Below are 280,312 nucleotides of genomic sequence, written 5' to 3' on the forward strand. Positions count from 1 at the left end.
GACAATTAGCTTCTATGTAACATTCTGAACCTTAATTGGTTCATTGAATATTCATTTTCCAAGACTGGCTTTAACCCATTCATGCCTAGCGTCTAGAAAAGGGCCTTGGTAAACAGCGTAGACCTAGATGTGACGCCGCATTATGCGGCCTCTCATCAGGGTCTGCACTGTTTGCTTAGAGGAATTTATGTAAGAAATATTCTAAATATAGAAATTAATTTACTAGACATCCCTAATTTTGGAAATAAATTAATCCAATTTAGAAGGATGTGAGAGTCCACAAGGCATAAATGGGTTAAAGTGTGGATAGTTTCGAAAACGCTTTGTTTTAACGAATGATTATGCGTGTATATTCTGAATGTTTTCAGAGGTGTTACCAGCTATCGTAGAGAGAAACCAGACAAAAGAACATAAACTGTTAATATAATTATTAATATTTAAGAAACGCTTCTAGAAATGTTCATAGATTCAACAGATTCAATAACTTTTGTTTTAAATTGTGAACATTTGATATTTTTAAAGCTTCAATTGGTGAAACACAATGTAAACATTATTTCACAGTGAGTAAGAAAGAAGTGTAATGTACACGTCTATGATCTTTGTAATTTCAGATGAATCCAGTCCAACAACGATCTATCATTCCTACCAGAGACGGAACGGTCCATTCTACGCCGCGTGCATGACTTGACGGAACGGTCCATTCTACGCCGCGTGAATGACTTGTGGAATCACAATCACCTTCACAACATTTTTCATTATTTATTATTCTTTCATTATGCAATAAATGTGTTGACAAACAATGGAAGTTTCTTGATTTTATAGACATTTTACCATTCAAGTTTACGAGATATCCCGATATTAATTTTCATTATACATGTGTATTTAGCATACACCAGCTACTGACCAATTTAACAATAACGAACACAAGTTCATAAACCACGAACATTATATATATTAAATTCACTCACTAAATTTCATATTTATTCCGCATATCCTACATAAGCTGCATGTTTTATGAAAAGCAATTTTCAGAAGTCAAATATGAAGGGACTCAACTCAATCCAAATGTGCAAGTTTCTGGTAAGTTCACGACACGACCTCTAAACATACTGTTCATCAATTATGGTGACTTTATAATCGCTTTGTGTAAAAGAATAATTATTGAATCGAATAGGGGTGTCATAACAAATATTGACAAGTTTTTTTCATTCTATCAATTCTAAAGTATATATCATCCAATATATAAGCACTTTGAAACAAACACTGTTGCAATTGATATACCTCCGTTTATCACGTGTTACACTGAAAGTAATTTTTCATGAAATTATTATTTTTTAAACGCGCTTCAAAGGCATGTTAAAATATAAACTTAATCTGTTTATTGGCGTGAACGAAAATTGTTCCCCACTTATGATATCTCTTGAGTTTCATTATTCCATCATTTTATTTTTGCTATATTAGCGTTAAATTTTATATTGAACGTAAAATGTTCCTCACTTATAATATCTCTTGAGTTTCATTATACCATCATTTAAATATTGCTATGTTTGTGTTGTATTTTGTATATTGGATTGAAGACACAACTGTTTAAAAAAAACGTTCTTCAGACTAAAATCAAAACATAAAAACTCAAAGATATATTAATATGAACGTCATAAATATTTAAACTTAAACGACACGTAAGTGTAGAGTATAAAGATTGAGAAAACATTAATAAGGTTAAAAGCTCTTGCCGCAAGAAACTAAAAAAGACCATTTGCCAAAACATTGTGAACGTATTTACCGTTTGCTTAATGTGTACTGTGCAAAAAACACATCGATAAAATGACTTTACCATTGAACATTATTTCTATATTCATTCTGAAAGTTTTAGTCAAAACTCGATAAAGTTATTAAGTCAGACAAAGAACACTTTGGGCAAACCCCGAACGCATATGTCCAACATTCCACGTTTTACACCTTTACATGTACTTGAAGTTATGGTTAAAATCTTTGCCGATGTAAAATGTAAAACTTTCATGATTTCATATTTCTACTATAATCAACGCTGTGAAGATTAGACATGTTGTATATAGTATCTAATTTTCCAGCGTAACGTTTATTATTAACTTTGTATCTGTAACTTGGGGTATGAATCGCAATCTTCAATTTAGGCCTGTACAATTAAATATCACCATGGCAACACAGATAGCAATCGCAACCCCTTCGTGGTGATCAAAAGTTAAAAATTCAAAAAGGTGTCATCAAAATACATCGTTAAACGTACAGCTGTTTGGTAAACAATTATACTTTATTTTGCAGTAACTAAACTAAGGATTTAACTGAAATGATATATTCACATGAACTACAATTACAAGCTTTCTGCAGCTGTGAACAAATTGTTTGAAAACTGCTATTCATAAAATCTGATTTACCGCGAAAATGCCGAATATCAATATTATGAAATATTTATCTTTGAATCTAGCTGTCTGTGTTTGGTAATGTTGTTTGCGTTGAAGGCAATATTCTTGTAATCCATTGACGGCTTGTTGAGATTGCATTTTTAAGTTGACAACGTATTTTTATTTTTGTCTGACGTAAATAGCGAGTGATCAAAGGATCGGTTGACGTATCATCCTGGAGACATTTTTTTTGAAAAGAAATTATTTTAAATGAAGTTTTAAGTTTGTGTTAAATATTGTTGTGTACAATTCATGATGACATTATCAATCAACCAATAGTAAATACTTTTTGATACAAAATTGTGAGAATGAATGCTCTCAGTGGTAATTCCTCCCTCGACAAATGTCTGGGTTGTTTATCAATTCTTGACCAGGTGTGATAAAGCATTCTAATTAAAGCATGGGTAAATGTATTTCCGTTTAAGTGACAACGTTCTGTGGTTCAATCAACGGCTTAATCAGATACAAAATATATAAAGAACTCGCTAAATATATGCGCTAAGTCCATAATTAGTGGGTGACATGGACAGTTATTGTCAATCCGCCAATATTAGCAGTTCGTATTTGCCTTCGTAGCCCATGCGGTAGTAGTATTCCCCGCCCATGTCCCACTTGACATCCACCAAGCCGTAACGATCGCCCGAGTGAGCACGTGTCACGGTGCCTGGGCCTCCGCCGTCCTGTGGAATGAAATAAAAGCAAACGCATGTTCAGATCAGTATGACGTTGTCATAGCAATATCTCAACAGGGAGTGTGTGCGGGTTTCCTTTACTTCAGGTACGTTACCATTCAGGAACTTAACTTAGCAGAAACTTGATATTTTCAACCAAAGTACGTAGAGCAATTATACACAGCAGTTTATAAGAGTGAATTATTTATGGGTTCAATCTAATGTTAGATTTCAGCTGGCGTCATTATGTAACATAACGTAACGCCTTATGTAAATACTTTGTCGAGATATTTTCATTAATATTTTTAATTTAAAGGTCTTATTACCATGACTATTTTAGAAAGTCATTGTGTTATTTAAATACCATGCTAATAATGTAGGTATGATTACAATTACTTTCGAGAAAATGCTATCTAAAACATACCAACTACACTTATTAAAACAACGACAAACTGCCCTGGATAAAAAAAGTAACTAAAGATAAATGTGAACGCATGCAAACACAAATACACTAAAAAGCACACACATTTAAACCGTAAAAATAATGTCATCTACAAAAATATCAACAACCACTCTAACGTCCAAAACCTCAAGCTAGATATTGGAGCTGCTGGTCGATGGAAGCAGGTATAAAATTCATTCTATAATTTAGTCTTCCATGTTTGTTAAGGGACAACTATCAAGAAAATGTGCATACGAAATACAATCCATAGTGAATGAAGTTCGCGTGTTATAACGCCGAACAGATCATTATGACGAATGAGCACAAATCACTCGTGCTATAGAGTGTATAAATATGGGAGTATACGATTCTTAAACAGATCTTTACAAAGAAACATAATCAGAAGGGTGGGTGTTGTGGTTTGAGTGTTTAAACATTAGAAGTATGCTTTTACTACTTAGATCTCGTTTAAGATGTAACAATACGATTCATGAAAAATGTAGTCATCCAGCGCGCACAATATACCTGGTCACCATAAATCCAGTCTCTACCACGCACGACCCTGGTCCCGATTTTGACGTGCTTGATAAGGTCGCTCCCGAATATGCTCTTGACGAAGTACCCGTTGACTGAGATTGGTAGCCTCCCTTTAAAAAGGGAAGTTGTAAAGTAATTTGTATAACAAAATTTAAACTTGTTTAACATGTTCATCTACTATGGATAATGAGTTAAGTTATATATCAAGCTTAAATAAACTATTTTGTTTGGTCGTGTACATCAATACATGCATATTGTAGCTTATAAATATGGATTAATTTAAAGTTAAGGGTAAACATTCACTTAGGAGTCTTTTTTCAATAAATCTATTAAATAATTTGAGTTTCCTCTGATTTTTGATATTTCTTTTATTTATGAATTACTTGATCTACGCTCAACGAAAAGGTGTTGAATAATCGTATTCAATCCGCGATATATACTCTATACTTTTATTTATAAGATTTGTTCGGGGGGGGGGGGGCAGGGGTTATGTTATATATGTTGCGTGAATACATGTTGCGCGATATAGGAAATTCCTGTATAGTTTATATCAAATAAAAAAATCATTGGATGACCCTCTTAAGTTTTTTTAAAAACCTTCCAGTCTGATGTAAATGTAGTCATCAGAGCTGAAATAGATCTTGAAAGTTAACACTTAAAAATCTCCTCTGAAACCTAAAGGCTCAGTGTTTTGGTTTTGCTCTCTAACATCGTATAATGGCTCTCGACCAAGTTGTTCGTATGTATACCCGTTGGGTCAAAAATGGCCCCGCAATTAAGGTAACTTGTATTCCTTACATCTATACTTTACAAAATATGTTCCTCTGAAAACAGAGGCTTCACAGGTTTGGTATTTGATAAGTAACATCATATATTGGTCTTCTAATATATTTATTGAATGTGTGGGCAAAATACTTGGTACTGAATTGGTAACAAAGCTGCATTAAAAGTAATTATCATGTGGTAAAAATTGGCCCTTACTGGGATTATAAAATCTTTCTTTTAGTACATAGAAACAACTTCACATTTCCTAGCTAAGATCAAGCTAGTGTCACCATGATAATTAAGGTGGAGCTATTCATGGCCATCATGGCCATTTTGTTTACAAATTTTAACGACCCACAATAACCCGTGCAGCACTTGTCTGACTTATGTACATAAAATGTCATTGATTTATGCTTATTACTTCCCATGATTTTGCACATTATTAAAATGTCCTATTATAACAAAAATCAATGACTTCATACAACATGATTTAAAAAGATTAAACTATAATTCCACCCTACAAGCATAATGAATATTGAGTTTAATCAACTTAAAATTATCAGTTCCTGATATTTTGTGCAGAAAATATTAAATCACTAGACAAGATGAACATGTTGGCCCAAAAGCGCTCATATGAGCACAAGGTACACCAATTGTCGATGACAGGTGATCTAGTTGTTAACCCCACTTAGCACTGATTGAACTTCGTCTATTATTTTGCCAGAATAAACTCTGACAAAGTTTCATCAAAATTGAGTCATACATGTGGGTAGCTAGGTTTTAATAAGTGACCTGATTTTTTATCCCAGTTAACCAAGATTCAATTTTGGGCCTAGACAATGTCAAAATTCAAATTCATGCTTAATTTTATCAAAATGTAATTATACTCCTAACCCTAACCCCGATATTTTTACATTGGTAGCACAGTGTTTCCTCCTAACCCTAACCCCGATCTGTTTACATTGGTAGCACAGTGTTTCCTCCTAACCCTAACCCCGATATGTTTACATTGGTAGCACAGTGTTTCCTCCTAACCCTAACCCCGATATGTTTACATTGGTAGCACAGTGTTTCTAAGAGTTGTCCTAAAGTACAATTTTGGCCACAAGTGACCCAGATTTGAACTTGGCACAGATATTGTTTAAATATATTTTATGATGAAGTTTCGCCAAGACTAACAATTAAACTTATTGAATAGTACATTTTTTTTCTAAAATTTGACCACGTGACTTTTAACTTCATTTGACCTATTTCAAACTTGGTCTTGATATTGTCCATAAAATATTCTCACAAAGTTTCATCAAGATTTAGTCATAAATTTTGCTTCTGGAGTGATAACTAGCTGTTTTTAATAGGCATTGTGACCCAATTGACTCAAACAAGATCTTGGTTTAGATATTGTCCAGATAAACATTACGATCATGTTGTTTTAAGATTGGGCAAAAAATGATTCCTGTAGAGTGGCAAAGCGCTAAAATGTGGTGACTCACCACCCGATAAGTAAGAAACGTTTTAATTTTGTTTATTTTCCTGGGGAAGATTTGTCTCAAGACCCACAAAATTCGAATTCCAGTAAAATCACACGATCATATGCTCTCCTTCCCAATCCCCCATCTGAGAATGTTGCAAGACAGGCAACGGCTTTAAGTAGAAGGTATTTGCTTAACCAATAATAATATACAAGGAAAGTTGTACACAACTTCAAGCGAACATACACATACAAGTATAACTATAAGTATTTTTTAATGAATAGGTCACATGTTTGCACATAGTTGAACTCTTAGTGTAAACAATTAAATTAAACTAACTGCTTTCAGTTAAATTACAATAGCTTTCTCAAAAATGCATTTTTTCGTTTATTCTGTTTTGAGAAAATGAATCATACTTTTATGATATTAAAAGAAACGTTGAAACACCGCTAACACAAGCGTATACTGTAAAACGTGTTTGTTTTTCTGGAGCCCTTATGCAACAAGTCCATCGCAGCCACGAAATGGTAACTGTTGTACTGCTGTTGATAATACAGCAATTGAATATAAGGATTTTGTAAATAATTGTGACTTAGTAGTGCAAGGAAGTAAATAAAGGACCAGGTTTGGATTAATGTTCAAACAAGTTTTATGAAGGTTGGGTAATCCATGCTTATGCTAGTGTAAACAAGCCTTTTCTACAATATACATGAATTATGACCACACATGGCGTCTTTCTGAACTCGGCTAGGATAAAATAGATATTGTGTTATAAGTCTTGTAAATGTTTACCTAGATATGTTACATGTTGAGCGTCAATGAAATAAAAGCAGACGGTGTACAAAAGCACTGCAATAATCACTAATAAACCTATATTGATTGACCATCCCGCGAGTAAACACAACTATGGGTTTTCTATCTAAGCTTTCGATTACTCAAACTCAATGTTTTTTAACCAATATCATTCGACACTTTGTTGAACTATGTTAATGAATTGAGTAAAGATACATATTGGTACATAAATGTGGTTTTTCCATTCAAAGAAAAATGTGCGCACTTGTAGGTCAGTCAAAACGTGACTGTAAAATGTAGTTCTGCAAGTATGCTAAACTCAGTTTTATATGACAGAAACCGGTGACCTTGACATATTTATCTCAAAACCTATTCATATGATAAAATATATAAATCACTCCCAGTTATTTTAATAGCACACATCAAACCCATAGTCTGCGATGATGATGATGATGATGATGATGATGATGATGATGATGATGATGATGATGATGATGATGATGATGATGATGATGATGATGATGATGATGATGATGATGATGATGATGATGATGATGATGATGATGATGATGATGATGATGATGATAATGTACGTTTATCATTCTGGACGCCACCCTCTCGAAATAGTTTAATTCCTTTGGGTCTCAGGTGCGCGCCCTATAGCCAATGGTCCACTTGTTTCAAAGTTTGGACACTTGTACGTAGAATTTGCTCTAGGGCCCCTTCTACATGCAATACCTCTCTGATTTGAAGAAAAAACATTTGGAATTTCCTCGGTATGTCAATAAGTCTTTCCTCATAATTATTCTTATAAATGAAACTTCCTTTCTAGTTCATATACATTAATAAATTCATTGTATTACCTCTATTATATAACCCAAATTATTTGCACCGTTTAGTTAAATCACGTTCTACACTAAGCTGTGAAAGCCTGGTAATGAATCAAGGTTGTGGATAAGACTCTTCCTTACTTGTGGGAGCCCGTAGCGAGTTATCTTTCGGATGAAACTATGATTAACCTTCTGTAGCTAATTCTAATTAATCATTGAAAATCAATAAGTCATGCATATAAAATTGTTTCATTTAATGTATACGAATGTTTTTGTGTGTGATGCTTGTTTCATAAAATTTGTTAAGTGTGTGCGGTTATATTCTGTTAAGTGTCGATAGTAGTTTACGGTCATATTTTTTAAGTATATGATTGTTCGTTAACAGCACTGTAATAAACCTACTGGCCCGTGATGCACTTACCAATCTGTGTTTTCAGTTCTTCTCTCGAAGCGTCCAGTTTTAATATATTAGCATCTGCCTTGTCAATCCTCGCACTCAAATTGTTTTGAAGAGCGTTGACTCTGTCGTCGCATTTCGTTTCAACGCCTGCGTTTAACTGGAGAAGTTCAGCTTTGAAGTTCTTGATCAATGTGTTTCTTTCATTTTTCTCGACCAATGCGTTGACTTGGAGTTTGTTCACTTCACCATCCACTCGAACGATTGCCTTGTCAATCTTTATACTCAGTTTGTTTTGTTCGGAGATCATGGACTGGGAAAGGGTATTTGTTTGATCGAACATGTGCGTCTTAAGGTCCTTGTAACCTTTCATCATCACAGCTGCGGTTTCTTCAAACTTCTTTTGAAAAGCGTTGACTATATCGTCAAATTTTGTTTCAATCCCTGCGTTGAACCTGAGAAGTTCAGCATTTGCTTCATTTTCTTTCTCTACGACCAATTGGTTGACTTTACTTTTAAGTGCCGAATTTTCCACTTGAATTTCGCTGACAGTACTGAATAATCTGTTCAGTCGGCTTTCATGTGCATTCAACTTATTCTTGAGATCTGTAATCTCCCTTTGATTAATATCTGTTATTCCATGGCCTATCGATAAAAATAAAGAAAAAACGACAACTCTTAACTTGACTTAATTCTATGCTTCAGCTTTATAATGAGGAAACTATATTTTAAATATATTTAATCTTTCAGGAACTTGAGTACTTTAAGTTATTATAATAGCAGCTTTTTTGGATCCTGATCAAGCTCGGTTCGATGCCTTAATCTCCATCGGATCAATCCCGGTCCTTTAAAACTAAATGCCCTCATAATTATATGTATTATTTCATGAACTTACACTATCAAATGTACTAGCCTAATTTTGAGATTATTTGAGATTGTGTTTTTTTTTTACGGCAAAACTTTTTCAACCACCAATATTGATCTCTGTCTTATCAACCAAATGCCAGGCATTTTTGTGTTTCTATATCATAACATATTATGTTTAATATACATTTTGAGTTTCAGACTAATTGACGAATCATTATAACTGAAGGTGAGGATTTGGAACTCTTTTGGACCACGTCATATAAACCATCATACGACAAAGTACTTGAGGTAAGGTAATAAGTTCGTGAACCGTATATTCTGTATTATCTTTTGATGTATATCTGGCCAGTTTCTCACAAATGTTTATATTTTTAAGCTACACAACTCAAATGGAACTTAAAATTTATCTTAAGGTCTTTGATAAAACAAGACGCTGGCAAACAACACGATGCCTATACCACGTGACTTTTTCGGATCTGTGTTGGGAGAATAAAGCGCGACCAAGTTCAAATGTTTAAGGATCTGTTTTTAAATATTTCACCATATTTTATGGGATAAAGTGAAGAGCCCGCTAATTCGTGAGAGTTTTCTATAGGTATCATGATCTTTTTAAACAAATAAATATTTTTCAGTAAAGTGCAACCGCGCGTTTGTAATGTGAAGTCCCCACACTGATCCGACATTTGTCTAACCGTTCAAACGCGAGGTGGCACTTAACTGAAAACATACTTATTTGTTTTAAAAGATCATGATACCTATAGAAAACTCTTACTATTGAGCGGGCTCTCCACTTTATCCCATTAAAATGGTGAAATATTTAAAAAGAGATTCTTAAAATTGTTAACAGAGTCGCGCTTTATTCTCCCAACACAGATCCGAAGAAGTCACGTGGCATAGGCACCGTGACAATGGATAACGTGTCATTTAAATAAGTTCTATAAGCTTAATCTATTATTTATAGTTCTCTTCTGTAATCTCCTTACCAATAATGGATCCATCGCTAGCGTTCCTCTGACCGACTCCAATCTGCTCGACAATCATCTTCAGATCCATGATCTCGAGCCGGATGTCGCCGATATCGTCATCAACGGAATTCTTGAGGATCGTCAGCCTTTTGCTCAACTGTGCCACGTCATGCGCCTGTCCGGTAACGTGGTGTGACGTCATGAGGACGATGATGAAGCAGACGACATTTCCGATGTTTCCCAACATGGCGCCTTTATATCAACGAATTGAGTTCTGGCACAGATTTTTAAGTTAAGTAAACACTGATATCCGTTAATTTGTTTTGAAACGATCGAACAAATGTGTTGATTATAATACAAACGCTCATAGCCCGTACTATGCAAACATTGATTTAAACCCAGTTCACGCAGGAAGTACTGTTAGAACTTGCTATTTAATGATTCCGACAACAAGTGTTTTTACGCTGTTACAAGCCGGATTTATGTCATTCAAACTTAAGTGTGGCACTTGATTCGCATGCTTTGGTCCAATGTAAGACCTCAAATTCATATAATTATTGTTGAAAACAACGAGATGCTTGAAATTTGAGACGAACGTACAATTAGTTGAAGCAAAACTTAACGTGGAATACCAAAAACGAGTTTAGGATAGGCAAACAAACGGTCAGATTTGTAGTGGAAACAGACAATTTTGTACGCCTTAATCAGAGCTCAGTAATAGGTAAACGTTCATGTTTCTAGTATTATCATATTTTCTGTTTGAAATACACTATTAAGCGAAAATGACTATTACATATACGACTATTATTGATATTATTTTACACGTGCTTCTATATTAAGCACGCGCTGCCTATTAATGAAAATTGTGACAGGTCCTTGTCGGTTGCGACAAATAATGGTGGCAAAAAGGGAGGACACTTGGGGGTCCTATTTGAAACATGCCAATTAAATATTGTTATGGTATAATGTGATATTTATCTGCCATTATCAGTGTATGCCATTGATAAATTCATTTTTATGATAAGCGGATAAGCGGGACGGAATAAAGCTCGATTGGTCATTGTCTGCCCGGAAAATTGAGACTGTACCCGATTTTTATTCCCGCCTAAAATCCGATGTCGTAAAACGCGCTAAGGCATACGAAACTAAATACTCTTTGAACAAAATCTTTCTGAACATGCTTGTTGAGCAGGAATTTCGATAATATAGGGGCCATTCGACAAAATATTGACATAAATATGAATATAGTTAATTTGAAAAAAAGCCGACAACGACCAATTGAGCGTTGAAATGTCCGGGTACTTTTCCGTATTTTTTCCGTACCCGGGGTACATTTAAGTATACCTAAGAGTATCCGTGGTACATTTAAGTAGTACCCGAGCCGACAATGACAAATCGAGCCCGAAAAACATTCAACGAGTGTTTGAAACACGAAGCCAGTTGCCAATTAGTCAACACCGTTGAAAAACACAATGCACACTATTGGGGATAAAGTTGAACATTAACAATTAGCGCTAATCATTACTATTTTGCCTAAATACAGTCAACGCATTCGATACAGCTTAACTGCGTCCGCGTTTTACAGCAATGTCAAGTGTCAGTTAAGTACACTGTGTTATGTGCCTCCTTTTTGTCAAATTTATTTTGACGGCGAAACAGACGAAATATGTATGTATGGATTACATTGAATTTAAATGCCTCATGCATACGGTAATTCAGTCTTAATTTTAATGTAATAATGGACATAATTATTCGTTAGGATCTTTAATTCGTTACTCAGTCCACCGACGAAATAGACGAAAATTATTGCCTGGCGAATAAAAATGGTTTCACAGTATTGATTATTTCAGTCTAAATAAGTGTATACAAATTATCAAAAAAAGTGTCTCCAGTTTTACTGTAATTAAAATAATTAAAAAGAACGTACAAACAGTGTGTCATTTAAATTATTAATTATCTTTCCCACTTTACTGATTCCACAAACAGCAACAACTTATTATTAATGATAATCGACGCGTGAATTACACAACTGTTTAAATATATTGCCTAAAATCCGTTTGCGACTACAAATTAGCCCCACCATAGTATGAGAAATTTGATTCTATGTTAAGCAGCCCCTAAAAACGTGGTCGAGCAAATACTACTTCCATTTTAGCCGCGTTCTGTGAAAAGGGGGTTTAATGCATGTGCGTAAACTGTCGTCCCAGATTATCTTGTGCAGTCCGCACACGTTAATCAGGGACGACACTTTCCCCCTTAACTTGATTTTTGCTAAAAAGAGACTTTCTTGAAACGCAAAATATCATAAAAGCGGAAAGTGTCGTGCCTAATTTAGCCACAGAACACGGTCCATTTCTTTTTTTTCTGTACATAAACACATCCAAAATGCCATCACAATGCCTTCTATAGATGGTGCAAAACCAAACATAGCATTAACATACAAGCATCGATTAAATGCTGAATTTTAAGCAAACATAATCAAAATGGTAAAATATTCTTTATAAAATATCATATCTTGCTTGTTGATCGAGCCTTCAGTTATGTCAGGCATTTAACCAATGACAGGCAACTTGTGGTTTCTCTGCTGTGTTATACCACAGGTGTTGGGCGCGTGGCCAAGTCACTTTAACACTATCAATTTGTCATAAAAACAACATTTTTTATCATATTGACAAGAAAAAAAAAGTTCTGATTTTTTTCCTGATATAACAATATATATTAACAAAGAAGGTATTTCTTGACACAGAAAAATCGCCTTCATCAACATTTTCAGCGATTAAATGCCTAAATGGCGGTCGATTTTCGTAAACTATGTACCATTTTGTTGGGAAAGGTTGCCTCGTGACGAAAAATGACCATAAACGGCTACTTTCCAACATCAACTACAAGAAAATACTTCTCGAAATCGTAGATATTGTAGGTCGGCTTCGATCTGACCGATAGTTCAGTGCCGATTTTACAAGAGTAAAACTATCGAAATGCCACAGCTACCGAATATAATACGTATTAGTACAATAAACAAATACGAGTTAATCATCTTACAACACACATTTGTCCTTTTGTTTTCGTTATAACGTCGAAATCGTTGTAAATCGGGAATTATTACAAACTCTTATTTGTTTATTGTACTAATGCGTATTATTCTATGGCGTATCATCTGGATCCAAACTGTTTGCAAAGACCTTTAAAATTCAGTTCCAGCGCTTAAAGGATTTGAAGAGATAAAGTGTGTGTTAAACTTAATTGAATTATTCGTCTATGCGTTTTTTTCATGGTTTGTATGCACATGTATTCCTGATACTGGATGGTGCAAGAAAAAGTCAAAAATATAAAACTTCTGAATTTTGTCGATGGATACAACACAGGCATGTTGAATGAAGTCCAACTTGAAAACACTGATTCATATTTGCACACACACACGTATTTAAAAGAAATCAGGTTTTAGATTTGTCTCAATTAATTGTGCACCATCACCTCAACACAAGTTAAGAGAGCATTCATATACATTTGAGCCATGCTCTGTGAAAATGGTGTTTAATGCATGTGCGTAAAGTGTCGTCCCAGATTAGACTGTGCAGTCCGCACAGGCTCATTAGGGACGACACTTTCCGCTTTTATGATATTTTTTGTTTCAAGAAAGTTTCTTTTTCGAAAAAAAATCAACTTTAGGCGGAAAGTGTCGTCGCTGATTAGCCTGTGCGAACTGCACAGGCTAATCTGGGACGACACTTTACGCACGTGCATTAAACTCCCTTTTCACAGAGCGCGGCTCATTTTTATTTTAATGTTTGATCATGCCTGTGGATTTAAAAACACGTTACTATAATAGGTTTATAGAAGATGTATGTTATTTAAATGTCAATTCCATCCATATTGATTTACTACATATAATCACACTGACTTTGAATACCTTTGAATAACTTAATTTAGCTTTATTAACACACCGTTTAATAAAACAACACGCGCATTTAAATGACGTCATATTGTTGTTTTTCTTGACATGATTTATACTTTTCTTGCTAGTTTGTGTATTTTCTTTCTTCTATCTTCAAAATAAAGACACAGTATGTTGTGGTATTATAGAACTAGTTCATAAGTGTCTATTGCGATCAGTTTATTTCTCATCACATACTATTTAACCCCTCGCCAAAACTGGATCGTGGTTTATGTATTCTTAACTTTTACAAAATAAACTTATCTTCATTAAGACTTAAATAGCTATCTCAAATGAAAAAACACGACATCAAGTACATTTAATGGAAAAGAAAACATAAAATAAACTGGTATAAACTTTATTTAATATCGTAGCGCGCAACATTCAGAAATCGTCACAATAAGGATTCCTGTCATAACATCTGTGAGTAAGTCCACAATACTGTCAATATGTAAAACAATTCGTTATGAAAAATAAGTCCGAAAAATACACTTTGAAAATCCTTATCCGCTGCCGAAATGTGACTCGTCCAGAATGCAACGCCATCTTGTATCTGTAATGTATTCACTTGTAAATAAATTAAACTAAATTCACAAATGTAATATCATAAACCGTCGCTAAACAATTTTCATAAGCAAGTAATGATATAAAATTTCAGTCTTTAAGGACAAATGCTGAACATGCACATCACATATCAAAAGCGACAAACAATAGTATAATTTAAGTTTCTGAAATTGTCATAAGTGTTACATATTTAATATCAATCTCCACGCAGAGTTGTCGTTCCATAAACTCACATTCAATCTCCAAGCAGAGTTGTCATTCTATTCTCACACATACAATCTCCACGCAGAGTTGTCATTCCATTCTCTTACATACAATCTCCACGCTGAGTTGTCGTTCCATGCTCTCACAAACAATCTCCACGCCGAGTTGTCATTCCATTCTCTCATATTCAATCTCCACGCAGAGTTGTCGTTCCATGCTCTCACATTCAATCTCCACGCCGAGTTGTCGTTCCATTCTCTCACATTCAATCTCCACGCAGAGTTGTCGTTCCATGCTCTCACATTCAATCTCCACGCAGAGTTGTCGTTCCATGCTCTCACATTCAATCTCCACGCAGAGTTGTCGTTCCATGCTCTCACATGCAATCTCCACGCCGAGTTGTCGTTTCATGCTCTAACATACAATATCTGCCATCACAAGAAAATCTTACCAGATTTGGTAGTATAATATAATTATTATGAAAAGTAGTATCATGTTCTTATATATTTTGCAATAGTTTATAAGTTAAGGTTGATCATAAAAAGTAAATTGCCTAAACTAAAAAAAAAGTAAAACTAACAAAGGGAATATTATTGTACCTCGAGGCTCGAATATCATCAAGGGGTTTGTTATAAAGGCAGGAATTTGATCCAGCTTTGCTGGTTCCAGTCAAATCTCTGCGCGCAGGTTGATTTAATGTTTCATAGTGTCCCAGTTAATATCCGTTTTTGTACCTCTGTGTATTTTAAAGACTGCTACCGTGAACAAAAATGTTTCAAACGCAAATAATGCGAAAGAGAATATTTCGGAATGATAGTATTTTTAATGAAGTTTAAAAAATCGTATTTATCAAATATACAATCAAAAGACGCAGGTTTAACGATACAATATGCAATATATGAATAATATATATAATAAGGCCATGCTATTTGATGACAAAATTTACAAAATCGGACTTGTGCGCATTATGCGTCAAACAAGATTAAAACTGTTAGCAAGCAAACTTACAAATCTAAGGTCTATGATATAATATTAAACTAAATCCAAAATGCATTAAGTTTAAAGACGCATTAAAGTAATGCCTTTATTCCGAAAATATTCGGCGGAAACTCATTGGAATAAAAAAAACTTATTTGAATTTTTAACAATAATATAATACATTTTCAAAAATTATACTTATTATGAGGTAAAGAAACAGCAGTGCTCTTATTTGAAGGGATCTTTTAACGTTTTGATAAATTGACAAAATTGAAGAAAAAAAATGTTTTTCGCAAGGAAACAGTAATACTGAACATTTACCATGCTCTAAAATATCAATTATCTAAATCTGTTGACGATTTAAATATTGGAAAAACCTGATATTACAAAGCATTACAAACGCGAAACGATTGAAGAATTTGTTATCGTTGTATTATGTGACATTACGAGATTGCTGATATACAGTATACAATACCCCTGCGACCTTTGCACGGATTTCCGAGCGGTTTAAGCGCCTTTTATTTAAATGTATTTTTGTTTTATTCTGGAATTCTTTAGTTCCGATGATTACATTTATCAATCTAAAGCATTGAATGACAAACTTCGAAACATAAATTTTTTGTGCAAAGGTCCCTATACAATACAAACGAATTGAAACGTTCGCAAAACACCTGCATGAGAGAACCCTTATTACACCACGTGGTCCTTAATTATCGGCCAGTGACCAATTACCATACAGAATGAGCTTAAATCGACAACGTGGTAGCAAATTGTAACGGGAAATAACCGTCTAGTACTCACATAAAGTTACTTCTTTCCAACGCTAAGAAGGTGGGGGAGATTGTAGAGTGAGTCCACAGTTCCGGCGTTCCGTTTTTCACTGGCATAGTATCCGGTATTCGAGATGGCGACCTTAATGATTCTTGCAGCTAAATTGGCTATTTCCTGAAAGAGCGGAAGCTTTCTTATTGTCACTGTATACTCAATGTGTTTCTTAAATAATTAAATGTAAAAGCGACAATTTTAGACTCGATTATTTAGTATAATGTAACATTATGGCTTGAAAGTAGTTTGAAAATTTCGTTAGCATCTGTAATGTAGTTAGTTTGCCATTTTATTATCGAAAATAGTATGTTAAATGTTGTGTCGTCTTTTTTCTAAGCAATTGGTTTCTTGCCTAAAATTGCATACTTTCGCAATGCATTAATAATTTCTCACCTGCTAATGTTTATTGAGTTTAATCATTCCCACATATCGGTATATAAACATTACGCGCAACGAGTTTTTAGACTTTGCAAGACGCATCACTTTTGTTTGACTACGAAGAAGTTTACACAATATACTAAAATAATTTGGACAGCTTTATAAAGAGTGTCCGTATTGCAAAGGCTTTTTATAAAGAGTGTCCGTATCGCAAAGGCTTTTTATAAAGAGTGTCCGTATCGCAAAGGCTTTTTATAAAGAGTGTCCGTATCGCAAAGGCTTTTTATAAAGAGTGTCCGTATCGCAAAGGCTTTTTAAAAAGAGTGTCCGTATCGCAAAGGCTTTTTATAAAGAGTGTCCGTATCGCACAGGCTTTTTATAAAGAGTGTCCGTATTGCAAAGGCTTTTTATAAAGAGTGTCCGTATCGCACAGGCTTTTTATAAATATTGTCCGTATCGCACAGGCTACTGTTTGGCATATAGAATTATAACTTAAAATGTAATAATAACAAAGCAAATAATCAATGCTTGTCCCATTTATGCCTAGCGTCTAGAAAAAAGGCCTTGGCAAACAGCGTAGACCCAGATAAGACGCCGCATGATGCGGCGTCTCATCATGGTCTGCGCTGTTTGCTTAAAGGAATTTCTGTAATAAATAGTCTTAATATAGAAAAACATATACTACACATCCCTAGTTTTGAAAATAAATTGATCCAATTTAGAAGGATGGGAGAGTCCACTAGGCATAAATGCGTTAACGCAAAATAGTTGAAACACCGGACAATTGGTCAAAATGTAATATGATACGATGGGAATACGGATAGGATTCAAAACTGCAGTTTACCTGTCTGTCTTCGTCGTCCATTGGTGTTGGCGCGGCGTCTATTAAATCTGCAAATTTCAAGGAAACCAGGGCGACGAAAAGAATGGCGAAAACTGCCTTCATTTTGTCTGAAAAATTATATTATCAAAGTTAGGAACACGGTTTTCAAGAATCGTTATTAGTTCCATATCCATGAATTACTAATAGTTTAATTTTTAATTTATGCACATGCAGTGTTCAGTATAAGCAACGCCGCTTTTCGAAACGAAGGTCATGACATTAAAGGGGCCTTTTCACAGATTTTGGCATTTTTTAACTTATTCATTAAATGCTTTATATCGATAAATGTAAACATTGGATCGTAAAAGCTCCAGTAAAAAATCAAGAATAAAATTAAAAAAAGGAAAAGAACATTGCCTGGACCAGGTTTCGAACCAGTGACCCCTGGAGTCCTGCCAGAGTCCTGAAGTAAAAACGCTTTAGCCTACTGAGCTATTCCGCCGAGTACATACACTCGAAGTATTTTACACATTATATAAGCAGTCTTCGTAGTTTCACAAAATTTAACGACAAAAACAGAACTCTCCAAATTATTCAATCGTTTCGCGTTGCAACGCTTTATAATTTTTAGGTTTTAAAATCGTCAAAAGATGCATATAATGGCTATATTAGACCATGGTAAATGTTCAGTATTACTGTTTCCTCACAAATATCATAACTAAAACGAAAATTTGCGAATCTGAAACAACTTTTTTCAATTTTGTCAATTTACCAAAGCGTGAAAAGATCCCTTTAAAGGATACCCAGTGTAAGTCATCCCATTTATTATAAAAAAAATTATACATTCAAAAAGTTTTTTCCTTGAATCATTTAATTACATTATGGTTTTACTAGTATTGGTTGAATTAATCACAAAACACCAACCTATCAAATTCATAAATAAAAAATATATAAATATATTTGTAAAATATTTAGGGTGATCTCAAAGAAATGTAAGATTTGAACCACGGTTTGTTTTACAAACTATCGAAATAAAAATAGTTCAAAGAACGTATACTACATACCTGTTTTGATTGTCGCTGGATCGGAAGAAAGTTCGGGTGAATGTTCAAGTCGTTCACAGTTGAAACAGGCTGGTAGAATGCATCGTAAAATATCTGAAAGCCTTTTTATATACCAGTTGTTCTTGTGTCACAAGATTCGCAACGACAGGCCATAAACTTTAAATTAGTCAAGTAATTAACATTTTCGCCGACTCAATCAAACAGTGGCCAAAGGATCCGTTGATTTCCAATTCTGTCGGAAATTGGTATATAGTCACGTGACCTTCGCATGGCATATGGCGCAAAGCTTGCCCTACGTTTTCTAATGTCCGAGCGGCAATAAAAGCGCAACCATGTGTTATGGAGCGGAATTGGAACCAAATGCGTTTTATGGATGCAATGTTTGTTTCATGCCAAAATAAACCCATTGGAATGAAACTGTTCGGTTACAATATTGACGCATGTGTTTAATGTAAATGAGGAGGAAGCTGATGGATAACGTATGCAGTGAAGACGTTTGTTTTTCTTCTTCTTGAACGTGACTTTGTAGAAGGAAAGTGGGAGTATTGCGAAACAAACACGATGAACTGACGTACGATTTATAGTGAATTTCATCGAAATATATATTTTTGTTACAAAATAGCAGTATACTTGTCTAAAGTAATCATATATATTGTTCAAAGATATTAAATTTAAAGCATCCAATCCTTAAAATGTACGTATAACATATATATTGTTTAGTTATTGTGTTGTTTATCAGATCTACGTTCTAAGCGAGTATATCTATATCTACAACGCAATATTTTAAATCTCTTATCAGTTATTAGTACTATACAAAATGCAACACATTATTGAAACAACATTGTGTTTAAGACATTTATATAACATAGCTACTTCAATAAGCTTAAACGTTGGTGGACAAAGATCACACAATCTATTCGCCTAAGCCGACATTAATTAGTCATTTATCCAACGACATACGCCAGTATTTGCCCTAAACAGTAGCACAAATATTGTCGACATTCCTAAAATGTTTATTGCATGAATACACATTGATAACCACCTACGACAACAAACCGGTTTTGTTGTGCAGTACTATTTACACGTTTACCTTACTGCTTCATTGCGTTTGATGTACATAATATATTTATACGCAACTCGAGCATTTACTTTAAAACTGGTGTATCGACTAAACGTTCTTACATCAGATACGATAGTTTCGCGCTCACCTTCGAAGTAAAGATTCGTTAGATCTAGATGTTAAAGCGGGTGATGAATACTAAAACGTTAGGAAATTTATACATCGTATACAAAATAATATTACAACGCGACAAGATATTCGTTATTTTGAGTTATCCAGGAGGATTTCGTGTTACTTAGTATTTTGAACTGAACAGATAAAGGTTCGTTTTATGGTTAAGCAGATGGGAAATACTTAAACGTTTTCGCATGTATACAACGCATACGAAATAATATTACCATGCAATAACACGAGTTTTGTTATTTTGAGTCGTCCAGGAGGACTTTGATTTACTTAGTATTTTTAACTGATCAGACGCCATATTAAGAACTTAACGCTAGTGCATTCATAAAACGTACAGAAAAATATTACAAAACGTAAACACAAGGGTTTTGTTATTTTGAGTTACTCAGGAGGATTTTATGTTACTCAGTATTTTTAACTGTGCAGATGCCAGATTAAGAATTAAACGTTAGGGCATTCTTAAAACGTATACAAATACTATTAGAACGCAAACACAAGGGTTTTGTTATTTTGAGTTACTCAGGAGGATTTTGTCTTACTTAGTATATGTTGAACTGAACAGCCGCGATATTAAAAACGCAACGTGAGTTTGGTTATTTTAAGTTCTTCGGGAGGATTTTGTGTTACTTAGCATTTTTATTTAAACAGACGCCGCGAGATTTTCACCAATGGCGGGAACGGTAACGAAGAAGCAAGCTGAGGGCTACTGGAAGAAGTATAACAAGGATGGCAACGATGTGCTTACAGTGGAGGAGGTGAAGCAATGCCTCCAGGAGGTCTACGACACCGTCGATGACTTCGATGTTAATGTAAGAACGTTTCCGCAAAAAGTGTGTGTATATTTAATCATCGCATGTTGATAAAATGACATATTGGCAAGGTTGCCGTGGCATAGTGGATATGGCGTCCGCCTGGCATGAGGTAGGTCATGGCTTTGATCCCCACTGTAAGAACGTTCTTTAGACCGACCCCGAAAGTACTGGTTATATTCAGGAAACGGATTCGAGAGCGTTTCAATAAGCTTCAGGCTTTCGATGCAATCGAGCTAACATAAATAGGTTTCAATAAAATCTGTATAGATAATCTTTGTATGTTCATATAATCGCATGCTGCATAGTGCATACTTACTATTATTGATTTTAATTAGTGGTATCGTGCAATGTTTGATTTGCAAATGAAAACTTTCCTTAAATCAGAAATTTGGGGATTAAGGAGTCAATAATGTGCCAATTATATTAATGGTATTTTCTTCACCTTAAGTAAGCAGGTTGCCTCTAACATTTTGTGCTAGATTATGTAAAATTAAAAATACGCACACACTATTACATGTATACTCGTTTTCATACATGTGTACGTGTTGTGTTGACATGCGTTCACTAAACGATATACAATTAAAGATAATAACATGTTAATCAATGTGTCTCTACCGGTAAGGAGCATATACGATAATTTATATTTATTTAATACTTTGGGGTTTATCTTTTTTCAATAGTTCACCTGAATACATACAATATTTTCCATGGTAAAATAATGAGCAAAAGTCTTAACCCTTTGCATGCTGGGAAATTTGTCGTCTGCTAAAATGTCGTCTGCTGAATTTCTAAAATTAGCATTTTCTTCGATTTGTTTCAAAGAATATTATCAGAATAGCAAACAGTTTGGATCCAGATGAGACGCCACGTTCTGTGGCGTCTCATCTGGATCCAAACTGTTTGCAACGGCCTTCAAAATTCGGTTCCCGCACTGAAAGGGTTAATCACGCATGCTTGGTTTATAGTCGGTAACGCAACTAAAAGCACACACGAATACACTCGATTTTATGAAACCACGAAATTTAACATCACACTTAAATTAACGAATCCACAGTTAACATAATAACTTGTAAAATCATTAATCCTTGACATTAAAAGACTATGGCAAACAATATTAGATAATAGATATCGTATCAGTGCGACAAAAGTATCCTGTGAATTAGTTCCCCCTACTTTCCTGTCTGACTAATTTCTGCTTTTTCACGAAAGGAAATAGGTGGTTGTCGATAGTGCATTTGATATCGTGGCCTTTTGACAAAATCAAGCAGAAATAAAAACATGATTTTGTTAATTGTAATGCTTGCTAGTTCTTCCTGAATGAGTTAAGCTTTTACGAGTACATATTATACGTACATCTCAGCGACCCAGAGGGTCATTAGCAGGGAGTAACATTATTGCAACTATAATGCTTGTACATTGGTTTCTATGAGAAATTCGTTTTCTTTGTCCCGAAAGAAGTCAACGTTAATTCTTGCATATTAGTTTGCAGGAGGTATTCGCTTTCATTTGCCCAAAAAATGACAACTTTAATGCTTGCACATTTGTTTAAATGAGAAATTCTCTTTCTTTGGTCCGAACGAAGACAACTTCAATGCTTGCATTTTGGTTCGTAGAAGAAATTTGCTGTCTTTGGCCCGAAAGAACCTATCTTTAATGTTTGCATTTTGGTTTGCAGGAGAAGTTCGCTTTCTTTGGCCAGAAGGAAGCGAAAGCGTTGACAAAGGAGGAGTTTTTGGCAGGGATGCTGCGCACAGACAAGTGGTTTGTTACGTTACGTACTGTACCACAGGTGTAAGGCGCGTGGCCAATTCACTGAAACACTATCAATATGTCATAAAACAACTTTTTTCATCACTTTGACAAAAAAAAATCTGATATAATATATATGAACATATACAGTACACGGGTGTTGGGTGCATGATCAATTCACTGTAACACTATCAATATGTCATAAAACAACATTATTGATAGTGTTTCAGTGAATTGACAAGGCCCCCAACACCTGAGTACCGTACAGGGCCCGTATTCAACCAACTATTGGTACACTTAACACTGGGGGCTGACGAGGTCAAAGCGTAGTCCGTTTCGCTACGACGTCGGGTATATGTTTTACTACGAAAACATTGTTAAAATACACATGACATCGATAACGGATTAGTAGAAAATTGTGTTTAAAACATGTAAGATTATGCTTTTCTACTGACAAAACTCTGAATTTAAGCACAATGAAATTTCTTAGGTCTGTTACATCAAATTATAATCCAAGATGTGTCTAGTTTATGCGGTTAAACATGAAATATACCGCTGATTTATCAAACCGAAGTAAAGTTTCACTTAAAAAAATGCAATTTAGGTTTACAACTGTGTTAAATGACACAATTTTACAATTTCCAAATTGATCTATGTATCGTGAAGCCACTTGTGTGTTTAGAAATATGTAGGGTGACCCAGTTATCAGAAGTAAAGGCTATTATTATTACTTTTATTAGGCGTGATCATGTCTCTGACAGTATACGTATATGCCTCGCTACGACAACGCTTTAGCATGTATGCGTTTCTCACAGAAGACGTATTGGTTATTTCTCGAAGGCAAAATAAAGAAAAGTTTTTTTTTAATATAGAGTCATTGAGTGGCTGGATGTTTCCTTTGAGAAAGAGGTAGTAACAACGGCACAACATGATCCGAAGCGCACAGTCAACATGGTAATGCACATTATTATGATATAATTAAATTCACGACAAGGCCAAAGGAAACGAAAATCCATATATATGACGACAGTTGAGAGTCGAGAACCTTATGTCGTCGGTCTCAATAAAAATGACGCATCTTCTTCTAGTGACAATCCCTTACACGCTTATTTTGATAGAGAGCGACGATAGGTTTTCAGCATACGGTACTCTTTATCAAATAACATTCGATTCTCGTTATCCCCAACTCGCTTATCTCGAAACGCTGCTTATGTCAAAGTAAATCCCATGTCCCAACTTCGATCATTATTTATCTCATACGGATTTGATTTTTACATTGTATATATCAAAGCGATTTTCTTGAAAATCGGTTATCGTCAACTAATTTTGAGACGAATTTCATGTTCGTATACATGATTTTACCTGTAAAATCCACACCTGTAACAGCCGTAAGGTGTGGAAAGTAGAACCCCAATGGCACAAATCCGCAATTGCATAACAAGTATATTGTTGTAAAGGTGTGGCAGTGGGTTTCTGTCACAGGTTATTGTTTACTGCGTTCATGACGGCCGGTAAATTTACCTCGTGTTACAATGCGGTTAAGGCCCAGTCTCACTATGATGCCGGCGGAGCCCCAGTGCGTGATCAGGCATCTACCGGGATGAACCGGGGCCCTACCGGGATGATCCGGTGCTCCACCGGGATGAACCGTGGACGACCGGGGACCACCGGGGCTCCACCGGGGGAGTATTAAAATGTTTAATACCTCCGGGATGTTTAATACCTCCGACCTCCGAGTCACCAAGTAGGACCGGCAACGACCGGCGTTGCACCGGGAACAACCGGGACTGTACCGGGAAGAATCGAGACGGCACCTTAGCTCCACCGGTGCCCAAACACACTCCAGCAGAGGCACGGCAACGCCCCGGTAGAGCCCCGGTGAATGCCGGCAGAGTCTCTTTATAGCTACGTTACATAAGTAAACCGGTGCTCTGACGGTGCCGTCCCGGTTTTTTCCGGTGAAGTCCCGGTTGTTTCCAGTGCCAAGCCGGTCATTGCCGGTCCTTCCCGGTATCTCCTGGTTCATCACGGATGTATTAAACATTTGAATACTTTCCCGGTGGAGCCCCGGTTGTCCACGGTTAAACCGGGGCGTTGCCGCAGCTCTGCCGGAGTTTGATGCCGTTATAGCCCCGGTAAGTGCCGGCGTAGTGACGGTATACCGGGGCTCTGCCGGGACTGTGCCGGCTTTCAGCGAGTTCAACTTTTTCGTTTGGATGTTAATGCGCACAGTGAAGCACGGCATCTTTTGCACTGGAAAATAGCAGTCTGCAGTAACTGCAAACTGCATGTGATATGTCCTGAAATGGATACAGAACCTTCGTTGAGCAACCTATACATTATATTTGTACTTCGTTGCGCAACCAATACATACTCTGTGCGAAACCTATACATAAAGCGACTTGTAATTTCCTTCGAAACAAAGCATTTGAATGATTAAAATATATGTTCGTAACCTGTTTTGTACTTTAAAATGTGAAATGTTCACTGAATCAAAGTAACATGTAGTTTTATTTCATTTAAGTTACCGTAATTGGCTATTTTCACAGAATAACCACCTTATGCATTGCTTCAAATCGAAATATTTCGATTTTAGCTCAAAATGAACTTAAAGGTTGCAACTACGCGCATTTGTTATTAGTTTGTTATTGAAAATAAGTACCTACCATAACTGGATGTTCCGTTCTCTAATCCATAAACACCAGAAAAGATGAAGCTCGCCTGATTAAGTAGTGTATTTACACAATGTTTTCGTAGTAAAACATATACCCGACGTCGTAGCGAAACGGACTACGCTTTGACCTCGTCAGCCCCCAGTGCTTAAGTCTATAAAGAAAAAGAATATTCTTCACACTGGACTATTAAAGAATTGCTTTCAGTTTGCATCAAACTGTCATGAATTGCCTCTCTTGAAATCCTTTTTTCATGAAGAACATTTGTCAATGACATAATCACCAGTGGGAGCCTGTATATTTTCAAACGCTGAACATATTTTTTTTCATTCTTAGTTTATTCTTTATTCTCAAGTCTAAAATGGGTTGGTCAATACGGGCCAATGAACGTGGCGTTTGATTAAAGCTTCTAGTAATGTTTCTAAAATTATAATGTGTGTTGTTTAGTTCAAGCAACTGTTTGCTTAGTCCCTACTTCAGAGTTTCAGTGTTTACTGGCGTATTCTTGAAACTATGTTTGCAAATGTGTAAACTAACTACCCAACAGAGGACCAGCGAACAAATTATTACTATTTAGTCAATATTCATGTTCAGGGTGTCTCCTGTGTATCTATTGAAGTCATTTGCGTAATTTGGAGAGAAGGCAAAACATCTTATAATGCCGATTAATTAAAACATGTAGAGCTTCTGTCATGGAATGCTCGATTAGACGGGAATGTACTGGAGTGCACGTAGTTTGCTTTAAGGTTATGTTTCTACTAGTAGTTTCTGACATTCTTTACTTTGGGAATGCAATTGACAACGGAAGTAGCAAACCACTTGACATGTCAAAAGATAAGTAGTGTTGAAGATCTATTCGCATTCCTGATTTTAAGTGCACAACGCATCACACTGTGACAAGAGAATACGTGTCTCATGTGAATACGTGCTTTCTTGGTGCCTCCATACCAGATAGGTGGATTTTAATCCGGGCACTTCCCACCCCTACCCAACAGCACACAGCAGAATTGAATAAATTTCATAAAAAATAGCTGGAAACTGAAGCTATCATTCAAAAGTCGCCGAAACTCAGTTGGTCAAGTTTATCAATTAGGCAGAAGAACTTATACGAATTCCCAGTCCTCACATAACTTAGCTTTAAGATCACATCATCTTCAAAATACCTACATACGCGCATGTTATTGTTACTGGAGAGAACTAAACACTAAAATATTTAAACAGATCATTATTTCCCCCCCCCCCCCCCCCCATGTATTTGGCGTTTAAAACCCCAGTAATTATAACATACATTGAAAGCACAAAAGCAATTGTGAACATTTTTATAGAAGAGAATATGCCATGTAAAGTGTTTATATTAGTACTTAAAATAAGTTTTAATAGAAGCATTGTTTTTATGGGTGTGTCAGGTATACTTGACAAGTTTGCCAGGAAACCCGTAAAAGGTTTAATTTAATTGACATTAATTGTGTCTTGTTCTGTGAAAGCTGGTCATAATGCATGTGCGTAAAGTGTCGTCCCAGATTAGCCTGTGAAGTCCGCACAGGCTAATCAGGGACGACACTTTCCGCTTAAATGGTATTTTCCGTTTAAAGGAAGTCCCTTTTTACTGAAAATCTAGTTTAAGCGGAAAGTGTCGTCCCTGATTAGCCTGTGTGGACTGCACAGGCTAATCTGAGACGACACTTTACGCACATGCATTATGACCAGTTTTCTCAGAACAAGACACAATTGTATTCGTTTGCAGTACATCACTGGAACAACAGTTTAAAGCCATGGACAAAGACGGTAGCGGAAGTCTCAGCAAGGAGGAACTGGAGTCAGGTACACAGCAACAGTGTATATGAACCGTGCTCTGTGAAATTAATGGCCTAAAAGAAAACTTTCGTGTTTTGGTAAATTGACAAAATTGAAAAGAACAAGGGCTGTTTGTAAAACATGCCTGCCCCCCCCCCCCCCCTATATGGGCTGTCAGTTGTAGTGGCAGCCATTGTGTGAATACGTTTTTTTGTCACTGTGACCTTGACCTTTGACCTATTGACCTGAAAATCAATAGGGGTCATCTGCCAGTCATGATCAATGTACCTATGAAGTTTCATGATCATAGGCGTAAGCTTTCTTAAGTTATTATCCGGAAACCATTTAACTGTGTCCAGTCACCCGACCTTGAACTTTGACCTAGTGACCTGAAAATCAATAGGGGTCATCTGCGAGTCATGATCAATGTACATATGAAGTTTCATGATCCTAGGCGTAAGCTTTCTGGAGTTATCATCCGGAAACCATTTTACTGTGTCAAGTCACTGTGACCTTGACCTTGTGACTTGAAAATCAATAGGGGTCATCTGCGAGTCATGATCAATGTACCAATGAAGTTTCATGATCCTAGGCGTAAGCGTTCTTGAGTTATCATCCGGAAACCATTCGGTGGACGGACCGACCAACGGACCGACATGTACAAAACAATATAACCCCTCTTCTTCGAAGGGGGACATAAAAATGTTTCAGATTAGCAAATTGTCGTTTTAGACATGATATTTGCAAGAAAACAGTAATACTGAACGTTCACCCTGCTCTTAAATATCCATCCTATGCATCTTTTGACGATTTTAAACCCTTAAAATTATGAAGCCTTACAAACGATAAACGATTGTGTAATTTGGAGAGTTCTGTTGTTATCGTTTTATTTTGCAACATTATGAGGATCGCTTATATAAAGTATAAACAACTGCTTACTAATTGGGCACGCATGGCTGAGTGGTTTAAGCCCTAGACATTTACTCAGAGTCAGTGGTTCGAGCCCAATTGAGGATTACTTTTTTCTTTCTTTAAAGCTATTATGTTCAAATGTTTACATTTATCAATTCAAAACTTCAATATACATGTATACCATCATCTGTGTAAAGGTCCCTTTAATGCGTGCGCATAGTGTCGTCCCAGAATAGCCTTAGCAGTCCCGCACGGGCTAACCATGGACGACTCAGGCTAAACTGGATTTTCACTAAGAAGTAACCTTCCCTTAACGAGAAATACCATAACAGCGAAAAGTGTTCTCCCTGATTAACCCTTTCAGCGCTGGAACCAAATTTTAAAGGCATTTGCAAACAGTTTGGATCCAGATGAGACGCCACAAAATGTGGCGTCTCATCAGGATCCAAACTGTTAGCTATTCTGATAGTATTCTTTGAAAAAAAAATCGAATAAATGCTAATTTTAGAAATTCTGCAGACGACATTTTAGCAGACGACAAATTTCCCAGCATGCAAAGGGTTAATATGAGCGGACCGTACAGGTTAACATGTACCGACACTACGCACACTCATTTAGACCCACAGAGCGCCGCTTATATAAATAATGAAAGATGATAATGGTAAAAAATGCATATTATAATCCCTATTGCGTTACGATGTAACACAATTCCTGAACTAGTAAACAAAAAAAGAGCTCTCTGTCTTGTTGTTTGTTTAATGTTATTTGATAAAGTAAATCAATATAGTAAACAAACAGAAGCCATTATTTACCACTCATATAAAATATGCCCAGTCCTTTACAAGTCGCTACTAATACTGGAAGATTAAAAATGAAAACTTAAATATACGATGTAACTTCAAAGTCTTTACATTAACACTCAAACTATAACTAAAAGAGTTTAATAAACTGCCTTTGTATTTTTATAACACTTATCTATGCGCTTACTTACAAAATGTCCAGAGGAAAATCAAGAGACTGCATTCACAAAATAATTCTGAAGACTTATGAATAAAGAAAAAACTTAGAATCAATAAAAGCACATCCTCAGTTTTAATATATATAAACCACCACTGGTGAAAATGTCATTAATAAAATGCTCTACATGAAGATAGAGAAGTTAATGTCCAGTTTGACTTAAAGGTCGCCGTGGTGTTGTGGATATGGTGTCAGCCTAGCAACCGGAAGGTCACGGGTTCGATCCCCACTGTGAGAACGTTCTGTAGATCTCCACGAAGACACCGAGTACTTGTTCTAGGGACAGGAAACAGACTCGAGACCATTTCAATAAGCCTGAGGCTTTCGATGCAATCAAGCTAAAATAAATAGGTTTTAACTAAACTAAGTTTGACATAAAATTAGAGCAAACGAATATTCAAAATTTAAAGAAAATTCGTAAGTCTAAGAATTATTTGGTGCATAGAGGCCAACAACTTGTTTTATTCCTTTGACTTTAATTGATTGTTATTGTTTCTACACAGGCCTGACAGGTCAAGGTTTCGACCGTGAACAAGCAAAGGTCATCCTAGAGGAGCTAGAATTTGACAGCGACGGGAAATACAACATCAAAGAATTCTTGGAGACTGTGGCATTCAGTGAAATGTTTACAAAAACATACAAGTGCTAACAGATATGAGTGAATATGTTATATGTATTTTTGTGCTAAATTATATTATTTTATACATGAGAGCATTGTAAAGTGACTTTGGCAATTACAACAACAGATTGTTGGTTGAAGTAACATTTCTATTCAAAATCAACGAAAATTTCGTACAATTGTTCGTAAAATAAACTTAACCAATTAAAAATCAGTGTTCCTTATGGCAATTGCCAAATTCAACGTCAGATGTGGTCTGGTAAAATAGATGTTTGTAGATACAAAATGCTCGTTTTTATTATTGTTTTGCATATCTATTCATACGACACATGAACATTAAAATGGTGTTCGTGTGTCATATGAAAAGATATATTCGCGGGAATTAATTGTGGCCACAAATAAATAAAAACATGCATTTTGTATCTACAAAAATCTATGTAATCATACCACATCTTGCGTTGAAATTTTGACTATTGCTATAAGGAACACTGATCGTTTAGGTGTTAACTTTATTTTACGAAATACTTAACGAAATTTTCATTGATTTTGAGCGTTATAGAGACTTTAAGAGTATATTCCAATAATTAATAATAAAATAATTTTTAAACAAATAATTATGAATGATTGTGAAGGATTGTTTATATATATTTATCAAAAATATTTTAACAAAGAATTAATAAGAAACTTCATTAGAAGTGTAATGCATACACAAATATCTGGTTGTAAAAAAGTATAAATAAACTTTTAATAAAATTTATAACAAAACTAACAAATGCAATAATAATAAATGGTATATAAAAATGGGACAATAATTAAAACAATCACTAAAGTTGTAATTAAATATATTTTTCAATTACTTTAAAAACAAGATAGCAAATTAAATTCCTTCAAATAAATGGTAATATGAAAATGCAACCTACCATACGCTAATTATGCATCAAGAAATGTTATTTATATTGAGCACAAACAAAAAGGGCAACAATGCATCTAATATTCATACTGGTCAGTTTTCATTTTCTGACACCAGCAAAAAATGACATGAAATCGGTTTCAATACTTAAGAAATATGCAGTTTCCATTTGGCTATTGTATAAGCTTTACTGTCAAGACTGTGTAACAATGCTTTGATATTAAACCTTTAAAAAATAGATGATTCTGTTAAAGTAATTGTTTATGTACTGTCAACATGCCTCCATTATAACAGGCATGGCATATTTTGAGCTGATTTTTCCATAGAAAACAGAACTGCAAACTATGTGCTATGCTTGAATACTTACAAGAGATGTGTTTGTCAGAAACACAATGCCCCCTATTGTGCCGCTTTGAAGCCATATATTTGACCTTGAAGGATGACCTTGACCTTTCACCACTCAAAATGTGCAGCTCCACGAGATACACATGCATGCCAAATATCAAGTTGCTATCTTCAATATTGCAAAAGTTATCACAAAACTTTAACCAAGGTTATTGTCTTTAACCAAGGTTAAAGTTTTGGGACAGAATGACAGAGTGACAGAATGACAGACAGACAGGCCAAAAACAATATTCCCCCAATCAATCGATCCGGGGGCATAAAAACATCAAGATAAAATCCAAACACTGTCAAGTGAAGTAGATTGAGCTATTTCACAATGAACAGATTTAATCTATGTCTGCAAAATAATGGACCTTTAACCTATAGACTCAACATACAATACCACAAAACAGCCTAATACCTCACTCACAAATAGAGACAGATCACCGTCTTATCAGGGACAACATATTTTTATGCTCATCAGACTTGCGCCCAGTCGATGATCACACGGACACAAGGTCATGTAGCATCGGGCGGCGTCCAGATAAATTGCAAGTCCCACTTAAAAAAAATTCCCGATGTCGGGCCCCAGAACGATTCCAGTTGAGATCGAAAAAGAAAAATCGGACAATCAACATACAGTCATCGCCCAGCCATCGCCCGACATCGGATTAATTTAATGGCTCGGACATGTCTTCCCAATGCCTGGAGATCGGTCACATCGGATGGCGACCGGATTATTTGTGACTGAGGCATAAGTGAACACATTTTTGGCTACTGCCCCTTGCTTGTTTCCATCATCCCTTGCAGGGCCTCACAGAATGCAATGATGCCTTTCTCGATTTTCTTCTTATCACAAAAGCTGATTGATAGGCGGGCGCAGTTTCTGCAACCACCAGTGGGAGAAGTGCTGAAAATAATAATGTAAGCCTCGTTCATGGTGTCCTCCAAGATTAGCGCAGGCTAATCTGGGACCAAACTTTCCCTCTCAACTTGATTTTTGTTCAGAAGACAATTTCTTTAAACTGGGAAAATTGGACTAAATGCATGTGAATAAAGTGTCGTCCCAGATTAGCCTGTGCAATCCGCACATGCTATTCTGGGACCACACTTTATGCCCAAACTGGATTTTTATTCAGAAGACAATTCCTTTAAACAAAAAATTCCATAAAACACACATGTATTAAGCCCAGTTTTCTCTGAACAAGGCTCATTTTAATCGCTTTTTGCCTCCCCTTCTCCCCAAGAGTGCTGAAACAAAACCAGTTAAATCACTTTTTCGCTTTGTTTTTTACCCACCAAATCATTGTTTATGCGTTAAATAAACTGTTATCGCAATTATTCTATATTTTTAGTTTTTATGATGCATACATTACAAGACTTGTTTCAAATATCCAACATATAATCAGATATGCAGCTGAACTGTTTGAGTTAAAGCAGGATCCGGATTTGGATGAACAGACTGACACATGGACGGACTGAAAGTAAATAAATACAATGCAGTTTTAAACGTTTACTTTTTGCATCAAAATAACCTATTCCTGACCGCAATTCTCAGGTTAAATATGGTTTTGGGAGTGAATTATAGTTGCAGTTGGCTGCTGTAGACATGTGACCGTTATTCTCAGGTGTAATATAACAGGATTTTCATTGGGGGGGGATCAAGACTGACCATTGTGAACAGGTGACCATTGTTCACAGGTAACCTTTAAGTCAGGTTTAACTGTAGTCTCATAGGTTACACCTACGACCTACAACGCTCAGTGATATTTTTTGCCTTATATTTTACAACCTGTGCCTTTGTATTTGGGATTTGGGCAAATAGCGTGATAAACCATGACATTGTGAAAAAGGAAACATTATTAAAAGGATTATAAATAAGAGTATTTCAACTGCATGTTAAAATTTATATTATAAAGTGCTAAGGAATTATACCACTGTACAATAAACTCATTAAACCAATAATTATGAGTATGAGCAGTTAGAATGGATAAACCAGGTAAACTATTAATAGAAAGAGTAGGTTAACTAATTGCAATTATAGAATTGCAGTACTATTGAAAACAGCAAAAGTTTACACAAGCAAACTATTAAGATAATTTTATTGGCGAATACAAGCAGTACATCGCCATTTAAACATAACACATTTCAAATAAAAAAAGCATGTCAAGGAAATGTGATCAATATAATTTTGTTTACTTATGGATAATGTTCTTAAAGAGTTTGTTGTGAGTTTAATATTTGGAAGCTAAATATTACTTAAGACTGTGTGCATACCTAGCACCAAATATGAAGTTGATTTTGTACTTCTCCACAGCCAGTTTCAGAAGCAGCATTGTGTCCACGGAGGGAGGTAATTCCAGCCAGATAAAAAAGCCACCCCTCGGATAGTCTACCTTCACGTCTTGGGGCAAGTACTTCCTCAGGGACAAGCACGCTATATCCATGCGCTCCTGTGTCAAGTATTGAAGATAAAATGTGACTACCATGTGAACTAAAGCTTGTCTACATGATATATCCATGCACTTCTGTGTCAAGCATTGAAGATAAAATGTGACTACCATGTGAACTAAAGCTTGTCTACATGATATATCCATGCACTTCTGTGTCAAGCATTGAAGATAAAATGTGACTACCATGTGAACTAAAGCTTGCCTACATGATATATCCATGCACTTCTGTGTCAAGCATTGAAGATAAAATGTGACTACCATGTGAACTAAAGCTTGTCTACATGATATATCCATGCACTTCTGTGTCAAGCATTGAAGATAAAATGTGACTACCATGTGAACTAAAGCTTGTCTACATGATATATCCATGCACTTCTGTGTCAAGCATTGAAGATAAAATGTGACTACCATGTGAACTAAAGCTTGTCTACATGATATATCCATGCACTTCTGTGTCAAGCATTGAAGATAAAATGTGACTACCATGTGAACTAAAGCTTGTCTACATGATATATCCATGCACTTCTGTGTCAAGCATTGAAGATAAAATGTGACTACCATGTGAACTAAAGCTTGTCTACATGATATATCCATGCACTTCTGTGTCAAGCATTGAAGATAAAATGTGACTACCATGTGAACTAAAGCTTGTCTACATGATATATCCATGCACTTCTGTGTCAAGCATTGAAGATAAAATGTGACTACCATGTGAACTAAAGCTTGTCAACATGGTATATTCATGCGATCCTGTGTCAAATATTGAAGATAAAAAGTGACTACCATGTGAACTAAACTTGTCTACATGGTATACCCATGCACACTTGTGTCAAGCATTGAAGATAAATGTGACTACCATATGAAATCAAGCTTGTCAACATGGTATATCCATGCGCTCCTGTGTCAAATATTGAAGATAAAAAGTGACTAACATGTGAACTAAAGCTTGTCAACATGGTATATCCATGCGCTCCTGTGTCAGGTATCAAAGATAAACATGACTGCCACGTGGGCTAGAGGTACTACAAACCAGTGTTAAATACATCAACACCAATGACTATCACCAAGTATCATAAACATTCTCAATTGTTGAGCTCAACTCAGAAAATCAGATTTGAGTTTCCACTCGACTGAGTATTGACACTCGACTGAGTATTGACATTCAACTGAGTATTGAGAATGTAGGTCAGCGCATAAACATCTCAAATCTCAGCTATAAGAATATGTGCATATTCCTCCTCGAAAAACATCATTAAAGTCAGACACAAAACAATTGCATGTGAACACTAAATTAAGCATTTTGATCAAACTCAACTCAAACATTGAAAAACTCAAGTTGAGTTACAATATTGACTTAAGCATGTTCCTGATACCAGGCCCATATAACACTATGTAGCGTACTCTATATTCCTTTCTGGGCATAATAAAACACTGCTATTCCTTAGACTATATTCCTTACTTATTATACTCTTATATTCTGCTATCAATTACACTTTATTCCTTCCTAAACATATTCAAGTGCCCATCAACGCTATTTTCTTTTCTGAGTTTATTCAAGTGCTCTGCTGTCACAAAGGATATACTATTGTCTGAGCATACTTAAGTGTTCTGTTATCAATCAGGCTGTATTCTATTCTAAGCTTATTCAAGTGCTCTACTATCACTTTCGCTATAATATTTTCTGAGCATATTCAAATGCCATGCTATCACTTACCCAATATTCTTTTCTGAGCATATTCAAGTGCCCTGCTATCACTTACCCAATATTCTTTTCTGAGCATATTCAAGTGCCCTGCTATCACTTACCCAATATTCTTTTCTGAGCTTATTCAAGTGCCATGCTGTCACTTAACCTATATTCATTTCTGAGCTTATTCAAGTGCTCTGCTATCACTTACCCAATATTCTTTTCTGAGCTTATTCAAGTGCCCTGCTATCACTCACCCTATATTCTATTCTGAGCTTATTCAAGTGCCCTGCTATCACTCACCCTATATTCTATTCTGAGCTTATTCAAGTGCCATGCTATCACTCACCCTATATTCTTTTCTGAGCTTATTCAAGTGCCATGCTATCACTTACCCAATATTCTTTTCTGAGCTTATTCAAATGCCCTGCTATCACTTACCCAATATTCTTTTCTGAGCTTATTCAAGTGCTCGGCTATCACTCACCCTATATTCTTTTCAGAGCTTATTCAAGTGCCCTGCTATCACTTACCCAATATTCTTTTCTGAGCTTATTCAAGTGCCCTGCTATCACTCACCCAATATTCTATTCTGAGCTTATTCAAGTGCCCTGCTATCACTTACCCAATATTCTTTTCTGAGCTTATTCAAGTGCCCTGCTATCACTTACCCAATATTCGTTTCTGAACTTATTCAAGTGCCCTGCTATCACTTAAACTATATTCTTTTCTGAGCTTATTCAAGTGCCCTGCTATCACTTACCCTATATTCTTTACTGAGCTTATTCAAGTGCCCTGCTATCACTTAAACTATATTCTTTCCTGAGCTTATTCAAGTGCCCTGCTATCACTTACCCTATATTCTTTCCTGAGCTTATTCAAGTGCCCTGCTATCACTTAAACTATATTCTTTCCTGAGCTTATTCAAGTGCCCTGCTATCCCTTACCCTATATTCTTTCCTGAGCTTATTCAAGTGCCCTGCTATCACTTAAACTATATTCTTTCCTGAGCTTATTCAAGTGCCCTGCTATCACTTACCCTATATTCTTTCCTGAGCTTATTCAAGTGCTCGGCTATCAAGCCTTCCTTCAAGGCTGATGCTATCACTTTTGATGTATAATGGTTAAATGCCCCACCACTCCAGGCTGTAGCACTGTAAAGGTCAGAAAATATTAACTTTATTATAAACAAGTGATGTGTTTCTCAGAAACACAATGCCCCCTACTGCGCCGCTTTTAAGCCATATATTTGACCTTTGACCATAAAAGGATCACCATGACCTTTCACCACTCAAAATGTGCAGCTCCATGAGATACACATGCATGCCAAATATCAAGTTGCTATCTTCAATATTGCAAAAGTTATGGGCAATGTTAAAGTTTTCGGACGGACGGACAGACTGACAGACAGTTCAACTGCTATCATATGCCACCCTACCGGGGGCATAAATAACCTTCAAGTGAATTATTTTACACTAATTGTTATGCATGCATATCCACTTGTCAATGCAGTTCCTTGCAATCTAAAATGCATTTGTTATTAGTTTTCTTCCAATTATCAATGAATTATTATAAGACACACCATATTTTTTCTGCCAAAATTAAAACATTTTGAGCACATATTGTTGGGACATTTACTTTCATGGTGGGACACATAAAGTGATATTGCATTTTAGTCTGTAAGGCATGGTTATCACAAACATCTCAATTTTTAATCGTGGAGTATGTTTTCTATTCAAAGATTCTACATGATTAGCTGTAACCGGTCTATAAAGCTAATATGTAACATTTCAAATTTATAGGGTCATTTCAATAAGAAAAATAAATATTACAAGTTTGAATAATATCCTGTAAGACATTCCTCAGAAACTAGGTTACCGAAATCTCCCTTTATTGTAAACATGCAAATTTGAAACTTCCAAACTTAGTGGGGTCTCTAATGGAGAATAAAGGTAACAAAGTTCACTTAAATCCCTCTAGCCATTCCTGAGAAACTAGCTTACTGAAATAACCCGATGTAACCTGCCTATATAGTGTAGGCTAACATTTCTAAATTTGTAATGGCCCCCTACTTTCAACATATTTTTCAATAAAACTACAGTTACCAAACTTAACCTTTGGGATCATTTTCAAATTAAATTGCATGTTTGAAGTCTGAATAAAATCCCTCAAGCTATCCTTGAGAAAGTAACTTACAAAAAACTTAAACCTAGCTTGAAAGCCGACGCCGAGGCTAATATCATCTATTGCCTTTTCTTCCCAAGGCCAAGCTAAAAAGTAAAATTATTGATTGATCTCACCTTTTTTCTAAATACTTCATAATCCTAGGGGGCGCCTCAATCCAGCCCAGCCTAAGTCCAGGGGCCAGAATCTTTGAGAACGTGCAGTTGGAGAGAACATGACCCTGGAAATCTTCATCCGTGCTTAAAATAGGACGGTTAACACAGGTCCAAATAATTGCTTCAAACTAATGAGGTTAACTGATTAACAGCAATCTTTACCAACACCGTAACCCTTTACTTGTTAAGATACATATTTTGACGCATTTGTGGTCCCTTTGTAAGTTAAATTTAATTAAAGATCTTTCTTACTAAATTCAAGTTTTAAAGTCTTCATTTTCAACCATTAGATATTGATGAGAAGCAAACAGCATACAACCTGACCAGACTGCGAGTTACTCGCAGGCTGTTCTGGTTTTATGCTATTTGCAAAAGCCATTTTCTCTTTGCTTCTGATGGAGAAACGTTTAAGATGGGTTTACAGTTGCAAATCATTTTAATCTTGCAGCCATGAATGAAAAGGCACAATGGGCATCAGTTTTGGTACAAATACAAAGAGGTCCCAGCGGCATAATGGATATAGTGTCCATCTAGCAATCAGGAGTTTCCAGAATCAATAAAAACGTTCGAGTGTTCTCAAGATCTCACCCAAAAGACACCAAGTACTGGTTATACCCACGGAACTGATTTGAGAGTTTCAATAAACCTACGGCTTTTGATGCAATTGAGCTTAAATAAAAATGCTTTACCCATTCAGCCCTAGTGTTGTATATGTGTCCAATTATCTACAGTGGAGTTGCTAGCGTCGTTTATAGGAGTCCAATAATCTACAGTGTGAATTCCTAGCGCCGTAAATATACGACAACTTAGTTGTAGTTCTGAACGCCTAATGACTTAAAAATATGTCTGTTTAAATTGGTACTGAAAAAGTGGTTGTTTATTTGCAGTCAGTTTTCAAACCTAAGAAAATAACTGTAAAACCATTATTATTAGTGGAACGATCATTTCCATGCATTTTTATGAGTCTGCTGAAAAATGAAATAAAACGCCAAACAAATGTATATGTCTGAAATCTTATATCAGGTATCATTGAACATTCACACAATTGAAGATCCAAAAGATTAGTTGATGATTTAAAAAATTGTATTGTCAATGAAATTAAATGCATCAACGGTAAACACTTTAAAGTTGTGTGATATATGAAGAAATGGTCCACACTTAATCAGGCATACATGTAGATGGGGCAAAAGCATGGTACCTTTCTGTGGTATTTACAGCACGATCAGCTTATTCTTACCATGGATATAATGTATTGAGCTGACGGTGTATGATTATCAAAACAAAGGCTGTCAGAGGACAGCGCACTCGACTATTCGAGTGCTTGACAGTATAACGTAAGCCATCATGGGGAAATTGTTCATTTTCAATAAGGTCAAGGTAATATAGTCATATTCTAAGTGGAAGAGGACTGTCACAGAGTTACAAATATTATTTTATTATTATATGATTTTGATTGAGTGCATTATAAATTCATACAATATCATAGTTATTAAATATGATTTCTTTGTCTTCTGAATTGCAGTTGAAGGTTACTTGGAACCACATGTTTAACTTGATATTGATTACATTGTGTTAGTATCAGTCTTGGAAGTCTTCTCATGTTAAATTCACACTCAATATGCAGACTGTGTGCTGACTGTATGCTGATCAGTTCTAGCTATAAAGAATGACTGTGAATAAAGATTCTTAGACTAGGTGCTAATTAATTACAGTCTTATAGAAGTAAGGAAGTAAGGTACTGTATGAGAGATAGATATGATTGGTCAGTGAGATGTGTGGGTGTGACTTGGCATTAAGGATCTGTATGATCGATGGATGAATGAGAGATATGATTGGTCAGTGAGATGTGTGGGTGTGACTTGGTATTAGGGATGAAAGGGTTTCAAAAGAGTGACAAGTTAGTTTATGGAGGAAGGAAGTAGAAATCAGTAAGAAAAAAATAGAAAGTAAGTTACAAGTTAGAGAGACAGTTTGAAATAGGAGGCTGGAATTTGTTGAGAAATTATGAGAACTTATAATGAATGAATAAAAGAGTAAACGCAGCAAGCGAGTTGTGTTGTGCTAATCATAGCAAGGGCACAGATTTCCCCCGGTCCGGTTTCAGGACCATAATTGAAACATATTGATCGCTTATGTTTTAAAGAAGTTGTAATTTAAAGACGATTCTGAGTTCAGGTATATTTTCCACGATCTATTGAGCATTTGTAAAGACATAAAACAAAGTAATAAGATTTAATTTCAAGTTTGATAGCTATAGCTTGGGTGGGATGGTTGGACGGTCCTTCAATTATTTATTTTTTTAAATATTTGTGTTTTTTTTACCATGTTTCAAAGAAAAAAATCTTTTTGGGTGGGGGTGGGGGTGGAGAGGAGTGTATAATGTGGGGTTGTGGTCATCTATTTAATGATCTTTCACAAAAAAAGGAAAACAAAAATTGTTTGGGGGGGGGGGGGGGGGGGGGGGGGGGGAAGGGAGATTCTGGGGTGGAGCATGGGGATGGTTAGGGTGGAGTCCATTGTGTTATGTAAGGTAAGTGTTGTTTTGTCAAAGTATGAATCAAATCTGATAATAAATAAAAAAGTTATGGCAATTTAATTAAAATGTATTAATTTGACATTGAGAGTCAAGGTCATTCAAAGGTCAAGGTCAAATTCAACTTGCCAGGTACAGTACCCTCATGATAGCATGAAAGTATTTGAAGTTTGAAAGCAATAGCCTTGATACTTCAGAAGTAAAGTGGATCTTAACACAAAATTTAACAAAGTATTCAAAGTTACTAAGACAAAAAAGGGCCATAATTCTGTTAAAATGCCAACCAGAGTTATGCAACTTGCCCTGTACAGTCCCATTACGATAGTTAGCGAGTGTTCCAAGTCTGAAAGCAATAGCTATGATACTTTAGAGGAGAAAACTGGACCGTAACACAAAACTTAACCAAATGTTAAATTATCTAAGTATAAAAGGGGCCATAATTCTGTCAAAATGCCAGTCAGAGTTACATAACTTTGCCTGCACAGTGCCCTTATGATAGTTATTAAGTGTTGCAAGTATGAAAGCTTTGATACTTTAGAAATAAAGCGAACCTAAACACAAAACTTAACCAAATTTTCAATTTTCTAAGCATAAAAAGGTAACAAATTGCTTGTTACAGTTGTCTGCTCTTGTTTATAGATTGGGGTCATGTTGGTAAAGAATGTCAAAGTCGTCTGAAGATGCGCACGTTATCAAAGCAGACTATAAACCGCACCTTTAACCTTTTTAACCTTTTAAGAAAACTGCCCCGCCACTGGCGGCCCTGTTTTTCAACAAACCGAAAACACTTTTGAACTAAACCAACATATCATTAAGACAAACATTTTGACAAAGTTACATGAAGATTGGGCATGAAATGTGACTTCTACAGTGTTTACAAGGTTTTTCTTTTTTTTTACCTAGTGACCTAGTTTTTGACCCAGCACGACCCAGTTTTAAACTTGATTAAGGTAAGATTGGGACAAATCTTCTGACCAAGTTTCATGAAGATCGCACAAGAAATGTGGTCTCTAGAGTGTTTACAACCAAATGTGGACGGACAACGAGGAACGAATGGACGACGGACATAGACCGATCCCAAAAGCTCACCTGAGCAATCAGGTGAGCTAAAAAGTTCACACGAATGGTACTTTGATGACTCCATGCAATATTATATTTAATTCAACAAAGAATGTATGTTTTAAATAGGAACAAGCAAAAATAACACTCATGACTGAGAAAAATGTTGAAATTATATGTTGGTTTATTGCAATTAATCAACAAATTATGGAGAAATAAGTGAGTGTAACTCTTTTCATGGAATATTAGAAAAAATGTGTACTACTGACAGTGTTTAAACTTCTATGCAAATTTGTTGCAGTAACAAGGCTAGCTTTTGATTTAGGAGTTCCAAGATTCAAACCTCAAGGCAGGCAAATTACAAAACAATATTTTTGTTGTTGTTATGTGTTATAGTTGTTATCAATCCGAATTTAACAGTTTTGTTACTTAATTGATTTAATGATATTTGTCAAAAATACCACACATGATCTGTTGGTCATGTAGGTAGACTCAAATACCAAAAATCAGCTTTATATCTTAAAGTGTTGCGTATTTTTTTTTTCAGAAAACGGAATGCAGGACGGACAAACGGACAGACATTGCGACTACTAAATGTCACCCTACCGGGGGGCATAACAAAATCAAATGTGACTTTTCTTGAAAAATTTTTATTATAAAACATTAGTGAAAAGTTGAGATTTTTGATAGAGGGTAAATAAGGCAACAATTCAAACACATACAAATCATCACGTGAACAAATCACACAAATTATCTGGTGGGTTGAGTTGGGTAATGTGAACAAATCACACAAATTATCTGGTGGGTTGATTTGGGTAATTGGGAGTTATAAAATTCCCAAAAAGGAAGGAATATATAGTTGGAAGGGGGTAAATATCCACACAACATCTCATGCTCTTACTTATATATATATTATGAAATAATGGTTATTATCTTCGGACGTTAGTACAGTAAGGACTAGGGGGAGAGGTAAACTTGCACTACAACAATTGGGTTAAAGTGAAGTCGGTTTGGGAGGTAAATTAACACAGCCATGTGAGAATCTTACTGATTATCATACGACATCAGTCTCGGTGGACATACTGGACTGTCGTCATAATGCAGCATGTTGTAGATGTCCTCTGTGAACAGCAGGACGTCATGTTTCCGCGCTAACCGAATAAGCGTTCTGCAACGCTCTACAAAATATGGGAGAAAATTAACCATTTACGGCTATGCAATGCATTTTGATGTGTTTGAAGTCCCTTAGAAAACCAAATAAAACAAGAGATTGCCAAGCAATATGGTCCCCTACCGGTGAAACTCCACCATTGTCAGAATTTATATACTTTTTTATATTTTTTATTTGTTGCCATAGCAACCAGAATTCTTGACGTAGGAACACAATGAAATGACGTGCATAATCTCCATATTGCCATCTATCCATGTTTTAAGTTTCATGAAAAAAATATGAAGAAGTTTTAAAGTTATCGCAGTATCCAGAAAAGTGTGACAGACTGATGGACAGAGCGCAAACCATAAGTCCCCTCCGGTTTCACCAGTAGGGGACAATTAAAGACCTTTCTCACTAGATTGAAAGGCTTCAGTTTTCCAATACTTGTAAACAGATGAGCAGCAAACAGCACTATGCTGTTTGTACAAAAGTTCAACACACAACAATACCAAGATTTCAAAGTGGCATATTGGATATCGTTGCTGTCGTTCTCAAACCTCGTAGCTCCAAAATTTTCAAAATATTTTTTTCGTCTTTTCCGAATATATGAAGTCTGGCACGTGTTTTGTGCTATATCTCGTAGCTCTACGCCAATCAGAGCCCTTGAAAAAGCCAAGTGAAGTGACGAAATGTTGTAGAATGATTGTTGGCTTTTTTCCCGGCGAAAAGTCATACCAACGCCATTTCACCGTCGTTTCGTTTGGACAAATTTGACAAAAACGTTTTCATAAAAAAAATTATTTGCAACTACGAGGTTTCCTATAAAAAAAAGAGACGTTTTTTTCTCTCTCCTGAAAAGTTGGCATTTTGTAGCTAAGAGGTTTGAGAACGACAGCGACGATATGGTGTCCACCTAGTTACAGGTAACTCACAGGTTTAACCCTTTGCATGCTGGGAAATTTGTTGTCTGCTAAAATGTCGTCTGCAGAATTTCTAAAATTAGCATTTTCTTCGATTTTTTTCAAAGAATACTATCAGAATAGCAAACAGTTTGGATCCAGATGAGACGCCACGTTCTGTGGCGTCTCATCTGGATCCAAACTGTTTGCAAAGGCCTTAAAAATTCGGTTCCCGCATTGTAAGGGTTAATCCCAATTGAGGATGCATTTTTTGCAACCTCTGCTCAGAGATTTGACTGAAACCTGCATTGCTGGATCAAATCCCTGCCTTCATAACCAACCATGTGATGAAAGCCCAGCAGCGTGGTACAATAATTTTACCATTGTTATTTTTACTTTTTTTAGTTTAGGTTTATTTATCTTTTTATTATGAACCTAAATGAATTCACTATTTTCAAAATATAAAAGAAAATGATGCTTCTTTTCATAATGTAGATCTTAAACAAAAAATAAAATCCTACCAAATCTGGTACGATGTCACCCAAAGATACCAAGTAAGGGTTCTACCCAGGAACCAGACAAAAAAGTGTTTCAATAAGCCTTTGGTGTTCGATGCAATTGAGCTAAAATCAATAGGTTTAAACAAAACTTTCTCACATAAAAATACCTGGAGACATGCAGTAGCCTTTTGGGTTATTGAAGGTGGGTATTGTGTAGACCATGCCCCAGAACGGAGTCTTCTGTCCAGCAATGGAGGTTGGCTTGTGTTGGACCAGCATTGACTCCAGCTTCTCTGCATTGATACCTTCGCTGTTGGTTGGCACTGAAATACAGTGTTCCTTCCGTGATTTTTCCCCCCAAAAAATTACTGCCATTTACAGGCCGTTTTCCAATATCAACAAGAGCTGTTTTCGTGAAACACAACGCCCCCTACTGCGCCGCTTTGAAGCCATATATTTGACCTTTGACCTTGAAGGATGACCTTGACCTTTCACCAATCAAAATGTGCAGCTCTATGAGATACACATAAATGCCAAATATCGAGTTGCTATCTTCAATACTGTGAAACCATTATTATTCGTCAGACATTAATTTTCGTCTTTTTGGACGAATTCAAGATCCTTACGAAAAATCATGTCCCATATTATTTGTAACAAATAAGACTGAATTACCGTAGGCATGAGGCATTTAAATCCAGCGTAATCCACGCATATACACAGGGCTCGAAATTAACACTCGCACACTCGCAAAATGCGAGAAAAAAAGATTGCAAGGTAAGTTATAAGCCACTAGTATTTTTTTCAAGTAAAGAAATAGTGAAAAAAAACGAGTTATATTGCTGAATGCGTTCGACGGCGTGAACGCTAAACCGTAGGTCAATTTTTTGAACGTCTGAATACCCATATGCGGAAGCGCGCACCTTGTTTGTAGACTGGTATACTTATAATACAGATACCCGGATGGTATTGATACAAAGAACATGAAACAGTCAACTATTCACACTCAAGTTAAATCCGGTTTTGACACAAAGGGGTGTACATTATACAGTGTACTGACAACTGACATTTCCTGTAAAACGCGAATGCAATAAGGCTGTATCGAATGCGTTGACTTCGTTTAGGTATAATAGTGTTGATTAGCGCTAATTGTTCACAACTTTATTACCCACTGTGTGTATTGTGTTTTTCAGGGGTGTTGCAGATTATACAGCCAACACGCGGCGAATCCGGATTAAAGACAATACTATAATTTAACGCAATTAAAATATGACGATGTGTGATCAACACCTGACTGAAATATATTCTGCGCTTTTATTACAAATTAATAAAGAACATATTGATTTATGTTTGGTTGTCCGTGATTGTAATGGAAAAAGACTAATTGGCAATTGGCTTTGTTGTTTAAAACACTCGTTAACGGTTATTCAGTCCCACTTATTCGCAAATCATAACAAAGAACATGTCAATGACATAAAATAATAAGGGACAGTTACTATCACCTGAAATAACAGACTTGTTAATTGGCATATGCCAAACAAGGCCCACCTCCTGCAAGTGACTACCAAGTGTCACCCCTCTTTCCCCAGCACGATTTTTTCGCAACCGCGTATTACATGTATTACAAACATAACAAACAAATTGGACGCTTTTTTTTCAAAACCAGAAATGGACGAATTTAAGTGCTGACTAAATAGTCATTTTTTTTAAAAGGACGAAATTTCGTGCTCACGAAAATAAATGGTTTCACAGTATTGCAAAAGTTATGACCGAGGTTAAAGTTTTGGGACAGACACACACATACAATGACAGACACATACAATGCCAAACAGACAGACAGGCCAAAAACAATATACCCCTGATCATTCGATCCGGGGGCTTAACAAGAAACATGATTTTCCCCAAATTCTGACCAGTATTGCACCCCAAAGATGCCAATAAATCTGGCAATAAGTATCCAAATGTAAATGTAGTGAGTACAAACGCTGTTCAGCAACACTAATAAGTATAGCTTAGGCCTTATACAGCCATTCACACTGGTCAGTAAAACAGACCCATTCCCAAATCAATATGGTAATAAAATTTCAAAATTAAAAACAAGGGCTGTTTGTAAAACATGCATGCCACCCTTATGGGCTGTCAGTTGTAGTGGAAGCCATTGTGTGCATACATTTTTTGTCACTGTGACCTTGACCTTTGACCTAGTGACCTGAACCTTGACCTTGACTTCACCACTCAAAATGTGCAGCTCAGTGAGATACACATGCATGCTGAATATGAAGTTGCTATCTTCAATATTGCAAGAGTTATAAAACTTTAACCAAGGTTTAAGTTTTTGGACACATACACATACAATGAATGAACGAGTCACTGTGACCCTGACCTTTGGCCTAGTGACCTGAAAATTAATAGGGGTCATCTGCCAGTCATGATCAATGTACCTATGAAGTTTCATGATCCATTTTACTATTTCGAGTCACTGTGACCTTGACCTTTGACCTAGTGACCTGAAAATCAATAGGGGTCATCTGACAGTCATGATCAATGAACCTATGAAGTTTCATGATCCTAGGCATAAGCGTTCTTGAGTTATCATCCGGAACCATCTGGTGGAGGGACCGAACGACGGACCGACCGACAGACCGACCTTTGACCTAGTGACCTGAAAATCAATAGGGGTCATCTGCCAGTCATGATCAATGTACCTATGAAGTTTCATGATCTGGTGGACGGACTGACCGACAGACCAACATGTGCAAAACAATATACCCTCTCTTCTTTGAAGGGGGGCATAATAAAGATACTTATTAGATTAGTATTTCCCAAATCAGTGGACTTCTTGCGCAAAACATTTCAGATCCCAAAAATTGCTTTTTCCACCAAAATTGCTGATAAAAGGCCTGATACCTGGTATGATATTCATTCCAAAGTCCTCCCTAAGGATCTTCACAGCAATGAAGTAGGTTGGGTCCTCCATAAACACAGGCATGTCCTTGTTGAACATCACCGTGGCAACCAGGTGCAGGCCCTGAGTGGCACCTGCTGTTACCATAATGTCTTCCCTGAAGAATAGAATCATAGGATGGTTAGTGTAGTTAACCTAGGAACCAGTGGGTACCATTGTGTCTTCTCTGAGGTTTATTATTCAATGTTTAAAATGTTGATTTAGTTAAATTAATTTACCATTATGTCATCCCTGGAGTTTGGTATACAAAGTTAGCATTATGTCACCTCTGGAGTTTGTTATACAAAGTTAGCGTTATGACATCCCTGGAGTTTGTTATACAAAGTTAGCATTATGTTATCCCTGGAGTTAAGCATACAAATTAAGCATTATGTCATCCCTGGAGTTTGGTATACAAAGTTAGCATTATTGTCATCCCTGGAGTTTGGTATACAAAGTTAGCATTATGTCATCCCTGGAGTTTGGTATACAAAGTTAGCGTTATGTCATCCCTGGAGTTTGTTATACTAAGTAAGCATTATGTCATTTCTGGAGTTTGTTATACAAAGTTAGCGTTATGTCAACCCTGGAGTTTGTTATACAAAGTAAGCATTATGTCATCCCTGCAGTTTGGTATACAAAGCTAGCATTATGTCATTTCTGGAGTTTGTTATACAAAGTTAGCGTTATATCATCCCTGGAGTTTGGTATACGAAGCTAGCATTATGTCATCCCTGGTCAGTGGAGTTTCTTATACAAACTTAGCATTATGTTATCCCTGGAGTTTGTTATACAAAGTTAGCATTATGCAGTGTTCATTCTGGGCCAGATTTCTGGTGGGCCAATGGCCCATCAGCCATAAATTTAGTGGGCCATTTAAAGATTTTGTAGGGGCCACCTGATTGCAGGATTTATGATCACTACCAGCTGCATGTCTATTCAGAGTACTTGTCTGAAAATTCGAACAGCAGTTAATAAACATGTTACTTTTACTATGCTTTTTACAAATGTCACAAAACATTAAATTATTTGTGTCATAGTACGACAACCACGTAAATTTCTCTAACCAACCTTTCTGGAATTTATGATCATCTACATTTTCCGAACCTTTCATTTGTTCGCTTGAACCAGCAGACGATGTAGGCATACTTGCTTCAGCCAAAGCATCTGCTGTTTTGCCACCTTCCTAATCAGAAGCCCTTTCACATTCCCTTGGTTTTTTGTTTTTAAAAAATGTAGGAGAGTTCGTCCCTCGCTGCTCTCCTTTTCTGCTTTACACTTTGACATGTTTAAACACTTTATTTTTTATTTAAAATGTTTGAAAATCACAACAAAATATGTTGACAAATGTTTTCAACACTTTCTGATGAAGTATACACAGTTTGCTTACATGTGACATCTATCAACCAATGGAAGTGCAGGATTTAACACAGTGCGCCCGCGGTAGCCAAGCAACGGTTATTTTCCATCAACATTTAGACTCAGCAGACAAGTGTTTAAAATTAGCAATACGATTCCGTCGCATTGGTTTTTATAATTAAATCACTCATATAATTTTTAATGCGCCAATTATATTATGTTTGCGCCCGACTGGCCCACTGATATTCTTAAGAATGCGCCCATTAATATTTTGATGCGGGAATCCCGCAATGGCGCTGCCCAGAATGAACACTGATTATGTCATCCCTGGAGTTAAGTATACAAAGTTAGCATTATGTCATCCCTGGAGTTTGTTATACAAAGTCAGCGTTATGTCATCCCTGGAATTTGTTATACAAAGTAAGCATAATGTCCTCCCTGGAGTTTGGTATACAAAGTTAGCATTATGTCATACCTGAAGTTTGGTATACAAAGTTAGCGTTATGTCATCCCTGCAGTTTGGAATACAAAGTTAGCGTTATGTCAACCCTGGAGTTTGTTATACAAAGTAAGCATTATATCATCCCTGGACTTTGTTAAACAAAGTTAGCATAATGTAATCCCTGGAGTTTGTTATACAAAGTTAGCATTATCATCCCTGGAGTTTAGTATACAAAGTAAGCGTTATGTCATCTCTGGAGTTTGTTATACAAAGTTAGCATTATGTCATCCCTGGAGTTTGTTATACAAAGTAAGCATTATGTCATCCCTGGAGTTTGGTATACAAAGTTAGCATTATGTCATCCCTGGAGTTTGGTATACAAAGTAAGCACAATGTCATCCCTGAAGTTTGGTATACAAAGTTAGCATTATGTCATCCCTGGAGTTTGGTTTACAAAATTAGCATCATGTCATCTCTGGAGTTTGGTATACAAAGTTAGCATTATGTCATCCCTGGAGTTTGGTTTACAAAATTAGCATAATGTCATCCCTGAAGTTTGGTATACAAAGTTAGCATTATGTCATCCCTGGAGTTTGGTTTACAAAATTAGCATTATGTCATCCCTGGAGTTTGGTATACAAAGTTAGCATTATGTCATCCCTGGAGTTTGTTATGCAAAGTAAGCGTTATGTCATCCCTGGAGTTTGTTATACAAAGTTAGCATTATGTCATCCCTGGAGTTTGTTATACAAAGTTAGCATTATGTCATCCCTGGAGTTTGGTATACAAAGTTAGCATTATGTTATCCCTGGAGTTTGGTATACAAAGTAAGCATAATGTCATCCCTGAAGTTTGGTATACAAAGTTAGCATTATGTCATCCCTGGAGTTTGGTTCACAAAATTAGCATAATGTCATCCCTGGAGTTTGGTATTCAAAGTTAGCATTATGTCATCTCTGGAGTTTGGTATACAAAGTTAGCATTATGTCATCTCTGGAGTTTGGTATACAAAGTTAGCATCATGTCATCTCTGGAGTTTGGTAAACAAAGTTAGCGTTATGTCATCCCTGCAGTTTGGAATACAAAGTCAGCATTATGTCATCCCTGGAGTTTGGTATACAAAGTTAGCGTTATGCCATCCATGGAGTTTGGTATACAAAGTTAGCGTTATGTCATCCATGGAGTTTGGTATACAAAGTCAGCATTATGCCATCCATGGAGTTTGGTATACAAAGTAAGCATTATGTCATCCATGGAGTTTAGTATACAAAGTTAGCATTATGTCATCCATGGAGTTTAGTATACAATGTTTAAATGGGTGGCATCAGTGGTATCCATTATATCATCCCTGAAATTTAGTATTCAATATTCTTTGGCGGCCCCCACTGTTACCATATTGTCATCCGTGAAGTTTAGTAGTTTATTTTACCATTATGTCATCCCTTAAGTAAAGTATACCAGCCATTATGTTATCCCTGGAGTTTAGTATTCAACGTTACCATTATGTCATCCATGAAGTTAAGTTACAATGTTTAGAAAGGCACTAAATGGCGCTGGTCATTACTATTATCAGGTCATCCCTCAAGTCTGGTATAAGATTTGTACCATTATGTCACCATTGATTTATAGTATTCAACAGTGGTTTTTTGGAAACATTCAATTGGGAATTGTTAGATCCCATTTTGGGAAAATATACACATTTTTTTTATCATTGGGAATGGATCCCTATTATGGCCCAACTTTGAAACAAAAAAAATCACTGATAAAGTGCTTACTGTAAATGGTTTGTGTAGTTTTCATTTATTTTGATATGTTCAAACATACGGTTGACCTGCATACAGCATACAAAATGAACAGACTGTAAGCTACTTGCAAACTGTTCTGGTTTTACGCTGGTTGCATTTAGCGATTTTCCCTTTGCTTCTGAGCTGGAATCAGTTAAATTATACAATTACCTGCCGACAGTTTGCCCATATTCTGAAGACAGAAATTTTGCCATCTCCCTACAGAAGCCTGGGTCCCCTTTACACGGCCCATACTGAAATGTGAACCTCTCTTCCCCATCGTCAGACTGAAAGAGCAATGGAGTCATCATTCCCTTAACCCTTTGCATGCTGGGAAATTTGTCTTCTGCTAAAATGTCGTCTGCTGAATTTATAAAATAAGCATTTTCTTCTATTTTTTCAAAGAATACTATCAGAATAGCAAACAGTTTGGATCCTGATGAGACGCCACGTTCTGTGGCGTCTCATCTGGATCCAAACTGTTTGCAAAGGCCTTCAAAATCCGGTTCCAGCGCTCAAAGGGTTAAAATACCCAGTGTATTTTTCACCATTTGGGGAATGGGGCCGGGTAGCTTTGGATTGGGAAATATCACATTTGGGGAATGGGGCCGGGTACCTTTGGATTGGGAAATATCGCGTTCTTTTGCATCCGAAACCTGCTCAGGCTAATCTGGAACGACACTTTACGCCTAAGCTGGATTTTTTATAACTTCTAACACTGAATGTTTGAGATAACTGATATGTACTATTTTCCTGTCTGTTATGGTTTAAACATATTCAAAAACATTTTTTTTAGCGTAACAGCCTAAATGGGACCTCAGTTCAATGTGGTAAGTATATGAAGCGGGGACATTGACTACCATTAGAAATGCGCAAACTTACTGAAACTTTGACAAAACACATTAATTTGTATGATATCTCGGCCAAATTCAAAAATAAAAATGTGTCTAGGAATTAAATATTTATGTTTTATGTTCGCCATGAAGAGAAGAAATGTGACATGAAAGATCCATGTCTCTAACCAAGAAGTCAAATTTGCACTATGAAATCAGGTATGATGTTGCCGGTCCAAACTGTAACTCAATCATTCATCAGACTTCTAGAGATGTCAAACAATACCTTTTTTCAAAGTCAGTTTTCAATTTTTAATATCATCTTAGACATGATGTGGACATGTATGTTAATTGGAAATGATGAAAGAAAATCAAGTATTTAAGTCATTCATCTGGAACATTTTACCAGGTATGTAAATTTTATTGCAACGTGTTAAATATCTTAACGCAGAGTCAAAAAGAAGTAAAAAAAATTGTGTCGCTACTCAATTAACATTCAAATACACTTTTAATTATTCAGTTTTTCCATGCAAATATTATCCATCAAAGAAGTAGTTTATTATTTGTAAAGGGTCTTTATTGTTTTACAAACTTTAATTAGCCACATCGCTAACAAACTTAGAGCATAAAAGACTCTATAAAAACCATCAGACATGTGTGACAACTAAAGGATAATGAATATTGCTGTCAAAAGTTCTATATTTTGCTTTATACTGTTTCACTTGATACTTTTATATCTCTGTGTTGATTAACTTAAATAGCAAATGTAAAATGTTCTTACAAACTTCAAAATAAAAGTGTGTTATTTAAACAACAAATTAATTCAATAGCTTTTGTCAAATGCCTATAATGCCTATATCCCTCATGGGATCTTTCGTTTACCATGAATTTTGTCATTCTTACTGGTTAATATAACGATACATGTAATTATTAGATGTTTCCCCGAAAGATGTAAGATTTAAAAGGGACCTTTCCACATTTTGGTAAATTGACAAAATAAAATAAAATTGTTTCAGATTTGCCATTTTTGTTGTAGTTTTGCTATTTGGGAGGAAACAGTAACAAGAGCTGTCAGAGGACAGCGCGCGCGACTATTCGAGTGCTTGACAGTATAACGTAAGCCATCATGGGGAAATTGTTCAAATTAAATCATTTATTAGACGATCTTTCAAAAATAAAAAAAAATAAAAATTAAAAAAATTTGGAGGGGGGGGGGGGGGGGGGGGGGTTGAGAGGGGTATAATGTGGGGTGTGGTCATTTATTAGACGATCTTTCAAAAATAAAAAAGGAAGAAATTTTTTTTTTGGGGGGGGGGGTAGGGGGGTCGAGAGGGGGTATAATGTGGGATGTGGTAATTTATAAGATGATGTTTAAAAAAATAAAAATATTTTTTTGGGGGGGGAGGGCAGTAGGGGGGGGTAGGGGGAGTAGGGGGGTGGGGGATGAGAGGGGGTATAATGTGGGGTGTGGTAATTTATTTGATGATGTTTTATGTTTAAGGGAGGGATTCTGGGTAGGGGCGTGGGGTATTGTTTGGGTGGAATCCATTGTGTAGTGTTTTTCCCAGGAGGGCAAAGGGGCATGGCGCATTACTTTCAAAAAGGGCATTTTAGCGCGCAGTTTAGGCAAAAAAGGGCAAAAACGTTCCGTGAATACCTGAATTAGGGAGAAACATGTAATCGCATCAGAGGCAGTTGTGGAAAAAAACAAGCACATTTAATGGTAATAGATGTATTTAACTTACTATGATTTATATTAATATATTTACCTTGCAATGTACATTTAAGTTCCATGCTGTTTCAATAAACTGTACAGCACGACAAACATAATAAAGCAATATATGCATATGAATCTGATTATACACAGATCCACTAACATATAAATGAAACCATGTTTGTCTCATCCCATTTTCTAACAATAATCTTGACAGATGTTTAAAATAACATTGCGAGTAAATTGATCGCTAACAATATGCAAACACTCATTTCTGTGACATACATCCACCGAGTAGATTACATATAAATAATGTTGTTGCTTTCTAAAACATTTTTATGCATCGTTGATTATCACAGACATTTCATCAATTCCTTCTTAATGTATAATCTCCATCGTTAATTCGATCGTTTACGACGTTATTTGCCATTTTTGCCGAGTCACAATTTAATTCTGTATAGTCCGCCATGTTGATAAAATGTCAAATGATGTAATCGACAGGTGCGCATAGCAACGTTAAATCGTATATGCGATTCGCATTTTGTTAAAATTAGTATACGTCTCAGTAATTATTTCAATAATTAGATCTAATTATCTTAAAGATGAAAATGATAAAGAATAAATTTGTTTGTGATTTTAAATGTAATTATGCGTAAAAATATATGTTTTGATATAACTGAATAATGCATGCAATGCACAATTGCCACCAGAATAACATCGAGTTTTTCATCAAAAGTCTCCGAAGTAATGATTTTGTCGTGGAGTAATACACATTGCCGACCGAAAAGTGCGCTTGGTATAACATAGCCTTCGGCATTATCGATTGATACTGACACGAGGTTATTCATGCATGACTAATTCACAGCTTTGGAGCAGTCAGTAAGACCTACCAATAAATCGAGCACTTAAATAGATTAAATATGCTCAATTTATATAGTCGATTAGACGTTGACGTCTCTCTAGTAAATCAAGCACAGTCGGAGCTTCACAGACAATCAAGGAAGCTGATTTTGCGGACCAAGTTAGATCATAAGGCAATAAAGATGTTATTGGTAAGGGCGCGTGGTGAAATTTGCCTTTGATAAAAAGGGCACGTGGCGAAATTTGCCATTGAAAAGGGCAGAGTGGCGATCCGGGAGGGCGGCTTGGCTTTTCGCCACGCTAAAATGGCCTAGGAAAAACACTATTGTGGTATTCAGGTAAGTGTTGTTTTGTCAAACTAATAATAAAATGTGATCATTAAAATGTTCAATTATCTAAGTGTAAAAGGGGCCATAATTATGTCAAAATGCTTGATACAGTGGTCTGCTCTTGTTTATAGGTTGGGGTCATGTTGGTAAAAAAGTATGCACATATAAAAGCAATATGTCAAAGGATATAGGAAATATTTGGGGTAGTATGCAAACTTTAACATAGATTTATCAATAATATGCATATTCTAAGTATAAAAGGGGCAATAATTATGACAAAATGCTTGATAGAGTTGTCTGCTCTTGTTTATAGGTTGGGGTGATGTTAATAAACAAGTATGCAAAATATGAAAGCAATATGTCGAGGGACAATGAAAATAAATGGGGTAGTACCAAAACTTTAACATTGGCTGCATATTCTAAGTGGAAAAGGGGCCATAATTATGACAAAATGCTTGATAGAGTTGTCTGCTCTTGTTTATAGGTTGGGGTCATGTTGGTAAACAAGTATGCGAAATATGAAAGCAATATGTCAAGGGACAAAGAAAATATTTGGGGTAGTACGAAAACTTTAACATTTGCACGCTAACTCAGACGCAGGGGTGAGTAGGATAGCTCCACTATATATATTTCATATATAATATTCGAGCTAAAAATTAACCATGCTCTAATCTCTGAATAAGGGACGATACGGACCATGGACCATATGGCCCAGATAAGCGGACCATACGGCCCAGATTAGCAGACCATACGGCCCAGATTACCGGACCATACAGCCCAGATTTGCGGAATATACTGCCCTGATTTGCGGACCATACAAATTATGTGTGAATTAATATTTATTAAGTGTTCCACTTCCTTATAATGTATTAATACATTTTATAAAATATTAAAGTTGATGTAATGACATTCATGACTACATTCTTGTTTAAATTTTGAACATTTGCGAACCATACGGCTCAGAGTTTTGGACCCTACGGAACATGTCAGAATTAATATTCATTTCGTGTCCCACTCTTTCAATATTGTGTCGATTAATTTAATAAAATATTAAAAGTTGCTGAAATTATATTAATGACAACATTGTTGTTTAAATTTGAACATTTGCGGACCATACGGTCCCGAGTTGCGGACTGTACGGACCATGTCTATATTAATATTTATTTCGTGTTCCACTTCCTTCAATTTTGTATCAATAAATTTAATAAATATTAAAAGTTGCTGTAATAACACTAATGATAATATAATTGTTGAAATTTGAACATTTGCGGACTATATAGACCAGACTATACAGCCCAGATTAGTGGACTATATGGCCCAGATTTGCGGACTATACGGCCCAGATTTGCGGACCATACGGAACATGCCTGAATTAATATTCATTACGTGTTCCACTTCTTTCAATATTTTATCAATAAATAAATTAAAATATTAAAGTATCTGTAAAGACATTGATGACAAAATACTTTTTTATTATATTAATATTTATTTCGTGTTCCACTTCTTTCAATATTTTATCAATAAATAAATTAAAATATTAAAGTATCTGTTATGACATTAATGACAAAATACTTTTTGATTATATTAATATTCATTTCGTGTTCCACTTCTTTCAATATTTTATCAATAAATTAATTAAAATATTAAATAACTGTAATATGCCATTGATGACAAAATACTCGTTTAAATTTGAACATTGAAATATCTTCGCCACAATCGTCTCGGGCGCTTATTTGTCTTTGCTGCATTTTATGAAATTTGTCTTCAATGCTTAATTTTTCTTGACTATTTTGTGTTATTGCAAATTATTGTTATCAATACATTACAATTTAACACACATAAAAATTCTGAGTCTTTTATGACACATCAATAATCAATTAGTGAAATTATTAACATCAAACAATATGTGTCATAAATGGGCGTACTTGAGATGCAAACATATGCCGATGTTGTCTACAATAATAACGATCGTCGCACTTAACCTTTAAACGGTAATTACAGACGTGTTAATCAATTATGGTTTATTGTCAAAAAACTGAAATAGATAACACCAATCAGTAAGTGTCATAAATAGGGAGTATTCGAGATGCAAATATACGAGTCAATAATGCGAGTGTTATACCCGTATTGACATTTCAAAATATAGGTTTGACTGCTAAACTTATATAACATGTATTAAATACGTTACTGGTATAAAACGTATCTTTATAAAACTTTTAAAACTTTATAAAGATACATTGATAAACATGTGTTGTTTGCATTTATTTTTGAGGAGAGATGTGTATTTTTTGTAAAAAAATTTAGTGATGTAAGAAATTTTAATTAACGTGATCACCAAGCTGCATCTATTAATTTAATAAGTATAAATGTCAAATTTTATAAAAATCGATTTTATCCATGAATGCATACTGTTTTAATGAAGAATTGATGACACAATTAAAATGAGTAACAAATCTGAGAATATGAATAATTTGATTAAAATAACCATGAACACAAACGTTTCATTTCCCGTTTTTTAGTTTTAACACATGTATAGTATCACAGCATACTAAGCTATAGTCCCCTAATCTGGGCCGTATAGTCCGCTAATCTGGGCCTTATAGTCCGCTAATCTGGGCCGTATGCTCTGGGCCGTATGGTCCATGGCAAGTTCCGTATGGTCCGCTAATCTGGGCCGTATGGTCAATGGCATGTTCCGTATGGTCCGCTAATCTGGACCGTATGGTCCACTAATCTGGACCGTATGATCCGCTAATCAGGGCCGTATGGTCTGCTAATCTGGGCCGTATGGTCTACTAATCTGGGCCGTATGGTTCGCTAATCTGGGCCGTATGGTCCGCTAATCTGGGCCATATGGTCCACTAATCTGGGCCGTATGGTCCACTAATCTGGGCCGTATGGTCCACTAATCTGGGCCTTATGGTCCACTAATCTGGGCTGTATGGTCCGCTAATCTGGGCCGTATGGTCCACTAATCTGGGCCGTATGGTCCACTAATCTGGGCCGTATGGTCCACTAATCTGGGCCGTATGGTCCGCTAATCTGGGCCGTATAGTCTGTAATCTGGGCCGTATAGTCAGCTAATCTGGGCCGTATGGTCCGCTAATCTGGGCCGTATAGTCCGCTAATCTGGGCTGTATGGTCCGCTAATCTGGGACGTATAGTCAGCTAATCTTGGCCGTATAGTCCGCTAATCTGGGCCGTATGGTCCACTAATCTGGGCCGTATGGTCCACTAATCTGGGCTGTATAGTCCGCTAATCTGGGCCGTATAGTCCGCTAATCTGGGCTGTATGGTCCGCTAATCTGGGCCGTATAGTCAGCTAATCTGGGCCGTATAGTCCACTAATCTGGGCCGTATGGTCCACTAATCTGGGCTGTATAGTCCGCTAATCTGGGCCGTATAGTCCGCTAATCTGGGCCGTATAGTCCACTAATCAGGGCCGTATAGTCCGCTAATCTGGGCCGTATGGTCCACTAATCTGGGCCGTATGGTCCACTAATCTGGGCCGTATGGTCCACTAATCTGGGCCGTATGGTCCACTAATCTGGGCCGTATGGTCCACTAATCTGGGCCGTATAGTCCACTAATCTGGGCCGTATGGTCCGCTAATCTGGGCGGTATGGTCTGCTAATCTGGGCCGTATAGTCCGCTAATCTGGGCGGTATAGTCAGCTAATCTGGGCCGTATAGTCCGCTAATCTGGGCCGTATAGTCCACTAATCTGGGCCGTATGGTCCGCTAATCTGGGCGGTATGGTCCGCTAATCTGGGCCGTATAGTCCGCTAATCTGGGCCGTATAGTCCACTAATCTGGGCCGTATAGTCCACTAATCTGGGCCGTATAGTCCACTAATCTGGGCCGTATAGTCCGCTAATCTGGGCGGTATAGTCCGCTTATCTGGGCCGTATGGTCCGCTAATCTGGGCGGTATGGTCCGCTAACCTGGGCCATATAGTCAGCTAATCTGGGCGGTATAGTCCACTAATCTGGGCGGTATAGTCCGCATATCTGGGCGGTATGGTCCGCTAATTTGGGCGGTATGGTCCGCTAACCTGGGCCGTATAGTCCGCTAATCTGGGCGGTATAGTCCGCTTATCTGGGCCGTATGGTCCGCTAATCTGGGCGGTATGGTCCGCTAACCTGGGCCGTATAGTCAGCTAATCTGGGCCGTATAGTCCACTAATCTGGGCCGTATGGTCGGCTAATCTGGGCTGTATAGTCCGCTAATCTGGGCCGTATAGTCCGCTAATCTGGGCCGTATAGTCCGCTAATCTGGGCCGTATAGTCCGCTAATCTGGGCCGTATGGTCCGCTAATCTGGGCCGTATGGTCCACTAATCTGGGCCGTATGGTCGACTAATCTGGGCCGTATGGTCCACTTATCTGGGCCGTATAGTCCACTAATCTGGGCCGTATGGTCCGCTAATCTGGGCCGTATAGTCCGCTAATCTGGGCTGTATGGTCCGCTAATCTGGGCCGTATAGTCAGCTAATCTTGGCCGTATAGTCCGCTAATCTGGGCCGTATGGTCCACTAATCTGGGCCGTATGGTCCACTAATCTGGGCTGTATAGTCCGCTAATCTGGGCCGTATAGTCCGCTAATCTGGGCTGTATGGTCCGCTAATCTGGGCCGTATAGTCAGCTAATCTGGGCCGTATAGTCCACTAATCTGGGCCGTATGGTCCACTAATCTGGGCTGTATAGTCCGCTAATCTGGGCCGTATAGTCCGCTAATCTGGGCCGTATAGTCCACTAATCAGGGCCGTATAGTCCGCTAATCTGGGCCGTATGGTCCACTAATCTGGGCCGTATGGTCCACTAATCTGGGCCGTATGGTCCACTAATCTGGGCCGTATGGTCCACTAATCTGGGCCGTATGGTCCACTAATCTGGGCCGTATAGTCCACTAATCTGGGCCGTATGGTCCGCTAATCTGGGCGGTATGGTCCGCTAATCTGGGCCGTATAGTCCGCTAATCTGGGCGGTATAGTCAGCTAATCTGGGCCGTATAGTCCGCTAATCTGGGCCGTATAGTCCACTAATCTGGGCCGTATGGTCCGCTAATCTGGGCGGTATGGTCCGCTAATCTGGGCCGTATAGTCCGCTAATCTGGGCCGTATAGTCCACTAATCTGGGCCGTATAGTCCACTAATCTGGGCCGTATAGTCCACTAATCTGGGCCGTATAGTCCGCTAATCTGGGCGGTATAGTCCGCTTATCTGGGCCGTATGGTCAGCTAATCTTGGCGGTATGGTCTGCTAACCTGGGCCATATAGTCAGCTAATCTGGGCGGTATAGTCCACTAATCTGGGCGGTATAGTCCGCATATCTGGGCGGTATGGTCCGCTAATTTGGGCGGTATGGTCCGCTAACCTGGGCCGTATAGTCCGCTAATCTGGGCGGTATAGTCCGCTTATCTGGGCCGTATAGTCCACTAATCTGGGCCGTATGGTCCACTAATCTGGGCTGTATAGTCCGCTAATCTGGGCCGTATAGTCTGTTAATCTGGGCCAAATAGTCCACTAATCAGGGCCGTATAGTCCGCTAATCTGGGCCGTATGGTCCACTAATCTGGGCCGTATGGTCCACTAATCTGGGCCGTATGGTCGACTAATCTGGGCCGTATGGTCCACTTATCTGGGCCGTATAGTCCACTAATCTGGGCCGTATAGTCCGCTAATCTGGGCTGAATAGTCCACTAATCTGGGCTGTATAGTCCGCTAATCTGGGCCGTATAGTCCACTAATCTGGGCTGTATAGTCCGCTAATCTGGGCTGTATAGTCCGCTAATCTGGGCCGTATAGTCCACTAATCTGGGCCGTATAGTCCACTAATCTGGGCCATAGGGTCCACTAATCTGGGCCGTATAGTCCGCTAATCTGGGCCGTATGGTCCGCTAATCTGGGCTGTATAGTCCGCTAATCTGGGCCGTATAGTCCGCTAATCTGGGCCGTATGGTCCACTAATCTGGGCCGTATGGTCCGCTAATCTGGGCCGTATGGTCCACTAATCTGGGCCTTATAGTCCACTAATCTGGGCCGTATGGTCCACTAATCTGGGCCGTATGGTCCGCTAATCTGGGCCGTATGGTCCACTAATCTGGGCCGTATAGTCCGCTAATCTGGGCCGTATAGTTCGCTAATCTGGGCCGTATGGTCCACTAATCTGGGCCGTATGGTCCGCTAATCTGGGCCGTATGGTCCACTAATCTGGGCCGTATGGTCCACTAATCTGGGCCGTATGGTCCATTAATCTGGGCCGTATGGTACGCTAATCTGGGCCGTATGGTCCGCTAATCTGGGCCGTATGGTCCACTAATCTGGGCCGTATGGTCCACTAATCTGGGTCATATAGTCCGCTAATCTGGGCCGTATAGTTCGCTAATCTGGGCCGTATGGTCCACTAATATGGGCCGTATGGTCCGCTAATCTGGGCCGTATAGTTCGCTAATCTGGGCCGTATGGTCCACTAATCTGGGCTGTATGGTCCGCTAATCTGGGCCGTATGGTCCACTAATCTGGGCCGTATGGTCCACTAATCTGGGCCGTATGGTCCGCTAATCTGGGCCGTATGGTCCGCTAATCTGGGCCGTATGGTCAGCTAATCTGGGCCGTATGGTCCGCTAATCTGGGCCGTATGGTCCGCTAATCTGGGCCGTATGGTCCACTAATCTGGGCCGTATGGTCCACTAATCTGGGCCGTATGGTCCACTAATCTGGGCCGTATGGTCCACTAATCTGGGCCGTATGGTCCGCTATTCTGGGACGTATGGTCCGCTAATCTGGGCCGTATGGTCATCTAATCTGGGCCGTATGGTCCGCTTATCTGGGCGGTATGGTCCGCTAATCTGGGCCGTATGGTCCGCTAAACTGGGCCGTATGGTCCGCTAATCTGGGCTGTATAGTCCGCTAATCTGGGCCGTATGGTCCGCTAATCTGGGCTGTATGTTCCGCTAATCTGGGCTGTATAGTCCGCTAATCTGGGCCGTATGGTCCGCTAATCTGGGCTGTATAGTCCGCTAATCTGGGCTGTATAGTCCGCTAATCTGGGCCGTATGGTCCGCTAATCTGGGCTGTATGTTCCGCTAATCTGGGCTGTATAGTCCGCTAATCTGGGCCGTATGGTCCGCTAATCTGGGCTGTATAGTCCGCTAATCTGGGCCGTATGGTCCACTTATCTGGGCCGTATGGTCCACTTATCTGGGCGGTATGGTCCACTAATCTGGGCCGTATGGTCCACTAATCTGGGCCGTATAGTCCGCTAATCTGGGCCGTATAGTCCGCTAATCTGGGCTGTATAGTCCGCTAATCTGGGCCGTATAGTCCGCTAATCTGGGCTGTATGGTCCGCTAATCTGGGCCATATGGTCCACTAATCTGGGCCGTATGGTCTGCTAATCTGGGCCGTATGGTCCACTAATCTGGGCCGTATGGTCCACTAATCTGGGCCGTATGGTCCACTAATCTGGGCCGTATGGTCCACTAATCTGGGCCGTATAGTCCGCTAATCTGGGCCGTATAGTCCGCTAATCTGGGCCGTATAGTCCGCTAATCTGGGCCGTATGGTCCGCTAATCTGGGCCGTATGGTCCGCTAATTTGGGCCGTATGGTCCGCTAATCTGGGCTGTATGGTCCGCTAATCTGGGCTGTATAGTCCGCTAATCTGGGCCGTATAGTCCGCTAATCTGGGCTGTATAGTCTGCTAATCTGGGCCGTATAGTCCGCTAATCTGAGCTGTATGGTCCGCTAATCTGGGCCGCTTATACTTTCCAAGGGGAAATAACTCATCCGGAATTTTAACTGGGAATCCGCCACCTCAATACCGTAATACAGGCCAGGTTAAACATAGTGCAATGCAACCTAGCCAAAAATCGGTAACCAACCCTCAATATTCTTTCAATATATATACAAAAATATTAATCGAATAGCGGGGTGGGAGGTTGGACTTACCGATAACAGGTAAGTATTTAATAATTAAAATGAATTTTATTTTAAAAAAATTGTTTTAATGTCATAAATACTGACCTGTTATCGTATGCTGATTTTGCAGCTGCGGTGGGAAGGTTCGTATATATTTTCCCAACAGAGTAGAACCCATAAACAGGGTTATCAGCTAATGATATCAAGTAATCTTCGTTAAAACGGTATTAATTATGACTTCTCGGACAGAGTAATATGTCTATGTCGTAAAGAAGACACTACCGTTAGTGAAACCACAACAAGCCCAAACGTATACAAATTGTATTGTTGGCACTTCAGAAAACGAAGATAAAAAGATGACAAGGTGGTCCGATTCCTCCAGTAAACAGCTTAGAGCACGTCAAAAAGTGGGGTGTGATTAATATATGCCCACAAAACAGACAGAGCTCTTAATTCATGCGGTCAGATCCTAAAAGGAATGAATCCTTAGATAGGATAAGATTAACTTTCCTTAGTCGAGGTCTAACCCCGAGAAATAGAAGCCGCAGACACATCTCCCCCCCCTTTTTTGGGGAAATGAAGAGTGTCTTTGAGAACCTCGAATGGACTTCTGACTAACACTGCTCAGATAGAACTTCAAAGCCCTGATTGCCCAAAGAAGTTTATCCTCATCTTCATGACTACCAGTTTAAGAAAACTTGGAAACTTGAAGGTAGAAGCCATATAGAGGACTTGACTATAGTCCGCTAATCTGGGCCGTATGGTCTGGGCCGTATAGTCCGCTAATCTGGGCCGTATAGTCCGCTAATCTGGGTCGTATAGTCCGCTAATCTGGGCCATATAGTCCGCTAATCTGGGCCGTATAGTCCTCTAATCTGGGCCGTATAGTCCGCTAATCTCGGCCGTATAGTCCGCTAATCTGGGCCGTATGGTCTGGGCTGTATGGTCCATGGCATGTTCCGTATGGTCCGCTAATCTGGGCCGTATGGTCCGCTAATCTGGGCCATATAGTCCGCTAATCTGGGCCGTATGGTCCGCTAATCTGGGCCGTATGGTCCGCTAATCTGGGCCGTATGGTCCGCTAATCTGGGCCGTATGGTCCACTAATCTGGGCCGTATGGTCCACTAATCTGGGCCGTATGGTCCGCTAATCTGGGCCGTATAGTCCGCTAATCTGGGCTGTATAGTCCGCTAATCTGGGCCGTATAGTCCGCTAATCTGGGCTGTATAGTCCGCTAATCTGGGCCGTATGGTCCGCTAATCTGGGCTGTATGGTCCACTAATCTGGGCTGTATGGTCCACTAATCTGGGCCGTATAGTCAACTAATCTGGGCTGTATGGCCCGCTAATCTGGGCCGTATGGTCCACTAATCTGGGCCGTATGGTCCACTAATCTGGGCCGTATGGTCCACTAATCTGGGCCGTATGGTCCACTTATCTGGGCCGTATGGTTCACTTATCTGGGCCGTATGGTCCACTAATCTGGGCCGTATGGTCCACTAATCTGGGCCGTATAGTCCGCTAATCTGGGCCGTATAGTCCGCTAATCTGGGCTGTATAGTCCGCTAATCTGGGCCGTATAGTCCGCTAATCTGGGCTGTATGGTCCGCTAATCTGGGCCGTATGGTCCACTAATCTGGGCCGTATGGTCCACTAATCTGGGCCGTATAGTCCACTAATCTGGGCTGTATGGTCCGCTAATCTGGGCCGTATGGTCCACTAATCTGGGCCGTATGGTCTGCTAATCTGGGCCGTATGGTCCACTAATCAGGGCCGTATGGTCCACTAATCTGGGCCGTATGGTCCACTAATCTGGGTCGTATGGTCCACTAATCTGGGCCGTATGGTCCACTAATCTGGGCCGTATAGTCCCCCAATCTGGGCCGTATAGTCCGCTAATCTGGGCCGTATAGTCCGCTAATCTGGGCCGTATGGTCGGCTAATCTGGGCCGTATGGTCCGCTAATTTGGGCCGTATGGTCCGCTAATCTGGGCTGTATAGTCCGCTAATCTGGGCTGTATAGTCCGCTAATCTGGGCCGTATAGTCCGCTTATCTGGGCTGTATAGTCCGCTTATCTGGGCTGTATAGTCCGCTAATCTGGGCTGTATAGTCCGCTAATCTGGGCTGTATAGTCCGCTAATCTGGGCTGTATAGTCCGCTAATCTGAGCTGTATAGTCCGCTAATCTGGGCTGTAAAGTCCGCTTATCTGGGCCGTATGGTCCGCTAATCTGGGCCGTATAATCCGCTAATCTGGGCCGTATAGTCAGCTAATCTGGGCTGTATAGTCAGTTTATCTGGGCTGTATAGGCCGCTAATCTGGGCCGTATAGTCAGCTTATCTGGGCTGTATAGGCCGCTAATCTGGGCCGTATAGTCAGCTTATCTGGGCTGTATAGGCCGCTAATCTGGGCCATATAGTCAGCTAATCTGGGCCGTATAGTCAGCTTATCTGGGCTGTATAGGCCGCTAATCCGGGCCGTGTCGTCTGGGCCGTATGGTCCACGGTCCGTATAGTCTGTATACCTAATCTCTAATATAGGAGGTTTTGGGGATTCCGATAATGACGTCACGTTTGCGCATGCTCAAATTTTGGCCGTCAAAACTGCGGCCATTCTGCTATTGTTTGCATTGATGAAGCGCATCGTGATAAGGTTACAAGCATATTCGCGACCCTTTTGAAGAACAATTAATACTCAGAAATTGAAATTACGGTATTTCAGATTAAATTGAATCCAATGAACGAACACAAATAAGGACGAAAACAAACAACAAATTGATTGATTTTATGTAATCAACATATAGAAACTGATTTTAATCTATTTGTCTGTAAAAACTTACCTTGTTACAGATTAACTAAATCCTCTTGATAAATGTTAATGTTTTTTATTTAATTGTTCACGCCAATTTTGCCACTCTTTGTTTCAGCATTTTAACCCAGTGTTTAATTGCCCCTTTCTTTATCACAAACCAATTATCTCGATATGATCGGATACTGTCCAGACAATTACTAACAAAACAGTGTGTCATAAACCCAGGGACCTATACTTGTATGACTCTGTATGGGGTCTCTGCATAAACCACATGTGTCTGGTCATTAAACACAATTTATGGTACCTCATGTCATCTCTCAACATATTAAGTCAAAAACTTAACAGTTGCTTTAATACAATATTTGAACATATTTAAAAATAGACATTTGTCCGAAATGGATTAACAGCTAGGAACTATTAAGTATATATATTAGCCAGTTTAAACATAATAATAAAGTGTTTAATAACTATACATTTAAAATATTGTACACAGTAACTGCTACACAATTAACAAATTTAACGGGTACTCTGCTATAATGCGTAAAGATCGTGCGTTACAGCAGTGTTCGAAACATCATCATGAAAACAAGCAATCGCGTTTGGTCATTATAGGGATATAAAATACTTGTGTTAAATAAATTAAATGTGTAGATTAATGGTATCATAAAATGCTAGATTTGTATCGCTCATTATCACTACAGAATAGTTTTCAATATACGTGTACATGCAAAGACAGTTAAATTTGCAAAATATGCAGGTGTTTTTTCAATTTGAATGCTTAAATTTATTAATATTTTCATTCAATTTTAACGAAACGAAAATTCATTCAATTTAAAAGAAAATTAAAAATACATTTCAAGATTGAAATGTATTGAGTTCAAGATTGAAATGTATTGAGCTATTTAAGGGCTTTGTTTTATAACTGATTCAATGCACCCCTTACACGAAATTTCAATCGCTGATGAAAAATAACACTATCGCATCCACACCACTTATTATAATATTCAAATTACTACATGTTTTATTATTTTTGATATATCATTTATTAAATTCTTATTTTAAATAAGAATACGGGTATTTATAGTTTTGTTTTGTGAAATTGTAAGTATTAAGTCTTCCGAGGACCTTTACTCTGATACAAAGTAATTGGCCGCGATCAAGAAGTTTACGGCCAATCCATTTCTAGTAACGGAAAACCCCTCTTGTGACGTCACACAAAAACCTCCTATACCCATTATAGTCATCTTTAGACGATTTACAAACCTGAAAAACCTGAAAATTATCAACAGTAACAAACATGAAACAATAAAGTATAAAATATACCATTTGATTATATGAGCACAGATGAACAAGTGGTTAAAGTGCTAGACTTTTACTCCAACTTCCAAGGGTTAATTGTTGATCCCAGTAAAATTACTTTTTTCTTTCTTTAATTTTACTCTTGTTTTTTGACTGGTGCTGTTTAACTCCGATGTTTTCATTTATCAATTAAAAGCATTTAATGAAAAACTCCAATACATGCCAAAATCTGTGAAAATGTCCCTTGAAAACTTATAAACGTCTCAAAAACTTAAATTATCTAGTTAATAAGATAAAATCGTGAACGTTTACCAATAAGATGCGTGTTGCTTTATCTAACAGCTGGTTGCATCCTGCAAGACTTTCTGCTCCAGGTGCTCCCATCGAGAAAGGCACGAAATTTTCATGATCTTCGCTGTTTTCGTCGTACAATGCTAAATATTGAAACAAATCTTTGGAGTCAGCTTTCGCGTTTGCTGTCATTTTTGCTTCGTAAGATTGATCTCCCTTTACGCGCGCTTTCTGCACATGCGGTTGTCTTCGGGTTTGGTCCTCGTATTTTCTCCCGCCAAATGTCAAGATGAAACTGAGATACGAAAAAAAGTAAATCGCTTGATATCTTCAGATTTAGGTAACTGTGTCCAGTATGTGTTAAGTCCTGTTCTTTACTTAAATAAATATAACTAACCTGATCTATTCGGAACTGTTTATCAACGACTGTAGCCGTCAGTTTATAACTGCTAAGTGATTGAACTTAGTACATGTATCCCGACATTGGTTTTAACTTATCTTTAACTCTTGGGTCATATGATCATATTCAAGTGTAGTTGTTCTATTTGTTTACTTAGCGGATGTGACTTGTACAGCTATTAAATACGGCAAAATTCAAAGGCATGTAAGATTGCACTTCAGTGTGATAAGTAAATACTTAACTCACAAATTTAAGTGATCATTGTCATAACATCAGGGGCGTAGGTAAACATGGTGAAGGACAATTTTAAGGCAGGTTGACAGCATGCCGCTTTAGAGTTTGAAAGGTCCTGGATAGAATCTCTCAGGTGAATTTCGGACTGAAATCAGAAGATATAAATATAATGTTTATCAAGGATGTCAACTAACTTAAAAGGTGGTTTGCCCACATGGGCAACTATCTTTAGTGCTTTTGTTCACTATGCAAAGACTAAGGAGCCGAGAACCAAGTACATGACATAATTATCTGACAGTTTTTTTTCCAGCATTTTGAATTGGGAAAATTCGCGATGTTTTGACTAAAATTGGGAAATTAGTTTTGTTGTTGTTTTGCTTAGAAAGGTTCAAAATTGAGAATACACGTGTTTTCAGTATTATATTTACTAAGGTTGAACTCATATGGATGGGAGATGAACAAAATATTGAGATCTAAAAAAAAAAATAGATTTTTTTTTTTGAAATCTTCCATTAGAATTTTTAGCTCCCATTTGGAAAAAATATATACTTTTTATGCCCCTGAAGGAGGGCATATAGTGATCACACTGTCCGTCTGTCTGTCTGTCTGTCTGTCACACTTTTTTGAAAAATGCTCATAACTTCTATGTCGCATCAAATGTAACCTTCATATTTGATATGCATGTGCATATGGACAAGGCCTTTCCATACGCACACAAATTTTGACCCCTTTGACCTTGACCTTGATATTAGGGTCTGCGTTTAGGTTTTGAAATCTGCGTTTAGGTTTCAAAAAATGCTCATAACTTCTATGTCGCTTCAGATGTAACCTTCATATTTGGTATGCATGTGTATATGGACAAGGCTTTTCCATACGCACACAAATTTTGACCCCTTTGATCTTGACCTTGAACTTAGGGTCCACGTTTAGGTTTCGAAATCTGCATTTAGGTTTCGAAAAATGCTCATAACTTATATCAAAACATTTTTCGAGGGCATATGTCATCCTATGGAGACAGCTCTTGTTTCAATGTGGAATGGGGCCGATTACCGGACCCAATTTTGAATGAAAAAAAACACTGTCTGATGCTCACTAAACCCTCTCCCACTCAGAAGCAAAGTGAAAATAGCTATGTGCAAACAGCATAAAACCAGTTAACCAGAACAACTTGCGAGTGACTGGCAGTCTGTTCAGGTTTTATGATGTTTGCTGCTTGTCAGTATCTAAGGGTCCGAAATGAAGCCTTTAAAACTTAAATACAGTAAGAAAGGTCTAAAATTAAATGTAATTTTGTAAGGGACAACAAATGCGTAAGAATATGTATCTATGAGGTAAAGGGTTAAAAAAAATTTATTTAACAACAGACATGACTCGATGCATATTCGCCTTTCATGAGCCTTATTTTGTCATTTTTTTATAAAATAAAGTAATAATCTGTGGGGAAAAGAGCTTCAAGTTTTTCTAAAAAGCTAGTTGCCAGGTTTTATTACCAACTTTTGAAATCAACTTGTTTAAATCTACATGCCCCATCATCATAGGCAACCTCTAATATCTATCCCTGTTTTGGGACCTTTACTATCAATAGAATTGATTGAGATGAATGTAACCAAGAAATATAAAAAGTATTGCAAAATGCAGAGGATGGCTCTTAAAACGGGAGTCAAAAACCAACATTTTTATGTGATGAATATCAATGTGTATGACTTTAACGTAATTGATCATGAATTACATTTATCAATGCATAAAACACTCCTGCTTTGTTAAGCTTAATTTCAGTGCAAAAAAATACTTCAACAATTAGCAGCTACTGTTTAAGCATGTCACTTATTTGTTGTTGTTTATTGTTGTTTGTTTTTAAACCCATTTATGCATAGCGTCTAGAAAAATGGCCTTGGCAAACAGTGTAGACCCAGATGACACGCCGCATGATGTGGCGTCTCATCAGGGTCTGCGCTGTTTGCTTAAAGGAATTTCTGTAAGAAATATTCTAAATATAGAAATAAATATACATACTACACATCCCTAATTTTTTTAAATAAATTGATCCAATTGAGAAGGATGGGAGAGTCCACTAGGCTTAAATGGGTTAAATTTTTATTATGAAGCTATGTCCCTGAACATAAGCAGAGGAAAATACACTTAACCAGCTAGTGAACTTTCAGATTAAAAATACAAACAATGAGAATGTAGTCAAGAAAAGTTGTTGTGAAGTTTCATCCTCAATTATAGACAATAGATGTCTTAAGTATTGATGTAGAATCATGCATGTACTAATGACCCCACATTCTCACATTCATGATGACGAGACCAGGGCTGCAAGTTAACAGTTTGGAAATAACATACTGCTCCTTTGATATAAATTGTAATAAACATGTATATAACATTTTAGTTTGTGCTATTTTGCATCCTTTTTTCACATGTATTATACCCTGAAAAGGTACTCATTCACTGTCTATGCAATTTCCTGCACCAACTGGTAATGAATTTTTTTATGCCCCCGAAGGAGGGCATATAGTGATCGGACCGTCTGTCCGTCTGTCCGTCTGTCTGTGTGTCTTTCTGTCACACTTTGCATTTAGGTTTCGCATTTAGGTTTTCGAAAAATGCTCATAACTTCTATGTAGCTTAAGATAGCAACTTGATGTTTGACATGCATGTATATCTCATGGAGCTGCACATTTTGAGTGATGAAAGGTCAAGGTCATCCTTTAAGGTCAGAGTTCAAATATATGGCTTCAAAGCGGCACAGAAGGGGGCATTGTGTTTCTGACAAACACATCTCTTTCTCTTTTTTTAAATTAAACTTTCAACGAAAATTTTATTTTAAGGGAAAACATATTTTCATCACAGTCTGTCAATCAAAATGTTTGTAAGAAATCAATGTATTTATTTTGTTTAGTTTTTACACAAAGATCTTGGCCTGAAATTAGCACACACACACTCTCAATATGCGGGTTGAAAAAACAACAACACTTGTAGGCTCCGTTATAAACAGTAATCTGTCATTTTCAAAATTCGTGCAGCTATTCCAAAAAATGATATCAATAAACGGAGCTGCAGTTTAACTGCCCAAAGTAAATGTGATCCGATGTTGTGATGTCATTAACAGAAACTTTTGGCTTCATATTTAAAAAATTGTAACAACGATTTGTTACGGGCAATGCTATGTATCACGAAACTGTTTTTCTATTTTGTTTGTTTGTTTATTTGGACTAATGACTTCTTAAACTTGTTGTGAGAAGTAGATGGGGAAGCTGGACTGCAAAGCCAAAGTGAAACACATTTATTCAAAGTAGTGATGCAGTGAAGATGGAGTGTCCACATCACCTTTTATACTAGTTTAGTGTTTGAAAGGATTATTTGGTGTTACTAGGTGATTATAGAAAACCAATACAGATCTAAAACATTTGTCAAACCAAAAATAAACAACACTAAACTAATAAAGGAATCTAAGATTAAGAAGTGATACATATTGCATAATTTAGATGTTTGTTGATTGGCAAGGACTTTACAAATAACATTGACAATAGATACCAAAGAAAACTTGCTAAAAACAAGTATTAAAAATATACAAAGTTGTATAAGAGTAAATTTGATTAGGCAATTTAATCCTGTCATGTAAATACTTGTTCTGGATTAAAAAATGTTGTTAAAGAGAAATTATATAGATATTAGAATTTATGACAAATCTTTGTGAAACCATTATTTACATGTATTTATGAATGTTTAAATGTTTTATTTATGTTTTGCTAAAATAATGAAATTTTATGCACTCAATATTAAAATAAAAGTGTACAACATGTAATTTTTTATGTTCTGTGCAGGCAAATGTAAAAACGAGACTCCTTGTTTTAATAGGTGTTTTTGGAGCATGCACTTCTACAACCATATACATTTTTGTGTAATTTTAATAATAAAAAAACATCAAATTTTAGCATTTGATCATTTTGGGTTTAGTTTTTTCTGTAAGTTAGTTTAGTTTTTCTGCAAGTTAGTTTAGTTAATGATATTTGGGGCGGTTATGACTGTTGCAGATATGGTCAGTCCTGACACATGGCCGTTGTGAAGACTGGTACATATTTGCTAGAACAGGAAAAAAAATCCCCAAAGATATTATACTAAATTACAATATGTACTATTTTCTTATACAACTGTTCTTCCTCTGACTGTTTATACGTTTAACAGGATTGTATGATGTCAAAAGTATGTATTGCTGATTATTAAAGGGATCTTTTCACGCTTTGGTAAATTGACAAAATTGAAAAAAGTTGTTTCAGATTCGCAAATTTTCGTTTTAGTTATGATATTTGTGAGGAAACAGTAATACTGAACATTTACCATGGTCTAATATAGCCATTGTATGCATCTTTTGACGATTTTAAAACCTAAAAATTATAAACCGTTGCAACGCGAAACGATTGAATAATTTGGAGAGTTCTGTTTTTGTCGTTAAATTTTGTGAAACTACGAAGATTGCTTATATAAGGTATAAAATACGACAAGTATGTGTACTCGGCGGAATAGCTCAGTAGGCTTAGGCGTTTTTACTTCAGGGCTCTGGCAGGACTCCAGGGGTCACTGGTTCGAAACCTGTACCGGGCTATGTTCTTTTCCTTTTTTAAATTTTATTCTTGATTTTTTACTGGAGCTGTTACGATCCAATGTTTACATTTATCGATATAAAGCATTTAAGGAATAAGTTAAAAAATGCCAAAATCTGTGAAAAGGCCCCTTTAAATTGTTCTAAATTTCTGATTAAATAATTTGTAAAAACAAATAGAACTTGTGGTTTCAGTTACAACTTACAAGGGAAGTAACTTACAAAAGTAATTTCTGAAAGTCAGTAGAAGTATTCCCTCTTTTTAGCTCACCTAATTCCCTCTTTTTATCTGATGGTGAGCTTTTGTGATCGTCTTTTGTCCGACGTGCGTCGTGCGTCGAGTGGCGTCAACATTTACCTTGTTAACACTGTAGAAGCCATATTTATTGTCCAATCTTCATGAAAATTGGTCAGAAGATTGGTTTTAATGTAATCTTGGATGAGTTCAATAATGGTTACGTTTGCTTGAAAAACATGGCAGCCAAGGGGCGGGGCAATTTTCCTTATATGGCTATATATGGCTATAGTAAAACCTTGTTAACACTCTAGAGGTCACATTTATTGTCCGATCTTCATGAAACCTGGTCAAAAGATTCATCCCAATAATATCTTGAACATTTTTGAAAATGATGCCGGTTGCTTTAAATTCATGGCTACAAGGGGGCGGGGCATTTTTCCTGATATGGCTATATATGGCTTTGGTAAAACCTTGTTAACTCTCTAGTGGCCACATTTAATGTCCGATTTTCATGATACTTTGTCAGAAGATTTGTCCCAATGATATCTTAGTTGAGTTCCAAAATGGTTCCGGTTGGTTGAAAAACATGGCCACCAAGGGGGCGTGGCATTTTTCTTTATAGAGCTATAGTTAAACCGAATTGTTAACACTCCAGAGGCCACATTTATTGTCTGATCATCATGAAACTTGGTCAGAAGATTTGTCCCAATGATATCTTAGATGAGTTGAAAAATAGTTCTGGTTGGATGAAAAACATGGGCACTAGGGGGCGGGGCATTTTTCTTACATTGCTAATGGCTATAGTCAAACCTTGTTAACACTCTAGAAGCCATGCTAATGGCTATAGTCAAACCTTGTTAATACTCTAGAAGCCATGCTAATGGCTATAGTCAAACCTTGTTAACACTCTAGAAGCCATGCTAATGGCTATAGTCAAACCTTGTTAATACTCTAGAGGCCATGCTAATGGCTATAGTCAAACCTTGTTAACACTCTAGAAGCCATGCTAATGGCTATAGTCAAACCTTGTTAACACTCTAGAAGCCATGCTAATGGCTATAGTCAAACCTTGTTAACACTCTAGAAGCCATGCTAATGGCTATAGTCAAACCTTGTTAACACTCTAGAAGCCATGCTAATGGCTATAGTCAAACCTTGTTAACACTCTAGAGGCCATGCTAATGGCTATAGTCAAACCTTGTTAACACTCTAGAAGCCATGCTAATGGCTATAGTCAAACCTTGTTAACACTCTAGAAGCCATGCTAATGGCTATAGTCAAACCTTGTTAATACTCTAGAAGCCATGCTAATGGCTATAGTCAAACCTTGTTAACACTCTAGAAGCCATGCTAATGGCTATAGTCAAACCTTGTTAACACTCTAGAAGCCATGCTAATGGCTATAGTCAAACCTTGTTAACACTCTAGAAGCCATGCTAATGGCTATAGTCAAACCTTGTTAACACTCTAGAAGCCATGCTAATGGCTATAGTCAAACCTTGTTAATACTCTAGAGGCCATGCTAATGGCTATAGTCAAACCTTGTTAACACTCTAGAAGCCATGCTAATGGCTATAGCCAAACCTTGTTAACACTCTAGAAGCCATGCTAATGGCTATAGTCAAACCTTGTTAACACTCTAGAAGCCATGCTAATGGCTATAGTCAAACCTTGTTAACACTCTAGAAGCCATGCTAATGGCTATAGTCAAACCTTGTTAACACTCTAGAAGCCATGCTAATGGCTATAGTCAAACCTTGTTAATACTCTAGAGGCCATGCTAATGGCTATAGTCAAACCTTGTTAACACTCTAGAAGCCATGCTAATGGCTATAGTCAAACCTTGTTAATACTCTAGAGGCCATGCTAATGGCTATAGTCAAACCTTGTTAATACTCTAGAGGCCACATTTATTGTCTGATCTTCATGAAACTTTGACAGAAGATTTGTCCCAATGATATCTTAGACAAAATCGAAAATTGTTACAGTTGGTTGAAAAACATGGCCACCAGGGGGCGCTGCATTTTTCCTTATATGGCTATTGTAAAAATTTCATGAAACTTGGTCAGAATATTTGCTTTAATGATATCTTGGATATGTACAAAAATGGTTCTGGTCTGTTGAAAAACGTTGCCGCCAGGGTGTTCACTATTCATGAAAGTTGGTTAGAACATTTGTTCTAATGACATCTTGGGCTGCATAGAACAGGTCAGTTCTTTTGAATCTCAGGTGAGTGACTTTGGGTCTGTCAGGCCGTCTTGTTTAAATACACTGCAAGAAATATCAGGAAGGGTCCTGTTCACAGAATTATGTTGTATTTGAAAATTGCCAATTTATTGAGTCACTAGAGCAATTTAAAACAAACACAAATTATATTTAAAAAAAGTTTACACAGAATCTTCCTTGGATTATTTTATTTTGAAACTGGGACATTTGAGATAAAAAAAATCTCATGTGGTAATCTTCCAGCCATTAATACTTTTTATCTCCTTTTTTTGTCACAACATATGATACATGATGGCCAGGGTATCCAACGATTGTTTATAACTGCTGATAATTGTATCAGTTTTGAATGTTGGATATTAATCAAGAAAATATATTTTAAAATCACCAATATACATATACCAATACCAATAATATGCAATCGACACACACACCTATTCATGAGGAAAATGAACTGTATTGAACTGAGGAAAAAAAATTCACCAATATTTCTTTGCCTTGAGTATAAGATCACTGTCTTAGTGTAAAATTATATCCGGACATTGCTTCTTATAGACATGGGTTTCTATGCTAATTTTAAACTAACAGACATTGGTTCCTACTTTCTTGTGGCGGTTCCTACTTTCTTGTGGCAACACTGGCAATATTTTCTAGGTTATTCTGACTATCTAGACAATTTTCCTATGTTATTTTGTCAGCCTGGACATTTGTTCTTACATTATTTTGAGCACTAGGGTGTTTGTTTTTTCTTAATATCGTTGACATGTGTACATTGCAGCTATATTCAACATGTATATTTGATTGTGTTTATATCTATATAAATGTACATATGTGTTCTGTTCCTTTTTTTTTACTTCCTTGTGCATATTCCATTACAGTAACAATTAAGTATATAAATGTAAGTTTGTGCTTCTTTTTCGGCGTAAGCTGAATAAGCCAGCTTTTCACCCTGACTTGACCTTTGTAAGTGTCCAATAATACTCAAATAAAATTTCCCGCGGCTAGGTACGAATGAATACACTTCATTTATTCCATTGGCTGATTTGAGTATAACACCAGAACATTGGAAACATATCCGCGTCTTTGTAACACTGTTTTACTGCATGAAACAATTTTATCTCTAATGAAAAGGCCCAATAGATAGAACAGTTTTACAATCAATTTTCGACATAAATACAGTTTGTGCGTTCACCTTTTATTTTCAGAGAATTACCAGCGCAAAAGCGTTTAACTAAAGGCTATGTTGTCATATTTAGTACTTACTTGCATTGCATTTCAAATCGCGAGGTTTCGGGTCAATACGCGGTCATTTTGTGAAAGTCAGAGTTTATATACAGTTCATCACCGGAGTTCGCAAAAGGGGTTGCGATCATTGTGTCTTACTGACAATAACGTAGTGACTGTAATGCATTGCATTCCAATCCGCAAGGTATCAAGGTCAGTTTGCGGTCAGTTGCAGAAATCTTTATATAAACGCCGTCTCGTAAACTTTGTGCACTTGAAGTCTGTTTTGATCAGAAAGATACTAAATAAAAATATTCGGCGATATTATTGTGGTATGTCAATCATCGATTTTTAATATGGTTTCAAAATTTGCATGATAAGGACCAATTTTGATAAAATTAATTAGAAATATTTATCCATTTAGACCAGTTTATTAAGCATGACCACAATAATTCGCTATACTATAATTATGCAATTAAATAAGATTCGAGTATTGCCGGCTGACCTATATGCACTCGTTCATTTTCATGTTTCTTGTGTTTTTCTATTCTGTAAATATAGATATCTGAGTAATAATATCACATAAAGCAAAATAAGCCACGAAATCTGGCGCAACACCCCGTAATTGATTTGCTTATGATGTAGCTAACAACTGCGCAGAAAAAAAGGCATCCGCTTCTTTTTATCTCATAGAGATAACTTTTGATCGTTCATAAACATCGACCACAATCAACGCCGTATATCTTTTTTAAAGATATTTCTTGTTATTTCTGTACTGTCTTTTGCAGAACATCATAATTGCAAGTTCACTTGAGAGAAACAAAAAATTCTTAGCTGGTCTCATGTTTATTTTATTGTATTTGATATTGTATCATAATTGTTTTTTGAATTGACACTAATTCTTATAAAATATAACATGGAAACAAATGGTCAGAGCAGCATTAACCCTTTGCATGCTGGGAAATTTGTCGTCTGCTAAAATGTTGTCTGCTGAATTTCTAAAATTAGCATTTTCTTCGATTTTTTTTCAAAGAATACTATCAGAATAGCAAACAGTTTGGATCCTGATGAGACGCCATGTTCTGTGGTGTCTCATCTGGATCCAAACGGTTTGCAAAAGCCTTCAAAATTCAGTTCCAGCACTGAAAGAGCTAATGTAGAAACCATGCAATGTCCAGGGTGTCAATATAATCTAAGAACAAATGTCCAGGCTGATAATGAAATGCAGGAGCAAAGTCCAGGGAGTCAATACAATTTAGAATCTTGTAATGCCCTGCCTTCAAAGTAACAGAGGATTCATTGTAATTGTAGTCAAAATAACATAGGAACCAATGTCAAAATTATAATAATTGGAACCATTGTCCGTCAGAGCTTATGTCCAGGTTTCAATTTTATGTTTACAATTTTGTTTTATTTATGACAAAATATTTGCAAATTATGAATTGTTAAAGAGACCATTTATTCAGTTAGATACACTATTAGCAGTATATTTACACCTATTTCAAGGGTTAACCTTATACCTTTTGTTTCTTCTTTGCAGTAGCTTGTCAAATACATGTACATCTGTCTCCATGGCCAGTGACAAGGGCCGTAACCAAGGAAGCAGAAGGTCGCAGGTTGGAGTCTCATATTGGGCTCGTTCTTACGTTGCCAGTTGCCTACACAGAAGATTGATAAATCAGGCGATACAAGTTATATTCCTTCCATTGGGGCCCGACATTAAGGTGTAAACATGTTAATCATGCCTATGGACATGTTTGCATGCAAACACTGACCAGTCTTTTTTTCTCCATTTTGGAAATGAGACACATGACCGTTGGATTGGAAAAATTGCTAAATTTTTAATGCAATAATGCAATAAATTGACAATTTGTTTTTATTTTACATAATAATTGCCAAGTTTTTAACTCATAGAACTGTAAAAAGAGATGCATAACAATTTTTTTTACATTTTTAAAAATATCCAATGGGAATTTAAGGATGTCATTTGTGAAAAGTTTGTACTTTTAAGATTGGGAACGTGGGCTTAATGACTTAAAGTGCGACACTTAAATAAGAAACACTGTACTTGTTTACTTCTTACAATTGTTTCACACTTTCTGTTTGAATTCTTACATTTGAATATTGATAAACAAGTTTTAAAAAACTATACACATTTAATTTGTTCTCAACGTATCTTTCAGCATTATAAAACGCAAAAAATTGCTACAATTGAACATTCATTCATATATGGTAAATGTTATAATGATGTCCATTGTGGGGTTTTTCTGTAAATAATTTAATGTCACCATCTTGCAGAAATGTGTGCTTTTGTTAGATGTAAATAATTATAACTACTCAATAAAGTCATTATAATCTGTAATAGAGAAGCTTAAAGGCATCTTATCATCTTTGAGTTTTTGTTTTGTTGCATATTTTTAGACGGAGTTCTTGATGTTCAAACCTTGCCCCAATTGCATTTTGGTGCTGAGATATGGGATGAATACAAAATTGAAGGAAATCAGCAAGTTGAAGGTAACATTCTGACAAAGTTCCTAATCCCGAAATTGTACTTTTTCTCAAAATGGCCAGGAAAAGGCCTGCCAGAGCACAAAGTGCTGATGTTGAGCTTTCGTTTTCGCCTTTTGTCAGTGGTTTGTCATCAGGTGTCAACATTTAAATTGTAAACACTCTAGTTATATATTGATAGATTTGATTGTGTTTTTACTTGCGTTCTCAATTAATTATTGTCAATGTTGAGTCACAAGAGAAGAGTATCAAATTTCTTTGTCAGAGAATTTTGTGGCGATATGTTTCTTTTGTAGGAGTTTGCAGAGGGGGTAATCACGTGACAAACAAGATGGCGATGTCCATGCCGAGACGGGTATTTTTGGCTGTTTTATACCTCTTATTTAGAGTATTAATTGTTTTAATACTGCTAACTTTCCAACCATATCAGCAAAAAAAGCGATTATAGCCTTTATATTTGCTCTTTATCTCGACTTTACTCGCTGCAACATTTCTTAGCGGGTCACAAAATTACAGCTTTCACTAAGAAAATTTGTAGCGAGTTAAGTCGAGATAAAGAGCGAATATTACTAAGAAATACACTTTTTAGCTCAACTTTTCAAAGAAAAATGAGAGCTATACTACTCGCCCCAACGTCGGCGTCGCCATTGGTGTAAGTTTTTTATTAAGTCAAATAACTTTAACACTATCAAAGATAATTAACTCAAACTTGAAATACTTCTTTATGGCAACAAGACAATTGTGTAGGTCAAGGTGCTTAACTCTGTCAGCATTATTTTTAGAGTTATGCCCCTTTTTATACTAAGAAAATAGAAAATTTGGTTAAGTTTTGTGTTTAGGTCCACTTTATTCCTAAAGTATCAAAGCTATTGCTTTCATGCTTGCAACACTTACTAACTATCATAAGGGGACTGTGCAGGCAAAGTTATGTAACTCTGACTGGCATTTTGACAGAATTATGGCCCCTTTTATACTTAGAAAATTTAACATTTGGTTAAGTTTTGTGTTTTGGTCCATTTTACTCCTTAAGTATCATAGCTATTGCTTGCAGACATGGAACACTCGCTAACTATCATAAGGAGACTGTACAGGACAAGTTGCATAACTCTTGTTGGCATTTTGACGGAATTATGGCACTTTTTTGACTAAGTAACTTTGAATATTTTGTGTTTACATGCACTTTACTTCTAAAGTATCAAGGCTATTGCTTTAAAACTTCAAATACTTTCTTAAGATCAGGAGGGTACTGTACCTGGCAAGTTGAATTTTACCTTGACCTTTGAATGACCTTGATTCTCAAGGTCAAATAAATAAATTTTGCTTAAATTGCCATAACTTCTTTATTTAGGATCAGATTTGATTCATACTGTGACAAAACAACACTTACCTGACATGCCACAATGAACTCCACCCAAACCATCCCCAACGCCCCACCCCAGAATCCCCCCCCCCCAAAAAAAAAAAAAAATTTTTTTTCCTAAGCAGTTGAACTGTCCATCAGTCTGTGTGTCAGTCAAACTTTAACATTGGTCACAACTTTTGAAAGATTGAAGATAGCAACTTGATAGTTGGCATGCATGTGTATCTCATTTAGTTGCACATTTTGAGTGGTGAAAGGTCAAGGTCGTCCTTCAAGGTCAAAGGTCAAATATATGGTGTCTGTCCGTCCGTCCGAAAACTTTTAACATTTGGTCATAACTTTTGCAATATTGAAGATAGCAATTGATATTTGGCATGCATGTGCATCTCATGGAGCTGCACATTTTGAGTGGTGAAAGGTCAAGGTCATTCTTCAAGGTCAAAGGTCAAGGTCAAATTTTGCAAAATTTAAGATAGCAACTCGATATTTGGCATGCATGCGTATCTCATGGAGCTGCTCATTTTGAGTGGTGAAAGGTCAAGGTCATCCTTCAAGGTCAAAGGTCAAATATATGGCTTGAAAGCGGCACCGTAGCTAGGGGGCATTGTGTTTCACAAACACAGCTCTTGTTTTCTTCTTATTTTTGAAATATCATCTTATAAATGACCACACCCACACATTATTCCCCCTTTCCACCCCCCCCCCCACAAAAGATTTTTATTTGAAACATGGTTTAAAAAACACAAATATTTATTTTTATTATTTTATTTTTGAAGGACCGTCCAACCATCCCATCCAAGCTATTGCTATCAAACTTGAAATATATTCTTATTAGTTTGTTTTATGTCTTTACAAATGTTCAATAGATTGTGGAAAAGATACCTGAACTCAGAATCGCCTATAATGTACCACTTCTTTAAAACATAAGCGATCAATATGTTTCAATTATGGTCCTCTTCCAGTTAGAATATGACTATATTACCTTGACCTTATTGACTATGAACAATTTCCCCATGAAGGCTTACGTTTTACTGTCAAGCACAAGGTCGAGTGCACTGTCTTCTGACAGCTCTTGTTTGTTGAAATGGCAGGAAAGTGAGCTGCATTTAAACAATTAACACAAGTAATTAAGGGTATAAAGCGGCAAAAAATACCTGTCTCGATTCAGCATGGACATCGCCATCTTGTTTTTCACATGATTCCCACCTCTGGTGGTGTGGATCAAATCATCCCATTGGTGCAAAAAGGTAAACTGTACCATGTGACACTTAACCATGTGACCAATGGGGCATCATTTCATTGTCAAGGAAGCATGTGGTGATAATGTTTTTTTTGGTATGAATTTGGTAGTACTGTTGTAACTTAGCAATACAAAACGGTTACTATTTCTTTTCAAGGTAATACAACGTTAACAGGGACCTTATAAACTCTGCAGTGAAGCATGTAATAAGAATTGAGTGCCATTCTAGTTTTAGTTGTATTTATTGAAATTTATGCGATTAACAAACTCATTTGAGCTCATCTTAGCAAATCTGCACACATAGAGAATAACAGGTTACTGCCTGATCTTTTTGTAATTATAATATCAAGCAAGGCAGAGAATAATATAACGGTGAGGCTAACCAAGCTGTTATTTTATTCGTGTCGAGCCTGATATATTACAAAAAGGTCAAGCAATAACCTGTGTTTCTGTTTATCATACCTCTACGTCCCTGATTAAAAAAAAAAGAATGAAAAAAATGGCTAAAAAGCTTCAGTTTTAGCGAGAAGGAATATGACTTTTGTCGTTTGACTTGTTAATAATGATGTCATGAGCACGCGCGCTTGTTTAAACGTGTGTTTAAAATATATTACATCTTGGTATTGGTTTGTTTTGTTGAATCTTATTCGATTTAACTAAAAATGATTACTTTATAGTTGATTCAGAGTAATATGACCATCCTCCACACATGATTAATATAAGAACTTCCTGTTAACCATGATATAGAAAAAATATATCAGGCAACGTTATATCATGCAGATATCAATGCAGTGGTATGATAAAATGAGCTTTTGGGGTAGATCTGTCTGTGTACTTGAAACTTTTCATTTTAGCGACATCACCTAAACAGTCTGCAAATTTTGATTATGATATAATGATTATAATTTTACCTCCAGATATGAACTAAAGGGACATCTACTTGAATTATCCTGGACATCTGTCTGTCTGATTGTCCATCCGTCTGTGACTCTCCATAGATACAAAGATGTCCCTCAGAAACGAAGTAAATTGGTATTCTGGAATCACCATGGACGTCTCTGTATGTGTGTAAGAGTGCCTGTCTATTGTTTGTCAGTCTGTTGGTAGACATATATTTGTGTTGAGATAATATCCTACATTTTTCAAGGTTAAACATGCCAACATGCATGGATTACAATATTCCTTATATAAAAAGCCATGAGAAAGGCCCATTCCCCAGTTGGAGAATTTCTTTAAAATGATGCAATTTTCCCCATTAATTACAACCTACTTTGCGAAATTTCTTCCCATTTTTCAAGTTTGTGGATTATTTTTTCCCCCAAAATGGTAGACCCGTCACTTTCCCCAAATCAAGAAAAAAAGCCATGTTTATATAGACTTGTATAACAAAATTTAACTTTTAACAGATTTTGTATGCCCCCCGAAGGAGGGCATATAGTGATCGCTATGTCCATCTGTCTGTCTGTCCATCACACTTTGCGTTTTTGTTTCGAAAAATGCTCATAACTTCTATGTCGCTTCAGATGTAACCTTCATATTTGGTGTGCATGCGTATATGAACAAGGCCTTTCCATACGCACAAAAATGTTGTGACCTTGACCTTGAACTTAGGGTCCGGGTTCAGGTTTTGATTTCTGCGTTTAGGTTTCAAAAAATGCTCATAACTTCTATCATTGCGTTTTTCAGGGGCATATGTCATCCTATGGTGACAGCTCTTGTTTCCCTCTGAAACCACAAGACCCAAAGGTTTAATATTTGGTATGAAACATTTTACTGAGTGTGGTTAAAATAATTTCATTTAGGGGTCAAAAAAGGCCATGCCCCTTAGTTGAACTCTGAATCGTTACAACAAACTTGATATTAAAGGGATCTTTTCACGCTTTGGTAAATTGACAAAATTGAAAAAAGTTGTTTCAAATTCGCAAATTTTCGTTTTAGTTATGATATTTGTGAGGAAACAGAAATACTGAACATTTACCATGGTCTAATAGAGCCATTATATGCATCTTTTGACGATTTTAAAACCTAAAAATTATAAAGCGTTGCAACGCGAAACGATTGAATAATTTGGAGAGTTCTGTTTTTGTCGTTAAATTTTGTGAAACTACGAAGATTGCTTATATAAGGTATAAAATACGTTCAGCATGTGTACTCGGCGGAATAGCTCAGTAGGCTAAAGCGTTTTTACTTCAGGACTCTGGCAGGACTCCAGGGGTCACTGGTTCGAAACCTGGTCCGGGCAATGTTCTTTTCCTTTTTTTAATTTTATTCTTGTTTTTTTACTGGAGCTTTTAGATCCAATGTTTACATTTATCGATATAAAGCATTTAATGAATAAGTTAAAAAATGCCAAAATCTGTGAAAAGGCCCCTTTAATAATGGTGATGTCTAGGGGTATTCATCATTTATGTGACAAGGTCTAGTTTATAGAAGCTTCAATAGAAGAATGACTTCTCCTCTTAAATCGCAAGGTCCAGAGCTAAATTATTAGTTTTAGTATGACAAATGGTAGGATGTTTATTTTCCTCTGTTTACATAATGATACTAGCAACCAATATAATGATACCTTGTAATGGTTTGTTGAAAAATCATTTATTCCTATAGGAATTAATGTGAGAAATCAAATATGACATTGTTTTGACCTCATTCAATAATTGGCAACATCTCTTAATCAGTACCTTACGAAGTCATGCCCTTCCATTTGTGGCATTAATTATCATGACCAAATCAACGATCCTCGATAGATTATTCACCAAACCCTAGCAACCAGTGTATTTCTATTACGAACATTATGAACAGTAATCATTTAATGTTTATACAAATCTGATCCGCAAGTCCCATGGTAAATATTGGTATGATAACAGGCATGGTCTTTGATATTTGTTTTTGATGACTTGACCGTAACTGTATTGATTGTTCTTGATTGCAAATGATGGCTTTTCCCTTTTTTCCTATATCCGTGTTGACCATTTATTCTGTGGTAAATTTAAAGAGGCATATTGTGTAATACCATGGCGTTATGTTTTCAAAAATGAAGTAAAAATGATTTCTTAACACACAGGTCTCCATCTTCTGAATGCGTCAGCAAATATTCATTTATTTGGTTTCAGAGTAAAATATTTTGGTAGGTTTTATAATAACAATTATTATTGAAAGTTTATTTTTGGCTTTTCCACAGTACACTCAAGAATCAGTAAGATAGCTAAGACAAAGAAGTCAGAATAAGAATGTTAATTTTCTTCTTAACTTCCTTTGTGTGACATATTTTTTACTGTTTTAATTCCAGTAACATAGCAGTAATTACTTTTACAAATGAAAGTATGCAGACTTCTCTGTGCACATAACTAATGCCATGCGATGAAGCAGATAGTTATAGCAGAAATTTAACCCTTTGCATGCTGGGAAATTTGTCGTCTGCTAAAATGTTGTCTGCTGAATTTCTAAAATTAGCATTTTCTTCAAATTTTTTTCGAAGAATACTATCAAAATAGCAAACAGTTTGGATCCTAATGAGACGCCACGAAAATAATCGAAGAAAATGCTAATTTAAGATATTGAGCAGACGACATTTTAGCAGACAACAAATTTCCCAGCATGCAAAGGGTTAACTAATAATGCCATGTGATGAAGCACAGATAGCATTTAGCGGAAATTTAACAGCAAAAAATACAGGTGAAATATCTGGGTCAAATGTGAATCTGGCTTCTTCTCCAAATGACTTTGCAATCTTTGGAAATACTTATGAAAAAATGTGAAACCATAAAATTATTATGTTATGTATCTCAGCACTAGTATGATGAATGTGGTAGCAAATGTTTTTCAGAAAAGTTCAAGGAAAAGTGTAAACTCTTTATCATGTATTTTGCACTTATTATGATGAATTCAGTAGCAAATGTTTCTTGGAAAATAGCAAGGAAAAGGTGAAACTCTTTATCATGTATTATTTTACTTATATGATGAATTTAGTAGCAAATGTTTCTTGGAAAATTGCAAGGAAAAAGTGAAAGTTTATTTTATGTACTTCTCAATCCCACTGAGATTTCATAACAGACTGTCCCAATCTGGATCACAGAAAATGGGTTAGTTTTCAAGACGTTATGCAATTGCAGTCTGTTGCAGTATTCTTAAAAAATCGTGCTCTAAGTCTCTCAGTGCTGGAACCGAATTTTGAAGGCCTTTGCAAACAGTTTGGATCCAGATGAGACGCCACAGAATGTGGCATCTCATCAGGATCCAAACTGTTTGCTATTCTTATAGTATTCATTGAAAAAAAATCGAAGAAAATGCTAATTTTATAAATTATGCAGACGACATTTTAGCAGATGACAAATTTCCCAGCATGCAAAGGGTTAATTGCAGTATTCTTGCAATATTCAGTATTGCAGAAAATCGTGCTTTAAGTGTTCACATTATTTGCCCTTGGATTGCATAAAACCTAGACATACCACCTGCTACATTATTGCGTTGAAATTTTGTTGTCTGCAGAAAATATTATTTAATGGCCTGCAGTGGTGATTTATATGTAACACTAAGGCATTGATATATACTTTTACAAATTGACTTGACATTTGCTGATGCTTAAAGAATTAAAGGGCTGAAAGCACGCAATTGTTTGGTATTGTGTAACAGAGGGCACTGTGGTAATGCATTTTGGTGTAAAAAACAATTTCAGTCTTCAAAACTATAGCATGCTCACAATTTGGTCCACATGCCCATTCATGGAAGTAGTACATATACAGTCAAAACTGAGAACAGTGGTCAGTAAAGGGAAATGACCAAAGTGACCGTTGTCGACAGGTGACCGCTGTTCTTGGATCACCACTTTATAGATGGTTTGTCATGCAGTTGGTAGTATTGATACGTCGTTACTCCATCCAGTTGTTCGCATACAGTGTAAAACAAAGGCTCTTTGCCAACAACTTAGCATTATAACATTTATAACTTCTACTGAGTGATACAGAATAATATCTTATAAAATTGATTTAATTTTATACCTGTAATTTTTAAACAAAATCTATGACTTTATCAACGATATTATTGTTGTTTACTCATGCATCTTGGTCATCCAGTAAATCCGATGGTTGGTATTACATTCATAGGAAAATATTTTTAAAGAAAGGATGTCACATGTCATTGATGTCACGTCCAAATGAGTATACAAAGCAGATTCGCTGTCATAAACTGAAAGTCTGTATAACTGTATCGCTCTCATTAAAAAAAAAAGACACCAAAATATACATTTAGTTTGTTTGTTATAAAAGTTGCAATTTAATATCTGTTTGTCCTTAATAGACTTATCCTTTTATTGCCTTCTAATAACAACATTTGCCAGCGTAGTGTTGTTTTTAACACCTTATCAGGGATAAATATCTGTTGACTTTGTCACGCGCTCATGCTTTGTCGTTATGACTGCAGCCAATAATTGCTACTAATACACATTGTTATTTTTACTTGCACCTGTTTCGTTTGTGTTTTTAATTTTCACATCTCGAAATGACTGCCTCGTGACTGTTGTTCTCAGTTCAAAAAAGGCTTTCAGAGTGAAATATTATAACTGGCCATTGGCCGTTATGGACAGTTGACCATTATTCTCAAGTGTAATATAGAGTACTCTATGTATTGGATCTCCAGAGGGAGGAAATTATTAAAACTCCATACATTTACTCTTTTATTAAATATTTCGGCCAAAGGCCTTCTTCAGTAAACGATTATTAAGACAACTTTACATAGCGTTTTCTTCTGTCGATCATAACGGAAGTAAATACAAAAATATAAATAAATGACGTAACGTTACCCGACGTGAACGTGACGTTACGCGCCAATACTCGGAAGTCGCTACATATTATGAATTGTATGCTGTGTATATATTATTATATAGATATTATACATATATACCCACATATACATACATATATACACATACATATACATACATACACACATACATAGATATATACACATATACATATATACACATATGTAAATATAGAGTGATTTTCACCAACATTTTTCCTCACTTAAAAAAAATTAAAAAATATTATATATATCTTCATATATATCATATCAGCATTTTTATTTTCTCAAAGTAATAACAAATGTTGTTTTATGACATATTGATAGTGCTTAAGTGACTTGGCCGTGCGCCCCACACCCGTGAATTGATCAATGCCAATTTGCTTTGATATGGAATACTCACTCTGGTCAGACTGAATCATTGGTTGGGAACATGTAATTAATATTTTCATAATGACAAAGGTGTATATAATTTATTATGTACTATAAGCTGGTAATGGTGATAACCTGATAATATTAGGCTGACGGTTTTGATGACTTATAATGACGATAAAATCTTGATGTTGAAGACAATTGAGATAAAAAAAAACATATTTGTGTGTGTGGGGTGGAGGGGGGTGTTTGGAGGGTTGGTTTTATATCTGTTGCTGTTTGTAATTGTTATGTTAAAAACAAATTGTAGCTGATGATGGTGGTAGTGAGGTAGATATACACTACGTCTAGCGCGATTTCTGCCATCCACAACGCATCACCGTGATTCAGCCCAGAGTGGACAATTACTATATCTCACTGCGATGCACCGTTGAACACGGTGATTTTGCCGTGGCTAATTGCAGTGTCAGTCTCAGCGTTATCGGGAAATTGATCTCACGGTGGACCACCGCGATCACGGTGGACCACCACGGTCTAGGTGGTTCGCGGTGAAATACATGTGCAACAACATTATACAAATGTACGGTCTGCAATATCAAAATGTACATGTTCATTCACATTGCAGATCGTATAATGTTGTTTTTTAAACTTTGTATGTACATGTTTTACATGCACTTCATAATAAAATCACCGAATGTTTAACTCTTTTCTCTCGTGTTTGCCCTCTTTACAGAATCATTGACATGTCTAACATCGAGCGTGAGTATAGTTTGCGTTTCATGCTTCAGGTTTTGTTTCAATTGTTTCTGCATGAAGTTTCCCTTGTTGTTCTTAATTAAAGATTTGTTTTTTGTTAACCTTTTGAAAAACCCTTGCTCGTTTGTCTACATATATAGCTCGCCAACAATTACATACAAACATGTTACATGTACATGTAATTTGATAATCAGACTATTTTTGTGATTTCCTGTTTCTTTTGTTACATGTATTGGATCGAATAAATGTACATGTACAAATTCGAGACATCGCAGTAAGTATTAAATTCCGCGATATTTTAATATCATAGTCATGCAAAAAGATCAGTGGTCATGCTGGTGAGTGTATACCTGTTCTTTGTTCAATAACAAGTTCATTTTGAAACATACACTGTATGTAAAATAACGTAAAAAAAGAAATCGTAATATTATGGTAAATATTGATTTACTTATTGTGTTACAATAATGTTGTGCATTAAGCAAATACAATGTATATCAAATTTATAAAGTATCAATAAGAAGTGTTAAGAAATCGCGGTGAATTTAACGAGTCATAATTTCACATTTAGTTTTTTTAAAACTGTTTTACTCTTTTATTTCAAATACGACCAAGAATATGGTTTTCGGAAAATAATGAACATAGTAACAACGCTGACGAGTTTTTTATTATTAATATTATAAACATGCATTTAAATACTGATTATGTTATAAATATGATTTTGTTATACATGTATATGTATGTTTATTTATTGTACATGTGCCGTATTACAATACGAATAAAACGCTTGTTTTCTTACGAAATAATGATGGAGAATGTGATGTCTACATGTACATCCATTTACTATATAGAATAAAATGGAGAATTTGATGTCTACATGAATTTACTATATCGAATAAAATGGAGAATTTGTTGTTTACATCCATTTACACATAACAGAACAGATGGTATTTGAACGCATCTTCTCACTTCTGTCGGTATTTTCTATTACAATCAAAACAAATATTCACACTCTCATCTACTCCATAAGACGGTGATATATTTTGATATAATTAGGTTAATTGGTAAATAAAGAAACTCTAAAAATGTAATAATATGTAATCACAATATTCTCTCCTATACGTTTTTAAAATATGTATCGAAATGAACATGTTATTGATCAAAACAGATCATATCACTTGATAACATAACAACTGATCTTTTCACATGCTTATGTTCTTAAAATATCACTGAATTGAATACTTACTGCCGATGTTTCGAATTTATATTCGAATCAATACATGTAACAATATAAACAGGAGGAAGTCACTAAAATAGTCAGAATCAAATTACACGTAACATGTTGATATGTAATTATTGGCAAGCTATACGTACACAAACGAGAAAGCATTTCGGAAATTTTAACAAAAACAAACAATTCTTTAAATAAACAACAAGTAAATCTTCACGCAGAAACTGTAGAAACAAAACATAAAGTACATCACGCTCGATGTACGACATTGTCAAATGATTGACTGGAACGAGGGTAAACAATAGAAAATAATGACGATTGTTAACAATCAAGTTACAATGTATACAAATGTACATACAAATGTAGCAAAACATTCTAGAACTTTGCAAAAATTATACGGTCTGCAATATCGAAATATACATGTTCATTCACGTTTACCTGTATTTCACTGCGAACCACCGAGGCTGCGGTGGTCCACCGCGATCACGGTGGTCCACCGTGAGATCGATTTCCCGATAACGCCCGCGGTGTTCAGCCACTGTCGATGCGATCTATCATGATGGAAACACCTTCAGATTGCGGTGATTTTCCACGCTCACAAAAAATTGTCCACTGTGGGAGTGTGGTGGATGGCTGAAATCGCGCTAGACGTAGTGTACATAGGTACATATATATATAAATATACATAGGTCCCTGATGGGGTTAGGATTAAAAGTAAGTAAAATGTTGAGGAAGATTACACAGTATATAATGGACCATTGCAATCCACTTTTATTTTAATATCAATCACAATAAACATTATAAAACTTAATAGACTAAATTATTAAGCTAACAAATTAGGGATTGTTTATTCAATGATATTTTTTTAAAGGCACTTAGAACAGTACTGGTTTCAATCTTAATAAATTGTATAGATTTAAAATGACAAAATTCCTCTGAAAATGCAAAAAGAGGTATATTGTAGCGCTGGACATTTACAATAAAGTTTCTCTGAACCAAGCAATCATAATGATTATCAAACCATTCCTCTGAATATAACGATAATTACAAAAATAGCTTTATACCAATACTACGAAAATGAAATGTTTGTACATACAGCAATAACATGATAAGTAAATTATTATACAAGGCCATAAAATGGTAATTTTGTGAACGTGAATCATCTCAGGTAATAGGTAAATTCATTTCACATCAAAGAAGAAGGGGGAAATTATGATGTTGTTGAAAAAAATAATTTAAAACATGTTACGATAAAAGTGGAACACGCCAACAAACCCTTTCTGGCAAGCAGTTACTGCTTCGTAAATGAAAATATTATGAAAAACACTCCCATTTAACAGTATGATCAGGAAATTATAAATCAACCGTGATAAAGACTGGCAGAGTTGATTCTGTAGGTGTTACCCAAGTATGTTTTAATGTAGTGTATGTTATTTGTAAATGTAATGAAAAGAACAAACAACATGTTTTAAATTCGTACACTCCTACGAACAGTGCGATAGCGGATTTACTGGAGGAATCATCATGTCGATTTGATGGGTGACCCATTAGCATTTTTTTTTTTATTGGCATGTAGTGTAATGGAATAAAAACAAATATTGAAAAAAAATGGCAAGAAAGTGATCACTCAATAGATTTTATTCATTTTTTTAAAAACAAGTTATTTTCAACATTGTACTTCTTATTTATAAATCACGAAACCATTATGACCCTTTGGTTATGAATTTGTTTTAACTTGAAAATTGAAAATGATCCGAATGAAAGGATTAAACATTTTGAGCAGACATGATATAGTTTTACCCACTTCTTTTTGTAAAGGACTGTTGCACTTGCTGTTGCCAAATGAACATTTTCTGGCTGTGGTGTGAATCTAGCGGTTTGGTTGGCATTGTGGAGCATCTCTTCTAGGCCGCCAATGTTTATTCCCTACTCCAGGTGCTTGTGAGTTACAGTGGTGTACATCACATGCTTGTTCCTGGCGTATTTAATGGACCCATTCTCAAAGCAAAACGGTAAAACAAATTCCCAATTCCCAATTTAACAAAATCTCACTTTGAAAAAGAAATGAGGCTGCATTATGTGAGGACCCGGAGTGTGACCCAGCACTTTACCTAATTGAACTCCCATTACCATTGGTAATGGGGGCTATATAGGAGTCACTTTGTGTGTCGGTCTGTCAGTCGGTCTGTCGGTCTGTCCCGAAATCTTGTCCGGGCAATAACTATGTTGTTCATTGTGAGATTTTAAAATCATTTGGCACATTTGTTCATCATCATTGGACGGTGTGTCGCGCGAAAGAATTACGTCGATATCTCCAAGGTCAAGGTCACACTTGGAGTTCAAAGGTCAAAAATGGCCATACATGAGCTTGTCTTGGCCATAACTATGTCGTTCATTGTGAGATTTTAAAATCATTTGGCGCATTTGTTCACCATCATTGGACAGTGTGTCACTCAAAAGAATTATGTTGATATCTCCAAGGTCAAGGTCACAGTTTGAGTTTAAAGGTCAAAAAAGGCCATAAATGAGCTTGTCCGGGCCATAACTATGTCGTTCATTGTGAGATTTTAAAATCATTTGGCACATTTATTTACCATCACTGAACAGTGTGCTGCACGAAAGAATTATGTTGATATCTCCAAGGTCAAGGTCACACGTTGAGTTCAAAGGTAAAAAATGGCCATAAATGAGCTTGTCCGGGCCATAACTATGTTGTTCATGGTGAGATTTTTAAATCATTTGGCACATTTGTTCATCATCATTGAACGGTGTGTCGCGCGAAAAAATTACATCAATATCTCCAAGGTCAAGGTCTCACTGAGTTCAAAGGTCAAAAATGGCCATAAATGAGCTTGTCTGGGCCATAACAATGTCGTTCATTGTGAGATTTTAAAATCATTTGTTTACCATCATTGGACGGTGTGTCGCATGAAAATTATGTCGATATCTCCAAGGTCAAGGTAACACTATGAGTTCAACGGTCAAAAATGGCCATAAATTATAACGGCATAGTAATTCTTAAAAATCGCCATAAATTAGATTCTCTTGTTTTGTAAAGACAGCATGCAAAATAGTCCGTGTCATTATGCGCCATGTGGGGGTATACGTCACATCTGTGACAAAGCTCTAGTTAACTTACTAGCCTTAAAGGGACCTTTTCACAGATATTGGCATGTATTGAAGTAATGTCATTAGAGGCTTTAAATTTGATAAATATAAACATTTAAGCTAAAATGCTCCAGCAAAAAACAAAACTAAAATGAAAAAAAGTAACAGTAACCCATAACTGGGCTCGAACCACTGACCCATGGAGTTAAAGTCTAGCATTTAACCACTCAGTGACGTCTGTGCTCATACAGTGATTGGAATTATAATTTTATACATCATATACACAATCAGGTAATGTCACAAAATATAACGATTGCAACAAAGAGTAACTCTCCAAATTATTCAATCGCTTCACGTTTGTAATGCTTTATAATTTTCAGGTATTTAAATTGTCAAAATATGCATATAATTGAAATTTTAGAGCGTAGTAAATGTTCAGTATGGCTGTTTCCTCGCAAATATCATAACTACATTTTTAATTTTGTCAATTTACCAGAACGTGAAAAGGTCCCTTTAAAAGAGGATGCCTGCAATTTAACCCTTTCAGCGCTGGAACCGAATTTTGAAGGCCTTTGCAAACAGTTTGGATCCAGATGAGATGCCACAGAATGTGGCGTCTCATCAGGATCCAAACTGTTTGCTATTCTGATAGTATTCTTTGAAAAAAATCGAATTAAATGCTAATTTAAGAAATTCAGCAGATGACATTTGAGCAGACGACAAATTTCCCAGCATGCAAAGGGTTAAATACCACAGAGTGTAAGTTAAGTGCATTTGTAAATAATTTGAGCTTTAAATGACTAGTCATGCAGTAAGAATTATTCTGCACTATATATTATTTTTCTCTACTTGCACAAGATTTCTTTTCAAAAACTTTCCCTTGACCCATATATCTTGGTAGTTCTTTGACCAACAATTCCGGTATTAATTTGTTTTATACTATTTGAGGTATGAAATAATGTCCACAATTTAAAGTTAATCATTTGACTTCTGTGTAATGTTACAACTGCTGTTTTTGCTCAATTTCCATCTCAGACACAATACCATGCTAATTACTAAGGGTTATTTTTTTACATGTGTTTTACTGCTCAGTCTTAAACTTCATAAAACTTTTGTTTTGAAATTTTTTATCAAAACATAAGGATTTAGCTGGAAAAACCACAACAACATCCTTGAATGCTCAGATTTTTGTATGTCCATATTTTGTTTGGTGAGCAGTACATTAATATTGCAATATGTTATGAAGTTCATTATTTTAATCTTTGCAGATGAATTAAAGCAAAATCACATGCTGTTCTGTATCAAAAGATTTTTTCTATAAATAGTATTTATGTATGAGCTTGTCCGTTAGAGTTGTTCACTTAATGTGTTTTCAAATATCTTCCCCAACAACAAATGATGCTAATATTAAATGTTAATAAACACATCAACTTTGTAAATTGATCATTATAAAATATTATGTTCATCAGATTTGCCGCACCTAGAATTCGTAACATAATAGAAAAATAATAATATTTTTTATTGCACTTGCGGGGTCGATCTTGCCCGGCATCAGATTTTTTAAGAATCAGAGTTACTGTTTTTTCTATTAATTTCTGTTAAGCCTTTAAAATGGCAGCATTTAACAAGCTGAATGTGTTTTGGCAGAAATGTTTAACAAAATTTAATGTGTTCAGTATTTTAGTTTTATCCTCTTGATTATAGAGACAACAGAAATTGATTTTTGTTATTTTTACTGCGTTTGTTCCTTCCCATGTTTTGGTTCCATATAAAGTCTGTCCAACAACTGAAAAACTTGAGGCCGTAGCAGTTTATATTTGGGCCGTGCTCTGCGAAAAAGGGGTTTAATGCATGTGTCTAAAGTGTTGTCCCAGATTAGCCTGTGCAATCCGCACAGGCTAATCAGGGACAACACTTTCCACCTTAACTTGATTTTTGCTAAGAGGAGACTTTCTTTAAACAAAAAAAATATCATAAAAATGGAAAGTGTCGTCACTGATTAGCCTGTGTGGGCTCAGCACAGGCTAATCTGGAATGACACTTTACGCACATGCTTTAAACCCCTTTTTCACAGCGCACTGCCCATTGATAATCACAGTGCAAAAGCCTGCTGAGGCTACATGTGCTATTTTGTTGTTTTCAAAGAGCAGTTTTACATTATTGCACCAAAAAAAGCACAAAGTGTGATAAATGAATTTAAAATGTGAAAAAGAAACAATAGGAGCAACAACAAAAATGTATTTTTCATACTTGTCTCTTCAGTTATCAATAAGACTCAATATGAGTACCTGTTAGGTCTCTCTTATGAAATTATTTAAGTTTTTTGTGTGTTTAAAGCTCAGAGTTTGCAGGCAGTTTAATCACTGGTTAATTTTAATGCTTCCTTTAAAAAAAAATTACAATAAAATCAGTTGTTGCCACAAATTAAGTTTATTACCCTATTGTCTGACATTTTCAAGTTTAAAGATACTATTTAAGACTAATGGAATGGCAAGTTATTTTCTCAGATAATTGGACTGTCAGGTATAGAAACCCTTGTATAATTTGCATGCTGCCCAAAATTTTTTGGGGGGAGCATATAGTCGCCGCTTCATCTGTCCGTGCGTGTGTCTGTCCGTCCGTGCACAATTTTTGTCCGGGCTATTTCTCAGCAATTAATGACTGGAATTCAATTAAACTTTATGGGAAGCTTCACTACCAAGAGATGTGCATATTATCAGCCAGTTCTGGTCGGATGATTTTTCACAGACTTATGGCCCTTTGAAATTTTCCATTAACTGTACATATAATGCAATTCTTGTCCGGGCTATTTCTCAACAACTAATGACCGGAATTCAATGAAACTTTATGGGAAGCTTCACTACCAAGAGGAGATGTGCATATTATCAGCCGGTTCTCGTCGGATGATTTTTTACAGAGTAATGGCCCTTTGAAATTTTCCATTGTACATATAGTGCAATTCTTGCCCAAGCTATTTCTCAGCAACTCATTACGGAAATTCAATGAAACTTTATGGGAAGCTTCACTACCAACAGGAGATGTGCATGTTATCAGCCGGTTATGGTCAGATGATTTTTCACAGAGTTATGGCCCTTTGAAATTTTCTATAAACTTTACATATAGTGCAATTCTTGTCCGGGCTATTTCTCCCCAACTACTGACTGGAATTCAATGAAGCTTTATGGGAAGCTTAACTTCCTTGAGGAGATGCGCATGCTATCTGTGGGTTCTGGTTAGATGATTTTTTTAGAGAGAAATGGCCCTTTGAAAGTTGCTAAACCATCCATCGTATTATTTTGTCCAAAGTTATGCCCCTCAAGACGTTTCCTTTTATCTGAATATATAGTTCAATATTGTGACAAAAAAACCTTTGGGGAGCATCACCCGTCTCCGACGGTTTCTTGTTTACTTTATTTTTGTTCCAGTCTTGCAGGTAAGTTTTTGCAACGAAAAACTAAACTCCCTCTCAGTGTCAAAATTGCATGAAAATTGAAAAGAGAGTACTTTAATGTATTATTAAAAATCATAAACGTTTCAAACCATAAACAAATTGTTTTCCCATCAGTATACTTTGATTTTAGCCTATATTTTGGACCAAAAGAATTGCAATAAAATTGTTTGTGGAGAAGAAACAAAAATTGATATTTCCGCATGAACTGAAATCCAGCCTAATATTAAGAACAGTTTCTCATTTTGACATAATTTAATGATGCCATTCTTTAAAAAAAATATTTAATGTGCATCATAATTTATTTATTATAACAGAGGTGCTGAATGTGGAAAACAGTTTTATCTCCTTTTTGAGAAAAAGGAAAAACTCCTAAGTACATATTATATTAAAATTTAAAATTGTTAGAATTGATCCTTTTAAGGTTTTATTTATAATTGTCTTTGTATTTTTTTTTCTTCCAGAGATAATTTTTTTAATAAACTGATTTATTTCCAAATATTTTCATAACATTTAAATATAATTTGTCAAAATTCAGTTCAAATTGAAATTACCTTAAATCTTGTAAAGGACCTTTTCACGTTTTGATAAAATGACAAAATAAAAAAAAATTGTTTCAGATTTCCACATTTTCTTTGTAGTTTTGTTTCTTGCAAGAAAACTGTAATAGTCTGAACATGTACCATACTCTAAAATATCCATTATATGCACCTTTTGACAATTTAAAAAACGGAAAATTGTAAAGCATTACAAACGCGAAATTAGCGGATACTTAATTAATGGAAAGTTCTGTTGTTATTTTTATATTTTGTGAAATTACGTGGATTGCTTATATGAAGAATTTTTACATTCTTTCCTGTTTTTTTTTCCTTCTTTAATTTTATTTTTGTTTTATACAGGAACTCTTGAGTTCTGATGTTTACATTTATCAACTTAAAGCAGTTAATGACATACTTCAATACATGCCAAAATCTGTGAAAAGGTCCCTTTTAACACATGCATATTGGTTTTGACAGAATGTGTCCTTAGACTAAGCAGCATTATTTATTTGTTTACTTCGAAAACTATCAACAAAACAATACCAATAAGATCCTGTATCGTCTAGATGGTAAGTAATGATTACACTAAAAATAGTTTGATACATGAACTCAGTGATTAAGAATACCGCATTGTTTTATTGTTTTTGTTTTAAGTCTAAATCTTCAAGATCCTGTATAACAACTTGGTTTACAGAATTAGGCCCAAAAAAAAGGTCTGTTTCTGGTCTCCTTGGAAAAAAAACAAAAAAGCAGGGTTGGTATGTAGGGATTTTTTTTTTCGGGTACTAGAATGGAAGGCTACTAAAGCAAATAATAAGAAATACATGTATATATATATATGCTTTATATGCTTCATATTACATCTTGTATGAACGAAAAAAAAAAAAAAAATTTTTTTTTTTTTGGCAATCCATATAAAAAGCTGAGGGTCGGCGCCGATTCGGAAGACACTGTCGGGTGACCGGAAACAGACCTTTTTTTTGGCCTTGTTTTATTGTTTTGTTTTTGAGTCTAAATCATCAAGATCCTTTATAACAAATTAGTTTAGGTGACAAACGAGCAAACGAGAAGCTATATCAAATTTTAGGTTATTGTAGTACACTTAACATAATCTGCATAATTACGCAAGTGGATTAAGTGCTTTTGCAATACTCAAAGCACGATTCAGTAACAGATGTGTGGATGAAAAAGTTAATTCTTAAAAAATATGTTGGACATTTTGTTGATGGATTTATGGTGTAGAAGCTAAGAAAATATTTAAATTGGCCGGTGATTGAGAATAATAATGTTAAGGTTATTACATGTACATATTTATTTTGTTATTATGCAATATCTCTTGGTTTTAAGGTGCATTCCCCATGGAGATATTTCAAAAATGGATATAAATTGTGTATGTTAATATTTTTTGGAAAATTGACCAACCTCAAGGTAATGTTTTTAATGTTTAAATATGGCACATTATCCATTTGTACTAGGCGACTCAACCATCATTTTGTAAAAATGTTTGAAAATAATCAAAGTTAACTCAACAATTTATATAAAACTATTTGACTTATTTGAACAGTTTGTTCATTTGAACTTTTATAGATAATAAAAATGTTATTACAGCATGCAGTGTGACTGCTTTAATGACAACAAAATGGCATGACTTTAAATAGCTATAACTTATTATTGGGCTGTGCTCTGTAAAAAAGGTGTAGTCACAGGCTAATCAGGGACGGCATTCAGGGGCGGTTCCAGGATTTCTGGTTAGGGGGGGGGGGGGGGGCGGGATATTGAAAGATTTACTGGGGGTCAAGGGGGCCGCTAGGGCCCCTGGCGGGTGCAGGGCAAAGCTCTGCTAGGGGGGCTAGGGGGTCCAGCCCACTGTAAGCTTCATGATTTTAGTGATTTCGAGGGCTTTGACAACCACTTCTCGAGCATATCACGCCTTATATTCTTTCATCTCCTGATAATGCCAAAAAAGTTCATAGTTTGTCGTTTAGGGGGTCCAGGGAGGCAAAGCCCCCCGGAAGCTTCACCGTTTTAATGATTTTGAAGGCTTTGACAACCACTTCTCGAGAATGTCACGCCTTATATACTTTCATCAATGTACCTTCTTATAATGCCAAAAAAGTGCATAGTTTATAGTTTTGGGGTTCAGGGAGGCGAAGCCCCCCGGAAGCTCCACGATTTTAGTGATTTTGAAGGCTTTGACAAGTTTAAATAGGTGATTTAGATCTAGTTAAGTGTGAACATCAAATGAATTGACTTTACTTTGGAGATTTTAGGGGGGACGTACGCCGTGTCCCCCCCCCCTGAATTCGCCTATGGCATTTTCCCCCTTAATTTTTGCTAAGAAGAGACTCTGTAAACAAAAAATACCATAAAAGCAGAAAGTGTCGTTCCAGATTAACCTGTTCGGACTGCACAGGCTAATCTGGGACGACACTTTACACATATGCATTCAACTAGTTTTTCATAGAGCAATGGATCAATTATAATAATTTTGTGTTTATAATATACTACACAAATGGCATACCGTCTTTATCCTAATGAACGCGCCTGGGCGCGATGCAAATCACAGAGGGCACGTTTATTTCACCCTCCTTTAGGTATAATATGAGCCAACACCTAAAATGTGTTAACCGGTATTTGCGAAAAGTTCCGAGTTCATTGAGCAATCGTAAACATATCACAAATAGTTTTATAAGAATACTACACCCTATTATCATGCGAAATGAAAGGGCCGTTGTAGATATGACCGTAGTGAGAACTGTAACAGTACGCGTGGCCGAGATATGAACAGTGTTAATTAGTTCAACGGTCAAATGCATGTCCGGGCAATAACTATGTCATTCATTGTGAGATTTAAAAATCATTTGGCATATTTGCTCACCATCATTGGGCAGTGTGTCGCGCGAAAGAATTACGTTGATATCTCCAAGGTCAAGGTCACACTTTAAGTTTAAAGGTAAAAAATGGCCATAAATGAGCTTGTCCGGGCCATAACTATGTTTTTCATTGTGAGATTTTAAAATCATTTGGCACATTTGTTCAGCATCATTGGCCGGTGTGTCGCGCGAAAGAATTACGTTGATATCTCCAAGGTCAAGGTCAAACTTTGAGTTCAAAGGTAAAAAATGGCCATAAAATGAGCTTGTCCGGGCCATAACTATGTCATTCATTGTGAGATTTTAAAATCATTTGGCAGATTTGTTCACCATTATTGGATGGTGTGATGCGCGAAAGAATTACGTCAATATCTCCAAGGTCAAGGTCACACTGTGAGTTCAAAGGTCAAAAATGGCCGTAAATGATCTTGTCTGGGCCATAACTATGTCATTCATTGTGAGATTTTAAAATTACTTGGTAAATATGTTCACAATCATTGGACAATGTGTCATGCGAAAGAATAACGTCGATATCTTCAAGGTCAAGGTCGCACTTGGAGTTCAAAAGTGAAAAATGGCCATAAATGAGCTTGTCCGGGCCATAACTATGTCATTAATTGTGAGATTTTAAAATGACTATGTACATTAATTTTGTTCACAGTCATTGGACAGCGTGTCATGCCAAAGAATTCAAGAGTTCAAAGGTCAAAATGGCCATAAATGATAATGGCATAATAATTCTTAAAAATCATTATTTAGATTCTCTTGTTTTGTGAAGACAGCTTGCAAAATAGTCTGTGTCAATGCGGCATGTGGGGGTATCTGTCACGTCTGTGACAAAGCTCTAGTTATTATTAAAGTTTTATTTCTATAAGGTTTTTGCCAATTACCTTGTTGATAAAAAAAAAAGAAATTAAGAAATAAAATGCAATTACTTTACGCCTAAGCCGAGAAATGGGGGCGCTATTATTTTGATACTTCCTTCATTTCATTATATGATAGGGGAGCGTTTATTAGGGCGGGAGCGTTTATTAGGATAAAGACGGTACATGGATTGATTTAATGCTGTTCGTATTTTTTATGAACAAAGTACAAATAAAGTTAACCTATTTCCATTTTGCAAATAGACTAAGCAAAATTAATAATAAAAACATAATTCATGCAGAGATTAACATCTTTATTACTTTAATAAAAAATATATACACCGTTTATATAATCTAATGATCCAAGCTAAAAAGTGTTTTGTACATTTAGATCATTCTTGATGTAGTCATAAACACAACTTCAGCGATTTTTTTCCTTCTTTATAAAGTACCGGTAAACGGCACTTTCCCAATTACGAAAAAAATACAAATTTCCCAATTGCTGGCCAAAAAATTCCCAATTTTAGGTAAAAAAAAAATATATATTTTTTTTTTTTTTTGAAAATGCAACATTTTGTTAGTTTCCCTGTGCAGCTTTATGGTTTAAACCTAGGTAAATATAATATTGCCAGCTTGAAAACACTTTTAATCAATTTTAAAGTATTTGGGAGCATAAAATCAAAAACACCAATTTCCCAATTTGAGGGTTTCATGACTTGATTTTTCCCAATTTTCAGGTTTTCACGACTCAATTTTTCCTAATTGGACCGGTACGGGTACTTTTCCCAATAGGACAAAAAAATCGCTGAACTTTTGAACACACTTCCTACAAAAATTATGTTTTATTAGCTAATCAGATTCGCCTGTTAATTGTGAATTACATAATGTACTGCAATCTTGTCTTAAAAGATTTGCAAGATTAATATCATTTAGAGGTTTGTATATTTTTGTTATCACTGCTATGCTTCCCCTTATGGATAATAAAAAGACATTTGTTTATGATATCATATTTTGTGGTGTTTTTTTTTGTAGTTCTTGTATTTGTTTACATTTATCAAGCATATATCACTGATTTAAGTTTAATGGATGTTTGTATTGTATTAAAGCGAGAATATACGATTCAAATGTCAACATTTTATTTTCGCAATCTTAAATCACCTGTTAGAATGAGGATCTCTTCACTGAAGTCTTGTCTGTGGATATTGCGCATGCATATAGCAGTACTTCATGCACTTTCAATTCATAATAACACTGTATTATGTGAATTGGGAATAAGACATCAAACTGGGAATGGACATCATTTTAGTGATTTTCTCAAACAAAACTAATCATTTAAGATTTGAATTTATTTTATCAATACTTCAAGCTTAAAAAGCAATTTTCCATGACTTTTTCATTAACAGTGATTGTATTTTTATCATTTTAACTGCCCCTGCGAAATGTTGTTCTGCAGTTCACGAATAATTCGTGAACAGTTCATGAACTGTTCGTGAACTGAGTTCATGAATTGTTCACGAATAGTTCGTGAACAGAAAATGAGCCGCGTCTGTGAAAAGTTCTTGAAATTTTAGTTCATGAACTGTTCATGAACACTAATGGCATGAAGTGTTCATGAAATATTCTTGAAACCTAATGGCATGAAGTGTTCATGAACTATTCTTGAACCCTTATGGCATGAAATGTTCATGAACTATTCATGAACATCAATGGCATGAAGTGTTCTTGAACAGTTCATGAAAAACACAATTCTTGAAAAATTCTTCAGGGTTTTGCTGTTCAGGAACAGTTCATGAACATTTTCCTTCTATTTTTCAATGGCTCATTTTCTGTTCACGAACTGTAAGTGAATAGTTCATGAACCATAGTTCTTCAAGAGTTCATGAACTGAGGTGGCATGAAGTGTTCATGAACTAATCATGAACAAGAATTTGTCAATTTTTGCAAAGGTTATCATAAGTGTTACTAAAGCTCAACAAACAGGTCAGGGTAAGAAGAAACAAGTCCTGTATTAGCACTTAACATATTGATAGCAACAATTTTTATAACAATAATTTAAATATAACACTAATAACTGAGATACAAGTGGTTTGATAATACTCTTTAAATTTCATAATACAAATTTGCACTATATGTTCATGAATAATTCATGTATTGAAAAGATTATGAATAGTCTCATTTTCAGTTCAAGAATCATTTACTAATCAATGGTTTCCCTGAAATGGTTACACTTACAGTGCCAAAGAACTTGAAATGGAACCAATGGCTGATCAGTTCAGTCGGTAATTTATTAAAGACTTACATTTTCAAATATAACATAAACCATGTGCCTTCTGTTTCAACTTCCAGCTGTGCACACAATATTCTTTCTTTGTAAAAACAGCAATGCAATGTACATTGAGTTCTTGATATCATCTTAAACTGTTCTTGAAATAAGATGTCCTTAAAACGTTCTTAAACTTGTCTTTTAAGTCTTCCAAGAACAACGACAGATCCTTTTAAGAACATATTGGATTCTTTAAAAGTCCATCATACGTTCAAAAACATTGTGTAGACCTGTTTAAGAACATCAGAAGGAAACATGTTGTTCAAAAAAGTTCTTAAAGTGTTCAAGAATAGTTTAAGAATAATTCAAGAACAGGAAAGGTCCTTAAAAGTTATTGAAGTGTTCCTGAAGGCAGTTCTTGAACAGTTCTTGTACAAATGTTCTTAAAATTCTCTAGAACAGGTCAAGAACTCTAACTTACAGTGGTGAAAGTACTATGCATATTCATACTAACTTCACAGGTTTCACAAATCTACAAGATTTGTATGCTAGACATTTCAATATTACTTTCAAAAATATGAATGAAACATCTAGCACAAAGGAATTCATGAATTATTCATGATGGATCCTTAAAGTCTGTCTCAGAAAAGTCATTAGAAATACTTGTGCATGAAATGTTCATCACAAAGTATTTATGGTTAGATGAAGAACTGTTCATGAACTTTGAAATGTTCAACAATAATTCATAAACAGTTCATGAACATGTCTTAAGAACAGTTCATGTCCAAAAGTTCATGAACCAAGCTCAGGAACTTTTTCAGAACCGTTCATGAACAGTTCTTGATTGGCTTGAAGTGTTCATGAAATCATGAACAACATTTCGCCGGGGTGTATTTTAAAACTGTGTTCATGCACGGCATGGACACAGTATTATTTTATGAGGATTATAATAAAAATTCATAAAAAATCCTGTTTTGTAGTAAAATCAATTTAAATGAAGCTATTATATATGCAAGTATCTATTTTAATCATAATTTGTCAAACTAAATAAATACAACATGTTAAACTGCATATTATGCACAGTGGAAAAAACACAATTTATTCCCAAGTTGATGTCTTATTCCAACTTCACATAATACAGTGTTATCATGCTTTTACTTAAAATTCTTTAACTTCCTAAGCTCATTAAAGTGTCCCCGGAGACAACTTTTTATAATAATAATTATTTTTATTTGTATAAGCTTTTATGGAAATGAAAAATATGTGTCATTTAAGCAACTATTTTATTCACACTTTCTAGTAGATTTTTGAAAATAAATGATTGTTACTACCCGGGGATATGCCTCTTTAAGATGTCAAACATTCTTTACAAACAGGTCATGTCTTCAATATCTTATAATCCTTAAGTGGATTCCATTTCATAATTTAAGGTAGTTAAGCTTAATTTACTATAACTGCATGCTCTATTTTAAAGGGATCTTTTCACGCTTTGGTAAATTGACAAAATTGAAAAAAGTTGTTTCAGATTCGCAAAATTTCGTTTTAGTTATGATATTTGTGAGGAAACAGTAATACTGAACATTTACCATGGTCTAATATAGCCATTATATGCATCTTTTGACGATTTTAAAACCTAAAAATTATAAAGCGTTGCAACGCGAAACGATTGAATAATTTGGAGAGTTCTGTTTTTGTCGTTAAATTTTGTGAAACTACGAAGATTGCTTATATAAGGTATAAAATACTTCCAGTATATGTACTCGGCGGAATAGCTCAGTAGGCTAAAGCGTTTTTACTTCAGGACTCTGGCAGGACTCCAGGGGTCAGTGGTTCGAAACCTGGTCCGGACAATGTTCTTTTCCTTTTTTTAATTTTATTCTTGATTTTTTACTGGAGCTTTTACGATCCAATGTTTACATTTATCGATATAAAGCATTTAATGAATGAGTTAAAAAATGCAAAAATCTGTGAAAAGGCCCCTTTAAATCAATTTTCACGAAAAGCAAATAAGTTAATTTGAATGATAAGTACCAGACTTTTACGAAGTAAGTTAACAGATAGATCATAGTTTGTGGTTTAAATTGTGCAAAACGGTATTTTAATGAACCAAAGCATGGGAAGATCTTGATGCATTATATACTTGGATTTTGTGACAGTCTAATATGCGCTTCAGTGGTTATAAACAAGCGAGGAATACAATTGAGAACTTCAATGTTTATGTCAACAGACTGCATTTGGTAGACCCTTATATTTGCAATGCGGTTTTAACACTTGGAGCATTATCTTTGAAATCTGTGTCACTTTAGAATGAAATGTGGTAGACATTTTAGTGGTGTATTCGGATTGCGTAATACAGTTGAGTAAGTTATTTTGATTTTATTTTGAGATTTTCTAGGCTTCATATGTTGTTTTTTGTGAGCTAAGTTTCAGTTGACATTAAATGATTCATGGTTTTCAAATAATTGATTCATTTATGTAAGGTGTTGAGTAGTATATAAGATAACATGCATTTCTTATTTTATTCCATTATAGACCCGACCTAGTGTTAACTGAACGTATGATTGGCCATGAAAATATTGCATAGTCATAGGCTTATAAGTATAAGAGAACAATTATGTGTGTGTCACCGGAATATATGAAGAATATGGTTCCCATTTCAGTTTGTTTAATTTATATATATAATAGATATAAGTAACGATATAAGATTGTTACTTATACTGGTAGCAGGTGTGTGTTTGTGGGAAGGTTGATTTCAGATGAAAATATTTTATTAATTTCTAGTTACCAGGTAAAGTTAATAAAAACACAACAAGGTTTATATCTCTGAGATATTGCTGCTTGAAGGTAAAAATATAAAAATCGTAATTTTTATTGGAAGGGAGGGAGGGGCAGTGGAGAAAATAATTAAAAAACAACATAATTCTAGTTATATCAATGTAACATTGTTTGGTAATACTTTTGCATTATTTGACAGTTAAAAATAAGTTTGCACAATTATATGTATTGTCCTTTTAGCAAATTCCATCATGCCACTTGTTTGATATTTATACAATTTACAATGTGAATCTACTATTACTATATTATTCTCTATATTCTCAACAGACCTAGAGTTATTTACGACACTACTGGGTTGTTTTGGTCAGGCACTAAACCATAGTCCAATTATAAGCCATCGTACTTAATTTTAGAAAGGCCTATTCAGATTTAAGTACATTTTACATATTAAACTACATACTCTTCATGATGTCAAATAATTTCTGTGATATAACACATCCAATTGAGATGGAGTTTTATCCACTCTGCAGTATCTCACTGTTTTGACCACCATGAATGGTTGGATATTTAAGATGTGTTTATTGTACTGGTATTGATAGAGCATTTGTGAGATTAAGAGTTAGGTGGATAAAAAAAGGATGCTTTTTTCTGAATTTCTAGTCACCAATATCATCAAGGTATGAATAATTGCTGTTCTTATTTAAATCATTGCTACTTTATATGTATTGGGGATGGGGACTGGGGACCATTTAAGAAACAAAATAGTTGTCTTTATATCACTATAATATTTTGTTGGTAATTCTTCTGTATTTTTTCACAGTGTTATTTAACATATGAACTCATTTTACTTTTAAGTTCCAACAATCATACACTGTAACTCCAATATAGCGCGGTCAATGGGGTCCAAACCGCGAAACAGCGTTATAATGGATCCGCGTTATAGGTTTTGAGCTCATTTACTGCAGGGCGCTATAAACAAAACAGGTATAAAATAGCCTATAATATAGGTCATGTATATATATATATTGCCATGCTGTGTTGACGCAAATACATGCATTAAACCGAATCGTATCGATAACAGTATACATACCGCTTTTCTTATGTGCACATTTATCCGATAATCCAATAAAATTGCAACATCACTTAAAAATTATAATCTTGAACATTAATGACGATATATGTTTAAGAAATTCGTAAACACAACCGTACGCATATATGCCATTTTCAGAAGTGTTAAGAGTACAGTGCATTATGGGGCAGAGCTTTCATTGGACGAGCAACTTTAAATTTAGATTGAATGCAATACGACTCATGTACAAAAAAACGTGTTTCCCGGGGACTTTCTGATACCGCGCGAAAATGAAAGTGAAACTCCGTTAACAATTGCCGGTACACTGCGTTCGCATGTAAATAAATCGTCTGCATTATTTAATTTCTTATACACGTACTGAAAGAGATTAAATGACATAATACTATAATGATAATAAAATGACAGAAAAGGTTGTTTTATACAGTAGGCAGTATATTTCACAGCCGCTCATTTAATATAGTCAAACTGCAACCATATCAAAGAAAGAATGTTTCAATCGTTTTGAATTACTCGAATTGTATAACTATCCCGCTTGCACTTAACTTATGGAAATTATCGCACTGAACCGCTCTGATGAGGAATACATGTAATAAACACTGACACGCGAGTTTTTCACACCTTTATTGACATTACACAACAGATTAACACCAATTAGCTGTCGGTGTTGTTTAACCTCGAGGCGATTATAATCGGTTCAACGTACGGTTGAATAAAGCAATCAACATAACTGTGATTGCCGCCATCTTTGAATTGTCTGAAAATACATGAAGTTGCATTATACGGATTTGAATCAGAAATAAAATGGAAGGTTGGAGAAAAAATGGGATCCAAGCACCCTCCGCGTTATATTGGATTCAGCGTTATAACGGAGCGCTTTATATTGGAGTTACAGTGTATTGTACTTTTTGCGAACAAGCCGGAGTTGGTCCTCAGCCCGGTGTTCAACTATCACATAATGTGAACTATTACTCAACATATATATTTTCAACAGATCTGGAGTTATTTATGACACCACTGGGACAGACACCTAATAATTCTCCAGTTAATAAGCCAATTTCTACAGAATTCTTGAAAAAGGCTATTAACATTTAGGTACATTTTACTTATTCAAACAAATATTCTGCGTGATATAGAATAATTTCTGTGATAATTCTAACCCAATCCTGTTGAGATAAAGCAGTCTTCATGATCCATTAGTCACGATTTCCATCATTATTAATTGTAGTTTTTTTATTTCAAACTTTTCTCTTTGAATAATCTGATTACAAATGTTCCCTTTTTCAGAACTCTTACCGGTATATCAAACTTGTAATCAGCATTCCACTGGCATTTCTCTATGATATAAATTAAAGGGGCCTTTTCTCAGATTTTGGCATATTTTTAAGTTTGTCATTAAATGCTTTATATTGATAAATGTAAACATCTTAAAATCTCCAGTAAAAAATCAAGAATAAAATTTAAAAAAGGAAAAAAAAGTAGCCGGTACCAGGGTTCGAACCAGTGATCCCAGGAGTCCTGGAGTTAGTCTGAAGTAAAAACGCATTAGCCCTCTTGGCTATTCCGCCGGGTATAAACACGTTAAGTATTTTATACCTTATATTAGCAATCTTCGTAGTTTCGTAAATTCAAACGACAACAGAACTCTCCAAATTATTCAATCGTTTCGCGTTGCAACGCTTTATAATTTTCAGTTTTTCAAATTGTCAAAAGATACATATAATGGCTATATTGGGCTATGGTAAATGTTCAGTAATACTGTTTCCTCACAAATATCATAACTAAAACGAAAAGTTGCGAATCTGAAACTATTTTTTTTAATTTTGTCAATTTACCAAACCGTGAAAAGATCCCTTTAAAATGTGGGATTCGACTGGAGACAGGAGAGTTTAATTAGCGTTCAATAAGATTGATATTTGAAAGTTGAAGAATAATAAAACATGTTCATGAAACATTATTCGCTAGATAAATCTGTTTCTTCATATTATAAGGTAGATCTATTTTATTTTAGTATTTCAATAATAAATATGTAAAGCAAATTTTATTATCCATATACATACTACGGCTTGTATGAGAGAGCTGCGTCTCAATTTTTTCTTTTTTCTATCTGACTTCAAATGAAGTATATGATTATTTTTCTATAATTAAGTTTGTTACATCATTGTCACTTCAAAAACGGTTTATGGTACCAGAATATAAAATTGACAATGAACGTGTAGCAGATTTTTGTATGAACTTTATTGATACCAAATGGTAATATGTAGCGTCCACGATTCCGATAATTTAGGTATAAAATGTAGTTTTTTTTTAATGGCCTTTAAAACGCACCAGAGACGTTCTAGGTAAAAAAATAATTCCAGGGGGGCATGCCCCCGGACCCCCCTAGAAGGACCTAAGATACTGCCTTAGCTTAAATTTGGGTCTGGCTACGGCACTGCGTTTATATAATCTAATGATCCAAGCTAAAAAGTGTTTTGTACATTTAGATCATTCTTGATGTAGTCATAAACACAACTTTTAAACATACATTAAACACTAATTCTTATTTTCTCACGTTTTTCACGAAATGCACGTGGACTGTTAATCTTTTGCTAGAAAATTACAAAATTGTCAGAAAAGTATAGTGCTTTGCAACCCATGCTCCTAATCATAATTACGCTTTCTTATATAATTTTGAATGCTTAATTAAGCTTTCCAATGCCCCGGATTATTGGATTGTGCAATAGTAAAATGGCGGCCATTTTCGGTCCGATTTGATGGTTTTATTGTCTTTAAATATTTTTGTCTCCATTTTTGCATTTAAAAAACAGCCTGCGCGCTCACACGGGAGCGCGCTATATGTGGAAACCTACGGTACTTCCTACAACAATTATGTTTTATTAGCTAATCAGATTGGCCTGTTAATTGTGAATTACATAATGTACTGCAATCTTGTCTAAAAGATTTGCAAGGTTAATCATTTAGAGGTTTGCTTATTTTTGTTATCACTGCTATGCTTCCCCTTATGGATAATAAAAAGACATTTGTTTATGATATCATATTTTGTGTGTTTTTTTGTAGTTCTTGTATTTGTTTACATTTATCAAGCATATATCACTGATTTAAGTTTAATGGATGTTTGTATTGTATTAAAGCGAGAATATACGATTCAAATGTCAACATTTTATTTTCGCAATCTTAAATCACCTGTTAGAATGAGGATCTCTTTACTGAAGTCTTGTCTGTGGATATTGCGCATGCATATAGCAGTACTTCATGCACTTTACATTCATAATAACACTGTATTATGTGAATTGGGAATAAGACATCAAACTGGGAATGGACATCATTTTAGTGATTTTCTCAAACAAAACTAATCATTTAAGATTTGAATTTATTTTATCAATACTTCAAGCTTAAAAAGCAATATTCCATGACTTTTTCATTAACAGTGATTGTATTTTTATCATTTTAACTGTATTTTAAAACTGTGTTCATGCGTGGCATGGACACAGTCTTATTTTATGAGGATTATAATAAAAATTCATAAAAAATCCAGTTTTGTAGTAAAATCAATTTAAATGAAGCTATTATATTTGCAAGTATCTATTTTAATCATAATTTGTCAAACTAAATAAATACAACATGTAAAACTGCATATAAAATTATGCACAGTGGAAAAAACACAATTTATTCCCAAGTTGATGTCTTATTCCAACTTCACATAATACAGTGTTATAATGCTTTTACTTAAAATTCTTGCACTTCCTAAGCTCATTAAAGTGTCCCCAGAGACAACTTTATATAATAATAATTATTTGTATTTTTATAAGCTTTTATGGAAATGAAAAATATGTGTCATTTAAGCAACTATTTTATTCACACTTTCTAGTAGATTTTTGAAAATAAATGATTGTTACTACCCGTGGATATGCCTCTTTAAGATGTCAAATATTCTTTACAAACAGGTCATGTCTTCAATATCTTATAATCCTTGAGTGGATTCCATTTCATAATTTAAGGTAGTTAAGCATAATTGACTATAACTGCATGCTCTATTTTAAATCAATTTTCACGAAAAGCAAATAAGTTAATTTGAATGAGAAGTACAAGACTTTTACTAAGTAAGTTAACAGATAGATCATAGTTTGTGGTTTAAATTGTGCAAAACGGTATTTTAATGAACCAAAGCATGGGAAGATCTTGATGCATTATATACTTGGATTTTGTGACAGTCTAATATGCGCTTCAGTGGTTATAAACAAGCGAGGAATACAATTGAGAACTTAAATGTTTATGTCAACAGACTGCATTTGGTAGACCCTTATATTTGCAATGCGGTTTTAACACTTGGAGCATTATTGTTGAAATCTGTGTCACTTTAGAATGAAATGTGGTAGACATTTTAGTGGTGTATTCGGATTGCGTAATACAGTTGAGTAAGTTATTTTGATTTTATTTTGAGATTTTCTAGGCTTCATATGTTGTTTTTTGTGAGCTAAGTTTCAGTTGACATTAAATGATTCATGGTTTTCAAATAATTGATTCATTTTATGTAAGGTGTTGTGTAGTATATAAGATAACATGCATTTCTTATTTTCTTCCATTATAGACCTGACCTAGTGTTAACTGAACGTATGATTGGCCATGAAAATATTGCAGTCATAGGCTTATAAGTATAAGAGAACAATTATGTGCGTGTCACCAGAAAATATAAAGAATATGGTTCCCATTTCAGTTTGTTTAGTTTATATATATAATAGATATAAGTTACAATATAAGATTACTTATACTGGTAGCAGGTGTGTGTTTGTGGGAAGGTTGATTTCAGATGAAAATATTTTCTTAATGTCTAGTTACCAGGTAAAGTTAATAAAAGCACAACAAGGTTTATATCTCTGAGATATTGCTGCTTGAAGGTAAAAATATAAAAATCGTAATTTTTATTGGAAGGGAGGGAGGAGCAGTGGAGAAAATAATTAAAAAACAACATAATTCTAATTATATCAATGTAACAATGTTTGGTAATACTTTTGCATTATTTGACAGTTAAAAATAAGTTTGCACAATTATATTTATTGTTCTTTTAGCAAATTCCATCATGCCACTTGTTTGATATTCATACAATTTACAATGTGAATCTTGTAACTATTACTATATTATTCTCTATATTCTCAACAGACCAAGAGTTATTTACGACACTACTGGGTTGTTTTGGTCAGGCACTAAACCATAGTCCAGTTATAAGCCATCGTACTTAATTTTAGAAAGGCCTATTCAGATTGAAGTACATTTTACATATTAAACCACATACTCTTCATGATGTCAAATAATTTCTGTGATATAACACATTCTATTGAGATGGAGTTTTTATCCACTCAGCATCTCACTTTTTTTACCAGTCCATGAATGGTTGGATATTTAAGATTTGTTTATTGTACTTGTATTATAGAGCATTTGTGAGTTTAAGATTTAGGTGGATAAAAAAAGGATGCTTTTTTTCTGAATTTCTAGTCACCAATAACATCAAGGTATGAATAATTGCTGTTCTTATTTAAATCATTAATTGCTACTTTATATGTATTGGGGATGGGGACTGGGGACCATTTAAGAAACAAAATAGTTGTCTTTATATCACTATAATATTTTGTTGGTAATTCTTCTACATTTTTTCAGTGTTTTTTAACATATGAACTAATTAGCCGGATTTTTTTCGAAAAAATCTCGGCTTATAGATTGATGTTGTCGGGCGGGCGGGGGGGGCGGGCGGGCGGACGGGGTGGCGGCGTGCTCGAAAATGTTAAAGTTCTTATTTCATGGTATAACTTTGGTATGCTTGGACCTAGAGTCTTCAAACTTGACATGAAGGTTGGCCAGGATTAACAGATGACCACTGGTCATTTCAAGGTCATTCATTTGAAGGTCAAGGTCACTGTGACCTTCAATATAAAAAATGTTAAAGTTGTTATAACTTTGGTATGCTTGGACCTAGAGTCTTGAAACTTGACATGAAGGTTGGCCATAACTAGTTAGTAACCACTGGTCATTTCAAGGTCATTCATTTGAAGGTCAAGGTCACTGTGACCTTGAATGTAAAAATGTTAAAGTTCTTATTTCATGGTATAACTTTGGTATGCTTGGACCTAGAGTCTTCAAACTTGACATGAAGGTTGGCCAGGATTAACAGATGACCACTGGTCATTTCAAGGTCATTCATTTGAAGGTCAAGGTCACTGTGACCTTCAATATAAAAAATGTTAAAGTTGTTATAACTTTGGTATGCTTGGACCTAGAGTCTTGAAACTTGACATGAAGGTTGGCCATAACTAGTTAGTAACCACTGGTCATTTCAAGGTCATTCATTTGAAGGTCAAGGTCACTGTGACCTTGAATGTAAAAATGTTAAAGTTCTTATTTCATGGTATAACTTTGGTATGCTTGGACCTAGAGTCTTCAAACTTGACATGAAGGTTGGCCAGGATTAACAGATGACCACTGGTCATTTCAAGGTCATTCATTTGAAGGTGAAGGTCACTGTGACCTTCAATATAAAAATGTTAAAGTTGTTATAACTTTGGTATGCTTGGACCTAGAGTCTTGAAACTTGACATGAAGGTTGGCCAGAACTAGTAAGTCACCACTGGACATTTCAAGGTCATTCATTTGAAGGTCAAGGTCACTGTGACCTTGAATGTAAAAATGTTAAAGTTGTTATAACTTTGGTATGCTTGGACCTAGAGTCTTGAAACTTGACATGAAGGTTGGCCAGAACTAGTAAGTAACCACTGGACATTTCAAGGTCATTCATTTGAAGGTCAAGGTCACTGTGACCTTGAATGTAAAAATGTTAAAGTTCTTATTTCATGTTATAACTTTGGTATGCTTGTACCTAGAGTCTTCAAACTTGAAATAAAGATTGGCCAGTACTAGAAGATGACCACTGGTCATTTCAATGTCATTCATTTGAAGGTCAAGGTCACTGTGACCTTAAATGTTAAAATGTTAAAATTGTTATAACTTTGGTATGCTTGGACATAGAGTCTTCAAACTTGACATGAAGGTTTGCAAGCACACTTAGATGACCACTGGTCATTTCAAGGTCATTCATTCTAAGGTCAAGGTCACTGTGACCTTGAATGTAAAAATGTTAAAGTTCTTATAACTTTGGTAGGTAAAAATGTTAAAGTTCTTATTCCATGTTATAACTTTGGTATGCTTGTACCTAGAGTCTTCAAACTTGACATAAAGGTTGGCCAGTACTAGAAGATCACCACTGCTCATTTCAATGTCATTCATTTGAAGGTCAAGGTCACTGTGACCTTCAATGTTAAAATGTTAAAATTGTTATAACTTTGGTATGCTTGGACCTAGAATCTCAAACTTGACGTAAAGGTTTGCAAGCACACTTAGATGACCACTGGTCATTTCAAGGTCATTCATTTCAATGTCATTCATTTGAAGGTCAAGGTCACTGTGAACTTAAATGTTAAAATGTTAAAATTGTTGTAACTTTGGTATGCTTGAACCTAGAATCTCAAACTTGACGTAAAGGTTTGCAAGCACACTTAGATGACCACTGGTCATTTCAAGGTCATTCATTTGAAGGTCGAGGTCACTGTGACCTTGGATGTAAATATGTTAAAGTTGTTAATACTTTGGTATGCTTAGACCTAGAGTCTTCAAACTTGATATGAAGGTTGGCCAGAACTAGTAGATGACCACTGGTCATTTTAAGGTCAAGGTCACCGTGACCTTGAATGTAAAAATGTTAAAATTCTTATTTCATGGTATAACTTTCTTATGCTTGGATTTCTGTGTAGGTATGTGAAAGCAAAACAATAAATAGTATTATTTCATCTAAGTTTATTTTCTTACATTTGATAATGAAATTGATGGAAACTTCAAACAATATGTTACTAATTTGCTAATAAAAAAATTGAGATCAAACTTTCCTAATTGTCAATTCAAGTTCATATTTGTGACCTTAAATGTTATTGTTGTTCATGTATATGCATGCATTCAAAACATAACACAAGGTTTGCTCATGCCTTGAAAAGTACTTACATTTCATTTTGACCTTTGAACAATATTTCAGTAATTTAAGTATTGCATTGACAAAAACACGAAAGGTACTTTCCTGTCATTTAAATAAAAAATCCGGCTTCAATGCGGTCATCTCCGACCGCGGAACTCTTGTTTTACTTTTAAGTTCCAACAATCATATTGTACTTTTCGCGAACAAGCCGGAGTTGGTCCTGTTAAACGATCACATAATGTGAACTATTACTCTACATATATATTTTCAACAGATCTGGAGTTATTTATGACACCACTGGGACAGGCACCTAATAATTCTCCAGTTAATAAGCCAATTTCTACAGAATTCTTGAAAAAGGCTATTAACATTTAGGTACATTTTACTTATTCAAACAAATATTCTGCGTGATATAGACTAATTTCTGTGATAATTCTAACCCAATCCTGTTGAGATAAAGCAGTCTTCATGATCCATTAGTCACGATTTCCATCATTATTAATTGTAGTTTTTTTATTTCAAACTTTTCTCTTTGAATAATCTGATTACATTAATGTTCCCCTTTTCAGAATTCTTATATCAAACTTGTAATCAGCATTCCACTGGCATTGCTCTATGATATGAATTAAAATATATATAAAAAAAAGGTTTATTTTGGTTTATTTTTATTTTTGCGGCATGTGGCAGACTTTGATACATTAATGTTGCTGGTGACTTTAACATAAGTTAAATACAGCTATCACTGAAAGTGATTAATACCACCACAATTACCACTTAGAAATAGATATATTTTGACAATGGTTGCTGAATTCGGACCCAGGTGTTGTTTGGTTGCTATGATCTTAGACCAATTTCTATAAATTCCCATGTTTTATAAAATGTCTTTGTTACCGAATACCACAATTGTTCGGACGAAATATCAGACGTCTCTTGAAAGAAAACACAGACTCATAATTAATCTACAGAAAATCAGTCTTGTTTCTCAGACACTTTGTACATAATCTTCAGAATCGTGACTATAATTCTTATTGTAAAATTGTTTTCAAGTGGGTAAAATATTCTAAATATGTCCAACCATACAAAATATTGCACCTGCATTACATCAGTGAATATTTGTACAGATTTTCGGAGGATTGAACAAGAGAGTAGTACCATGATATTATATTCTTGTGTTGTGGCACACGGAGTATGTGCCTGCGTACTTGAAACCACTTGGCTTCTAAAGAATGGCCCAACTGTATCTGTTGTTCAATTTGTCTTGTGGATGATTCACTGTCTGACTTGCAACTTATGATCAAGGAAATTGGTCAACAGTAATGAGTGTAAAAGTTCGGCGTAAAACGTGAATCCGTAAAGTGCATTTCACTGCTTGTCTATGGAGATACTCAGTTACTCATTTTAAATAAAGGAACACGATTTATTAAGTTTGTCAGTTTGTCATATTTTGTCTTCTTGAGTGGGGATCGGTAATGTAATTGATAAATCCCTGCAAAGTTAAGGAGGGGGCATCATCATTGAAGCTATAATGGAACATAATCATTTGATTGTTGTTACTTTGCGTCACGACAGTATTACCGTCATTTTTGGTCTTAACTGCCAGTGAATGTTAATCATGTTAACATAATAAATTCCCTCTCATCTCCTCTTTATTTCTATAAAAACTGCTGTGTTACTAAGACTCGATCAGGACACTTCCTTTAATTTCAGTGATACTGTTAAGAAAGTTCGAAAATAATTTAAAATTAAACATGCGTTTGAGTAATTCAAACGTGTTTGTAAACTTGTAGTAAATTTGATCAATTAACCTCACAATCATACTCTGTGAAATTGTATATTTTGAATCAAATTTATCAGTGAAGAATGATGTGCTAAAACATGGAATAAATGGCAACCAAAATGCAGCAGAGACATTCTTATTAAATAAAATTTCTGTCGGGGGGAATCACCTCAGGCCCCAATCCCCTTTACTGCCTTACAATTTCTTCTGTAGCCTATTATGCAGTTGTCATTAAAAATGACTAAAATGTTAAGTTAATTAAGATATTTATGTCATTTAGATAATGTGCAAAATTCAGTCAAGCCTTCATAAGGTCAAGGTCACACTTATATGTTTTTGCTGCCATTTTCAGTGACCTCACCCGACACCCACCACTGAAAGGTCAAAAGGATCACAGTATGCCATAAAAATGTGTGTTTAAGTTTAATTTTAAATCTATTTATTTTGTCTGGATTGCATAGAAAGCCATAGGCTTATTGAAATCATATTGAGTCATTTTCTTTGGTAGAAACAGTACTTCAGGTGTCTTGGGAGGATCTAAAGAAAACTCACACTGTTAGGATAAAATCTATTATCTCCCAGTTGGTAGGCGGACAATTTACATATCAGAAACGACATATGCCTAAATAACATAATTATGCTCACATAGATAAATATTTGACATCTTCAAAACCAGTCGAGCATAAAGTACAAATTTAATTCAGTTTGCATTTACTAAACTTAAACTTTCACCACAAGTTCTGCGTGAAGAGTGAAATTAATGTTTATATTTTGTAGTTTTCAAATAATTTCCATACTCATTTTTATAATACAAGCAAAATATGAAGTACATTTCTTAAACTGGACTCAAATAATGTTTGTAGATGTATAAGCCTGGCCTCTATTCCTGAACATTCTTAACCCTTTCCCACTTTAAACCAAAGTGAAAATGGCTATGCTGTTTGCTGCTCATCTCAGTATCTAAGGTTTTGAGATGAAGCCTGAAAAACTTGAATCTTAAGTCTCTAGTAAGAAAGGTCTTAATTAAATTTAATATAACTTTCTAAGGGACTACAAATGCGTGAAAATACGTATCTTAGTGGTTAAGGGTTAGGTCAGTTTTACCAGGATTTGCTTATTAGCCCGCTTGTTCAAATAGTATGGAATGAGTGCTATATTGACGTCATCTATTGATGACGTTCAATTGAACGAATGATAATTGGCGACTAAAATTCATTAAGCTCCACTGGGTATAGCCGCGATTTGAGTGTTTTGAAAACTGGCCCAACACTTGTGCTGAAATTTGAAATGTATATGGACCAAAACGCGATCTACCTGTTGGCATATTAACTGGGAAAAATCCAGTTTTTGATAAAATGACGAAAAAGTGGTGTTTTTTTATTGCGCAATCACTATAAACACGTGGCTTGGCCGGAATTACATGTAGCGTTAATAGACAATTCACCCCCAGGAGACAATTCACGCGCTAGACAATTCTAATTTGATTTTAAATAATTGTTTTTGTACCCAAAATATTTCGTACCTAATTTTTTTTCGTACCCATTTTTTTCGTACCCAATTTTTTTTTGTACCCAAATTTTTTCGCACCCATTTTTTGGTACCCATTTTTTTCGTTCCCAAATTATTTTTGTACCCAAATTTGTTTGTACCCATTTTTTTTTCGTACCCATTTTTTTGCCTACCCAAATATTTTTGTACCCAATTTTTTTCGTACCCAAAAAAAAAAATTCGTAAGCATTTTTTTTGTACCTAAATGTTTTTCGTACCCAAATTTTTTGCACCAAATTTTTTGTTTGTACCCAATTTTTTTTCGTACCCAATTTTTTCGTACCCAATTTTTTTTTCGTACCCATTTTTTTTCGAACCCAAATGTTTTTCGTACCAAAATTTGTTCGTACCTAATTTTTTTTTTTGTGTACCCATTTTTTTCGTACCCAAATGTTTTTCATACCAAAATTTTTTCGTACACATTTTTTTCTTGCCCATTTTTTTCGTAATAATTTTTTTTTCGTACCCAAATTTTTATTCGTAACCATTTTGTTCGTGCCCAAATAGTTTTTCGTACCCTAATTTTGTTTGTACCCTATTTTTTTTGTACCCAAATTGTTTTTCGTATCCAATTGTTCGTACTCAAATTTTTTTCTTACCCATATTTGGTATAATGTTGTACCCAAATTTTATTTGTTCCCACATTTTTTTGGCATTTTTTTTTTTCGTTCGTACCCAAATATTTTTTCAAACTGAAATATATTTCGTACACACATTTAAAAAAAAAAAATTCGAACCCAATATTTTTTCTGTCCCATTTTTTTGGTACCCATTTTTTTCGTACCCTTTTTTTTTGTACCCAATTTTTTGGTTTGTATCTTTTTTTTTTCATACTCAATTTTTGTTCGTACCGAATTGTTTTTCGTAATTTCGTAACTTAATTTTTTTCGTATCATTTTTTTTTTCGAAATAATCGGTTTTCAATTTGATTTGATCTCCCCACTCATTCCATCCCGCGAAACCCTTAAGGTGTCGCAAATCTAGTAAAATAATGTGTGAATTATTTTAGTAATAAAATATTTAAAGCTTTAATAAAAAAAAAAATTTGATGCAGAACAATATAAATACTACTTTGAACAATACAATCAACTTTAAAATATTAATATCAACTTTAATCATTTAAATTTAGTTGGCTAAAGGCATTTATTCTTAAATTAGTCAGAACTAGAAATGGCGCGGCAGAGGCCAATGCGTATCCCCACACCGCATGTTTGACCCAGGGGCGCACCAGGGTCGGTAATGGGACCATGCCTAGTTGAGATTGACGGTATTGTGATTAGATTAGTTCAGTATCAATTAGAAGTGAATCGGTGTAGAAATGAAGAAATTATAGTAAAAGGCAATTTTGGGTGGATGTGTCCTATTTGGGCGGGGCGCCACAGGGTTGGTAATGGGGCCATGCATAGTTTACATTGACCGTATTGTCATAAGAGAAGTTCAGTATCAATAAGAAGTAAATCGGTGTAGAAATGAAGAAGTTAAAGTAAAAGGCAATTTTGGGTGGGTGTGGCCTATGTGGGTGGGGTGCCCCAGGGTTGGTAATGGGGCCATGCATAGTTGAGATTGGCTGTATTGTCATAAGAGAATTTCCGTATCAATTTGAAGTGAATCTGTGAAGAAATGAAGAAATTATAGTAAAAGACAATTTTGGGTGGGTGTGGTCTATGTGGGCGGGGCGCCCCATAAGGGTTGGTATAGGGGCCATGCATAGTTGAGATTTACCGTACTGTCATAAGAAAGGTTCAGTATCAATTTGAAGTAAATCAGTGTAGAAATGAAGAACTTATAGTAAAAGCCAATTTTGCGTGGGTCTGGCCTATGTTGGTGTGGCGCCCCAGGGTTGGTAATGGTGCCATGCATAGTTGAGATTGACCGTATTGTCATGCATAGTTGAGATTGACCGTCTTGTCATAAGAGAATATCAATTTGAAGTGAATCAGTGTAGAAATAAAGAAATTATAGTAAAAGACAATTTTGGGTGGGTGCGGTCTATGTGGGCGGGGGCCCCAGGGTTGATAATGGGGCCCTGCATAGTTGAGATTGACCGTATTGTCAGTATCAATTTGAAGTAAATTGGTGGAGAAATGAAGAAGTTAATGTAAAATAAAAAATGAGTGAAAATCTCTGACCTGGCCCCGCCCCAAGCCCCATAACTTTTGACCCAGGGGTCAGATCAGAATTCCAAATAGTGCAGGGTAGCACATATGCTCATAGCTACCATGTGTGTCAGTTTCAAGGTCCTAGTGCTTATAGTGTAGGAGGAGATAATGGCCAGGACGGACAGACAGACAGACGGACAGACGGCGAGATAACACAATATCTCCACGCTTTTCAAAAAGCGTGGGGCTAACAATTAAGGTTTGTGAACTGGGTCCTGATTACTATCTCCATGTGAAAAACAGGATCTGACACGAGTTATCATTTTATACCTTGTTTTGTCAAATGACATTGGGAGTTTTTTAAGTAAGGGAGCCTTAGGCAAGCGTACTAAAAATTACCTGGATGAATAAGTAAATCTGAAATGACCATCAATGCCAGATCTTTGTATTATGTGCTTTTGAATAAGCAAAGAAAATAAATATTGACTTTAATGACATCGCTTGGCTTTGCAATCACATTTCAGAAAAATAACATTAAATAATGAGATGCAATTAGTAAAAAACGCTCCAAAAGCTATTATTTCACACGTTAAATATAAAAAAAAATGTAATTGTTCAAGTACATAGAAAACATTGTGTTATTAGCAGAGCCCCAGATAAGGTTTTGTGAAATTCTTAACATTACTACCAGATTTTCAAAAAGAATTCTTAACTCTGAAATTTATTCTTAACGTTGCTACTAAGTTTTGGAAAATAATTCTTAACTTTTCTAAATGACCTAAAATTAAATAATAATGATTATTTTCATGCAAAAAATCAAAATAAACATACTAGCAACTTTATTTATATGAGTTCAACAGTGTCTATTCAGTATTATACAATTTTATTTTTCAAATACCTTCATATGCTCAAACTGTGCTTAGATTGCATGCCTTCGATGAATTTTTACATATTTCACAATTAAAATGGGTCTCCTCTTCAATCTTTTCAACGATTGGCCACGGGAATTGTCCCTTCCTCTCGTTCAATGTTTTTTTTTTAAGTTTGGACTCGTCGTGTCGCGTTTTTTTTTTAGCTTTTCCAACTGAACATACAACATCATATAAGATCTTTTCTATAATGTCTTTCTTAACATTCAGTTTTGGCTCACTTTGCGTACAATGTGTTAAAAGCGTGTTTTTGCACGCTTTGCAGTTTTTAGGACTCTCTCTGGGCGCCGCCATTGTATTTTGACAGATAGACTGTACACGCCGCTTTTATTGGAAAATTAATTAAATGCGCTATGTTAAACAAACCCGATAACCATTCTATATAAGCACTGAACAGATCTTTAATACGCAAAAAGAACTCAATAAAAATTTATAAGAACCGATGTAAAAATAATATTTGTAACTTGATTTTGTAATTCTTAATGGACAAGATTTTTAAATAAATACGTAACGGACTTGAAAATAATTCGTTATTACGAAAATACGACCCTTATCTGGAGCTCTGTATTAGCATGTGGTAAATCGTTTCATACATTATTTCCAAGATAATATTAAAATAAAATGAACATTCTATTAATGAATTATTTAATAAAAGATCTCGTGAAATTTCAGAATGGATAGGCATTTCCTCATGATTACATGGCTTTATTTGAACACTTTGACTGATTACACAGATGTTGAAATCTTGCACTTTGCTTTCATGAATATTTGTTCAATCTATTATAGCAGTAGTGAAATGCAAATAATTCTTTAAGGAAATTGCACATGGTTATAAAGTGCCATGGGTTATGATTGAATCAAATTTAATGGAAGTCATTTGTATAGTCCAAATAAACATATCACAACCATCACTTCCTTTGTTGGTAAACAACATAAACATGATAATTTAAATGGTAATTTATATGTCAGCACAGTGTGCCCAGAGGTAAAACAACTAAACCACAAAATAATAATTATTAGTGAATTCATGAACCAGTTGAAGCCCCATAAACACTCAAAATCAACAAATATTTTGCGGGGAAATTCACATGAAATACATTGTCAAACCAAAAATAAAAACAAGCATTTTGTATCTTCTAAGTTACCACACCACATCTTGCATTTAAATTTTCGCTATTGCTGTAAGGAACACTGATTTTGTTTGGGCTAACTTTATTTTACGAAATATTTTACGAAATATTCTTTGACCGAGTGTTTATCAATAGGGCTTTAATCAACAATAGTATAGTCAAAAGCAACATTTCTTGTCTAAAAAGTACATCCAGAAGAAACATCTGATGCCATGAAATAAATCTTAAGGTGAAAAGAGTAAAAACAAAAAACAACACAGATGACACATGTTTTATCTGATTACTTGAGACAAATTCATCAATTTACATCAGCGCATGCACTTTTGCTACACTTTTACTTTTCCTATATTAATGACACTTTTTAAAGCATCTTTTTTATTCCTCTGTCATGATCCGTGCAGAAAGGCCACTAGTGTAACCATAATTAGCGTTAATTGTGTGCATGTGTGTTTGGTGTGGATGGGGAATAATGTGTGTGTGGCTCTGTTGTGAATTATGGGTTTGAAAATAAATTGGCAAAGACGATCAAACTATTAAGATGATATGCTTTCTCCAAGGTCAAGGTCAAAACGGAGATCTGGGGTCTTCACATTTTCGTTGTATGTTTATAGTTGATCAAAACTTTGTTGTGCATTATGGGATTTTGATGATGATCATATCATTACGATGAGTGGCATGTGTTGCAGGAAAAACAAGAGATGTGTTTGTCAGAAACACAATGCACCCTATTGCGCCGCTTTGAAATAAAACTTCAATATATCATTTGGCAGGTTTAGAAATCTCCCATTTAAAGCTTATTACTACCCTTGGATTGTATTTTTATACGCCCGTATAAAATACGGGACGTATTATGTGAAACCCCTTGGCGGCGGGCGGGCGGCGGGCGGCGGGCGGGCGGCGGGCGGAAGGCATCACTTTGTCCGGACTCTAATTCAAATTGTATTCATCCGATCTTCACCAAACTTGGTCAGCAGTTGCATCTAGTTGATATCTAGGCCAAGTTCGAATATGGGTCATGCCGGGTCAAAAACTAGGTCATAGGGTCAATAAGTGCATTTTCAAAGGGGCCACTTTGTCCGGACTTTATTTCAAATTGTATTCATCCGATCTTCACCAAACTTGGTCAGCAGTTGCATCTAGTTGATATCTAGGCCAAGTTCGAATATGGGTCATGCCGGGTCAAAAACTAGGTCATAGGGTCAATAAGTGCATTTTCAAAGGGGCCACTTTGTCCGGACTCTATTTCAAATTGTATTCATCCGATCTTCACCAAACTTGGTCAGCAGTTGCATCTAGTTGATATATAGGCCAAGTTCGAATATGGGTCATGCCGGGTCAAAAACTAGGTCATAGGGTCAATTAGTGCATTTTCAACGGCGCCACTTTGTCCGGACTCTAATTCAAATTGTATTCATCCGATCTTCACCAAATTTGGTCAGAAGTTGTGTCTAGATGATATGTAGGTCAAGTTCAAATATGGGTCATGCCGGGTCAAAAACTAGGTCACGAGGTTACTTAGTGCATTTCAAGCATTTAGCATGGTGTCCGCTCTCTAATTGAAGTAGTTTTCATCTGATCTTCACCTAATTTGGTCAGAAGTTGTGTCTAGATGATATGTAGGTCAAGTTCGAACATGGGTCATGCCGGGTCAAAAACGAGGTCACATAGTGCATTTCAAGCATTAAGCATGTTGTCCGCTCTTTAATTGAAGTAGTTTTCATCTGATCTTCACCAAATTTAGTCAGATGTTACATCTAAGTGATATCTAGGTCAAGTTCAAATATGGGTCATGCCGGGTCAATAACTAGGTCTTGAGGACACTTTCAAGCATTGAGCATGGTGTCCAAAACCTTCGAACGGGCGTATCTTGTGACAGTTTGGCACTCTTGTTTTACTTTTGACCTTGAAGGATGACCTTGACCTTTTACCACTCAAAATGTGCAGCTTCATGAGAAACACATGCATGCCAAATATCAAGTTGCTATCTTCAATATTGCAAAAGTAATGTCCAATGTTAAAGTTGATGGACAGACGGACGGACAGACTGACGGACAGTTCACCTGCTATATGCTACCCGACCGGGGGCATCAACATTCTCACATATTCCTAATTGCATTTAGTGAAAATGTATTTTCATTTGACCCTACTTTGCTGTGCATTTTATCAATGGCCATAAATGACTATCGTTTGAAGAAAACCCGCAGTGTGCAAAACCATGTCACCATAGCTCATAGCGGTCACTTTATGTTTTTGCATGTTCCGATCATAAAAGTCTTAATAGTCAGAGTAAGTGTTCCCATATTGTCTTAACCTGTTCATTTATCAGTTTTGAAATAAATTGGCACATATTATCATCATTTCAATGAAACTTGTAACATGCATGTTACAACCATAAAGGTCAAGGTCACATTTCAAACTTACCATTTGTGCAAAGTCCTTACAAGGTAATAGTGATAGATGTTCATGTCATTTTCAGTTCTATTTCTTCAACACCATGTTATGCCCCAGCTATGGTGCTAATTATTAAAGGTCAATGTAACCATGATGAAATATGCTTTATGTGTAGCAACAGTAACAAAGGGCTGGTACATACATGCTGTGTTAACTATTCACATTATGCCTTCTTTAACAACAATCCTTTCTGTGTCCAGTGACATTTAGCGGGAGCATCCGAGTCCCTGGGACAAATTTCTAGTATTACTATTATGCGAAATTATAACATTTTAGTTTAAAAATTCCAAAACTAGAAATGGTGCAGCAGAGGCGGACGCGTATCCCCACGCTGCAAATTTGACCCAGGGGGCGCCCAGGGTTGGTAATGGGGCCATGCATAGTTGAGATTTACCATATTGTCATAAGAGATGTTCAGTATCAATTGGAAGTAAATCGGTGTAGAAATGAAGAAGTTAATGTAAAATAACATAAAACAAGAGATGTGCTTGTCAGAAACACATGCCCCCTACTGCGCCGCTTTGATTTATTAAAAAAAAATAAAAAAATTGGTAAGTTCATTTATTACCTCCCTTTAAAGCTTATTACTTCCCTTGGATTTGTGTTTTTGACCTTTGACCTTGAAGGATGACCTTGACCTTTCACCAGGCAAAATGTGCAGCTCCATGAGATACACATGCATGCCAAATATCAAGTTGCTGTCTTCAATATTGCAAAAGTTATGGCCTATGTAAAATAAAAAAATGAGTGAAAATCTCTGACCCGGCCCCACCCCAACCCCCATAACTTTTGACCCAGGGGTCAGATCAAAATTCCAAATAGTGCAGGGTCGCACATATGCTCATAGCTACCATGTGTGTAAGTTTCAAGTATGGAACGCCTTCACTGTCTTATAATACCAAAACTTGTGCTATTACGTCAATCTGACTGTGCATGAATGCCTGAACCATTATATATATGCATAATCACAATATACAAATACATAATTTGAATAAATACAGATAAAGCATTGATATATAAAGATATTATTTTCTTATATATAGATAAAATGTAAAAATATACAGATACGAACGTATTATACACAGATATCTTCCAATGTATAAAGGCATTACTTCTTTATATGAAGGCAAAAGATCTTTATATGAATATAAAATGTTATGTAATAATGATAACGAATATTTTCTCATTATATTTAGGCATAATTTGTTTATATAAAGGCAAAATACCTTTATATAAACATAAATCGCAATGATATAAACACATATCGTCTTTATATGCAGAAACAATTTGAAAAATACGTTAAATATCTTAAATTAATTTATGTAAAAATATGGAACGCCTTCACTGTCTTATTATACTAATACTTGTGATATTACGTCAATCTGACTGTGCATGAATGCCTGTAACCATTATACATATGCATAATCACAATATATAAATACATTATTCAAATATATACTTATAAAGCATAAATATATAAAGATATAATTTTCTTATATATAGATAAAATGTAAAAATATACAGATACGAATGATAATTATATACAGATAATATTCCATTATATAAAGGCATTACTTCTTTATATGAAGGCAAAACATCTTTATATGAATGCCTGAAACCATTATGTATATGCATAATAACAATATGTAAATACATATTTTGAATATATACATATAAAGCATTAATATATAAAGATATAATTTTCTTATATATAGATATATAATCTTCCATTATATAAAGGCATAACTTCTTTATATGAAGGCAAAAGATCTTTATATGAATGCCTGTAACCATTATATATATTCATAATCACAATATATAAATACATAATTTCAATATATACAGGTAAAGTATTAATATATAAAGATATAATTCTCTTATATATAGATATATAATCTTCCATTATATAAAGGCATTACTTCTTTATATGAAGGCAAAAGATCTTTATATGAACATAAGTTAGTATTATGCTACCACGGATTACTCCGTTAACAAACACATTCAACACGAAATTTCATGATAGTTGTTTTGTCATTTACACCCAAGCAATTAAAGTCGTACAGTGACATAAGTGATGGTGTCCGGTGTTATCTTCTCTTGTCTGAAGCGCCGTATCACTCCTTCTTCCACTCCTTCTTCACTATGGTGATTATGCACATATATAATGGTTACAGGCATTCATACACAGTCAGATTGACGTAATATCACAAGTTTTAGTATTATAAGACAGTGAAGGCGTTCCATATAAAAATCTAATCTCAACAAGTAAAGATAAATTTATAGAACAGAAAGATTTTAATGTTTTGGATGATCCTAAATAGTTTTTTTATTAAGATAATTTCGTTAATATATGACATAAATCCATACTATGTTAAGATGCTGATGAACATCGATATTAATTACATTAATACAAAATTTCGTAAGCAATATATATAATCTTAATGAATAAAGATAACATTAAATATACGAAGTTTTTTACCCACGGGAGAATATTTTTGTTTTGCTTCATTTCACAACAATGGATATAGATTTAATACTTGAGCGACTTGGAATGGAAGAATGAGTGATACGGCGCTTCAAACTGGAGAAGATAACACCGGACATCACTTATGTCACTGTACGACTTTAATTGCTTGGGTGTAAATGACAAAAAAACTATCCTGAAATTGCGTGTTGAATGTGTTTGTTACCGGAGTAATCTGTGGTCTCATAATACTAATTTATGTTCATATAAAGATCTTTTGCCTTCATATAAAGAAGTAATGCCTTTATATAATGGAAGAGTATATATCTATATATAGGAAAATTATATCTTTATATATAAATGCTTTTTATCACATGCCATACCGTTTCCCATGTAATATAACCATTACATATCTTTTTATATTACACATGTGTAATACAACATTTTTAAGCGTTTTCATTGGCTTAGTTTTTGTTTATTGACCAATCGCATTTTGTTATTTTGCTGAAATGACGTTGCAACGTCAAATGACGTCGCGAAATGTAAAAAAGCATTCGGGATTTATTATAATGTTTGCGTAAATATTTATTTAATTTGCTCATTTAAAAGCGTGTGATAAAAAAGATCTGACACTCGTTGTCATAACATACCATATTTTATTAAACTCCTCCAAGAAATTCGTTAGTAAGCTCGCCAAAAGCTCGCTTACTAACACAATTCCTGAACTCGTTAAATAAAATATGGTATGATATGACAACTCGTGCCAGATCCTATATATATGTATATAATCAAATTATGTATTTATATATTGTGATTATGTATATATATAATGGTTACAGGCATTCATATAAAGATCTTTTGCCTTCCTATAAAGAAGTAATGCCTTTATATATTGGAAGATAATATATCTATATATAAGAAAATTATACTTGTATATATTAATACTTTATCTGTATATATTCAAAATATGTATTTATATATTGTGGTTATGCATATATATGATGGTTTCAGGCATTCATATAAAGATCTTTTGCCTTCATATAAAGAAGTAATGCCTTTATATATTGGAAGATTATATATCTTTATATAAGAAAATTATACTTGTATATAATAATACTTTATCTGTATATATTCAAAATATGTATTTATATATTGTGATTATGCATATATACATGTATAATGGTTTTAGGCATTCATATAAAGATCTTTTGCCTTCATATAAAGAAGTAATGCCTTTATATAATGGAAGATTGTCTGTGTATAATAGTCATTCGTATCTGTATATTTTTACATATTATCTTTATATAAGAAAATTATATCTTTATATATTAATGCTTTATAAATATATATTCGAATTGTGCATTCATATATTGTGATTATGCATATATATAATGGTTACAGGCATTCATGCACAGTCAGATTGACGTTATATCACAAGTTTTGGTATTATAAGACAGTCAAGGCGTTCCATATTCAAGGTTCTAGTGCTTATAGTGTAGGAGGAGATAGTGACCAGGACCTACAGACAGACAGAAGGAGGGACGGAGATAACCACAATATCCCACACTTTTCAAAAAGCGTGGGAATAAAAATCATTGCTATACAGTTCCAAATATCAACATTTGTAGTTAACAAAAAAGATTGCAATGCCTGATATGCCAATTTTGTTGTATTTTTTACATATTTGCTTGTCTAATTATTTCTGTATTACACAGACTAATTAAAATATTAAGTGAGTGTTTGCTGGAGAACAATTTATCATCATTCAGGGCTTTGCAAATCGATGTATGTAAAACTTCTTTTTGTAAAAAATACAAAGCTTTAGAGGACAATTAATTCACTCCTAAATATCACCTACTCTTTGACTTCATCTATTCTTTGATATTTTTTACTGTTCAACATCATTCTCTCTTCAAAATTCTTCACGCCATGTAAGAGCCACTGATCTATGATCTGCATTATACTTCTAACATTTCCTTGATGTTGCTAGTGTCAACAGATTGTTCATGTGGGATTATATTTGCAGCACGTCACGTACCTATACTCGCACCTACTTAATATTATATGCCTGTTATACCATTCATGGAAGAATCTGTTTTATTAAATGTATCGACTTCATGGCATTTTGTAATCAATGCCCTTTTTCAATCAACAATATTGTGTTTGAGTGTTATTGCCTTCACCTCATAGGAGTGCATCCGGTCTATGACCTTGTCATCACCACCAGTTAGAACAAGTAATACATAAATATGTTGTTGAGAAAATGTTGGAATAGGAAAAACACCCTTTAATTGAAAAAATGTATATAATTATGTAGTGGATGTAAAGTTATTTGTTGAAATTGTGAGCCTGGACGCATCAAACAGCTAGTTTGTGGTCAATAACTCCAATTTTGATTATACTTTGCATATATATGTTCTATTTGTATCTGCCTGTGGCATTTTGTAATAAATATGCTTTTTTAATCAACAATATTTTGATTGTTTATTCCTTCATGACAAACAAGTCCGTCCGGTCTATGACCTTTTCATTACCACCATGGAGCTCTTTGAATGGTACAATCACATAGTAAAGCGTTGATAGCTTAGTATTGAATCGATATTGCTTTAAATGGCTGAGAATTAGTTGAAATAGGACATAAAAACTCATCAACTGAGATTTGTATTGGATTGTTTTGTAATATAATTCTGTAGTGAATGTAAAGTTATTTGTTGAATTTGTCAGGCTAGCAGTACCAGAGAGTGGGTTTGTGGTGAATAACTCCAGATGGCATGGACCAATTTTGATGAAACTTCGATTTAGATTGCAAATATCAATCTTGCATGGAGATCCATAGCTTTGGATGGTCTTTATGGCAAACAGGTTCAAGGTCAATGTCACTTAATCCTTAATTTCCCCCATAAGAAGCAAAGTGAAAATTGCTTTTGCAACCAGCATGAAAGCAAAACTCGCAGTCTGTTCAGGTTTTCTGCTGTTTGCTGCTCATCAGTAACTAAGGGTTGAAAATGAAACCTTTAAAACTTGAATCTAGTAAGGAAGGTCTTCAATTAAATTTAATTTCCAAATGGACTACAAATGCGTCAAAATATTTATCAGAGTGGTAAAGGGTTAATGTAAGTAGAAAAAGGGTTTATAAGTTGAACTGACTTAAGTTTAGACTGAGGTAACGCTCTGAAATGTTGTGTGTAGGTAGCTTACATTCAGAGGGCAGCACGATTTACCCAAATACACCCAAATACACCACCAAATACACCCAAATACACCCCCAAAAACACCCAAATACACTCAAAATTCCCAAATACATGGACTCATAATTTTGGCAGGTTAGGGTTAGGGTTAAGGTTAGGTTAGGGTATTTTGGGCGTATTTGGGTGTATTTGGGGGTGTATTTGGATGCATTTGGGTAAATCGTGCCACCCCATGCGCAGACCCAGCTTTAAATTGCATTGGGCTAAGTCTGGTCAAGAAAACTTGAATTTGTTGCATCGCCATGTTATTGTATGTTGTATGAAACTCAGAACTGAAGTAGCATTTTAATTAATATCCATACAATGTAAATGTCAGAGCACTTCTATATAAAAAAAAACATTAACTGTTTCTAAACTCCTTTTTCCAAGATCTGTTAAGATAAATTAATAATTTCTCAGTGAAACATTCAATACAAAATATTCTTTTAATAATCCCCATCTGTCACGCTTTCTGTAGTAATCTTACATATATAGAGTTACAAATGTACACACTAGTGTAACAATTTTAACCCTTTCAGTGCGGGAACCGAATTTTGAAGGCCTTTGCAAACAGTTTGGATCCAGATGAGACGCCACAGAATCCAAACTGTTTGCTATTCTGATAGTATTCTTTGAAAAAAAATCGAAGAAAATGCTAATTTTAGAAATTAAGCAGACGACACTTTAGCAGACGACAAATTTCCCAGCATGCAAAGGGTTAATGATATTAGGAATATTGATGATACACTTACGCTCTAAACCAAAAGAACATGTGAACATTGCAATGAACTGAACAACTTAAATAAACTTGTGTCACCTAAAATTGAAATGTGGTTGACATTGTTGTAGAGTGTTTTGGAATTTGTAATGGATTTCAGTTAGTTATTAACCAGGTTTTCCGAAGGAAAAAACTGGTTATTAGATTGGCGAATGCGGGCGGGCTGGCGGGCTGGCCAGCGGGCTGGCGGGCGGAACAAGCTTGTCCGGGCCATAACTATGTCGTTCATTGTCAGATTTTAAAATCATTTGGCACATTTGTTCACCATCATTGGACGGTGTGTCACGCGAAATAATTACGTCGATATCTCCAAGGTCAAGGTCACACTTTGAGTTCAAAGGTCAAAAATGGCCATAAATGAGCTTGTCCTGGCCATAACTATGTCATTCATTGTGAGATTTTAAAATCATTTGGCACATTTGTTCACCATCATGGGACGGTGTGTCGCACGAAAGAATCACGTCAATATCTCCAATGTCAAGGTCGCCACGACTAAAAATAGATTTTTTTTAAAAACAAACTTACAAAGGGGGTTAATTTTGTTTGTTCATTTCAAAAGTTCAGTTTGAGTTTTCTCCCTTTATCAGATTTTTTTTCACAATGAAAACCTGGTTTTGTGACAATTTTGTCCCTTGTTTTGATTTTATTTTGAGATTTACTTGGCTGTGTTTGCAGGAAATTCCCATGGAATATATAATGTCACACAAAAAATAAAAACTTTTGTATCTCGTTAAATCTAATATGTTACAAGAACACATCTAGCGTTGAAATTTCGGCAATTGCCATAAGGAACACTGACTTTTTAGCTCACCTGTCACGAAGTGACATGGTGAGCTTATGTGACCGTGTGATGTCTGGCGTCTGTTGTGTGTGCTTGCGTGTGTGCGTCCGTCAACAATTTGTTTGTGTAGACAGTAGAGGTCACAGTTTTCATCCAATCTTTATGAAATTGGTCAGAATGTTTATCTTTATGAAATCTGGGTTTAGATTGTATTTGGGTAATCTGGGGTAAAAAACTAGGTCACTAGGTCAAAAACTAGGTCACATAATAGGTCAAATAATAGAAAAACCTTGTGTAGACAATAGAGGTCGCAGTTTTCATCCAATCTTTATGAAATTTGGTCAGAATGTTTATCTTGATAAAATCTGGGTTGGGATTGTATATGGGTCATCTGGGTTCAAAAACTAGGTCACTAGGTCAAATAATTGAAAAAATCATCAACAATTTGTTTGTGTAGACAGTAGAGGTCACAGTTTTCATCCAATGTTTATGAAATTAAGTCAGAATGTTTATCTTGATGAAATCTGGGTTGGAATTGTATTTGGGTCATCTGGGGTCAAAATCTAGGTCACTTGGTTAAAAACTACCCCTGCAAAATGTTGTTCTGCAGTTCACGAATTATTCGTGAACAGTTCATGAACTGTTCGTGAACTGAGTTCATGAATTGTTCACGAATAGTTCGTGAACAGAAAATGAGCCACGTCTGTGAAAAGTTCTTGAAATTTTAGTTCATGAACTGTTCATGAACACTAATGGCATGAAGTGTTCATGAAATATTCTTGAAACCTAATGGCATGAAGTGTTCATGAACTATTCTTGAACCCGTGTGGCATGAAGTGTTCATGAACTATTCTTGAACCATTATGACATGAATGTTCATGAACTATCCATGAACATCAATGGCATGAAGTGTTCTTGAACAGTTCATGAACAACACAATTCTTGAAAAATTCTTCAGGGTTTTGCTGTTCACGAACAGTTCATGAACATTTTCCTTCTATTTTTCAATGGCTCATTTTCTGTTCACAAACTGTAAGTGAATAGTTCATGAACCATAGTTCTTCAAGAGTTCATGAACTGAGGTGGCATGAAGTGTTCATGAACTATTCATGAACAAGAATTTGTCAATTTATGCAAAGGTTATCATAAGTGTTACTAAAGCTCAACAAACAGGTCAGGGTAAGAAGAAACAAGTCTTGTATTAGCACTTAACATATTGATAGCAACATATAACAATAATTTAAATATAACACTAATAACTGAGATACAAGTGGTTTGATAATACTCTTTAAATTTCATACGACAACTTTGCACTATATGTTCATGAATAATTCATGTATTGAAAAGATTATGAATAGTCTCATTTTCAGTTCAAGAATCATTTACTAATCAATGGTTTCCCTGAAATGGTTACACTTACAGTGCCAAAGAACTTGAAATGGAACCAATGGCTGATCAGTTCAGCCGGTAATTTATTAAAGACTTACATTTTCAAATATAACATAAACCATGTGCCTTCCGTTTCAACTTCCTGTGCACACAATATTCTTTCTTTGGAAAAACAGCAATGCAATGTACATTGAGTTCTTGATATCATCTTAAACTGTTCTTGAAATAAGATGTCCTTAAAACGTTCTTAATAGGGATGTCAACGAATATCCGAATATCCGAATATTCGGTCCCGGACCGAATATTCGGATACTGTTTTCCGAATCGAATATTCGGAAGAAAAAATAAAAAATCGAGTAATTTCAAAGACTTTGTTTTCGTAAAATTTGCTTCAAACATTGTCAAAAAAGTTGTTCCTCGTGTCATAATGTTTATTCCGTAGGCGCGTTAATGCGTCGCTATGGTGATGACAGTATACCGGTCATAAATCCCGCTAACAAAGCCAGACACTTTGTGTCAAAATTATGATAGGTGCAAATCGTGTCGGCAATCAAAACATCGACCTGCACTTGATCCAATGACTCGAATTACATTTAAAATCATCAAAGATTAAATGAGTAAAGGAAAAGCCAACTTTGTGTAAAAACAAATAAGACCGTATGGAAATTAAAACACCGACCCGTATTGATCTAATAACTCGAATTACATTTAAAATGATCAAAGATTAATTGAGTAAAGAAAGAGCCGATTTGGTGTGAAAAACAAAACAGATCGTATGGTTATAATCACGTTGTCCAATCAAAAAAGCTTTTAGAAAATAATTTACTCAACCTCTAATGAGTATTTGCGTATCGTATGGTCCAAACATTAATTAATTACTCAATATTCAATCAGGTATTATACTTAAAGAAATGTTTTTGGTATTTCACCCTCATTTAATTGAAAATATTATAATTGCTACACGCATAAAGTAAATATCTGTCCAAGCAAAATGCCACCTACGCCTTTCGCTGCTTGGACGTATTTCACGACGTCATCCGATAAGAAGTCGCCGATCCAAGTGTCTTTTAAACGTGGCAACTTTAAAAGACTGACTGTTTAGTCTGTTAAACAGGTTCAAAGTGTGTTGTGTCTATGTACATACTAAGTAATTCGTTTAAGTTCAGCTTTAATTATATGTAGATCTAACTGTTTTGTCATGTAATATTTTGTCGTCATGTAACATTATGTTTCTCGTTCTATTGTTGATGTACGATATTAATAGTTTAAAAACAGTTTTTGTCATTCAATTTTAACAATAAAAAGTAATCAACAACATCAGCTTCGAATTAACGACGGCAACGCTGTGTCAATATTTAAACACTTCCGGTGAACTTCCGGTAAAAACGGAAGTAGAATTCATGGAGTAATGGTACGGTAAACAAAGTTGACTTTTTTCCAACAGATGTTGACCGAATATCCGAATATTCGTTCGGAAGGGTGACCGAATATTCGAATACCGAAATCGGTATTCGTTGCCATCCCTAATTGTCTTTTAAGTCTTCCAAGAACAATGACAGATCCTTTTAAGAACATATTGTATTCTTAAAAAGTCCATCATACGTTCAAAAACATTGTGTAGACCTGTTTAAGAACATCAGAAAGAAACATGTTGTTCAAAAAAGTTCTTAAAGTGTTCAAGAATAGTTTAAGAATAATTCAAGAACAGGAAAGGTCCTTAAAAAGTTATTGAAGTGTTCCTGAAGGCAGTTCTTGAACAGTTCTTTTACAAATGTTCTTAAAATTCTCTAGAACAGGTCAAGAACACTAACTTACAGTGGTGAAAGTACTATGCATATTCATACTAACTTCACAGGTTTCACAAATCTACAAGATTTGTATGCTAGACATTTCAATATTTCTTTCAAAAATATGTATGAAACATCTAGCACAAAGGAATTCATGAATTATTCATGATGGATCCTTAAAGTCTGTCTCAGAAAAGTCATTAGAAATACTTGTGCATGAAATGTTCATCACTAAGTATTTATGGTTAGATGAAGAACTGTTCATGAACTTTGAAATGTTCAACAATAATTCATAAACAGTTCATGAACATGTCTTAAGAACAGTTCATGTCCAAAAGTTCATGAACCAAGCTAAGGAACTTTTTCAGAACCGTTCATGAACAGTTCTTGATTGGCTTGAAGTGTTCATGAAATCATGATCAACATTTCGCCGGGGTAGGTCAAATAATAGAAAAACCTTGTGTAGACAATAGAGGTCGCAGATTTCATCCAATCTTTATGAAATTTGGTCAGAGTGTTTATCTTGATGAAATCTGGGTTGGGATTGTATTTGGGTCATCTGAGGTCAAAAACTAGGTCACTAGGTCAACTAATAGAAAAAACATCAACAATTTGTTTGTGTAGACAGTAGAGGGAACAGTTTTCATCCAATCTTTATGAAATTTGGTCAGAATGTTTATCTTGAAAAAATCTGGGTTGGGATTGTATTTGGGTCATCTGGAGTCAAAAACTAGGTCACTAGGTCAAAAACTAGGTCACTAGTTGAAATAAAAGAAAAACCTTGTATAGACAATAGAGGTCGCAGTTTTCATCCAATCTTTATGAAATTTGGTCAGAATGTTTATCTTGATAAAATCTGGGTTGGGATTGTATTTGAGTCATCTTGGGTCAAAAACTAGGTCACTAGGTCAAATAATAGAAAAACTTTGTGTAGACAATAGAGGTCACAGTTTTCATCCAATTTTCATGAAATTTGGTCAGAATCATCACAGTTTGTCTTGATGATGAAATCTGGGTTGGGATTGTATTTGGGTCACCTGGGGTCAAAAACTAGGTCAATAGGTCAAATATTAGAAAAACCTTGTGTAGACAATTAGAGGTCACAGTTTTCATCCAATCTTTATGAAATTTGGTCAGAATGTTAATCTTGATGAAAACTGGGTTGGGATTGTATTTGGTTAGTCAGGTGAGCGATTCAGGGCCATCATGACCCTCTTGTTATGGGTTAACTTTATTTTACAAAATATTTTATGAAACATTCGTTTATTTTGAGTATTTATGTGGCTTTAAGATCGTAAAATTATTTCCTCAGTTTTTTTGCAAATGACTTTACCATATATTTACTGGTCATATAATGCTTCGGTATTCAGTCTAAGCCAATGATTGTGTAATCTTATGAGATTATTGCACAATCATTGGCTTAGACTGAATAAGAAAATATAAGAGAACAACTGCATGTGTGTCAGGAAATATGATGAATATGGTTCCCATTTTCAGTTTGTTCAGTTTATGTAATCATATTTATACATATTTAAGATTTGCCATTGTACTTGTATTATGGAGCAGGTGTGTGATTGTGAGGAGTGGTTTTATGATGAAAATAATTATGTTTTTCATGTCTATTTAATTACCAGGTAAATGTAAAAAATCCAAGATTTGTATCTGAACTGTTGCTTTTTTTCTATTTCATTGGGGGGGGGAGGGGGAGTGGAAGGAACAATTAAAGAAACAAAATTGTTGTAATTCTATCAAAATAAAAACATTTTGGTAATATGTTCAGCATTTTTGACAGTACTAACATATATTTACTTATTAAACTTTCAAGTTCTTATATATTTCTTGTATTTTAAGCAATCTGTAGTGGGCCCTGTTCTACAATCATACAAAATAATCATACAAAATATATGTGTACTATTTATGTATATTCTCAACAGATCTGGAGTTATTAATGACATTACAGCAAAGTTTAAGAGACAGGCATCTTAACCTTTCTCCAGTTATAAGCCATTCTAAAGAATTCTTGCAAGGCCCATTTAGTATTAGGTAGATTTTACTTATTAAACCCTAATATTCTTCGTTTAATCAAATAATTTCTGTGATCTTAAACCCTCCTATTGAAATGAAGTTTAACCCTTTGCATGCTGGGAAATTTGTCGTCTGCTAAAATGTCTTCTGCTGAATTTCTAAAATAAGCATTTTATTCGATTTTTTTCAAAGAACACTATCAGAATAGCAAACAGTTTGGATCCTGATGAGACGCCACGTTCTGTGGCGTCTCATCTGGATCCAAACTGTTTGCAAAGGCCTTCAAAATTCGGTTCCCGCACTGAAAGGGTTAATCCCCTCATTATCCAACTTATTTAAACCCCACAACAATGAGATAATTTTTTATAAGATTATTTGGGCTGTACTGGTATGACAGAGCATGTGTGTGTTTATAGGGGATGGATATGAGATAAAAACAATTAATTTCTCATTAACAAATAATTATAGATCTGTTAAGCTGGCAAGGTTTGTATCTGAATAATTGCTGTTCTTATTAAACCATATATTCTGCATGATAAGGAATAATTTCTGTTATATTCAACCCATCCAATTGAGATATAGCACAATCACGGTTCCATCCAAGTCATGATAATTATAATTATTAAACGTAGACCTCTGATGTGTATTGTTTCTCTTTCGATTATATTATTACAAATTTTCATGCACCCCCCCCTTCTCAAATTCTCAAATCAAACGTAATGTCCTTTTATAAATCATTTGTTATCAGCATTGCACTGGCGTAAGAATTATTAACTATATGATATACAATATAAATATCCTTTTTTTGGTTTGTTTATCTATGCCTCTCTTTAAAGTAGGCGGCATATAGCTGAGTCGACTGTTTGTCTTTCATAACCAAATTTCCCACACCTAGATGGATTTATAAATATCTTTTGACAAAATGTTTGGACCATCATAAGACACATTATCAGATGTACAACTGTGTCGCTACCTCAAAGGTCATGGGCACACTTGGACATAAAAAAGGTGAAATTTAAAAACAAAAGTTGAAGGAAAAAGCATCCTCATCTTTTTGACACAAGTGTCCCACAAGAACCACATGGCTATGATCATGCTTGGAGATCAAAGGGGATTTTTTTATAGGGATAGAAAAATCCCCTTTTGTTCATATGTCACTTTAGATAAATTGTTAGAAAAACAGGGATACATCAACTGTTGCTGATGAATTCTGCAATAGTGAACTATTGCTATCACTGAAAGCGATTAATCCAGTACATACCACTTTGACATACTGGTCGTGTACGTAATTCCGGCCTGTACGTAAAAAATCGGCCACCTGTGTTAAATCATTTTCATGATCTTAGCATACACATTTTGCTGATTTTTATTAAAATCAACTTGAAAACCAACCCTTTTCTCAATATTTTGCAAATTAAAGAAGCATATCACTGTGAACTTTTATATCAAAATGTCACAATTGTAGGACGTAGTTTTTGTCATGTGGGAAAAGTGTCATCATCAATATTTGTATAACTTATACTTATATAAAAAAAAATATATTTGTTAAAATTGTTGTTATTTTTATCTAATAAACTTTAACTAAGGTATTTTCAATTAATTGTATAAAAACATATATCAAAACATATAAATTAGGACCTAATATATACTTTTTTTAATATATGAATTACCTCCCTTGATTAGAATAATAATAGGTTATTTGTTGTAAACTAAATTACAAGCGTTTACTAAAAATCGACAATGAAGTCAACTTTTTATACAAAATGTGTTTAATTTCTTAGCTGTATTAATTTTTTTTGATAAAACATATTAAAAACAAATAGATATTAGGAATTTGCAGTTGCCAATTGACAGTGCTTGTTTACTATATTTATTAAGATAGGTAGGGGGAGTAACTGGTATATAATGTCGCATATATTTTAAGTTTCAAGTGAAAAATTTTTGTTTGTGTAAACCTTTATTAATACTCCTAAAATGAGGACATTTGTCTAAAGATATTGCTTTGTAATTTTACCTGCAGATTAAACTAAAAGGTGGCCGATTTTTTAGGTACAATTGCCCTATGAAAATTGATAGTTTATATGTCATTAATTTCTGTTCATAAAAGTAACATACACTGATCTAATTCTATTGAAATTTTCATGCTAGATGAGTTTTGAACCCAGGATTATATATGTGAAGTTTAGTTTCAACCAGTTGCCTAAAACAAAAGATTTTGTTAAAATAGTCCCAAAAGTGGCCGGAATTACGTACACGACCAGTAGATGTAGAGGATTGACAATTTTAAGTGTGAGCATTAGCTCACACTAATTTTAAAGACCATATTTTGCAAATCAGTATGTGCTTAGAAGCCTTAGGTACGGTATGGAAAGAAAACCACTGCCTGTTGCAGCAGACGACAAATCCTATATAGAGCGTCTGCTATGGAAGATAACCACCACATTTGCCTGTTTATAGTTCACCACTGGTACACTGCAGAGGGTTTATATGACTAATAGAGATTGGCCAGTCTAGTGTTTATAATTGAAATCTGTACATATTGGCTGCTTTCATGGAAAACGGGGCTTAATGCATGTCAAATAAGATTAGCCTGTGCATACTGATTAGACTGTGCAATGCGCACAAGCTTATCAAGGACAACATTTTACAACAGCGAACACCTACAGGGCCTTCAGCGCTTTGATCTGAAATGTGGACCCAGGTGTTGGTTTTTGCTATAAACTGTTTGAATGATTTCTATGAATTTCCTGGAATTTGTCATTGTAATACCAAAGAGTAAAATTGTTGGTACAAAATGTCAGACGACACTGGAAAGAAAACTCAGACATATATTAAGTTATCTACAGAAAAATCATTCTTGTTTGCCAGACACTTTGTAATATATTATAATTATCTCTTCAGAACATATATTATCTTCAGAATTAAACCTTACTATACTTTTATCGCTTGTTTCCCAGTGGGTAAAATATTCTTCAGAAATGTCCAAATTAGCTTTTTTGGCACCTGCAGTACATCATAGATATTTCTACAGATTTTCTGAGGATTGAATAAGTATCACGATATTATAGGCTAGTATTTTTGTGAAACAAGGAGAGTGTGCCATACTTGAAACCATTTTGCTTTTAAAGAATGGTTCAACTGTATTTGTTGTTTAATTTTTCTTTAGGGCAGATTTTTGCACGTCCTTGGGGCAGACCCACCTCTTTGGGGCAGATGCACTGTACCACTTGTAACTGCTAGGTATCTGATTTGGTCAAAGTCAATGCGTGTACAATTTTGGTGTGAATGGGTCAAGTGCACTGGTACTTCACTTCTGCTGAATGGAGATATTGTTGCAGAGTTTAACCCATTTATGCCTAGCGTCTAGAAAAAAGGCCTTGGCAAACAAATTAGACCCAGAGGAGACGCTGCATGATGCGGCGTCTCATTAGGGTCTGCACTGTTTGCTTCAAGGAATTTATGTAAGAAATATTTTAAATATAGAAATAAATATACTAGACATCCCCTATAATTTTGGAAATAAATTGGTCCCATTTAGAAGGATGTGAGAGTCCACTGGACTTAAATGGGTTAAAGAAATTAACACAAAATACTTTGTTTTTCATATGTTGTCTTCTTGAATTGAATTGGCTATGGCAATAATAAATTCCCACATAGCAGTACCAGGGAGGGTAAGAATGACAGTTCAGTTTGCTTTTTAGTAACATTTTCCCCAAAAATTTACATCGTTATAAATCGGTTGCCGTATATTCACAGAAATTTAAAGAAAAAGTGAGGCCCTTTTTTACTATTTTTAATAATATGTTGCAAAAAAAGCTTCTCACAATCAGCCCAATTTAAAAGATCTATTTCACTCCTCTGACCACAGAATAGCGACGTCCATGCTGATACATGTATTTTTGCTGTTTTATAGCATTTATTAATGTATTAATTTTTTTATTGCTGCTCACTTTCCATCCATATGAGCAAGAAAGTTACTAGCATTTATTTTGTATTAATATTTGCTATAGATCTTGAGTTTATTCGCAACAACATTTCTTAGGGGGTTGACCTAATTACAGCACCACTTAGAAAATTTGCAGCAAGTAAAGACAAGATATAAAGCGAATTTTAATATGAAATATATGCTAATCACTTTCTTACTGATATGGCAGGAAAATGAGTGTGACATTTAAAAATTAAACTAAAGTAATGACTGGTATACCACTGCGAAAAATACTTTTCTTGGCATGGACAGCACCATCTTAACTATCACTTGATTACCCCCTAATGACCATCTGCAGGAGTTATTCTGTAATTTACAGAAACAGTGCACAATTCTTAGCATATGCTGGCTCAGGAATGTTAACCCTTTCAGCGCTGGAACCGAATTTGAAAGGCCTTTTCAGACAGTTTGGATCCAGATGAGACGCCACGTTCTGTGGATCCAAACTGCTATTCTGATAGTATTCTTTAAAAAAAATCAAAGAAAATGCTAATTTTAGAAATTCAGCAGACGATAAATTTTAGCAGATGACAAATTTCCCAGCATGCAAAGGGTTAACCAAGTTTTTTTAGCAGCTTCATTTCAAAGACTACATTAACCCATTCATGCCTAGCGTCCTGAAAAAAGGACATTGCAAACAGCGTAGACCCAGATCAGAGACGCCGCATAATGCGGCGTCTCATCTGGGTCTGCGCTGTTTGCTTAAATGAATTTCTTTATGGAATATTCTAAATATAGAAATAAATATACTTGACACCCCTAATTATGGAAATAAATTGATCCAATTTAGAAGGATAGGAGAGTCCACTGGGCATAAATGGGTTAAATTTTGATTGTTACTAGAAGAGTTTGCTTCAGCACTTCATCACATACTTTTGTAAGTAAGGGAGCCATTCGCAAATTATCTGAATGGGTTCAATAAATTACAGCCTGAAATCACATATATCTTTCTTTACATCCTAGGATTGTAAATTAACCTAAGCAGTCCTACTCAGTTACTCCCAGGACGGCTAGATTTTAGCCATCGGCTTATCAGCAGAACTAATTAGTGTTAACTGTTCTGTGGTCATAAAGCACACTCCCCTGTCAGGCTGACAACAGCCTGCTTGGCGATAATAAATGAACCTAGGTGTTATATCTGGCCAAATCTGAATATGCTGCAACATGTTTCAGAGAGTTATCGACCAGTGTAATTATCAGTTGTGCCAAATATTCATAGCCAATACAACATTTATTTTGATATTTTATATTTATAAAACAGGTAAGCTTGAAATTTGTTAGTAAAATAATTTTATGTTCACCTTTGTTACATTTTAAATTTGACATGTAACAAGCACCAACACTGTAATATGAAATGATTGAAATTAAAACTAATAGAAGTTATTATGATTTTAAACGATAGTTTTCTGTACTCTATCAGATTGAGAACCAAAATGACTTTTCATATTCCATGACTGAGGTAACTTAGAATAGTTTTTGACGAAACTGATTCAGAATATATTATCTTTGATGAGTTCAAAGCATTTCTAAACTGAGGAGCTGCGCCATGAGCGCATGATACGCCCGTCGTTCGCCAATGAAGTAGTAAGGTAATAAATAACCCTTTGAATCATTTTTTTACTTCAGTTTATTTGTATTTGAATACATGGTTTATTTTATAAGTACATGAGCATGGAGCGCCGTCTCCTTGACATTCATACCATATCTTTTTTTGAGTATATGTATGCATTTCTTTAGAGGATATGGAGTTGAAGTAAACCTGTTATAGATATTTTGACCAATAATAAAAGAGAAATGTAGATGGGTAAGTGGTAGTGTACAATCGGAATAGAAAAAAGCTCACCTTGTTCAATTTTTCAGGGATACTAAAAAAAAAAAAAAAAAAAATCCATCGAAGGATATTTGAGCTACAGTAGGACATTCAATGAAATCACGAAATTTTGACGAACAAAGTCCCATAACTCTGGAACGACAATTCAGAATTCCGTCAAAAACGAAAGGGGATCAGGGTTTATCAATATTAAGATTGTGTTAAAATTTGAAGAAAATCTGTCAAAGGATATTTGACGTAGCGTACGACATTAACAGACGGGCGGACGGACGGCTACGGTAGGACATTCAATGAAATCACGAAATTTTGACGAACAAAGTCCCATAACTCTGGAACGACAATTCAGAATTCCGTCAAAAACGAAAGGGGATCAGGGTTTATCAATATTAAGATTGTGTTGAAATTTGAAAAAAATCCATCGAAGGATATTTGAGCTACAGTAGGACATTCAATGAAATCACGAAATTTTGACGAACAAAGTCCCATAACTCTGGAACGACAATTCAGAATTCCGTCAAAAACGAAAGGGGATCAGGGTTTATCAATATTAAGATTGTGTTAAAATTTGAAGAAAATCTGTCAAAGGATATTTGACGTAGCGTACGACATTAACAGACGGACGGACAGACGGACGGACGGACAGACGGACGGACGGACGGACAGACGCGGGGTATACCATAATACGTCCCGTCATAGACGGGCGTATAAAAACAATAAGTGTGGAGTTGAACCAGCAATTAAAAGTGGCAACATTTTCAGTTGGTTGAAAGGAAAAGATCACAGTGTAAAATGTGTTGAAGGAAAACCTTTATTTAAACTGGAGAGCATATAGTGCAATACTGTATGTCATATCGCTACACACATGAAGTGTGTAGACAGGTTGCGAAGGAATTAAGGGGATATTAGTTAAACAGTCAGAGGAAACCCCCATAACATCTACAAAAGAGATATACAAACATATAGTTAATGCTGATTTTCTATCTAAAATTCTTTTGTCGGAACTTAAAATTGAGGAAAGTGGCATTACAACATTAAATTCATTTTACAAAAATGTGTTTACTGAAGAAAGCTGGAGGAAAATATGTTTCTTTGAAATGCATTTTATGAAAGAAGGAGATACACATGTACCGGCATATATGCCTACAATAGCAAAATGTTGCTTTCAAATTTTGTAGCTTTATGCTGCATAATTACATTTTACTTTAATTCTGATATATAAATTATATATGTTTTATTTTGATTGTGTAGGAAGTTGTAATGGTTCGAACACATGATATCGATAAGTTTATACATAATGTTAGTTATCGTTAGTATCAATCATTATTAAAATCTAATTGATCAGGTACCGTATAACAGCGCAACCTTTTAACTGACTTTATGTAGCTAGCCTACATAGTGTTGGAATTTATGTCTTGAATCTGAATAGATGTACAATTTGTGTAAGTGGTTACATATTTAAAAAAAAGTGTACACAAATACAAGCATGCTGTTATTTTACAGAGAAGAATTTCAAACAAGAAAGAAACATGATGTTTGATGAAGTAGTGCACAGATGGATAAAATATGTTTGAAGTACATCAATGCAAAATTCATGTTGATAAGACTTTAAGTTGGGACATTTTGGTATTTAATATTTATCAACCACAGGATACTACATCTAATTAATTCATTTAATTATATAATTTAAGTTCAACACTCCACTAGCAAATTTCATGCTGGATACTCATGCTGATAGTCCTGTAAAGTTGTTTATTAAAAAATTTGTTTTTTAACTTACTGATTAGTAACATGGTTACCTGTTATGTATATTATGTGAACATTTGTTATGTGAATTACAATGGTGAAGTTGGTATTTGGTGTATAGATTAATGTTTTTTTCCATGAAATGTCCTTGCAAGAAAAGTTTGGGTTACAATCATGACAGTACTAAATATAAATGTATACAGCAGCTTATCATTTTATTATTATAAATTGACAATAATTCATAGAGTTTATGTGGCATACTATTAATTGTATTTCAACTTGTTTATATGAACATTAATAGATGTACATTGAAAATATAAGGAATATTCAATTGCTTACTTCTGAATAATTTGATAATTATGTGTAATAAAAATTATCTGCATTATAATTTTATATAACATAATTATAATTATGCTCTGAGATCATTGCATACTCTTCGCATATTCATATACTTTACATAACATACATGTAGTTTAATTAACATGTTGTTGTAAATTCAATAATAAACTATGTAAGAGTTTTGATCTGTTTTTTTTAATATTTTAATCCATCATTCAAATACAAGCATGATGCTCTTTATTAAAATGTGCTTTAGTTATTTAATATTAATTAACTCTTGATACCTATTAAATGCATGCCCCTGTATTTTTCTACAATCAAATTATTCATTTAGTGTGTGAATAATGTTTAAAACGCTCTGAATTCTCAGCATTCTACACCAGTATCTTGTAATTAGATATGGCCAATAAATCCCCTCAAGTTATCACTACCAACAGTGATCAGCTCTTCACACCACTTTGATAATGACCCCTAAACAGTTAGATAGATTAGCCATGATCTTGTTGAATCTATGGAGAAAGGAGTAACCAAGTAGGACTGAACAAGTGAATTGGGTAATTGCAATAAAACATGAATTTAGCTTCTCAAAACCGTACCTACATAAAGTCACTGTTATGTATTCAATTGCAGTATAGGTTGTTCCATCTTTCTGCTACCAGATTCAACAATGGAATTTCTCAACCCACTCATCGAATGTGTTTCTACTTGTTTTTGTTCCAATATGGGCCAGTACTTTCGTTTTGAAAACACAACACACCCCATCATAGGGGGCTGGAACGGTGTTGGATAGTATAATATAGTGTATTTTGACCGAAAATGCCCAAAACCAAAATTAAATATAATAATATTAACACGGGTTTCAACTCAATTTTTAGATCCACTGGCCAAAGGCCAGCGGGGCTTATGTCATGGTCCTGTGTCTGTCGTGTGTGCGTCCGTGCGTGCGTGCGTTAACTTTTTCTTTAAACATCTTCTCCTAAACTACTGGTCCAAATCTGATGAAATTTCTCAGGAATGTTCCTGTGGTGACCCTCTTTCAAATTTGTTCAAATTATGCCCCTGGGGTCAAATTTGACCCTGCCCCGGGGGTCAAAAAATTGAAAATTTGCTTATATAAGGCCTATTTTGTGCAAACTTTATAAATTTTCTTGTCCATAACCATTAGGCCTAGGGCTACCAAATTTGGTATGTATTGACATCTTATAGTCCTCTATCAAGTTTGTTCAAATTATGCCCCTGGGGTCAAATTTGACCCTGCCCCGGGGGATCAAAAAATTGAACATTTGCTTTTATAAGGCCTATTTTGTGAAAACTTTAAAAATCTTCTTGGCCATAACCATTGGGCCAAGGGCTACCAAATTTGGTATGTAGTGACATCTTCATAATAGTCCTCTACCAAGTTTGTTCAAATTATGCCCCTGGGGTCAAATTTGACCCTGCCCCGGGGGGTCAAAAAATTGAAAATTTGCTTATATAAGGCCTATTTGGTGCAAACTTAAAAAATCTTCTCGTCCATAACCATTGGGCCTAGGGCTACCAAATTTTGTATGTAGTGACATCTAATAGTCCTCTACCAACTTTGTTCAAATTATGCCCCTGGGGTCAAATTTGACCCTGCCCTGGGGGGGTAAAAAATTGAACATTTGCTTATATATTAAAGGCCTATTTTGTGCAAACTTTAAAAATCTTCTTGTCCATAACTGTATGGCATAGGGCTACCAAATTTGGTATGTAATGACATCTTATAGTCCTCTCCAAGTTTGTTCAAATTAAGCCCCTGGGATCAATTTTTGACCGTTCCCCAGGTGTCACAAAATTGAACATATGCTTATATTGGGCCCATTTTGTGCAAACTATAAAAATCTTCTTGTCCATAACCATTGGGCCTATTTCTACCAGATTCGGTAGGTAGTGACATCTAATAGTTCTCTACTTAGTTTGTTCAAATTATGCACCTAGGAACAAATTTGACCTTGCCCCAGGGGTCACAAAAATGAACATATGCTTAAATAAGGCCTATTTTGTGCAAACTTTAACAATCTTCTTGTTCTTAATTATAGAGCCTAGGGCTACTAAATTTGGTATGTAGTGATATCTAATAGTCCTCTACCAAATTTGTTCAAATTATTCCCCTGGGCTCAAATTTGACCTGGCCCCGGGGGTCACAAAACTGAACATATGACGTTTACCAGTGGAGATTACTGCGGCTGTTTGGCTGTGACCAACAACATCAACATCTTGTAAACATGAGATAAAACCCAGTCATTTAGTGCCATTTTAGGTCAGATGGTGACTGCTTACAAAGGCATTGAAGTAAGAACATGTGTTATGAATGTTTTTCTTATAAACTGAAAAAAGTCGGGTTTTATTTAAATATGACGAAAGTGACCATATATCCGGATAAAAATATTTTGGATGACATGTTAATTTCATGTCTTTTTTGTAGTGTTAAAACCAGTTTAATAATATATTATTGATTTTAAAAACACAACTTCCATGAACATAATTATTTCAAGGAAAGTCAATATATGATACTGCACGGTAAACTCAAACTTTGTATCCAAGAGAAGGTGTTGAAATTAATGAAGTGCAATGTTCTTAACTATCGTATATGCTGCTTTTTAATAACTAATGATTCATTGTTCCATTTGTGAATCGTGACTGATCGTGAATTGTTGAAATGATTGTCAATTGCTCAACAATCCATATATATTTCTGACCATTTTATAATTTTCTTAATATAAGTTATGAATTGATCTTAGAAGTCAAATGTATTACTTAATTAAATACATTTATAAATATAAAGAAATAATCTTTAGATTTTCAAAATATTCTCAGGCTTGTTGGTCGTAGGGATGTGTGGGTTGATGAGCAATTTCTTCTTTTATCACAATTATTTCTACCATACCTGATCATTTCCTTCATATTCCATTTTAATTGAATTGACATCTGCAACCTCTTTCAAATTGGGAAAGTCCAAAATGTGTTGTTTGGTAAAGGGTTAAGGCATTTTGATTCCTATGGGTCTTGTGAATCTGTTTCAAATCAAATGCGTAGATTTGATCTTCAGCATCTAAAAATATGTGAAATAGAAAGAATGACAATATCTTTAGGAGAGATAAATGTATCTACGTTATAAGCAAAGGACCTGTGCAACAATTCCCGGGCTTTTTTGTCTGTTTAGTTTACACGGTAGAAACTTTTTCCATATATAAAAATGCTCACCCTTCCAACTTTAAGCGCCCAGTGGGACGAGGGATAGAAAGAGAAAGTCACATGCTTGAGTACATTTTAACCCATGTGCATTACACGTTTTTTTCGCAAAGAAAAAACAGTGGAGCGATACAGGGCCATCATGGCCCTCTTGTTTTATTTTCTGACAGCCATCAATCAGAATACGGTTGCATTGCCAAAAAAATAATACAAATAAACCACTTTGGCATTTAGACGTAGCTAAGACATAGCTCTATCAATAAACAATAACAACTTACAGCACAAGGCACTAAAAATCTTATTTTGGAGAGCTTAAACATATTTGATTGATGGCTGTCAGAAAATAATTTTTAACCAGGTTTTCCGAAGGAAAAAACTGGTTATTAGATTGGCGAATGCGGGCGGGCTGGCTGGCTGGCTGGCTGGCTGGCGGGCGGAACAAGCTTGACCGGGCCATAACTATGTCGTTCATTGTCATATTTTAAAATCATTTGGCACATTTGTTCACCATCATTGGACGGTGTGTCGCGCGAAATAATTACGTCGATATCTCCAAGGTCAAGGTCACACTTTGAGTTCAAAGGTCAAAATTGGCAATAAATGAGCTTGTCTGGGCCATAACTATGTCATTCATTGTGAGATTTTACTATTATTTGGCACATTTGTTCACCATCATGGGACGGTGTGTCGCACGAAAGAATCACGTCAATATCTCCAATGTCAAGGTCACCACAACTTAAAATAGATTTATTTTGAAACAAACTTACAAAGGGGGTTAATTTTGTTTGTTCATTTCAAAAGTTCAGTTTGACTTGTCTCCCTTAATCAGATTTTTTTTCACAATGAAAACCTGGTTTTGTGACAATTTTGTCCCTTGTTTTAGTTGAAACCCTTGTTGCTATAATTAAATTTATTTTTTATTTTTTTTTGCATTTTCGGTCTATACACACTTTATTATACTATCCCAACACCGGTCCAGCCCTCTGTGCACCCCATCAACAAGTTCATCTAAAATACTACCGCAGATGTCCATGGAACAAAACATGGAGTTAATAATGTCATTAACTATGCCCTTTGCAATTGTTTTAGATTTATTTACCACGACAAAGGAATCTATATGTTTTTTTTGTATTTTTTGCGGAACTTTTCGTCTGCCTCGAGACGCCAATTTGTTTGACTCGCATGTGTTATCATCTAAACGATTGGTAAATTAAGGTTACCAGATAAAACAAGCGCTTGTTGATAAAGACTTGAGTCAAAACGGCCAAAACAAAACGGGATTTTTCATTACGCATAGAAGGCGGCTCAAATTGGGTATCGGCGATTTGTTTTGCGTACTGGTACGCACAGATTTTGAAAAAATTGTGTATCCACCTATTTTTTATTGCGTATTTACGCAAATACGCAGCTTATCTGTAGCTCTGCATGGGGATGGGGTTTAGTACTTTTCGGTTATTATGAACAGGAAAATCGGAATAAATAAAACACATGCTCAAGTCTGCTACTCATGCACTGGTAATGTTTGACCCTGGCTTGCTAAGATTCTCTGTGTCATGAAGGCTGGCGTGTGAATTTTTCCCCTCACACAGAACATTTTGATAACTGCATGCATGCAATGTTATTAGACCTGATGATTATAATTATTATCTCTACATGAAAAGCTGCTCAGCGAGTCAATAGATTCACAAGTTTGATTACTGCATACACGCATTGTAAAGACCAAAGTTATTACATGGATATGAAAAGCTGCTAAACGAGTGAATAAATTAATAATTTTTTATATTCACATTTCAATTTTAATAGGAACAGTTTCTGTATTGTGCAGTTAATGAGCCCGCTGGTTCTATGCACTCAATGCTAAACCATGCAAAGGAACGAAAACTGATGGCAATAAATCTTTGTTAAAAAAGTATGAAAAACTGAACTGTGGGGGGGGGGATTAGATTAATAGTATTGGTAGCAAGCATGAATGTCTGAGATCAAACATACAGGCTATGTGAAAACGGGGTATGATGCATGTGGGTAAAGTGTCGTCCCAGATTAGCCTGTGCAATCAGGCTAATCAGGGATGGTACTGTTTGCCTAAAATGGATTTTTGCTTAGAAGAGACTTTCTTTAAACAAAAAAAAATAGTAAAACTCGATAGTGTGATCCCTGATAAGTATATATATATATAGGTGCAGACTGCACAGGCAAATTTGGGACGACACTTTATGGACATGCGTTAAACCCCCTTTTCACAGAGCACGGCCCATACTCAATCTTCCTCTGACAGATGTTGCCTAATAATATTAACATAACAGAGTAAAAAGCCAGAAAAAGCGGTCAGGGTTCAGCATGTATAATGGTTAAATTGTCTTATGCCTGACCTCAGTTTAAAAACAAAGCAACAGTTACTGACTTACTGTTGTATTGAAGGATATCATTCTATTGAAGTTATAAAAGATAAAATATGAAGAACAACTCATAAACCAAGTAAAGCAGTATTTATTGTAACTGCCACATCAAGGTTGACTGTTTGTTACCCAAGTAGTTCTGTACTATTTTTAATGAAGAAAAAGGAATACGTGCAAATGCACATATCACCAGAGAAATAATGTATTAGCTACATTTTCATATCAAATATTTATTCATTATTTTGCCTATAACACTAGCAATTCTGTTATGATGATATATGAGTCTTGTTTATCTAGGTTTACAACAGCATAGGCAGGTGAAGGTACAGATAAAAGTTCATTTTCAAGAGTGATTGCATTTATCATTGCCATGTTGTACAAGAAAACCTCAAGTTTGGAAAGGAAATTTGCTTCAGGCAATTGTTGGATGTCAATGTTTTGCATCAGTGTTAGTCAGGGTAAGAAGTAAAAAAGCTGTTTACGAAATGTTGACAGTGTCAAACTGACAAACTGACATTCATGCATGTTGTTAGGACTGAAATTCCAGTTTTTACCAGATCAAAAACAACAACAGAGGCAGTGTTTTAATTGTGGTAATTAGATGGATTAGATGGCAAATTTTGCAGAAAATATTTGTTAAAGCTTATAACTGGTTGGATTGTGTGAAGGAAGCCCTGTTATAAAATATTTTTAAAAGCTCAAAAGTGGTTGAATTGTGTGAAGAAAGCACTGTTAAAAAATATTTTTAAAAGCTCAAAAGTGGTTGAATTGTGTTAATTAAGCACTGTTAAACAATATTTGTTTGAGCTCATAAGTGGTTGGATTAAGTGAATTAAGCACTGTTAAACAATATTTGTTAAAGCTCATAAGTGGTTGGATTGAGTGAATTAAGCACTGTTAAACAATATTTGTTAAAGCTCATAAGTGGTTGGGTTGTCTGAATTAAGCACTGTTAAACAATATTTGTTAAAGCTCATAAGTGGTTGGATTGAGTGAAGGAAGCACTGTTAAACAATATTTTAAGAAGCTCAAAAGTGGTTGAATTGTGTGAAGTGAGCTTTGAAAAACAAACAAACTTAAAAGCTCGTTAACAGTTTGTTTGTGTGAAAAAGCGATGTAGCAATTGTATGAAGAGTATTGCAAATAAGCAAATATTGGAACTCCTAAAAAGCTGTGACCTTTGGTAACATTTTGTGCTGGCAAAGATAAGAAGGGGAATTTGTGTTAATGAATGCTGCCAGCTGTGAAATTTTTACATTACATCAGTTAGTTAAAATGTGATAGCAGACTTTAATGTAGTCTAATTTGATTTTATGAAAATATTTCAACAGGTTGCATAGGAATAATTTGATGTCTTCATTATTTACTTTGGACTATGCATTATTTTGCATAGTATACCGATTTATTGAGTGCTGATGCTACTGAATTTTAAATCAATTATTACAAAAGGAGTTTGTCAGTTCTTTATATGCGCTTGATAACAGTGTTTGTGTAAAATTTGCTCAAGGAATTATTGTTTATTTTGCCATTAGTGTCTGAAGGTTTTCGACTGTCAATCGGTATCAATTTGTGAACAAGAATAAATTTGCATTTTTTAATGCTATTTATGTGATTTATTAACAAATTCATGGATTTATGGGCTGATTCGAGTAGAGATGCAGTTCTGAGTGCTTGATTTGTGCGTGTAATATTCCCATAAAATGTTCAGAAAGAAAAGAAAGTTTGGGAGCTTAAAGCTGAAATTTGGTAAGTATTTTGTTCAACTATTTTGCGAAATGTCGCTCATGCAGTTAGTCTGAACTGTAGGCACACACCCTCATGTTGTTATACAGCAGCTTTTTCACAAAGTATTACCTTAGTAATGTGAGGTCATGTGAGTGAGACAACATTATCTGTGTCCAAAATATTATTTTCTGTTTCCTGATTTACTATTAGCTTGGGGCATTTGATTTAACATTTATTTCACTGTTTTACCATAATGTCTGAGTGATGAAATATTACTTAGTGTGTTTTACCATATGTCTGAGTGATGAAATATTACTTAGTGTGTTTTACCATAATGTCTGAGTGATGAAATATTACTTAGTGTGTTTTACCATATGTCTGAGTGATGAAATATTACTTAGTGTGTTTTACCATAATGTCTGAGTGATGAAATATTACTTAGTGTGTTTTACCATAATGTCTGAGTGATGAAATATTATACTTAGTTGTATTATGATTCAATTTTTCATGCTCATGTAATATACGTTTATTAATTGGGCTGTGCTCTGTGAAAAAGGGGTTCCATGCATGTGCATAAAGTGTCACCCCAGAATAGCCTGTGCAGTCCGCACAGGCTAATCAGGGACAAAACTTGCTGCCTAAATTTGATTTTTGCTAAGATGAGACTTTCTTGAAGCGAAAAATATCATAGAAGCGGAAAGTGTCTCCCTGATTAGCCTGTGCGGACTGCACATTAAACCCCCTTTTCACAGAGCACAGCCCAATTATATTGTTTCTTGGCTATGCATTATTCAGTCCTACTCGGTTACTCCTTTCTCCATAGATTCAACAAGATCAGGGCTAATCTATTTAACTTTGTAGGGGTCATTATCAAAGTGGTGTGAAGCGCTGATCACTGTTGAAAGTGATAACAAGAGGGGATTTATTGGCCATATCTAATTACAAGATACTGGTGTAGAATGCTGAGACTTCAGAGGGTTTTAAACATTGCTCACACACTAAATGAATAATTTGATTGTAGAAAAATACAGGAGCATGCATTTTAATAGGTATCAAAGAGTTAATTAATATTAAATAACTAAAGCACATTTTAATAAAGAGCATCGTGCTTGTATTTGAATGATGGATTAAAATAAAATAAAAAACAGATCAAAACTTGTACATAGTTTATTATTGAATTTACAACATGTTAATTAAACTATGTTATGTAAAGTATATGAATATGCGAATAGTATGTAATGATCTCAGAGCATAATTATAATTATGTTATATAAAATTATAATGCAGATATTTTTTATTACACATAATTATCAAATTATTCAGAAGTAAGCAATTGAATATTCCTTATTTTTTCAATGTACATCTATTAATGTTCATATAAACAAGTTGAAATAGCATTAATAGTATGCCACATAAACTCTATAGAATTCTTGTCAATTTATAATAATAGAATGATAAGCTGCCGTATACATTTATATTTAGTACTGTCATGATTGTAACCCAAACTTTTCTTGCAAGGACATTTCATGGAAAAAAAACATTAATTTATACACCAAATACCAAATTCACATTTGTAATTCACATAATAAATGTTCACATAATATACATAACGGGTAACCATGTTACTAATCAGTAAGTTAAAAAAACAATTTTTTTAATAAACAACTTTACAGGACTATCAGCATGAGTATCCAGCATGATATTTGCTAGTGGAGTGTTGAACTTAAATTATATAATTAAATGAATTAATTAGATGTAGTATCCTGTGGTTGATAAATATTAAATACCAAAATGTCCCAACTTAAAGTCTTATCAACATGAATTTTGCATTGATCTACTTCAAACATATTATCCATCTGTGCACTGGTTCATCAAACATCATGTTTCTTTCTGAAAAACAAGAACAATACTTTATTGTTTGAAATTCTTCTCTGTAAAATAACAGCATGCTTGTATTTGTGTACACTTATTTTTTAATATGTAACCACTTACACAAATTGTACATCTATTCAGATTCAAGACATAAATTCCAACACTATGTAGGCTAGATACATAAAGTCAGTCGAAAGGTTTCGCCGTTATACGGTACCTGATCATTTAGATTTTAATAATGATTAATACTAACGATAACTAACATTATGTATAAACTTATCGATATCATGTGTTCGAACCCTTACAACTTCCTACACAATCAAAATAAAACATTATGTATATCAGAATTAAAGTAAAATGTTATTATGCAGCATAAGGCTTCAAAATTTGAAAGCAACATTTTTGCTATTGTAGGCATATATGACGGTATCTCCTTCTCTCATAAATGCATTTCAAAGAAACATATTTTCCTCCAGCTTTCTTCAGTAAACTCATTTTTGTAAAATGAATTTAATGTTGTAATGCCACATTCCTCAATTTTAAGTTCCGACAAAAGAACTTTAGATAGAAAATCAGCATTAACTAAATGTTTGTATATCTCTTTTGTAGATGTAATGGGGGTTTCCTCTGACTCTTTAACTAATATCCCCTTAATTTCTTCGTAACCTGTCTACACACTTCATGTGTGTCGCGATATGACATACAGTATTGCACTATATGCTCTCCAGTTTAAATAAAGGTTTTCCTTCAACACTTTTTACACTGTGATCTGTTCCTTTTAACCAACTGGAAATGTTGCCACTTTTAATTGCTGGTTCATCTCCACACTTATTGTTTTTTAGAAATGCTTTGAACTCATCAAAGATAATATATTCTGAATCAGTTTCGTCAAAAACTATTCTAAGTTACCTCAGTGATGGAATATGAAAAGTCATTTTGGTTCTCAATCTGAAAGAGTAAAGAAAACTATCTTTTAAAATCATAATAACTTCTATAAGTTTTAATTTCAATCATTTCATATTACATGTTCGGTGCTTGTTACATGTCAAATGTAAAATCTAACAAAGGTGAACATAAAATTATTTTACTAACAAATTTCAAGCTTACCTGTTTTATAAATATAAAATATCAAAATAAATGTTGTATTGGCTATGAATATTTGGCACAACTGATAATTACACTGGTCGATAACTCTCTGAAACATGTTGCAGCATATTCAGATTTGGCCAGATATAACACCTGGGTTCATTTATTATCGCCAAGCAGGCTGTTGTCAGCCTGACAGGGGAGTGTGCTTTATGACCACAGAACAGTTAACACTAATTAGTTCTGCTGATAAGCCGATGGCTAAAATCTAGCCGTCCTGGGAGTAACTGAGTAGGACTGTAAGCATCGTGATAAAACCAGAAAGTAGTTAAAACTAGCATGCCATTACTGGATGTTCAACATCATCTCAGCAAAATAATGTAACACACTGTCAGTCAAACAAACGTAGCCAATGAAAACGATCAAATTTAAAGCAATATTACACAGGTTTATTATAAAATAAACTTTGTAAATGTTATATTACATAGAAAAAAAGCATGTATTAAAAAAAAATTCATACTTTTATTTCCAGGATAATATTATATATTAAATGAACATTCCGTATACGTATTATTTAACAAAAGATCTAGTTGAATTTCATAACAGTGGTGATGGGCATTTGCTCTTGATTACTTTTCTTTATTTGAACTCTGTGATTGACCCAGACACAGGTTGAAATCTGGCTCTTTACTTTCATGACTATTTGTTCAATCCATTATAGCAGTAGCAAAAGGCAAATACTGCTTAAAGGGTCTACTCATGGTCATGAAGTGCCTTGGGCTAGCATTGAATCAAATTTAATGGAAGTCATTTGTATTGTCCAAATAAACATATCAGAGTTACCATCACTTAATTTGTCAGTAAACAACATCAAATGATTATATAAAAGGTATTGTATTTGACCGCAAGGTGTGCCTAGAGGTTAAACAACTGCAGTGAAAACGGTCAAAAAGTCCTAATTGTTGTGTTCATGAACCAGTACGTCAACAATATTATAGTCAAAAGCAACATCCTTTGTCTTAAAGGGACATGTTCACAGATGTTGGCATGTTTTGAAATTCTTTATTAAATGATTTAAATTAATAAAAGGTGTTAACAACAGAACAAAAAAGCTCCTGTATATAACAAGAACAAAATTGAAGAAAGAAAAAAGTTATCCATACCTGGGCTCAAACCACTGACCCTTTGATTAAAAGGCTAACAATTAAACCACTCGGCCATCTGTGCTGATACCTTACGATACGTATTTTAGACTTATATAAGCAATCCAGATAGTGTCTCAAAATATAATGATAACAACTGTACAGAACTCTCCAAATTATTCAATCTTTTGCATTTGCAACGCTGGATAATGTTTTAAAATGGTCAGAAGATGCATAATAATGGATATTTTAAAGCATGGTAAATGTTCAGTATTATTGTTTCCTAGAAAATAACATAATTTTAACAAAAATTTGCAAATCAGAAACAATATTCTTCAGTATAAATTTCAATTTACCAAACCGTGAAGAGGTACTTTTAATGATATACCGAATGAACACCTGATGCCATTTAATTAATCTAAAGGTAATTTTTTAAGAGTCCTGTAAAAACAAACAGGAAGCAAGACAGATAACATATGTTTTATTCCATTACTGCAGACAAAGTCATCAATCAACAAAAAGGCATAAAACTTTTGTTATGGCTGTATTAAGCATCTGTGTTATATGACCCTTATATTTTTAACTCATCGTTTCATTCCTCTGCCATAATCATGGCAGAAGGGCAAGTTACAGTGTTATCATAACTAAGTGTTATATTTGTTGTTGTGCATTATGGCATTTCAAAATAAATTGGCAAAAATGATCAAAATATAAAGACAATACGCCTGCTCCAAGGTCAAGGTCAAAATGGAGACCTTGCAATGGACTGTGTACATATTTTTGTCTAGCTCATAACTTTGACGTGCATTATGGGATTGCGATGATAATCATATCAAGACCATGTTTGGCCTGCTTTGGGTGAAACAACAATTTGCTTGCTTAACCCTTTCAGCGCGGGAACCGAATTTTGAAGGCCTTTGCAAACAGTTTGGATCCAGATGAGACGCCACAGAACGTGGTGTCTCAGGATCCAAACTGTTTGCTATTCTGATAATATTCTTTGAAAAAAAATTGAAGAAAATGCTAATTTTAGAAATTCTGCAGACAACATTTTAGCAGACGACAAATTTCCCAGCATGCAAAGGGTTAAAGGGATCTTTTCACGCTTTGGTAAATTGACAAAATTGAAAAAAGTTGTTTCAGATTCGCAAATTTTCGTTTTAGTTATGATATTTGTGAGGAAACAGTAATACTAGACATTTACCATGGTCTAATATAGCCATTATATGCATCTTTTGACGATTTTAAAACCTATAAATTATAAAGCGTTGCAACGCGAAACGATTGAATAATTTGGAGAGTTCTGTTTTTGTCGTTAAATTTTGTGAAACTACGAAGATTGCTTATATAAGGTATAAAATACGTCACTATGTGTACTCGGCGGAATAGCTCAGTAGGCTAAAGCGTTTTTACTTCAGGACTCTGGCAGGACTCCAGGGGTCACTGGTTCGAAACCTGGTCCGGGCAATGTTCTTTTCCTTTTTTTAATTTTATTCTTGATTTTTTACTGGAGCTTTTACGATCCAATGTTTACATTTATCGATATAAAGCATTTAATGAATAAGTTAAAAACATGCCAAAATCTGTGAAAAGGCCCCTTTAAATATGTATCTAAGTGGTAAAGTGTTAAAGCTTCAAATTTAAAGATCACTCACGGTATACACTTGATTTTTTGGACCAATCCAAATTGTATTTAGTGTGAGTTTATTTTTGTGTTTGATCCATATCTTTGTTGTGCACCCGCACAAATCACCATCACTTGAAGACAATGTGTTGTGTGCAAAACCATGTTCTTCCAGCTCATAGACAGAGGCGCTGGGGCGGCAGGGGCGGCGGTTGCCGCCCCAATATTTTCGGCAAAAAGGAAATTTCGGCAAAGACCTTTTTTCTTTTTTTTTTCCATTTCAATACCTGTATATTTGAAAATATCTTTACCACGAAGCAAGGTAATCACGCTTTCGCGGTTATGACAAGTGTATTGTTGTTTGCCATCACCCGCCCATGGTAGTGTACGTGTCAATTATGTTGTTAATTGATCAATCTCTTTTATAACCATAATCCCTTTACTGTTGAGTAATAAAACCTGGGAATCTTTAATTGTTATATGATCTAAGCCTTTGCTTTTTTTTATGAATATAAAGGAAAGTATGACATGAAACAAATGTGCCGATATCCAATAGTCCTTAATTATCACAAAATTAAAGATATCTCAAGATACCTGAATTAATTGAAACTAGAAATGGCGCGGCAGAGGCCGACGCGTATCCCCACGCCGCATGTTTAACCCTAGGGCGCCCCTGGGTTGGTAATGGGGCCATGCATAGTTGAGATTGACCGTATTTTCATAAGAGATGTTCAGTATAAATTTGAATTAATTCAGTGTAGAAATGAAGAAGTTAATGTAAAATAACCTAAACTAGAAATGCATGGCGCTTCAGAGGCCGACGCGTATCTCCACGCCGCATTTTTGACCCAGGGGCGCCCCAGGGTTGGTAATGGGGCCATGCATAGTTGAGATTTACCGTATTGTCATAAGAGATGTTCAGTATATATTTGAAGTAATTCGGTGTTGAAATGAAGTGGTTAATGTAAAATAACCTAAAAAATGAGTGAAAATCTATACCCTTATTTCTTCTCCTCATCCTGCTCTCCTAACAAATCTAATACTGAATCAACTTCACTGTAGTCAATTATGTACATGTCATCCTCATTGGAATGACTTATGAGATGGATCTTCTTGCTTCTGTTTTGGAAAAGTTATGTTTTGAGGTTAAATGGTTGACTAAATAGTAGCGTCTCAGAAACTTTCTATCGCAATCTTGTACACAACAATGAAAATGTTGAATTTCACGTCTGTCTTTGATGTGCCTGTTCAAAGTCCATCTTGCTTTAAATTGTTTCTCACATTTTTCCCACTTGAACATTTTGACAGATTTTCAGTAATGAGTCTAAAAGTGTAATTGAACGAATTGAAAGTTTCAGCCCTTTTATAGATTCTTGAAGCTCAGTATTCCATGAGTTTCTCATGCTTTTGATGCTTGACTGCATTCTATCTCTTCTCTCATATACAGGTGTCCCTTTGCGCCAATATTTTATAATCCCTTGTATAAACATTAGATGGATGAGCTAAACCATTTCACAGATGAGTTAACACAAACAATTGACTACTAATCTCTGCGCCACTACTGTGTTACTCTATATGTGTTTTCAATACACAAGCTTCATTGTTAAAAAATTCCTTTATCCGATGAAAATGCTTGCACTTCTTCTGATTGGGTAGATAACCACATAAAAGATTTCGAAATCTAAACACAGACCCTAAATTCAAGGTCAAGGTAACAGTGGTAAAAAATTGCATGCGCATGGAAAGGTCTTGTCCAGATACACATACCCGTACCAAATATGAAAGCAATATCTGAAGGGACACAGCAGGTATGAGGCTTTTTCGAATCGCAGTCGCAAATTTTGATTCCTGAACGCTGACCTTAAGTTTAAGGTCACAGGGGTCAAACATTTTATGCGCATGGAAAGGTGTTGTCCAGATACACATGCATACCAAATATGAAAGCAATATCTGAAAGGACACAGAAGTTATGAGCCTTTTTCAAATCCCAGTCGCAGATTTCAAAACCTGAAAACTGGCCCCAAGTTCAAGGTCCCAGAGGTAAAATTGTTTATGCCCATAGTGTTTTCCAGATATACATGCATGCCAAATATGAAAGCAATATCTGAAGGGACACAGTAGATATGAGCCTTTTTCAAATCGCAGTCGCAGATTTAAAAACTTGAAAACTGACCACAAGTTCAAGGTCAAGGTCATAAGGGTAAAAAATTGTGTGCGCATGGATAGGTGTTGTATGGATACACATGCATACCAAATAAAATTGAAAGCAATATCTGAAGGGACACAGTAGTTATGAGCCTTTTTCGAATCGGGGTCGCAGATTTTGAAATCTGAAAACTGACCCCAAGTTCAAGGTCAAGGTCACAGGGGTAAAAACTATTATGCGCATGGAAAGGTCTTGTCCAGATACACATGCATACCAAATATGAAGCAATATCTGAAGGGACACAGTAGTTATGAGCCTTTTTCAGATCGCGGTCGCTGATTTCGAAACCTAAAACTGACCCAACGTTCAAGGTCAAGGTGACAGGGGTCAAAAATTGTATGCACATGGATAGGTGTTGTCTAGATACACATGCATACTAAATATGAAAGCAATATCTGAAGGGACACAGTAGTTATGAGCCTTTTTCGAATCGCAGTCGCAGATTTCGAAACCTGAAAACTGACCCAAAGTTCAAGGTGAAGGTCACAGGGGTCAAAATTTGTGTGCGCATGGAAAGGTGTTGTCCAGATACACATGCATACTAAATATGAAAGCAATATCTGAAGGGACACAGTAGTTCTGAGTCTTTTTCGAATCGCGGTCGCAGATTTCGAAACCTAAAAACTGACCCAAAGTTCAAGGTCAAGGTCACAGGGGTCAAAAATTTTATGCGCATGGATAGATGTTGTCTAGATACACATGCATACCAAATATGAAAGCAATATCTGAAGGGACACAGTAGTTATGAGCCTTTTTCGAATCGCGGTCGCAGGAAAATCTCTGACACGGCCCCGCCCCAACTCCCATATCTTTTGACCCAGGTGTCAGATCAAAATTCCATCACTGTCACCGTTGCACATATGCTCATAGCTACCATGTATGTAAGTTTCAAGGTTCTAGTGCTAATAGTGTAGGAGGAGCAGGTGGCCAGGACGGACGGACGGACAGACGGACATCGCCACAATATCCCCACTTTTTCTCCGAAAAGCGTGGGAATCATAACTCAAAGTAAATCGCTAATTCTAAAAAACTTATTTAATGTCTTTTACCACTTTTTTGTGTCATTTCAATATGTCTACTCCAAACCAACGAATTTCAAACTTCCAAAACGGAATTGTGGGAAATAAAATCCGAATAACGTTATTTTAACCCACATGAACCCTATCGTTGTGTCGCCTGCTACAAAGTACAAACTGCGACATATAGAGATCACCTCTTCATCGAATGTCTGTCTGTCACAACTTTTGTCATTCAGAATATGCCTGCAATAGATGTGTATAAGGTCAGGTATCAGGCATAAAAACTCACCAGAATGCACCATTTGATGCTAAAATTTGAAAAAAAAATCAGTGAGGCTCCGGACCCGCACCAACGGCGGGAGGTCAGATACCCCCTCACAGACTACCCCCCTCCGGCGCCCCAATATCAATGTGCTTCCGACACCCCTGATAGTGGTCACTTGGAGTTTTTAAATATTCTTAATTTAATTCTTCATAGTATCAGTATGAGTTCCAATCCTGTGGATGATATTTGTGATTTATGCAATTCTGAAATAAATTGTCACATGTGATCATCATATCAAGACAATTTGTTCATGGAAAAACATGTGCTTGCATAAAGGTCAAGGTCACATTAGATATTCACAGTTTGTGTAAAACTATAGTCCTTATAAGGTAATAGTGATATATTTTCTTGTGGCTGTCTGTTCTGTTTCTTTGAAATGCATCGTAAAAATGTTTCATCAATTGAAGACAACATGTTATGCACCAGCTTTGGTGCTTGCTTAAAGGTCAAATTGACAGTTGTGAAATAGGGTACATATATAGCAAGATTAACAAAAGACTGGTGCATACCGGTACATGCGTTAACTGTTCACATTATGTCTTTCACAAAACATTTGTTTCTGTGTCCAGTGACATTCAGCTGGAGCATCTATGTCCTTGGGAGTCACATTCCTGGTTTTAAGATGATGTCATACCAAATTTTAACATTTGAGTAGAAAACAACACCAAAAATTTCTATACGGCACCAAATGTTGACATTTGTTTTGAACAAAAAATGGTACTACAGTACAGCTCACGCGAACAAACATATTTCACGATCCACGGAGTCAAGGCGCAACGAGTCGATGCCAAGTCGGCCGTTGAAGCCGCGTCAGTATGCGGCGGCACGTCACATTTCGCATCTATCCGTTGAGTCGATGCGCATCATAAAATAAAAATCTTTTAAAAATAATTTGTTAGTCAACAAATTTTAAAAGAACAATTATTATAATATTTGACATCGCAATTTCGTGGTGATTCGCCGCGATTCGTTGTGATCGCAGTGGATATCCATGACATCGGTAATTGGCCAATTCATGCATATAAACCAAATTGTATCGATAACTGTATACATACCGCTTTTCTGATGTTCACATTTATCCGATAATCCAATATAATTACAACATCACTTAAGAAAAAATAATCGTAAACATTTATGACGATAAATATGTTTAAGAATTTCAAAAACACAACCATATGCCTACGCCATTTTTCAGAAGTGTAAAGAGTACAGTGCATTATGGGACACAGCTTTCATTGGACGAGCGAATTTAAATTTAGATATGAATGCAATACGATCATGTACAAAAAATGTTTTATTGCGTCATACGCAGTTAAAAAACGTGCTTCCCGGGGACTTTTTGATAATGGGTAAAAATGAAAGTGATTATCTGTTAACAGTTACGCTGTGTTAGCATGTAAATAAATCATCTGGATTATTTCATTTATTTTTCTTACACGTACTGCTCTGATAGGGAAAACATGTAATAAACACTGACTCGCGAGTTTTTCACACCTTTATTGACATTACACAATAGATTAACACCAATTAGCTGTCAAAGGTCGTTTAACCTCTAAGCGATTAAAATCGGTTAAACGGACGGATAAAGCAATGAAGCTGTGATCGTCGCTATCTTTGTACCCTGAACCAGATTGTCGTATTTCGAATTTCATATTTCCAGTTTTACTAAACGCCAAAAAATATATGCCTATTGTTATATCTTTTCACTCGACCTGCCGCGTATGTATGCGGTGGATTTATTCCGCGAAAGTAGGCGAGGTGAATACAGACTTGACGTTGTTGGGCGGATCGATGCTGAGTGCCTCGGCGATAAGCCGTGTGAACACACGCAGTGGCCGCTGAGTACTAACGATTCTGGCCGTGGCGTGACCGAGGATTATGTTTGTTCCGCATGGGCTTTACTGTATGAGTAGTGATGATTTTCTACATATTTACTTGACTTATAATGATATTATGCAGGATAAATATAGAAAAGTATATGAATATTGGATAGAAAAAAAGTCTATAATCATTGGGCATTTTGAACAATTGTATGTTTAACTTCTTTTTGTAAAAAAAAAAAAAAGCTTTAGAGGACAAAATTCACTCTTTAATATCACATACTCTTTGACTTCATCTATTCTTGAATGTAATACAATAATTCACTCTTCAAAATCATTCTCTGTTAAACTCTGCCAGTGTTCTCGTCTTCATCATTCGTCTAGGGTTTCCTTGATGTTGCTCGTGTCAACAGATTGTTCATGTGTGAATATTTGCAGGACGTCACCTTTCATTCGCTCGCACCTACTTTAAATATCATCCACCTTTTATGCCAATCAGGCAAGCATAATGTTCCATGTGTGTCTTATTCATGGCATTATAATGCCCCTTTTTCAATAAACAATATTGTGTTTGTTCTTTTCTTCACCACTAAGGAGTCGGCCTCAGGTCAATGACCTTTTCTTTACCACCAGTTAGGACAATACATAAATATGTTGTAGCTAGGGGATAGGTTGGAATAGGACAAGCACTCTTTTATTGATAAATGTATATATTAAGTGAATGTAAAGTTATTTGTAGAAATTGTCAGACTGGCGGCGTCAAACAGCTGGTTTAACTCTGTCTAAGTGCTTTTATCAAGATCTGTTAATAAAAATATCATTAGTTTCTTGGTGAAACATTCAATATAAAATATTAATAATAATAATAATCACCATCTGTTATGCTTTCTTAATAATAATAATATAAAACGAAAAAATATTGGGTTTCAAAATGTACAAACTAGTGTTACAAACTTAATGACAGTAGGAACATTAGTTATATAACAATTATCTTTCAGGCTGACAATTTTGTTCTTTTTATGCTCCCCATATATATATATGGGGAGCATATAGTTGCCTGTTTGTCCTTCCGCACTTCCGTACTTCCGTACGAACTAAATTTTTGTCCGGAGCATTAAATCTAAATCTACTAAAGGGATTTACTTGAAACTTGAAATATAAACAGATGGCAAGTAGGAGAAGTGCAGTGACCAAGAACCATGACTCTATCTACCTAAGTTTTTTAATTATCTCCCCTTTTATATAATTTCAAAGTAAATTTTTGTCAGCAGCATAACTTTAAATCTACTGAAGGGATTTACTTGAAACTTGAAATATAAACAGATGGCAAGTAGGAGAAGAGTAGTGACTAAGAACCATAACTCTATCTAACTTAGTTTTTGAATTATCACCCTTTATTTAATTTCAAAGTACATTTTTGTCCGAAGCATAACTCTAAATCTACTTAACGGATTTACTTGAAACTTGAAATATAAACAGATGGCAAGTAGGAGAAGTGCAGTGACCAAGAACCATAACTCTATCTACCTAAGGTCACTGGGGTCAAGGTCAAGGTCACCAAAGCTAATAATTGATTTTCCTTCACACTTTTGTTACAGTTTCTCATAGCACCTTCAATACATTACCAATCTCTTTCATATTTGGCATGTAGGTACCTTGCATGGACCTCTACCTTTTGATGATGTTTGAGGTCACTGGGGTCAAGGTCACCAAGGCTAATAATAGATTTTTCCGTCACACTTTTGTTACAGTTTCTCATAGCACCTTCAATACTTTACCGATCTCTTTCATATTTGGCATGTAGGTACCTTGCATGGACCTCTACCTTTTGATGACGTTTGAGGTCAATGGGGTCAAGGTCAAGGTCATCAAAGCTAATAATAGATTTTCCTTCACACTTTTGTTACAGTTTCTCATAGCGCCTTCAATACTTTACCGATCTCTTTCATATTTGGCATGTAGGTACCTTGCATAGACCTCTACCTTTTGATGAGGTTTGAGGTCACTGGGGTCAAGGTCAAGGTCACTGAGGCTAATATTAGATTTTTTCAAGGTCTCATTTTTCCACACAATTAAGCCATATATCGACAAAGCATCATTGGGGAGCATCCATCAGTTTTACTGATATCCTTGTTTTAATAGAAATCTGATTTATATCACAATCCATTAACTAAAGGAGTGCTTTCATTAACTATTTGTATGCCCCCTTTCGAAGAAAAGGGGGTATATAGTTTTCGCACTGTCCGTCGGTCAGTCTGTCAGTCTGTCACACTTTTCGTGTCCACTCTCTAATTCAAATAGTTTTCATCTGATCTTTACCAAACTTGGTCAGAAGTTGTATCTAAACAATATCTAGGTAAAGTTCGAATATTGGTCATGCCGGGTCAAAAACTAGGTCACGGGGTCACTTCATTTCAATAACTTCTATCAAAGCGTTTATTGGGGGCATATGTCATCCTATGGAGACAGCTCTTGTTGTAATTTTATCTGATCATTAACTGTGACTTATGTAATGCAAGATCTTACAAAAAATATTAAGTATCAACGTTGGTTATATGTCTTGACACAAATAGCTTTGACAAATATGCACCTAGCAAAAAGAACATATGAAAATACCATTGCCATGAACAGAACAACTGAAATAAAGTAAAGACAAATGTTTGCGCTTTGCAATTATTCTTCTTTATGTAAACTGTTTTGGCTGAAAATGTGTGATAATTGTGTTTAATAACTTATAAATCATAGTATTGAAATCAACATTGAAATGTTAAACTAGTTTATGCCATAAAATGACACGATATGAAATTGATAATTTAATTAAAAGTAAAAGGACATAAGTTTTTTCCGAATTGTCAACAGGCAAGAAGCCTACAACTTTGTCTATAATATTGTGAAACTAAAATGGGCAGAATATTTGCTCCACTTATGTCAATGCCCACATAAAATCTGCATTATAAGGGCAAAAAAGCCCTCTAAGAATTCAAATTTATTACTCAATCATCACAAAAGCAAATACATTTTGTTGGGTCTCAGGTGAGTGCACGTGGGCCATTGGCCCTCTTGTTTAAAGTGACCCTTTGAACAGTTCTTTTACAGCATAGAAAGAAACAAATACTCTTTTAATTAACAAGAAAGGATATTCAGAGCTCTCGGTTTATAAAGCTTATATTTTAGCATATTCAAACGCTAATATTTGACAACGGACGCTTATCGCAAACCAATCGAGAGTCCCCAGGACACATGTTTTGTATGACGCAAAAAACATTGTGTTGCATGAGAGTTGCATTCAATCTTAGTTTCAATTTACAACATTGGTTGTTATAGTTTGCCTGATGTGCCCACATGAAAGTACCTGCTTTGTGCATTTTCAAATGGAAAAAAATCCGTTCAATAATACATTGTAAACTTCTTTTTAGAAAATTGGTGTACTTTTGTGTTTGTGAAATTCTTACACACATTCATCATTAATATTTGCCAGAATTATTATTATTCAAATTTAATTAGTGGTTCTATGGTATTAACAGATAAATATATATATAATTATACATACGAAAAAAGCAATTTATGCCCAGTTTTCGATACTGTATAATTTATATGCCTGTTTTTGTAAATGACACAATGACAACACAGCATGGCAATATATGAGCATTGAATTTATTTTTAACAATGTTCGTTATAATAATGCGGGTTTGTGGCTGAGGACTGTGTCATCTGAGTTATATTGGAGTCACGGTGTACATGTATTTTTTTATTGTATCAGCATGACACCCATTTAAACTGGACTTAGCACAAGTGTAATTTCTTTTTGTTTATATTATAAATTAAAGAGTAATAATATTAATATTACATAAATAATTTTCTTTGCATTATATTTGTTGCTTAAGAGCTACGCACTAAGTAAATGGATTTTAGACGCTATGAAGATAAATATTTATTTTTTATTTTTTATTGTATATGTTGCTAAAGAGCTATGCAGACTATGTAAATGCATAGTATATGCATGGAAAACTATGATTTAAGAAAGACTACAAAATGGCTCTTATTTTTAAAAAGTGGCTAAAACATTTTTTTAAATGGCGGAAAAGGGTGGCAAAATAAACTTTTAACCAATAGGGTGGAGAAGAGCCCTCAGAAATTGTATGTTAAAATGCCAATCTGAACGTCATGTCAATTGAGGAGATATGACTAAAGCACAACAGTCCGCTTTGATTGGGTTTTTATTATGAATATTGCCTGGAGCCGTGAGATATGTGTAGGTGTTATTTCCCAGGAGAGTTAAGGGAGGAGGAGAATAAAGTCCATAATATTGGTCTACAGGGGTTTTAAGTGATTGAAATATGTGCTCTGTCCTGAGGATACCGGAACATTACATGATAATAAAGTGTAAAAGCACTGTCAGGTGATCTATCTATCTATACTGTCTAACTCCCCTTTCGGGTATTATTGACAGGTGATTGCAGTAATGCTTTTTGTATTAAGCCTGTGACACCAAAAAAATGAAAGCGATCATTAAAAATATATAAAAAAATTATATATGTTTTTGTCTTTATTGCATTTATTGCATTGAAATATCGTTTGGCACAATTCAGATTATTTGATTTGACTTGGGGAAAAGGAAATAATGTACTTTTCCATTTTTTACTATGACTGTTACAAATTTATTTTACACTATGAATTAGAAGTTTTGCATTCCATATTTAACCAGTGCATCATTAAACACTAAACTGTTTCTTTGATGGAAAAAGATGGGAAATTAAGGTATCCCATAAATTATTTTGCAAATGCTTCAGTTGACTTTAAATTGCAGTTTTGATTGTAAAATAAGTAATTGAAAGCTATTTCATATAGATAGCCTGCATCATTTAACACTAGATTGCGGTTTTGTTGGGAAACGAATAACAAGGTAGGAAATTCATATGTAGGCTCCTTCAGTTAACACTTAATTGCATGTTTAGAGACAGGTTAATAAGGGGAAGTAATACTTAATTGCATGTTAAGAGACAGGTTAATAAGGGGAAGTAATACTTAATTGCATGTTAAGAGACAGGTTAATAAGGGGAAGTAATACTTCCCGGGTGTACTTTGTCCAGGGTTTTCCATGGAAATCCATGGAAAATATGAGGCTGGAGTATTCGGACTAATTTCCAGCCTTTTCCAGCGTCAATATTTTAAAAAAAGGGTGGAAAATTGTCCATGGTATGTGGAAATAGCCTGGAATAGTTTCCATGGTTTTCCAGGCTCCCTGGAATAATTACCATGGAACAATTTCCAGGGTTTTCCAGCCAGCATGGAAAAAATACCGTCCGAATACTCCATGTAATCTGGAAAACCATGGAAAACCATGGATTTATTTCCAGGGTTTTCCAGATTACATGGAGTATTCGGACGGTATTTTTTCCATGCTGGCTGGAAAACCCTGGAAAATGTTCCAGGGTTTTTCCATGTTCAATATTCCATGGATGCCTGGTATAACATGGAAAATTGTCCAGCGTTTACCATGGTCACTGAATAGAAAAAGAAATTTCTGGTCTAAAAACAATATTCATGTATTAAATGAATACAATACTCACAGCTTAAGTAAATCATAATTTAAGGTTAGATTAAAACAAAACAAAAAATCAACATAATGCCTTAGTTTCTTCGATGTATTATTTTGTTCACAATTCATCAAAATATAACATCAGATTACAAATTGTGTTACATTTATTTAACAAATTATTCAGATCAAACAAGTGTTGTTTAATACATGCTTACAAAGCCTCTAGGTCCATAATCATAAATCAGGCCCTTACATAACAGAACAAGCGCTCCTTTAAAAGTTAAAAAGTATAATGCAACCTTCACAACATGTATTCAAAGTAACAAAATACAAGCAAGTCAAGTAATATACAGTAACAATTCACGAACCCTGTACAAACGATATACAAGAAACAAAATGAAAAATTTAAGTTATTTTTAGCTGCTTCATGTATGTCACAATATATGTAGCTGAACATGAGCACAAGGATAATATTTTTATGTCCCCCACTATAGTAGTGGGGGACATATTGTTTTTGCCCTGTCTGTTGGTTAGTCTGTTGGTTGGTTGGTCTGTTGGTTGGTTGGTTGGTTTGCACCAACTTTAACATTTTGAAATAACTTTTGCTATATTGAAGATAGCAACTTGATATTTGGCATGCATGTGTATCTCATGGAGCTGCACATTTTGAGTGGTGAAAGGTCAAGGTCATCCTTCAAGGTCAGAGGTCAAATATATGTGGCCAAAATCGCTCATTTTATGAATACTTTTGCAATATTGAAGATAGCAACTTGATATTTGGCTTGCATGTGTATCGCATGGAGCTGCACATTTTGAGTGGTGAAAGGTCAAGGTCATACTTCAAGGTCAGAGGTCAAATATATGTGGCCCAAATCGCTTATTTTATGAATACTTTTGCAATATTAAAGATAGCAACTTGATATTTGGCATGCATGTGTAACTTATAGAGCTGCACATTTTGAGTGGTGAAAGGTCAAGGTCATCCTTCAAGGTCAGAGGTCAAATATATGTGGCCCAAATCGCTTATTTTATGAAAACTTTTGCAATATTGAAGATAGCAACTTGATATTTGGCATGCATGTGTAACTTATGGAGCTGCACATTTTGAGTGGTGAAAGGTCAAGGTCAAGGTCATCCTTCCAAGTCAAATATATGGGTCAAAATTGCTCATGTAATGCAACTTCTGCAATATTGAAGCTAGCAATTTTATATTTGACATGCATGTGTATCTCATGGAGCTGCACATTTTGAGTAGTGAAGGGTCAAGGTCAAGGTCATCCTTCAAGGTCAAACGTCATATAGGGGGACATTGTGTTTCACAAACACATCTTGTTCTCAGCTACTTTCACTTTAATGCAATTTAGGTGCTTAATTTCATTAAAATACTTTTATATAATTTTATTGTTCAAAGAAATTCAGAACATAATAGATGTACATGTATTACTTTCCAAGTGACAATTTAAAATATAATTGCAAATCTAAAACTTGTGTAGGCAGCTTAGTAAATTATAAGTACCCAGGTGGGATAAAATTACAGTTTTTAAAAACTTTTTTGTTAATTAGCTGGGCTTCAGTAGGTCGTGGATCTTTTATAGAACTTGTACTGCTGTTATACTGTAGGGCTCCTTCATGATCTCTGAAAGAAAAACAAAGCAAACAATATTACAAGAAAGTCATAAGTTTTTTACATTCATCTGTAAAAGTAAATGTGCAGCAATCATATGATTGAATATCTATACTTTAATGCTCATTCATATTTTTATCTATTTTAGATATTTCATATCACTGCTCAATTCTGTACATCTGGCTTTTTGTATTCGAGCGAACATTTACGATCCTTAGTAGTTTGCAAGCGGGCTTTAATCTACTTGCAAACAGGAAAACTGAGACTTTAAAGTGAATAAATTGGTGATTTAACTTATATTTTTATAATGACTCTCTTTTATTTTGAAATTTATATTGTTGTTTTCTTAAATGCCCCAAAACGGGGTACACTAGCATGTTTCTGGAAACTCAAACATATATAGGAATTTTATATTCAGATATTGCTATATGAAAGTTATGCTAATTTGCTAATTCATATAAAAATAACCTGTAATTGAAACTAGACCAAAATATTGGATACCAAAAAGACAAATACTTTCAGGTGGTTAACACTAAATTACTTATATGAGCCCGGGGCATAACAATATTTACCATGAATTTGTGGCCATGTTAGTCCTCTTGGTAAATGCGCCAAAAGAGCCGCTTTGCTGTCTTGGGTTATTTCCCTGCCAAACTCTGCAGTATCTTCCATCAACTGGTCAGCTACAGTTAAAGCACATAATGAAAATGTATATAGAAAAGAATTCAAGTATTGTTTTAAATATTTAGTAAAATGGTCTTTTAATAATAACTTACAATGAAGTTAATACATCACAAAGCATAGCATAACAAAATTTGTTGGTATGATTAGTACAAATTTATTATTGCTATAATTAGAAAGATGTGTAATTCTATTGGTATGAAAATGCACAGTGAAACCTAAAAAACAATGCTATTGGTTTAATTAATTTATTTATAAACATTAACAGCATTAATGAGCATTGAGTTCTTATCATGCACAGCACATAACTCCCTTAGCCTCAGTTCCCTAGCCATGCATTATAAACTTCCGATACTACATTCAAGCTTATTAATATCTCCACATAGGACTTCCTTTATCAAGCTGCAAACTGCACTTAGTGAAAATGTGTGTGACAGCTGCTTTTAAACTTCTATATTTGCCATACTTTTACCTAAAATGTCACATAAAAAAGGTCTACAATGATGACATAAGAAGAATAAATTTAAAGGAATATTTAAAAATAATGAAAAGACAAACCTTCAGTTGTTGTTCTATTCCTAGACAGACTTCTGAAACACTTGTATGCATCACTTTTTAACAACATTTCATGTCACTTTCCAAATGATATCCATACATTATTATTTTAAGAAATTCTTGTTAATGGAAAAACTCATTAACTCTACTGTTTGTGAAATTACATTAACTTCATTTTAACAACAAGTTTAAGCTGCATTTTTTCTTCAATACGCCTTCTCCAGAAATTCAATCTAACAGGTAAACTTTCTGTATTTGAACTCAGCCAATCAGAAAAGGCTGTGATATTTTATAACCAATAGATTAGCCGCAGACACATCTGACTCACACACAGGCTTTTCAGATAGTTTGTTAATTGCAAACCTGGACTGTAGTTAAATATTAAGTGTGTATACACCTTGAACAGGGTTAAGGAATTTAAACTTGTAGACATTGCTTTGAAAGTTACTACTATTACTTCTACTACTAGTACTACTACTACTACTACTACTACTTCTGCAAAACTACTACTACTATTACAACAGCCACAACAACAACAACAACTACCTACTACTACTACTACTACTACTACTACTGCTACTACTACTACTACTACTACTGCTACTTCTACTTCTACTACTACTACTACTACTACTACTACTACTACTACTACTACTACTGCTGCTACTACTGCTACTACTACTACTACTACTACTACTTCAACTACTACTACTGCTTCAACTACTACTACTACTGCTACTGCTGCTGCTACTGCTGCTGCTGCTACTACTCCTGCTGCTGCTGCTGCTGCTACTACTACTACTGCTACTGCTGCTGCTGCTACTATTACAACTCCTGCTGCAGCGACTACTACTACTACTGCTGCTGCTGTTGCTGTTACTACTACTACTACTTCTACCACTACTACTGCTGCTACTTCTACTTCTACTACTACTACTACTACTACTACTACTACTACTACTACTACTACTACTACTACTACTACTACTAGTACTTCAACTACTACTGCTACTACTACTGCTACTACTACTGATGCTGCTACTGCTACTACTGCTGCTGCTGCTACTTCTACTACTACTACTGCTGCTGCTGCTAATGCTACTTCCTTAACTACTACTTCTACTGCTGCTACTAGTATTGTTATTATTATTTATACTACTATTGCTACCATTACTGCTACTATTCCTGTAAATGCTAAAACAACAACACAATAGTAACTGCTACTGTCACTTAAATTTGCACCAATAGTATAATTATCAGTAGTTTAACTGCTTGTACAACTTATACAACAACCACTTTTACTTCTACTCCTACAACATATTCTACTGCCAGCACCAGCATTACTACTTCTACTACTACTACTACTACTATAACTACTACTATTTCTGCCCAAACTATGCACATTGTTTTATGTTTTATTCATATGTTGTGTAAATTGTTGAACTCTGATTTACTTTGAATAAAATGTGTTGCATTTTTATAAGTTATTTTCTCCTCTTATAAAGTCTAAGTTTTTTCCAGAGTTAGCTGAAAATGTTAGAGTCTTTTCCATGCTTAAAAAATTCTATGTTCTACTTTCCATGCTATCTGGAAATATTTTCCAGGGTTATCCAGCCTAAATCCAGCGTTTTCCATTCCTTTTCCATGCTTTTCCATCCAAGGCTGGAAAATGCTTGGAAAAAAAGTCCACGTTTCATGGACATTTCTAGAACAAAACCCTGGAAAACCCTGGAAACTGTTTCAAATTCCAGGGATTACCATGGAATTCCATGTTATACCATGGATTTCCAGCCTAAGTTCCATGATTACCCTGGACAATGTACACCCGGGTTAATTGCATGTTAAGAGACAGGTTAATAAGGGGAAGTAATGCTTAATTGCATGTTAAGAGACAGGTTAATAAGGGAAAGTAATTGCATGTTAAGAGACAGGTTAATAAGGGGAAGTAATACTTAATTGCATGTTAAGAGACAGGTTAATAAGGGGAAGTAATGCATTCCAAATTTTACCGGAAGTGCGCGTTAAACTTGACTTTGTTTCCTTTGGAATGATTGACATTTGTAAGGAGTCTAGAATGTATTCAAAGGGACCTTTTCACAGATTTTAGCATGTATTAAAGTTTGTCATTAAATGCTTTAAATTTTTAAATGTACAACAATTTGGACTTAAAGTGCTCCAGTAAAAAACAATAATAAAATTAAAGAAAGACCAAAAGTAATCCTCAACATGTGCAAGGCTCGAACCACTGATCCTTGGAATAAAAGTCTATATCTTAAATCACTTGGCCATCTGCGTTCACACGGTGTGAGGTGTAGTTTATACCTTAAATAAGCAATACTTGTAATGTCACAAAATATATCGATAAGAAAAGAAATCTCCAAATTATTCAATCGTTTCACATTTGTCTTGCTTTATAATAGTAAGGTTTTTAAATCGTCAAAAGATACATTATAATGGATATTTTTTAGCATAGTAAATGTTAAGTACATTTGTATTACTGTTTCCTGGCAAATATCATAACTAAAATGAAAATTTACAAATCTGAAACAACTTGTTCATTTATTTTGTTAATTAACCAAAACATAAAAAGATCAAATACAGTTTGAAATACACCTTAAATTCTGTCAATTGTATGCTTCTAAAACACTACCACCAGTTGCAGACAGATTATAACTTGTAGCATGACCTCAGTTGTAAGAACCCAGTTTGACTAACATAAACCCAATAAAACACTGAACAGTGCTAAAATTCTGTTCAATTGCATGCTTCTGGAACACTATTGCCAGTTGAACACAGATTATAATTTGTAGCATTACCTCTCTTGAAAGAACCCTGTTTGACTTACATTATATAAGCCCAACCCCTGCGAAAATTTGTTCTAAAATAGGAACGGTTCTGGAACTGTTCTAGAACATCAAGAACAGTTCTACAATGTTCCATATTCGCGTTATAGAACTTATGTTCTGGAATTGTTCCAGAACTGTTTTCTAGATTAATTCCAGACATTAGTGGAACAAGGCTTAGTTCTGAAACTGTTCCAATAATATACAAGAACATTTTTAGAACATTTCTAGAACAAAATAAGTTCAAGAAATTTCTAAAAATGTTCTAAACTGTAGTTCTAGAACACATTTAGAACTCTTTAAGAACCAGTAAGTTCTACAAAAGTTCTAATGGGGAATAAGAACACATATAGAACAGGTCTAGAACCAATGTCTACAATTGTTTTACATATTTAAAATAAACTAATTCAGACAATGATAATTTGACTTCTTTCAAATTAGAGTTTAAAACCATTTTCACATTGAAACTTTGCTTGCTGTGGTGTCTGCAAGATATGGCTGTCATATAATGAGATATGCCCGGTATATATATATATATAATTATATATATATATATATATATATATATATATATATATATATATATATATATATATATATATATATATATATATATATATATATATATATATATATATATATATATATATATCATTAACACACAGAGGACTCTGTGAAGTCCTAGTGTTTATTGATAGTTCTGGGATACTTTGTCTTATTTCTAATCCTAAAACATGATGTGGTTTTTATAGAAAAAATTATCCCTGAATAATCCTCCTTTAAGTCCTTACCATTAGTCTTCTGATACACACATACCTACACATGTATATAACTGACTATAATTTGTCACCAAATTACACATTATAATAATGTGTAATTTGGTGACAAATTATGGTCAGTTATATAGACTTCCTAATAGATACAGTCGTTCTGTTTTCAAATAATTTATTTGAAAACAGAATGACCGTATCTGTTCGGAAGTCTGCATACATAGTACCGGTAAGTGTCTTGTGAATTTGCATGTATTCTTGTGTCAATAAACACTAGGACCTCACAGAGTTAAAAAACACAGAACAGTGCTAAAATTCTGTTCAATTTCGTGCTTCTAAAACACTATTGCCAGTTGAACACAGATTATAGCTTGTAGCAGTAACCTCAGTTGAAAGAACCCATCATTGACTAATGATAGCCCAATAGAACACTGAACAGTGCTCTGCATAAGCCAATGGCAGAAGTGGTGGCACGGTGGTCTGCTGGTCCAAGGCATATATAGAAAATAGTCAATTGATCAAAGGGCATTCATGTGATTAATTGGTGATACTGAGTGGAGGACTGTCCAATCTGGATCCTGTGAATAATTAATGGAGGATCCCTATTTTAGATGGAATAGAACATTTTCATTTCGATCGGGAATAAATCATTGACATATATTTTTAAGTTATGGTCTGTTTTTATTTTTTGTAGGGAATCATTATCTGCTGTGGAGGATTGTTTTCCATACAAGTAAGAATTTAAATTACATTAATTTAAGTTCCTGTATAATATTTACATCATTGTTGATAATTTTGTTATTTGAAGAAATTAAAAAATTAATTGGTAAATTGTTTTCTTATTTTCATATTTTTCGTAATTATACAATTAAAAAGTTTAGGTAATAATTAAAAATAGGAATCTGCAGGTTAAATTATAATTATGTCACTTATTTGTAATGATGTATTTTCTGAAATCTTACAATTAATATAAAATGTAAAATAACTGAGAAATTGAAGAAAACAAATGCCAATGTGAAACTAATACATTTTAACCCTTTTATAATATCACTAATAGATACATACTTTGACACATTTGTAGTCCCTTAGAAAGTTACATTTAATTAAATACCTTTCTTACAAAATTTTAAGTTTTAAAGGCTTCATTTCCAAACCTAAGAATTTAACTGATGAGCAGCAAACCCTGAACAGCCTGCCAGTTACTCGCAGGCTGTTCATGTTTTATGTTGTTTGCACATAGCCATTTTCACTTTGCTTCTGAGTGGGAAAGAGTTAATTGCTGAAATTGATGCAATTTAAACAACTACATTTATATGCATGAATTTTTTTTTTGATACACACTTTCATTCAATTATATAGAACCTATACAAAAAGTATACTAATTTGAATACGAATTTTACTACACTACAAGCCCGTTATTCAATGTGCGCATGCGTATAGCGGTGCATCATGAACATAATATTCATGATAATTTTACTTCGACTCAGATTTTTGTAATTCCTCGGGCGATTTTTATATTTGATAAACAAATAATAAAATTAATGAGTGTTTATAGAAACAAGTCACATGGTTTTCGTTATTTCCACTAAGAGTACTCGGGGAACATTTTTTAATTTGATAAAACAGAAGATCTTGAAAAATGAGTTTATTATGTGTCATTTATTATGTACTTTTAAAAACCTTATATTGGAAAATAAAATACAATATTAACTGTCTATATGCCCATTTAACTACATTTGCATTCTTTAGGGGAATTTTTTTAAATTTGATTAAACAAAAATATCTTGATTTATGTGTAACAGAAATGGGTTATATGTACTTTTAAAAACCTTATTTTGGAAAATAAAATACAATATATTAACGATTGATATGCCCTCTTAACTACATAGCCTGAACTCTAGTACAAATAAATTGAAGTGCACTTCTATTCATGTCATAATGAATAAACAGTTATTATGAGTGACAACAAACATAGCATTTTCTTAATTATTATAATGGAGAGGCCTATATAGCTAGCAAGGATTGCCCGAATGCTGAAATGTAAAAAATGATATTTTTCGTTTAAAATCAACTTGGCCTGTTACATGAAAATCCCATCAAATTGTTATTATGTTCTTGTTTTGTGTGATGTTTTATCATTATCCAGATAAATTGTATATAAACGTGCTAAGTAGAATTAAATAAAATAGAGTGATGTTTTGCATGTTGGAGACCTGAATATTTCAAGAGTATCAAGAATAATCAAACTATTTTTCACAATATTCCAAGGAAAAGAGCAGTTATTATTAAAAAGTGTAAAGCTATCAATTGAAATTTTTTCAAAGATGTCACTTAAAGTTTACTTTTTGAGGAACATAAGGCATATTATTAAGATTTCATTTTTATGCCCCTAGCGTCTTCTGAGTTCCGGGTGATGTATTATAGGGATTGGCGTGTCCGTATTTTTGTTTGTTCTTCCGTCCAGCTGAGGTTTACCCCCAATACAACACTTTTTGTCTGACATCAATAATGCTTGCTAAACAAAATTTGATACTTGAAATAATGATGTCTTTAAGCGCTATCAACACACCTTAATCACCTGACCTTATTATGAACTTTACATTGACCTAATTTAGAATTATAATATTTTAACCCTTTGCATGCTGGGAAATTTGTCTTCTGCTAAAATGTCGTCTGCTGAAGTTCTAAAATTAGCATTTTCTTCGATTTTTTTCAAAGAATACTATCAGAATAGCAAACAGTTTGGATCCTGATGAGACGCCACGTTCTGTGGCGTCTCATCTGGATCCAAACTGTTTGCAAAGGCCTTCAAAATTCGGTTCCAGCACTGAAAGAGTTAAAACAGTCATGATTTAAAATTCTGCAATTATCAATGATAACTATGATCATGCAGTGATTTATTATGATTAGACAAAAATCCACATGCTAAAAGCTGGACAGTAATAATAGAAAACACAAGCTTTAATCAATATGTACTGATAGAAATACCGTTCATTTGATTTAATACTCAGTTTATCATTTCGCCAAACATTCCAAAATGTCATGTAAAATCGCTGGACAATGATAAACCTGTTTTTATCATGGTGTGGAAAATGTTTGTTACTTTAACCACAAATCCCACTATTGCTATCAATTTTAATGAAAACCACTGGCCTTTGCTAAAAGTGGATGAAGTTTCACAAACTCAAATCCATGTTGTCTGATAAAATCTATTCCCCTTGAAAGTTATATAAGGCTAAATGTTTAGTTTCAAGATAAAATTATGTAGTGACCTTATTATGTAAACTTAACTGAAATTCATAGGTTTCAAATTACGTTTTAAGATGGGTGTTTTTTCTAGATATATTTCTGGTTTAATTTCAAATGTTATCTGCAGTATTTATAATTTTTAAAATCTCATTTTACTTTTTTAAAATATTTACATTTTGTAAGTTGTAACTTCAATATGTTATAGCCCTATTGCCAATTATTATGTGAAGCTTAAATTAGAGTAAATTTATTTAAAAAAATTCAGTTTCCTTGTGAAATGTTGAAGCATTTTATAATATACTTGAATCATGAAAATAATAATATGTCAACAATAATTTTTGTATACAATTCAGCACATAAAAATTTCTGCTTGAATTTCTGACTTATGAAGCTTTTTCCGCTAGGACCTGTCATGTACATTTTCCAAGAAAGCAACAAGGGTTACCTAAAACCAATTAGTAATCTTAGTTAATTAGTAAATTACTGCTACACATGTTTTAGTTCACTTTTACCTGTAATACTCGCTTTTGATCTGTTCTGTAATTCACTTTTTCCAGGCAAAAAGCTGTGCCATAGTTGCATTTTGGATATTATAATATACAGATAATTTAATAAATAGCTGCCCGGTGCAAATTCCACACAAAAAGCACTTAGCAATTCTGCAGATGTATGTTACTTAAAGTTGATTACCGGTATATACAATGTGAAACCCCATGTTCTGCATGCTGCTGAAGATAAATCTTATTATCACAGGAGGACACATTATCTATGGCAATTATAGCCACCATTTGCCAGTCGTAGACAAATGCACAAATGCCACACATTCCAAAGATGTGCAGCACAAAACAATTTTTGCAACTAATATGAAACCAAAAAATTGAACTCACCCTGAGTTAGGTTAATTACAAACATATATAGGTGAGTTCAGTGGCTGTAATTGTGAGGAGAGCATAATAAACAATATATTCCTAAGATAAGAAAACATCAAATTAAATTATAGTTTGGTAAAGCACAGTAACCAGTCATATGACGTAACATTTTCTGCTTTAATAACAATCAGGTTAATGTATTTGTCATTTTGTAAATCTAATAAAGCAAATATTGACTTTAAGTATATTTCTGCACATAATTCTACAATTTACCTTCTGCTTACCTTAGCTGCTACCAGACACAATTGCTATGGAAACAATTTTCACGTTAATTATATAACAGAAATTTATCATTGTAATTCAATGAGGTGGACAAGGAGTGTTTCTATATTGTGGTTTTGAATCTCTGAAGACATTACTTAAATGCAACAAGGCATGCTCCATTATAAGTTGTTATCGCCATGTGCTTTCTATTCTTAGAAAGCTTGAAGCGCATTTCTATTCGTAGAAAGCTTGAAGTGTATTTCTATTCTTAGAAAGCTTGAAGCGCAACTATGGCATGTTTGCTGGCATTGGTCACTTCAGGCATTTTAGTGGCCATTTGGGAAAAATTAAATTTCAGGATAGGGATTAACTCATTATGATTCAGATAAGAAAATCATATTAATTATGGTAAAATGGTTTGGCAGATACTATTTAAATACAAATGAGATGTAAATCATTACACTGTCACTGGGAATTTTTTCTTCTAATTTGAATTTATTTATTTTTTCAAAATTTGATTTGAAAAACTCTAAGGAGGAAGGTATATGAAAACGCCAAAACTACCTGTCTGTAACAGTTTGAAAAATGTGTCGTTTTCCATGGTTGACCCCGATTTTCATGTGGAATACGTTACGGAACCTTATTAATGAATTTATATGAGATTTTTCTGTTTTTATCTCTAACAGTCAATCATGAAGCATGAATCATGAATTATAATGTTTGAACATTGGTTCCAATACTGGTTGGTCATGTGGACGTGATTATTTCATGTTTTTTCACCATTTTGGGAATGGTGTTGAGTCTCTTTGGATTCGGAAAATTCGCTTTATTCTGACTTAAATAGGGCAATCAGTGTTGAGATTTATTTATTTTAAATTTGGAAATCTTAAATTCGGAATATTTTCCATATGGGAAAAATATATACTTTTTTTATTGGGAATTTGATCATAATATACAACCCAGAATGAAAACACACTGCAATCCGTAGGTGGCAACCAGTGCAGTCACGGTGCTTCCCAGACTGTCACAGTATATGCCTTTTCATAATTGAAGTAACGCTATGGAATTTATAACTATGCCAAGAAACATATTCGCTATGATATTGGAATGCTTTATGCAAGGCATCGCTGTCGAGCAATTAAGACTGAACTGTCTGAGTATGTGATTAAGTTGTAAATCAGATTAACTGCGTTGTGGTCAATATTTTTCTTTCAAAGCTTTATCAGTAAGTTTTAGTGAAGTTAATCAACTGAAAAATAACATACAACCATTTACCACTGTATGCATAATAAATGAATTAAGTAAAATATGAAGTCACGGGGTTAATATCGTGACAACTTGATTACCTTTCTTTAAGTGCATTACATTCTTCGATAGGTGTTTGTTAGCAACAATTTTAAACATTAATTTAAATAATTGAAATGACTATTAAATTAGCGGTTGAATTGAAGGATTTTCAACATTCATTTAATAATGGAAATGTTTTTAACCAGGTTTTCCGAAGGAAATTAACCAGGTTTTCCGAAGGAAAAAACTGGTTATTAGATTGGCGAATGCGGGCGGGCTGGCTGGCTGGCAGGCGGGCGGAACAAGCTTGTCCGGGCCATAACTATGTCGTTCATTGTCAGATTTTAAAATCATTTGGCACATTTGTTCACCATCATTGGACGGTGTGTCGCGCCAAATAATTACGTCGATATCTCCAAGGTCAAGGTCACACTTTGAGTTCAAAGGTCAAAAATGGCCATAAATGAGCTTGTCCTGGCCATAACTATGTCATTCATTGTGAGATTTTAAAATCATTTGGCACATTTGTTCACCATCATGGGACCGTGTGTCGCACGAAAGAATCACGTCAATATCTCCAATGTCAAGGTCGCCACGACTAAAAATAGATTTAAAAAAAAAAAACTTACAAAGGGGGTTAATTTTGTTTGTTCATTTCAAAAGTTCAGTTTGAGTTTTCTCCCTTTATCAGATTTTTTTTCACAATGAAAACCTGGTTTTGTGACAATTTTGTCCCTTGTTTAGCTGTTGAATTGAAAGATCTTGTCTATGAATTTCAAAGTGAATAAAAGTTGCGCTATTATTTAAGCAGTTTTATTTACTGTGAAATTATGCCATATTTTACAAAAAGAAAATCAGGAATTTATAAACTTTTAAATGTATACATAATTACATATGAAATTGCCTCGTCTGTCTTCTTTTGACTTTTGGTATATATTGGCTGTTTTATTGAAATGATGTGGGTTTAAATCATATGATATATGTGCTTATAATAGTACGCTGTGTGCTTGCCATATGGCTGTATCCATCAGTGTTTCATCCATCCGTATGTCTGTGTCTCCGTATGTCTGTGTCTCAATATGTCTGTGTCTTCGTATGTCCATATGTTTGTCCCTCCATTTTTCCATGTGTCTTGTTTATCCTTATGACAGACAGACAGACAGACAGACAGACAGACAGACAGACAGACAGACAGACAGACAGACAGACAGACAGAAAAACAGACAGATACACTGACAGTGGGACATACAGACAGACAGAAAAAAGGACAAATGGACTGATTGATACACTGACAACACACAACATACTATTAAAAGCACATATCATATGATTTAAACCCACATCATTTCAATGTAACAGCCAATATACACTGTAACTCCAATATAGCGCGGTCAATGGGGTCCAAGCCGCGAAACAGCGTTATAACGGATCCGCGTTATAGGTTTTGAGCTCATTTACTGCAGGGCGCTATAAAAAAAACAGGTATAGAATAGCCTATAATATAGGTCATGTATATTGTCATGCTGTGTTGACGCAAATACATGCATATAAACAGAATCGTATCGATAACAGTATACATACCGCTTTTCTTATGTGCACATTTATCCGATAATCCAATAAAATTGCAACATCACTTAAAAAATAATAATCTTGAACATTAATGACGATATATGTTTAAGAAATTCGTAAACACAACCGTACGCATATATGCCATTTTCAGAAGTGTTAAGAGTACAGTGCATTATGGGGCAGAGCTTTCATTGGACGAGCGACTTTAAATTTAGATTGAATGCAATACGACTCATGTACAAAAAATTGTTTTATTGCGTCATACGCATGCAAAAAACGTGTTTCCCGGGGACTTTCTGATACCGCGCGAAAATGAAAGTGAAACTCTGTTAACAATTACCGGTACACTGCGTTCGCATGTAACTAAATCGTCTGCATTATTTAATTTCTTATACACGAACTGAAAGATTAAATGACATAATACTAGAATGATAATGAAATGACAGAAAAAGTTGTTTTATACTGTAGGCAGTATATTTCACAGCCGCTCATTTAATATAGTCAAACTGCAACCATATCAAAGTAAGAATGTTTCAATCGTTTTGAATTACTTTATTTGTATAACTATCCCGCTTGCTTTTAACTTATGGAAATTATCGCACTGAACCGCTCTGATGAGGAATACATGTAATAAACACTGAAACGCGAGTTTTTCACACCTTTATTGACATTACACAACAGATTAACACCAATTAGCTGTCGGTGTTGTTTAACCTCGAGGCGATTATAATCGGTTCAACGGACGGTTGAATAAAGCAATCAACATGTGATTGCCGCCATCTATAAATTGTCTGAAAATACATGAAGTTGCATAATACGGATTTGAATCAGAAATCAAATGGAAGGTTGGAGAAAAAATGGGATCCAAGCACCCTCCGCGTTATATTGGATTCAGCGTTATAACGGAGCGCGTTATATTGGAGTTACAGTGTATATATCAATAGTAAAAAAAAAGACAGACTAGGTGTTCCATACATTCAAGTTCTCAAATAACATGATTGGTGTTTGCATGGTAATATATTGTTTCATAATTGCAAACATCTTGGCTAATTATATTTACCTCTATTTTTGGTACAGCAAGGATTGGTCACTGAAAATAGATCAATCTATGAGTAACTTCATGAATACATTCACCTTATTGTTTTAATATATTTTTCCCATACATACTAAAGTGCATACACATCTTTTCTGTCTATTTTTAACCTTGTTATCCACAAAACCCTAACCCTACATTCCTGTTCCAATGAATGAAATTTGTTGTACATAATGCAAGTGTTATTGGTGTTATTGTCAAGACATGTGGAGTGCTATCAATTAAGCCTTTAATAAAACATTGGTTAAATACAGTAGATTCATTTATTTTTGTTTGCCATGAAATTTTGTTGATTCATAAAATATGTAAGTTTCGTTTGATCTTAAAGTTGTGGATTTTTTTCGGCGTAAGCTGCATAAGCCAGCTTTTCACCCTGACTTGACCTTTGTAAGTGTCCAATAAAATTCAAATAAAATTTCCCGCGGCTAGGTACGAATGAATACACTTCATTTATTCCATTGGCTGATTTGAGTATACCACCAGAACATTGGAAACATATCCGCGTCTTTGTAACACTGTTTTACTGTATGAAACAATTTTATCTCTAATGAAAAGGCTTAATAGATAGAACAGTTTTACACTCAATTCTCGACATCAATACAGTTTGTGCGTACACCTTTTATTTTCAGAGTATTACCAACGCAAAAGCGTTTATACTTAAAAGGCTATGTTCTCATATTTAGTACTTACTTCCATATTCCTGTCAACATGTTAACATGTAAAAGTATAAAGAGCAGTGGAAGCGAGGCCTCACTTTAAAGAATTGCATTTCAACCCGCGAGGTTTCGGGTCAAGTCGCGGACATTCAGAGTTTATATACAGGTCATCACCGGAGTTCGCGGTCAGTAAAATAATCGTTATATAATAAAGACGCTATCCGTGAACTAGGTGACCTGGAATTTTCTTTAGACCAGAAATATGTTAAAAGAAGATATTCAGCAATATAATTATGGTATGTCAATAATAGATTCTTAATGTGTTTTCAACAATACAATGATAAATATTATTTTTAATAAATTTAACAATAATTATTCCACCATATTGCCTAATGTACTAAAGTGATATTATGAGCATGTAACAGTTTATAGGTGTCTATCGCAACCGTTGATTATTTTTGATGTTTCTACTTCATATACACTTATAGTAATTAATGCAGCATCAACATACTAAAACAATATACCAGAAAGAGAAAAATAATGCATTTGAATATTAACCGTACTTTCATTTGACAACTGATCATGCGTTTACGAGTTGAACCTAAATTTAGTTTTAGTGCAGATTTGTTCATACGACACAAAGACACAATATTGTTTTACGGATCATTTCGGCTTACAGGACTGGGTGGGTCACGTAAGAATATCGAATATAAAATATATTTTTATAAACAACTGGTAGCAAGGTGAGTTGCAGATAATTGATCAGTAACCACATTTTAACTAACTATTTTGACCTGTTAATTCTTTTCAGCTCAATTCAACAGTGCAAAATGCCCATAATATCACTTTAAGCATGAGCACGATGATTCTCGATACTGTTAATAATCGAATCAAATAGCAATGCCCGACAGACCACTAAAACAGGTTTGTTCTCGTGTGGCCGGTTGACTCATATGTTTAAATTTCACTTCCATTCTTCTTTTGGTTTTCTGTTTTGTATCTATAGGTTTATGACCAGCAATATGTTATAATGTAAAATAAGCCGCGAAAACTCCCCGTAACATCCCGTACTGCGTGTGATGCAGCTAAGAACTGCACAGAAAAAGACATTCGCTATCCTTGATCTCATTCATTAAACTATTTACGCCGTATATCTTTTTTAAAGATATTTCTTGTTTTTAATGTCTGATATTAGACTTTGCACTTAAACGTTGGTTTGACATTTGATTTAATGGTTTAGAGGGCGAATAATGTCTGACAAATAATATTCTATCTACAGTTTCTTAAAAACCTAAATCTTTTCAAGTAACTTCGAAGACATTTACTGTAAATTTAACTCAAATTCAAAGGTTTTAAGTTATTATACAGGTTACATTGTAATAAAACTTTATGAAAGTATTTTACAAGGAATCTTCATCATGAAAACTGAAACAGCCTGTTATAAACATAAGTAACTTCACACCTATTAAGTGTCTTCAAAGATTTTTTTTCTGTCCTGGAGATTCAAAGAATTTATTATTGTTATAACAGAGAAATGTTTGTACTATATAGCAAAATAACAAGTGGGAGAAATAATGGTGGTTTTGTTTCTGCTTATTGGTCTTCTAATTAGCCATGGGTAAAATCTCTTGGATTAGATACAAAGTGGGAAACATCTATTTGATGCATTAAATGATTGTAAAGCCTAATAATAATTGATAGGGGGTCTTGTTCTTTTTTCAGCAGCCAAAAGTTACTTTTGGTGCACGGCTGGTAATCACTTGTTCCACATAGATTTGGAAGCATTTTGAAAAGGAACCAAATGCAATGTTTAATGTGTCTGTTTAATGGATGTCAATTAACTTTGTGAATAATTTAAATGCTAGGCAAAGTAATTGAAACATTCCAATTGATGTTCAATTTTATTTTTAAATTGACAATTTAAGGTTGTTATCTTAAAATAAGGACAATTGGTATAAATTTGAAGTCTTAGTTTTGTAGCACTTGAATTTTAGCTTACTATAAATTAAAATAAAATTCTTAGAGGCCCTAACACGATTGCGAGTTTTGTCTAATTCTCGAGCTAAAAATTTAGTAATAATGGCTCTTTTTCCAATTTGCCTACAAAAAGAGGTTGGGCAAGAGGTTACAAGCCGTGGTGTTGTACTTTCTCAAAGTGCCTTAGGTTCTAGGTGTATGATGGATTGGTAAAACCTATAATGAACACATTTATTAAGCATCTGCAGGCTTCCTGAAAAGACCGGACCGCCGGTCTTGTCCGGTCTTGTCCGGCAAAATTCTTTACGGTCCGGCGAAGTTTCTAATATCGCCGGTCCTTGTGACAGGCCAAACAAATTATGACTAAATACTGAAAAGTCTTTAATACTTGCCAAAAGAACGAAAAAACCCCTTTAGAATCACTCTTTTCGTAAATTTCTAGCCTTTTTTTCATTAAGAAGAGTACACTAACGCGTCACTAGTTCTTAAGAGTGCTCTCCCTTTGTTGTTTTTTTCGAAAGGAAAACAAAACTCTTACTCATTTGTTTGTAGTTTTTTTACATTTTATTAAAAAATAAGTGGCATATAAAACATTTGATAAACTACTAATACTACTTAAACAAACTTACATAATTGTGTGTTACATAATTTAAAAATCATAGCATCACCCTGAAATAATCATGGCCTACTTTTCAATGAACACCGGAAATCATAAAAATAATTGCAGTTATAATCATTGATAACCATCAAATAAATTAAAACTTCTAAAAATTGAAAAAAACAGCAACACAATAATGTTCCAGCATTTATTGAAGGTTTTTGGTTAAAGTCATGATACTATGAGGAGGTTCAATACTATGATAATAAAGCTCAATGCTAATGGGTCATTGTCGACCTGAAATGGACCACAAGTCACCTGAGGGTAACTAGAAGCCAATTCATGTCACCCTGGGTAAACTTCCAGCCAACGCTAGAACATGCAAGTGTTTTGTTTAACTTTATCGAGTGTAATTATACACAGGCTGCACATTGAAATAAATATTAGTTAAACTTAACTTAATTCTTCAGTTATAAACTCGCCCTGTTTGGGCAGGTGAATTTTTGTCCGGACAGGCTTACTTTTCCATTAGCCTGTCCGATTGACATGCACTTTTTGGGACTTTTCCGGAAGCCTGCATCTACTCAGTTTATGTAATCAGATGACAATGTTTACAGAAATATATTTAATATTTCATGGAAATAAAACTGCCCAATTAGGGAGGGGAGGATCAACTAACCCTTTGCATGCTGGGAAATTTGTCGTCTGCTAAAATGTTGTCTGCTGAATTTCTAAAATTGTCATTTTCTTTGATTTTTTTCAAAGAATACTATCAGAAAAGCAAACAGTTTGGATCCAGATGAGACGCCACTTTCTGTGGCGTCTCATCTGGATCCAAACTGTTTGCAAAGGCCTTCAAAATTCGGTTCCAGCACTGAAAGAGTTAAAGTATACCATGTCATTTGAGTATTTAAATATTGAATTTTAAAAAGGTCATATTAGAAAATATTTATAAATAGAAATGAGTCACTTGGTTAGTTAACACATAGCAGCTATTTGATCATATTGTTAAAGTTATCATGTAGCATATTAAATGTGGTGACTGCATTGTTGCCAGGAATGTCTTGGGTGTGTTTCAGGCTCTAAAAAAATCATAATTTTCTTTTAAGAATAACTTGCTTAAATTGCTTGTTTTTTTATTAACATTATTATTTAAGTGTTGTTAAAAAAGTATGGTTTGTATGTCATCTAATTTTAAATAAAAGCTTTAAATATCATAAATATTACAATTCAAACGTTTTGGCACGTTATCGCAATATGAAAAAATACAAGCTTATGCCAATCCTGTTTAAACAAGCATAAACAGATACGAGATATTGTGGCACTATTTGTGCAATGTCGTCATGCCAAGTTATGTTTCCTACAGGAAATGGAGGAGAAAGTCGCAAGTCATGTCTGATCATGAGTTGCGCGTGAAACTAATGTATTAAAATATAGAAATGTGGAGCAGAACTTTTTCAACAATTTCACGCTCAACCCCCATCATGCTTAAGGTGCCAAATATGAAGATCTAGGTCGGTATGTTTTACATTTTAAGCTTCTAAAGGAAATCATATCTTTGCATTTAACCCTTTGCATGCTGGGTAATTTGTCGTCTGCTAAAATGTCGTCTGCTAAATTTCTAAAATTAGCATTTTCTTCGATTTTTTTTCAAAGAATACTATCAGAATAGCAAACAGTTTGGATCCAGATGAGACGCCACGTTCTGTGGCGTCTCATCTGGATCCAAACTGTTTGCAAAGGCCTTCACAACTCGGTTCCCGCACTGTAAGGGTTAAGGGAAATTTTCAGATCAAAGGTTACGTGTAAAATGCAAAGGTTGATGCAAGTACATTAGCATCTAATTTAAACTACTTGTTTGAGACATTTTATATTACAAAGACAACAATAAGAAATAGCTTAGAAATGCATGCTAATCTTGGATGACACTTTACAAACGAGCATTAAAACCAGTTTTTTTCCAGGACGTGGCTTATTTGACAGATATAGCTCACCAAAATTAACCTGGTACTGACCTTTATGCATGAATATTATGATTAAATGACCTTTCCAAAGATAATTTACTTCTGTACTGGAAGAAATTTTAATTCATTTAAGGGTACCTCACTAAATATGTTATTATGGTCATTTTTTTTAACAAGAATTTAAAATTAAAGTTGTTCTGTACAAGCTGAGAAATGTCAAGCTTTCTCCATGAGATCTCAACATTGGAGGTAAGTTTAAATTAAGGCATCCAATATAAAAAGCATTTCCATCAATTGCAAGGGCTAAAATGAAGTACAATTAACGCAATAATTATTTGAAGTGATGTACATAATTGAATTGCTTTGCTTAAAATAGCAGCAGTCTCCAGGGAAATATTTGCCATTCTGATCATTTTTAGATTAATTGCATATGTCTGTTTTTAATAAAATTCGAATTGTACAAACATTGTGCGTCAAGGCAACTTGTTATCTCGGGGAGTAAAAAAGGTGATGGTGATCTGACGATGATGTTCAAATACCAGTATGTCATTTGTAAGGACTTGGAGCAGCCATGCAAATATGGTGCATATTTGCGTTGCAATTATGTGTTTGATATGCAATTAGAATATTTGTAATACGATTGCATACTGTCAATAGTAAGTTGTGTTTATGCAATTAATTGGTGCCTTAATTATGCAAAGATCGTTTGAACGCATTTTATAATGGTCAGGATTGTCAAGATGGAAGATATACCGAGGTAGTTAAAATAGATTCCATTAACTATCTCCATACTTCAGTAATTATAATTATAGCAGCTCAACATATTTTTAATGATTCTCTATTATCTTTCAACAGTTCAATGAAAAACATTACCTCTTGAAATAGTTCATGCTTCCTTGTAATCAATACATATTAAAAGGACTTATTGACAGATTGTCAAGAAGACAATTTTCCATCTTGTTGTCACAGATTCTAAACATTAAAGAACACTTAGAGAAGTGCATTGGCGCCATCTCCTGTCCTTTAAGTGCCACCTCCTTGGTATAAACTCTCTTTTAGAAGAATGCAAAAGTATCCATCAGATCGGGAAGAGGCCAATGTTTTTTTTTTGTTAACGCAGCAACTTGTATATGTTCAAAACAAACGTTTGATGCAGTTGAAGATTTTCCTAAGTGTAAATTTGCTCGTCACACAGGCCAAATGATAATAAATATTTTCCGGGTGTTTAATCCAAAGGACACTGATTCGAGACCCAATTGGGCCATATAGAATTGGCGTTGTTTGTCCGTCTGTCTGTCGGTTGGTCCGTCTGCCACAAATTTTATTTTTTAGGAGTGATTTCAATTCAACCAATGTGCTTGTTATTTTTTTATTCTACCTTAATTCTATTCTGTCCCATGGTCTGGAAATTTTAGGACTTAAGTAAAAATACACACTAAAAAATGGCCCAGTTGGTACACAAGTCGCTTAAATTTGAATGTGTATAGTACAATTTAAAATAATAATTTGCCCCATTGATGCAAAAGTCAATGTCACACAGTACCTTGAAATCTTGCACCAATGAGGCAATTATGATGCCTCCGTCTTTACTTAGTTTCTCTACATGTATTCAATGTCACTATAGTATTTCTTAACACAGTTCAATGGCAATAGTGTCTCTAAATATTTTGTTGACTAATGTAATAATAGTCTTTCTCTATCTCCTCACAACCAGTGCAAGTCTAAATATTTCAATTATGCTCAAGACTATAACCCTTATTTGAAGTGATTAAAGTGGCCTTTTCACAGATTTTGGCATATTTTGAGGTTTGTCATTAAATGCCTTATATTGATAAATGTAAACATTGGATATTAAAAGCTCCAGTAAAAAATCAAGAATAAAATTAAAAAAAGGAAAAAAAAGTAGCTGGTACCAGGGCTCGAACCAGTGACCGCCGGAGTCCTGGAGTTAGTCTGAAGTAAAAACGCATTAGCCCTCTCGGCTATTCCGCCGGGTATACACAGTATAAGTATTTTATACCTTATATAAGAAATCTTCGTAGTTTCGTAAATTTAAACGACAACAACAGAACTCACCAAATTATTCAATCGTTTCGCATTGCAACGCTTTATAATTTTTTGGTTTTCAAATCGTCAAAAGATACATATAATGGCTATATTGGACTAGGGTAAATGTTCAGTAATACTGTTTCCTCACAAATATCATAACTAAAACGAAAATGTGCGATTCTGAAACAACTTTTTTCAAATTTGTCAATTTACCAAACCGTGAAAAGATCCCTTTAAGTATCGCTGACATTGTTATGTGGAAAATGTAACATGTAACCATAAAAGAAGGTGTTTCTACAGGTGTCTTGATAGTGTTTTATTTCACCATTTTGGGAATGGGGCTGGGTCCCTTTGGATTGGGAAAATTTGAGGCGTTTTGAGAAAAATTTATATATTAGTGTTGTTGTTGTTTTGTTAACAAAATACTTTAAAATTAAGAATAAAGTGGTTTCAGCATTATATTTACTTATGTTGAACTTATATAGCTGGATGGGAAAGTAACAAAATGTTGAGATATAAACAAAATATTTTTAGATTGCATTTGGGTAAAATTTACAATTTTTTCCAAATGGGAAGGGGGCCCGTAACCGGAGCTGATTTTTTATGAAAAAAACCTGCTTGACTGTTTTGCTGATGTTGTTCCTAAAACATTACTGTTTATAAGCCATCCTGAGATGAAGGCATCGTGCCAGAACCCCCACATTCAGTAATTCCCTTTGCCAACCTTGGCTGTTTGTTTGTTCACACCTTCAACAGTTCTAAACATAATTGCCTTACATTGCTTAGGAAAAATCTGTAAGGTTCCAATAAACGAACTATACATAGACAACAGGGATACAAAAGAGGGGATAGTAATGTTTAAGAAAATTTTCACTTTCATTTCAACGATTGCAGTATGTCTGAAGATTTCATTGACTAAATTACTGTATCTCCAAATATTCCAATGAATATAATTTAAGTATAATATTTGAATAATCATATTACATGTATCTGTAAGTGAAAATGTCAATCAAATCAATGACATGGAAATCTAAAATGTACAGAACAGTCATAAAGAAGCATCATTGTTATGAAGATGTGCAGAATTTGAGCTTCATAATGTTAAGTTACATACCGACATGTTGACGTTTAATAATGTTACCTTATGTCTATGTCTACATTATCAATGCCAAACTATAATCTACTTTAATATCTTACATAACACATTTTCATGATAAGATGGGAATGTTTATCCTAAAAATGCATTAAAAGTTGGTAACCTGTCTTATAAGCCTTCACTATCTTTAAATTCATTTCCAAATTATTTATGGATTTCTGAATGTCAATTTTTTTTTTAAGTTATAAGACAGCTGAAAGAACAGCATATATGGTTGTTTTTTTTATAAATTGCTCGTTCAATATGTATGTTAAGTTTTCTGAAATATATTTATATCCAAATATATAAAAATATGCATGTTGCAATATAAGAAACTAAAAAACTTCCATTTTTTGCATTGCCAATATTTGTGACAAAAGGGAGCTACTCTAAAGATAGTGAGAATGAATTGCCTTTTACTGTCTTTGACTTTCCTTTTATTTAAATTAAAATGATTGAGATTAAGAACTGGTGGTTAAGTTACAATTTTGTACACATTTATTGGCATGTATGGTGCTTATAAATATTAGTGATTGAACAATAAAAACAACAACTTTTGCATTAAAATTAACAATGGCTCTCCATGGTGGCTGGTACAGATGCACTTCTCACCTAGGCGATTCGGGTTCACCCTTTGCAGCACACAAGAGCTTGGTCAGTGGTTACCATACAGAACAGGTGGGGTTTCCTACTAAAACTCTGGTTTCCACCCGCAGCACAAGACCACTCCACAGTTGAATGCCTTTCATAAAAACACAAATAGCAGGAAATTGCAGCTTAAATAAAATTCAAAATTTGTCCCAACTTTCCTGAGTCTTGTAAGTTAACCCTTTGCATGCTGGGTAATTTGTCTTCTGCTAAAATGTCGTCTGCTGAATTTCTAAAATTAGCATTTTCTTCGATTTTTTTCAAAGAATACTATCAGAATAGCAAACAGTTTGGATCCTGATGAGACGCCACGTTCTGTGGCGTCTCATCAGGATCCAAACTGTTTGCAAAGGCCTCCAAAATTCGGTTCCTGCACTGAAAGGGTTAAATAAGAAGAAGTGCTGGGACTTATACTTCAGGTCCAGACACGTAATTCAGCCTCAGGCCCATAAGTACCTGACATACACTTGGAAACGCACGCGCACACAGCTCAGTGAAAATGAAAACACGCGTGGCGGCATCTTGCAAGATGTTGAAAACAAATTAATACGTATTTATAATACCTGATGCAAATTACATTATTTGTGAAAAAACTGTACAAAATCTTTCACTCATGTGTTGCACAGATTCTACAAATTAAGTGAATCTTTCAAAAGTTGACATGATAATACACTGACACGAATAAATAACATAAAAATATGGTTGTCCCGTTTTCCGAAGTTTAGTTCAGCTTATATTCGAAACTGGGTACTTTATTGAAACATTTAGGCTAACAGCTAGGTTGACTCGTGTATTTAAAATAGCTACTCATTTGAAAAAAAGAACTTTAGCTAAATTTGTTAGAAAATTAAAAATGGAAAATAAAAGTGAGCATCAATTGCTTTGTTATGAATTGCTTTACAAATTGTAATTAAATTACGCAACAAAAGTGTATGTAAATAACCATATTATAGCAACAACATTGACCAACGCCTAGCAACAACATTGACCAATGCCCTAGTGAACTCCATTCGCAAATGATTATTTCTTATATTTGCATTAAGTTTATATCATGCACTTTTTCACAAGTTTGTAAATGAGACCATAATAATACAATTAGTGAGGTACCCTTAAATCAATTAAAATTGCTTCCAGTACGGAAGTTAATTATCTTTGTCAAGGTCATTCAATATATTCATGCATAAAGGTCAGTACCAGGTTAATTTTGGTGAGCTAAATGTTTCAAATGAGTAACGTTCTGGAAAAAAACTGGTTTTAACCCTTAAAGCGCTGGAGCTGAATTTTAAAGGCCTTTGCAAACAGTTTGGATCCAGATGAGACGCCACAGAACGTGGCGTCTCATCAGGATCCAAACTGTTTGCTATTCTGATGGTATTCTTTGAAAAAATCAAAGAAAATGCTAATTTTAGAAATTCAGCAGACAACATTTTAGCAGAAGACAAATTTCCCAGCATGCAAAGGGTTAATGCTTGTTTGTAAAGTGTCATCCAAGATAAGCATGGCCTGAGTCCACACAGCCGAATCCAGATCGACTCCTTCCTCCTTTATGGTTTTCAATTTATAAAAGGAAGTCTCTTCTTAACGAAAATCCAGTGTAGTAAAAAGTGATGTTCCTGATAAGTCGAAAGTTTTACCCCATATTTACAACAGGTCTGTAACCTTAATATAAACCTTTCTAAGGGAAAACCTGAGACTGCACAGGTTAATCAGGAACTAAACTTTCCGCTTAACCCTTTGAATGCTGGGAAATTTGTCGTCTGCTAAAATGTCGTGTGCTGAATTTCTAAAATTAGCATTTTCTTCGATTTTTTTCAAAGAATATTATCAGAATAGTAAACAGTTTGGATCCTGATGAGACGCCACGTTCTGTGGCGTCTCATCTGGATCCAAACTGTTTGCAAAGGCCTTCAAAATTCGGTTCCCGCACTGAAAGGGTTAACTTTCCGCTTAAGCTGTATCAATGTACAAAGATACTTCCTTTAAATGAAAAATACCATAAAAGAGGAAAGTGTCCTACCTAGTAAGGCTTATCTGGGACAACATTATAATGCACATGCATCATACTCAGCTTTCCCAGAATAAAGCTTAAATGATGGGCAGCACGATTTACCCAAATACACCCAAATACGCTCAAAATACCCAAATACTCATAATTTTGGCAGGTTAGGGTTAGGTTAGGGTTAGGGTATTTTAAGCGTATTTGGGTGTATTTCAGGGTGTATTTGGGTGTATTTAATTGTGTAAGTCCTGCAACCCTAAAATGATTCTATTACTATAACATCTCGCACAAGTTATTTGCATTACGCAATGTAATACACATGTTTTTCTACAGGTGTCTTGTATCCTGCTGATAAAACGCTTCAACCATTATAAGCCCCTGATAAGCCTTCCTGTGATGAAGGCATTTAGCTGTCTTAGAGATACCAGGGTGCTCACACCTCATTATATAATACTCTGCTGAGCTCTACAATTCCCAGATCTTTGAGGTGTTCTTGTCATCAATCTGGAAGAGGCTGAAAGTTGAAGAGAGAAATTTGGTAAAGGGTCGTAATAGTTATGATCATATTATACATTAACCCTTTGCATGCTGGGAAATTTGTTGTCTGCTAAAATGTCGTCTGCTGATTTTTTTTAATTAGCAGTTTCTTTGATTTTTTTCAAAGAATACTATCAGAATAGCAAACAGTTTGGATCCTGATGAGACACCATGTTCTGTGGCGTCTCATCTGGATCCAAACTGTTTGCAAAGGCCTTTAAAATTCGGTTCCCACACTGAAAGGGTTAAATAACAGGCCTTTTCCTGGCATATCTAAAGGTCCATTTAAAAGACCCATTCCCAAACCAAATTTGTAAACAATACAAATCCAACTTTGTTGTTTTTTTCTTCGATTTCCACACAAAATTTATTTGTTAAATGATTAGCTATGTCAATTTTAGTTCAATTACATCTAACAAATCATAACTTTTACTTATATGATTTTGTCCTTCTAATTTGAAATATTATAAAGAGATTTCAATCCTGAAATTGCATTTTTTCCCAAAATAGCCAGGAAAAGGCCTGAATAATAAATGTTAGAACAAAATATTATTTTATGATTTGCATTTAAAGGTGATCCAGGGTTAAATCAGTCTTGCATGGGGGCTTAATATTAAGATAAATGAAGTCATTTGCTTGTAGGCCTTTTTCAGCTGTATCTACAGGTCCATTCAATGCACCCTTTTCCAAAACAAAATGCTAAAAATTTAAGACAAAAATCTAAATTTGAAAAAAAATTGTTCCATGAAGTGGCATATGATTATTACTTCTCAATTTTATTTTAATCACGTCCAAAAGAAAAGGGATTACTATAAATTATATGATTTTCTTCTTTTGATTTGAATAATTATAAAAAGTACATTAAATTAATAAATGTGTTTTTCCCAAATTGGTGGACATTTCATGCAGAAAAAAATCTGAAACTAGAAATTGCATTTTTCATATATTTGTCAGAAAAATACCTGGCCACTGAGCAGCTAGTTGAATCAAAAGGGACTCAGGTTCCCATATGCTGTCAAATGCCTAGAATATAGGAAAAGAATCCGGAGTAAGAATTTGCTGGTTGCCATGGCATAGTGGATGTGGTGTCCGCCTCGTGATGTGAAATTCATTGGTTCGATTCCCACTGTGTGAGCGCTGTTTTGATAGATCTCCCCCAAAAGACATAAATAAATGTACAAGTTCTATCACGGAAACTTGATAATATTTCTATAAGCCTTTGGCATTCAATGCAATTGAGCTTAAATAAATAGGTTACACTCAACTAAGAGTGAGAAGTAGAGATATCTCATTAGTCAAAAATGGTTCGCCCATATTGATGAGTGATGACACTTTACCCCAGTCCCAATTAGATACATATTTTGAAGCATTTGTAGTCCCTTAGAAAGTTAAAGAACTTTCTTACTAGATTCAAGTTTTAAAGGCGTAATTTCAAACCCTAAGATACTGATGAGCAGCAAACAGCATGAAACCTGAACAGACTGCGTTTAACTGGTCCCCCGTTGAATATAACCATTGACTTCGTTGACTATAATATACAACAGGTACAGGCTAATGTATCGGCGATTTTAATTGGATAACGAGAAGACCAATCGGTAGCTCGGTTCGTGACGTGACGTTACAATGTTATGGTTCGCGCGCGGCATTCCCTGTATTTTTTTTTTTAATCTCTCTATCATTTCGTTGATAACTACAAATACAAAAATTCACATGTTCACAAATTAAGAATTTCCACTTTTAAGTAACTCGAGGATATAATATATCATTTAGTATTCAAGCTGAATATGTATTATGAATCTTATTTGACTAGAACGAGCTTTCATTCTTACCTGTCAGCTGTCAAAAAGTTCGGGAAAATAAACCGGAAATGGTACACGATTATTTCTCCTGATATGTTTCTAAAAATAACCGGTCCAATTTTGGACCGGTAAAATTAGCTTGTACCGATCCCTATATAGAGAGTAGCGAAAGATAAGGGGAGGTAACCAATCTAAGACTGCGTGTGACTCGCAGGCTTTTATGGTTTTATGCTGTTTGCACATAGTCAATATTACTAATAGCTTCTGAGAGGGAAAGGGTTAATAAACAAAACACTGTTCTTTATTGCAAAGTTTTCTTTGCCATCAGAACTGATGTGATATAATTTGTGCCAAAAAGCCAATACAGTCATGATTTTGCTGAGTATTAACCCTTTGCATGCTGGGTAATTTGTCTTCTGCTAAAATGTCGTCTGCTGAATTTCTAAAATAAGCATTTTCTTCTATTTTTTTCAAAGAATACTATCAGAATAGCAAACAGTTTGGATCCTGATGAGACGCCATGTTCTGTGGCGTCTCATCTGGATTCAAACTGTTTGCAAAGGCCTTTAAAATTCGGTTCCCGCACTGAAAGGGTTAATGGGTAATTGGTCTTGGTGGCAATATGATGTGAAAATTTGCAATATTATCTTAATAGATTTGGCATGAACTGTTTGAAAGATATGAAGCTATAAAACTGGCCCCATGAATAAATGGTACAATTTGATGGAATCTGTATTTTGAATGTTCCCCTCCTGCTTCATCCTGTGTGGATTGTTATCAACTTGACTGTAGAGTCCATGCTGTTTTACTAAATTACGTAAGATTTTATTATAGTTTTTATATATCGATGTTCTTAAAATTATTCTTAAAGCCTCACTTGATATAATTTACACAACAATGGGGCAATAACCTATTGTTCTCTTTATATCAGACACTCCAAACTGGAATTCTTACCAAACTAAAAATCTATAAATTTCCATTTTGTGTGTTAATAACATTTACCATTTGGTCACAGTGTTTTAAATTTAACTTGAGTACAGTCCATGACTGTGCTTTTGTGTTTTAAGTAATACCATAGTATAATAATTGTTTGTTTATTTCAGTTGCTTTTGAATTCAAATGTTATTGCAATCAGTTAGATGTTTGCTTCCATCCAATTCCTTCACTGAACTGTAATGTTTCTTAACATATCTGTATGATAGTTAAATTAACTTGGTGATCACCGCAGATGTTGTTTTGGCAACTTTTTATCCCCCACCATAGGCGGAGGGATATTGTTTTGGCGTTGTCCGTCCGTTTTTCTGTCCTTCCGTCTTTCCGTCCAGCACTTTTGTGTCCGGAGCCATATCTTGGAAGTGCTTTGGCGGATTTCATTGAAACTTGGTTTGAGTATATATATGGATAAGAGGATGATGCACCCCAAGTGGTATTGTACACCATCTATTAATAACGGAGTTATGGCCCTTTGTATCTTGAAATAATGTTTTTTTGTGTCCGGAACCATATCTTGGAAGTGCTTAGGCGGATTTCATTGAAACTTGCCTGGTATGAGTATATTTATAGATAAAAAGGATGATGCACACCAAATTGCATTGTACGCCATCGGATAATAGGATAATAACGGAGTTATGGCCCTTTGAATCTTGAAAAAATGCTTTTTTTGTGTGTCCAGAGCCATATCTTGGAAGTGCTTTGACGGATTTCATTGAAACTTGGTAGGAGTATATATATGGATAAGAGGATGATGTCGTTGGTGTTGTCCATCTGTCCAGACAACTTTTTGTGTCCAGAAGTATATTGGCGGGGGATATCAATTCAACAAATTTGCTTGTTTTCTCCCCAGGACTCAACAGAATGTATGTTACTAAATTGAGTATAAAATATAGATTATATATTGAAAGTCACTCTCTGTGTAAGTTCCCCGTACATATTCACAGCCAATTACGATGTAAACCATTATGGCTAATAGTTTGTGTGATTTGCCTTTACATTCATGTACGTGTTGACCCTCATGATGATGGTGACAAAGATGTAGACTTTGGCCACAATAATCATAATCAGTGACTTTTTTTGCCCAAAATAACAGCATCTTACATATTGTTTTCCCCATAAAGATGCCAATTTTTTCCAATAAATTAAATAAATAATTGGTTTATTGAGTTTAATATACAGAAATATAATTGTGTAGCCCTTTTTTGACATACATTTTAAAAAAGCACGTCAACATGCTTTTAAAAACAATTGGAATACTTGCATTTATAATAATATTAATTGTGTTTCATTTCACCCAATTACATGGTTTATCACGCTTTTTTCCCAATCCAAAATGCACAGACTGTAAAATATAAAGCACAAAAAATTCACTGATAGTGAAAACATTAACGCTTACTTCTCTGCAGCATTGCTTCATGGAAAGAATAAGGATCCTACTGGAGAGGATTTTTTGGATTTGCTCAAGTATACGAGCACTGTGAAAGATTATTTGCCATGATTTGCTCAAGTTGACGAGCACTGTGAAAGATTATTTGCCACACAAGCCCTTGCACCTGAAATAACATGCACAAACTGTTCGACAGTTATTTTTCTGTAATGTTCTGAGTGATATATCCGTCAATATGTCCTGAAATAAATGTTTGCAATACACGAAACAGCTGTTTTCTTCGTAACAGTTTGCTAATAATGGAAATATAATAACATTGTAGGCATACAATGTTTGTGTTGTACATACTGCCAGTGCAGTGTCGCATTCCTTTTGCGTCTGGCTTGCTGTCATTCAAGTCATAGATCATGAACAAAGAGAATGGTTTAACCCTTTCACTCTCAGAAGCAAAGTTAAAATGGCTATGTGCAAACAGCATAAAACCAGAACAGCCTGCTATTAACTTGCATTCTGTTCTGCTCATCAGTATGCAAGGGTTGGAGATGATCGAAGCCTTAACACTTGAATCAAGTAAGAAAGGTCTTTAATTGAATTTATTCAACTTTCCAAGGGACTACAAGTGCATCAAAATACTTATCTAAGTGGTAACTTAACCCTTTGCATGCTGGGAAATTTGTCGTCTGCTAAAATGTCGTCTGCTGAATTTCTAAAATTAGCATTTTCTTCGATTTTTTTCAAAGAATACTATCAGAATAGCAAACAGTTTGGATCCTGTTGAGACGCCACGTTGTGTGGCCTCTCATCTGGATCAAAACTGTTTGCACAGGCCTTTAAAATTTGGTTCCAGCGCTGAAAGGGTTAATCAGTGATGGAATACAAGAGAAACTGATAGAATATAACAGCTGGATGAGGATTGTTACGCAATTGCAGAACTCAATGTTGTTTTTCTGTTAGTGACCTTTCCAGTATGTAATGGATTACTGTTAGTTTAAACCAATTTATTTTAACTGGATTGCATAGAAAGCCTAAGGCTTATTTGAAACACTCTTGAGTCTTTTTCCTGGGACCAGTCTCACCCAGTTCTTGTTGCCTAGGGGGAGATTTAAAGAACGCTATCACAGTGGGGATCAAATACCATACTACGCCACAGCGACCTTTACTCACTGTAAACTGATATAACAAAATCCAAATGTGGTATGCTAAAAATATTGCCTGTTGAAAGGGACTAATTGTTTTTAGATTTTCGTACTGATGACATATCTCATTAAATATATTTGATAAGAAATCAATAATGTTTTGTTAAGTTTAACTAATAACAATAGCAAGACAAGAATATAGGACCTCTGTGAAAGCTTCGGTGAATTACATGTAGCACAGGGCAATGCATGCTTTAGGTATATGTAGCGAATTATAAACCCATGTAATAGTAATACACATATTTTTCCAAATTATTTAGGATAAGCATTACAAATATATAATATTATTGACCAAATATTTTTATGATAATTACCCATTAATGAACGAATAATTTGTAAATTGTTCAGGATTGTTATTCATTTGTTGCATAGTTGTTTTTTTTTTAATCTATGACAATTTTTTTTTAAGTCATTTAATTTTAAAAACCAAACAAGACACATTTAATCTTTTTGTGTGTGGATGATGCTTTCGTTGATGAAATAAAGTAATAAATACCATAAAAAGGGCACAAAAAAGCGTTCATGATATAAGATGGTAGTATCTGGGCCCTGGACCCATATTCACCAACCCATTTTAAAAATTAAGAATAAAGAATTATGAGACTTGGAACCAAGAAAAATACATCCAGTGTTAAAGTAATATACAGGCTAACACTGATGACTTTTTCATTAACAAAATGTTCTACATGATGATTGATGAATATAGAGGAGGTCAATGCCATAAATTTGATTCAAATTATAAGGAATTCTTGAATATATCAATTTAAAGAGTTTTATTAAATGCTTTCCGGTGGTTTACAGAGAAATATCAGTGAATTAAAACTGATAATTTCACTGTTTCAAACAATGAAAATTATCAGTGAAAATTATCAATAATTTTCACTGTTTACTGTGAAATGACGTCATTTTTTTGACGAAATGACGTCATTATCCCAGCGAAATTCCTTAGTTCAACTCTTTAACAATGTATATAAACTGTGGGAAAAAAGCATAAAATAAAAAGAAAGTTTGTTGAATTCGGTGATATATCAATTTTAATTCACTCGTGATCATAGAAAAAATATATTTTCACTCATGGCTGCGCCACTCATGAAAATATTATTTTCTATGATCACTCGTGAATTGAAATCGATTATCCACCGAATCAAACAAATATTCTCTATTTCTTTATTCTTAGTCTTAACCCAAAGAATTACTTGGTGAATATCAGAGCCCTCCTCTAGTAAATTTTACCATACTTTTGCTAGTATTGTTTGTTTTATCAATCATGCAGCTTAAAAAAATCATATGCTGCTACTTAAAGAAGTTAACTGAACTGCTTATTTTTAATGACTCAAATATATGGAATGCTTTTATAAATGCTTTATAATGACGCAAGCAAAAAAGTACTGTTGTATAGTAACATGAAGTTTCTAAAAAAAGTTTTTCCATGGCATTGACTTGTAGATGGTAACACCATTAACTCTTTCAGTGCTGTCTCATCAGGATCCAAACTGTTTGCTGTTCTGATAGTATTCTTAGAAAAAATCAAAGAAAATGCTAATTTTAGAAATTCAGCAGAGGACATTTAACCCTTTGCATGCTGGGAAATTTGTCTTCTGCTAAAATGTCGTCTGCTGAATTTCTAAAATTAGCATTTTCTTCGATTTTTTTCAAAGAATACTATCAGAATAGCAAACAGTTTGGATCCAGATGAGACGCCACGTTCTGTGGCGTCTCATCTGGATCCAAACTGTTTGCAAAGGCCTTTAAAATTGGGTTCCCGCACTGAAAGGGTTAAGCAGACCACAAATTTCCCAGCATGCAAAGGGTTATCAGAATGTTCCTGATGCTTAATCCTTCAGCTGAAGACCCAACATGATAATTTATAAACTACAGGTTGTTGTCATAAAAAAAGTAGTATAAAGAAAAACAGGCACTTACATCTGCTTTGATATGTGTGCTTGCAAAGTAATGGAGCTGTAAAAAGCAAAGATGAAAGTACATGATACTCAATTGAGTTAAAATATTCCATTTGTCTACATTCCATCTGTCCTGATATTCCACTAATGATATGCATGTTGAATGTTGATGTTTTATTCAGGAAGACAAAATGCCATTAAGCCCCAAAGGTTACTGCTTATATAATCAAAGTATTTCCCCCCCCCCCCCCCACCCCCCCCCCCCCCCCCCCCCCCCCTTGCAGTCTACCTTTTCATATTTGCCATTTAATCGCGAATGCTAAAAGTGCAAGAAACATTAAGAGATACAAACGCGCCAATATTGCTTGTAATGTTACACTGATAAGAATCAAAATGATGCTGATATGCTATATTTATTTGGAATGTTATATATATATTTTAAGTAATTTTAAGTATTTTTTTTAAAGAACTTCCCAATAATTTTCCAATATTCTGTAATTAGTTATTTATTTCTTTGTAAGTTATTATGGGTGTTTACTTTTTGTTGTGTGTTGTTTTTTTAATTTGTAAAAGACGAAATGCTGAGCCCCCCCCCCCCCCCCCTCCACTTCCTCCTCACCCCTCTTCATAAGCATTGTTGTTTTTATTATTTCTTAATGGACAAATTTTCAGAAATCACACATGACAAACAGAAAGCATTGTGAACCATATGCCCTTTTTCAGTAAAATATTATTACTGTTTCACACATGGTACGCAAACTCAATGAAAAAACTTGCAATTTTACCTTGTTTTATTGACAGTTTCTGGAAAGATCTATTCAAGAGGTACACAAATGAAAATTACTTGTGAATAAAAGAAACAGATGTTGCAATATGAAAGCCAATAATTGATAAACCTTGCTGCAAGTGGACAGATTGGCTGTCCAATCACATTAATGGAAATATTTTGCTTTCTGCATCCATTTTAAGATACGTACAATTGTAAACTTATCAAGCATAGCAAATAAACCTGTGGTGCCTTGGGGCCGTCCAACAGATTGGTAAATTGACAAAATTAAAAAAAGTTGTTTCAGATTTGCAAATTTTCTTTTTTGTTATGATATGCTTGAGGAAATAGTAAAACTGACCATTTACCATGCTCTTAAATATCCATTATATGCATCTTTTGACGATTTTAAAACATGAAAATTATAAAGCGTCGTGCGACGCGAAACGATTGAATAGTTTGGAAAGTTCTGTTGTTGTAGATATATTTAGGGAAACTACAAGGATTGCTTATATAGGTAAAAAATACATCCGCTCTAAGCATGAGCATGGATGGTAGAGTGGTCTAGGCGGGAGACTTTTTACTCCAGGACTCCAGGGGTCAGTGGTTTGAGCCCTGTTGAGGGTTACTTTTTTTCTTTTTTTAGCTCGGCTGTTTTCGGAGGAAACCCAAGGTATTGTCATAGCCAGCTCGCCGTCTGCCGTCCGCGTCGTGCGAAAACCTTGACATTTGTCTCCAAAATCAAAGTATTTCCACATACAACATTGAAACGTCATATTTAGATGCACCTTGATGAGTTCTACTTGCCATGCCCATTTTTGGGTCACTAGGTCAAAGGTCAAGGTCACTGTGACCTCTAAAAAAAATAAAAAAATATTTTATTTATTATAATATTAGCTGAGCGTTGGAACCCATATGCGCTGCTCTTGTTTTAAATTTAATCTTGTTTTTTTACTTGAGATTTTAAGGTCAATTGTTTAAATTTATCAATATAAAGCATTTAATGACATGCTTCAATACATGCCAAAATCTGTTGGACGGCCCCTTTAAACTCAAGATGTTTTATCATACATTGTGTACTATGTATCCTGTATTTGTATTTGGAATTTGTAACAAAAACTCATGATCTAATTAGTGTCCACAAAAAAGGCCTTTTTTTATTTTTTTAATAAATTTTGTGCAGACAAATATATTATATATGGGTTTCTTTTTCATAACATTTTATTTTTGAAAACATACGTTTTACAATCATAGAAACTAACATAGAGATTGGATAATTTTTTAGCTCTAACAAATGTAACTGGAAAAAATATGGTTTCAGAGTATATGTTGTGGCGAGAATACAATTGATTTTACAGTACCAGTATATCTTAATGTTTGTTTTACATTTGGTGGGGAAACCATAAAACAGGCTTTGTGTAGTGACCTCAACCCATTTATGCCTAGCGTCCTGAAAAAAGGACATTGCAAACAGCGTAGACCCAGATGAGACGCCGCATAATGCGGCGTCTCATCTGGGTCTGCGCTGTTTGCTTCAATGAATTTCTTTATGAAATATTCTAAATATAGCAATAAATATACCAGACACCCCTACTTTTGGAAATAAATTGATCCAATTTAGAAGGATGGGAGAGTCCACTGGACATAAATGGGTTAATAAAGCTGATGCATTTTCCGCATTGCCAGATAGAACAGGATTATTTGCATAAAGTCTGTGTTCAGGAGTGCAATGATATGCGTTATCTGCAAACAAGATGTGAACATTTTTGTTAACATAAGCTTAACTGAGACTGTAGTTTGGACCGATCATGTCCATCAGTGATAAGGTAAATGTGCGTTTTTTGTACTTTTCCTCGCTTCAGTGCAATATGATCTAAAATTTTGCATTGCAGATAATGTATTTCTGATAAAATGGGATTTGCACTGCAGATAATGCATTTCTGATAAAATGGGATTTGCACTGCAGATAATGCATTTCTGATAAAATGGGATTTGCACTGCAGATAATGCATTTCTGATAAAATGGGATTTGCACTGCAGATAATGTATTTCTGATTCAATGGGATTTGCACTGCAGATAATGCATTTCTGGTGTTATGAGATTTGCACTGCATATACTGGTAATGCATTTCTGGTGTAATGGGATAATAATTCTTGTTTTCTTCTTTTACAGAATGATGCCAACTGAATGATACTGAAATTGATGTATTTTGGAAAGTAATAAGACCATTGGTGAAGATATAACCTACCCATGATGCCGTTAGCGTTAGAAAACATGACTGTTTGGGATCCCACGACGGTTACCATGCATGCCAATGACACGGATCTAAGCTGGATGCTCAATATCACTGGACGGCCTGAAATAATCACTCCTCGACCTTGGAACATCCTAGAAAAGTCCATATTCGCGACTTGGATTGTCATCTCGATGGTACTTTCTTTGGTCGGAAATTTAATGGTGATAATTGTGGTATGGAGGCACAAAGGAATGCAGACTCGGACAAACATGTTTCTAGTCAATTTAGCGATAGCGGATTTGTTGACAGGTCTACTGCTTATGCCTTTCTCGTTAACGACACTAATTAATGACCGCTGGGTCTTCGGTGATACGATGTGTAAGATCAATGGATTTTTCAATAGCGTGTGTTTGATATGTTCGATCCATACAATGATGTATATCAGCATACATAAATACGTCTCCATAACGCGTCCTTTCAGTCGCATTTTGAATCACTGGAAAATTTTAATAATGTGCTTGGCAGCTTGGATATGGTCCATCACGTGCGCGATTCTAACGCTGTTCATTCTTAGCCACGTTGTCATAAAACCGGGAGCGATGCAATGCGGTCCAGTCTACCCAATATCAAAGACGGAGAAATTACACCATGTTATCATCAGTGGCACAAACATTTTGTTGCCCCTCGCCGTTATGGTTTACGCCTACGCAAAGATGTACATAGAGTTCAGAAAGCACGCGGTCCGTCTAAGGAAAAACAGCACTCTGCAGTCGGATCAAATACTAGGTTAGTAGATCTTATTTATATTCTTTAGGCCAGTGTCATTTACCTTTATAACAAATTACAGTGTTTCATCAATTAGGATTGAAAACAACTGAAACACTATTATTTCATCATTACTATAGCTTTATGGTTTAATCAATTTTAACAGATATAGTTATCATTTATGACATGGTATTCATAATGTTTATCTAAGTCAGCATGGTGTTTGTTTTTTGGTCACATTATCTATCTATACTTTTAGCTTTGGCATTTCTACCAAAAAGTTTGAAAATTGTAATCAATCTGTGAACATTAGTTCTGTTAATATGTTTTAAGGTGGTAAAATAAAACATGACTTGTTACAGTTGTTCAAATGATAAACCTGTTACAGTAACAGTAAAACACTTTGCCATGCTTAATATTTTATTGGAAAAGTATTCTGTCAGTCCCAGTTAGTCTTTTATAGCAATAACATTGTTTATTAGTAACTAAACAATGATATATTGTTGTTGATGTAGTATTACACATAAAATTGTTTAATTTAACCCATCAGTCGGCTTGGCTAATCATAAATTATTAGCCAGTACACATTGATTATGCAAAAATCCTCTAAAGGGATGCACAATTCAATATCAATGTGCAGTTATTGTGAACTTTTATGCTGCAAAGTACACCACAGTTAATGTAATCTTTATTACCAGTAAATGATAAGTGGAAAAACAACTCCTCCACTTTGCCATTTAGACTTTAAATGTTAAATTAAATGTTTGGTAATTTGCGCTGATAACAGCACAGGTGGTTAGCGTGTGGCTATGATATTAATTAGTGAAAACATCATTTTGAATGATAAATTATCATATTATAACGAAAAATTAACTTTTCTGAAAAAAAAAATTCACTATCAAATATATATATATAACAAGGTATCCAACTCGAAATTAACCGCATACGGGATGCATCGTTTTGAACAGCCATTACTTCATCAATTTTGCAAAGATTTTCATGAACCGGGTCTTATTCAACGCAGAAATTTTTTTTTTTCTGGAAATGTATATATCTTGTTATATTTCTACACATGCTGGGTCTAATTTTAAGAAATAACACGTTACACAATTCGCTTGACCTTGATCAGACCGTATTTATGAACGAAATCTCCAGTTGTAAAGACACACCTTCACATTGGACCAATGAAATCACTTGTGTGTTTAAAATGTCAGTTAGTTGAAATGTATGTAAACAAAGGTTTCAAACGGCGCTGGACAGTTAGTTTTGATGCATAATGCAACGGCAAGCACGGTAAGAATGTTTTTTCACACGTTTTATTGAATTATGGTATCGAGGTCCGTGAACTTTGCAGGGAAAATGCCCTTTGCTCAGTGAAGATTTCAATCATGAATACAGTCTGATCCATGTTAACTGGGTCACGCAAGTTGTGTATCATGTTATTTCTTAAAAGTTGACCCAGTATATATAATCTGTAAAAATATTGCAAGACATATACATTTCCAGAAAGGAAATTCATTTGTGTTGAATAAGACCAAGATGGTGAAAATCGCTGCAAAATTGATGAAGTAATGGCTGTTCAAAACGATGCACCCCGTTTTCGGGTGATTTCGAGTTGGATACCTTGTTATATAATATATTTGATAGAAATTTTTTTCTCAGAAAAGTTGATTTTTCGTTATAATATGATAGTTTATCATGCAAAATGATGTTTTCACTTATTAATATCATACCCACACGCTAACCACCTGTGGATAACAGTATCAGTATCCCACAATTTTCTGAGTAATATTGTTAACATTTAAGTGAAAAACCAAAACAAAAAATACACATGGTTTATTTGGCTTCCATTTTTTACATACACCAAAAAAGTTAGTTATTATAATCACTATATCTGCGGTCGCATTAAACTAATTTCTGGTATGTTGTATTGAGCTACGTCAACAATTTAAATCATCTCCTTAGAGCACTAATACAGTTTGTGTTACATTAAAAAATATCTACAAATAAACACGTTTCATGAATTTGTTCAAATCCTCTTATTCTGAATAAAAGTGTGTGTATTTTACATTTGTTCATTTACAATGGCATGTCATTTTTGTGGAAAGAATGGTCCTTAATATTTGATTACAAAATTAAAACCTTGTAGCGCAGAGAATTTTGAGATCTTTGTAACCTCTGGTTAAAAAAAATTGTAGAGCATATTAACAAAAAAAGTCAATTTGTTTATATAATTAACCCTTTCAGTGCGGGAACCGAATTTTGAAGGCCTTTGCAAACAGTTTGGATCCAGATGAGACGCCACAGAACGTGGCGTCTCATCAGGATCCAAACTGTTTGCTATTCGGATAGTATTCTTTGAAAAAAATCAAAGAAAATGCTAATTTTAAAATTTCATCAGACGACATTTTAGAAGAAGACAAATTTCCCAGCATGCAAAGGGTTAAAAACGAGTCTTCATCCTGTATCTTATATATACGTCAGTTGTTGAGATATGTCGATATTGATCTGTGACATGTGCGTACACCTCCACACGAACAGTTTGCCGAAACATTGTGAATATATCTTTGATGTTTGGCAAGTCAGATTATTGTTTCAAACAGTGAAACAGTTGCATTTTACATGTGTTATAATGTGATATACATTGAATGCACAAAGATCTGGATAAAACTTGATTAAGTTAAGAAAATCTAATAATAGAGAAAAAAACAAGTTTTTTAAGAAAAACAGCTAGGGTCCACTGCGGACGTGCCATATATTGATGACAACATAAGATTGCAATATAGTGTTTGTGTATCTTGCCTGACATTAAATGATATTTAATGCTAAGACAAGGATGGAATGTTTGCTTATTATTGGTGTCTGTAATTTCTTAATAAACCTAAAAAAAGCTTCAGGGCAAGTGCAATGTTAATTTTCTCCTCATATCCTCGATGAAATGACAACTTGTCCAGCTACTTACAGTTTGCTTTCTCAAAAATATGTAATTGCATCAGGGTTTTTTTTGGCCCGATTTTATAGCCGAGAAGTGTCTCATGCGTATTTATCTCAATTTTAATTCAATTACATCTAACTAAAGTATTTTATGATTTTCTTCTTTTAATTTGAATGATTATAAAGAGTTATATACAATTTAGTATTTCCCTAATAAGTGGACTTTTCGTGTGGAAAAAAAGGCTAATGAATTTATTTTCCCAATTTCATGAAAATGCCAATAAAATTCCCAATTCCAAAGCCATGGGCTATCTTCCCAAAAAGTGGGGGAAAAAAACCTGCGGATAAGAAATTTTACATTTAATGTTATAAATATATATGCTTTTGTAAAGAAACAGCCACGTCTACTCACTTAGAATGTATTCGGTATATGTAGCCTTTAACAGTTCTTTCTTAATAATGCCTGTTGAAATTAAGTGTTGAAACAGGTGAAGATACCATTTTAATATATAAACTTAATCTTTATTTTTTTCTTCTTTAAACTTATATCAGTTTGCATGTAAAAGGACTTTAGTAAGTGGAAAAATACTAAAACTTGAACTGAATAACATATTTATTAATTTTAAATTCTCATAGATTTAAGTTTTATTTTTCGATATTATTGGATACGGGTATGAGAATGATAGGTTGAGAACATTCTGTACCTGATACTATCAATGAAGTGAAACATAAATATGTTGTTTTTCAAGAACTCTGTATGATTAAATGTGGACTAAGTATCATAAATGTTATAAATGTTACATGTTTGTGTTGATCTCTTTATAGATTTCTTCTTAATGTGATGTGTTGATTATTTGAAGTACAGCAGTTACATCATACACCAGAGGGGGTAATCACATGACAAACAAGATGGCGATGTCCATGCCGAGGCAGGTATTTTTCGTCGTTATATACCCATTATTTCTTGTATTATTATTATTATTCCGCTCACTTTCCAGCCATATAAGGAAGAAAGATACTGGCTTTTATTTCATATTAATATTCGCTCTATATCTCAACTTTACTCGGTGCGAAAAAAAAATTCACTAAGAAAACTTGCGGGGAGTAAAGTCGAGATATAAAGCGAATTTAAATACGAAATAAACGCTAATCACCTTTTTACTGATATGGCTGGAAAGTCAGCGTCATTTAAAAAATAAACAGATGTAATAAAGGGTTTAAAACGGCGAAAAATAACTGTCTCTGTATGGACATGGCATCTTGACTATCACGTGATTACCCCCTCTGATACACACACTGTAACAAAATTGAAGCAGGAAGGATTGGTTGATACCCTTACTTGTATATCATCCTCAACAGGTCTTAAACCATTATAACCATTTCATTGTCCTCCTTTTTTTAAATCTCAGATCACTAATTCAAGTGAAGAAACCATGTTCATTATAACTCCGCTACACATAAGTAGTTATTCCCCCCACTACCCATAAGTAGTTCAATAATACTTCCACTTACCATAGGCAGTTCTACCCCCACTAACCATAAGTAGCTATACCCCTGCTACCCATTAGTAGCTATAACCCTGCTACCCATAAGTAATTACACCCCCACTACCCATGAGTAGTTATACCCCCTCTACCCATTAGTAGCTATAACCCCGCTACCCATAAGTAGTTATAACCCCACTACCCATGAGTAGTTATACCCCCTCTACCCATTAGTAGCTATAACCCAGCTACCCATTAGTAGATATAACCCCGCTACCCATTAGTAGCTATAACCCCGCTACCCATAAGTAGCTATAACCTCGCTACCCATAAGTAGTTATACCCCCACTACCCATGAGTAGTTATAACCCTGCTACCCATAAGTAGCTATACCCCCTCTACCCAATCCCACTACCCATAAGTAGTTACACCCCCACTACCCATAAGTAGTTATACCCCCACTACCTATGAGTAGTTATACCCCCACTTACCATAGGCAGTTATACCCCCACTACCCATTAGTAGTTATACCCTGCACTGCCCATTAGTAGCTATACCCCCGCTACCCATTAGTTAAGCTAGACCCCCGCTACCCATAAGTAGTAATAACCCCACTACCCTTAAGTACTTATAACCCTACTACACATAAGTTGTTAATTACCCTCAATACCCATAAGTAGTTATTTCCAATTACCAGGGATCATATTTTTTTCCGTTTTGTCGGTCCTAGACCGATTGGGGTCATAAAAGACCGATTGAAAATCCCAAACAGTCGGTCCGATTTTGTTTGCTAAAATTCCCATGTCATAAAATCGATTACACAGTGTACATGCTAACACACCCTAATGACATTCTTATCTCGATTAGGTGTGATAAACCACAGTGCGTATATCGACCTCATCTAGAGTCCGTGGATAAACCATTCGCTGCAGTCTCTTAACCGGTCATGACCGGTTTATTGCACGTCAGACCAAGAATAAAAAACTTGTGAACAGCGGATTAAAGTTGCATCCGAAAAGACGCGTCTGAAAGCACGCGCTGTAACTAAACAAAATATGCCGATACATTTTCCACCAGCGTAATAATCCAGTAATATAATTATGAATGAAAGTCGCGGATCTGATCGACATAACAGCCGAAAGTTATTTTTATGGGCGGAACTTCACATAAAAAAGTACACAAGAAAAATAATATAAATTGTATGAATCTTTAGTAAAACCGTGTTAGAATCGAAATAATTCGTGAACTTTATAGTTTGTTGTTGAATAACTCACGAGCGGAAAATTAGATGCGTGGTTTCAAATGCTTCGCTCTCATGATTTAATCCCTACGCATCTAAACTATCGGCCGTTTGTTATTTGACAACAAACTATAACGTACACGAATATTTTCTTAATAATTTGGTTTATTATTGTCAGTAAGCCAACCTACGCACAGACATTTGTTTGGTTTAGTGCATGCTTGTAAGCTATTATCGAGTCGACAACGATTTAAAAAAACATCGGTATAGACTTACACGGATTCATAAAATTGACAACGATGAAAACAAAGTCTGATAAAACAGCACACGAAACAACAATGAAATAGCAAAAAAAAACAGTTGAGAAAATCGAATGTTCTGTTTAAAAAAAATGCCTAAGGGAATTTTACTTGTACATTTATTATACCACCTTCATGAATGGCAAAATCAATGGTTTATATTTTGACGTATTTGTCATGATTTCGGACATAAATTTTCGGATACTTTTTCCCCATTTATATCCAGACCGATTGATGTTGCGGGCAAATATGATCCCTGCCAATTACCCATTAGTAGCTATACCCCACTACCCATGAGAAGTTATACCCCCACTACCCATAAGTTATTAAACCCTCAATACCCATAAGTAATTATTCCGAATTACCCATAAGTAGCTATAGCCCCACTACCCATATGTAGTTATACTCCCAACTATAACAAGTTATAACCTAATTACCCATAAGTAGTTATATCACCTTTATCAATAAGTAGTTATACCCTTTCTAACTATAAGTAGTTATACGCCCTCTACCAATAAGTAGTTATAGTCCTAATACATAGCCATAAGTTCAAGGTTAAGAACATTCTTTGAGATCAAAGTTGAAAATAGGGCATTTTATATCAAGGAGCTATTTGAAAAGTATAAACCATCTTTCGAGGTAGCTCTACTTGATTCTATTTCCAGGTCAGCAAATTCAGGTGACAAAGGCCCTGTTCATGGTGTTTATTTTCTATTTTCAGGTCAGCAAATTCAGGTGACAAAAACCCTGTTCTTTGTGTTTATCTTCAATTTTCAGGTCAGCAAATTCAGGTGACAAAGACCCTGTTCATTGTGTTTATTTTCTATTTTCAGGTCAGCAAATTCAGGTGACAAAGACCCTGTTCATTGTGTTGGCATGTTTCTTTATATGCTGGATTCCCTATGCTGTATACTCATCATACGTCTCAGAAATCAAAGACAAAAATCAAATCTTGGTTTGGACAAACCCATTAGTAAGGACCCTTTATATTCCCATGATGTTGCCTTTCCAAGCCTTTTTGAAAAAGTTTATTTAATAATTAAATTCTTATAAAACGCAGTGATATTGGCTCTGCACTTTTTCCGCTTTTGATATCCCTGAAAATGCAGAAAAATTACTATTTTTTGTCATTTTTCCTGCATTTGTACACTTAAGTGTGTTAGATTGTATAGATCTCTGAAAAAAATAGACTTAAGTTATTATAAACCATAAAAAGGTACACTTCAGCGCATTTTAAGTGTGTTTTATGTATATTTTCCAGTGTATTACTACACTTTTTTTGTAAAAAGATGAAGAAAAAGTACAGAATAAAAACAATGTACACGAGTGTATTAAATATGCATTCAATGTGTTTTAAATGCATTGCCAATCCTGCAGTTGAGTTTAATGCGCATTAAATAAAGATGGGAATAATCTGCAGATATTTAGCTTTCATTGATGTTTCTGTTTTTTCATTGGAATATAATGAACGTTAATAAATTTAAGAGGGGATAACTAACTCGTTAATGTGAAGCAGGATCAACCCATTATGCAAGTTTAAAAAGTAAGTAGTTGCTGCAGGTGCTTTTTTTCATAACATGCCTGAAGTTTGCTTATTTCATGAATATTTAGAAATATCATATAATATGATGCAGCAAATTATTAGCATCATTTTTAGCTCGGCTGTTTTCAGAGAAAACCCGAGGTATTGTCATAGCCAGCTCGTCGTGTCGTGTCCCAAACCTTAACATTTTGTTAACCTTTCCACCTACAACTTTGAAACTTCATATGTAGACGCACCTTGATGAGTTCTACACATTACACCCATTTTTGGGTCACTAGGTCAAAGGTCAAGGTCACTGTGACCTCTAATATAAAACTTTAACATAGGCTCTAAAATCAAAATGCTTCCACCTACAACTTTGAAACTTCATATGTAGATGCACCTTGATGAGTTCTACATGCAACACCCATTTTTGGGTCACTAGGTCAAAGGTCAAGGTCATTGTTACCTCTAATATAAAACTTTAACATTAACCTTAACATTGGCTCTGAAATCAAAGTGCTTCCACCTACCACTTTGAAACTTCATATGTAGATGCACATTGATGAGTTCTACACGAAACACCCATTTTTGGGTCACTAGGTCAAAGGTCAAGGTCTATTTGACCTCTAATATGAAACTTTAACATAGGCTCTAAAATCAAAGTGCTTCCACATACAACTTTGAAACTTCATATGTAGATGCACCTTGATGAGTTCTACACACCACACCCATTTTTCGGTCACTAGGTCAAAGGTCAAGGTCACTGTTACCTCTAATATAAAACTTTCACATAGGCTCTAAAACAACGTGCTTCCACCTACAACTTTGAAACTTCATATGAAGATGCACCTTGTTGAGTTCTACATGCCACACTCATTTTTGGGTCACTAGGTCAAAGGTGAAGGTCACTGTGACCTAAAAAAAATAAAATCGGACAAACTTTCATTAATTCAAAACTGCACCCACAGCCGAGCGTTGGCAACAGTTATGCGGTGCTCTTGTTGAACTTTTAGCAGTCAAATGAACGCAAAAGTTTTTCCTGAATTAACTGTTTAAAAACAAATTTGACCTTTTGTTTGACATATAACAAACACTTTTTCAGGCCTACTGCTTCATGTTTATGAACTCTGGATTCAACCCAATCATCTATGGTTGGCGTAGCAACTCTTTCCGCGAGGGCTATAAACAAATCCTGTGCCAGAAGTCAACATATTTAGTTAGTGACGGTAAGTTTCTGGTCTCCAGTCTGGAACCATTTTGCGCAAGCAGGGTTGTGTTGTTTTTTTCAACATTTGGGTATGGGGCCATGTGTCCTGATTAAGGAAAAAACATTTGTAGAATTTTTCTAGAACACAATTTAAGGGGGCAACTTAGGGATTTAAAATAAATATTTGAGGGGATGGCACCTTTAAAACGGCCCCTACTATAGAGAAATTTAAAGGAGGACAAGGCCTTACCTTATAAGAGGAAAAAAAGCCCTGAAAAAGCTCAAACATTTTAATTTTTGACACTTTGTCATATTAAGGTCAAGGTTTTACTTAGATTTCAAAGGTCAAAAATGCACAATTTGTAGCTTGAAAGTTATTAAGAGGAAAATTAGATGTACAAGATCTGCTTAGCAGACTATAAACATTCTAGCTAGCACATGTTAGATGGCTGTAGTTTCATAGTTCATGTACATGTACGTCTGTCCAACAGACTGTCTCATTTTTGTTCCAAGTACTAAATTTATTCCTTGCTAAAAATGTTGAGTTCTTAAAATCTGCCTTGTTAAAGTGAAAAGCGTTAAAATTCTGTTTAATTTAATGAGCGCAACAGATGTACATTTATGCTTGATTGTGATTCTCCTCATAAAAAATGTTTCATCTGTACTTGCAGGGTTTTTTTTGGCCCGATTTTAAAGCCGAAATTCGGCTATGTTCCCAATTCCAAAAAGTATACTTTTTTCCCAAAATGTGGCAAAAAAATCCCAATTTCACAAAAAAAAAAAAAAAAAAATTTTTTTTTTTTTTTTAGAAAGAAGTCTAATGCGTATTTTATCTCAATTTCAATTCAATTACATCTAACAAAGTATTATATGATTTTGTTCTTCTAATTTGAATGATTATAAAGAGTTATATCAAATTTAGTATTTCCCTAATCAGTGGACTTTTCATGTGGAAAAAAAGGCTAATGAATGTTTTTTCCCAATTTCATGAAAATGCCGATAAAATTCCCAATTCCAAAGCCATGGGCTATCTTCCCAAAAAGTGGAAAAAAAAACCCTGACTAGATCTTTAGCAAATTCTGAGCCTGTGTCCTCTCTGTACAGAATAAATGTATACTGTCTTCATTCTGGTCAGATTGGGTCACATTTGGTACAGACCCTGGACGGGAAAGGCACATTTTGTACAGGATGTTTCAATGTTACCATTAATGTATTAACTATTGCTTTCATTCTGTATATTCAAATTGTTTGCTTCTTTAGTTGTGATATATGTGCTTTGATAACTTTTGTTATTTTCTGTTTCTTAATTATGCAGTCATATTATAGAACTATTCTATTGTTTTTGTCTATTTTCTGTTCTATTCCCCTTCTGTAATGATTATGGAAGTTTAATTGTTTTTTTCCCCCAATTTAATTTGTTTAAGGCTTCTTTTCTTATTCTATGTATCACTCATTCATAATTGCTGTTGGTGTGATGATCAGTAGTGATTAACAACAATATAATGGTCTTTTCTTTTCGGTGCAGTTTTGTTTATGGAAATGTTGATGTTTAATGTGAAACGCCCATCAGATTCCTCAACAGCAGGTAATCAAACACCACATTTGTACCTTGTTGCAGTTGCATTGTGAAAATTAGTTGTTAATTGTATTGGTGTTCTGCTGCTCGAGACATGCAATATTTTGGCATCTTTGCTCTTGTAATTTGGCCTTTCCAAAACCTTATTTCAGCTTCTTTATGAAATGCACATTGACAACAATGATATGAATATAAAAGTATATGATGTTCCATATTTAAAGCTTTTTAGTGAAGGCGAGATATACCCGGGAAGTTGATAATTGTTTTGGTTTTATTGCATCATGCCTCGTTATGTTACATTTCTGGTGCTCTGGTCTGTAACGCTCAATTGGTGATTGTCGGCTCGGGTACTATAATACTTTAAGGGGCCTTTTCACGTTTTGGTAAATAGACAAATTAAAAAAAAATGTTTTGGATTTGCAAATTTTCATTGTAGTTGTGATATTTGTGAGGAAAGAGTAATTACTAACATTTACCATGCTCTAAAATAGCCATTGTGTGCATTTTTTGACGATTTAAAAACCAGAAAATTATAACGCAAAAAGATTGGATAATTTGGAGAGTTCTGTTGTTGTCATTATATTTTATGATTCATACTACGAGGATTGCTTATATAAAGTTAAAAATAAATCGCTCATGGTATGAGCACTGATGGCCGCGTGTTCTAAGCGGTTAAATTTTACTCCAGGGCCCCTGGGGTCAGTGGTTCGAGCCCCGTTGAGGGTTCCTTTTTTTTTTTCTTTAATTTAATTCTTGTTTTTTACTGGAGCTTTTTAGATTCAATGTTTACATTAATCAATATAAAACATTTAATGACAAACTTCAATACATGCCAAAATCTGTGAAAAGGCACCTTTAAAAGTAATCCGGGTACTCTTAAGTATACTACCATGTACCCCAGGGGCCGTATTCCAGTAGCTTCTTAAGTTTTCACTTAAGTTAAGAATTTTCTTAAATAAATTTCTTAAGTAAAATTTGAAATGTCAAAAACAAAACATGAGCCGCTTAGTATTTCTCTTTAAGAAATTCCTTTAAGAGTTAAAGGAAGTTAACTTAATTTTAAATATATGAGAAAAAATACACAGAGTAAAGAAATTTATTAAGTTTATGAAGCTACCAGAATTTAACTTAAGTGAAATCTTATGTTTAAAGAAAAAATGGCGGAGATAAGAAAAAAATTTGCACAATATTTTAACTTAAGTTATTTTTTAACATTAGAAGCTACTGGAATACGGCCCCAGGTATGGAACATACGCTTAAAGGCACCCAACCAATATTAGACAGTACCCGAGATTTACTTCTGCTGCAAATCAGATCTTGTAAAACGCGCTACTAAATTACTTAACAAAATTCTCTTCAAACAAAACTAGCCACAACATGCTTTTTCGAGTATGAGTTTTGATAACACAGAGGCCGTTTTACAGAAAATTGACATAAATATGAACATTATTAATTTAGAAAATGTGCCAACAACAACCAATTTAGCGTTAGTATTCCAGGGTACATTTTAGTATGTTTTCTGTAACCGTACATTTAAATATACTTAAAGGTTCCCGGGGTATATTTAAGTAGTACCCGTGTAGACAATGGCCAATCGAGCGTAAATAACCATTTGATAGTACACTGGTTATTAAATTGAAAACAGTTGAGCATTGCATTGACCATTTCAAGGTGGTGACCCCCGTTGTGTTCATTATTTGTTCATGTTTGTGCATTTGTTATAGTTGTGTGTGTTTGATGCATTTGTTTTGTGTCTCACTGCTATTGATTCCTTGACATAAATAAAATAAATAAATAAAATACTGCATTGTATAATTGGATATCTCTCCTGCTGGTGCAGCTGATGTTCCTCTTTATCTGCATGTGTTAAAATTATGGTTGAGTTGTGAAAAAAAAACGAGGCAATGTTTCGAACCACAGTTTGTATTTTCAATACAGATACATTTTTTTAAATTATTTTTTTAAATATATAGCTTTGTTGTTATTACAATAATAATATAACAATACTGCAGATGATTTAAATTGATGGATAATTGTGTTGAATGCAGTTTTATTTAAAATTGTGGTAAAACATTTGTTAGGATTTGTTACAACACAATGCAATGTAATATGCAGAGGACTAGACAGACATTTGATCAATAAATATTTTGGCCTTGCTCTGTGAAAAGGGGGTTTAATGCATGTTTGTAAAGTGTCGTACCAGATTAGCCTGTGCAGTCCACACAACACTTTCCGCCTTAACTGTATTTTTGCTAAGAAGAAACAAAAAATATCATCACAAAAGAAAGTGTCGTCCCTTATAACAGAGTGCGACTTGATTTTTAAGTTGAATTTGTACAATTTAATTTTTTCATCACAAAACAATTATTTTTGTTTATAATTAATTAAGAGCAAAGTCACTGTCAGTTAGGAACATGAATAAAACTTAGGAAGAAGCCTTTTGATTTTGACATCAAAAGTTTAAGGCCATCAAAAGAAGCTTGTTAGATGTCACATATTAATATCGAGGCCATATCATCAAAGATCAAGGTCACAGGTGCTTGAATCATGAAATGGTTTTATACACATTATCTAGAGAATTCTTAGGTTTTGTTTATTTAGTTTGGGGGCTAGTCTTGAGGATGAATGGAAATCTGTTCTCATCAGAGCAACATACAACACAAATTAGTTATTTCCGTAGTGGATTATTTTCTGTTCGAAATGTTGTAACAGTTAAATGGTCATATTAAATCACAAAAGAATGTGTCTGTACTAACATACAGACATATTCTAACGAGTGTCCCTAAATTTCACACCAGTTTCCATCTGTGGTGTTTTTGATCCTTAAAAAATGTGTTCATTTGTTTTGTATAGATTTGTAGAAAAAGATTTGTTTTGCTAATTACCGGTAACCATTTACAATTTTGTTAGCAGAAATTCTATTTTATTTATGTGCAGGCAAATTCAATTGTAAAGGTGGTTGATTAGCACATTTTGTTTTACACATATTGCTTGCATGGCAATATTAAACTCTTGGGTTACTTTTAGAAAGCAACATGCACTGTTTGATCCTTTTATTTAAAAACGTTGTGATTATTTTACTTTTTAATTTATTACAAAATATAAGGAGAACGCAATCATATATTCTGTTGGCATTTCAATGAAACAATATGTATTTGGTTCAGAAGTCTTCTGCTACATTGTTTAACTAATACAATGCAAACATTTTTAAGCTCTTTGGTTAAACTTATCAATAATAACAAACCCAAAAATAACTTTTGAACATCAACTGTGTACTTTCAAATTTATCATTGGGCTGTTTAAGTCTATTCGTTCCAAAACACATCGCTCAATTTAGTCTGTATTACCCTCAAATGCCCTCAAGTTCCTTTATTAGTTTTTCTCCTATTACCTTTCTAAAATTGTCAGTACAATTTATACAGCACGTTTTTTCGATTGACCCCACAATTATACAGAAATGTAATCTATAAACCTAATAAACTTCAGTTATTTCTCATTAAGAAGGAGTGTGTTGCAAATAGATTATTCCCATGTGAACTATATGATGTCTTGATTAACAATTTAGGTCCTCTTTTTCGTAAGTATTTTCGATAGGCTGAATTCAGAAATGGTGATCAGGTAACTCCCAGTAGTCATATAATGTAATATTTTCTGATGTTATTTAGTATTTGATTTTATTCCAGTTTTAAAAGCTTTACGGCATTATTGCAGTGGCAAATTTTAAAAAATAGAATCTGTAAAATAATATTTTTGTGATGTTAGTAATCCTAATATGCTTAAAGTTTTAACATATTTAACATATACAGCTGAAGATTTGTTTTCTTTCATATGTTTTGAAGTTTTTAGTCAAATATAATGTTTATTTTGTGTTTAAATGTATATATACACATATATATACTTAGTTATTGATTTTTAGTTTCTTTTTTTTAGCTTTCCATAAAACAGTATGCAATGATTTCTCCATTTGTTGGTTTGTGAAGAGCTTAAAGGCCCTTAATGATGAGAAAAATCATTTGTTTTGTTTAATGACCTTACATTAACTAATTGATACTTTACATTAGTCAAGTTTATACAAGAAATTTGACTGTTTAATAGAAAATAAATTGCAATAATTATGTTAATATTATATGTTATAGTTTTGTCAATTTCATCTGAGAAAGGCCAAAGAAACAAGAAATATCTTTAAAAAAACATATAAGGCATTGATTGTGGTCTGTGTTTATGAATGATCAAAAGTTATATCTATGAGATCCAAAAAAGCGGAATGCCTTTTTTCTGTGCAGTGCTTAGCTGCATCACACGCAAATCAATTACAGGGTGTTGCGCCAGATTTCGTGGCTTATTTCGCTTTATTAGGTATTATTACTCAGATATCTATATTTACAGAATAGATAAATACAAGAAGCATGAAAATAAATGAAAGCATAAATGTCAGCCGGCAACACTCGAATATTATTTGTTTCCATTATTAATAGTATCGTGAATCATCATGCTCATGCTTGATAAAATGGTCTAAATGGATAAATGTTTCTAATTAAATTAATCAACATTGGTCCTTGTCATGCAATTGTTGAAAACACATTAAAAATCTTTGATGGACATAACATAAAAATAATCGCCGAATATCTTTATTTAGTATCTTTCTGATCAAAATAAACTTCAAGTGCACATAGTTTACGCGATAGGGTTTATATAACGATTTCTGTAACTGACCGCAAACTGACCTTGATACCTTGCGGGTTGGAATGCAATGCAAACTGACCTTGATACCTTGCGGGTTGGAATGCAATGCATTAAAGTGAGGTGACAATTCCACTGCTGAAACGACGGCTTTTTTTAAAGCTTTAAACATTTACGTGTTAAACGGTCAATTTTGAAAACAATTTTAATATTATCGTCAAAGCGTATATCAGGTTACTGAACAACAGTACTTATATGATCTTAAATTTATGAGTGCACAGAATGCAATACTGTAGTAATTACCAAATATGAGAACACAGCCTTAACGTAATGTTTTTGTGAAATCTGTTTGTAGATTGCACGTTTTCTACTGCGAAAAGTTTCAGGCCTACCGGCGGGATATTGTATATTCAAATTGATTGGTCGCTTACAAAGGTGAGGCTAAGGTGAAAAGCTGGCGTATACAGCTACGCCGAAAAAAATAGACATCTGGAGAATCTTTTAGCTTCTCTTATTGATAGCCTGCGTGCTATGTAATCACACACAAAAATGACACTCCCTGTAAAAAAATTACTTTGATTTTATAAGATAAAATTTAAATAAATTGCTACTATTTCTGAAAAGACAAGAATCTTACTCTCTGATATTTGCTATGCCAACAGAGAAATATGATATTTCTTTACAATTTATAACTGCTTTCTCTCTAAGATTAAAAACCAACGAGCATCTTTGTGGTTTTAGTACATTGATTTTGTTACATGGTATATAATACCATATTTTTGAAAATAAAAGAGTTTTCTGTTTTCAATATGTCATTTTAATGATTTCATTTCTTCTGGGTGCAGTTAACAGTTGAATTATATATATGTTGTTGATTTATATTATTTTGCTTAATATTATAATGTCTATGTGAGGGTTGGATAAAGTTGCTTTGTACATTTGTAATGTTGTGATGAAATTATTTTTGTATCACATGCTACATCTTGTTTTCTATGTAATATAACCATAACAATTTTGTTTTCTTAAACATTTGTAAATAGCTTTTTGAGCATTTTTTTGGCTACTTTTTGTTTGACTGACCACCATTGTTATATTTTTTTGCAGAAATTACTTTGCAAAATCAAGTAATGTCATGAAATGTAAATAGCTTTCCGTTTTATCATGACCTATATATTAATATTAATAATCTTTGCTTATTTGAAAGCACATGATAAAAAATATCTTAGACTTATTGTCATTTCAGACCATGATTTATAATCCCCTCACTTTTCGGAGAAAAAGTGGGGATTATGTGGTTATCTCCACCGAATGTCCGTCCTGGCCACTATCTCCTCCTACACTATTAGCACTAGAACCTTGAAACTTACACACATGGTAGCTATGAGCATGTGTGCGACGGTGACGGCGACGGAATTTTGATCTGACCCCAGGATCAAAAGTTATGGGGGTTGTGGTGGGGCCGGGTCAGAGATTTTCCTGCGACCGCGATTCGAAAAAGGGTCATAACTACTGTGTCCCTTCAGATATTGCTTTCATATTTGGTATGCATGTGTATCTGGACAAGACCTTTCCATGCGTATACAATTTTTTCCCCCTTTGACCTTGACCTTGAACTTAGGGTCCGCATTTAGATTTTGAAATCTATTATGTGGTTATCTCAGCCGTCTGTCCGTCCGTCCGACCGTCCTGGCCACTATCTAGACTCCTCCTACACTTTTAGCACAAGAACCTTGAAACTTACACACATGGTGGCTATGAGCATATGTGCGACAGTGCACTATTTGGAATTTTGATCTGACCCCTGGGTCAAAAGTTATGTGGGTTCGGGTGGGGCCGGGTCAGGGATTTTCACTCATTTTTTTAGGTTATTTTACATTAACTTCTTCATTTCTACACCGATTTACTTCAAATTGATACTGAACATCTCTTGACAATACGGTCAATTTCAACTATGCATGGCCCCATTACCAGCCCTAGGGCGCCCCTGGGTCAAACATGCAGTGTGAGGATACGCGTTGGCCTCTGCCGCGCCATTTCTAGTTCAACTTTTCCACACAATTTGTTAAGAAGCGAGCCTTCGGTAAGCTTTTGGCGATTTCTGAACTGGTTTAATAAAATAATATATTAAATGACCACTCATGTCAGATCCTATGACCACTTATGTCAGATCCTTTAACCACTTATGTCAGATCCTATGACCACTCATGTCAGATCCTATAAGTTTGTCATTTTATGTGTCTTTTGTTAAAGCTTTGTTAATTAAGGTATTTAAGTTATGTTTTTTATCCAAAAGCATTTATTTGATATATATTATATTAAGAGCCATTTTGCCACCAGTGAATTGATTGTTTTTCCTTATTTGACAGCTTATGTAACTGGATGTATTATTTGACCCAATGGTTATGCATGATCGAGTTACAATTAGTTAACTTTAATGAAATACCTGTAAGATGTACACAATTGATGTTTTTTTCTACCAAATTGTTACTTTATCATAGGAGAATGTAAAATGTAAATAATTATAAGTTATACTTCAATTTGAGGATTTAACTATAGTACATATGTAATAATATAATATGTGTTGAAAGTAGCATACATAAGTTGTTTTCAAAGCTTTAAGTAGTAAAATTGTTACAGTTAAACTGTTATGCTTGATTGTAAAGATTTAATTCGTAATAATGTAGTTTTATAATTGTTATATTAATTTAAAGCTTTAAGTCACAGGTTATTATTTAAATCCAAAAGTCTTTACTTATATTTTGGATACAATTACTCATTCATCGTATGGTTAGTGTTTAATTTGAAGCATTACCTTAAAAATTCTTAATCGTCAAACTAATTTGTTTAACCTACTTGAAGCATTATTTGTAGAGCTAAAATATTACATGTATACATTCATGCATGAATTTGAAGCATTTACATGGACAATTTATTATGTACTTCATGTTCACCCTTTATTTCAATTACTTAAAAGATTTGTTCTGCAGGTATTTTGAACAACCTTCCTCGTCATGGTCCCCGTCCATCTATCCCAGCGCTAAGCCATCATGGTATCTATACCATTCGTACAAATGAGCATACCCATGCAAAGCTGTCACCTAGGTGGAATGAAGCTTCCGTGACAAACGTGTGACGCAACGGTTAGTGCTTGCTTAGCAACCGAATGGAGATATTCTGTACCCTTAAACTGAACAATTGAATTACATTTGATTCTTTATTTCCCTGGGAAATGATAAGGGAATAAATGTTCTGATTGTTTTGGCAATTAAGAGACTGGATTCGACTGGGAAATATAATTATAATTTTAGTGTCCAATATTCACGTTTTTTAAGTCAATTGGTACTTGACATTCTAATAAAAAAATTACCTTCAAAGTGAAAAGTGACACTCAAATGGAAATTCAATAGATATTGTTTTATACCAAGTCATTTTTTTTCCATTCAGAATTATTTCACTGATAGTGAACAAAGTAATTATTTAAAGCAAACATTGAATAAAAATTGTTTTGCACGCATTAAATTTGTTATATGAAGAATTATTTCACTGATAACAAAAAACTATCTTTGCAATAAAATCCATTTTAAATTGTCTGGTCTGGTCAAGAAATAATAAAATTAAAAAACGATTTTTTAAAAACTGACAATCACGTAGTTATATAAAGTATTATAAAATTATAAAAGTGAGTGCATAGAACCATTATCAGTTTCCAGCTCAGATTGCTGTTGTTTATTTAATAATATATTGTATAGACATTTTAATATGTTGTTCATTTCAATTAAGCTAAAATGCTGACATCATGTCAGAATCAAATATTCCAACAATTATTTTGATTAAGACCATCAGCTATCTGACAACAATAACTGTGTGATAAATCAGAGCTTTCAGCAATATTAAATGTGATCCATATTATGCAAATGTTATTTGCGTGATGGATAATTCTTATACTAGTTCTAATTGCCCTGCTTTAATTAGCAACCTGCTATTTACGTAAATGTCAGGATAATTAATCAGTGTTTTAGGACATTGTTAAGTATATTTTTTTCGACAGCAAATGAGTTGCTAATATTCATTATTGTTAATCATTGAGGACCTTTTGAACTTTTATTGCAAGAAAGGTATTAACATTTCTCGACGACAAATAATGTGATAATCAAATAATCTGTCCATAGCCAATATAAGATAACACATGGATGGCTTTTTTATTGTAAAATATTAGTTTCCGTATTTAAGATGGCGATTTTTGTTGCATATATTTTTACCTGGGTGTACATTATGCATGACATGATTTCATTATATTTCTTTTACAAGAAAATGTAAAAAAAGAAAATGTACAGCTTTTTTAAGATTCCAAATTATCATTATTAACAAGGGCCCAACCATGTGTCCATTCAGAATATCTCGGTTCTGTTGCAAGACAAGTGCATGAGAGGCATGTGAATGTGCCTGTTGCATTCTCCTTATAGAGGATATGCCCTGCTTGTATAGGTAGTTTGTTAGACACAGGCCATACTGGCAAATAGTTTGATTATATGTATGTATACTTGTAATTGCGATATTTGCTTATGAACCTTTCTAGCAGCATGTGAATACAGATTGTGAAGCAGTTGTGATTGTGAATGCAGTATGCAAAAGCAGTTATCATCATGAATGCAGCCTTTTAAAGCAGATATCATCCTGAATGCAGTTTGTCACAGCAGATATCATCCTGAATGCAGTTTATCACAGCAGATAGCATCCTGAATGACGCTTAATTGTGAAACAGATATAATCCTAAAGAAGATATCATCATAAATGCAGTATGTCAAAGCGGTGTTTATCATGAACACAGGATGTATAAGAACTTTTTTTATCAGAATGATGTCTATTTGTAGAAATATTTTGTTCAGTGACTGGTTGTACTTTGCAGACATTTTGATGATTTTATAGTTACTTGTAAAATGTTCTATATAATATCTATGAAAAACATGTGCACTATACATGACCCTAAGCTGGTTAAATAATGTAATATTAAAGGGATCTTTTCACGCTTTGGTAAATTGACAAAATAGAAAAAAGTTGTTTCAGATTCGCAAATTTTCGTTTTAGTTATTTGTGAGGAAACAGTAATACTGAACATTTACCATGGTCTAATATAGCCATTATATGCATCTTTTGACGTTTTTAAAACCTAAAAATTATAAAGCGTTGCAACGCGAAACGATTGAATAATTTGGAGAGTTCTGTTTTTGTCGTTAAATTTTGTGAAACTACGAAGATTGCTTATATAAGGTATAAAATACATCAGGTATGTGTACTTGGCGGAATAGCTCAGTAGGCTGAAGCGTTTTTACATCAGGACTCTGGCAGGACTCCAGGGGTCACTGGTTCGAAACCTTGTCCGGGCAATGTTCTTTTCCTTTTTTTAATTTTATTCTTGATTTTTTACTGGAGCTTTTACGATCCAATGTTTACATTTATCGATATAAAGCATTTAATGAATAAGTTAAAAAATGCCAAAATCTGTGAAAAGGCCCCTTTAATATTACTCTATATACAAACGCTTTTTAAATTTGATTACTGTGTTTGAATAATGCAAAATGTCCCTTACACAATGTAGCAATTACCGGACGAGTTGAATGTTCCAGACACTGTAATTACAAATATACAATATTACTTGCAATGGTTTATAATACAGGTACGAACACTCTTGCATGATGTTATGATATTACATTTGCGTGATTTTTAATAACTGTTGAGTGATGCAGGAAATATATAACAGACTCCGGAAAAACTTTGCCAAACCAAAATTGTGCAAAACTTTACTAATTTTTTTCTTGAAGATATTAACATTTTTGATAAAATTTTGCAATCAAATGCTTTTTGGTGATCATTTATTGATGGGTGTTAAAATATTTCAAATTATTTAATAAACAAAGTATGTTGAAAATAGCCTTTCCCATGGGATTTTTCATTTTGTATCAAAGAAAATTGAACAAAAATCAGTGCCAATTAACTTTAACACTGCTTTAAATTGATAATTAAGTCCATGCATAAAGCGGGAAAAAAGTCCCATTGAAAAAGAATATCTTATTAGCAAACAAAAAATCCCATGGGAAAATGCAAAAATCGAATTGGAAGACCAACAATACTTTTGCATAGTGAAAAAAACACATTTTTAGCAAAACCAATCAATCATCAATCATAATTAAGACTACTCACATGCTTTATCTCAAGAGGCAAATCTTCAAGAAAAAAGGTACTTAAGTTTGCAAACTTTTGGTTTCACATAGTCTCTATGGGGCCGTTATATATATATATGCCTTTGAAAATGTATGAGACTTCGTAGTTAAAATAGCATGATCATTTATGATGAGCATGTATAAAATGCTTGGTTTAATTTAGGCATAAACAACGTAAAAAAATACCTTAGTGATTGGCAAAACTGTCATGCATTTTTATATGCCACTGTCAAATAACATCTACTTTAGGTGTCATAATGTTGAAGAGTGGTAAGTATATGAAGACAATAAATCGTGTTCTTGCTGTGAGCTTTTAATAAATATTCTTGATGCAACACCGATTGATTAAAATGCATTTGATGTTGCTACTTAGTACTTACAGATCAATATGCCCATTTTAATGGCAATTATATGTTTAGTTTTATTCATCTACTTTTGTGATAGAAAACATACCCTAATTGTGATTTGTCGCGCTTTATGATAAATATTTAATATTATTACAAATATGGTTTGCACATTTGAATGTGATTCCACAGATGCAGTTTTTGTTCAGCAGTTGGTGTTAAGAGAAATATTTGTAATTCGGTTTACGGTTCAGTAACCGTTATGTGTAATCAAACTGTATCCATTGGTTACAGTTATATGTATGCAAACAGTAAAATAATTGAAGAACAAAAAAGTAGTAACAGTCCATTATGGTAAATACTTTGGTTTCAGTTATATGTATGCGGCAAAACATTTGATTAATATAAGAGTAGATACTGTTAATTACATCAGTAATATGTAGGCAAACAGTTCATTACTTAATGACAACAAAGTAGCAACTGCCAATTGTGCTTTATCCTTTGGTTACAGTTATACATTTGCAAGCAGTTCACTACTTGATGACAAAAGTGTAGCAAGTTTAAATTGTCGTATACCCTTTGGTAACTGTTATATATATATCCAGACAGTCTATAATGTGATGACAGAATACACAAGAGTCCACATTTTAGAACCAATCCTTAGATCTGTATGATACCAAAGACCTAAATAACTATAGGTCTTAGGTCTTAGAACTATAGGTCTTTGATGATACTCTCTAGTTTGAATTATGATCTTAATTTGGTAAGAAAGACAAACATAGATTATCATTTAGGGTGAAATATTAATGGCATTGGTATCAATGAACGATATACCGGTATGTGTTGCAGGACTTGTATTCACTAGAGACCATTAACGAGGATTCTTCCTCGTCCATGCGAAAAATCATGCGCCTAAATGGTGATGAGGAAGTAAATTTCATGGCTTATGCATGTAAAGTATATGGCTGCGATGTCATTTTCACCATCTTCTTATATAATGTCACCATCACGAATTATACGCACATGGATCTGAACATTTTCATATGGATTTGAATAGTGTTGTTAAAACACTGTTCGCAAATGGCAATAACTAACATTTACATCTGAACAAATGAAATGCTAATGGGATACATTTTTTTGTTTAATAGTGTAGATAAGAAATATAAAAAAATATGTTTGTATGCATTCAGCTCAACACACAATTTTGTTCACTTAAATGATAACACTTTCTAAAAAAATGGCTAGTGATTAATGTGTTTTGTAGTGTTGTAAAGAAATTAATGTTTTCATAACCAGCTTCGCATTACTAGTGTAGTGTGTATGTCATCGTGTTATTACGATAATTTATGTGTTGCCGTTTTGAATATTCTATTGTAGCATTTTGTTCACAGCTTTCTAATTGAAGTCATATAACAAAAATACAGGCCTTATTTTTGTAAATTTTAAATCCACCCTCAACTTGTAAGAATGTCTGTTAAAATAAAATAAAAAACAAATGTTAAAGTATTACTTATAATTCCGTTTAATTTTGTTGTTTACATGATCGAATATATTAGAATAATATAACCTTAAAATTTGTACAAATTTGTATCAATAAGAAACTTGCTTGTTAACGACATACATACCTTCCATATTTTGACAGTTTGGTGATAACAGCATGGTCTTTTTGAACGATATATGGTATTATGAGGTTTCCCAAATTGTATCTCTGAAATTTGAAAATGTTTTCATAAATAACCAGATATATTTGCTTTTAAGGCACAGCAATTGTCGAGTTGCATGAGCTTGTGTTCTTATACGGATCAATCAACCGCGTTTGCCATTTTTATGCTTTACCCAAAATATACCAGTCACATATGCAAGTAAATTTATGTGTGCCACGCTCTTGGAAACGAGCTTCATGCCCGCGCGTAAAGGTGTCCTCACCGAATAGCCTGTGCAGTTCTCACAGGTTAATTAGGGATAACACTTTCTACTTTGATGGAATTTTTCGTTCATCGGAAATCCAGTATTGTCGGAACGTGTCGTCTGTGATTAATCTGTGCAGTCATGGGCACACAAATACGCACATGCATTAAGCACAGTTAAATCAGAACAATTATTATTTGTAAAATCGTGTTTTTTCAGACACAATTCGTGACAGCAATTCGCCCAGTATCATACGCCGCCTTTCAACCCTCCTCCACGCATCCTTCAGATCGACAGTAGGCTCCCGAAAAGGATCCGAACACTCAAGCGTTACGTCCGTGTACAGACCACATACGCCATCTCCGGCTAGTCCAACGCATACGTTGTTACGACGAGCGACGTCAAAAACGGCGAGAGGGAGCTCTATTATCCGCAAAGACGGGTCTTTGATTATAACGAAAAATGGCAAAATTATTTCAGTGAGAAGGGATGTGGATTCGATCAAACGCGATAGAAGCTTCAGCGGCTTTGATGACTTGAAAATCGCGAATACCAAACCCGCCTCCCGGAGTTTGAGTGAAATAAACTGCATAAATAAAGATGTTTCCGAGCTCAAACTATTGCTGGAAAATCGGAACGAGCCCGTGCATCATTTTCGTTCAGAGTTCCTGTCACCTCATATGAACGCTTCGACCAAAAACGGCCACACTTCTTTGTCCAAAATTGATAGCGTGGACGAAACAAACTTTGACAGCAGCCATGCGCATGCGCTTCAAACTGGCGGTAATGTCATGGATTCAGGGGGCCGCACTCTGTCAGTGAAATCAAGGGAATGTACTCCGTCAGTGAAATCAAGGGAATGCACTCTGTCAGTTAACTTATCTCCGGACACAAACAGGTTGTCCGCATCTTCGGACAACGTGTTTATAACTGATGAGGAAGAAACGGCGCTGGTAGATAGAAAAGATAAAGACTTTGATAGAGAAGATAAAGACTTCCTCTGTGTTAATTCATTTCGAGACAGGCAGTATTTATCGCGTAGTGACAACATGTTGGATCAAAAGAGTTCTCCTCAAAAAAAGAAAACCGGTATCACAAAAAGTAGTGACGTCATCGTCGCGGTTCCACTGCTAAGGGGACCTTCGATTGAGAGACTGGACACAGCCGCGAACATCCCGCGATGTTCTAGCGACGATGGACTATTCGGAAAGAAACTACCAGCGCGTTCTCCGTTGTATGTACGGAGATGGCTTTCCAATAAGAATATTTTTAACACAAAAGTCAAATCGAAAACGTAATATAGGCATGCGTGGGACTGACTACCGAACGTTACCTGTCATATTTTATGGTTTGATCTGAGTTGTTTTTATGCCCCCGATAGGGTGGCATATAGCATTTGAACTGTCTGTCCGTCCGTCCGTCCGTCCGAAAACTTTAACAATGGCCATAACTTTTGCAATATTGTAGATAGCAACTTGATATTTGGCATGCATGTGTATCTCATGGAGCTGCACATTTTGAGTTTTGAAAAGTCAAGGTCAATGTCATCCTTCAAGGTCAAAAGTCTAAAAAAAAACAAATCCAAAGTAAGTAATAAGCTTTAAAAGGGAGATAATTTCTAAACCTGCCAAATGATATATTGAAATTTTATTTCAAAGCGGCGCAAATGTGGGCATTGTGTTCAGGCCGGACCTCAAAGACCTCGTGAAGAGGCCGGTAGGACCTGTAAATAAACTCTGATTTAAAAAAAAGGGCATTGTGTTTCTGACAAACACATCTCTTGTTCTTTCATGGAAGGCTGATACAAATGTCTGTTATTTTGTTTGGCATGACCATTTTTTTAAACCGTGCAATTTAAGTTGACAGTATTGTTAAGCTTGTTGTAGTGTTTTGTTTGTCTAGACGCGTATTTCATAAAACATCTTATTACTAAGAATCATTTATGTTCAACCCTGAAAGTTATTGTTTTATTTAGCACAGAAATGTATGCTCAGTATTTATTCAGTATCACACTCATTGTTATTTAGTGTTTGTTTAAATGTACATGTATAGGTATTCACAATTTTGTTAGCAGCTTTACAAATTGTTATGTTGACTGGAGAGCAACTGACAGCGTTTCCCGCACAATCTCCCTATTTACGTTCTCCGCTGTGTAGGATTTAATTTTACGTTTTTTGTCTTTCATTTTCTCATGTTAATTTGTATATCTACGTTGTGGTTTACGTATATTTAGAGAAGCGAATAAAACAACATTTTTTTAAACAAGAATCTTGTCCCGTGAAACCAGCGCAAAGAATTAAATAGCAATTTTTATCCCCACGTTTTTCGAAGAAAAAGTGGGGATATTGTGGTGATGTGTGTCTGTCCGTTCGTCCTTCCGTACGTCGGTCCGTCCTTCCATCCGTCCGTCCTGGCCACCTGCTCCTCCTACACTATCAGCACTAGAACCTTGAAACTTACATACATGGTAGCTATGAGCATATGTGCGACGGTGACAGTGACGGAATTTTGATCTGACCCCTGGGTCAAAAGTTTTGGGGGTTTAGGCGGGGCCAGGTCAGAGATTTTCACTCATTTTTATGTTATTTTACATTAACTTCTTCATTTCTGCACCGATTTACTTCAAATTGATACTGAGCCTCTCTTATGGCAATACGGTCAATCTCAACTATGCATGGCCACATTTACCAACCCTGGGGCGCCCAGCCCACATAGGCCACGCCCACCAAAAATTGCCTTTTACTATAATTTCTTCATTTCTACACCGATTCACTTCAAATTGATACTGAACCTCTCTTATGACAATACGGTCAATCTCAGCTATGCATGGCCCCATTGCCAACCCTAGGGCACCCCGCCCACATAGGCCACGCCCACATAGGCCACGCCCAACCAAAATTGCCTTATACTATAATTTCTTCATTTCTACACCGATTCACTTCAAATTGATACTGAACCTCTCTTATGACAAAACAGTTAATCTCAACTATGCATGGCCCCATTACCAACCCTGGGGCGCCACGCCCACCCAAAATTGCCTTTTACTATCATTTCTTCATTTCTACACCTGATTCACTTCAAATTGACACTTAACCTATTTTATGACAATACAGTCAATCTCATCTATGCATGGCGCCATTACCAACCCTGGGGCACCCCGCCCATACTAGGCCATACCCACCCAAAATTGTCTTTTACTATAATTTCTTCATTTCTACACCGATTCACTTCTAATTGATACTGAACTTCTCTTATGACAATACGGTCGATCTCAACTATGCATGGCCCCATTACCAACCCTGGGGCCCCCCTGGGTCAAACATGCGGCATGGGGATACGCGTCGGCCTCTGCCGCGCCATTTGTATTAAATGGATGGAACCTTGTCAGCATATTACTGAAACACGAAAGTTACAAAACAAAAAACACCAGTATTAAACAGTTTATTGAAATACTCCGTACTAATCCTTTTGAACTAAATGCACTTTCAGATATGAATAGTTTTATTATTCAAAAAGTAATTTTACATCAAGGGGAATTTGTCCTAAATAAGCATAACGAGAAAAAAAATCAGGGATGTTTTTACATTATAAATGTAACGACTTGTAACTCTTTCAGTGCTGGAACCAAATTTTGAATGCCTTTGCAAACAGTTTGGATCCAGATGAGACGCCACAGAACGTGGCGTCTCATAAGGATCCAAACTGTTTGCTATTCTGGTGGTATTCTTCGAAAACAGAAATCGAAGAGAATGTTAATTTTAGAAATCAGCATACAACATTTTAGCAGACGATAAATTTCCCAGCATGCGAAGGGTTAAGACTTAATCCAGATGTGAAAACGATATATTCGCATTGACGTTCCGAAAGGGGAGCGGTGTGTGGAAGAGGTCACGTATATCAACGTGAATTTTGAAAGCCTCATTAAAAATATAATACAATGTTTAAGGGTCGAAACGTGTTTTCCGATCTAGATGAAAAGCATTTCTGCGTCCAACGGTAAATAAACTCTCAAAATGAGGACACATGTCAACATATTCCGAGGACCATCTTTTCCCAAACTTAAATAGCCCACTGCGCGACCAAACGGCTTGCCGTTAGGACACTGAATGTGTACACGAACACAGACCTATTTGCTTTTAAAGCAAACAAAAGTCCGGGTACTGAAGTTTTCAGCTTCTTACTAAATGAAACATGTTTTTTATCTTAACGTAGTCTTATGATGTGGAAAGGAACCGGAATAAGCATCGCCTCCGCACTTTAACCTTCCACAAAAATCTGAATTCTCGAATCTTGAGTTTATGGTGTATTAGCATACTAAGGATTGTACGTGCATGTATTCTGAATTATCTGGAAGTCAGATATGCTGAACTAGATCGTAATTGGGTTAACATTTATTTGAATTTTCGAAAGCTTAGGTTCGTTTTAACCCATGTATGCCTAGCGTCTAGAAAAAGGCATTGGCAACAGCGTAGACCCAGATGAGACGCCGCATGATGCGGTGACTCATCAGACTCTGCGCTGTTTGCTTAAATAAATTTCTGTAAGAAATTCTCTAAATATAGAAATAAGTATACTGGACATCCCTAATTTTTGGAAATAAACAGATCCAATTTAGAAGGATGGGAAAGTCCCTAGGCATACAGGGAGATGGAAAACTACAACGGCGAGGCATGGTCAGGGGTGATAACCCCAAAAAAGGGTTAGGGTAAGGGTTAGGGGTCGGGTTAGGGTTAGGGTTGGGTTTAGGCTAACCCAAACCCTAACCCGACCCCTAACACTAACCCAAACCCTAACCCTCTAACCCCCCCCCCTTGCGCAATACCATACCATGCCTCGCCCGTTGTAGTTTTTCCGTCTCCCAGGCATACATGGGTTAAGAGCGCGAATTATGCGGCTTTGTCGTTGTCGTTGCATTAGTACCGTACAGTAGGGTCAGTTATCATGACCCTCCGACCAGACAGCATTAGCAGTGGACCAAAGCGATCCTTTTGCAGGTAAACTGTTGGTGTATTACGGGGCCCTGTCGTCGTTTGAAGGTTCAGTCTGTTTTTAGTTGTGAGCCACGATGCTATGCGGTTGGTTGACTTAATTCCACAACACATCTTAACTATGTACTGATACGTATATTCACTTTCTGCCTCGATTGCTAAAATGTTATTAAGTTGTTTTAATATTATTTACGTAAGCTCTAATTAAAGGCGTTATATCATAAACATTAGGAAACAAACAATATAAATACTAGGTTATAAAGCACCATACGCCAGGGCCTGTATTCATAAAGTGTCATCTGGAAATTTTGACTTCAGTTGTTCTTAATTGTGGGATATTTTAAGTGATCTGTCGATTCCGTTGATTTTTGTGAATAAAAATGTTAACGTGTTTCAGTGAGATTAGATGGAACTTACATCTGTCTGTCTGTCAGTCAGTCCGTCCCTCCGTCCGACTGTCTCTCTGTTTAAATATATTTGTACATACATGTATATTCAAGGGTACAAAATATTTACATTTTGACAATGATTCTCTTCGTTCTAGCATGTTATTTACGCTAAAATGTACTTCTAACTCGGAGTCAATCATGTTGGAACGCGAACAAAAATAACCTTTCTGTTAAAAAATGTATTAGGGTTATCTAAGGCCAATATGAATTTGCGCCGTTTAATGAAAAATACACCCACAATACAAATATACCATATCTGCGGTTACTTTTTATGGAGGAATTATATTTCTTCTACGCCATTCATCATCTACATTGTTTCGCAGCAGAAGGCCCAGCAAGTAAAGCTTTTAATAACAAGAACATTTCGAAAGTATACAATGAATACAAATTAAGTACATACTTTTGACTGTTTAATTAATTAATGCTTCCTAAAATTGCATACGGAAATAGATTGAACATGCATGGCTGAAACATTCATACATTTTGTGAGCCTTAATAAAGTCGATTATCCAATAAAAGAATACAGAAAACACGAAAGTTTTATCTGTTGTACATGAGTCAAAAACATGAATGTAAACCCATGGTGAATTTTATGTAAGGGGATTTTCAAAATACAATTGATTGTTAGATATTTTATACGATACTTCCAAGTATCTGAAGAAAAGGTGCTCGATGAATCTTAATCCATATATTCAAAATTACTTAAATATGCCGTTTTATGATAATAACCTTACGCCGAACGTTACATATAAAATGTGTTGCAGGGAAAGGGTGGCAAGCGGTAGGATCAAACTTCACATGTACCTATACTAGTTGCCTCCCTTCCTAAAATTTTCAGGTCATTCGAATATTTTTATCCTCAATGAAATTTAAGACGTTATAAATATTCTGTTTGATTAAGACATCAAATAAAATACATTGATTTAGAATGCGTTTCGAGTTGTCTCGATACTGGTATTAAGTTATAATCAAACTCTACATCTGAATTTTGTGAAAATAATAATTAATAATTAAAATAAACAACTGACCGACCTTTTGATTACAAACGGCATACGAACATTAAGTTTATGATTAAAATAAAGAAAATATGAAACCTATATCAAGATAATGTTCTTTTTACTGACAAAAATATCGTACAGAAAAGCTAAAACGTAAACGGATGCAAGAAATTATCTTTTTTTTCATTGCCGTCAACGTCATTTCCGGTATATGTTTACAACTCAACTAAACTCAGTTCATTAAGAAAATAAAGGCCGTTGGCCCATAATACACAGTTTTTGATACAAAAGATAACACATGTTTGTAGTTGGGGACACATCATCTTACATATAAAATTTAAAAACGTATTGCACTGTGTTCATCTTAAATTTAAAATATATCAACTTAGCGAATTCTGTTCATAAGACGATACACATACATACATAATTTCAATAGTGTGTCGTTATCTGTTTAGCTCATCAGATTATAAAAGTACATTACAAATACCCAGGCTTTTTCCGCTCCATTTTGGGAATATGCCACACTGGAATTTTGGGAATTTCGCGTCGTGAAAACCCCCATTTTGGGGAAAAAATATTCGCAAAATTGGCTAAATTGGGAAAAATTATCGCATGTAAATAGTGTTTCTTGTATTTCAAAGAAGCCGTTAACTGGTAAATAACGTCTATTTTGATAACTTATAATTAAAATTTTACAAAGTATTATGGACATGTGAGATAAGTGCAGGTTTTTTAATCTGAATTTGGGGAAAAGGCCTGGCCTTTTTTGAGGTGAAAAAAATCGTGCGAAGCGCCGGATTTTGAGGAAAATAAGGAAAGTCTTAAATAATCATTAATATATTTTACAGTTTTTAAAAGAAATTCAAGGCAACAGATAATTTAATTATGAAACACTCTCTATTTTCTACACCAGATCAGGTTAACTTATATATTTTAAGGTAAAACAAAAAAAACAAAAAAGTTTTTTTGTTTTTTTGAATTGGGAATTTTTTTTCAATTGGGAAAAAAACAACCAGATTTGCATTGGGAATGGGGCCGAATTTCGGACCCGTGGCATAGGGCGGAAAAAGCCTGATACCAGTTATATAGAAATGCACTACGCACAACGTCATATTGAATACATTATAAGCAATGCATGGTATTCACAATCAATAATAGCTACATTATTCTCGTTGAAACAAAATATACAAATTCTCAAAGTATGTGCAACATGCAACTGCCTACCAACTTCACTATTTATTTGTGATTGGAGCACCTAAACTTGGCAATGGCTTTCTTATATTTTAGCGAGATTTCCAATTGTAAATACCTTTCGGTGTTAAGTAGAGACTAACAGTTCTTATATTGGTTACCTTTAGATGCATTCATAATGTCATAGTGCCAATTTTGCATACAAATACATCTACACTGCCAACATCCTGAGAGATCCAAACAAACCCAAAACCATATAAAATATTAAGGATTTTACACTCGTTGCCCAGCAATAACGCCTGTCGTTATATATTGATATTATAGAAGTGTTTAGGAAATCTGTTCTTAGACATCATTAAGAGTTTACACCAATAATTAATGCAATTAACACAATATGTTACGGATACGAGTAGGCGGCCACATTTTTCAAGGGTGATAAGGTATATACATTACTTAATGACTGTTAAAATAACTTAATGTTCTTTTTAATTGTGTTCGAACTGAATGACAAAAGCCTTTCTAAAAAAAAATTAATTAATGTGTAAAAGTGACCATATAAGATATTTCTCTTTTTGCTTTTTTTATCTTAAAATACAGATGTCTATTTTTCATATACATAGTGTGTTCGATTCCATTGTCAAGTCTTAACTTACTTTTTTGGCAAATATTTTCATGAGTTAACAAAATGTTTAACGACCGATGGCTGTGAGGAATCACGCAGAAATTCTCCAGGATGGGATACAAAAACACATTGTTGAATGCGGAAGATTATGTTCATATAAATACACTTTTAATTTTCGAAAAGAGTGTCTTTAATTCCGTTTAAATAGTCACACATTAGCCGATTGGGATTTCTTTTGACCTCACTGCCTCCTTCAATTCGGATTTTTTAAACGCCAGTTTCTCTGTCTGCATGTCATTTATTCACTCGTCCGTCCGTTCGTCTTCCCGTATTCCTGAAACGTGTTTGATTTGTTTTCTTATCAAGTTAAGAACGGAAAATTCATTTCTGTGAGAAAGTCTCGTATCAAGTGTTTTTCCATTTGTAGCAAGGACCTTATATTGGCCTTTTCTCCAAAGAGAAAGGATCATTTCCCTAAGATAATTTCTTTTAAATTTTGCAATTTTCCCCAAATTTCAAGCTCACTTTGGGAAATTTATGTTCCTTTTTTAGTTGTGTCGATATTTTTACCCCAAGGTGGAAGGCCAGGCCCTTTACCCAAAACAAGATAAAAAGCCCTTCCTATTTAGAATGTGGGGATCCGGATCACGGGCTAGTTCGGCAAATTGGCGGGAGTGTATGTATCAATGGACAATTCATTTGCAAGAACGCAATCTTCACACAGAGTTGTCATTCCTTGCTCTTACGTACAATCTCTGCCATCACAAGAAAATCCTACTAGATTTGGTAGGATTTTATTAATTTTTTGTTTCGAGTGGCGGCAGGAATTTGATCCAGCTATGCTGGTTCCAGTCAAATCTCTGCGCGGAAGTTGCGTTTTTGCCTGGAACCAGCATAGCTGGATCAAATCCTTGTCTTCATAACCAACCACGTGATGATAGCATAGCCACGTGGTACAATGATTTTAGCGTTGTTCTTTTAACTTTTTTAAAACTTATGTAATTAATTTGGTAAGTATGAACCTAAACTTATACACTATTTTAAAAATATAGAATTAAAAAGAAATTGATACTCATTTTCATAACAGAACAGTTAAACAAAAAAATCCTACCAAATCTAGTAGGATTTTTATTCTTTGATAGCCGAGATTGTATGTGAGGGTATTGGACCAACTCTGCGTGGGGATTGGCAAGAACGGTGACATATTTTTATGACGTTTGTCGCTTTTCTGGCACAACATGAGTAGTCGACTCTAATGCCCATTGCTGAGGTTATCATTGATATCAATGATTTTCTTGAAGGTAAGAAGAAACAAAACGTACATGGACCTATATTGGATCTTTATGTATATGTATATGCATAGATAAAATAATTATCAATATATCGTTGTTAATCAACAAATAAACATGGATATGGAGTTTTTACTAAGACTATGATTGGTTTAATGTTGATTCTGTTTTACCATGAGTAACATTTTGCACTTAAATAACAATGAAAACTTTATTTATATAGTTGTGTACCGATATTTTTGTCAATCAGATTTAGCGACTTTTATGTAATAATGATTCAATTCGGTTTATTTAAGTTTTACTGATAACGGTATTCCTACAGAAATTATAATATTTAATAAGATTAATATTCAAAATATTGTTATTTGTACGAATTCATTTTGAAGTACTTTATTAGTACATTAAATGTATTTTCTTTTTATTGGGTAATAAATTTCACGTTGACATTTAAATGCCAGCAATTTAACATTTTTAGTTATGCTTTACCAACCACAATCCCATTATTTCTCGAACGTGTTGCCATTTCATAGCAAAGAGCATAATTTTATCTTCAAAAATTAGGCATATTTCACATCAATAATGTTTTCATCAATCACGTGAAGTTCATGAAACGCATAAATTCAACGCCGCTGTGGTCTCTGGATGACAGTTTTATAATTTGCTATGTTTTTGTTTTTAGTGGAAGTGGGTGGCAGAATTATGAATTATTACCATGGCAATGTTCATTTATTCAAATGATCGAATAAAACGCAACATGCAAAGAAAAACACATGTTCAAAACCACCATCTACTTATTGTAGTTGTTGAATGTTTAGGTTACGTAGCTAGTGTGTATAAATATGTCGATTTGTCGGATCAATTAGAATATTTCTTAACCGGTACATCACAAGTTTACCGGGTTTGATACAATACATTGATCACCCATACTATTGACATTACATTTTATATACTGCTTTTTCGATGCATTGGTAAAATAATTATAAATGTGTCTTGTTCTGAGAAAACTGGGCTTTATTCATGTGCGTAAAGTGCTGTCCCAGATTAGCCTGTGCAGTCCGCACAGGCTAATTAGGGACGACACTTTCCGCCTAAACTTGATTTTCGGTAAGGAGGGACTTCCTTGAACCTAAAAATACCATTAGAGCGGAAAGTGTCGTCCCTGATTAGCCTGTGCGGACTGCACATGCTAATCTGGGACGAAACTTTACGCACATTTTCTTAAGTATTTGCATGATAATATACGGTATTTTTTTAGTTCTAATCCGAAAGATTGATAAATAAGAGTTTAAGTAATAGTATCTAAACGTATATATTTAAAGTTTAGTTAGAAAATAATTTCTGCATTGAGATTTATATAAGAGATTGTTTACATCAACCATTGTGCTTCTCATTCAACACTCTGTGTTCGTGTTAAGATAATCCGAAAAAGCTATATTTGTTAAGTAGCCGCTTAACAAAATTACGTCATCAATCAAGTGAAGTTTTCAGAACGCTGTATAATATTACCGTGTATTTTATTAGCAGTTTGAATGACTAGTCTTATTTATAAGACGCGCAAAGAATTTAGAGATACTTTTATATGGGCTAAATTCTTTGGAACGTCTTATCGGTGAAGGATCCATTTGTGGTGGACACAAGAAAGTTTAAATTTTCATTAATTTGCGTAAAATTGCAAAATAACATTACCAACTCAGTTTTAGTTCAGAAGTCCATTTTTACCTCAAATATCGTCGAATTGAAGTTAGAAAGGCATACATTCTTCAGTTAAACTTCTGCTTAAATCGCAACAATATCACTGACCTCTTGCAATATTATGAAGCAGATTTAAATAAGAACCAATCAGAAGAAGGCATTACGGTGTAACGTGTACGCGTAATTTTATTTAACATGAGCCTTTAACACCGACTTTTACCTAACTAGATCAAGTATGCTCATCTTTGTCGATTAAATAAGCATATGTTCAAAACAGATATGGTGCAGTTTCTATTCACTCTTCTAAGTTTCAGCAACTTTTTATGCATGTCTTTTTCGCACCTCTGTCTGTGTTGTTTATGTACTTACATTCTACGTTACATAGGACGGTATACTGTACGATCTGTATCAATATTATTCATATACAGTATAAAAATAAAAGATGTAATTTATTTCAGAACTTTTTAATTGTCACTTTAGAAAAACAAGAGGGCCAAGATGGCCCTAGTCCGCTCACCTGAGAGGTGTCGGTTCATTCAATCTTTACCAAACGTCAAACTTGACCTAGATATTGTCCAGACAAATATCCTGGTCAAGTTTCATCAGTATTGAACCGAAACTCTGGCATATGGAGTGTTTTTGTTTTTGTAAGATTTGACCTGGTGACCTATATTTTGAGTTGACCCCCCCCCCCTTACCAAACATCAAACTTTGCTTACAAAATAAATATTATGACCAAGATTCATAAAATCTGAAACAAAATTGTGACCTCTAGAGTGTTTACAAGGATTTTGTATGATATAATGAAAATTTTGACAATCTAAGGGCAATAATTATGGCATTAATTATGTGATATATATAAACCCAATCTTTGTACCAAGTTTCATGATGATTGGGCAAAAATTGTGACTTTTAGAGTTTTCACAAGCTTTTTTTACTATATAAATATAAGAAAACTGCCCCCCCCCCCTCCGGCTGCCATGTTTTTCAACTGACCGGAACCATTTTCAAACTCAACTCTCATATCAAGGAAACAAATGTTCTGAACAAATTTCATGAAAATTGGGCCAACAATGTGACTTCTAGAGTGTTAACATGTTTTCATTATATACATAAAGAGAAAAATGCCCCGCCCACTGGCGGCCATGTTTTTCACCGATCTGGACCATTTTCGAACTCGTCCGAGATATTAATAAAACCAATGTTTTGACCAACTTTCATGATGATTTGGCAAAAATTGTGACTTCTAGAGTGTTTACAAGGTTTCTATATTGCCAAATAAGGAAAACTGCCCCCCCCGGCAGCCATGTTATTCAACTGACCGGAACCATTTTCGTACTCAACTCTTATATCAAGGAAACAAATGTTCTGACCAAATTTCATGAAAATTGGGCCAAAATGTGACTTCTAGAGTGTTCACATGTTTTCACTATATACATATAGAGAAAAATGCCCCGCCCACTGGCGGCCATGTTTTTCACCGATCTAGACCAATTTCGAACTCGTCCGAGATTTAAATAAAACCAATGTTTTGACCAACTTTCATGATGATTGGGCAAAAATTGTGACGTCTAAAGTGTTTACAAGGTTTCTCTATAGCCAAATAAGGAAAACTGCCCCACCCCACGGCAGCCATGTTTTTCAACTGACCGGAACCATTTTCGAACTCAACTTTTATATCAAGTAAACAAATGTTCTGACCAAATTTCTTCAAAACTGGGCCAAAAATGTGACTTCTAGAGTGTTCACATGTTTTCACTATATACATATAGAGAAAAATGCCCCGCCCACTGGCGGCCATGTTTTTTCACCGATCTGGACCATTTTCGAACTCGTCCGAGAAATCAATTAAACCAATGTTTTGACCAACTTTCATATTGATTGGGCAAAAATTGTGACTTCTAGAGTGTTTACAAGGTTTCTCTATAGCCAAATAAGGAAAATGGCCCCCACCCACCTCCCCCCCCCCTGCAGCCATGTTATTAAACTAACCGGAACCATTTTCGAACTCAACTCTCATATCAAGGAAACAAATGTTCTGACCAAATTTCATGAAAATTGGGCCAAAAATGTGACTTCTAGAGTGTTCACATGTTTTCACTATATACATATAGAGAAAAATGCCCCGCCAATGGCGGCCATGTTTTTTCACCGATCTGGACCATTTAAAAACTCGTCCGAGATATCAATAAAACCAATGTTTTGACCAACTTTCATGATGATTGGGCAGAAAATGTGACTTCTAGAGTGTATACAAGGTTTCTCTATAGCCAAATAAGGAAAACTGCCCGCCCACTGGCGGCCATGTTTTTCAACGGACCGGAACCACTTTTGAACTCGACCAACATATCATAAAGGCAAACATTTTGACAAAGTTACATGAAGATTGGACATGAAATGTGACTTCTACAGTGTTTACAAGGTTTGTTTTTTTTTGACCTAGTGACCTAGTTTTTGACCCAGCGTGTCCCAGTTTCAAACTTGATCGAGATTTCATTGGGAAAAATCTTCTGACCAAGTTTCATGAAGATCGGACATGAAATGTGGCCTCTAGAGTGTTAACAAACCAAATTTGGGCGACGGACGGACGGACGGAAGACGGACAAAGACCGGTCATAAAAGCTCACCTGAGCAATCAGGCGAGCTAAAAACAATGCTTAATTAATCCAGAAAAGTATAATAACATCGGTTTACTATGTAACGCTCTGCACCACAACAGACGAACGCAAACTGTATTTTACGCTGTTTATTCTTCCACATTTAAACCAGATGCTTTACATCGAGGCCGTGTTATCGATTTATATCTACACAGCGAGCGAATCGAGAGATATTGAAAATTTGGATGGTTGGATTTAAATTGCTCAGGCGTGCAAAATTCAAAGTGTCATTACATAATTTTAACGGAACATTATCGAGAAATGAATTATCTACACATGTATGTAAATATTATTGCAATCCGTTGATATTAAGTGTCTGATATCGGGGCTTGAATGTTGCGCACAAAATCCTTTCGCAACAATATAGAGAAAGAAGGAAAAATGTCCAACATTGTTTGAATGCTTCCGCCGTTGTACGCTCCAAATATTACCAATATAAAATGTAGCTTAATATTTGATAGCGTCAACAAGTTGGACTATTTGAATGACCTGCTTAAAAGTATTGAGCAATGGATAACTGACGGCAGAATAATTGCATATTACAAATAAATGATCGTATATATTAAAACGATTGTATAAAAAGTGAACTATAATGACAAGCACATGCCAAACATACCGTAATTTCAATTGTGATACATCGAATGTCTCCGGAATACTCCGTAATTTTGATATATGCAATAAATCGTCTGCTGATCCAGAGCAATCTATTGCACGACGGTTACATTACATTCAAAAAAAGAAAAGAACATTATTCTACTTTTCATAACATAATGGCCAAACACAAAACAAATATCCTACCAAATCTGGTAGGATTTTCTTGTGATGGCAGAAAATGTATGTGAGAGCATGGAACGACAACTCTGCGTGGGGGTTGGATCCAGAGTGGTAATTTCAGTTTGTGGTTAGGAAGCACCAATGTTTAAAAATGTCAATTATTCGGATCAATACAAGTTTTACGTAAGCGAAATAATCATGTTGGTAACTAGACATTAAACTACGGCCTTATTAAAAAAACTCTTTTTTTAATAAAAACAAAGCTTACAATTGATTGTTATGGTAAAATAATCGACCAAAGTATTTCTAAACATATGATTTTTAAAATGTCTAATATTGAGTCAGTCCAAATATTAATGTGATCGGAACAGTAAAATTTTAAAATTGAACATCAACATAGCGATTTACATGTGCTCTGTTTTATGGTGAACCCTCGGACTGTTAGGATAAAATAGGATCCTTTGTGCATCGCCCATTAGTAAATTAAGCGTTAATCCTGTCTAACGGCTTGTGCGTGCATGCGAAGGTCAGTCCGAAATACGTCTAACATGTAAACAGTCTCAATTACTATTGCAATCGAGTATCATGACAGTTTAACAGTTTATTGTTTATACAATAGAAAATCGTCCATGAGTATACAGCACATAAATGTTATGTATATAACAAAAGAGTATATAACAAACGAGTGGTCAAGTGACTAATAAATTGTATAAAAAAATATACTAAATTTTCATATACAAACAAAAAATAATCGAGAGGTCATCCGTGTTATCAGGATAAATCAACACAAAAAAGAAGTTATGCACGAACGTGTTCCAATTGTCTATGGATACTCATAATAGAGATTAAACAAATGAACATGTATTAGTATAAAGGCTTTGTTCACATATAATGCATGACACATTATTTATCATCTCAATTATATTTTCCATTTTGATTAACCTTGTAAAACACTATCCTTAAAACTGTCACAGCTAACGATGACAAGTTGAAACAGTACCTAGCGAGCCTTTAAAATTAATATGCGACAAAGGGGATTCAGAATTTGCTTTTGCTACAAAGGGAATTAAACTTGTCTGGGCGGGCGTGAAACGTCGTTTCATGTTTGGCGGCTTCTCGCTTGCCCAGCAGGATAGAAGGGAACTTGTCATTAATCAATTAGATTAATTAAGAGGGTTTTGTTCAATTTTAAGACATTTTGCAATAAATGTCCAATTCTCTCGGAATGGTTTTCTGTACTTTTTTCGTCACTCCGTCCTTATCCCTTGGTGGTTAAAGTCAAAATGTTCGTGGAAAGGCGATTAATAAAAAATGTGTATAGCTATATGCTGCTGGATACATGTACATGTATGTTCAGCAAATCTCATGCAATCTCCACGCAGAGTTGTCGTTCCTTGCTCTCACATACAATCTCTGCCATCACAAGAAAATCTTACCAGATTTGATACGATATATATATATATTACGATATAAGTATTATATTATGCAAAGTAGTATCATTTTCTATTATATATTGAAAATAATGTATAAGTTTAGGTTCATAATAAAAAAATAATTACCTTAATTTTTAAAAGTAAAAATAACAACGGTAAAGTTATTGTAACACGTGGCTTAAGGCTATCATCACGTGGTTGGTTATGAAGGCAGAGATTCGATCCAGCAATGCTGATTCCAATCATATCTCTGCGCGGAGGTTGCATCTCATGGTCTGTCAATGATATCTCGTTTTAAACATTTATAGATAAGTTTAAGTTATCATTTAGCATTGGTTGCTTTTATTTGGTAGGTAAAAAATACCACAAACGCACACATCTGTAAATGTTCAAAGCGGGGAAACCCGAAACTAGTGTAATGCGATAGAATTCTGCAGATTGTTATACCTGTTGTGTTTTGTCAATTTATAAATATTACTCATTCTAGCCCCTGGGCTACAGGGTTTCCGTTTCGATTCTCTTGTAGCGTGTTTGTGCCGCACATTCAGGGCAGAACCTGTTGCTTTTTTTTTCTTATCTATTTTATGACATTTTAAAATAAATGCCCTTTTTCAATCAACATTAATGTGTTTGTACTTTCTTTCACGACCTACGAGTCCGACCGGTATTTGAACTTTTCATTGGGTCACATAAGCTCTTTTGTTCAATCAAAATTGATCCTTGACAATATTGCTCGGACTTTTAATAAGGCGTTGCTCAACAATTAACCATAGTTACAATTTTCACCCACCTCTATCCCTTCTGCACCTCATGGTTGATTCGTATACTTTCATTAGCAATTTTATCTTACTTTATCGTTAAAACGCATCTAAGGTTTTTCTTGTGTATATCTCTTTAGAACGTGTTTTTATATTTCTGATATGAAGCACCATGGAACGTGTTTTTACCGCCCATTGTGCCATCAGGAAAGGGTGGCAACATCTAATTCGATTCATTTTTAATTATATGAGTGCACGTTTCCGAGCATGTTTCCTATTTGTTTCCAAATCGTTAGATGAAGTGCATTGTTATGATCACACTTTTTTTTCCTTGGTGGGGTCTTCATATTGTGGTCGTGTTCGTGGACTGCTGGTTTTAGTATAACTATATGCGTTATAAAATTCGTGGACTGCTGGTTTTAGTATAACTATATGCTTTTTGAAATTCAAGTATGTTTTAAAACTTTGTGGGGGCAAGTTTTGTCGCGCATTTTATGCCATTCAGGAAATAATCTATTTTTTATACGCCATTTTATTATAAATGCCCTTTCTCATCAACAATCGACAATATTGTGTTTGTTGTTTCTTTCACGACATACGCGTTCGTCCGGTCTATGACCTTTTCATTACAAACTAGGACTATAATAAAACTGTAAGTATGAACAAATAGTGGTACATAGCTTACTGACGCTGGTTTGATGGCACTGTTTTTTATGAATAATAAAAACAGTATTTGATGTTAACATTAAACATTACAATGTCTAAGATAGCATAGATTTCTACAACACGTTGAAACAAATTATCGAATCTGTTTTAATAAAGATAGACAACAAATACAGGTTAGCACGAAGCACACTCATTGGGCCAATCTCCACGCAGAGTTGTCGTTTCATGCTCTCACATTCCATTTCTGCCATCACAAGAAAATCCTACCAGATTTGTAATGACATTTTTTGTGTTTAAGTATTATTTGATGAAAAGTAGAATAATTGTCTTTTACATTTTGAAAATAGAATATAAATTTAGGTTCGTAATAAAAAATAAATTACTTTACTTTAAACTAGTAAAAATCACAAATTATTGTACCACGTGGATCGGCTATCATCAAGTAATTGGTCATGAAGACAAGGATTTGATCCAGGTATGCTGGTTCCTGTCAAATCTCTACGCGGAGGTTGTCATTGGGCAACTATTACACTCAAACGATTCAAAAGGTCGAAGTAAAGAGATGTTCCTTATTAATAAATTCGTCTGTAGTTATTGTCACATTGAGACAGTTACGAACGAAACCTTATTGTTGCTGTGACATTTATTATTATCAGCGTAGTATTTATTCAATTAAAGTCAGTCATTAGGCCAGACTAATTGAATGGCAGGTTCAATGATAGGCATTTTGCTTTGTGTATGGTTTATGGGTGTGACGATGAAAAGAAGGAATTGATGTTGGTAAATACTTTTTATACAAGCAAACAAAGCCTTCTTTATGTCGACTTACAGCATTAAAAGTGATTTATTTCTACAAATGTTAGGTGTGCTTTCATGCTTGTGAAGTAAGTAAGCAAAATTTGAAAGTAACATTGTCATTAAATGACGGTTTCCCTTCACGGATTTGTACATATCCAGCAGAAACGTGATCACAAATCATTTTAAAACGCTTTTTAATTGCTTTAACATCGCAGACTAGAAAAACTGAAAAAAGGTACAGAGCTACATTACACAAATTAGTTTGTAGAAGAAAAGGTTGCATCCACTCCCATTTCCGACCTTCGAATTAAAATAATATCACAAAAGCCAATTGCTTTTCGGTTTATATGTACACCTGCTATATTTCTATTTAAACACAAATAAAAGAATGTCTTCAAACGATAGTATCGCTTTGCGTTGAAAAAGCTCGATCGTGTTATTCAAATGACGATTTATCATAAAAAAGAAATACTATTCACTAAGTAAAGAACATGATTCGTTCTAAATCAGTTGTTTTGTTGTTGCTTCGTTTACAAGACCACAACCAATAATCAGTTAGTTTGTGGATTTTGGCCCAACAAAATAAACAAGAGGCCCATGAGGGCCTGAATCGCTCTACTGCTATAAACACTGTGCAAGTTAGGAAAGAATAAGATGGAAACTGTGTACTTAATTGGGCAAACAAGGAGAATGTTCTCAAATTCAAGGGGAGATTATTGTGTACTTATTTCTCCGATACTGCTCATACTCAATAGGGTACAATTCCTCATTGATATAAAGATACTGTGCAAATTTGGAAATAATTGGATGAAAACTGTGGAATTAATTGCGTAAACAAGCGGGATTTCAAAGTTTTATCATATTCAAGGGGAAGTCATTCTGGACTTATTGCTTCGATATTGCTCTCTCATGTGGAAATTGTTCATATTATTAGACGATCTTTAAAAAATAAAAAAAATTATTTGGGGGTGGGGTAGGTGGGGGTGATAGGGGGGTATAATGTGGGGTGTGGTCATTTAATAGATGATCTTTCAAAAATAAAAAAATAAAAATGTTTGGGGCGAGGGGATGGGGGGGGGGGGGGGGGGCAGGGATTTTGGGTTGGGGCGTAGGGTATTGTTTGGGTGGAATCCATTGTGGTATTCAGGTAAGTGTTGTTTTATCAAAGTATTAATAAAAATCTTATCATAAATAAAGAAGTTATGGCAAAATAACTAAAGTAATATGCATATTGTAAATGGAAAAAGGGCCATAATTCTTACAAAATGCTTGATACAGTTGTCTGCTCTTGTTTATAGATTGGGGTCATGTTGGTAAAGAAGTTTGCAAAATATGAAAGCAATATGTCAAGGGACTGTGTAAGTTTGCCAAGAATTGGATGAAAATTATGGACTTTATCACATAAAAAAACATAATTTTCATTTTTTTCTCAAATTCAAGGGGAGATAATTCTGGACTTATAACTCCGATATTGCTCATTTTCAATAGGGTTTGACTCATCATTCAGATAAAGTTGGGAAATAATTGGATGAAAACTGTGGACTTTATTGCGTAAACAAGCCTTATTTCACAATTTTATCAAATTCAAGGGGAGATAATTCTGGATTTTTTACTCTGATGTAACCCATTTTCAATAGGGTTCGAGTCCTCATTAATATAAAGACACTGAACAAGTTTGAAAAGAATCGGATGAAAACTGTGGACTTTATCGCGTAAACAAGAAAAAGTCTAACACACGCACGCATACACGGACGGACGAAAACCACGCCATCTCATAAGCTCTTCTGGCCTTTGGCCAGTAGAGCTAATAAAACGAGTGAAAAAAAAAAACAAAAAACAACAACAAATATTTGTATTCCCTTTTTTTCTATGTAACCCATGGAAAGTAAAGCGCGGATATTAAAATTAAAGATACGTGGATAATTTCTGCCGAATACGAAGCTTAATGTACCGCCGGCATGGTCCAGTTTTTCGTTGGCGTACCATTTACCTGTGTTTATGTTTGTTTCTGTTGTCACTCCTAAATTATTGGCGTCGCACTGAAGTGCGGCGACTAGTATGTAATACGTTTTTTTTCGCTTATGGGAGGAGAAGTTATTTTACGGATCAATGTATATATTTTTGTTGTCAGAATATCTTGCATAGTGTTGATTTTTTTTGTAAATTAGTGTAAATAAGTACTGCATTTGTGCCTATTACATTTACTACAACATTTATTGCCAATAATGCAAAGCTATTTGTTTTAATTAATAACTGATCACAGGGACTGGGCAATAATAAAAGATCACAGGGACTGGGCAAATACGCGGACCGGTGAATCTTTCTGGTTTTGTACAAAAACAAAACGTCGTTGTTCCACTATCCTAGCAACCACCTAGTTACTAATAAAGGCGCTATAGGGCGCGGAGCGCGACACGTATTATTAATTGTAATAATGAGTCTTGATAAAGGAAGCAGCCGCTTATCAATGAGGAGCACCATCACAGCACCCCAGTCTCATTACTATCAAGTCCTCCTACAGTTTTTTTTAAGAACCACATATAGAAGGCCGCAAGCCTGACCCGTATCTTGCCAGTGGTATGGACCCTTTGGTATGGACCTTTAACCCCGCTCACTATCCAGCGTTTAAACTTCCGGGTTTACATTTAAACCGACTATTAATAGCTTATTAATATCTTAGTTAGAAGGTGATTTTTTTAAGCGGTTCCGTAGTGTAGTGGTTACACGCTCGCTTCACAAGTGAGAGGCCCAAGGTTCGAGCCCCAGTAGAATCAAATTATTTTATGTGTGTTCTATGTTAACTTTTTTGTTTTGATGTAGACATTTTAGTTTAAATAAATATGCTGTTTTATTTTAACCATTTTTTGTTTATATTATGCCCTTGAAATATATGTTTGAGAGGGTGGAGGGGGGGGGGGGGGGGTCGTAAACACATTTAAACTTTTACAGTGTTTTCATATCAATGAGAACTCAACCCCTATCGTAAATGAGCAACGTAAGAATAAGTTCAGAATCATCTCAACTTGAAGTTGAGAAAAATATGAAATTACGCTTACAAGATGAAGCAGATTTTTTAAAACCTACACAGTTCTGTTCCATTAATGAAAACTGCACACAGATGCCAGTAAAAAAAGGAAACCAATGTTAATAAAATGAACTATGAAATAATTGGGGGTTACAACACAAAATCATAGATAATGGTTATTTGGGGGTTATAACACAACATCATAGATAATGGTTATTTGGGGGTTATAACACAAAATCATAGATAATGGTTATAACAGTATCTTTTTCTATTTTGTTTAAAATAATCGGCCAATATATTAATATTTACAGTAGAAAAAAAAATCGTTCAATGTAACTTCATTGAGTGCCTTTTACACTGAAATTCCCGACGCCCTTTGATGCTTTGCATCAATACTTATCTTGTTAATAAGTATGGTACGGCCTAGATAAGCCTCTGTGACGATTTGGGTGAGGAATAACAAGTCGTGGTTTAATTTCTAATCGTGTTTATTTGGTCAAAAATTAAGCATGTTACAGTATATTTAAGATTCGACATACAGTACTTAAGCACTACAACTTCAACAACTACTACAACTTATAGTACTAGTACTACTACTACTTCTACTACTACTACTACTACTACTACTACTACTACTACTACTACTACTACTACTACTACTACTACTACAACTACTACTACTACTACTACTACTACTACTGCTGCTGCTGCTGCTACTACTACTACTACTGCTAGTACTACTACTACTACTACTACAACTACTACTACTACTACTACTACTTCTACTTCTACTACTACTACTACTACTACTACTACTACTACTACTACTACTACTACTACTACTACTTCTACTACTACTACTACTACTACTACTACTACTACTAATAATAATAATAATAATAATACTAATACTAATACTACTACTACTTCTATTACTACTACAACAACAACAACAACTTATAATAATAATAATAATAATGTTAACAATAATAATAATTATTATTATAATAATCATAATAATAATACGATAAACATTGCACCACAAAGACGGTATGTTGAGCGGAATTTTCCATCTTTATACAAATCATACAAATAATCAAATTCAAATTAAAAAATATGCAAAAAACAAGCAAATTTTAAATCTCGCATTTTTAACACTGGCAAATGTAAATTGATGTTATAAACCTGTATGTATAAACCTTAATCCTTTTTTAGAATGGGTGCTTATTGTATCATGTGACTTTTAAAAACATTTTGCAAGAATAAATTGTTTAGAAAATGATTCACTACAAACTATAATTACTAAACGCTGTGAACTATTTTATAACAAAATGAATAAACAAAAACCAATTAAAAAGATTCGTCTAAAAAATAACAGTTTCAACCAATATGTATTGTAAAAATGATTAAGATTCTAATTCTAAAAAATATGCACAAATAAAAAATACATTGTCAATTAATCTTTTCTAAATGTATTCCAAAAAATTTGCAACACCTTTGAGAATAATCTTTTCATGGTACTTCAGAGTAAGTGCGTCAACAGTTAACAATCAACTGACGAAAAATCTACATACATTGATCCTAAATATAATGCACATCGCCTCACCCCACATATTCTCAATTAAGTGGAAATTTTCTCCGAATTCTTTAGGGGTATGCGAGCATTTAGAAACCCATAAACATTCAAAATCAACGAATATTTCGTACACTATTTCGATCAATAAAGTTAACACATACAAAATCAGTGTTCCTTATAGCAATTGCCAAAATTTCAACGATAGATGTAGTCTGGTATCATAGATTTAACGCGATTCAAAATGGTCGTTGTTTTTGAGTGACAATATATTCCATGTGAATTTTCGAAGACGATATCCGAACATTAACGAGTCAAATCGCAAAAAAAACGCTATGAAATTGGCCAGCGGAAAACAAATTATGCCAATAAAAACGCTCACAATGTTTAGAAAGTTCGTAATTGTTTTATCACAGAGGAAACAAAGTCACGCAGATGATAAACTGACATTTGCAATCCCTTATCCCACTACCATTCCGACGCGCCTACTTCTGGATAATATAAAGGCGTTGTTATTTGTTTAACCGTTGCCATTGTAGTTTCGGGTATTTTCTGAGCATGATAAGTTGCAGAAATTGTATCTTTGTTTGTTCTCATCGACGTTATAAAGACCCCTACTCGTTGGTTGGAGTTTCGTGGTTCATTCTCATTTCTTGTCTGTTTTTCAGAAGTCTTTCCGTGCGAACTAACAAATTCTGCTTTTAAAGTAACCATCGAATCAGCGGTGTGAATACCTTTGTTTGCATGCAGCTGTTCTTGAACGAAGTTTCTGTCTTCGACGATTGGAATTAAAGCTGTCTGTATTGCTTTCTGTTCTTGTCGAGCCCGTTCTAGCATTTGCTCAAGTTCCTCACATTTATCTTGTACTTCGTTCGTAGTGTGTATGATGTTCGTCTTTGCTTCCAGCTCAATGTGCATATCTGATTCAATGAGGCTGATGCGGAAATTTAAGGTGTTCAGTTGCCTCTCGACTGCAAATCGTTGTAATTTATTGCGTTCATATAAAGGTCGCATCTTTTGGTACAAGTTTTTGTCTTTTCCCTCAGCTGCCCGTGTAAGTCGCTCTTGGAGTTCTGTCCTCTCGGAATTCAGGACTTCAAGCTTTTCTTCAAGTTGGCCTTTGGAATTTTTTAAAATATAAACAGTCTCTGCTAAATTGCCGGCCCTTTCTTCCCGTTGCAATAGTTTTGTCAGCATATCAGCGTTTGATTCCAGCTGCGTTTCACTGATTTGAATTTCGTAAGACAATGCATTTAATCTTTTGTTCATTTCCTCTTCCAACTCGTTAAGCTTATTCAATTGTTCGTTAAGATCTTTGGTCTTTTCGTCGTCATTTTCAAGCCATCTTTGGGCCAACCACGCGGCTTTCTGAAACTTCATCAAGACGTCTGGAATTATTCTTACTAAATTTAAACAGCCCAATTCTCGAATTTTAAGGTGGAAAACCGGCGTTTCACTATCCTGCCCGAGTAAAACAGGATCGAGAGAATTTTCCTGGTCAAGGAGATAGTCTATTCGATCTTTTAAATGACTAAGTCTGGCCGCAAGTCGTTCAATAACGGTAGTGTCATACAAATGTTTGATATTCTGGAATTGTCGGCTTAAAGCGATCAGCGCGTTTCTCGTTACGATCTTTCTTCGTTGCGCATGCTTCGAATCGGCATCAAATCTCGCGGACACATTTTGGGCACCAGCGAGAACTGACGTCATTCCACTCAGCGCACTCATTCCGCTATAGCCGCTATCGGTACTGCGTGCGGACATTGCGCTTCTTGTCGTCATTTCGGATAGTTCGTCTTTTCCGGACACGTCAAATCCAATATTGTAGAAGTACCGAAACAATGGCGTATAAATACGGTCAACAAAGTTGTCCCGCAGGTTTCTTGTATAGTCCAAGAACTGGAAGAACCAATTAAAGTACTTTACAAGTTTCTCTTCATCCTCTGTCATTTCGACGTGCCGATGTAACTTTTTGCACCGAATGAGCTTTTTTAAGTCCGTAAACATCTTCCGGACTTGCCCGATCGTTTTGATCTTTCTTCTGTCGATTACCGTCCGCTTGCACAACGCGGTAAACATGTGGTACATGGCATCAACGTTGAATTGTTCGAACGATAGGTATACTTTGTCTTCAAATGATCGTATTTGGTCAAAGAGAAATTTGCTTCGGTACTTCGATTCCATTTGAAGTAATCGGACCTGTATTGTAATTTGAATGTTATTGCTTTCTTTTATCAATTGCGTATATGCTTCGCAAAAAAACACTTTTTTTTACCATTTTTAAATGTATATTTTTTCCAGTGTAGAAAATTAAACAAAATATTACTTTATTTGTGAAATTTTCATCACAATCTATCTGCAACATTCCAACATATTTATTTTAAATATTTGAAATAAAATACACCAACAGAAACTTCAAACGATCCTTTCCTTATTTGATTATTTAAATGACCTATCTGATTAATTGATTTTACCTGTAGGATGTCACCTTTATAATCAGTGCTACGGCGTTTGTTCGACATGCCATCCTTTTCTTCTCTGAAATCAATACGTATATTTGTAATAACTTTAAATTGGTTTGTTTTTAAGGCTTGAACACTTCTTATTCTTGTTCATATGCTAACTTTATTGTTACATGCTTATTGTATTGCCTATTTGAATTAATGTAAATTTTCAGCGTCAGTCTGTCTTTGTTTTATTTAACTAAACATGCCATGCTAGTACGTTCAAATAGAATAAAACTATTTCGGACGTCTCTCTTTTAGACGATGTATCCAATCAAACAAAAATCAATTTCAATATAGCGAAGTTGAACACTGCTTTGTTCTACTTTTCAATTATTGAAACATTCAACTGATTACAAAGTAAATATTTAACCCATTTATGCCTAGTAAACTTTCCCATCCTTCTAAATTGGATCAATTTATTTCCAAAATTACGCTGGGTCTACGCTGTTTGCCAAGGCATTTTTTCTAGACGCTAGGCATAAATGGATTAAATTTGGTTTCAGGTTGCATTCTCAAACTGTTGCAGTGCCGTGATCAATTAAATTATTTTAAAACAAAAGAGTACATATTAACACGTACCGTACGTGTTCATCTTGATTCAAAATTCATAAATACTTGGTAAATGTTAACCAGATGAAAAATTGATGAACAATGAGCTATTGAATATTTTTTTAAAGATCTGATTCGTTAATTGGATATTGTGGAAGTTGTACATAAAATCTCGTCCATATATACAGTAACACGGTATCTAGAGTGTCTAAAAACATTTCCTATCGATTATATGCTCAGTTGTTATATTACATACTTTGTACTCTACAGTCCTAATGCTAAGCACATTTTGTCAAAAGAAGTATGGCTGCTTGTTTAAAATTGCGTACCTGTGTATACGAATAAATGAAATAAATATTGTTTAAACCACCTGCTAATAGTGGCATTTATGTGTTGTATTTACAGAAAAAACTGGCCTAACGGTCACTTGCGAATAACGGTCAATTGCAGACAACGTTCAGTCTGGATTCCCCGCGACAAAAATCCCTCTATATTACACTTGAGAATAACGGTCAATTGTCCATAACGGCCAACGGACAGTATATTTCACTCCGAGAGTCAGTTGTGTAAGCATATGTCAGCATATGTTTTTCTTGTGTTTGAACTCGGCATAGTTGATCATCAAGTTAATGATAAGCATCGCAAATCAGGACAATCTATTCTCAGTAACGCTGAGCATTGCAGTATGAGACACTAATTTCAGAAGTGTTTTTATAGATTTATTTCTTACGAATGTGAAGTGACAGCACCCATCTAAATCACGATGTTAACCCTTTGCATGCTGGGAAATATGTCGTCTGCTAAAATGTCGTCTGCTGAATTTCTAAAATTAGCATTTTCTTCTATTTTTTCAAGGCATAGTATCAGAATAGCAAACAGTTTTGATCTTGATGAGACGCCACGTTCTGTGGCGTCTCATCTGGATCCAAACTGTTTGCAAAGGCCTTCAAAATTCGGTTCCAGCACTGAAAGAGTTAATGGCATTAATTAAATTAACACAACATTTTGATAAATTGAAATGTAATTGGTAATAACACATCGGGGATATGTCATTAAGACCTTTGTGTTAATGGAAACCATTTATAGCACTTTATATGTATTAACATTTACAATAAGACTCGACTATTTCATTACTGTAATCAATCATAATTTGGCATGGTACGATAACAAAATCACAATAGATATACACATGTACAAAACAGATTGTAAAAGTGAAGTATATTGCAAGTCCAGTGTGATATCTATGTTATAGTCTGATGAAATTATGTTTGCATTTTCTTTTCTTCTTATTATTATTAGTATTAATATTATTTAGTATTATTGATTATATTGGGTTTTATATTGCATTTGATTTTAACATAATAATGCATTTCAGATTCCATGTCAGTTTTTAATTATAAAATTAATAAAAAACAATTTTTATGTTCATTTAAATGCCTCATACAGTATGAGTGCAATGCGTTCAGTTAGAACGTTTTAAGCAGTGTTTGGTTTCAAGTAACCGTGCTTCATTCCTTCTTTTAACCCTTTGCATGCTGGGAAATTTGTCGTCTGCTAAAATGTCGTCTGCTGAATTGCTAAAATTAGCATTTTCTCCGTTTTTTTTTTCAAAGAATACTATCAGAATAGCAAACAGTTTTGATCCTGATGAGACGCCACGTTCTGTGGCGTCTCATCTGGATCAAAACTGTTTGCAAAGGCCTTCAAAAATCGATTCCAGCACTGAAAGAGTTAAAACAATGAATCTTTTTTCGAGTTATATTTAATATGAGTAAGTTTACCATCGTTATGTATAAATGCGTTTGAACGAACGTGTGCGTGTTATTTGTTTACGTCTGAAAATTCAATTTTTAAATATTTTATGATAGATCAAAAACTGTCTTCTGACTTGTGATAATTCCATCAGTTGACAAGTTAAATGTGTCTTTATAAAGTACGAACTTATTGATTGCAGTCCCCATTCATGCAGTGAATTGAAAACCTATTTAGTGCATACAAACTTCATATGGATCCGAATTAACATTAGATATCATTTAGGAAATTGATTTAAATCGGTTTAATACTTATCAATAGCGTTGATTTATTTGTGGTTGAACGCATTGCATTTGGGGATTTTAATCGGTCGAGCTGGTGACTGTACAAAAGAAGAATTTGATTTATTTTTACGATTTTCATCTGCGATTAAAAAATATATTTATGTTCTGCGCTATATATTCCTTTATGGTCATAAACAGTGCGATGCAAACATAGATACCACATATCGTCAACAACAAAATATTATAAAATCCAAAACAAACAAGAAATTGCACATGTATGTTTACACCTGTTTACATTTGTTATGTTTTTAACCCATTTATGCCTAGCGTCTAGGAAAAAAGCATTGGTAAACAGCGTAGACCCAGATTTGACGCTGCATGATGCGGCGTCTCATCTGGGTCTGCGCTGTTTGCTTAAAGAAATTTCTGTAAGAAATATTCTAAATATAGAAATAAATATACTAGACAGCCCCAATTTGGAAATAAATTGATCCAATTTAGCAGGATGGGAGAGTCCACTAGGCATAAATGGGTTAAGGAAAGCAATCAAAGCAAACGCTCCAACCACACTGTATGTAAATATAAATGAATGTATATATTTATATATCTCTCGATTTATCATAAAGATGTTAAGAATATATATTTAAATGACTGCTTGCTCGTTATGGTTTAATAAGTATAGATAAAATAATAAAACAAATCAAAAGATTTCGTCTTCATACAGGTAACAATAATATATTACATTTTGCAACCGATTTATTAAAACTATCACACGCCTCTATTACTATGCATAACTGCTACGTACCCATAGTATGTGACCGTTATAATCGGTCTTGGTAGAAATCCGCTTCCCAAGTGCTTCATTTTAATTTTTAAATTTACACACATTAATAACCATTTTGTAAATTATCAGTCAACTGTATTTTCCGATTTTGTTGTAATGTTTCATTAAAAGAAAAATACATAAAGATGCCCCTAACTTCGGACGAGGTTCTTTAAATGCGTAAGTCCTATCGAAAAGTAAAAAATTACTGAATATCAAAACAATTTGGTACCCGTGTTTTCATCTCTGTCGATAAATCACAGCGTGCTTTTAATAACGCGTTTTGATTCTGAAAGCTTTTCTAAATTGATGAATAAACTCGCTACGTCAACCATCGGATTAATCAACACAATTTGAAAATTATTTGTTTACTACTTAAAACTTAATTTAAAGTACATTTCCATGTGACATACTTTAATGCTTAAAGTAACATTACTATTCAAAATCAACGAAAATTGCGTACAATTATTCGTAAAATAAACTTAACCAATTAAAAATCAGTGTTCCTTATGGCGATTGCCGACATTTCAACGTCAGATGTGGTATGGTAAAATAGATGTTTGTAGATACAAAAATGCTCGTTTTTATTATTGTTTTGCATATCTATTCATACGACACATGAACACTAAAATGGTGTTCGTGTGTCGTATGAATAGATATATTCGCGGGAATTAATTGTGGCCACAAATGAATAAAAACGAGCATTTCAAAAATCTATGTAATCATACCACATCTAGCGTTGAAATTTTGGCTATTGCTATAAGGAACACTGATTCTTAAGGTGTTAACTTTATTTTACGAAATACTTAACGGAATTTTCGTTGATTTTGAGCGTTATAGAGACTTTAATTTGGTTTTATAGGGAAAATACCACAAACATTTTCAAATTGTACGCTGTTATTTTAAAAATCTCGCGCCTGTCATTTCTATAACATTTTAATAGTGACATGATTTAATCGTATTTATATATTTTGCATTGTATATTTATTCTATTGACATATTCAACTACCTGACCTGCCATTGTCATATTGTTTTACGTGTTCTTCACACAACATGTTGCTTTGTCTAAGTAGACAATAATGAAAATTGAAACAAGAATTACACATACATAATATAGGCAGTAATGATGTTATACTAAATCACATTGATGAAGGCTCCAAATGTTTATTATGTCTTGTTATTTACAATAAGTTCTTATCACGAAAAGGAAATAAATGGGTGAATTATAAATATAAAGTTTCATGGAATAAACAGATATGTTTATAAAAAAAGATTCTAGCTGATTGTAAGTATGTTATATTCAAATATTTATGTTTTCCATATATTTTGCTTTTTTTCGACCAGCAACTCTTTAAAAGCATAAACCTTGCATTGTACATTGCATTATATAGTTTTTTTTATTTTGAAAATTGAAACAATTGAAGATACATGTACGATCCAATAAAAAATAGTTTATTAAATCAGCAACTTACCTCGAGAGTTTGGATTTAATCGACGTCATTTTCAGCTGTCGAAACGAACGTTTCCAATTAATTGCGTGATCAAGCAACTACCATACACAATTATTACGTGAAACGATTTCGCAAAGTTCTGTAAATACATGAAATTACGACTGTTTTTTTTCCAAAATACATAAGCTTTTAAACCCTTGGGTACAAATATATCCGTCAGATGGATCGAATTCGACTATGCTTTGATTGTTATATACGAAAATGGTGTCATAATAGTTGATTATTTACCAACATTCCATAAATCAAAGCTCATCAATGGTCTATTGAAGCTAGATAGAACAACCCATATAGCTGCATTTGTGGGATAAAGTAAATAAAAGTGATGTCCTCGGAGTACCGATGACAATACATTCTATTGTCGATAATCAAATAATTTTCTTTTTGCCAATCAGAAAAATTCAATAGAGTCATATTGCTATCGAAAGTTCAATATCTTCCCATCGGTAGTGAATCAATAAAAGGAAAAAAAATAATTGAGCTGATAAAATAAAATGTTGAATGGTTTTTAAGACGATAAAATGCTCATTATCGTTAAGTTTATTTAATCATTCACGGGGGACGTATGATACTTCGGAGGTGCATTGATTTGTTATACAGAATTAAGCGCTGATCACGACCCCATTGCCGTTTTTGATGGAATACTCACAACTACTTCTTATTTCCTTTGTTAACTTCTGTGAGATGTCCAATATCACGTCCAATATATACTTAACTGAATTCACGAGGCCCGTGTTTATGAATATGTACAATTTCAAAGGTTAATTGGAAATAGGATGTTACTTATGCTTAACGGAACTAGAGCATATAGCACACATTTATTCGTTGATAATTAAGATATGTCTTGTAATATTTGTAATGATTAGCTGAAGAAATCTTTCTCAAATTAAAATCCATTGCGCTGCATAGACACAGCCCCGGGGGCCCTTTCATAAACGATCGTACGACAATGTTCACTTACGAGATAATTTTGTAATCTTAATAAGTAGACGAACTAGCTCGCTATGCCCGTCAAATATATACGGCGCTAGAGATGCCAATGTAAGTAATTAAGTACTGCAAATTTATGAACATATGATATGGACTTTAGCAATTATGCATCTTCGAAAAGTGTATCGTATCGTTAAATTTAATTAATGTGTATTACGATGTTTATTGAAACAGCCGCCAGATATCCTCTTGATCTTTTGATAAGGAATGTGAAAAATACGAGCATACACTATTTATGTTCCCGATCTGCGAAGGGTTCTGGTCACGTTCCGTAACCAGAGGGTTTTTATCCCAATTTTGTCCCTTAACTTGTTTATACTGCCTCTGTCTGATAATAATCGTACAAATATCCTTTTACTTAATGTGTATTTGCGAAAAGAAACACTCTGTAACCAAATACTTTTCCGACTTGTTCTTTGAGTTTGTTTTATAGCACGTGTTTTATTCGTATATGAGGAACTTAAACTGTTCTTCTATACACGTAAGTGTAGCTGAATATAGACTAAAAGAATCCTGTAAAAAGTCCTTAAAATTCATGAAGTTCGCTTTTAGTCCCTCTTATGGAATGACCGCTTCCCCTGCCTGTAATACCAAAACATAATCACGCGCAGGGTTTAACAACCTCCGCGCAGAGATTTGACTGGAACCAGCATAGCTGGATCAAATCCCTGCCTTCATAATCAACCACGTGATGACTGCCTAACCACGTGGTATTTCAATTTTACAGTTGTTATTTTAACTTTTTTAAATATAAATATTTTTTTTTTAATTTTGAACGTAAACATATAGACTATTTTCAAAATATATATGAAAATGATAATACTTTTCATAATACAATACTTAAAGCAAAAAATAAAATCCTACCAAATCTGGTAGGCTTTTCTTCTGATGGCAAAGATTGTTTGTGAGAGCAAGGAACGACAACTCTGCGTTGAGATTGGGTTTTTAATAAGGTTAGGACTAAGCGACCCTGACCTTCAAATACGCGACAGAACAGCATGAAAACCAAAAACAGGGGATACTTTTCTCATGATATAACCGATAAAGGTACTGATAGCGGAATAACATGTGTAAGTTTCATTCGGGGAAGCCTCCATGAAGGTACGAACTCTTTGTTTAGCTACTGACAGGGGTGGTTCCAGTATTTCTGGTTATTGGGAGGGGGGGGGGGGGGGGGGCGGGGGGCGGGACATTGACGATTTGCTGGGGGTCCAGCTAGGGCCCCTGGTGGGTTCTCCACGATTTTAGTGGTTTTGAAGGTTTTGTCAACCTTGTCTAAAGCATGTCACCCCTTATGAACTTTTATCAAAGAATCTTGTTATAATGCCAACAAAGCGCATAGTTTATACGTAATACGGATGGATATAGCCGGAAGAAATGCTATAAAGAAGAACACACTGCCGGTTATCAGGCTAGTGGGACATTTAGCGATTGTCTGTGATTAGTGGGAAATGTTGTGTACGAAAAAGAAGAAAAGTGAGTTTAAATAGGATTTAGAACTTGTTATGTGTGAAATATCAAATGAATTGACTTTACTTTGGCGATTTTAGGGGCGGCGTACGCCGCGTCCGCCCCCCCCCCCCCCCCCCCCCTTGGAACCGCATTTGACAGATATATAATAAAAATAGTACTGAGACGAATTATCAACTATCTTAGAACCAAGAAGCTCAGCTTCTAACCAACGTATGAAGTACGGGACGACATCGGATGTCAATGGGACAAAAAACTGCTACGAAGAGATGTTTGTTTATAACGGCTTCATTTATACTAAAACCAAGTATTCATTAAGTATGTTGCAAGATAACGTCATTAACAACACATTGGTTAACAAGCATAGTTCGTTCAGCATATAAGGAATTACTTTTCTTGAAATTTAAAACAGCTTAACAGACCCAGTTAGCGAAAGTGTCACAAAAACATCTTTGTCTTTTTTACTCGACGCGTTACATGAACTTGAGAGTTTCGTTTGGACGTGAAAATAATTAACACAAATTAAAATGACAGTAAAATTGTAGATACATTTTATTACGAAATGACTTTTAATAATTACAAAATGACAAATTAGTAACAATAACTTTTTCACTTCATATCAAGGATTTTGACAAGATGGGTGTTGTTTTTATGAATTTCGTTTTGGGCTGAAGCACAAGAATGTATTTTGTATTCACCAAGTATAATTGTTTTCGTAGAAGTTGTCTTACGTCGCCTTATCGTTATGAAAACAACAACAACAACAATAAAATAAAAAAGAACGTTCACAAAGTGAAAAATAACATTAAAATATATTATAAAAATAAATATAAATATATATTATTAACTACACAATATAATTCATAAGTAATACAATACAACCATATTCAACATATTCCCATTCAAGACAGTTTGCTATATGAACAACAACAGCAAGTATTTTGTGTACTAAAACACCTGGCGGACGCTGTCAGGTTTTTTGAGGTCTACATGGCCTTGATGTCCCTGAGTCTGTCCTAGTTTACCAATTTTCCATCATAGCGAGCCAGAACAGCATGTTCATATCGAACGGTTGTTGTTGTTGTTGCGGTTGTGGCCGGTAGCCCAACGCAGCTAGGGGACTCTGTGCATCGTAGGCTGACCGACCTGCAAATCCTGGAAACAATACACATTCACGTGAGACTCGCTCTGGAATTTATCAAACAAAAACACTGGTTGAATCATTACAGCTGGGGTCACCGCCTTGGAGCGGTAATAACTCGATATATTCAAAATATACGCCACCTATATTTTGATATGACGAAGCTGGTCTCTTTCTTGAAATTGTAAAACTTATTGAACGCATGGTATTGATTTCATAATACAAACCTGCTTTAGCCTCATATGACGAAGCTGGTTTCTATCTTGAGATTGTAAAACTTAATGAACGCATGGTTTTGATTAGTTTCCGGCACAACGGCCATAGGTACATATGCGTCACGCTCTGTGAATACGGGGTCTGATTCATGTGCTTACCGGCTTATCAGGTACAACCTTTTCCGCTGTTATGGTAGTTGTCGTTTTAAAGGGGCCTTTTCACAGATTTTTGCATGTTTTTAAGTGTGTCATTAAATGCTTAAGAATGATAATTGTAAACATTGGAATTAAAAAGCTCAAGTGAAAAATCGAGAATATTTTTTTTTTAAAGAAAAAAAAGTAACCCACAACTGGGTTCGAACCACTGACCCCTGGAGTCCTAGAGTAAAAGTATAAACCATTTAGACCATTCGGCCATCCAGGCTCACTTCATGTTGAAAGTATTTTATACTTTATATAAGCAGTCCTCGTAGTTATACAAAATATAACGACAACAACAGAACTCTCCAAACTATTCAATCGTTTCGCGTTGCAACGCTTTATAACTTTCAGGTTTTTTAATCGTCAAAAGATGCATATATTGGCTATTTTAGAGTTTGGTAAATGTTATGTTCAGTATTTCTGTTTCCTCACAAATATCATAACTAAAACGAAAATTTGCGAATCTGAAACAACTTTTTTAAATTTCACCAAAACGTGAAAAGGCCCTTTTAATGGGGCCTTTTCACAGATTTTGTCATGTTTTGAAGTTTGTTATTTAATGTTTTTTATTGATAAATGTAAACATTGGATTTAAAAAGCTCCAGTAAAAAATCAATAATAAAATTTAAAAAAAAGGAAAAAAAGTAGCTCGCTGCATGGCTCGAACCAGTGACCCCCGGAGTCCTGGAGTAAAAAACAATTAGACCGCTCGGCCATCCTGCCTAGTACGTGCAAGCGACGTATTTTATACTTTATATAAGCAATCTTCGTAGTTTCACAAAGTTAAACGACAACAACAGAACTCTCCAAATTATTCAATCGTTTCGCGTTGAAACGCTTTATAATTTTCAGGTTTTTAAATCGTCAAAAGATGCATAAAATGGCTATATTAGACCATGGTAAATGTTCAATATTACTGTTTCCTCACAAATATCATAACAAAAACGAAAATTTGCGAATCTGAAACAACTTTTTTCAATTTTGTCAATTTACCAAAACGTGAAAAGATCCCTTTAAGTCAGTCTCTTCTGAGCGAAAATCCAGTTGAGGCGAAAAGTATTGCCCCTGATTAGCCTGTGCGGACTACACACACTGATCTGGGACGACACTTTGCGCACATGCAGTAGGCCCCGTATTACCAGAGCGAGACTCATATACATCTCCAGCTATTTTCTGGACAACTTATCAACACCGTGCGTTCATGTTTTAACAATTTTATCAAAGTGACCAGATTGAGCAGCCTTTAATTAACCCATTTATGCCTAGTGGACTCTCCCATCCTTTTAAATTGGACCAATTTATTTCCAAAATTAGGGATGTCTAGTACTTTTATTTCTATATTTAGAATATTTCTTACAGAAATTCCTTTAAGCAAACAGCGCAGACCCTGATGAGACGCCGCATCATGCGGCGTCTCATCTGGGTCTACGCTGTTTGCCAAGGCCTTTTTTCTAGACGCTAGGCATAAATGGGTTAAGAGATGTTCGTGTACTGCTTGTCGTGAATACTGTTTGTATAGTCAACAAGTTAACCTTGACCAATGTGCTTAGAGTTGTTTTATTGTTTCAATCGTAAGAATGTTTTGCATGCCAGTGACCGGTCGAATTAAGTGAACAGCAATACACATTCGATAATTAACGATGACATATCGGTATGCAGCAGCAACAATGTCCGACAAGCTGACATTTATTCCAAAAATGAACGTATGTTTTATGACATGGTTTATTATCTGTTTAGTGAGCAACGACATTTTATTAGGATGTAAATACCTGTCAAGAATGAACACATCACTGTGCGGTTAATAATAATAGTGTAATTACTACAATAATAATACACAAGTAACGTAATTACAGACAGCGGTGTAGTTTAGTCATATAATACCATGCATATAGGATTTAGAATATAATGTTAAGGGAATGTTAAAAAGGGTAGAAAAAAATATACGTATGTGGAAACCCGTTTTTAAAAGAAAAAAAAACACAAGAAGGTGTGAGAAGGTTGTACGTACGACGTAATTTAACGAATGTATTTTTGTTAGACGAGCTAATGGTCCTTCGGTATTAATAACCTTGCTGTGTCTATTTAACATGTTTCTCGCGTTAAAACGTCCCTTTTAATTAAATATGTGTTTGCAAGAAATATTGGGCGTAGCCACTTGCTTACATACCGGCCTCCTTATTTCATATCGGAACCTGTCTTCATGTTGAACGCCATAAATAATGTTAGCACGTTTTTGCATATTGACAGTAACACGACATTGCCATTATCAACGACGATGAATTTGTGGCTTTTTATGTTAAATAACATACACGGCTAGGTCATCACAACAAAACAAAATGTGACTGCGTTTTACAGCGCGTCATCCGATGCGACTGTGCAATACACCTATTGGCCATTCATATGTTTATAAACGACTGTATGGTGAAATCCTTCTTTCAACAACATGCGAATCTCAGGTAGAGAACAACCTTGAGATAAGATGCACTTTTATTTAAATTTATAATGTTTAGCGCTTGTTTACATCATAATATGAAATGGTTCAGTGTTCATTGAATGGACATTTACGTACCTCTATTATGCAAATATTGTAGGCAAGAAAATAAACTAAACATACATGGATACGCGGTATTTTAACAGAAATTTTGATATTTAATACAAGCTTATGTAAAACGAATTTCTCTGGCAAATAAATTGATCATATTACTTAGCGTTTGATCAATGTGTCCACTAGTCTTTAGTCGAGGATATATCTTCTAGATGATAATTAAGTTGATATGACTCTGGTATTTATATATAAGATAGTTTTTGCTCGCTGGTAGTTTAATAAAATAATTACTTTTGCCTTCTTATTAAATAATATGGTGAAGTTCACAAACATACATATGTAAATATTTTCCTAAAAGCATTATTATAGTGTTTGGACTGCATAAAATGGGTTTAAGATTGATGCTAACCCTTTCTGAGTAGTGCGAAATGCTTAATACGTATTCGTTAACAATTGATACAAACTTTCTAGAAAATATTTTCTATGATCGAGCGTTATTTTAATTTTAATGAATTTTGTTTTTGGTTAAACACCATTAACGTTCATAGCAAATGTTACCGATGTACTAGTTCTTAAATTTATTTTCCTAGACCGCAACTTAAATTTATATGAAAAGTAAAGCTTTTGTAATGGTACCTTTATTTTAGGTAAATCACCAATAAAATACAGGGCAATACATACAAGACGATATTAAACATAAAATAATAAATGTCTTTTTTCCTGAAAGACAGCAAACGAGTGCATTAATGAATGTACGTTTACACACAGTGTTGAAATAATACAAATGCTTAAAGGGGCCGTCCAACAGATTTTGGCATGTATTAAAGCTTGTCATTAACTGCTTTAAATGCTTTATATTGATAAATTTAAACATTTGAACTAAAAATCTCCAGTAAAAAATAAGAATACACTTTAAAAATAAGAAGAAAAAAACGTTAACCTCCACAGGGCTCGAACCACTGACCCCTAAGAGCCATGGAAGCTCTGAGTAAAATGTCTCCTAACTTTACCACTCGACCATCCACGCTCACGAAAAATTCGGAGGTATTGTTGAGCTATATAAGCAATCCTCGTAGTTTCCGAAAATATCGATTCGCGTCGAACGACGTTTTAATCTGTTGGACAGTCCCTTTAAAGACCTTTGACACTAGAATACAGATACATGTACAACGTGAACAAATGTTTATTAACATTAATTCGACCGACCCTTCCTTTTTAGTGGTATTGCAGGTTGAGTTTTGTTCATATTTATTGAAATCACACAAATAACTTTTAAAGGGAGATAATACGATTTTTTATATGTGTTAAATTGTAATTTATTGATAAAATATGTTACAATAACACAATAGTCAAGAAAAAATATACAATGTTCAAAGACGAATTTCATAAAATGCAGCAAAGACAAATTAGCGCCCGAGCCGATTGTGACGAAGATATTTCGTAAATATTTTCCTACAATAACCGAAGCATTCGTCTTTTTTATTAGGATCGGAGTTAGTGTTCGTGTGTCGTATGAATAGATATCGTTGCCGGAAATTAAAATGATCCGTAAAACTAAATTTAGATTTACATCGTACATACATGATATACATGCTGGAAATTTCGACTGTACAGACATTTTCGATTTTTTTCAGAAATAAATATCTGGCTTATTTCGCATTTTTCGACACATGTTCTTCTTAACTTTTATTTTAATTTATATTGCAAAATATGTATAATAAGTTTTTTTTACACATTTTATATAAATTCATAAATATTTGACAATCTCGTTTAATCTCCCTTTAAATTGACTTACGACAAGGTGAAAAAATTATGCAGAATAGAGATTAAACAGATTTCTGCATGGTATTTCAGATTCCTTTTGAAATGTGTATTGTAAAAGGGTACAACACAGTTATGCCAGACTATCTAGACTACTTTTTTGTCAATTTTTCTTGGGACAATTGTTTTTGGCCTAATTTAAGAATGCTTAATTCGCTATTTGTAGTGGAAAACACTATTCATGATTTGCTGCTTCTTAAATAAATATTGTATTAAACAGAAATATACCATCTTTATATTACTTGTTTGTTCTTATCGAGTTATTTTTAAAACCTTCACGTTTGTACATGATGATTGAACCCTTTTCATTGTAGTCTGTGTTTATTGTAACATTTTATATATGTATTGTACCGATGCATTTAGACTGTAATTTGTTTACTTTTGTGGTAAAGGGACCTTTTCACCTTTGGGTAAATTGACAAAATTGAAAGAAAAGTTGTTTCAGATTCGCAAATTTTCGTTTTAGTTTTGATATTGTGAGAAAACAGTACTACTGAACATTTATTGTATCAGGAAGGATGACCAAGTGGTCTTAGTGGTAGACGTTTTACTCCAGGACTTCAGGGTTCGTTGGTTTGAGCCCTGCTGAGGGTTACTTTCTTTTCTTTTTTTAATTTCATTCTTGATTTTTTGCTGGAGCTTTTTAGATCCAATGTTCACATTTATCAATATAAAGCATTTAATGACAAACTTCAAAACATGCCAAAATATGTGCAAAGTCCCCTTTCATGGTCACAGACGTTTTCCCGATGTTCAAATAAAAACTGGAATTAAACTTACCTCCTTGTGCGGTCGTGAGCGCGACGCATACCGCCACCAACACCAAACACGCGATGAGTATCTTGTTCATTATGTCAGCTAAAAAGTAATGAACACAAACGTTCTAAAAGATTTTATTGAATCGATAATTAACTGTAAAACTGAATCATTTAACGCTTTTTACGCGATTTTATATGTAAAAATAATAAAATATAATTTTTGTTATTATTATTATTTATTATTATTATTATTATCATGATTATTATTATAATTATAATAATTATTATTATTCTTCTTCTTCTTCTTATTATTATTATTAATCATAAAGCACATTTCAGATATTCAAACTGTATACAGAATCAAACTGGACTTACCTACGAAACGGACTGTTCGAAATCAATTTGTGGAAAACGACTGGGCCTAAATATATCTGACTACTCCTAAATATATCTAAACAATAATAACTATGAACCGAGGGAGTGCGTTTTATACGACCATTAAGTTGCCAGCGCTAATTACAAAAAACACCTGAGTAATGTTAGGATGACAACATGATAAACACTTTCACTTGATTTATGGTGCCCCACTTGTTTATGCGTTTATTACATTGTCGTTATAACAGAGGGACCAATTTCGTTTACCGAAGATGCAATTTACCGTCGTTCATAAATTATTTTATCATGCTGTCAGTAGTAATCGTAATAGAAATTATGTGATGGTACTCATAGTTACACCGAGTTTATTGACTCGAGAGATGATTATTATTACTTCTGATGTTGTTAGCACGACTAATGGGGCACATGTAAACAATAGCGTGATACCTTTTTATGTATCACCATATTGGTCCAGCAAATTATTCGACATCTATAAAGCTTCATTAAATAGGAAAGAGGACAATGACAACGAACGAGATGACCCTGGGTTATGGTTAGGTAAGGGTTATGGATAGGGGTCGGGTTAGGGTTAAGGCTAACCCTTACCCAAACCCGACCCCTAACCCTAATCATAACCCTTACCCACTAACCCCCCATGCGCATTACAATACCAGGCCTCGCTCGTGGTCGTTGTCCGCTTCTCCATTAAATACGCACCAAACGTCTTATTTGTTCATGTATGAAGTAATCGAACTAGCCATTGACTGTGTTGCTCGCCATCAAACTTTTCGCAGTGTGGCATCACTGTATGCCAAAGTAAAACTCTTCCCTGATAGTAAGTTGATGTGAGTTTATTCAAATCAGGGCTATTTATGCATAAACGGACTTTTTTATACACGATTTGCTGTAAAACCGCAATGGGGATGTAAAATAACTAATTAAAATCGATAACAATAGTAATGAACGTTGAATAAATCATTATCACGTGGTTTATAAAGACGACAGAAATTTGAAAAGATGCCATGCTCGAAACCACTCATATCTCAACGTTGCGGTTGGTATTTCATGATAAAAGAGATAAAGAGACGATATATAATCGCTTCAGGAACAAGGCCGATTCGGTAGATGCAACATCATAAACATATTAACACATGTGTGCAGATGATATTTTATAATATCTTAAGGCTGTAGATTGTTGGTGGTCACCATACCTCCCACAATACAAGAACACGCCAACATTGAATATATTTCTGTAATAAATAAATAGCTGGAAATAGCATACTAAATTAAATTTTCGTCCCCAAGTTCGTATGTCGAGTAAGTAAATTAGTTACGAGTGCTGGGACACATTTTCCAGGTCCTCACATAATGCAGCCACTCTGGATCAGCTGACGATTTATTGCTAATCTTACGGATCAATCTGAACGCATCGGACAGTGGGCTACACCACACCGTCTCTCTGATGTACGTAGGCGGCCGTCATATTGGATTTGGAACTACTTTTGAAAACAAGATGGCGGCCCGACGGTTTCAAACCTGGCGTAAAGAAGAAACATTAAAATGTGTTGTTTGTAGCTCGTCTGTTTCAAGATTACATTCCTTTAATAATATTAAGTGTAAATCTGTGAATTCTTACAACATAATTACACTTGTTTAAATGGAAAGTTTCCAGTATTGACATTGAGTACTCCTATAGTATTAATTATCAATGATGACTTCATGTAGTCAATATAAATTGCAGCAAGTCTTTTGATAATTTCTATTTTGGCAGACTCTTGGCTCAGATTTATTCTGAACGCGAATAATTTCAGCTATCCTTGATTTTCAACTGGCACCTTTAAATTGACCTTTAAAAAGACGATCGCCGATATGGCGGAATTGTCCGAGGTGTCCCGATTGCTTACGGATGAGTCCGGAGATAGCCGATGTATTACGATTGATAATGCAGCTTCAGGCGCCGAAGGACCTCATTAACTTTGAAATACACCCACTTAAGTCTGTAGACGGAAGAAATATACGGCTGAATCGAGGTCAATGAAACAGGAGTCATTGGCCTCTACGTATACTGCTGCCTTTTCAATTGTCCAGAGCTCCTACTTCTGATTATACTTATACAACTACCGGTACTACATTTACCATGGGCATTATAAATATGTTAAATTATTACATAAATTGTATTAACAAATGGGGCAAAAAAAAAAAAAAAACAACAACACAGCGTAGAACACGTACGTACTTCAGCAAATATATTAACGGTCTGTAAGATATTTTTTTCCGTAGATGGCTTGCCAAACAGAGGAACGCCGATACAATGACCTGTGTAGATCTTTCTTTCACCATTTCACACGTACAGACCGGGGGCATGGCGAAATGTAAGGAATGAGTCGACCCTGATCCTCGTGTGATGCAAATACTTAATATGTGCCAAACCTAAAAGCTGCAGGGCAAAAAAAAGAAATAATTCTTATTGCTAATCACTGTCTTAATTACGAAACATTTCGGCTTTCTAATACTTTTATAAGTGCTTTTTCATATAATTTTTTTAATGATTTAATATCACACTGACTGACCATTCCCTACAATTAAGTGTTCGACATTTTTTACATTGTAAACATAGAAACTAATTGTTTATTGTCTTTATCTTATTTTGGCATATATATATATATATATATATATATATATATATATATAGGATCTGGCATGAGTTGTCATATCATACCATATTTTATTAAGCAAGTTCACGAATTTTGTTAGTAAGCGAGCCTTTGGCGAGCTTACTAACGCATTTCCTGGACGAGTTTAATAAAATATGGTATTATATGACAACGATGGTCAGATCTTTTTTATCACATGCTTTTAAATGAGCAAATTAAATGAATATTTACGCAAACATTATGATAAATCCCGAATGTTGCTTACATTTCGTGACGTCATTTGACGTTGCAATGTCATTTCAGCAAAATAACAAAATGCGATTGGTCAAAAAACGAAAACTAAGCCAATGAAAACGCTTAAAAAGTATATTACACGTGTGTAAGATTAAAATATATGTAATGGTTATATTACATGGGAAACAGGGTATGGCATGTGATAAAACATATTCAGATATGGCGACTGAATTAAGGCATGCTGTTCTGGAGTGAAGTATTGCTCGATCGATCATGGTCGGCTCGGGTACTACTGAAATGTACCCCGGATACTCTTAAGTATACTTACTTATACTTACATATACTAACATTTGTACCCCGGGTACGGAAAATGTACTGAAACGTACCCCGGCATTCTAACGCTTAATTGGTCGTTGTCGGCTATTTTTTTCAAATGAGCTATGTTCATAGTTATGTCAACATTCTGAAGTTTTTTCTCAAAGAGAATTTTGTTTCGTATTCCGTAGCGCGTGTAACGACATCGTATTTTTGGTGGGAATAAAACTCGGGTACAGTCTAAATTGGCCGGATAGGTGTTAGTATATTTTCCGTACCCGGGGTACATTTAAGTATACTTAAGAGTACCAGGGGTACATTTAAGTAGTGCCCGAGCCGACAATGACCAATCGAGCCCTATTATACGGATTATTGTGCGTACCATTAACCCAGTTATCGATCATCACAGAACGCATATCAGTGCCACTGATATTCTTGTTTTATTTAAAGATGTATTTAATAACACAAGAGTAAGGTCTACTATTCGAAAAAGAATCTGCTTTTTAACATATGTAAATATTAATAAAAACGTATCGTATTACGCATTGTTAGCACTGTTAAGAGAAACTGCCATTTTGGCAAATAAACTGTATAATAAGTCAAGGGTTAATTGCACAGGCTAATACAACTCATGTGGGAGACTGTTTTGTGTCTTGTTTTATGTGTCTGTTCGCTGTAATATAACTCGGGAACCAACCTCGGGCCACTAGAATCCCTATGGCTAAATGATAAATATCCAAAATGCGTAAGGAGTGTACATTTAAATCTTCACAATATGGCCTTTTATTTATACTTCGTGCAGAAAACTATTTAGTGCATGCAATTAAAGCTTACGTTCTTTAGTTTTTGTTCACCACACCTCTACTGAATCATCTATCACACCTGTGAAGTTTCAAGCTAATGTCTTGACGTTTCTAAAATACTTACAATCATTCTATTTGGAAAGTGACGCCGCTCGAAAATTAATTCTACATTTAAATTAATTGTGTCAAATATTTCGTTTATTTCTTCACATTCATCTGTTGGAATGCTCTACGCAAATTAAGCATATCTAACGTTCCGAATTTCGGACATTACTAACTATTTTATTCGATGATTTGTATGACAAGATTATTGCGTAAAACTTACGTGGAGATTCTGCGGTTCGAAGCCGGTTGATAAAAAAACAATATTATGCTTATCGCTTGTCTTGTTGTAAAAATGTTAATTATCCGTCAGTTTATAAGCGTTTAATACTTAAGAACAATTCTCGATATACCTAAAATAGTACTTAATATGTTGTTTTAAAATCAAGTATGTCTAACGTTGTTTACCTATAGCCTAATAAGTTTTAAAAAAGTAACAAAAAGTGTGGTCGTCTATGACAGTGTTTTACAAAACTGTTCCTTAATCTTAGTTCTTACTTGTGAATTCTGTGTGACACTTTTATGCTTCTAAGTGCGTATTTTGACTATGGATAACCCATTTGGAATGAGTTCATATGAACTGAAATGTACCATATTATAGCCTACTGCTTAGTTAAATAAATCGTCTACTGTTTGTGTATTTTCCTAAACAATCAAAAGGGGGCGACTAGTACAGTTTGTTTCCTATTATAAACTGTTGTCTTTAATTTGTACTTATAAATGGAAATAATTGCTGTACATAACGACCGGGTTCAATCCCCGTTCCCGGCTGCACGGGAGAATGGTTGCTGGCAATCATTCCAGACAGGTGGGGTTTCCTCCGGGATACTCAGCTTCAATACACAGCATAAGACCTTATCAAAGTTGAAATCTTTCATAAAAATTGCTATTAACAAGCTTAATTAGGATATATTGCCTTAAATCACAAATGTAATGGAACCGTCGTGCAAGAGATTTAATGACCAAATGTTGTTGTTTTCAATTAAATCTCTTCTCATTTAATAAGATTACCGGTATATACAAAATAATGTCTTCGCAGTCTTATTTGTTATACTTACAAAAAAATATATTTAATAAGGTTTTAAACTTAAAAGATAAGAGGAAACCGTAATTAAACTATCCATAAGAAATTATGCGACCCAGAATTATCTTCTGAATGGGCTGTTTCTTGTGTATGTCTGTCAACATCATGTATTGATGCCACGGATCCATACACAATCTTTGATTTTGCGATGGTCAATTTCAATGAGAAGATTGTCAACTAACACAATTGTATGCGGTCGTCAGGGGCGTAGCTAGCATTTGTTGAGCTGTAGGCCCGAATAATATGGTACATAAAAACGGGGGTATGAGGGGGGGGGGGGGGGTCCTCCCCCTAAACATTTTTTAAGCCTATAGCGCCTGGGGTTAGATTTAAAGCATTTCTAGACAAATAATAAGATAATAAAATATAAGACTTTGGCCTGTTTTATCTTTGATATTTTACTGTTTTATCTCAACGTCAGATAACTAAATTTTTGTTCGGCATCAAGGGACCGAACCGGCCCGGATTCAGCTAATGGATCGGGATACGAGGGCAAGTGCTCCATTTTAAATTTCCGCGGTCATAAACATCATTCGGAATGTTTCTGTAAACTCCAACAATAATCGATTACAACTTACTGTAGTGTTGAAAGGGAGACAAGTAGATCTATATGTAGATCTGTGTAAACTTGTAACAGCAAGTCACGTGAATAGATGCCAGCTTGAATTTATGCCCATAGAAAGAAGTGGAGTTGATAATTGGAAGACGACCAGAATCCATTGTCTGAGGATTATGTCAATATGAAATGCAGATTTCTAACACCTGACTCCTACAGGGTCAACATTTTTATGCGTTTTTCGAAGTTGAAGCATTTTTTTTCATATTTAAAAGAAAATTGTAGGCCCGGGCCTGCTGTGCCTAATAGCTGCTACGCCCTGGTCGTCATTTGTTGCTGTTCACACAGAAGGAAGTGAACTGTGCTGCCCAACTGGACAAGATGTCTGATGTTACCAACAGAATCATTTCACATTCACTTACTTAATTGGTGTAAATGTTCTTGTAGACGTATACTTTTTTCATAACTAATTTTATTTTTCAATTATCAATATTTGAAATTACTGGCGAAGAGAAACACAAATATATATCCTAATTACCCCCTTATCACTACAAATTACATAAATGTCTTCTTAGTGGTCCTAAGTACGGGCAAAAGCCCGCGAAGCGGGCGTTGACCGTTCAAGCATATGGAAATTAATACATGAATTAACATAAGAATACCACATAGGGATGTGTCTCAAAAAAATTGCCACGCGACATATATTTTCACGATGCTATTTATGACCTGGAACAAATCAAAAACACTTTGACATATGCTAAATCACATGTTAATACATACCTCAGGAAAAATTATATCAATGACATCATAATTGTGTAGCGAATCGCACTAAATATTCTCGCATTATTTGTTTTTCTTCGCAACCGTTCCAGAATTAATTATTACTCAATTATCTCCCCTGAATACTCATTTTCAGTGGGTATAAGCCGAAGACTGGTTCACTACATATAGTGACAGTCTTTACCAAACACAATTTACGCGAACATAACCCGTCTTAAATATATTGCCGAATCTCAGATTGCTGTCGAATTAATTTGCTTTGATCTTGTCGATATCTTATTGTAATTATTATCCTGGCAAATCACAAACGCTTGTTAAAAAATTATTTGTTTCAAACATTAAAGTAGGCATCTCTATTCTTCCAGTATTCTCGCGGTATTTCAATAACGACACCATACTGTTTATTTGTCAGAATTCGTGACGCATTTTCCATTCGCTCTCGGAAAGAAGTTTTACGTGTGATCATGAGCAATATTCTGGTAAGTTGTCGTTGTAATCCATCAAAAACACATTTATTCACAAAATTTAAAGATATTCCGATCTACCATTTTAGTCTTTTAGCTTTAATTTTTAACGTATTTACACCTCGTCTGCTCGCACTTTACTGATATCCCGAAAGGATTCATATCACTGTAATAAGTTTAGGCCTAAAACCACAAAATCCAATACCGTTGGATTTTCGTACCACAATCTTACGTAAAAAATCTTCCAGATTCGAAATCAACAAAAAACAAGACATTTATAAATTGTCTGCATTATTGATCAAATTTTAAGATATTTGTTGGTTTTCCGTTTTTAGAAGCTGTTCTGCCAGGGCAAGAGCTGGGCATCACACAAGCCATTCTATCCAGCAAAACTGACAGTTTTGGTTTACAGAAATCAAGAAAGGAGGGATTCCTGAACTATCAAAATGTCCAAGCTATACACACAGTTATTATCTGTGGTGATCTTTATTGGTTCTGATGGTTTATTTGGATGGAACATGTGTGAACTTTTATAGAACTTTGAAAAGTCTATATATGTCTATCTATAAACAAAAATCAGCTTTGGTATAATAAGATCAGATGTGCAAACAATGTCAAAGGGTTGTTAGAGTAACAATTTGAAGGCAATTATGCTGAGAATATATGAAAGTTCCCATGCAAATTTAGTCTGTAGACTGTATCACTGGGGGCTGACGAGGTCAAAGCGTAGTCCGTTTCGCTACGACGTCGGGTATATGTTTTTCTACGAAAACATTGTGTAAATACACTACTTAATCAGGCGAGTTTCATCTTTTCTGGTGTTTATGGATTAGAGAACGGAACATCCAGTAATGTTAGGCACTTATTTTCAATAACAAACTAATAACAAATGCGCGTAGTTGCAACCTTTAAGTTTATTTTGAGCTTAAATCGAAATATTTTGATTTGAAGCAATGCATAAGGTGGTCATTCTGTTAAAATTACCAATTAAGGTAACTTAAATTAAATAAAACTACATGTTACTTTGATTCAGTGTACATTACACATTTTAAAGTACAAAACAGGTTACGAACATGTGTTTTAATTATTCAAATGCTTTGTTTCAAAGGTAATTACATGTCGCTTTATGTATAGGTTTCGCACAGAGTATGTATTGGTTGCGCAACGAAGTACAAATATAATGTATAGGTTGCTCAACGAAGTCTCTGTATCCATTTCATGCCATTGCCCAGTGCAAAAGATGCCGTGCTTCACTGTGCGCATGAACATCAAAACGAAAAGGTTGATCCCGGTGAAAGCCGGCAGAGCCCCGGTATACCGTCACTACGCCGGCACTCACCGGGGCTATACCGGCATCAGACCCCGACAGAGCTGCGGCAACGCCCCGGTTTAACCGGGGACAACCGGGGCTCCACCGGGAAAGTATTCAAATGTTCAATACCTCTGGGATGAACCAGGAGTTACCGGGAAGGACCGGCAATGACCGGCTTGGCACTGGAAACAACCGGGACTTCACCGGGAACAACCGGGACGGCACCGTCAGAGATCCGGTTTACTTATGCAACGTAGCTATAAAGGGACTCTGCCGGCATTCACCGGGGCTCTACCGGGGCGTTGCCGTAGCTCTGCCGGGGTGTGTTTGGGCCCCGGTGGAGCTACGGTGCCGTCCCGGTTGTACCCGGTACAGTCCCGGTGCCACGCCGGTCGTTACCGGTCCTACCCGGTGACTCCCGCTTCATCCCGGAGGTATTAAACATTTTAATACTTTCCCGGTGGAGCCCCGGTTGTCCCCGGTCGTCCACGGGTCATCCCGGTGGAGCACCGGTTCATCCCGGTAGGGCCCCGGTTCATCCCGGTAGATGCCTGTTCACGCACTGGGGCTCCGCCGGCATCATATTGAGACTGGGCCTTAACCGCATTGTAACACGAGGTAAATTTACCGGCCGTCATGTACGCAGTAAACAATAACCTGTGACAGAAACCCACTGCCACACCTTTACAACGATATATTGATTATGCAATTGCGGATTTATGCCATTGGGGTCCTACTTTCCACACCTTACGGCTGTTACAGGTGTGGATTTTACAGGTAAAATCATGTATACGAACATGAAATTGATCTCAAAATTAGTTGACGATAACCGATTTTCAAGAAAATCGCTTTGATATATACAATGTAAAAATCAAAATCCGTATGAGATAAATAATGATCAAAGTTGGGACATGGGATTTACTTTGACATAAGCAGAGTTTCGAAATAAGCGAGTTGGGGATAACGAGAATCGAATGTTATTTGATAAAGAGTACCGTATGCTGAAAACCTATCGTCGGTCTCGATCAAAATGAACGTATAAGGGATTGTCACAAGGTGAAGATGCGTCATTTTTATTGAGACCGACGACATTAGGTTCTCGACTCTCAACTGTCATCTTATATATGGATTTTCGATTTTAATCGTTTCCTTTGGCCTAGTCGTGAATTCAATTATATCATAATGTGCATTACCATGTCGACTGTGCGCTTCGGATAATGTTGTGCCGTTGTTACTACCTCTTCCTCAAAGGAAACATCCAGCCACTCCATGACTCCGTATTAAAAAAACACTTTTCTTTATTTTGCCTTTGAGAGATAACCAATACGTCTTCTGTGAGAAACGCATACACGCTTAAGCGTTGTCGTAGCGAGGCATATACGTATACTGTCAGAGACATGATCATGCCTAATAATAATATTTAGCCTTTATTTCTGATAACTGGGTCACCCTACACATTTCTAAACACACCAGTGGCGTAACGATACATAGACCAATATGGAATTGTAAAATTGTGTCACTTAAACACAGTTGTAAACCTTAATTGCTTTTTTTTTAAAGTGAAACTTTACTTCAGTTTTATAAATCAGCGGTATATTTCATGTTTAACCGCATAAACCAGACACATCTTGGATTATAATTTGATGTAACAGCCCTATGAAATGTCATTGTGCTTAAATTCAGTGTTTTGTTATTAGAAAAGCATAATCTTACATGTTTAAACACAATTTTCGACTAATCCGTTCTCGATGTCATGTGTATTTAATCAATGTTTTCGTAGTAAAACATATACCCGACGTCGTAGCGAAACGGACTACGCTTTGACCTCGTCAGCCCCCAGTGTGTATATTGACATGTGTCTGCCAATAAATGTCAAACTAGTAATACAAAACTTACCACAAGTATGTAAAAGCACAAAGTACCTGTTGTGATAAATTTTAGTAAGATAGTGTAATTCTAAACAGTAGCAATTAGCTTGTTTAGTAAATGCATAATGCAATTAATATGATTTCCTTTCTATTGTGTAATTAATAAATTGGTTGTTACTTGTTAATCCATGATAAATACTTTATATCTAGTACAAAACCAGCATTGTTAATTTTGTAAAAGGTAATACAATAACGCCACTTTGTAATTTCATATACGTAAATATTCTTGTACTGTAGGTTTATAACAGTTTTAGTATTACTTATTTTGTAACTATTATTTTATGTGAAAATAAATGATGTGAAGTGATTTGTATCTCCACACAATACCACATACCTTTTTATATATGTACTGTGTTATGTGTTATTTGAATGTTTAAATAAAAAAATATGGATGATATAACATGATGCATTATAATATTTGCATTCAAATTGTAACAATAGAGCTAAGTGTATGCAGTTTAGACTGTGGTTTAAAAATTTCTACAAAATGACTAGTTTTTTTCGTGGCGACAAAATTTTAACTATTCAACAATAGTTTGCGAAAGAAAATTAGAAACCTGCAATATACCTGTATTTATTAAATATGTTAATTGCGAAACGAGTATGTTATTATGCTGTTACACATAATTATTATACATTGATAATAAATAAGAAGACAATTAGCGGTGTTAACGTTTCCCAACAGTAGAAATCATTCTTCTGATGAAGTCAGTGGTATACAGACGAAAGCTCCAGGTATGGCTTTCAATACTTAGTGTGTGTTATTTGACAGTCGAAAACTTATTGGATTACAAAAATCCTGTCAAATTTGTCAATCAAAATTGATTTGACACATCACATGATTTTGATTATGTTAAATCAGTGTACTGTTTGCTAAATGCAACTGCTTTAGCAAGGTGTCAAGTTGAATTGAGACATTTGATGAAACAAACTGTTTCCTGGGTAGGACCAGTACTAAGTGTCTATACATGTATGACGTACCATGACGTAGAAAGTCTACAAGACCTACTAGGTAGAACGAGAAATGTACTTCGAAGTACAATTTTTACCGACCCTTGAGTGTTAGCCAATCAGAAGACACCTTACATCTGTTGCTTTTAGAGATATTTGACATTGAACATTATTATTATTATTAGTTAAACCAAATTATGCGACTATCGACCGCTTACTCATAGATATTGTGCGTATTTATTGACCAGGCGTGGCGGAAGTAACCTCTGACTTATGCAAGTTATGGTTATCACAAAATACGACCAACGGGGATGTTATTATACATTATTTATCCCGTTAATGTTTGGTAACTGTTTGGTTACCGTTGGAAATTTCCTACACAGTAATGCGCTGGACGGTCGTGATACTCCGCCCCGTATGAATAAATACTCACAATATGCTGAATCATTTTAATTTTCAAAAGGTAACAATTGAATCATCTTCAAATTTGTATATAATCTATTTCAATGCATTAAATACTTGAAACTTCTATGTGGTTTTTTTTTGCCATTCTGATATTTTTATTCATTTTGTCCTCAATTAAAAAAGAGATTTTAAACATTTATAATGAATAAATCTGAAGGAAAATTGGCTCAAGAGACAAGTGTTTTGATTGGCTGTTCAGAAAATGTGTACGTCCAAGTACATACATGTATGTCGACGTACAAATTGTACTTTGACGTACAAATATATACTTTGAAGTGTATTTTATATGTGCATGTCGACGTACAATTATTGTACTTCGACGTACAT

The 280,312-nt window shown here is 34.8% G+C and overlaps 5 protein-coding genes and 3 long non-coding RNA genes across 21 annotated transcripts; 3 read left to right on the forward strand and 5 right to left on the reverse strand.

Moving 5' to 3' along the window:
- Window positions 1-745: 745 nt before the first annotated feature.
- On the reverse strand, window positions 746-10,597 carry LOC127856022 (uncharacterized). Its single transcript, XM_052391994.1, has 4 exons — window positions 10,195-10,597; window positions 8,369-8,989; window positions 4,080-4,201; window positions 746-3,121 (listed from the first exon to the last, which is right to left on the reverse strand). The coding sequence occupies exons 1-4, from the start codon at window positions 10,421-10,423 to the stop codon at window positions 2,978-2,980; spliced, it is 1,116 nt and encodes a 371-aa protein (XP_052247954.1). The 5' UTR covers window positions 10,424-10,597; the 3' UTR covers window positions 746-2,977.
- A 162-nt stretch (window positions 10,598-10,759) lies between these two features.
- Window positions 10,760-30,912, forward strand: LOC127856027 (uncharacterized). Of its 10 annotated transcripts, none has more exons than XM_052392011.1 (5): window positions 10,760-10,897; window positions 20,838-21,019; window positions 22,677-22,762; window positions 27,167-27,243; window positions 29,649-30,912. In XM_052392011.1, the coding sequence occupies exons 2-5, from the start codon at window positions 20,858-20,860 to the stop codon at window positions 29,792-29,794; spliced, it is 471 nt and encodes a 156-aa protein (XP_052247971.1). In that variant the 5' UTR covers window positions 10,760-10,897; window positions 20,838-20,857; the 3' UTR covers window positions 29,795-30,912. The 10 variants fall into 10 exon arrangements, with proteins under 10 accessions (XP_052247971.1, XP_052247974.1, XP_052247970.1 ...); XM_052392014.1 differs by lacking the exon at window positions 10,760-10,897 and adding an exon at window positions 19,985-20,004; XM_052392010.1 differs by lacking the exon at window positions 10,760-10,897 and adding an exon at window positions 19,990-20,059.
- LOC127856033 (uncharacterized) lies at window positions 14,455-19,141 on the reverse strand. The gene is made up of 4 exons (XR_008037821.1): window positions 18,947-19,141; window positions 17,904-18,010; window positions 16,658-16,801; window positions 14,455-14,663 (listed from the first exon to the last, which is right to left on the reverse strand). It is a non-coding gene; the product is annotated as an uncharacterized LOC127856033 (long non-coding RNA).
- LOC127856016 (uncharacterized) lies at window positions 28,871-66,617 on the reverse strand. 2 transcript variants are annotated; one of them, XM_052391981.1, is made up of 9 exons: window positions 66,285-66,617; window positions 50,379-50,494; window positions 46,586-46,740; window positions 43,849-44,004; window positions 42,178-42,307; window positions 37,499-37,621; window positions 36,238-36,352; window positions 33,336-33,511; window positions 28,871-31,968 (listed from the first exon to the last, which is right to left on the reverse strand). In XM_052391981.1, exons 1-9 carry the CDS (start codon window positions 66,453-66,455, stop codon window positions 31,833-31,835), a joined length of 1,278 nt encoding a protein of 425 aa, XP_052247941.1. In that variant the 5' UTR covers window positions 66,456-66,617; the 3' UTR covers window positions 28,871-31,832. The 2 variants fall into 2 exon arrangements, with proteins under 2 accessions (XP_052247941.1, XP_052247942.1); XM_052391982.1 differs by lacking the exon at window positions 28,871-31,968 and adding an exon at window positions 32,002-32,536.
- Window positions 66,618-71,065: 4,448 nt separating this feature from the next.
- Window positions 71,066-77,696, forward strand: LOC127855983 (uncharacterized). Its single transcript, XR_008037802.1, has 3 exons — window positions 71,066-71,100; window positions 76,723-76,906; window positions 77,604-77,696. It is a non-coding gene; the product is annotated as an uncharacterized LOC127855983 (long non-coding RNA).
- A 26,084-nt stretch (window positions 77,697-103,780) lies between these two features.
- On the forward strand, window positions 103,781-230,485 carry LOC127855340 (substance-K receptor-like). Of its 4 annotated transcripts, none has more exons than XM_052390827.1 (6): window positions 103,781-103,893; window positions 174,827-174,865; window positions 204,242-205,091; window positions 211,861-212,000; window positions 213,655-213,778; window positions 228,705-230,485. In XM_052390827.1, exons 3-6 carry the CDS (start codon window positions 204,320-204,322, stop codon window positions 229,781-229,783), a joined length of 2,115 nt encoding a protein of 704 aa, XP_052246787.1. In that variant the 5' UTR covers window positions 103,781-103,893; window positions 174,827-174,865; window positions 204,242-204,319; the 3' UTR covers window positions 229,784-230,485. The 4 variants fall into 4 exon arrangements, with proteins under 4 accessions (XP_052246787.1, XP_052246788.1, XP_052246790.1 ...); XM_052390826.1 differs by lacking the exon at window positions 103,781-103,893 and adding an exon at window positions 127,976-128,033; XM_052390828.1 differs by lacking the exon at window positions 174,827-174,865 and having other exon boundaries at window positions 103,812-103,893.
- A 21,063-nt stretch (window positions 230,486-251,548) lies between these two features.
- LOC127854602 (uncharacterized) lies at window positions 251,549-258,814 on the reverse strand. The gene is made up of 3 exons (XM_052389666.1): window positions 258,786-258,814; window positions 253,873-253,936; window positions 251,549-253,597 (listed from the first exon to the last, which is right to left on the reverse strand). The coding sequence occupies exons 1-3, from the start codon at window positions 258,812-258,814 to the stop codon at window positions 251,867-251,869; spliced, it is 1,824 nt and encodes a 607-aa protein (XP_052245626.1). The 3' UTR covers window positions 251,549-251,866.
- Window positions 258,815-261,590: 2,776 nt separating this feature from the next.
- On the reverse strand, window positions 261,591-268,409 carry LOC127856285 (uncharacterized). The gene is made up of 3 exons (XR_008037938.1): window positions 268,338-268,409; window positions 267,985-268,062; window positions 261,591-262,436 (listed from the first exon to the last, which is right to left on the reverse strand). It is a non-coding gene; the product is annotated as an uncharacterized LOC127856285 (long non-coding RNA).
- Window positions 268,410-280,312: the final 11,903 nt, after the last annotated feature.

Source organism: Dreissena polymorpha, chromosome 13, assembly GCF_020536995.1.
Source record: "Dreissena polymorpha isolate Duluth1 chromosome 13, UMN_Dpol_1.0, whole genome shotgun sequence".
Lineage (NCBI taxonomy): Eukaryota > Metazoa > Mollusca > Bivalvia > Myida > Dreissenidae > Dreissena > Dreissena polymorpha.

Bases quoted from the DNA above. Each gene is read 5' to 3' on its own strand.
- LOC127856027 (XM_052392011.1), top strand. From the start codon at position 20,858: ATGGCGGGAACGGTAACGAAGAAGCAAGCTGAGGGCTACTGGAAGAAG. The intron at 21,020-22,676 runs GTGTGTGTATAT...TTTGGTTTGCAG, and splicing joins TAAGAACGTTTCCGCAAAAA to GAGAAGTTCGCTTTCTTTGG. The intron at 27,244-29,648 runs GTACACAGCAAC...GTTTCTACACAG, and splicing joins CAAGGAGGAACTGGAGTCAG to GCCTGACAGGTCAAGGTTTC.
- LOC127856016 (XM_052391981.1), bottom strand. From the start codon at position 66,455: ATGACAGCAAACGCGAAAGCTGACTCCAAAGATTTGTTTCAATATTTA. The intron at 46,741-50,378 runs GTAATTGTATAA...TCTATTCTTCAG, and splicing joins TATGGGCAAACTGTCGGCAG to GGAAGACATTATGGTAACAG. The intron at 36,353-37,498 runs GTGAGATCAATC...TGACCTTTACAG, and splicing joins ATGAAGTATTTAGAAAAAAG to TGCTACAGCCTGGAGTGGTG.
- LOC127855340 (XM_052390827.1), top strand. From the start codon at position 204,320: ATGATGCCGTTAGCGTTAGAAAACATGACTGTTTGGGATCCCACGACG. The intron at 205,092-211,860 runs GTTAGTAGATCT...TTCTATTTTCAG, and splicing joins GCAGTCGGATCAAATACTAG to GTCAGCAAATTCAGGTGACA. The intron at 213,779-228,704 runs GTAAGTTTCTGG...GTGTTTTTTCAG, and splicing joins AACATATTTAGTTAGTGACG to ACACAATTCGTGACAGCAAT.
- LOC127856022 (XM_052391994.1), bottom strand. From the start codon at position 10,423: ATGTTGGGAAACATCGGAAATGTCGTCTGCTTCATCATCGTCCTCATG. The intron at 4,202-8,368 runs GTAAGTGCATCA...CCCTTTTTAAAG, and splicing joins AGAACTGAAAACACAGATTG to GGAGGCTACCAATCTCAGTC. The intron at 3,122-4,079 runs GTATATTGTGCG...TTCATTCCACAG, and splicing joins ACTGGATTTATGGTGACCAG to GACGGCGGAGGCCCAGGCAC.
- LOC127854602 (XM_052389666.1), bottom strand. From the start codon at position 258,814: ATGACGTCGATTAAATCCAAACTCTCGAG. The intron at 253,937-258,785 runs GTAAGTTGCTGA...TATTGATTTCAG, and splicing joins ATTAAATCCAAACTCTCGAG to AGAAGAAAAGGATGGCATGT. The intron at 253,598-253,872 runs GTAAAATCAATT...ATTACAATACAG, and splicing joins ATAAAGGTGACATCCTACAG to GTCCGATTACTTCAAATGGA.